General features: G+C 39.5%; 18 protein-coding genes and 1 non-coding gene across 33 annotated transcripts; 10 read left to right on the top strand and 9 right to left on the bottom strand.

Moving 5' to 3' along the window:
• Positions 1-11,244: 11,244 nt before the first annotated feature.
• Positions 11,245-28,200, bottom strand: fgfr4 (fibroblast growth factor receptor 4). Its single transcript, XM_026371525.1, has 21 exons — positions 27,555-28,200; positions 25,493-25,701; positions 22,029-22,216; positions 21,749-21,899; positions 21,555-21,605; positions 20,604-20,873; positions 20,407-20,496; positions 20,129-20,295; positions 19,908-20,031; positions 18,896-19,086; positions 18,644-18,782; positions 18,304-18,497; positions 17,997-18,142; positions 17,500-17,621; positions 17,286-17,396; positions 16,760-16,950; positions 15,420-15,542; positions 14,981-15,051; positions 14,748-14,885; positions 14,544-14,649; positions 11,245-13,991 (listed from the first exon to the last, which is right to left on the bottom strand). The coding sequence occupies exons 2-21, from the start codon at positions 25,578-25,580 to the stop codon at positions 13,815-13,817; spliced, it is 2,838 nt and encodes a 945-aa protein (XP_026227310.1). The 5' UTR covers positions 25,581-25,701; positions 27,555-28,200; the 3' UTR covers positions 11,245-13,814.
• A 48,030-nt stretch (positions 28,201-76,230) lies between these two features.
• Positions 76,231-99,656, top strand: nsd1b (nuclear receptor binding SET domain protein 1b). 6 transcript variants are annotated; one of them, XM_026371175.1, is made up of 24 exons: positions 76,231-76,249; positions 79,602-80,506; positions 83,302-83,440; positions 83,814-83,986; positions 84,179-87,206; positions 88,590-88,702; positions 88,853-89,111; positions 89,257-89,357; positions 90,154-90,196; positions 90,407-90,666; positions 91,364-91,501; positions 91,669-91,792; positions 92,177-92,377; positions 92,456-92,635; positions 93,302-93,458; positions 93,899-94,104; positions 94,243-94,355; positions 94,635-94,781; positions 95,010-95,132; positions 95,316-95,432; positions 95,613-95,754; positions 95,938-96,044; positions 96,231-96,435; positions 97,059-99,656. In XM_026371175.1, the coding sequence occupies exons 2-24, from the start codon at positions 79,619-79,621 to the stop codon at positions 97,787-97,789; spliced, it is 7,695 nt and encodes a 2,564-aa protein (XP_026226960.1). In that variant the 5' UTR covers positions 76,231-76,249; positions 79,602-79,618; the 3' UTR covers positions 97,790-99,656. The 6 variants fall into 6 exon arrangements, with proteins under 6 accessions (XP_026226960.1, XP_026226955.1, XP_026226959.1 ...); XM_026371170.1 differs by lacking the exon at positions 76,231-76,249 and adding an exon at positions 77,519-77,641; XM_026371174.1 differs by lacking the exon at positions 76,231-76,249 and adding an exon at positions 77,648-77,750.
• Positions 99,657-102,043: 2,387 nt separating this feature from the next.
• On the bottom strand, positions 102,044-110,425 carry rab24 (RAB24, member RAS oncogene family). 2 transcript variants are annotated; one of them, XM_026373037.1, is made up of 9 exons: positions 109,974-110,425; positions 109,237-109,437; positions 108,483-108,551; positions 107,897-107,975; positions 106,998-107,065; positions 106,152-106,251; positions 105,455-105,505; positions 104,425-104,484; positions 102,044-103,650 (listed from the first exon to the last, which is right to left on the bottom strand). In XM_026373037.1, the coding sequence occupies exons 2-9, from the start codon at positions 109,351-109,353 to the stop codon at positions 103,580-103,582; spliced, it is 615 nt and encodes a 204-aa protein (XP_026228822.1). In that variant the 5' UTR covers positions 109,354-109,437; positions 109,974-110,425; the 3' UTR covers positions 102,044-103,579. The 2 variants fall into 2 exon arrangements, with proteins under 2 accessions (XP_026228822.1, XP_026228823.1); XM_026373038.1 differs by having other exon boundaries at positions 102,044-103,647; positions 109,974-110,422.
• A 1,434-nt stretch (positions 110,426-111,859) lies between these two features.
• pgrmc1 (progesterone receptor membrane component 1) lies at positions 111,860-116,386 on the top strand. The gene is made up of 3 exons (XM_026372727.1): positions 111,860-112,215; positions 113,803-113,958; positions 114,267-116,386. Exons 1-3 carry the CDS (start codon positions 111,921-111,923, stop codon positions 114,359-114,361), a joined length of 546 nt encoding a protein of 181 aa, XP_026228512.1. The 5' UTR covers positions 111,860-111,920; the 3' UTR covers positions 114,362-116,386.
• A 355-nt stretch (positions 116,387-116,741) lies between these two features.
• trnal-caa lies at positions 116,742-116,852 on the bottom strand. The gene is made up of 2 exons: positions 116,815-116,852; positions 116,742-116,787 (listed from the first exon to the last, which is right to left on the bottom strand). It is a non-coding gene; the product is annotated as a tRNA-Leu (tRNA).
• Positions 116,853-117,033: 181 nt separating this feature from the next.
• Positions 117,034-119,121, top strand: LOC113169499 (cytochrome c oxidase subunit 7B, mitochondrial). The gene is made up of 3 exons (XM_026370943.1): positions 117,034-117,173; positions 117,948-118,066; positions 118,907-119,121. The coding sequence occupies exons 1-3, from the start codon at positions 117,137-117,139 to the stop codon at positions 118,988-118,990; spliced, it is 240 nt and encodes a 79-aa protein (XP_026226728.1). The 5' UTR covers positions 117,034-117,136; the 3' UTR covers positions 118,991-119,121.
• Positions 119,122-120,077: 956 nt separating this feature from the next.
• On the top strand, positions 120,078-129,556 carry pgk1 (phosphoglycerate kinase 1). The gene is made up of 11 exons (XM_026370935.1): positions 120,078-120,238; positions 122,731-122,781; positions 122,965-123,120; positions 123,454-123,598; positions 125,272-125,375; positions 125,651-125,770; positions 127,119-127,233; positions 127,907-128,086; positions 128,178-128,355; positions 128,451-128,549; positions 128,658-129,556. Exons 1-11 carry the CDS (start codon positions 120,174-120,176, stop codon positions 128,696-128,698), a joined length of 1,254 nt encoding a protein of 417 aa, XP_026226720.1. The 5' UTR covers positions 120,078-120,173; the 3' UTR covers positions 128,699-129,556.
• Positions 129,557-130,195: 639 nt separating this feature from the next.
• On the bottom strand, positions 130,196-140,223 carry si:dkey-183i3.6. 6 transcript variants are annotated; one of them, XM_026370941.1, is made up of 12 exons: positions 140,152-140,223; positions 135,174-135,278; positions 133,570-133,612; positions 133,310-133,353; positions 133,169-133,202; positions 132,432-132,460; positions 132,310-132,351; positions 132,138-132,165; positions 131,711-131,766; positions 131,559-131,618; positions 131,352-131,426; positions 130,196-131,017 (listed from the first exon to the last, which is right to left on the bottom strand). In XM_026370941.1, the coding sequence occupies exons 2-12, from the start codon at positions 135,274-135,276 to the stop codon at positions 130,977-130,979; spliced, it is 555 nt and encodes a 184-aa protein (XP_026226726.1). In that variant the 5' UTR covers positions 135,277-135,278; positions 140,152-140,223; the 3' UTR covers positions 130,196-130,976. The 6 variants fall into 6 exon arrangements, with proteins under 6 accessions (XP_026226726.1, XP_026226721.1, XP_026226722.1 ...); XM_026370936.1 differs by lacking the exon at positions 140,152-140,223 and adding an exon at positions 138,488-138,614; XM_026370937.1 differs by lacking the exon at positions 140,152-140,223 and adding an exon at positions 138,488-138,614 and having other exon boundaries at positions 132,138-132,162.
• Positions 140,224-142,730: 2,507 nt separating this feature from the next.
• Positions 142,731-150,502, top strand: kctd7 (potassium channel tetramerization domain containing 7). The gene is made up of 4 exons (XM_026373096.1): positions 142,731-143,195; positions 144,415-144,584; positions 146,109-146,287; positions 147,778-150,502. Exons 1-4 carry the CDS (start codon positions 142,866-142,868, stop codon positions 148,152-148,154), a joined length of 1,056 nt encoding a protein of 351 aa, XP_026228881.1. The 5' UTR covers positions 142,731-142,865; the 3' UTR covers positions 148,155-150,502.
• Positions 150,503-152,325: 1,823 nt separating this feature from the next.
• Positions 152,326-164,027, top strand: kcnj6 (potassium inwardly rectifying channel subfamily J member 6). Its single transcript, XM_026372003.1, has 3 exons — positions 152,326-152,462; positions 159,545-160,465; positions 162,844-164,027. The coding sequence occupies exons 2-3, from the start codon at positions 159,568-159,570 to the stop codon at positions 163,194-163,196; spliced, it is 1,251 nt and encodes a 416-aa protein (XP_026227788.1). The 5' UTR covers positions 152,326-152,462; positions 159,545-159,567; the 3' UTR covers positions 163,197-164,027.
• A 1,126-nt stretch (positions 164,028-165,153) lies between these two features.
• rabgef1 (RAB guanine nucleotide exchange factor (GEF) 1) lies at positions 165,154-172,730 on the bottom strand. Of its 3 annotated transcripts, XM_026372583.1 has the most exons (9): positions 172,473-172,730; positions 170,982-171,176; positions 170,351-170,550; positions 169,775-169,941; positions 169,321-169,402; positions 168,796-168,928; positions 168,339-168,430; positions 167,923-168,179; positions 165,154-167,684 (listed from the first exon to the last, which is right to left on the bottom strand). In XM_026372583.1, the coding sequence occupies exons 2-9, from the start codon at positions 171,161-171,163 to the stop codon at positions 167,265-167,267; spliced, it is 1,533 nt and encodes a 510-aa protein (XP_026228368.1). In that variant the 5' UTR covers positions 171,164-171,176; positions 172,473-172,730; the 3' UTR covers positions 165,154-167,264. The 3 variants fall into 3 exon arrangements, with proteins under 3 accessions (XP_026228368.1, XP_026228369.1, XP_026228370.1); XM_026372584.1 differs by lacking the exons at positions 170,982-171,176; positions 172,473-172,730 and having other exon boundaries at positions 169,775-170,238; positions 170,351-170,467; XM_026372585.2 differs by lacking the exons at positions 170,351-170,550; positions 170,982-171,176; positions 172,473-172,730 and adding an exon at positions 170,125-170,263.
• Positions 172,731-173,559: 829 nt separating this feature from the next.
• On the top strand, positions 173,560-176,144 carry LOC113169173. Its single transcript, XM_026370361.1, has 3 exons — positions 173,560-173,949; positions 174,357-174,659; positions 175,258-176,144. The coding sequence occupies exons 1-3, from the start codon at positions 173,638-173,640 to the stop codon at positions 175,849-175,851; spliced, it is 1,209 nt and encodes a 402-aa protein (XP_026226146.1). The 5' UTR covers positions 173,560-173,637; the 3' UTR covers positions 175,852-176,144.
• A 1,309-nt stretch (positions 176,145-177,453) lies between these two features.
• ttc3 (tetratricopeptide repeat domain 3) lies at positions 177,454-197,046 on the top strand. The gene is made up of 46 exons (XM_026370869.1): positions 177,454-177,586; positions 178,826-178,899; positions 178,999-179,032; positions 179,337-179,496; positions 179,599-179,680; positions 179,805-179,858; positions 180,965-181,097; positions 181,375-181,460; positions 181,980-182,074; positions 182,629-182,691; positions 183,159-183,213; positions 183,469-183,628; positions 183,726-183,753; positions 183,844-183,943; positions 184,296-184,326; positions 184,633-184,693; positions 185,080-185,161; positions 185,520-185,672; positions 186,126-186,206; positions 186,607-186,716; positions 186,812-186,938; positions 187,085-187,207; positions 187,298-187,399; positions 187,509-187,601; positions 187,695-187,759; positions 188,205-188,341; positions 188,856-189,176; positions 189,417-189,692; positions 189,862-189,905; positions 190,322-190,378; positions 190,479-190,558; positions 190,645-190,800; positions 191,475-192,081; positions 192,167-192,235; positions 192,708-192,857; positions 192,948-193,087; positions 193,281-193,349; positions 193,431-193,527; positions 193,648-193,751; positions 193,853-193,937; positions 194,104-194,205; positions 194,552-194,763; positions 195,039-195,153; positions 195,338-195,469; positions 196,429-196,521; positions 196,746-197,046. Exons 2-46 carry the CDS (start codon positions 178,837-178,839, stop codon positions 196,854-196,856), a joined length of 5,298 nt encoding a protein of 1,765 aa, XP_026226654.1. The 5' UTR covers positions 177,454-177,586; positions 178,826-178,836; the 3' UTR covers positions 196,857-197,046.
• Positions 196,885-202,061, bottom strand: vps26c (VPS26 endosomal protein sorting factor C). Its single transcript, XM_026370870.1, has 8 exons — positions 201,878-202,061; positions 200,861-201,004; positions 199,108-199,257; positions 198,556-198,636; positions 198,275-198,349; positions 198,031-198,181; positions 197,805-197,957; positions 196,885-197,465 (listed from the first exon to the last, which is right to left on the bottom strand). Exons 1-8 carry the CDS (start codon positions 201,932-201,934, stop codon positions 197,383-197,385), a joined length of 894 nt encoding a protein of 297 aa, XP_026226655.1. The 5' UTR covers positions 201,935-202,061; the 3' UTR covers positions 196,885-197,382.
• A 1,127-nt stretch (positions 202,062-203,188) lies between these two features.
• kcnj15 (potassium inwardly rectifying channel subfamily J member 15) lies at positions 203,189-206,342 on the bottom strand. Of its 2 annotated transcripts, none has more exons than XM_026369954.1 (2): positions 206,193-206,342; positions 203,189-204,963 (listed from the first exon to the last, which is right to left on the bottom strand). In XM_026369954.1, exon 2 carries the CDS (start codon positions 204,896-204,898, stop codon positions 203,876-203,878), a length of 1,023 nt encoding a protein of 340 aa, XP_026225739.1. In that variant the 5' UTR covers positions 204,899-204,963; positions 206,193-206,342; the 3' UTR covers positions 203,189-203,875. The 2 variants fall into 2 exon arrangements, with proteins under 2 accessions (XP_026225739.1, XP_026225738.1); XM_026369953.1 differs by having other exon boundaries at positions 206,165-206,341.
• Positions 206,343-208,661: 2,319 nt separating this feature from the next.
• smg8 (SMG8 nonsense mediated mRNA decay factor) lies at positions 208,662-213,363 on the bottom strand. Its single transcript, XM_026373226.1, has 5 exons — positions 212,720-213,363; positions 211,448-212,348; positions 211,146-211,291; positions 209,709-210,593; positions 208,662-209,380 (listed from the first exon to the last, which is right to left on the bottom strand). Exons 1-5 carry the CDS (start codon positions 213,341-213,343, stop codon positions 209,168-209,170), a joined length of 2,769 nt encoding a protein of 922 aa, XP_026229011.1. The 5' UTR covers positions 213,344-213,363; the 3' UTR covers positions 208,662-209,167.
• A 487-nt stretch (positions 213,364-213,850) lies between these two features.
• Positions 213,851-250,982, top strand: ppm1e (protein phosphatase, Mg2+/Mn2+ dependent, 1E). The gene is made up of 7 exons (XM_026372191.1): positions 213,851-215,139; positions 239,927-240,048; positions 241,644-241,843; positions 242,203-242,391; positions 242,479-242,622; positions 243,426-243,519; positions 243,795-250,982. Exons 1-7 carry the CDS (start codon positions 214,955-214,957, stop codon positions 244,724-244,726), a joined length of 1,866 nt encoding a protein of 621 aa, XP_026227976.1. The 5' UTR covers positions 213,851-214,954; the 3' UTR covers positions 244,727-250,982.
• Positions 250,983-253,670: 2,688 nt separating this feature from the next.
• trim37 (tripartite motif containing 37) lies at positions 253,671-268,424 on the bottom strand. The gene is made up of 25 exons (XM_026373071.1): positions 268,181-268,424; positions 267,710-267,789; positions 266,733-266,834; positions 266,260-266,300; positions 265,347-265,463; positions 264,567-264,654; positions 264,180-264,302; positions 263,088-263,211; positions 262,311-262,378; positions 262,029-262,153; positions 261,860-261,910; positions 261,361-261,442; positions 260,909-260,985; positions 260,270-260,449; positions 260,006-260,120; positions 259,559-259,750; positions 258,678-258,811; positions 258,393-258,475; positions 257,363-257,590; positions 256,699-257,007; positions 255,853-255,990; positions 255,370-255,544; positions 255,196-255,281; positions 254,733-254,843; positions 253,671-253,978 (listed from the first exon to the last, which is right to left on the bottom strand). The coding sequence occupies exons 2-25, from the start codon at positions 267,728-267,730 to the stop codon at positions 253,932-253,934; spliced, it is 2,817 nt and encodes a 938-aa protein (XP_026228856.1). The 5' UTR covers positions 267,731-267,789; positions 268,181-268,424; the 3' UTR covers positions 253,671-253,931.
• Positions 268,425-269,844: 1,420 nt separating this feature from the next.
• On the top strand, positions 269,845-281,588 carry pou2f3 (POU class 2 homeobox 3). Its single transcript, XM_026373295.1, has 13 exons — positions 269,845-269,982; positions 270,290-270,346; positions 274,684-274,712; positions 275,983-276,084; positions 276,384-276,489; positions 277,516-277,604; positions 277,744-277,920; positions 278,556-278,697; positions 279,060-279,193; positions 279,589-279,753; positions 280,539-280,581; positions 280,695-280,809; positions 281,371-281,588. The coding sequence occupies exons 2-13, from the start codon at positions 270,298-270,300 to the stop codon at positions 281,411-281,413; spliced, it is 1,194 nt and encodes a 397-aa protein (XP_026229080.1). The 5' UTR covers positions 269,845-269,982; positions 270,290-270,297; the 3' UTR covers positions 281,414-281,588.
• Positions 281,589-285,451: the final 3,863 nt, after the last annotated feature.

Genomic DNA, 285,451 nt, shown 5'->3' with positions numbered 1-285,451 from the left:
TATAGAAGAGGAAGTCATATTACACAACTTGACTAATCAGATATTTAGTTGCCAGACGAATACCATGAGGAAAAATTAAAGTGTGTGAAATGAAATATTGGGTCATAAACTCTGGCTACTCTCCAACTCTCTCTTGCTTACTCCACATCTGTCTATAGCTCAGTCTATGAGTCCAGTCATCTGCTTTATACTTTTCTCACTTTCACTCTCATTTTCGTTCTGTCTCTCTCTCGCTTATTATTGCTGCTTGTGTCTGCTGTGGTTCTGGGACGGCGTGGAAACATCTGCACAAGCATCACAAAACACACACATTACATACATTCCACATTTAGCCTTAACGAGGCAAATGAAATTGTGGTTTTGATGCAGGAAATGAGGAATGAGTGTTTGGGAGTAAATGAGATTGTGAGAGATGAAGCCAAGACGTATTGAATTTACGAGTGAGTGAGAGAGTGACAGAGAGACGGCAAGAATGAATGAAACGAAGCAAAGAAGCAGCGTGCACCATTCAGATTTTTGAGGACACATGGTTTTGCAACTCGTCGTCAATGGTCAGTTTACAGGACCCTCTATCAGCCACAGTTTTCTATTGTTGTGCATCTGTTTGCAGCTATTTTGTGTATTTTCACTGAGCTGTAGTAGTATAGAATAACTTCAGATGCTCTGGCCCAGGGTGCTTGATGACTCTGCTCTCAGGGCTCACCCACAGTAACCCATCCAAGCCATGAACATATCATTATATTTTTAATTACCATATAAGTGTTAAAGGGCGGCACAGCGGTGTAGTGGTTAGCACTGTTACCTCACAGCAAGGCGACAATGTTCTTCAATGTTCCTCAAGGTTCTCCCTGTGTCTGCATGGGTTTTCTCTAGGTACTCTTGCTTCATCCCACTGTTCAAAACATTCATGTTAGGGTTAATTGGTCACTCTAAATTGTCTATAGGTGTGAATGTGAGTGTGAATAGTTTTCTGTCTCTATATGTCAGCCCTGTGATAGACTGGCGACAGTCACAGCCCCGCCTCTTGCCCAATGACAGCTGGGATAGGCTCCAGCACTCCAGCGACCCTTAAGAAGACAAGCGGTTAGGAAAATTGATTAATGGGTACAAGTCTTAAGAGGTGATCATTTAGCAGATGTTCCTTCAGCTTCTGCCACTGTTGCCAGATGTCCAAAAATTCAGTCACTGCAGATTAAGTGTACAGATTATCACCTCTCAGTGCCATCTGAACAATTCAGCAGCAAATTGATGAATTCAAATTTAAACGAGTAGGAGAGAGACAGAGGAGAGTGAGTCATCACCAGGGGAGGCTGGAGAAACGGCAAGCTCTTTTGAGTGTATGACTCTGAGTGCATGTCATAGGCAACGTTTATTACGTTTATTACAGAAATATCTAAGAGGGGGGCGGAGACCTGACCGCTGAGAACATTCAGTGGTTAGAAAGAGACACTGGATGTTTGTTTAGATAAGCTAAGACCAAGTCCTGTATCTGTGTCTCCCTGCTAATTGTGGGGAAACCACCTGAACTGGGATAAGGTCATCAGAATTTGTTAATAGCTGCCCGTAGACATGGTGGCTCTAGCTTTGAATAGCTTCCATGGTGACAAGCATCACAGGGGCACCAAGCATATTATAGCAGGCTGTGAACATGGACGTGGGGCCAATATGACATATTAATACCATAATTTATCACTATTTGGTGCAAGCACAGAAATAAACACCCAATGCAAAATATTCTATTTGTAAAAAAATACAAATTATTATTAAATGTTTCACAGAAAATCAATTATCCATATCAAAAGTACTGAATGTAAGTAGAGCAGATCTAAAAAGAAGAGAAAAACAGTGTGTGAGGCTGTTCTCTGTGTGTAGATCCCACCACCTCACTCTGACCATCAGTAATGTCTTTTGACGCGCAGTTTTACCATAATGTGCCGATTAATGCGAGGCAGATGCGCGTAATGCTTCTGTGCGCAGAAGCTGGCCGACCTCAGAGCGAGCGGGAGTGCTCAGGCTATGAGATAATGCCAGAGAGAGGCCAGCCTGGGACTAACACTGCTGCCACTGCTGCTGTGTCTATGTGTGAGTGTGTGTGTGTGTGTGTGTGTGTGTACACAGTCACACGAAACCCCACCAGCGGATGTTTTACATCCCCTTTCCGCTCAATTACTGCCTCTCAAGGTCACAGATATCTGTCCAAGATAACTTTGTGTGTTTTCTTGGCCAACTACAGCCACGGTTTTTTTTACATGTTGTTTTGTATCTTTGCATTTCAACTAAAATGTGAGTCACAGGGGACTATTTGTTTCTTCCCATAAAAGGCTATAATGAGCACCTCTTTCTCATAATGACTGGGTCTGAACCCTAATGCAGGTTGTAAATGCTACTGTGGTGTTCTTGGCTACAGTCTGAGGCCCTTATTGTTTCTTGGCGCTCTCCTCATCATCTTCGCCCCGTGACTTTTTTATTAGATCCATGATCCAGCAAGTTTTCCCTCAGCTGTTTGTGCCATTTGTTTGCTCATGATCACTTAATGGATTTAATAGGGATTGGAGTGCATGTGTGTGTGGTAGTTATTGAGAGAAAGTGTGTTTGTGTGCGCTCAGCGAGACTCAAAACTGTGTGTGTGTGTGTGTGTGTGTGTGTCTGTGTGTGTGTGTGTATGTGTGTGTGTGTGTGTGCATTCCACCCTGCGACTCGTCCGGCCTCTCCGGAACTCAGCGCAGCGCGTCGCTCTAATCCTTCCTTCCTGTTTTCCTGCAGGAGAAGTGAGGTGGAGAGGCAGATCTGATATAAATTTGCCTAATCACAGTCACAGTCAGTTTACCTAGAAGGGAATGAGGAGAAAGTAAAGGACAGAGTTCAAGTTCACACTGGGAAACTTTTCATTTTTAACAACTCTCTACGCAGAGCTTGTGTTTGTTTTCTTCCAGGTGATACTGCTAATTTAGTCCAATTTCCCCGGGATGTACTGACCATCAGTGGATGATTTACAATGCATCCAATACTACAAAGGCATGATGGATGTTTTTCATACAGGCAACTAGAGTTAGCAGCTTTTCACAGACATGAGTTTATGTTGCCTTTTGATAATCAGAACCACTATCTGCTCAACTAATGCATAGTGAACTGTTGTACCTGTCTTGGCAATGTTCATTATAAGCTGTGCTCTAATTAAACATGCTTCAAGCATACAGTCAATAACACATGTTATTAAATGTGCATGCAACACCCCATACGTGAGCATAGATATGTTAAAAGAAATGTTCTTTACATTCCTCTATTCCAACAAGTCTCCCAATCTAAACATTCATAAAGATCGTTTGTTCATACACTCTCATACAACCCACATTTCTAGAAGTGTCACCATAATGGCAGATGGTGTTCTGGACATACTTTGTCATGGAAAATATGAACACCAGGTTAAAATCACATTAATAAAATAACACAACATCTTTAAGACCCAACCATCCACCCTGACATCCACCTTTCGTGCTTTAAATACTGTCTCACCTCAACATTAAGGCACCACTGGAGGTTTAATTTTAATATTTTACTGTTATTTGTGATAACTTGCTGGTACTACAATGGTAGTACCAAATGATTTAGAAATTTAATAATAGTGACATACTTTGACAGCTTCAGCTTGCATGACTGTGCTACTGAGTTGTTTCAGTGTCCTGTCCAAGGGCACCTTAACACGTAGCCAGCAGGACCTGGAAGTCGAAGCACTGACCCTGGGGTTAATAGACAACTGCTCAACCAACATAGCTACGTATCACCCCAAATACTTTTGCTGAATAAATGACTTGGCGTGATCTGATCTGACTGACAAGCAAATCAGTTTAATCACAAAACAGCCTCAAAGTGGTTTTTGGACTTCCTGAAAGCTGAAATATCTGTACACCACAATCTCCTCGCCCCCTCTGCGTTCCACGTAAATGGAGCCTTGTGTGGTTGTATGACTCCTAGCTGATGCATCAAAATATTGCCAAGTGCATTTCTTGTTTTCAATTTTGGCTAAAAGTATGAAAAATGGTCACACCAACGGACGCAGAAAAACAATAACAACCAGACCAAAACTGATAATATTATGAAGGACTGCTTCCATTCCTTAAGGTTTTATCATTCAAAATTGCATTAGACTGTTTAGAAGATCAATTTCAAAGATTATACTAAGATTAAGAATAAAGCCAAAGTAAATGTAGAAAATAAAGATTTAAAATTAAAAGTAGCTACAGTATCATTTCTATACTCTATGAAAACTGCTACTGACATAAGGTGGGAGGACAAAATGAGAGAAGAAGCATCATGAATCACAACCCTGTGTCCATGTGGCCTCTGTCTTGCTCTCATTGATGTCTTCATCGCATTTTTAAAGTCAACTTTCGAGGAGAGAACAAGGCAAGTGCTGGATGGTTTGTTTCTGCTGCTTTGACAGTAATGAAGTGTCTAATGGGAAACTGTCAGCAGCTTGGAGAGACCAGAGACCTCGAGACACTGTGGAGACAAGGCACACACACACAGACACACACACACACACACACACACACACAGCACACACACACACACACAGTACACACACACTAGTTAAATGCACATATACATACAGCCTATATACATACAAACACACCCACTTGGTGACGCCAGGACAATTACCACCCACCACCAATTACTGCAGTGCACACATGGTCGTGGCTCCGAAACCTCTCGACCATGTGTGGCTCGACCTGTGATGTGGTTCCTGAAGCACTAACAGACATGAAGCAGAGTTTCTAAAAACCGCTGAGCCAGGGCGTCACGATGGTTCGGCAGAACAAACAGTTGCAAAATATTTTATGCACTGGACTGTTTTTTTAAGTTGACATTTGTGAAATTCAGTTTTAAAAGCTTGTAATGCTATACATTAATAATAACATTTAAACTAAAGTGGAATGTGAAAGGATGAACGACAACTGACTTTAATCATGAAAACTCACAACTAAAGTTTTATATTGAACTTAAATGTTGCTGATGCTCATTCGCCAGTGATTATTGTGATATTTATTATTTGCACTTAAACAGGTTCATTTTGTTCATTGTTGTTTGTTCTCTATGATGACTTCCAGTGTGGCTTTTCTAGAACACTAATAATGACAATGCATCTTAAAAAATTGTTCTGAGGGGCCATACACCAGCCTTTAGTGTCACTTTTAGTTTACCACTGGCCATTTCTACAAATCTTGGCAGATAAGGACTGAGCTTTTCAATACTCTTATCACTGTAAATATGTACATTCATAGATATTTTTTCTGTTTGTTCCCTCTGATGCTGTGAACACAGGAATTTCCACACTGTGGGATTAATAAAATCTTATCTTATTTAGCAGTTAGCACAAGAAAAGGGGATAGCCAGACACAGTGAGCGGGTCATGAGTCATGTGGATGGCGAGGGAAAAGCCAGACAGACCCCCTGCCTGGATGACATCTGTTGTCTGTTTTTCTTTCACACCTCTGAAAAATGGCATCACTGCTCGTCTTCTTCTGTCTTCTCTGTCTAACATGATATATGCCTGTTAGCTGAAAATGTCTTGAATATTTTTGGTTTATCCACAAGATTTCTTGAGCCAAAGGGGAGATAGAAGTTCGACAAACCTCAGAAGACAATGTGAGCATGCAACTTATGTTGGAGCACCACAGTGACCACATTTGGAGTTATTGGGTTTTGACGTACAAAATATAACTTCATTTGATAGTGATAATAGAGATAAAGACAGGAAATAGAGGGAGAGAAATGTTGCTGGCCGGACATTGCAAACATGTGTTGTTACCCTTAACCACTCATCTAACAGACACCAGGTAAAATGATATTTTAAAAAGCACATTTAATACTCCTCTTGGACTATAACATGGGCCAACTTTCAGAATGAGATAACAAACCTCCAAAATAAAGTGCTGTACAAAATCAGAAGAGTATGTGTAGTCATTATTTAAAATGACTGTTAACTGGGCTAAAGGATAAATACTGAAAATATATGAAACTAAGCACATTTTTGGTAATGATTTTAAAATATCCATTAGAAACTAATGTCTCTTGTCAAATTGCACACAGTTTTTTTCTACCATTGTTCGACATCTCTCATCCTTCACATCATCTGTTGCATATTTTCAGACACTTATCTAGGAGTGCAAAGTCCTGCACTACAACAGATGTTGTGTAACGAAAGAAAAGAGACGTTAAAATCCAGTATACTTTCTCACTTCCTCATAGATGATCAATCACAGCGGTGGTTATGAAGTCACAAAGTCACAGACATTGGCAACTAAAATGGGATTTAATATTAAGTTACCTATTAATCAACCATAATGTTGTTAGTTTAGTGTTCAGTGACTTATATGCACATTAGTAGTGCTGTTTTTTAATTTGTTAGTATAATGTACCTGGGATCTATTTCTTAATAACAGCAGCCACTGATGTTACAGTAATGGGGGAAGATTTCTGGATCTGATTTCTGGGTGTGAAAAGTGCTTGACTAAGTGGGGAACTAGGCGAAGGAAAGCCCTGACAGGAAAGGCTTGAAAGAACAAAATCACTTTGATTTAAAGTGCAGCGTTGATGTCAAGATGTTTTATAGGAAATTACACAATGTCATTTTTCTAGTTGGGGCATGAACAGCTTTGAGTAGAGCTAACAGCTTTGTGTGCTTCTAGACAAGGAAGAGCTACTAGCTGACTAATATATGACCTCTTACAGGCTCCCCACCCATGAGCACAGCCAAACAACCCTGGTGGTGATCTGTATTAATAATTGTAAAGGGCATTTGCCTATTTCGAAGAAAAAAAAAACTGTAATTCTGTCCTCACATTTAGGAGACAAGCTTTCAGTAGGACTAGTGTTTGTATCTCCTCTCGTCTTCTTCCACTTGCTGCTCATAATGAGGCCTGGGAGCAGCAGTTTATGCTGCAGGACGTGAGAGTGTTGTTATGTTTTCTGACTTGCTATTGACTGGGTCTGAGATGAACTGCTCTTCATTGATGCTTTTTTCATTGAGCAGGCTGATCTCAGCAAGCCACTGACCTTTACTAAGTGTTGTCTGGGGAATAATTTAATTGAACCCCCATTTTGTGACTTAGCAAGAAGCTATAAATGGGAGAAATCTAATGGTGACTAATGGTAATGTCAAAACTAAAATGGTGCTTAGTTTGGCTGCGAGGGCTGCTCTTTATACGCATTACTTCAATTACAACTAATTATATATACTTAGTGTTTCATTTACATTCCTGCTGATAGTTTTTCTGGGTTCTTTTGAATGTTTTTCCTACAGTTCAGATGGTTGTGGTTTTCATTCCATGATAAAAATCAATTGGTAGAATAATTTATGCTTGAGCTCAGGTTTTTTTAGCAGATAGAGATTTTCACGGATAAATCCCATTTTACAACTTGTTTCTTATATTCGTGGACTGAAACAGGAAAGTAACATATTTGAAACTTGATTAACTAATAATATGTTTCTATGAATACTTTTAATGGTATGAGGGCAGCTGTGAATCTGTTGATAGAGCAATCGCCCATGAACTGCAGAGTCAGTGGTTCAACCTCTGGCTGCACCTGGTCACATAAAAACCCTAATAGCTGCATTATATATGTGCAGCTGTCCCACGACAATACATAAATAGCAATAAGTTATGTCAAAAGCCAATTATTTTGCATACTGTGTTTTGGAGGATGATTTTCTTTGGAATGTCATCATACAAAAGGCGACGGAAAAAGACGCTCAAGATGCTGTGAACTCTTTTTATTTGCTTCACCGCATGACTTTATTACTAGTTTTGGTTTGATGACAGAAAGAAGAGAGGCTATAGTGACCAGGGGAATGAACTAATTTTATTTAATGATGGATGTACATTGTATTCTTCTCTGTGCACATTTAAGACAATAGAGTTTCTTCAATGTGTCTTTGTTGGGTATTAACCTTAAGCTCCATCTGTCTCTGTTTTGGCTCTGGTTTTGAGGTGAGGGGGTGTCTGCAGATTGGGGGTGCTGTTTTGTTTCTGACCTTGGTCTCTGGTCTGTCATGTTACTTGACCCGACCTGTTGCAAACTGTCCGATTCAAATCATCACCATCACAGTGAGTCACACATTTGAACCTGAACCCCTGTCTCCCTCTCTGCCTGCCTGTCTGTCTGTTTACAAAAAAATATAAAATGTGTGTTTATAGGGGAGACTATAAAGTATCGTATGAGCTAATTGGTGTGCTCTCTTGAAGCAGGGTGTGTGTGTGTGTGTCAGAAGACACCAGTGTGGAACCACGTGGCTGCTTGTTGTGCTATGGCTGCCTCTCTCTGTGATAAGCTTCTCTTATGTTGCCCCAGTGTTAACTCAACATCCTGTGTCCACACTCTCTTCCTGGCCTTATCACACACTGTGTGTGCAGACAGAATTACAAATACTTCCGGAGGTCAGTAGATAAAGTAGACCAACAAACATTGCACTTGATCACACACACACACACACACACACAGTCCAGAGCTGCCACACTGTGTGTGTATGTGTGTGGTCCAGGGTTCAGTGTGCTGTATCAAAGCAGTTAAACTTTAAACAGTGATAAACTGAGGAGTTGCTCCATGTTTCTCTTGTCAACTTGTCATTCTTCTGGGTGATCAGATTTTTTATAACAGCGCTGCTAATAAAACAATCTAGTCTTGAGGTTTAATGGTATTGAAACACCGGGTTGCAGTGAACGAGGAAGGGGATTTCCTGTATACTTACCTAAAATAGTAACTTATACAGTATGTATCACTGACTACAGTAAATCATGTAACAGCAATCTGTAGCTTTTATTGGGCACAGGACACGTCTGTTCCTTGACTTTAGCCCATAGGGGAAATAAACCATTCAGCCATAACATTAACACCACATGCACCACCTGGTGATTTTACTTGCTCCGTGTTTTCTGACACCTGACAACCGCGCTGCTTTTACCATTTAAAAACTGTACACGAGACTCTGCTGCAGGAATATTACGGTCAAACATTATTTTAACAAGGCTTGTCCTTCTAACAATCAGAGAAATGTAAATAGTTCTTCTTGAGTACAACATTTTGTAGCTTTTTTATTTGTTTCATTTCATAATAAGTTAGTTGATGATGCAGCGTTTAGCTTTGGAAGTAATTTATGTTACTACTGAAGATAGAAAGTTCAATATCCAGACGTGGCAACCTTATAATCGATGTTACTGAAAATGCAGACACTGCTTAATCCATCCCTTATGCTGTTTCTATCAGGTTTGTGGTTGGAAAGATCAAAACAAACACCACTTTTTGAACCAAACCAAACATAACCAGACTGTTTCAGTTCACATAAATGAGCGATGACTAACAGTTTTCTTTCTTTTTTTTTTACATACTTTTATTTCTGCACTCTTCCCATTGTCCTCTTTGTGATCTCTTAGGCAACCTGGAGAAAACTGTGAGGCTCTTTTGCGTTGGTATTACACGATTGTTGCCACAGAAAACACTAAATATTTAGGTCTCTGGCGACGAGAGTCTATTTGTGTTGGAAATTCGATGACGTTATAAGGATGGCGAGTTGAGAAAGATGAGATAGATGTTGTGAACAGTTTAGTTTGCCTCTGAGAGACATTTCTAGCATCATCAAAGCATCTAGTCTCAGTCTGTTTGATTACTAAAATCACGAAAGTCACACAAAAGTGTTGATAACCACTGTTGATTCAACAAAAACAGGCTGAAGTTAAGTGAAAATTGATCTGGAATAAACTTGCTCGTTGTTTGAAGCTGACAACCACTGTCTCAAGGACAGCTCAGGATGCCGGTTTAAACTCTGCTCACAGTTATGTTCTGCAGTTCATTAAAACCCTGAACTTTACCCTTTGTATAGAAGATTATCACCTGACCTGTGGCACCAAATAACAGAATTAAGCTGCGTGAACGTGAACACAACCTAAAATCACGGCAGAACAAAGTGAGGTTTGCTTCTGCTGTTGTTTCCCAGAGACGACCACAGATGAGAACATTTACTTTAGTTCAATAATGATCTGACTGCATGTGCTTCTTTGTGATGCATAGATTGAACTTAGTATCTCAGTATATTGAACTTTATTTTTAGTGAAATGACTTCATGTTTCATAGTCGGGATACTGTCTGTTGCACTCACACACTCAGCAAAAACTAACTGTGCACTGTGCAAACAAAACACTCAACACCACAACAAATCCAGGATGTTCAGTGGTCAGTTAAACATCATAGCAGGAACGCCAAATCAGGCTTGTGGCCCCATGTGCTCTGTGATAACACATAGTACATGGCCAGTGATAGTGGGACCTTTTGTGGAGACAAATGTAAATGTAGATACTTTATGAAAAGGAATTTACGCGACTGAACATATATATGAACTGGCTATTAGATATCTATTAGAGATAGATATGTCTATTTTCTATGCTTGTGGTTGTAATGTATGTCACTCGCACTCACACACACACACACACACACACACACACACACACACACCTCCAGACACATTTACCGACTCAGACTGCTCAAGCGATAAGGGAACTGTGAGAGACAGACTCGCTGGATGATCAAGAGTGGTTGTACATGTGAGATAAGACATAAGTGCACGCATATAGAGACCACACACCACGTACGCAGGAGATAAAACACACACTGACACATAATCATGTTCACAGACGCACACTTCAAAAGCCAGGCCTCGCCGGGATCACTGCTACCCTCTCCTTCTTCTCTTGACCTTTAAACTCCATCTCTTCATTCTTCCGTCTCGCTGTCTCTGCCTCTCTGCCTCTCTGCTCCCATCTCTGTCTTTCATCTTTCTCACATTTGTCTCTTTACGGCACTGCCACTTCTGTAGTTGCCTGTAGGGTCTCTATTCATCTCGGTTTAAATTTTTGGACCTGATAAAACGTAGATGCTTCATTCTGGAGCAACAAAGACATCAAAGTGAACAAATGTAAATGAAAATTTGGAGGCTCCCTCCCATCAAATGTGTCACACACACCTTACTTTAACTAAATATCAGTCGATTGTACAACAAAATGAGTTACCAACACACCATTAGCACAAAAGCTGCTGCATCTGTGGACACAACAAATTTAATTTCTTCGTTCATTAAATCTAAGGTTATACAGAAAAAAAAAGCAGAATGTGAAAATCATAGACATGGACACAACCGTGCTTTATTTTAAATTATACTTTATTTCACATAAAAACAAAACAATAAACAAATAAATTAGATATTTCTATAATAATTCTCTTGAAGAAATGTTTAAGAATGCTGCGATTGTTTACAGTTTGTATCTAGGAAAAGAGCAGATAACTGGAATGTAAAGATGCAAATGTATCCGGACACTTTCTGTAAATATAAGAGCCTCATTCCAGAATGAGATATCCATGAGAGACACCAGCTGTCACAAAGTGATGAACATAAAATGCAAACAAATGAGGAGAGTACATACATTAACCCTTCGCAGACGGCATGGTTCACTGGTTTCACACAGAACAAAATGATTGGATGATGAATTTAAAGTATTTTGGAATTAAACCTTAAATTGTCCTCAGACCTCAAACACATAAAGGAAAGACCAGAACAAAAATGATAATACAGTTGTTGGTGTTGAAAACAGCACCTGAAATTTGTTTAAAGACAGTGATTTACTCATTAGTGAGCCAATTTCTGCTGTGATTTCAACAAGCTTTCGGCCAATTTTGCAATTTAAATTTGCACTGTTGACCAACCACTGATGGAGGAAACCAGACCTGGAGAAAGATATCATATCTCTTATGTGGAAATGTCTACTACAAATATTTTCTGTCTCAACTGTTTGTTTTTATTTATTTCTGTGGTCAGATTCAGGAGGCAGACTGGGACTCAGTTGGCACTCTACCCCACAGGGGAATTTTCTGCAGCTGGTCCTGGTGGCAGTGGCGAATCTGAATTAAGATTTGTAATTTAAAAGATGGTGACTATGGATAAAGATAGGGGCGTTTGGGAGAGAAGAGTAGACATTACCATAATAAGAGCCTCTTCATTTGCACACAAGCCCAAGCAATCCCCACACCACTACCCCCAAAACTCCCTCTGGTCCGTAGTCACACCCATTAATCTTGCAAAGCCTTCATTGTCCGGCCAGGCTGCAGACCTGAGGACCCCTAGCCAGCAGATTGGGCTGGGTGAAGGGTTACAGCCAGACAAAGGAGGATCCTCCCCCTTCTCCTCTATTTGAAATCAATCACACTGGCTTTCACATTCAGTACCCCCCTCCCTGCCTTCTCTCCTTGTCAGCAATGACAGTGGGCTTGGGCCAGCTCCCCACAGAGTCCTCATACTGAATCGTCAGTCCTTCTTTTGGAGCAAGTCCCACCCTGGACACAGTGTCTCTGATAAAGCAGCCATGTAGGCAAAGGCTGGACGAGTAAAGCCGTTGTTGCAAGAAGACCACAAGATGTTGTGTCAGAGTTTACGTGGTCATGTTTACTTGCAAATGAGTCTCATGTCTCATGACCTTTGAGGCTTGGATTTTGAAACTTAGGAAATACAGTAGAGCTTTTGAGAAAATATTCTTTTCTCCATAGCCCAACAATTTTGGAGATTTGTGGTTTACATCCAACTGCAGCAACAATAACTGTGTGCCTTATGGTATTTAACCACAACTTGTTTTTTTGGGCTGGAGGCTGCAGCAATTTACAACAAAATGACAAATGGATGGTTTCATTCCAAAATCTTCCAAGTCTAAACCTTATATGAAAGTCCAATCCATATATTTTATTTACCACAAACATTTAATTTGACTTGTTGGTGGAAAATTAGAATTTTGGATTTCTCAGACAGTCATAATTCAAACTGCTGACTGGTCTAAATTGAATATTATGGTATTTTGGAATGAAGCCTGAACATGAAGACAGTGTGACAGCTGTGATAGGTTTGGCACATTCCTCTCTCCTTTCACCTAAATTAACCTTCATTTTTGTGTCATTCAGAATAATTTATAAAAGGCAATTGTCTTTCTGTAGTTGATATGTATATACAATATTTTAATATTCTAATATATTCACAGGAAATCCTAAATTCAGGCACTTTGTTGCCACTACAACAACTTCTTAGCACAAGAGCTCCTGAGATTTAAGACTGTTTTCTTTTTAAATAAGCAACACAAAAGTAAAATAATTTTATATAGAGAAATTTATATTTAACAATCAATTTCTTCTTTTTTATCATAGCAAAATAAATCTTTGTTTTTTTAATGTCTTTATCATCAAGGTTTCAAGCCCTGGTATTGGGTTGAATTTGCATGAGGAGATCGTTGTCCATCGCTCTCTGAAGGAAAGTTGATTATAGAAAGCATTTTGGGCCATTTTGAGTACCAGGGTCTCTTCTGTTGTGTAGTGCCGCAGTTTTCCAACGTTACAACTGTTCTTAGGCACAGTGCCAGAGCTGATAAAGTACCATGTTTTGTTTGTCTTCTCTTCTTCTGCTCGTTCTTCTGCCCACATTTAATTAAACGTCTCCCCTACAAAACTCCATCATCTAATGAAGCCCACTGGCCTCAGTGCTCCATATCCACACGCGTGTGTCTGGATTTACGTGTATGTGTACGTAAAAGATGCCCGCCTATATCTAACGGTTGGATGGTGCCATTTTTGAGGTCCATTATAATAATGAGAATAAAAACATTAACTTAACTTTAGAAATGCTGCTGTGGATCTCAACTATGGCCGCCTGCTGATGTGTTGCTTTACTTGAAAACCCAAACTACTGTTTCCCCACTGTAATGTCCGTGTGTGTGTGTGAATCCGGGTGCCTATCGGAGCGCTGTCTTCATGTCTATTCGGGGCCGCACATCCTGGTAGCCCAGGAGACAGGGGTCAGAGGACAAAGCATCATGGGTAAAAACGGAGTCGTTGTCAGAGGAGCAGGAGCTAGATGTGTCCTCGCAAGATGGGGAGTACTGCTCGAAGGGTGTCGACAGGTCCAAGTACTGATGGGAGAAAGTTCAGAGGAGAAAGTTCAGAGGTTGGTAGAAGCAGTTTGTAATTAGTCAGACAAGAAACTAATACACATTGAAATTTTTGTTAAACTGACGGCAAACAAGAGTCGAAGCTGAATTCGGCGTCTTGGTCAGACATGATGTTCACTTCAACTGTGTGCATGTAAAAAGAGACGCAGAAGTGAACCACTGCTACTATTGTAGTTATAGTTGAAGTTAAAGATTGTTAGATTTGTGTCTAAGCCTACAATTTTCTGTGACTAAGGACAAGTAAAACCCAAAATATCAGTCAAACTAACTGTTGAGTGATCTGCAGATGGTCTGTTGTTGTTGCTTGTGTGTGTGTGGTGGAAAAACACAGTTTCAGCAATTACGGCTGTGCAGCCAAACATAGTTTGAGTGTGTTGCTCAGCATTTACAAGCCCTGGATTCTCTGCTCTGTACACTCACTTGTGTACTGAACATACCCAGAGAGCAGATTTTGAAAGGGAAATGTGCAAATGTTAACATGTGTGCATGCCTGTGTGCATGTTTGAAGCCTACCTCGTCAGAGATGGACAGCAGCAATCTGTCAAGCTCCTCCACCAGCTGTTTGAAGGTTGGTCTCTGGGTGGGAACAGCATGCCAGCACTCACGCATCATCATGTAGCTACAGAGGAAAAAATCACAACATGAAAAATTGTAGCATAAAAAATAAAATTAGAGAGTAGAATTAAAAATAAAAGGGGAAAAAAACTCTTAGCTTACAGTTCATGTGTGCAGTTGGAGGGTTTGTCCATTCGGTGTCCCTCTTTAAGCAACTTAAACAGCTCTTCAACAGGGATACCAGGGTACGGTGAGCCACCCAGAGTGAAGATCTCCCACATCAGTACACCAAATGACCACCTGAGGAAAGACGCAACAGGACACACGTTTACTCTTCTGGGCATTGCTATAGAGCATTTCATATTTTGCTGCTGAATTTGAAAAGTTGAACTTACACATCACTCTGGTGTGTGTAGACTCTGTCAAACAAGGCTTCTGGTGCCATCCACTTCACTGGTAGCCGTCCCTGTGGAGTGGACATGGAAATGTTAGAGACGCTTTTTTTTTTTTTGTCTCACTGTAAATCTCATTTCTCCCACACAATTCTCCCCCTCCTCCATCTTCATCTCCCCTCTTTCTAATTAAGCCCCATTAAATCTGCTGCCAATCAGAGGAAAACATCAGACATCTGTCTTGAGGAGTAATAAAGCTGTGAAAGAAACCAGCAGGAGGAACCTGATTGAGGAGCAGACATGTGTACATATAAGTCCACTACAGTAATCTTAGTTTCTCAACTAGGGCGAACAGAAGACATGTGAACTATTTTAAAACTGAGTACTTGTACTAAGTGCCAAAAGTGATTCCTGAAAACATGCTGTTCAAAGTGTCACTCACGTTGGTGGTTTTCTTGTAGTAGTCGATCTGGTGGACTCCTCTAGCCAGGCCGAAGTCAGCGATCTTCATCACATTGTCTTCAGTCACCAGAACATTTCTTGCTGCCAAATCTCTGTGGATACACTGTCAAGATAGGAGAGAAAGAATTAAAGTCAGAACCCTGAAATGAGCTTTAGGCCAACTGCTGGGTCTCCAGATTAGAAGATTAGCATAAAATGTAAATGGTCCTGGTTAATGGTCTCAAAGATTTAATGTCTCATCTGGAAAATTGGTCTGTGTATGTTATTCTTTTGTTGCGTATGTTGCTTCTTTTTCTGTGAATTGTGTTGTTTCCATTGGGTAAAATTATCTCTAATTTTAACTCCTGGCCAAACCAGAAAGTTGAACTAAACTTCAATATATAATGCTTTAAGTTTAAATTTAGACTTGTGATACAACATGTCCCCATGTCTGTTCCAGCCTGTGGTTTGGAGACATCATGTAAAACAAAGGCAGGAAAGCTAGAAATGATTCACTGCAGATTTTCTTCAAAAATTAAAAGACGCAGGCAACTAAAGTCAACACAGAGTGCCTCATTTCAGTGAACATTACAAAATTAAAATGTCTCTATATAGAAACGCAGAGGTCTGGAGAAAAAACAACCCATTTGGGATGAAAAAAGAAAGGCACTGTTTGCCCACATTGAATGGATGTCATTAAGTTTACTTTGGTTTTCATTCGAAATAGATGTGGGATTTGTGGGGACATACAAAATGAACCAGTCTTGGTTTGTGGGTCTCCCCATAATGGAGGGTTAGTTTCAGGCTCCTGCATTCTTAGGAGGCTGTAGAGCCAGAAACCTGATGCCTACACCCAGACGACGGCTCTGCTGTCTGTTTGCTAACAGATTTATGGCAGCGCTAAAAAGGACAAAGCCCATCAAAGGGACAGACAGATGGATGGAGAAGAGTAAACAGGACTGAAGCTGCAGCAGCTTTCTTTCTGTTCAGGAATGCCTGTCTCGACACCGGCTGACTGAAAAATGGACGTGTTGATAAGAAGCACACAAACACAGTGCATGCTGGGAAAATGAACCGAACCGAGATGTAGTGGTGGGAATGTAAGAAAACAAATCAAATATTTTCTCAGCTGTGAGGTAAAATATTATGATACTGAATAATGTATAAAATACCACCATAATTAAATTAAAGGGGCCACATTACCACACTGCAACTCTTTGCTCTTGTTTGGGTTGAAATTGAACTTTGCCACTTTCTTTGCATCCAGGAAATACTTTGAAAGATTTGAAGGTATTTTCAGCTTTATTCTTAGATACACTGCTTTCTTTAAAGTGAACATACCCTTTTAGAGGCCAGGTACTCCATTCCTCTGGCCACCTGGTAGGCACAGGACAGCAGGTCTTTGAAGGTAAGCTGCTCCTCGGGCACCTTGGTCACATCAAAGGTGTAATCCATGCCTGGTGGTCGCCGGGCCCGCAGGTACTCCCTCAAACTGCCCTTGGAGGCGTACTCAACCAGCACATACAGAGGGCCTAAAGTGGGGGGGAGCAAACAGGATAAAATTCAGGGTTGTTTCTTTTGTTGTTTTAGCCTGGAGGTTAGGATCACCATGGCAGAACCATTCACTAAATTAGGTTACAATTTACAATAGCAAAGGAGAGGCATTCTTTTCTCTATAAATCGAGGGTGTGTGGGTCATAATTTGCGTTTACAAGGAGAATTCTGTTGTTTGATAATTGCCCACCAGTTTAGCTTGATCACAAACTGATCGCTAGCCAGTGCATCCCCACAGAAGAAAATACCACACCAAAGCACACCAGAAAGAAATAAAGCAAATAAGAAAGTTAATGCTATGCCAGAAGCTCACCATCCTGTGTGCAGACTCCCAGCAGGTTGATGATGTTCTTGTGTTTGTCCATCACCTTCATCAGCTCCATCTCCGAAATGAGATCTGCCAGATCTTTGTCTGTGGCATCATCTGAGGGAGAATAGCTCTTATTTAGACGACCATGCCTTTAAACGAGCAGACTTTAGGTAATTTCCCTCTGAATCTTTTTGTGTCTGTAACATTTCGTTCCTACCTTTGAGCATCTTGACCGCCACAGTGGTTGCCTGGTCAGGGCAGTCCTTGTTGATGCTGTAGGCCTCAGCTCTGACCACCTGACCGAAGCAGCCTTCTCCTAGAGGTTTGCCCAGTGTTAAACTAGAGAGAGAAAGTAAGAGAGTAAGCGTTACTCAAAATAAGTCCAAATGAAAACTATACAAATCCATAATTTTGGGCTCTGGTTTCTTAAAACATAGGTTGGGCAGAGTCAAAATTGGCTGCGGGCTTGTTTCTTTTTAGGTCCCCACATGATACAAGAGCTACAGTGTTGGATAGTCTGAGCGATGAGTTTGGATCCCAGCAGCCAAACTAAACTAAACTAAAAGTGAAGAAATACTCTCTATTCAAGGGGCCAAACTTTAAATTAAACTCAAAATGTCAAAACAAATCTCTTTCATAAGTGCTGGTAATATAAAACAGTGATTCTGTTTCCAAAATATCATCTAAATCTTTGCTAATGATGACCCAACTTACTTCTCCCTTGGGAACTCCCACTCCGGGTCATAGGGCAACTCAAACTCCATGACTCCAGCCAGCATGGGCGAGCAGCTGGAGGAAAGGCGAGCCACCCTCATTAGAGATGCACTGGACTTCCCTGATGAGTTTGATTCCACTGAGTACTGAAAGAAATTCAGAAATGGGGAATGTTATAAGCAATGAGGAACATACAGCTATAAACAGCTTTGCCTTTGGACACAGTCAGAACAAAATATTCCCTTGCCTTTAGTTATAGTTGACAATTGGCTACTACTACTACTACTGTCTTTCCAGAGTCCTTTACCTGTCTGCGAAGAGGAAACTTGGAGAGTTTCTGCACAGGAAGAGCATCAAATGGCTCCCTTCTGGGGTGGACCTGCATTCGACACAACACCACGATGATGATGGCCATGATTAGAGCCAGGAACCCACAGGCATAGATGATGATGTCCGTGTACTTGGTCTCCATGGTTTCAGCAGCATCTGCAGCTTCCTCCTCTGTAAACACGTTGCCGAATTAAGCTCAATGAAGCACTTGGACATAACAACAACTTCACAATGATAAGAATTAAAAGTCAAAACTGCACAACTGTAGAATATTTCTAGCACTTTTTCATTTAGGCTTCAATAGCTCCCCTCCTTACCTGAGAGGACAGTCAGCCAAGCAGACTGGTGGGCGAAACCGATTGAATTTCCAGCCAGACAAGTGTACTCCCCTGCATCCTCCATGGTAACTTTGGACAAGTAGAGTACCTCCACCTCTGACATGTTCAAACTGCCCGTCTGCACATCACACAGTCAGAAAGTTCATATACAACAATCATCACAACACATATTTGAAGAACTTCTCAGAGACAGCACTTGTCTTTCCCGTTCGGTTCAATAATGTCACCAACCTTGAGGACCTGAACGTAGGGTATCCCATCAGGACCATAGCGGCTGCCGTTTCTTTCTATGTGTTTGAGCCATTGAATGTGAGGCTGGGCGTCACTGTACACTTTACAGTGGAACTGGACATCACTGCCAACCACTGCCGTAGTGTTAGCCGGCAGACCGGCCTGTAGAATGGGCCTATGGGGGGAACGCTCTGTATGGGAAAAAATAAGATTTAAAGTTTAGCAAACCGAAGAAGAAATTAAACTGATAAATGATATTATGATATTATTATTAAGATTCTGCGAATTCAGTCCAGTTTAAAATATTCCGTACTTCTTGGGGAAAGAGGTGGTCAGAGAACATCAAGACTGAGATTCAACTGATGTTGACACAGTCTCAGAAAATCTCCTCACACCATGCTTTGTCTAAAACATTTTGTCATTTAATAACAGGCACAGATGACTGCTTTGTAAACATCATCTAATAAAGTTATAAAAATACAAAGTAGCAGTAATTGTCACATCATGTGTTTAGATTCTGGCAAAAGGGAAGGAAATGTCATTTTGGGATGAAAATCAGGTCTTTGTCAGCTTGTTGTCGGGGACACTTTGATCTGCAACTACTCTCGCTCTCTGATCTCGTTAGTAGTCTCGTTAGTCTTCTGTTCCCATTGATGGGGACAGAAACTGACCCTGCGGTGGAAAGACGGCGAACAAATAAACCACAGTCTCCTTGATCTCCTGTCACAGGTCAGGTAGAAAACTGGTATAGACGCCTGACCGTCCACATCCTGCCTGCCAATGCCGACACCAGGCGCCCCTGTCACCTTCTGCTCACCCCTTTGGTTATTTTAAGTTACGACTAAAGACTGTTGCTATTTATGTACTGCCAGCTGATCAAAAAGCTTTGAAATGTAGGTTTAAAGATATCTTCATATTTATTTCAGCACAGTTTATAATATGTGCAGTTTAACAATATTGCATAGACACTCTCAGATATTGTCCAGATAACGTTGGTTTGTGCATGTCTTACCTAGGACATCGAGGACATAGCTGTGAGAGATGGAGCCATATTTGTTCTCCACCACACAAGTGTAGTTTCCTCTGTCTGAAGGAACAACGCTCTCCATCACCAGGCTCCAGTGTTGATGTCTCAACTAGCCAAAAAACATAAAGTAACACATTAGATAAACACTTAGACACACCAGATGTAATAATTTACAATTCAACATGATACTCTGCTACTACTCTCACCTTAATGCCGCCTATGCGATGCTCTCCTCTAAATTCACGTCCATTTTTGAGCCAGCGGATGCTGGGCATGGGGCTGCCCATGGCAGGGCAACGAAACTTTACTGTGTTGCCTGCAGGAACAGCGTACAACTTCTTGTCCATACGCTGGGTGTGGGTCCAGTAGGGACCTGAATGGAGAAAGACCATCCAATAAGCCATTAATGAGGAGGTTTTGATGAATCCTGGAGCCTAAATGGCACCAAGTCGGACAGGTTACAGCTATAAAACAAACAACACACCTCTGGAGAAGTAAACCTGGTCATTTTCTATCTCGGCTGATGAATCCTCCAAACCATTGTCCTCATCGTCATCTCCTGACCCCATCGAGTCTGAAAACATGACAAATAATAATAAATAAAGAGACAGCAATTCTTTATCTGAAAAAATGACTAAAGTTGATTAACAACTACTGTTATTTCCAGAAAAGCACTGTTACCTGCTACAGTGATGGTGAAGTTTCTCACTGGTTCTTTGGTTCCCCGGAGAACACAAACATAAATGCCTGAATCGTCATATGTTACATCTGTGATCTCCATGATGACGCCTCGGATTTGGATGCGGGGCGTGGGCAGAACCCGGACTCCCTCCTTGTACCAGTTCACCGCCATGCCGGGCCGGGTGCTCGTGTCACAGCGCAGTTTCAACACGTTGCCCAGCTCTAAGAGAAGATGCTCTGAAGTGTCCTCGCTCAGATCCTCAAGTACATCTGTTACAACCAAACAATAAAAACATGCTTTTACTTTGGATGTTCAGGGGGGTGCACCTTATTTCTTTTTGCTTCACCTTTTTTATTATTTCTTTTTTCCTTCACTTTATATTTCTTTTAATTTTTTACATGCATCACCACACAGAGCAGACCAGTCTGCATGGTATTTATTCATGTCCTCTCTGAAGCAAGTAGCCATCCCCTCAGCTATGACCTTCAACTCCTCAACCCCATTATCTCCCATTTCCATACACACACACAATAACATTACCATGGAGACCAGGAGGCTTAACCAACCCAACCCTCCATCACACACTCCCTCCTCTTCATCTTTTGTTCCTCTGTGGATTATTGTGGGACTGAGAGCGAGCTAGCTCACACTGAAGAACTCTGGCCTTTCCTGACTCACTCAAAAAAAAAAAAAAAAAAAAGAAAAGGAACGAAGAGGAAGAGTCTGAAGCTAATGAACATGTTGCAGCGTGACAGTGGACGGAGAGTAAATCCGAGGGGCGGTAAAGGTTCACTGGAGATCTAAGTGAGCGAAGGGAGGAGAGAAGCTCACTCCAGCCTACAGAGAATGACCTTAGTGTTTGAGCCCACACATGGCTGCGATACCACCTTCAGCAATGTGTCCTCCCTTTGCAGGGTTTTACAAATTGAGCGTATTACATTTAAGATTACCTGAGGGAATTTCAGGAGCACTGGGGTCCACAGTTCGGGAAATGATGGTGCCTGTGGAAGGGAGAGGTTAGAAAACTAAACAGCCAAACATAACAGTGGTTGAAGTGTTCCCTATAGTATCAATGGGTAATTTATCTAAAAGGCACAAAAACTAAGATGTGATATTGGCAATAATTGTCATAAGTGTGTCTCACCAGGCAGAACATCCAGCCAAGCCGACTGCATGGCCTGTACAGTCTGTCCTGCATGGGTGCTCTCAGCCATACAGATGTACTCTCCTGCATCCTGCAGAGTGATGTTTGTCAGGTGCAGGGTGTTCAGCTTGGACGTGTTGGTCTGCAGAGGCTGCATGGAGGAGAGATCATTTTATATATTTTTCTAAAATGATGAGTACAGAATAAAAACACAGTCTGAGCTCAGTGGAACACTCAAACTCAAACTGCTGTATTTTCCTGGTAAATGTCAGATTCTCACCGTCAGAGCCCTAAGCTGAGGAGGTCCTCCCTGGTGTCGTCCTACAGAGTTGACCTCTGTCCTCAGCCACTGCACCTTAGTAGTTGCCGGCCTATGGATTTTACACACCAGCTTCGCCTGACCACCCACCACCCCTGTAGTGTTTTCAGGGTAACCTGGCACAATCAGAGGCCTGGAGACCCTTAGATCTGTATAAATAAAATTAGGTGGAGAGAAAATAAAAAAATTATCATTAAATGAGAAACTATGTGCTAACTGACTGCTTGTGACCTTGAAACTATTATGTTGCTTTTACTTCTTAAAAACTACAACGCTGTTAGAAGAACAAGATTTCCAGGAATCAGGAAAAAGTTCTTTAGGAGCCCAGTATCTTAAAAAACTGGTAAAAGCAGCCTTGGTCTGAGAGTTCCCCATGTGAACAGGACAAAAATTGTCAAAACACATCCTAGGGGTTTCAGTTTACCTCTGAAAGGTCCAGCAACAGAACACCATGTCCCTAAACAACTGCTGTCATTTAATGCTACCAGGAACTGGTGATAGAGTGCCCTGATAACCCGGCTACTAACGTATCACGGTCAGCTACAGTGCCATCCATACAGTGGGTCACTTGCTCATTTGTGTGCTTGCCCACTCAGTTGTTGCAGCATATGTGCAAGCTGGCCAGGGACCCCTCTTACCGATCAGTCACTCAGAACGAGCAATTTTCCAGGGCAATTTTCTATCTGATTGCTTTCTTCAAGTGCTTAGTGAAAAGGCAATCTGTTCTCTTGTCGAAGTGAAGTGCTGCCATTTTTCCTAATCACCGTAAGTATATAGAGAGGTAATGCTTTCAGGAACAAATGCAGAGCTGTGATCTTGTAAGTGTTTATTCAAATATGATGATTGGTCAAAGCAGCAAACAGGGAAACGGGAAGCAACGTACAATACTGATGAGAAGTTTTAATGTTTATACACTGATCAGAGTGTATAAACACGTGTTCAAAATATTAATAAGTAATAATTAATATTAATATTTTCACATTTTCCTCTAATGGAACAAACTTGACCACAGTAAAACCAGGAGCGAGCAATAAATCACTGAGATGAACGCACATACTTGCAGACATGCTAATGAACTTGCAGAGACAGGGACAGTGCCCTGGAGTTGAACTCGCGACTGAGTGTGAATTGTCACCCAGAGGCGAGGGGGCAAACAAAACACAGCACAACACAAACAAACCGCTCGGCTTGTGCGAGCCAGCCAGTCAGCCGGCTGGGTTGGCAGAAAACACAAGCTTGGAGCAGCAGAGCCATACACTAATACTGTATGTACTTCATTCCAGTTTAATTACCAGGCAGCTAAACAAAGTCTTCCCGTCTTGTTTGTGATTGGCTCCTCTTGCTTAGGAATTACTGGACTAAACCAACTTAGTACTTAATTACTTTTATTGCATTTTATAAACATATATATATATCGATTGATATGTACAGTTTGGTGCTTATTAACACTATATAGGAAGAGTTTTCTTGTCAGTCACTCAATTGATTATTTGACCTTTGGAAGAAAAAGGTGCTGAGTGTGAGCTAAGAAGCGTTTTCATTTACAGCACAGAAAAAGATGCAACTTCTCAGACTTCATAGGATAGCTGTGAACTTAAACCGCTCAGCGGGCCCCGAACACTGCCTGACCAGCAGATGCACCCCTTAAAAAATCCCAGCCCAATTAATGAAGGCATTCGTTTGGCACAGTCTCTTCTCCTTAATGTTACAAATGGCCGCCTGTCATTGTGAAACAACACAATTAACAGCACTTTTTCTTGTCTTTGTGAGTTTAATAGAAAACACTATTCATTTTAGAGTAAAGGTTGTGGGTTCATCTTTAGGGGGGTGGTAGAGTTTCTTTCAACTGAGATCAAGGGGAAGTTAGCTTTCTGTTTCTTCTCTTTCTCCGTCTCCTCTCAGTTCGGATAATGTTCTTTCTTTGAGAAATATTTACAGTTTTCTTTTAGAGGCCAGTCTCTTATCTAAAAAACTATTTCAGACCACGACAGACAGATTCTGATCATAAAGCTCTATGAACAAACTAGGAATCAGAGTTTAGACCAAATGCTTATAAGTCATTCATTCATTTTAACCTTAATTTATGGAAGAAGCAAATCCCAGCTTTTCTACTTTAACAACAATCTTGCAGGATCTCCCACGAAGAAGTGAATTTGTGACTAGTGTGGCCCGTACTAGAAAACTCCACTAAAGTTTTGCAAAACAACCTTTAACAAATCTGAGCTGTTTTGTTCCACTGGGAACTACAAAGCAGTCACAACAAAGAGCGTATATGGATACTGAGACTTGATTCTTACTTTGGCTCATCAAGGTGATTCTACGTCCGGTTTGTTTTTAGGCTGATGATTGTGAAAAAGGGGGACATGCTTCCAGTTTTTGGAGTTTGAGGTTTTTTTTTTTGTTTGTTTGCTTTTTGATCACAAAACCACAAACTCCCATGAGGGATGAAATTAAAGGTAGAGGGGGTCTAAACTGCTTCAAGCCATCTTTCTATTACCAATCCTGCATCGACTCTCTACTCGTCTGTCTATAAACAAACCTCAGAGGTGCTCCCGGGGCCCATCCTGCACATTGTCGTCTAAACAACAAGCCCTGGCTGGCCCCACTTGGCTCCGCAGTACAAAGTGGGGCCATCGACATGAAGAAGAGGCAACTTTTGTGAGTGATGCCTCTGGGGAAACAATCCCCTTTGTCTGTCATCATCCGACTCACATTCTTTAAAAAAATCATCCTAAAATCCTTTAAGAAACAGTGGACTGGAAACATTTCGATTTGACTAATGTTATTTATTTATTTATTTCTTGCTTTGGCTTCTGTTTATAAAGCATTAATGAAAAAGCCCCTGCAGCCCCTCCCTCTTCATCCTCTACAGCTGGCACGCAGCCAGGCAGATTTACACTTCCGACCCCCAGGGCCTCGGATAGATCAGGTAGCACTTTTTACGGCAGCAAAAACACTGAGAGCTTTTTCCACTTCTTTAGCCCCTCCAAGCATGGCAACAGCCTCTCTGTCATTTTTCCTGTCACCATGACTTCCTCTGGGATCAACGCTGCCAGGAAACTAAAACTTGAACTAATCCTAATCCTAACTAATCTATCCTTCGGAGATTCACCCGCACGACTGAATGTAAAATGTTTACATGCAAAAAACAGACTTTTTCTGAGAAGTGACCTGTCTGCAGCGTAAATATTGGCAAAGGGAGAAGAAACAATGCAATATATCCACATCTTTTGTGACTGTAGACTAGCAACCCCACCACTACACATGCACTAACCTAACTTGTGTAACACAAACCACCATTGATAAGGCGCAGCGATAGGAATCTGTCTGTAAACTTTATGATAGCTACAAAATGAAGATATTAACGGAGGACAGATTAGGACTCATTATCTGCAGAAAAAAACAATACAGATGTTTACTCTTACCTTTAGTTCTTCCTCCGTTGACGGCCCTGGCCGAGACTCTGTCCATTAAACAGAGCAGGAGGATGCAGAACGTACAGACCCTGGACATCTTTTAGATGTGTGTCGTGTAGTTAAAAGGTAGAAATGTATGTTGGAAGCCTGAAGTGGGCCTCACACTCCGGTCTTTGGCATTGGCAAACTCGGGAAAGCACAGTCTTTCAATCTGGATCCTGTAGGGGACAAACAAGCACATGTCCAGTGTTCAGTGTGTTGATTAAAAACTCGATTCTTTCAGGAGATTCGGCTGGGGAGCAGCTGAAGACACAAACATTTCTGTTGAGGTTTAAACCAGGGGGCAAAAACACAAACAATTGTTCAGCCAAATAGAGCCTGTTTTGACTATGAGCAGCTGTTTTCTTAACCAGATGTCCTGTTAACTGTCCCGCTCAGTGGTCTTACATTGTCCAGGCTCTCCTGTGTCATGAATAAGGAGCAGGGCTGTTACCGCCTGTTGTTTGTCAATGGATGGTGCTCAGTCTGCCCAGGGATAATGTGTGTGTTTGTTTTTTTTTTTTTTTGTATCTTGCCAGGAAGCTACAGAATCTGAAGTAGCAGCTGATGATACCTCAGATTGAGGACAGGAGGTGGAAAGACAGATCAAAAAGCTACAATATCCTTAAAGCACCATCTCCCCATTTGATGCGAATTTGGTTTGAGCAACTTCACAACTTAACTTAACCAGGAGCAAATTAGTTCCCCAAAGAAGTATGGAAGATTAAGGATTCATTTTAAACATGGGTCTTCATTTATCTTCTTAGTTATTGTTTCCTCATTATTATATAAATACTCCAATACTGCTGAAATTCAATAATAACATATTATTCTACTTTAAATTATTATAAAAGCACACTGAAGATATACACTCATTCTGCAGAAATAAAAACTATAACCCCTCACAGCCTTTAAGAACAACACAGTATTAATACAGTGAATTTTCGGCTGTGAGTGAAGCCAAATGCGCACAGGCGCCAGACTCTGGTGTGTGCGCTCCATGTACGCAGGCCGCGCCCACACACACACACACACACACACACACACACACACAAACTCACCGTTTTAAAGAACCAGCTTGCTGAATGAAACGTATTCTTTCTCAATTAAGGACTGGAAAACTTTTTTCTCCTGCTGCTGCTAATTCCGCTGGCACGGTGCCTAGCTGCTGCTCTCTGCTGTGTTCATCCGGAGCCAAAACACTACTACTGTATTCTGCTTTTCAGCCCTAAAAACGGAGAGAAGGGGGTCTCTGTGTAGGCTTTTTATTTTTAACGCACTGCATATTCATATAAATCACAGTTAATAAATCAGCCCCGCTTTTACTAATAGTCCCAAACAGTCCTTGTGGATTATAAAGGACATAAGAGTTTCCAGAAACCTTACGGGACCTGTTATTATTTATGTTCCACACTAGTAGGGTTACAGTTTGCACGTGTGTAGCGCCAACCAAGAAGATTTATTCTTTTCTATTCCTGCAGGTTATATCACCACACTCATTTAATTACATCTTTGCAGGTGCATTATAAATTACATATATGATTTTTTCTAATATTGTTTGAGGTCGGCGGTCTGACAAAGTTCAAACTCCGCTCTGAGCGACAGAAACAGTCCATGTGGAAGGTTCAATGTCTAATAAGTGACTTGTTTTGGATCTGTGCATCGCTAAACACACGCTTAACGTCGTTTATTACAATCACACTGTTTGTTTTTTACTGAAATCCCAGCGCAAAGTTAAAGTTAAACGTGGTTCAGTGCAGTAGTTTACATTGCAAATGAGTTATTCTGGTTGGTCGAGCAGTTTCGAAACAGACCTTCTCCTGCTTCACGTAAGGTGCTCTGTGTTCTAGACAATCGCTTAAATCAAATAATAAGGGGATAACAGGACAACCTGAGGTTTGAAGTCATTGTACATGAGGCTTTCTTATGTAGCTTTTTGCTGTAACCTGACCTACTCTCCACCGTGCAACGCTGAAAATGAATGAAACAATTCTCCAAGAATCTCCAGCTGTCTCAATTTGTTTTCACCCACCTTTCCCCCCGGCCTGTCCTCGCCGTGATGACTGCCACCAAGGGAAATCACTCCTTGTCCCGGTCGATACGAGTGAACATTGAAATCCTCATTTGGAGCCCTAGTATTCCCGCTGTATCCCTTTCCAAAGCAGTCTGTGAGCGGCTGGTTTTTATCCGATTTGACGCGTTGTTTATAAATCCATCAATAACAGTCCAGTGGAATAGGAACGACAGCTGCCTGGTTCTCCTGGTGCCCCAAGGAAGGAGCTGTGATCCTGTGGGCAAAGTCCAGTGCAGCCGGACGCTCAGAGCGCTAAATCCATGGAGAGAGGGAAAACCAAACAGCGAGCGAGATGGTGGATTGGAGCGTGTAAAAACGTGTCCTTTCTCGCTCTCTAAATGCTTTTAAAACATCAGATGCGGCGAAAGAATGAGAAAACGATAAAACGTGCCCCGTACTTCAGAGTCCCCTCTCGGCTGAAATGTAAAACTGTCTTGGAGAAAGCTCTTTCCGTGCGTCTTTACGCAGCGCATCAGCGAGCTCTCCGCTCTCGCCTAAGTCTGTCCCGGTAAGATCTGAGCTCTGCTGCTGAAACGAGGAGCTCGCTCCTTTTGCTTTCCACAGCACACGTCAGCCCACCTACAACACTCTGCTGCTCTCAAGACTGCAGCCACAACAATGGTCTGAGAGAGACCAGAGAAGCCAGAGGAGGCGGGGGAGAGAGGGAGCGAGAGGAGGGGTACACTTCTGTTACCCCCTCTACCCCCACACACAAAAACACCCCCATTCCCTCTGAGGAGTTGGCAAATAAAACTCAAGACCCTGTGGCTCTACCTCCTCTATACAACGGCGCAGTTTGTTGAAGTTATTTCTGAAATCAATTGTATATTAACATGTAAGTTTTTTGCAAGCAACTTCAAAGTTTTGGATTGTTTAGGGAAATCGTGTGTCCGAAATTAGCCACATAAATCGCATCATTAACGTTTTTATGACCCCACATAATTTATTACTTCGTGCAAACAGAGCATTAAGGCGCATTCAATTAAGTTGCTGAGTGAATCCGTGTGAATTGCCTTCAGGTTTTAATTGCATCAGTAAAAGAACAAGGCCGAGTAATCCCATTAGCAGCAGCAGAGAATTAGCACTCTGAGTCTTTATGTTTGCTCTCCTATGAAGGCTTCACTTAACAACATGAGAAATGTATGTTTGGGCTACAGCAAAACATCGGAATATTTGCGTTTATATTTTATTTTGGCACAAATAAGAAAAAACAAAGCTGTTAAGCTACAGGAAAATAAAGAGAGACCTTTTGGTTGGGTGACATATAACTCCATCTGTGCTGCATCAGCATGAGATCAGAATACAGAGGGAATAAAGAAAACACCTGATAATGCTGATAAAGTGATAAAAATGTGAGCTCAGTTGAATATTCCGCCCAACTCAGTAACTAAGTTGCTTACATGGTTTGTTCGCATACTGTCGCAGCCAGCTCTGCTGCTGTATGATAAGAGTTGGAAATAGTATAGTTATACACACACACTGCTTCTCCTGGACAAGACTGGTCAATGAAGCTATTGTGTAGCATTCAAATGTGTAAGTGTACAAATAAAAAATAAAACAAATCACACAAAGCACAGTGGACATAAAAATATATGTACCGAAGTAATTGGATAACTCTCGAAACTAATATAATAAGTAGCTACTGTGTGTCTCCTGAATGGGAGCTCAGCAATCAGTAACCAATTCAATATCAATACTACAAAGATACAATACAGTTATGGATGGAAAGGAGGAGAATGAGGGGCTGAAAGCACAAGAAACAAGGGAAATAAAAATAAGACAGTGGAAAGAAGAGTTTTAGATATAAAAGGGAGTGACACACACAGGAGCATGAATGTACAGTGACTTGAGGAAAGAGGCCAAGTGAAGTTAAACACATAAGAAAACTGGAAAATGTACACAGAAGAATGTGGGATAGGAATTTTGCCAGCAGCAAAATGTCTTTTTAAAAAGCAAAGAGAAAGTTCAAAACAGCAGAAGACGTACAGAAGAGAACAGGAATAAAAAAAAATCTGACTGTATAGATAGATGAATAACATAATAATAAACAGGATGGGTGGAGAGGCTAGAGGTCAAGCAGAAGAAGAGTGAGTGCTGAGTTGAGAGAAGTAATAAGCTATGCTGTTTTACCAAAACAACCAGTGACAGATTTAAGACACACAGACTGAGAAGAGAAAAGTTAAGCAGTGCACAAACCAGCAGTAAAGATGTAGATATAACCTTCATAACCAGTCCACAGCTATACCTACAGCAGCGTGTCCGGATGACACGATGCATCTGTGCACAAAGTCAAGATCCACAAAGACGCATTTCTCCTAGTTTGGTTTTTTGATCTTATCAATCAAGACCAGTTTGCGACCTCGCTATTGCTCTTGCGGCTGGATGAGGTCTGCAGCCAGGCACCAAACCCTGCAGACAAGTGGAGCCTGTTACAGCGGCAGGTTCGTTCCCAAAGCTCTTTGAAGGTATCGTCAGTTACATGTAGAATGTACTTGTGTCCACATACACACAAGCAAGAAGCAGGAACATTTGGAAAGAGATGTTAATGCTTATGTAGACCTGTTGACATTTCAGAATACCTGAAACCACACATAGGACAAACGTATTCCTAGCAAAACTGGCTGTGCATTGATCCATCTAAATTGCACGTTAGCTAACTCACTAATTGCTCGTTGTAGTTAAATTACACCAATTAATGAATTTCTGCCTGTGAGAATTGTTTTGGATTTATTGTTTTGCCTCTGCTGGGTGTTTGCATTGTGAAAACAGAGGAAATGTTGAAGAGAGAGGACAATTTTAGGCTTCAAAGGTCCTGGCATTGATTCAAGCTTTGTTATATAATACCAGCTTTAGCCGAGTGAGCCACCATGATGCTCGAAGAAGTGTTGTTCTGAAACTGTGCCTACTAGAAAAAAGGTAAAGAAGCTGCACAATGTGTTTTCTGCCGCAAGTGGCTGCAGTATGAGTGGGTCCGGCTCAAATTTACGTGTTGAAATAAATTCCAGGTTTGACCTTTGACACCGCATGGTGCTACTTCAGGTCGGACATAACTTTAGTGCGAAAGTCAAAGTACACAAATAAACGAGCCGGAGTGGAAGTCATAAAGTAGATAAGAGCTGTGTTACTGCTGCTGGGCCAGCTTTAGTATGTTTGTGTCATAGTGTGTGTGTTTGTGTGTGTGTGTGTGTGTGTGTGTGACTGCTGGTTCAATACAGCAGGACTGATGAGCACAGATTCTACTAATGATTAACTTGATCTTACCCTCCAAGTTTGACTTGAATTAGGTCAGAAGATAGTCAGGTGTGTATGTATGTGTGTGTGTGTGTGTGTGGCTAGGCTTGTTCCCACCTCTGTCTTATTAGCACAACAAGGGGAAACAACATTAACACGGCTATCCCCTCCCAAAACACAGGTATCTTATAATCAGTCTAAGCCCACACAGAGACACACACACACACACATACACAAACACAATCGTTATACTTAAATCCCCTTGACACACCCCTAACTCACTGAACGTTTATAGTAAACATAATGTTTTTTGGAGCTTTTATCTGTTTACAACTAGCTCATGCCAAATTACAGAGATTGCTTCATGCCAACTGTTTAGCACAGCCTGCATTATATTGAGGCTGTACATCCCTCAGTATAATGAGAGCATTATCTCAGAGAATTTTAATTTTAGACGACTCGAAGTTTAAGGAGTATTGTAAATTATATATAAACAAGACTGCCAGTTGTTCATTGATCAATAATGGCCCTGCAGCCACATGCATTTTATTTTCAAGGGATGTTAGGCAACAATCATAGACATTTATGTGGAATATGTAACCTTTAATAACCTGCAAGACGTTGATGTTTAGCTTTGCGTGTCTTTTTCATGCCTCCTTTTCTTCCAGTATTAGGAGAGAGTGTATAACGTTGTTGTGCTGCTAAACACAGACAGTCTGCCAAAATACCTAATCTACAACATCTTGTTGTCTTTACCCAAAAAATATCTGATTTTGCAGTTCAACATCCAATTAAGTTTGGACACTTACGGCATTGGGTTAAGGTCAGAGTGAGATTGTAGGCTAGCGTAATACCCCAACAATCACACAGAAAATCTGTATAAAAATTTCATCTGTCTCTAACCTTATAAAGTGTTTGCTGTGATTTGTCTGCAGTTAGTCAGTCCTGCACATTATGCGCCCACCATCCACCCCAAATCCCTCATTACAACTCGCCTTCCTTTAATAAATGCAGCATTTCATTCACTCAAAAAATCCCTCATTACAACATAATGATCACCTTTGCTAACAAAATCATGGTTAAAGTTTAGTTGTGTATAAACGTAATTTTCAGGAGACAGGGAGGAAAAAAGACAAATGCAAACATTCGAGCAAAGATGATTCACAATAAAGTCAAGAAAACAGTGATTTAGATTCTATCCAAATCCCAAATACTCTGCATGATAGTATCAAAATAGCTCAACTTAAAGTCTCCTCTTGACCAGGAGCAGACCCTCGATCCCACCTCTTTATCTGATGACATCACTGATATGGTGGAGCCCTCCCTGTGCCCCCAGGTCCAGATAGCATTGATAGCCCGCTGCATACTGATGTTAATGCTAATGGTGAATACCAGGGCTGGTTGGTGCCTGACAGCTGATAACAGATTGGAGAGGAGGAGGGGTGATGTAGGGGTGAATGATAATCACAGGGGGGTGAGGTGAGGCTAGGAGGGTGTGTGTATCTGTGTGTGTGAGAGAAAGTGAGGTGGAATAAAGGTCAGGAGGAATGTGTGAGGTGTGGTTGGTCGCTCATTAGTCTATTTCACAGCAGGGATACATTATGGAAACATCAGGTCCCATTTACATTTAAATTTCTGACTGTTTAGCTAATACTCCTCTCCGAAATGTCTGCGGCAACATCAGCGCATTTTAACTAGAGGATGGACTATACAGTATTTCGTATCATAATATATGAGGTGTTGATGTTTTTTTCTAGTGGCAATGTTGTTGAGGAGTTTAAAACAGATTGAAAATGGTCATGCCAGACATCCGTCCACAAGTTAAACCTCCTTGACTGGCAATTAAGATAATAAGCTGGTTGTTTGCAATGGATACAGCTGTGAAGATGCTGTTTTACTTTCATTTACAAATCTTTTTGAGCCCAGCACTCTCTTCTCTGTCTCATCAACAGTCTGCACTTTAAAACTATATAATAAGCCAATATCCACAAGTATGTTAACAACACAGTCATTACTTACTGACTGAGACCTGTAACTGAAATCTTGGGGCCACGAAGCACAGTTCAGTGACGTTGGCTGATGACCTTAAGGACATCAACTCCCACGCTGGTTGGGTGCTGAGGCTCCTATTGTTGTGTGTTTGTGTTAATCATTACCTACGATGTTCACAGCACAATAGAAAAAGCTGGGAGTACAGGCTTTGTGATGCAGGGGACCGCTGCTGCCAAAACACAGGGCTGAAAGAGAGGCCGAGGACAGAGGGGGGAGGGGGAGGGAGAGAGAAAAGGGACAGAGAGGGCAGGGAGGAGCGTCCCACAGCAAGAAACCTGCTCTGAAAAACATGTCATCTGGAACATTGGTGACTCCGTCAGTACAAACACACAGTGCAAAGTCAAACTCACGTTTTATTTCACTAGGTTTTGTAGCAATCAGCAAAATGTTTCTAGAGATACTGAACATGTCAGTGTGAAATTAGAGATGATCTGTCTAAAATGTAAAATAAAAAGTGACAGTGGGTTAGGTTTGGGATACACTAATATAGATACAGTATAATATCAATATTCATATATTACTATGCAAGTAAAATGTGTATATTCATGCATATATAAGGTAAAAATAATAATAATCATATTTAGCAGTGGTCAAATGTGCAGCCACAATGTGCAGGTACAACTATTTATGCAGTGATGTTGTATATTATCAATAAAGCCTGTTTCATGTGTTTCAGTGGAGTCCACTTACTTCAACTGGCAGACGAAAGATATATTTTTTTATATAATTTCTGGAAATGCAGACTGTAATTATTGATAAGTTTACTCTCCCGAACACAAGCACACACAGCTGTATACGTGAAGATGGATATCAGTGACACCCACTGTTTTCCCTCGCCTCTTCTCCCTTTCTTCTTTGGTTCTCTAATCACATCCAGCAGGGGAGTCCCAATCCCCCCTCACACACACAGAAGGCTGAACCCTATCTGAACCCTGCTGCTTTAATTAATCTCACTGACTTTGTTAATTATTTGTTTGGCTGGCCGGCTGCCTAAGTGTGTGTGTGTGTGTGTCCGTCTTTGAAATATTTAGAACTGAAACAATCCCACTGGCTGGACACTGATGACCTCGAGAGATGGAGGACTCACTCTTTTATCTTCTTCTCCGTGACATCACATTGTTTTTCTATTTATCTGTTGACAAATCTCACCTCTCGTTGTGAGTTAATGGAGATTAAAAGATATTTTTTATATTAATTTAAGATTTTCTAAACTGCTGGAAACAATTGAGATGTATATCAATAATCTGGACCCATATGTGTGTTCATATTTAGTTAGGTTATTGTTTATTGCTCAAATATCAATTCATCAGGTCTGATTCATGACCAGCCTATGACACTAATATAGCAGTATTAACGGTAGTATTTTGATGTTCTCTGTTGCTGTATACACTGCTCACAAAAGTTAAACACAGTTTCACCTGCTTTTGTGCAAATGAAAGTGACAACTGGTGCAATGAAGGTACAAGTGCAAGACAGCCCCCGTATGAGGGTCTAATGTTCTCTAGTATTACCTGAACTCACAGCCTAGAGCTGCTATATCTATATTGAATAGATGAGAGCAGGTTAATCCTAAGTGTGGTGGGGAGTGATGGCACAGATTTCTGCATCCTAGCCCACAGTACTTTGACTGCTGTGAAGCACTGGGATGAAATCCTCATGTCAGAACTCACGCTGGTGTCGGGGGCCCTGTGGGCCTCATATGGCCAGAGTGTGTTGGAAGTTCCTTGATGATTGAGGCACTGATGCTTCTGACTGGAAGCACCTATGGGACACTAGGTATCGTTGCATCTGACTCTAAACAGCACAGACTGTCCAGGATTCCACTGATAACCAGATGCAGGCCTGGGAGGAGATCATACTTTGTTGGCTTTGGACACAGCAGTACCACCTGTGGTCTCATGATCTCACAGCATGTAGAATTCTCTGAGGTGTAAATTTTAACACACTGGGAGTTAATTAGGTGACAAGAAGAGCCCATTAAAAGAGCACTGGATTGTTCTTCTATTAGAAATCAATTCACACTTTCCATTTGCCTTTTAACAGGCAATGGATAGTGGGTGCAAACATCTGTTTTCAGATACGTACGTATCAGGGAGTCAGATTTATTTTTTGGCAGTATCCACAGAGGATCCACCCCGACCCTTCTCTGTTCCAAAGACATGCATGTTAGGTTAATTGGTAACTCTAAATTGCCCATAGGTGCAAATGTGAGCGTGACTGGTTGTGTGTCAGCCCCATGAAAGACTTGCAATCTGTTCAGGGTGTACCCCGTCTGTCACCCAATGACAGCTGGGGTTGGTTCCAGTATCCTTCTCAGCTTTACAGTACATTTACAGTACATTATACTGTAGCTTCATTCACACCATAGTATCACCTTCTGCAACTTCAGGTTAGAGCTCTCATGTTTGGCCTTATTGGAAAAGAAATCTTTTTCATGCATTTATTTTATCCCAGATTTTTTGAACAGTTAAAAATCTATGTGAGCGTTACAACCCTATCATCTTGAGTAAATGTCTGTACAGTAGACTACTATAATAAAATATTTGCACATAGTTTATTCAGAAGTGTCTTGGTAAAAATAGTTGACTGGCAACAGTGAACTTACTGCCATCCAAACACTGTGTGATATACCCAGGATGTAGATGCAGGGACATGTTTAGTTAACCTCAACACTGGGGTTTGAGTGAACGCAGACTCCCGGCTACAGTATTCTGGAGGAAATCCGGTAACATGTTACATATGGGAGGGTATTATTCATGATTAGAGCTCAATAAACAGAAAGAGATGATGGAAACAGATCTGTGGTCTAACTCTTCCTTCTGTCCCCGCTTCACTGGGAATCTTCTGCCTTCTCTCAAGTCTGTTTACATTGTTACATGGGCTTGGAGACTCCTGAAACATTTCAATGCAATCTGATGGAGCCTCATGTTATATAAAACACTGTAATACATTTTGGCAACTGTCCCTTAAAAGATTTTCCAACCTCCTGTATTTCTTTTCCTCTCTGCCTCCGTTATTGTTAGCAAACATGCGGTTACAGCCATTTACAAGAGAAATGTGTTGGGCCTCCATCTATATGCACTGTTTGTACTGACAAAATTAGTGAGAGTGCTTACAGTATAATATATTTATTTCTTAATTTATTTTGATGGGGCACATTTGATGAATCTAGAAAAAGAGCAGATCCTTTTTCAGATCAAATCTGCACTGTACTAATGTGTCTTTCCTTCTTTGTGACACTTGTGTAACAATAATCAGAAAAGTTAAGTGGATGCATAAGATGTAGCAAACTAAAATTAAGCCTTTTGAGCAGCTGACATTCTGATAGTTTATTGTTTTCATGCAACCAAAGTCCCTCCTTTTCAACAGATAACACTGTGAATGGATGGAGACCCCATATGGACACAATAGGTCTCCCCTTTGAAAGCCCTCAGGGTTCCTCTGCCAGTGCAGCTTGCTTCTATGAAGACACCAAAGGTCTCAAGTGCCTGGTGTCACAGTAGCTTTTGCTAATGGATCCACCCTCTCCTTTGGAGCAGGAAGTAAGACACCCCCTGTTTCGCATTACGAGCCACGTACTCCAGGCCTCATATGAATGGCCCTCACACACCATGCAGCCTTTCATTGATCTACACCAACTGAAAGCTTGTCATAATATTCAGAATTTACTTGGAAAAAAAGAAATACAGGAATGCATTGTTGTATATCGTTGTGCAAACGTCTTAGAGACATATGTTAAACACACTAATTATGAATAGATGCAATTAGGTGAATGATGTAACAGAGTGAAGATCTTTCAGGGAGGAAAGTGGGGGGTGGCGGAGAGTGGTGGTGATAGTGGATATAAGAGATGAGGCCTGAGGGTGATGGTTGAGTTAAAAGCGGGATAATCAGGGGATGAAGGAAAAGTTTGGGATGGAAAGGCTGAGGAGGTGAAAGAAGGCGAGCTGGAGGTCGGGCTGGAGGGAGTGGGTGGCTCAGTACTTCTGACTGCAGCTTCCTCACCTCACCTGAAGATGTTTGTTTCAGCTAAACAAAAATTAACTCAATGACAATTTTCAGTTAAATCCCGTTCACTTATCAACAGACATGAATATTTTAAGGAACCACATTAACAAAACAATTTCTCAGAATAAAAACTAGCATGACTACTTCTTATTATTATTAGGAACAGTCCTTAGGTGTGATCTGTTAAAGCCCCCTCTTCTCGTGGTTTCACATTTCACCTCATACTACTCCTCATACTATACCAAAATACCATTTCTGCTCCCCGTCCTCTATGTAGTTCTGTGCTGGGTGGGGGGCAGTATGGAAAGAGACAGGAAGATACTTAAAAAGTTGGTTAAGACAGTCAGCTCAATCCTGGGCTGTGGCGGACAGAAGGATGTTGTCAAAACTGACATCTATCATGAATAACCCCTCCCACCCCCTGCAACACACTGTGGAGGCTTTGACAACAATACAACATTTTGATATGATGTCTTCATCAGGTATCGATGAAGAATTGTTTAATTACTGCAGTATCGATTGTGAGGTACAATCAATCAGGACTTCCTACATAATACTACTACTACTACTTCATCGTACTTTATCCCTCCTTCGTACCATCCCTGATCCTTTTTCCTTCCCTCCATCTTCTCCTCCCTCTCTTTTCACTCCTTCTTCTCCTCTGCTACTCTCCTCCCCCATGAGGAGGCCACTTCTTCTTCTTTAGGGTAGATCTCTCTCAGTAATCCTTTGGATCAAGCCACCCACCCCCAAACCAGCCCTCCTCTGCTTATTAGATCAGACCCTCTGTCAAAAAGCAGGGGTCTGGGGGCCCATTGTTTGGCCCCTGATTAAGAGCTTCTCACACTGGAGGATCAGGCCTTTACACAGAGTAAAGGAGAGAGAGCCGAGGGTTAGAAAGAGAGAGGATCTTTTTTTTTTGTTGGGGGGGGGGTCTTATTGGCCACATTGTTGCAGAGTTCAGAGAAATCTTCTTTTAAAGGTAGGCTGGACTTAAGGGACAATGGGATGTTAGACGATGAGGGATTTAAGTCTTAAATTCAAACCTTTGGGGCCTGTGGTCGACCGTTTGTCCACCGCTCTTGGATGTCCCAGTCCATTAGATGCGAAGTGAGTTGCTTTGGAAGCCATTGCAGGGAAGGTAACATCTCAGTAAAAAGTGACTGATCACATCATAACATCTCTATAAAACCTGATTGATCACATCAAAGCTCTGCCAGGAAGAAAAGAAACAAGTGGAAGCTGGAAAGTTAAGATGTCCATGTGTCTCGCTTTAATTTAATTTGTATGTTTTTGTTTTAAGAATAACTTATCTAGCATACTGGAATTTGAAATCAATTTAAAGTGGAGCCACAACATAACGTCACATCAGGCCACAGGATCTTCTTGTGTTTGCTTGACAGTGCTAGAAAGTGCCACCTTTTCACACAATAACAGAAGCAAATGCACAACCCGGTTCAGATCTAGACTCATATTGTAATGAGCTCTGATTGTAAAGTAGAGATGCACCATTCCAGGGAGATCATGTGGGAAAAGCAAACTGAAGTGTTAATCTCAGCAGACCTACACCCGTTCATGCTGCACCATCCTCCAGGGGGATTTTCTTAATCCCACAGTGTCTGTGGCATCAGTTAATTCATTCCTTGACATGAACCAAGACCTCTTAACCATCACCTGATACACAAAGAGTTAATTAAAACTGCAGAAGCTGGAATGTGAGTGGATGGCCTTTGTTTATCATAGATGCTGATTGACCAGGCGTCAAAGAAGCCGGACCCTGCTGCTGATAGGGGGCAAAGGAATGTCACAGAAATGCCTTGTGTTTCAGCTAAAGAGTGAAAGTAGGATTTGATTTTTTTAAGGCAAATTGAGTTGATTTGTTTACTGCAAAGTGTTAAATAATGTGATGAAAGATAAAAGTTGATCAAATTAACAATTACCTAATACAGCTTATAGTGAGATAGTGACGATTAGACAATGAGCCTGATATCAGTAAATTCCTTTAATCCAGAGTATCTCGGGATTAAAGGAAAGATAACTACAGATTACATAGTGATTGTTTGTTGCTTCAAAAGGCCAATCAATAATAAAATGAAAAGTACTTTCTAAAGTAAAAACTAATTTAGGCTAAATTACACATAAACCCATACATTTCTCCTAATGTTTTTTTCTTTTATTAATAACTTAGTGGTTTAGATACCTATCACCATCCTAGCAACATGTGATCATGATTTGGTTTCAGATCAGGTGACTGACTTGGCCGGTCAGGACCATTCCACTGTGTGGCCCTAAAAACTAATTGGTTGCCTTGTTTGTATATTCAGGATCATTATCCTGCCCCATGGCTTAAAAATGGGCCACTAATTAAGAACTAATTAACATGGAATAGACTTGATGGAGGCTTTTCTTGTATGTTTTTCCTTATTGTTGGAGCATCCGGCCATAATTATTGCTTTATTGTTTCTTCAGCTTATACTGTGTGGCTGGTGTAAACAGGTGTGTTTTGTGGCAAGGAGCATGCATCACAGATGCCAAATCGTGGTTCATAATAGCAAAATAAGCCTGCTAGCCACCTGGCTTACACACTCAGTTGTAGCCTTTGTGTTTGTGTGTCTGTGTCTGTGTGTATCTGTGTGTATCCATACCTCACAATCACTACCATGTAATTCTTTAAAGACACTCACCCTCACACGCACTTACAGGTAGATCCCGCTTTGTGACAGAGAGCATGTGAGAGAGACGGTGACAGCAGCGGAAATTCACCTTCCTCTGACTGTGTGAATGAGCAAAAACAAATCGTGGATGTTTGGGTTCTGCTGCTCAGTCAAGGGTTAAAAAACATCCAGTGAAGAAACACCTGTGAAAGTATCAGGACCCCCATCAGCTCACAAGGAACTACGCTCAAATTCACCTCATTATCACCTCTTATCAGAAAACCACATCAACATAAACTGGATCTCTCATAGTGATGACTGCACCAAGAGGAAACAGATAGAAGACAGATGTAAGAACAAGAAAAAATAAAATCTGAACAACTAAGGATATTAACATGAGTTTTCGTTGCAGCTTGTCATCAGCTCAGTTGGGATGGGGTAAACTGTCCTGCAGTAATTTCATCAAAGCTTTCATCACAACTGCAACTTTATAGTTGTGACTCAGTCTTGCTGTTCTAGTTAATTAGATCAAAACCTGTAGATCAAAATGTAGACAAATGAAGTGATAATGTGATTGAGGTATCCTGCAATACTACTGTAAGGACTGATCAAATTTCAACGAGCATTCAGCTTTACAGTACAACCAGGGTCGTCCCAGTTTGCCAGGGGATTCTAATTTAAAATCTGTCATGACAAAAGAGACCAGTCTCTTCCCTCCACACTGCAGTCATAAATATCTCAGTTCAGAGGTTGACAGCTCAAGCTTGATTCATTTTCACGCATGTACATATTTGGTTTGGATCCCTGTCAAAAACAATTATAATGATCCCCCTAGGATTTCAACCCCCCCCCCCTCCCTCCTGAGAGGCGTCTGCTGTCAAGACTGCTTGCATGATTTTCCGGAGTCGGGGTGTCCACATCTGTGCCTGATTAGCACAACAATAAGGCCCAGCACCCCTAACTTAATGAGAAGGCATCTTCAGCCCAGGCTTGAGGACCCCACTGACAAAGACGCTATACAACCACTACACAAGTGTTTTCCTCCAGATACATTAGGCTGAAACTTTCCACCTCCGCAAAACAGGAAAGAAAAAAAAAACTAAAAATATGAGACAAGTGGTGATTCTTACATCCAGAAAAATGGGTCTTTGTGCACAAGAATGTAACCTGGAAAATAAAGTGAGGGTGGATGTGGAACAAAAAGTACATGAAAACCACCAACAAAATTAGAGGGGAAACCAGGCTCTACAATCTGCTACCATTGATCTGTTCATTTAAATAGCAGCATGTGACGTTCTGTTTTTATAAAGTCAAATTACCAAAAAACTTTCCCATCTGTGCAGTCTGTTGTTAAAGTCGCCTCCCTGTCAGGCTGAGAAGTCTTTTGTGTAAATGTAAAGTAAAATTACACAGTAGACGCGGACAAACATACCAGCACAGTAAACATTTAAATTCCTTGTGTATTGCTCATGTTGCCTGTCAGAGCAGCTTAGTGAGTAGCAGTAGACCCTCTTTATAAGATGGACAGATTAACAACCCAGTGTGGCCATTCAGACCAGGATCTGGTGTACTGTACTTTTTAATGTGGCCGGACAAAACTTATAAACCTAACCTAAATAAAAATACTAAATAATATAAATGCACTGTAACTGCAAAGTTTAGAAATTACAAACATGTATTATGGCTGCAATGTTTTTGCACTAATATGAAAATATCAAGCTCTAGAAACATAACACATCAGTATTTTCTTGCGTACTGTGATGAATGACCTGCCACAATTCCTGAAGAAAGAAGATTAACTCAACTAACTTTCTGAGTGCAGCAAATAAAGAAAAAAGAAGATAATAAGAAATCTAAGCATGAATATTATTCCTTAAGTCTCTACCAAGAGTCATTGTCCGTTTGTTTTTGTGGGAAAGAAAACAGCCTTCAGCAATTATTTTCTTTTTTAAATCTATAATTAAATTAAATTTCCTAGATTATGCCATTATGACAGTAGTTTTTCTTTATATTTGTGGATTAATGTAGAAACACAACACTGTCTGTCTTGGATTACAGTACTTTGTATGTAAAGTATTTGGATGTAAACAACAGACAAGCTCAAAGTCAACCCAGCTGATTTCCAGAGTTTACCCAGCCCGCCTCCTCTCCTGGTTGTAAATGGCCAATTAATCTAAATCGCTCAGTGTTTATTGGTCTCCGTTAGCTAAATGAGTGTAGACTTCCCCTCCCTCTTTGGGCTGTAAAATGAAAAAATGGTGTTAGAAAAAGAAACTTGCTGATTGGCACTGGCGCCCTGTGTGGCCTTGAAGGAGGGAAGGGAGGTGGGGGGGGGGGCTGTTTTTTCAGTCAGAAAGGAGTTTTATGAGCCCTTGTAATCACCAGGCGTTAAACTCAACAATTAGGAGCTGCTATTTTGTCGCTGGTTTATTGCAAGAGGCTAGGTAGCTTCACAGCTCTGCAGGAGGGGGGAGAATGGTCTGAGCTTGAGTATGGGGTGCAAAAAAGTAAATTGAATAAGTAAATAAACTCCAAATTAAATTGTTGTCATTAAAATGCTTTGTTCAATCACTGGTTTGGATGAACAATTTCAGACAATTATGATGCTGGATGCACACACACACAAACACACACACACACAGCATGGGGTCAATGAAAGAAACACTTAAATTGCAGGTGTGGTTAGCTCTGTCCACTGAGGTGGCACTTCCAGTATTGTACGTGTTTGTTTTCAACCAAGTAGAGAAGATCAGATCCAAAGATCACTGAGCTGGAGTGCACCAACTTTTCTTTTTTTTTTTTGCCCAGTGAATCACTGTTGAGCTCTGCATGAACAGATACATATATTGCCTGCTTGTGTCTCTGAATTTCCTGAACTGTACAATCTTACATCGTCCCTGTATTGAAACTCAACAAAGACACACGACAGAAAGAGTCTATTCAGTTGAGGAAATGTCAGCATGCAGATGCAGCTGTCAAGACTGTTAAAAAAAAACACAGTTTGGGTCTCTGAAACGTGACAATCTAAAGCTAGCACCATTAGTACTGCAGTTACGCAGCTCCAGAGGGATAAACAGGGTGCCAACCGGAGTATTACATGCAGCACAGGACTCTCTTCCTTACAGAATGATGTGAACACATAATGTGAAACAAGTCATTCCTTCCCAGTGTCTCACATTCATGATGCAAAGTTAACACCTGTAGAGTTTGTGTTAAGAAAGGAATGTTGTATCACCTTCTTTTAACACTGTCCTAACAGTAAATAATAACCTAAGTCATGTCCACCATGATGTGAACTGGATGCATGCGTGTTGTCTTCCTATTTCAAGACTCTTCTGTTTGTGTGTAGTCTAGTGTTGTGCTGGACGCCAGATGATGCCCAACAAAATGTGTCATTAAACCTAAAATCATTCATACACACGTGAAATGCGGATAACTCCAAAACAGTGTGAGCAATGTAATCGGAGTTTTAAAAAGCACATAAACAGAGCAATGATGGAGAGTTTGGAAACACTTTCAGCTCTTGGCTTGAGTGGCCAACCGTGTAGCTTCACGGTGCCATGTGTCGTTCCTGTGTTGGTTTGCGGCTGTGTGGCAACATAAGTGAATCCAGGCCTGTGTGGTCGTGTTGTGACGCGGACGCAGCCATAGAAAACCCATCAGACCGGCGGGTGTTTGTGTATTTTAAAACCTCTATCTGGTGGGATCAGTGTAGCAGTTAGTGAGGACTTGTTGTGTAATTAAATAGGGACTGTTTGTCAGTGTGTATGATTTTAATGGACAAAATATTTAAGTTTGACAGCATTGAGTGATATGACTGTGCAGTTTATTTCTTTAGTCAGCCTTTTGCTGTGTAACTGTTGCATGGATCACTGTGTTCATGAATTTATATACACAGCCCATGCTCTCTTTTTTCGCTGGAACTGTAGCCTTTATGTCCATTAATTACCTGTGAAATGACTCCCAGGCAGAGGCAGGACTGTTGCTTTGAGGCCGTCAGCAGGCGAGTCACTGGGCCAAATATCCAGTGCAATGCATGCATACATATTTCAACCCGTTAGCATGTAACCCACATTAATTTATAGTGACTGCAAAAGTAGAAAGCCCTGTTTTGACTGGGACAGCTCAGAACATGGATCATGTAACAGAAAGTTAAAAGAAAGAAAAGACAATAACAAATGAGCTGCACATTTCACCCTTAATTTAGTAAAGTTTATTATAACAGGTTGGGTTTTGTCCATTTTTCTTCTATAAGTCATGAACATCATTGCTGTGGGGACACAGTGACACAGTGACATTGACTGATGGCACAAAGAACAAGAGGCAATAAGTGGTTAGGATTCTCCAAACCACTGTTTTTAGCTGCAGTGATGTTGTGTTGAATGTGTTGATTGAACATCCATTTAGAATTTTCAGCTAGTGAACCTAGAGGCTGTCCTATCCTACTGCTAGAAACTGATGTGACTGAGCAGTGGTCCCTGGGTAGAGTGTGCAGGAGGCGCAAGACAGTGTTACAGTGTTTTGTTTGCGGCATTTGTTTCCAGAAAGTATAGTAAATATATCCCATACATTCTGGTGTTGTGCTGGGCAGATTAAACGCCCACTGTGAATTCCCCAAACAAATTCCTGCTGTATCTGCACATGGGTATCCTATGGAGCTGGTAGGATAGTGTCTGTTTAATGTCAGAGCCGACTGACTCTGAGATTCTCGTTCTCACAAACAGCTCCAGTGCCTGAAATGTATGAAATCAGCTTTACTGTCTGAACACTAGTGACGTGACCATTTTAGACAAATATATATTTTTTATAATGTTTTTTTTGGGTGACCTAAGAAAGTATATTCGTAAGCTGGTAAATATTTTTAACTCAAAGCTGCTGATTGTGAAGCCTGTAGCTAACTCACAAGTCGTTTCGTGGTTTCTCTTTCTCCTCATGCTTTCAAGTCTCCAGTTCAAGTCACAATTGGCCAAGCAGGGTTTCAGCTTCATCCAGTAATTCATCCATATGTTGAGGATGTGAACCAGCAGTAACTAATAACAGGATTTCCCATCATGCAGTGCAATGAAGCCACCAGCAGCATGCGTGATCTCAGTGAAAGAGCAGCCAGGGGAAGAGGCCCATTCACTGCAAACTTACCTTGACAAGCTCTGGCTGAATCCCGCTCCCTCTTACTGTTTCCCTCCTTGCCACCCAGACAGAGCAGCTCTTCTCTCCCCACCTCCAGCTTTCATTCACCTCCACTGACTGACACGTCCGATCAATGTGCTTTTTGTTTCACTTGCTTCTCTGTCCATCTTGTTCATCTCCTTTCTCAGCTATTCTCTCGCTACCTCTCTCTCTTACTACTCCCTCGCTTTCTTTCCCACCACCGGATGAAGATATAGTATTTGTTACTTCAGGCTCTCTACACGTTTCCCTCTGCTTCCTTTCTCTCCAAGTGTTTTGTCAATTATTCCAGGTAATTTTAAGTAAATGAATACATTTTCAGCAAATTTCTAATTATTCTAATTCTAATTAAATATTTAAATCTACATCTGCATCTCTAAAGTCAAAGCAAAACTAGCAAATAACTTTACCTCTTAATAAATATGTTCCCAGGCAACTAAACAACATACACAATTAGGTGTTGTAGTAAGTGTAATCATTATAATTATGTTCTGATGCAACATGTAGTTTCTGAATGAATGAGGCATTACATTTATTAATGGAAAGCAAGTCACAAGGAGGAACGTGTTCAAAGTTTGTGTGGCAATCACAGTTTCTATGTCTGAGCATGAGGCAAGGCCAATATATTGAGCGACCAGCAAAATCTGATTTTATCACCAGCAAAGTTATTATAGTTCATCCTGTGGGGAACAAATTTCATAACAATTCATCCAACAGTTCAACAAACATCGTATAATTAGTTAATAATTATCAACAGAAATCACTGCAAAAAAAACAATGAAATAATTTCAACCTACAAACTTTAAATGATGACACAGTGCACATCTGGATTGATGCTTAAGCCCAATTAATACTTGTATTACTACGTTTTGTCACCACTGAAGTCTGTGAGTGTGAGGACTAGGGTTGCCAACTTTCGTATTAACAAATAAGGACCAAAAACTGACCTTGTCCATCTGATACTGATGCTGCAGTGGGAGGTGAAAATGCAAAGTATATTAATATTCTTACCCCAGGAGGCAAAAAGTGTATATTCCACTCTATTATACAACCTGTGTATGATTACACAGGCTTTTGTGAGTAAACCTCAAAATAAATGTACACACCTCAGTAAACAAACAACATTTCAAATAAAAAAAAAAAGAGGGGCATGACTCACCCCGTTGACTGATCAAGCAGTGCTCTGTCTTTTTGCACAGCCAGTGAGGAGTCCTTACATGAGGAGCCACAACTCACAGATGTTCATTTCCGTTTCGCTTTGTGCTGCATCGGTTTCGTGAGTCTGACCATTTAATGGTCATCAGAGGCAAAATCCTCTCTGTAAAGGCATTCGAGCCTGGCACACTGAGGAAAAAATGAGACAATCTTCAACATGCAGATCAAGTTGGCTTTCTTTGCGTTTTGGAAAACTGCCACAGACCACTGGATTCTGTGGTATCCTGTCCGGCTTTATGTATTTCCTCCCAGCTAGCACATAGCTCTTTATAGAGTTGCTCCACACTTCTCTGGATTGTCTCTGTCATTTTGAGAGCAGCCACCGCCTGCTTCTGGTCAGTGAAGGGAAGCTCCTCATAGTGTCCGATCATTAACCAGGAGCTATTTTGCCGACAGACTGTGGGCATCACATTTTCCTTAAACACACAAGACTGATGTTGGGAACTTCATACTGTTGACTGCTGAGCTTAAATATACTAACAAAATAGAAGTTGTGAACTGAAATAAAAACTAAATGGAAACTAATTAAACCCTTATTGGAACTAACACTAATGAAAATTCAGATTGAGACCAAAACTAACTAGTTTGAACTTCATAAGGACGGTGGTGGTGTTTGGCTTCTTTACGTCTCCCTGCAGGTCCCTCAGCCTGAACTTCAGACTTTCCTAAGTCTAAATTCTCAGTATCTAGACTCCTGAAATAGAGAGTGATAAACTGCTCATGGTCCGCCAAAATAAATCTACGACGTAATCAACAGACAGCATGGATGGATGGCCATTCTCAATGTTCAAACACAAACTTGTGTGCCCGTGTCGCTGAATGTCCAAAACAAACATATATTTCATTATTTATAGTTCTTACTTAAATGTGAGATTCATTGTGATTCCTTCAGTTGTTTTTGGCCAGATTTAGATGTGAACATGACAACTGGGAATGTCTGGATCAGCATCAGTGGAGGCCAGTTCATGCTCTTCTTGTTTGGTTTACTCACCTGCTTAGCTTCCTTCTTTTCTAACTGACCTATTCGGCTAAAGTCTTCATTTGGCTTCTTAACTCCATAGCATGACAGAATGAAGCTTAATGTGGACAGGGCTTTATTGGGTGACATTAGGGGCGTAAAGATGAAATCAAAGTGAATGTAGAAGACGTGAGGAGTAAACCGATGACAGATGTCTGTCAACTGGCACTTCTGACCTAGGAACAGAAAGAGGAGCAGACATTAAAGCTAAAGAGATAAATAGGATGCAGAGGAAAGAAGAATAGAGAAAATATTACATTCATTTTCACACATATTTATTTATACCCACAGTGAGAAAAAAACTGTGGAATTTCTTGGTTTTCTGCATTAATTTGTCATAAAATGGGATCTGATCTTCATCTAAGTCAAGATTATTAACAGATAGAATGTGCCTAAAATTATAACACAAAAGGATTCTGACGTTTTCTGTCTTTATTGGGAACAACCATAAAAATCTCATAGTGCTAGTGGAAAAAGTATGTGAACCTGTATTTTCCCAGACTTCAGCCTGATTGGATCGTTGGTGTTTTGTAACTACTGACTAACCAGATCAAAACGTTATATTACATTGGGGAGAAATTACATATTGGAGGTTGTATTATTTGAAACTACTAGATGTAGGTAAACACCTCTCTCTATCACTACTAATGCAGCTAACAGAGCATGTCGTGTCACAATACATCTGTGACCTGCAGTTCTTATTGTGAAACATTAATTGATATCTTTCTCCTCTGGGCCAGAGACCTCAGTAAATATCCTCTAAACCTGCTAGTCTGTATTTTTATTAATCTGGTCAACTACCTCAGATTGTTTCCAGATATTAAGGATGCCCCTTGTTGACACGTTTGAGTGTGTTTGTGTTGTGTTTCGGGTTCTCCCTGCGCCCTCTTGTTATTTTAAGAGCGTAGCAGCAGGCTGCTATCAGCCCTGCCTGTGGTCAGTGATTGTCTGCAGCTGCTAGAACAGGCTTGCTTATCAAAGAGGGCATGTGTTCCTGTGATGTGGTCTTCAGGCCAGTATCAGTGGAGGAGAGTCGACCCCCAAACCCCGGCCAAGTCGCCCTTTAGGTGGGCAGCTTTATCATGGAGTATGGAGGCGCGAATGAAGGGGAGGGAGATGGTGGAAGCAGAAGAGCCTTGGTGCTGCCAGATTTTGCTCCTTTAAATAAAATGTCTCATTTTCTACAGTGTGTATGTCTTGATTGTTGTCATAGTGTTTAGCTTTTTGCAATGAAATATTTAATTTGCGTCTTAAAAAATGCCCACACTACTAAGGTATGAAAGCATGAACACAGAGACACAGCTCACGGAATGAGAGTTATAGTGACACTACAGATCACTGAAACATTTCTTTGCCACTGGATTTGTTAGAAACATCTGGACATGATTGACATTTATGGTTTATGACTGCAGAGGTTTGATTTCTGATCAGTTTTGTTCCACTATCATTTCCATTGATAAATCTCAGCAAGTATTGTGAGAGATAAACCTGGAGGTCTGCTACTCACAGAGATAAGCTGTGGTATGTCCAACACACACACACACACACATACACACACAGCTCCGAGCACTGATAACAGCACTTCGCTCTTTGATGTGGCCCCCAGAGGGATAAAGAGTGATTGAGAAGGAAAAGAGAAAAGAGTGATTGAGAGGGAGGGAAATTGAGAGAGATTACAGGAACAGCTTCAGGGATGTTGTTTTGTGCTGTGTTACAGACCCCTCAGTCTCACACACACAAACACACACAAATGCACATCTCACAATTTAATCCTTATCAGTCCACCTTCATCTTCTTCCTTTGAGGGGGAAATGGAGTCTGCATAAGACAAACAACGTTTTGTGGCCAAAGGTCTAACAAATAGGCCACAAATGAGTCTAGGCCTTATTGTCAGTAACAATAATAAAAACATATGTCTCACTCTTGGCAAAATGCTGTGTCATTTATGTTCTCTTGATTTGTTTTTTTCCATTGTTTTGAAATTTGCTAAATTCATTTCAGGGTTTATTTTTTAGATTTGTGCAAGACCCACGCTGATATAAGAGCTAAAACAGGTCCAATGTTTTGTTGACCCATCCACTCAAAGCCCCCAGGGCTACTGGCACTGGGCTCTTACATAACTGTAGCACAGTAGCCAAACTGTACCACAACTTCCATGTTCATTACATGATACACACAAAGAAAGTCTATTGTCCTATACAAAATCACTGCTGTTATGTTTATCCTATGAATGCGATCTGTAGCCAACAAGTCATGGTGATACAATGGCTCAACATTTTATAGCTTTTATGCACCATTTATGATTTTATTACAACATTTACAAATTCACACTGTTTACACTCACAGATAAGTCAAGAATAATGATTTATTTTTATGATTTTTTTCTTACTGTTTTTTTTTTTTTTTTACTTTTTTATAGCTCTTCACACAGTAAGCATACCAAAACTTGCATTTCAGCTTAACACCAACTCACAAACAAAACACATCATACATGTCTCAAAATAAGCTTATTCCTCCACAACACAGGCAACAAGTCTCACTCAGGAATTAACACTGACACTCACAGTACACTGAACTACAAAATACTAACAATAAATGCCATTAAATACAGTACAAAACAGTTTATCATCAAAGTTTGAATGTTTATTATCATAGAACTAGATCTTTGCACTTTATTATGTATTATTATCTTTGCACAATTGTTTTATTTTCTATTGTATATTGCAACAAGAATGAATCAGCAGAGCAGCAATTAGTTTCAATTGCATTTATGGATTCTGTTGTACACAGCTGGTTTGGCTGGACCCTTTAACTGGCCTTTAACCCTTATCTCACCACAGATCGCAGCTCTTGGTCTTCCTCTCCTTCCTCTTCTTCCTCTCCCTGCCGCTCTTCTGCCTTTGAGCTCCGTGTTTCAACTTTGCAGTTACTGGTCCTTCCAACTTGACAGTGTTTTTGCTGCTTGTTGTTGTTGTTTTTTGTTGCCTGCTGTTTTTTTTCTCTGTCCCCCCTTCAACTCAAAACTCTAAGTCAACTTGTCATCGTGAATACAAACATCCATGTTCACCAGTGTGACAGACGATTACCCCTCTGAATCTTACCGCTGCTGTAAATCTGTCAAATGTTTCATTTCCAAACGTTTCTAATAACCAAGCACTTGGATGAATAACAGCTCAATAAATTTAACCAACACACACAGACACACGCTGCCCCTTCCTACAGGATGTTATGCTGTGAAATTTGAGTATGACATGAGAAAGAAGAGGAGGAAGAAAGGGGCAAAAGGTGTGTGTCTATGTGTGTGTGCTTGCTTCCTGTAGGATGTTATGCTGTGACCTCTGAGGATGAACCTGGGGTGAGTATGGAGGCTCTTCATTGCATCCTGACACTAATAAGACGGCTCTGTGTGTGTATGCACGTATGTGTGAGTCTTAACCAGCTGAAATTCAAGCATCCTTGGTTTCAGCTTTTGTTAACTGGTGTGTCTGTCAGTGTATAACGTATTCACTTTACCTGTGGACTGACTTTTGAAGCACCAAGGATTCAGGGTCCAGCGTCTTGTCCAGGGACACGTGGGAGTCAAAATGATGTTCGTGATGATGAGTTCAGTGACCGAGGTGCAGGACGTGTGCCTGAATGGGTCGGTTCTGTGGCGTCAGTTGGGTTACCTGGTTAAGGTGCACCCCTGGTGGGAGAACAGCCTCACCTTTCAGTGCATAGTTCATGTTCATTTTCAGAAATTGAACTCACAGTTTCAGGAGCGTTACAGCGCATTTTCTCCATCACACTTTCCCTCCACACTTCACCTTCTCCTCTCATTCGGTTTTCATTTTCCTGGCAGGAAAAATAAACTTGACCCCTATATCCTGGCAAGATGTGACCTCCCCACCTCACCAACCCCTGAGCATACACACACACACACACGCACTCCTCATTCCTACTTCCCCCACCTTTTTCTTCCTTGAATTACTTACTGGCTTTATCTAAACGTCACCTGCCTGAGACCTTCTCTCTTCTCCGTGAAGAGAAGAAAGGCATCAGTATCCTCCAGACAAAGTTATTATCAGATTATGTAAACCAGTGATCAGCTCGTATCACCTCTGTGTGTCTTTTCAGAGGCTATGTATTTTTGCGTTTAGACATGGTCAGCCACTGGTACACACTTGTTGGAGGCAGACAGAGGTGTTGAGAGGAGAAGAAGGTGGAGATGCAGTGCTACTGTGTTGGGGAAAGGCTTGGAAACCTACTTTTGGTCCACTGAAGGGTTTAGAGGAGGAGTGGTGGTGAAGGAGGAGTGCAGCAGCAACACATGGTCCCAATTTCACAGTTGTGGACGGAGGAGTACCGGCGGATGCGGGGGCAGGAACAGGCCTGCAATCTGCAGACATTAATACCTCAGTAATAGTCACATTCACTTCCACAACCAGGAAACTATGTCTCTGGACTTACTATGCACACATGTGCATGAATGTTTGTGTGTGTGTCCAGAGTATAGCCTTGTGCTCCACAAATTCTTCAGCCTCTCCTCCCTCTCGTCTACACTGTACACACTCAGTCTGTTTTTCTGTAACTTTCACACACACACATGCTGAGACAGAGCAGACTATAACAGAGCAGTCAAAGGCATGCAGCAGGGCAGAGCAGGACACCGAGTGCCTGACTTCCTGTGCCTCATGTTCTTCCTGAGCTCTTAATGAGACCTGTTACAGTAAACCGCCACCTCCTCCTCTTCTTCATCCATCCGTCCACAAGCCCTCCTCTCCATCATTCTTTTTCTCTCCCTCTGCTTCCCTCTACCTCTACAATCTTCCTGTAATATTTCAAGTACAAAAGAACGGATCTAGTACTGTTAATACCTACATTAATCTGGGGCCACAGTGAATCCGTTGAAATCCCAGAGATTGGTGGTTCAATTCCTGGTTCCTCAATGTGTTTAGGTGTCCTTGAACAAGACCCCGTAATCCTGTAGTAACATCATGAACGTGATCACTATTTAAAATGTTCATGATCAATATTAACTTTTTATTTGGATTTTTATTTTCAGTATCAGACTGAGTTGAGAAAGTTTTCACTCGTCAAACAGGCCTTTGTTTGTGATTGGACTTTTAGAAAATTACTGAACTCATAAAGACAGAGACACACACATAGACCCATGTTCATAGTCAACACTCTCCTCACTGTGTGTTTAACTGCAGCTCCTGGACTCTACCGGAGGTGTTTCATCAATGTCAGTGCCGGTTTGAAAACGTCCTCTGTCAGGCCACACTCACCAGAGAAGCACGCTGCTTAAAAAGAGCCACAGACCTGAGTACATCAATGGCCCTCTGGTATGTCAATGGGCCGCTCAGTGGGAGAGAGGGAGGTAATATGGACAGAGAGGGAGAAGTAAGTGATAACTTTGCAAACACCTTTCCAGTTTGAGGCACTGTCCCAGGAAATAACAAGGGATACTTTATTTTTTTATTCCATACACATTTACTTCTCTGCTTCATCTCATCTGCCTGGAAAAGTACGTTTTGAGATGTGATATTATGTTACAACATTTGTTGTACTTAATACAACCTGACTGAGACATCACTACTGCTCAGGTTAACCTGGACACTTCAGAGTTTAGACCTTTAACAGTGCAGTCATTTGATAAGGTTTTCAAAGGTAATCATATTTTTTGTACTTTCAGTAGGATGATTGAGCAGAATGGTATCATGACAACTTCACCTACAGGCAATAGTGCTAAGTTGTCTGGCCTTAAACTGTTGCAACTGAAAGGTGTTGTTATTGGTTGTCACAAAGCTTTTTACAATGTAATAAAAAATTCTTCCGGATGAGCAATGTTCATAAAAGTTATGCAAAATAAAAGGACTTATGCAATCATTGTAACTCAGATAAAGCAATCAAACTGCAGTGTACAGGGTGAACACCAGAACCAAACCTGGTGGGACCTGTCTGCACCCAAAGGTTCGAGGCAGGATTAGAAGAACTTCATGTTCAGGCTTTACAGGCTGACGTCTGCTGTAGGTCGACAGTTATCTTAAGAATTAGGATTAGGGTTGCTTTATGTATTATAACCTGAGGCTCTAATGCTTCCCACCCATAACTTGTCCAACCCATAATCTCTCCCCCACCCCTCAGCCAGCACACTCTGATCTTAGTGTGTTGCAGCTGCGTCAGACCAAACCGTATGGCGGCGTGCATGCTGTTGGTTCAAACCACAAAACATACACCATTCAGTGGCAGCCCTTTAATCGGGGGACCAACATACTGCACACCCACATCACTCTCTGCCCGGGCCTTTAATGATCAAAATAGTCTGAGCAGAGAAAAACTGATGGTGGAAGGAGTGCTCTGAAGTTATGTTTTCTCTGTCCTATTTGGCCAAACAGTCTAACCATGAGATATTTGCCTTTCTTAAAATTTAAGGGTTTGATCTTGGTTTTAATAAACAAGGCAGTGAGCCACCTTTGGATGACAACCTTATCTGGTATTATTCATTCCTAACAGTCGTGTTTTGGATTTTAGCTTTTTTATCAAAGCAAATCAAGAGTTCTGACGGTACATTACGTCTTTCATGCATTCATTTTCAGAACCTCAATCAAGATTTTATTCCTGAGTGTTTTAATTCCTCTCTAGGCATAAAAAAAAAATAAAATTAAAACATTTTTATGAACCTATTTTTCATGGAAATTTACGTGTTTGACTTTTTAACAAAAAAAAAAAACACGTATTTAACAAACCAACAGCAGAAAACGATAAATTGACGATATACTGTGTGAAAGCTATGAAATAAAAATAATAATGCCAATATGATGTTTTCTCACATTTCAACAATACTTTTCAAAAATGTTGAACCTAGTTACTGACTGACGAACTGCAGCAATTCTAGGATTTTCTACAAAGACAAATATTGTTCATGACTCTACTAACCCTAAACCATGAATATACAAGAGAACAGCTTTTGAATGGCTGTCCACTGTAGTGGCCACTATGTATGAAAGCGTTAAGATGAGTTATCCATTTAATTTTTAAATAAAATTCTGAAGTTCAGTGTGAATAGTTTCAAACAAATGAAACATATGATCACAAAACACTAGAAATTCATGATGATAACTAATTTGGTTGAATTAGACCTCGGTAACAGAGTTTAGACCATCGTTAATGATCCTATCAAGTCCAGAGCACATCTTGTTGGCGCAGTATCTCTAACTTGGATCCAGCAGCTGAGAGAGGATCTTTGTATTTACTGACCATTCCTGTTTCCTCTCAGAGCAAACTTGGGACGTGTCAGAGGTCATTAAGGACAGGCTAGAGTACAGTTGAATCTCTGTGGAGCTGACACATCCACAAACATTAGAGAATGATTTATAGGTCAGACCTGAATGCCTCACTGTGTATGTGGCTTTCACAGTGGGGTAACTAGCTGTAACTAGCTCTCACGGTTGGATGAATGAGAATGACACAACTGTGGAGAGTACATTGTTACCTGTGTATCTATCTATCTATTTATCTATCTATCTTAGAGGGAAGGGATGTGGCAAATAGAAGCAATTAAAAATAAAGGGGGTGTAGAGGAGGAGGGATGAGGAGGACGACATCTGGGTCTAATTTATGGCCCAAATAAATCCCCGCTCTTTACCCTCTGACTCCTGAACCAGCCAAGCAGCTCCCTAAAATCTTAATCACTCCCTCTATATCCTCATGGGGCAATAAAGAAAGGAAAGAGAGTGAACAGTGACCATGTTATTCTCCTGTAAAACCAAATGGCGTCCCTGTAATCACCTAAATGCCCCGTCAGCCAGGCGGCTTGTGGAGCAGTCTTCCAGCGAGACAATTCAGTCGTTCAGCGAGTTGTGTGGCTGCCAGCCTGCCAGGAGCCTTATAGAGGCTTCATATATCTGTGTTTATTCCAATGTTTTATCTAAATGGGATAAAACTGAACATCTTGTTTTTGACTGTCACACTCACCATCAGATTTGCTGTTGTGGTGTATTTGTAAATATAATAAATGTAAAAATAATTTGATCCAAACGTTAAATTTTTTATCGGTGAGAGAAAGATTCATGGTCAAATTCTAACACAACGAACTTTTCAAAGTTGTACAAGTACAAGAAAACAAATCTCATCCAGTCTCTCTGGCTTCAAACTGCTCTTACAGTGTAATCCCACATTAACTTAGGCCTTAAGATTTTAGATTGTCTTTCTAGAGGTGCTGATGCTGTGAAAGCCGCCTGACTGACTGGTCTAAATGACTCCCTCCATTGCTGTTTTTTTTATCTAACTGACAGCAGCACTAACTGACCAGCCGGCGTCCTGGATCCTGCTCGTCTGGCTGCCTGACTGGCCAACCTGTCTGGTTGCCGTCAGCTTGGCTTACTCGCTGCTCTCACTGACTGACTTGTTTCCTGGCTGGCAGAGTGGTTGTGTCAGAGCGTATTTATGTCGCCTGGCTCTGGTGATAACTCATTTCAGACACACTGAACTCCCCACAGGGACCAATAAATACTACTCACTGTGTTAACCTGTTTCCCCTTAAATCAGAGCATGCGACTGAAGAGACTTTGTTGTATCACCCCTGGCCGGTACTTCACTGTACCAAACATGTGCATGACATGTTTTCATATTGATGATGCTATGAGTCAGGACAGTATATTATACTATATTATTACAATGGACATTTCATTTTCATATCATATATGATCAAAAATAACATATATAACATAATATAATGATTCTTTCAGCCTATGGACACATCACAAACCATAGCTGCCTGTGGCAATTAGATTCTATTTTTATTTATTTATTGTTTAATTGGTTAATTGACCATGGGCTACAGTATGTGTGCTGAACTGCAGTCTTGAGCAGGAGGCCTGTAGCAGATGCAGTTAAACAGTCTACACCAAAAACACAGGAAGGCTGCTTTAGTAAATAAAAGCAGGCAAAAGAAGTGATTGGGTCGGGCTTTTCCCAGAAAAATTAACCAGTCATAAACAAAGAGTAGCACAGCCACAGTCGTTTCAAAATTTTAGAGACAATGGTTTTGCAGACCGGCTGCCAAAAGCCTGTAGACGACTTCACTGTTGTAGCTCCAGGAGTCCAGGATTTTTAGTGTAAGATTCCCATGTGCAATTATGTTTAAGTATTAAAAGGGCTTTGACCAAAGTTATTGATGATGGATGATAGTTGGTTTAGTAAAATGTTTCATAATTTCATACATAATGTCTCCCTAAAGATTTCTGTGCAATTTAACTGCAGCCGCAATTACGTCAATGTCTTGTGCTTCATGTCTCTTTTGACTTGTTTGGGATTAAACCAAAACAATTATTTTTCCACAACTTTAACCAACTGCAGCGAGTTCCAGAAACTTTATCCAAAATAGTTTAATATTGCTTTAGTTGCTTTTAACACATACTGCAGAAAACCATGCCTGTGAGCATTTCTCTGATACATTCAGATTTGACATTTTGTGACTTAAACAATGTTTTTTCACTGTTCCGAGAAATTAATCATCGTGAGTAGAATTATGTTTCCTGCAAAATATATGTACTGTCACAATGTTGGACGTAGACTCCTGTCTTTTTAGAAGACAGGATGTAATGTCATAAGGCCAACAATAGTAAAATTCACAGCACATGGCGTTAATTGTGTCATACATGTCACTCATCATCTCTTAAAAGGCACAAAAAAATGGTGTGACTGTGTAAATCCTGGTGTTTTTTTTAATTGTATCATTGTCTGAGTGAAAATGAGAAGCAGCAGGTGGTAAGATCTGTTCAGTGTTCATCTCCATGCTACCATGTCAGCAGGTTCAAGTCCTCCACATCCTCAAGGACGAAAACACAAAGGATGCGGGCTGTTAAGAATGTGGTGTCTGAGAGACAGTCGTGAGGAAGCTGCAGCTATAAAGACAAAATAGGAATCCAGAGGTCTCATAAATCACTTTTTTAAAATGCAGCACTCAGCCCCCCCCTTTTTTTAACAACACCAACCACTTCCTTCAAGGGAACCACACAGAGCAGTAACACGCTAGGAGAAGGATTGTTTTAAAACAGAGTTGGATGTTTGTCTCATCTCCCAGACCGTCGACAGCCTAAAGCTTGGCAACACGGGTCAAAGATTCAAATTTGAGTGTCAGGTGTTTATCAAGGGACATGTACAGATAAAAACAACCTATTCTAGGTTTAAAAAAAAGGAAAAATATTCATGTTTACTAGAAGGTTAGATTCCTTGTGACTGCCGCTTCCTGTTGTCTTCACTTTCTATAATGTGTTAAAAGAGCATACCAGTGTTTCATATGTGTTTTACATTACTGCAGGCACACACACACACACACACACACACACACACACACACACACATACCAGCCATACTGTGAAGTCTTGGGAACAGACTTTGGAAAATCAACTCACACAAAGGTGCTGGTCATTTCTATACATGTATATTAGCGCTTAAATATTTGTAAAGCTTTAGTATAAAACATGACTACACTTGCATGGACACAGTGAGGCAGTGAGCTGAGGGAGACCAAAGAGGGGATTTATGGATTTATGGAAAAAGTAAATATTATTTAATTATTCAAAGTTAATTTTGTTCAAGAGGTTGCAAAAGAAAAATCTGCTTTTTCTAGCAGAGCCTACCCACTTTAAACCAGTAAAAGTAACAAATCCAGCTACACAAATACAGAAACATCTAATAATCAAAACAGTTTTTGTAGGATCCTGTTGCTCATGAGAAGCTGATTGACAAAACAGTCTTTTGGGGGCCTTAAATCCCAGCTGATTTTTAAATAAGAGAACTGAAACAAATGAGCTCATGTTGGCATTAAAGGCTCGAGAGAGTCTGTAAACTCTGAGTAGGTTTGTAGATGCTGCAGGTAGCTTAAGCTCATACACCCAGTTTAAAAACAGCCACATCCGTAGTAAAGTGTCATTTGAAAACAACAGGTTGTCTCGGTCTTTAAAGAATCATTACTCAGCTGATGTGAACGATTACCATTCACTGCAGCCAAGCAGGCCTGTAATTGTTTGTGTATGGAGCCCTGAGGATGTGACTGATTGGATGTCATTAAGTCGAAAGTGCGTCAACGGACATGTAGTAAGTGTATTACAGTCAAACTCCGTCTCTCTCAACCCTACACTTTCTCTTCAGAGGGTGGCTAATGGCCCAGAAGGTCCAGGTTGCAATTTCTGCCCCTTAAGTTTTAACTGCTTCCTACTGTAAGTTCACAAACACACAGACACACATTCTTTCTCTGTGGCAAAAAAAAGTGCACACACACACACACACACACACACACGCACACACACACACACACACACACACACACACACACACACACACACACACACACACACACACACACACGAGGACTGTAATAGTCTAGTTTATCAGCCAGCTGCATGTAGCTGATAAAAGTTCATTCTATCTTGACCACTGCTGGAAATTGCCCTGTAATTTCGCACAGCTCCACGTGCCTCAGGGTGTTCAAACATACATGTCAGATAAAATCTACGGTAAGTATCAGAGTAGTTAGATGATTTTCAGGCAGATTGTGGCCGACGATTTTGTGCTGTGCTGCGTTCATGTGCTGTGGCGCAGGGCAAGTTCTCACAGTCTCAAAAAGCCTTAAACAGATGCCAATAAACCATAAAACCTACTGCAAGACAACAATATTGATGTTTTACACAAAAACACACTGATAAATTCAATCAGAGCAACTGATTTTCTATTTTTGGGACATTTTAAGGGAGTTTCATTCAACTAAATTATCATAGGTTACAATAATTGTCTGTCGAAGGTCAAAGGCGCATCGTCCTCTCTTTACTGGAGTAGTTTGCTGTTGCTTCTTTGGAACCTACAGTAACTCAGCGCGGAGCTGTGGGTTGTGTGTGGACGCTTTGTGATTTGCGGGTGTGGTTGTGTTTGTGGGTTATCTGTCGTGTTTGTGCCTCTTTTGAGAGGGAATTAAAAACATGTTCAAAGACAGCTGATTTTATGGCTGAACTTTTACAGCATGAACACAACAAAGAGCTGAGGGTGTTGTTTTTTATGAACCACTCAGATCCATTGTGTCTGCTGTACCACTGTGCCTTTAAGGTCTTTATGAATAACACAATTATACAACCTTTTAATTTGAAACAAGACTAAGAGTCTGCAGCTCTTGGGAAGCTTCTTTTGGAGGGACCTCTGCAAAGGGGCCGGTTTAAAAAGTAGGATTAAAAAAGAGTCCTTCACTTATTTGGAGAGTATTTCTGATGCCAAAGTTCACAATCAATAAGGTGCAAACCTTCATTAACAACAGCCTAAGAAGAACTCGTAATATATCCGCTGGCCAGTCAAGATCAGAAATAGCCTAATGACCTGTGGACAAAGAATTAACATCCACCAGCAGAAGAGGAAATTGAAAGAAGATGAAGATGAATTGGGGCACATACTATGAAAATAAAAAAGTATTAAACACCAACACCAGGCAAGTTTTGACAAGGAACCCTCAAGGGAAGAGGAAGAGGAGTCGAGAGACAGGACCTCGAGGCAGACATCAAGAGAATGGGATCCACCTGCTATCAAACAGAAAAAAAGTAAACGACTAAGTGCTCTGGACGTGCCTTGTCAAGAAATGAGTGCAACTGTGGATAGAAATAAATGTGGTGGCTTTGTATAAGCATATTGAAACAACGAATGCGTGCTGTAATTAAAGCAAAAGGCATGAACTTTTAGATTTGTTGTGTTGAGATAGCCTGTAAAGTGATAATAAATTGTACTAAATTTAACAGTACAGACAAGAGCACTTATTAAACGTGAATGTTAAACCAAAGCATAACTAAAACACTTCTAATTAACTTTAGACTGTAGTACATTTTTGCACTCAACACTGAGGCATATGGCTGTGAAACACCCTTATAAGCCCCCACAGAGTGTCGGTGAAGCGCACGAAAAAGTGAGAAAGAATGCAAAGTAAAAACACAGAAGAAGAATAAGGATGTCATCACTCGCTTTTCATCCATCAGAGAAATATGTAATTATCAGTCCGGAAGAGCAGTCCTCCTCCCTCTGTTTATATTCTCCTCTTTCCTCTGTGAATGTGTGTGTGTTTGTTTTCTCAGCCGCCTTAAAATCTCTCTCTCTTTCACCCACACACGCCCCCTCCACACGCGCACACACACACACACAACTTCATAAACAGACACCCCTGATCCTCCGCTGAGCTTCAGCGCATTGTTAAAGAGACGTCTTGGTTAAAAAAAACACAAGAGTGGAATTAAGAAATCTCACAATTTTGAGCGGCTCGTTCTCCTCTCCCACAGTGATCAAAATCCACTTTTAATTTTCCCCTCCCACATTAAACAACAATCTTTTTGTGCTCATGAACGCAACACACAAGACAACAACAAGAGTATAGGATCTAGAACTGGACGCTTCGCACTGAACTGCATTTACTGATTTGACTCTAGCTTGTCCCCCGATGCCGTTGCCATCATGTTTTGTTTTATTCATGTGTGAAACATGTCTGTGTTGGCCAACAGCAGTGTAGTAGTGTAGGTATAGATATAAAAATGTTTTAAAAAATGCTTTTGTGGCTGTAGACTTTGTGATTTCCACCTGCCTAAAATCCATCTTTCGCCAGACCAACTCTGGAAACTGCCTGACTGATTATCCCTCTTTAAAGCCATCCCCACTACTGCATATCTATAACAAGACGCTATCAGATGAAGAATAGTGTTACTTATTCTACATTTCAAAGGCAGCAGATGGTAAACCACATATTCGAAACTTTGTTTGTTTGTCAAACAGTTGCCTCCGCTCAATGTAAAGACTTCAAATCAACATTTTGTTTGCATGACCTCAGTAAGTCAAACATGTTGTAGCAGAGTCCCGTGTGATCTAGCATCCAGCAGATAAAGGTTTTTCCCCGGGAGGGCCATCTCCTGCCAGGAACCAATGGGGGCACCAAGAAACTGACTGACCCCTGAAGATGAACATTTGCCTCTTGTTTCATTATTTGTTCTGTTTGATTTTGACTATGAGCTTTAACATATCAGTCTTGTGTGAATCTATCATTCAAATAAAGAATCGTAGACTGTCTAGTCTACTGTGGATCTACATAGTAGAGTACTGAGATAAAGACAGAGATCCCCTCTTCTCCTCCTCTCAGCCTCCTGAAGAGCAGTGGGCAGGAACAGCTCCCACATCAAGACCAGAGATCCCAGTAGGAGGTTAATTAAAACAAACTGGCAGCGCTGTTCTAGATGTAGGCAAAATAATGGGAGCTGATAAGTCTCTCAAACTAAAACAAGGTCTGCCAACACTGTCTGTGTAGTTTTTTTCAGGTATTTGTAGAGAGTATTTAGAGAGTGAGATTGGATGCCTGAGACAACAGAAGCATACAAAGCTCTGTAGAAAATAATAATAACAACCCTTTGACACAAAACGCATTTTCGTTAGAAAGTAAATCACCATCAGGTGCTGTAAGTTAGAAAAGAAGTCGAACAACAAAACTGAGACAGATGTTCATGAGCTCTGGGCTCCCTGGTATGCCACTGATCATGGTGTTTGTACCACTGATGACAAATCTGGGATCCTCCCTCTGTTTGTTTGGCAGTGTTTTACTTTCATCTACAAACCTCCAGTACAAGGACCAGCTGGGGGGCAGAGAAAGTGACCCTCTTCTGTCATCCAGAGGTTAAAGATCACGCATGTGTTTGTCCTGACGTAGTCGAAACTGAACATTTCGAAGGCAAAAAGGCAAATGAAGCTATAGTAGACTCAGGGCTACAATCTACGTTTACTGCAAAAGTTGAAAACTTGTTTACTTTTCAACCATTTAATCTATCTACTATTGTGTTTCAGAAGCCTGAACATAGCTGTACAAATTCAAATTCTGTGTGATCAGTCAGACTGGATTCCACATCAAAACATGAGATTCTGAAATAAAGTATGAGCTGCAGGCACCTGTCTGTCTCCAAGCGCTGTGGGGTAGAGACAGTCTGGCGAGAGGCCTGTTGACCGGGAGGCTCAAACTGTGACCAACGTCTGACTACACAGCTATGGGTCAGTCTACACGGAGTCAAACAGGGAGACGACGACTGGGGTCTCCTCCAGAACACGTTAATGACTCAGAGACAAAGAAACAGGGCAGTGAGAACCAGACTGGTCGCTGATGAAGGGACCGAAGAATCAAGTTTGAAGTTTCCCTCCAGGAAACAGTCGTGTTTTGAATATGTTACCAGAGAACTTGCCATCTAAATTAAAGTATATTATATGTTTATGTGTTTAATTGCAGAGAAAAGTGTGAAACATATTTTTCCACGCCGTCTATTAAAATTAGACTTTAAATTAGACACTTTTGGCCACTGTTAACATTTCCAAACTCATAACTCACAATAGGAACTAACAGAACAGGTAAGCTCCTTCTCGCTGTTGCTTGGCAAAGATACTGAAGCAGACAGAGGCCTTTCTGTGAGAGGAAACACAGGCGTCATGCAGCACCGGGACATCCTGACAGGCCCGGCAGACGCTGTGACCAATTAAAAGGTGAGAGGAGAGGAAGAGCAGGATCTCGGGAGCCTGGTCTCCCTGAAACACTGCTCACACTGTACTCAAACTGACTATTTTCTTGTCATTACTACTCTGAAGATTAATCTTCAGGTATAACTATTTCTTCAATATAAACTGCTGTGTGAGCTCTTTCACACCCAGGTTGTTGGCATGGTTGACCTCAGATTAAGCCAAATGTTAACTCCAGGACTACTTGGACTTAACTAGACCAGCTTCAGAGAACTACATGACAGCAGTCGGTGATACAAGCGGAGGTGTTTGCGTTTTCAAAAACAGACAATCTGCCTCTATTTCCATACGTTTTCAGATCGACCACATCTATAAATTGCAGATTAATGCAGATAATTGAAGCAGGTTATAAACTCATGCTAAGGCTGAAGCAAATCCTTCTAAATCCTGTCCAGACCTTCTTGGCACAAGAGGTCCACACTCATCCCACAGATAGGACTCTATGTAAACTATTATAAGAAACCATTTACCAGACAGCTATCAGCTGAATAGGAATAAAACGGGACAACGTTTACACCGCTACATGAATGTACGTCATAGGAAGAAACAATGTTTTAAAAAGGCCCTAATCTGTGTTTGGATTTGATCATACCTCCTTTCTTTAATCATCTAGTGTGGCAGTTACTGGACTCCGTGCAGTGTGAGGTCTGGCAGGTCCAGCAGTGATCTCAGTGTTGATGGTTTGGGTTTTCAGAGCGAGGAGACAGCGGAGAGGCTCACGCTCGTCTTTTGATGAGGCCAGATGAGACCTTCAGCCACATTCCTGGTCAGTCTCCTGGGCTGCAGCTCGCCACATTACTGCCTGCTGTCCAAATAAACAAGGCCGGTCCCAGAGGGCCTCCTGGGCTGACCCGAACTGTGCCAAGCCAAGCCTGAACAAACCGCCTACCTCTGTCACCCTAAAATAGTCGACTCTTCAATTTTAACTCCAGGAACAAGAGGCTTTTTCTGTCAAAAACAAAGTCGTTCCACATGTTGTGGTACAAGCTGTTGTTGTTGTTTCTGTTGATCCACATGTCACACTTGTGACTCAATGTGTGTTCCTGAAAGTCATGAATTGAAATTTCACCAGTTTCTCTGAAATCTTTATTGTTTAAGAAATAATGCTGCAGAGGAGCAGACTAAATGAACTGGTTGCTAAACCGGTCCTTTGAAAAGTCGTGCGTGTGTGAGCAGCTGTAGAGGGATAATGAGCATTGAAAAACTTTTGAGGGTGGTGTTTCTTTTTTTTACCACTTTTTTTAAACAAAACCCACAAAGAGCAAAAGTAGAAGGAGCAGAGAGACTGTTTATTTCCTCTATATCAGGCTACAGTTAGCATATCCGGCTAGCAACGTCTATGCTGACAGTGCACTAAAGTTAAAAGCAGAGCACATCATTTGCAAACTATTTTCGTTTTTCATGTTTAGATTTGGGGAAAAACAATTCATGGATGACTAGTGCATCCATTTTTTCATTTTTTGTGTTTTCTTTTATAGACCTTCTGAAGGCAGTTGTTAATTAGAGTTTGATCTATATCCATATTACTCTCTTTAAAGAAAAGTGGCCACAGTCTTTAGAAGTCGTGTTGTACTGTACAAACTACCCAGCCCCATGCAAATCCTTCCCTTCCTTTCCATCTGTCCATCCAGTAGCTCTTTTTAATTTTGAATCTCAAATATAAAGGCTGAATTTTACATTTTAAACAAATTATGGCATTTACATGAAACCATACAGAGCAGACACCGGACAGAGGGTTCAGCCCTACTGAAAATTAACGAACATTACATTTCCAGTATTATGTGTTTGCCAAAAAATCCTACTTGTATTTCGCAGTGAAACTGCTTTTTAGACTCAAATTAAGAACTAATTAAGAACTTGCTTTTTCTTAAGAACTAAGAAAAAGCAAAAAAGCCAAGTCCTAACACTTTTGAGCAAATGGGGGGAAGGAGGATAAGTCGGCACCACACACACCTCCCTGCACAGTTTCCCACTAGGCTCTCAGACACACTGTATAAGCTATAAATACTTTTGCCTTTAGGCCGGTCAGTCTGTTACTAGTCTTAGTTTGTAATGGGTTTATTTTTACAACTTTTTTAGATCCAGACAACTTGAACAGTGTGAAGAAAACACAGTAAGATTATTTAAAATGTATTAAACAAACTGACTAGATTTGTTTTATTAATTCAAAAGCTTTAATATATTTTTTTTGTTAATTTGTGAATGATGACAACGCAGATAGCTACTAACGTGTGAACAGTTTATCTGACCAAAAATCACTCTAAAACATGACAGGCTTTGCCAAGTACTAGTGACCGTGGCATAATGCATTTTCTTGCCTTGAATTCCCATTTGTGCTCTGAGCAAGACTGAATCTAAGTATCTTTATCATGGCTGTCAAGTCAGATTGACATGTAACCTTTGAAAGAGAATCTGTCAGGATGCCAGACTGTGACTGCAGGCAGCACACTGTGCAGTGGTATGTGTGTGCATGTCTTTGAGTCTCTGTGACAGACAGAGATGTCAAGTCATCACAGAGAACAATGCATTTGGTCCAGAGATGAGACAAAGAGGCGATGTGAAAGGTGATGGAGAACTAAAGGCCAGAGGGTGAATCTGTATGCCCCCTCCCTGTCAAACAAACGGCACATTAAGCAAAATAGAAGAACATGCAATCATTTAATTGTCTTTCTGGCAACATTAATTTTGTAGCGTGCTGTATATGATTTATGTTGTGAAAAAGGTTCACACGGATTCACATGCTATGTTTGTGAAGACAAACTCAAAGAAGCTGAGATATAGTGACCCAGAGCTCCTGGTGACTAGGGAGAGAAGCTGAAGGTAAATTAAGAGCTCAGCCATACTATTCTACAAATCAGTCTGGAACTAAAACTTTAGATTAAGTCTTTTACCTGGAGCAGCAATAATTATTGGTATAAGATTCTATGGATACAATAATATTTGTCAATCCCCCCACCTGCATCTTTACAGCAGCTTCCAGTCCTGCGCACTGACCAGCCGTCCAGTGTACTCATTGCTCCTGATCATGTGCTGCCATGGTGTCACAGGAGGTCGTATTATGGGCTGTGAGGGTGTCACTCAAACCTCTCAGAGGAGAAAAGAGAGAGAGCTGATTTAACATTAGGTCATCCCCCCCTCCCTGCTCGCTCTCTGTGGCTCTTTGACAGGTCTCATCATACAGGGGACCTGCCGAGCAGATTGACAACTCAATGAGTCGCCAGTGTCGGGCTTTTACAACACCATTTCACGGCTTCAGTCTTTGTATGACACAACCCCTAGGCTACCAAATATCTCCTCCACTTCCACCCCCAGACTCAGTTTTTCTCTTTCTCTTTCTTCTTTTCTACAACCTCTCCATGTCTTATCACCATCCTGTTGTCCTGTTATAAAATGTGAAAACAACCACTAATAAGAACAGAAACTCAATTAGGAATAAAAGAGACTAAAATGTTACAGAATTCTTGTCAAGGTCTTCTTTAATTAAAAGATTTAATGACATATAGTAGTCAGACACTTTTATGATGTTCAATTACTATGTCTCCATGAAAACATATGATTTGTGTGGAGCAATGAGTCTGTAATGACCCTTAAATTACCGTATGCTACAAATGCAAAATGTAGCTTTTCTGTTAATTGAGATTTGACTGATGCTCTTTTATTAACCCCCTCTTATGAGTGTTCTTCTTCTTCTGCAACAACAAACTGGTCAATTAGCACCAGCTGCTGTTTATCTTGATTGAAGGTTGGAATCACCCACATAATTGCTTTTTTATGTGCTTTTTTCTCCACTTTTCTTTAAATTCTAATAAATTTGGCCCTATGCTATGACTCGAACATGAAATTTATACATTCATGACACAACCATGACCTCCACACCTGTACTCTGCACATTGACAGGTGCACAATTGCCCGTTGTGAACATATCGTACTGGTCTTACAAGAAAGGAGCTAGCGAAAGAGGGAGGTAAACATAGATGCGGGGAAAGAGAAAAACATGCAAGGTGGAGGAAAATGAAGGAGGGAGGCACGGAGAAATGAGGAAAGGAGGGAAAGTGGGAGGCATGAAGGGGAGGGGTTATCGTCACGCTTTAGTGCCTCTCAATTGAAGTCTGAACACCAGCCACAAAACCCGACTCACTCCATATACCTCATCTTTGCATGTGAAAGGACAGCTCCATTGTCCAGGCCTAACTGCACATTTAACCTGTCTGGACTAGAAGAAAGAGGACATTTCTGTCCCTGTCTCTCCTCTCACACCCTCTCTCGTCTTAACAAACCAATTAGCTGGACATTTCTCCTGCAAATACCACTTCTTTACACTCGTGCTAAATAGTGAACAAGCAGCACTCGGATGTTTCATTTCTAGCCTGAGGGAGAAAACAGTACTCCAGCTCTCTCTGTGTTTGTTCTGGATTTGGGCCTCAAGAATGTCCAAGTAGTTTTAATGTTGGTTTGATATTTGTTTCTGGTCACTGTGCAGCCTGTCCCTTAGCCCCGATGAATTTTCTTTTTATTTGGTATGTTCAAAATATGTTGATATGATGATTTTGCAGTTTAGCTGTATGTACGCTTGATTTCTAGGAGACAGTGTTGTACAGTGACCACAGAGCAGGAATAAACCCACTGATTGTTGCTCAACCTCACATACAGACACACAGAATTTGACAGTGATGAATGCATTTTAATAACGCCCAGCTGAATTCTTGTGCTACGTTAGGCTGGATTTATGTTGCAATTAGTCTTTAAAAACAGTTATTCATAGAGTTTGGTGCTTTTGTTTTGACAGGAAATTGTTTTTCCACCCCAAAGAAAATACCATGTAATACACCAACACTTTTTATGACTGTTCTGCTCGCTATGAAACTGTTGCAGCCTCTGCAGACAGAGAGACGCAGATAGACTGGACCAAATAGACGCAAAATCACTTGGTTTTGTACATAAGTATGACGACACTTATCATCTATGAACCATTATACTCAAAACAGAAAGTTAGACAAAGCATGAACTCTGCTAGGTTTGCTCCAAATAGAGGTGAGATGTTGATGTTGATATGAAGTGCAGCTATTCCTGTTGAGTGAAAGCATCGTTTTCTATCCCCAGAATAGACGCATAATGATCCCAAGTTATGCTGCGGCCTCGTCCACAAAGAGTCCACTGCTCACACCGAGTGCCCAACTGGAGATCTTTTCTTCTGCCAAAGCCTCCGGCTGTGCTTTGGGTTTAAAAAGGAAGCTTGTTTGGAGTCTGAAACGGCACCGACCAGCACCGTCCTCTATGTGTGCGTGCCTGGTTGCTTGGTCATGTTGTGGGGACGTACAGTAAAGTTGTTTACAGTCATATTGTAGAACCTTGATAGGGACAAAAAGACGTCTCCATCAAGTAAATGGTTCAATTTGAGGGAAAAGTTTAAGGCTAGGGCAAAGTTAGGTTTATGTTAAGAAGGGGAGATATGAGTCTTTTGTGACGTCTCCATGATCTCAGCAGATAACTTTATGAAATATTATTAGAAGAAGCATCAAACTACAAATATAGGGCTTTATTTGTGATAAATCATAATTATCTCTTGCAAAAGCAATATTTACAACAAAACTCAAAGCAACTCAAACAAAATGTTCATGTTCCCAGACATCTTGTAGAGATCGGTTCAGGCCAAAATCCACTGTAAGTGGCTACGGACATGGTTGTCAGTGAATCGACTAATATTTGAATGCAGATATAAATGGGTAAGCTCTGCTCAAAGCAGTGCAGCTCCCCCAATGCTTCCTGTTTCCTGAGGAGTCCTTGAGAGAGGACGCTGTCTCTGTACCTGTGAAGCCATCAAGCAGACAACTGGGGTTTGTTTGTGGCTTCAGCTAAGTCTATCCTCAGCAAGAGCTCGCTCAACACAATGTTCAACGCCCTGGCTCTGAAGCTCAACCGAGGGGCCAGCTGTGAAAGTGTCTCAGCCAGGGGCCCAGGGCCGGAGCAGGTCCAAAGACCTGGTGCTGGGAGGCTCCAACAGGGGCAGCTGCGTCCCAGCAGCCCCTCAACGCCCACTCATTCTTCTAATTAGACACTTGGAGAATTAACTCCACAGGAGCAAGATCTGCCTCCACACCCCCTCAACCCAAAGACGGTGGACTGGAAAAAAATAATGTTCACTTAATGAGTTCTTCAGTTTTTAAATGTCTCTAAAAGGCATCACCGGTGGAGAACATGACTTTGTTTGGAGACGAGTCTCTTTTTAAAGAGTTAGAAATAAATCTCCTGAGTGAACTTCAACACTGTCCCAAAGCCAAGGTCCAAACTTCACCATATCCATTGCCTTCAGACCAGACTCTGCCAGGTACCGCTGAATTAGAGGCTATGTTTGAGCAACTGCTCCTTCAAACACTAATATGTGTGCTTGCTTTTGCAAGGTGACACACTCATCAGCACAAAGTATTGTACGTAACTCTAAACTACAGGTGAGCCGTTTGTTTGGTGTCAAACCGCAGTGCAGTCAACTTCACGTGTGAGACAATATAGCATATTAAAACAGTGAGCGACTGTTATTTACATTGTTATGTTCAATGTGATTTTTTTCTGCTTCACTTGGCTCTTTTGTCATAACTCAGTCATCTCATCTTATTTTGTATCTGGCCATGAAATGTTCTCTCCAGCTGTCAGGCCATAGCCACTGGTATTGTATGTCTTAATATTATTTAGTCATCTTGATATTTATGCCTACATTTTTATTAAATAAAGTCTAAAAAACAGCCGATTTAATATTAACATTTAGATATAATAAAATATTGTGATCTTTCTTTCACTGTTTCACTATCAGTTTAAGAATCTGTGGGAGTCATCGTGATAAAAGGTGGAGAGAGGGTAACGGCTGTCACAGGTCTAATCTTACAAATAATTTACATGCTGTTTAATAGTGAGTTTGAGAATTTGAATCTTGGCACGTGCCTTGTGTTTTTCAGTAAACGTAATGTTCAGGGACATTTTTTCACCGACCTTCCGGCCTGACACTGATCAGTGTGAATGCACTGCATCTTAATTAGTGAGGATGGGCAACTCCTCCTCACTTTGTGAGGGCAGGTGCAGCTTTAAATGACTTGTTGACATTTTTTTGCAGTGTGCACAAGGTGGCAGGTTGTGATCCTACGACCCACATCTCATATGCATAATCCAGCAGGCAGGCGGGCCCCTGGTCTTTCTGAATGGGGGAACTCTCCCTTCCTCTGGGGATGTTTGAGGGCTGAAAGGGAACCTTCACTACCCAGCTACCAGGGGCCCGTGGGCACAGTGAGAAAATGAAGACCTCTGCACCCCTCTAAATCCCGAGGAATTTCTCATTAAGCACAGGTCCCGAGCTGCTGAGGGCCCTCTGGGCCCTCACCCACCCCCCGCGAGGGGTCTCCCTCTCTGGCAGGGAGAATAGGGCTTTCCACTCTACTTTGTGCCGTCTACCAGTGCCTGTTATTCACCTTTTTCTTTCTCATTCGCACAAGAGCTTTCTCCCAATCATGCTTTCAAAGCCCTTAGGACTTCCACTTTCTTTCATTCAGTTTATACATAAGTGTGTGTGTGTGTGTGTGTGTGTGTGTGTGTGTGTGTGTGTGTGTGTGTGTGGTGTCTCATAAGATCCAAAAGAGAGAAAGGCATAATTGAATTTGACATTTTTTAATGGTCTCCTGAGATATTTTTGTCTGGAGGCAGCAAAGCTGGAAAGAAGCAGACTCTCGTTTCAAAGAGTTTTTTTTTCTTTTTTTTTCACACGTTGTTCATGAGTACAAGTAGGATTAATGAGGATTATGTATATGAGAAGAGGTAATGAGTTTTGATGAGAGTAGAGAGGATATTTAGTGTAAGATTTCAAAACAACTCAGCAAGTCAGGATTTGGCAGCAACAGCTGCTTGTGACTTTCCCTCTTTTTATTGTGCAGTGTCTTCATCCTCATATTTCTGTGAAGACGAAAATATTAAAAAGGAGGACAAACCTCATAACAGCAATTTTTGTTTTGACAGACCGTAAAATGCACAAATAAGTGGAATAAAGACAAAATCCTGTCTTTGGTTCTTCCAAAACAGATGCTGTTACCTCCCCTGTGTGGAGAAGAGCTGCTGATACAACATAACTGATGTATTTTCAAAAAACACTGATGCCAACGTCTAATTGCATAGGTCTTAAGGTACTGAAACAGCATATAACTTAAACAGTATGCTAAAAACAGACCTGTACATTACTTATTTACATACTGTACATAACACACTGATATAAAATACATTAGTTGGCTTGTCCAATACAGTTCATGCATGTATTATATTTGTAACCTGCTGCAGGTCTAGGTTTTGTAGGTGACATCCCTGTCACATGTGGGATTATTCAGACAACAATGACAGAAAACAAATAGAAGAGAAGTGAATCCGTCACTAGAGATGTTGAACTGTGAGAATCAGCTTGTCCAGGTGACCTCAAGCCAAATGTGGCACTTTGTATGGGTCTCAAACCCATCACTTTTCCCAAGCAAGGAAAGCAAATCCACTACTGCCCTGATGTGAGCCACCAGGAGACGGCTCCTCTGGCCACTACATTTAGCAGTTGTGGGTGTTGGTGAGTCTGTGGGGAAGCGTTGGAAAACTCAACCATGGCTCATTACCACGACTCTGTCAACATCTTAAGAAGGAGAGCAGCTCTCTACATGGTTCTCTCGCTCTCATAGAGAGGCTATGAATGATGACCAGATGATGGACATGCAGGGTGACGACCTTAAAGGCCTGATAGCTCTCGGAGTGGTGATACGATGATTCAGCATCTGGGGATGTTGGTCAGCAGAGACTGAGCTCCAGGTGCTGAGGTTTCTGGCTGTTTGTATTCCCTAAAAATGTGTTTCCTCTCGTGGCGTGTCCTCATTTTGTCCATGCTGAGTGTTGCTGTTTTGGTTCTGCAACAAAAAAAAATCTATGTGTAAAATAATCACAGGCAATAGAGTTTTCTATATAGTAGCAGGCTGCTAGTAGAAGCAAATGATTTGTAGATTTTGATTGGTGAAATGTTTTTTATTTGATCCATTTCACTGAAATAAACATTTTCCTCATCAAGACGTGACTGCAGATTGAGCATAGAAGAAACAAATGCACAATGTGGATTCATAAATGTGACCTGCAATAAGCACCGTATCAACAAATACAACAAAAATTAGAAGTACATGACCTCTGAGGTACCGAGATGCATGGAAACAAATAAACAGGCTGCATCTGCTCCTTATTTCCAAGAAACCTTCATGATCGTCTGCAGGTTAACAAATGAATCAACAGGGCTGCACATTTCTGTGCGCACATGCCTACAAGAAGCATGAATTTGATTTTCTACATTTAGAAACAACCTGATGTGACAGCAGACTGGTGCAACTGGTGTAACAAAGATGTAGACCAGCGAAGGTTGAGATTTAAACTCAGCAGTCTAGTTTAATAGACCACTTACACCACTATAGAGCATTGTTTTCATGAGTTTTCACGAATTTGGATTCTGCTAGTATCATGCAAGCACATTACTAGCAGCAATCATTCACTTGATTCTATTTCAGGGCTGTCTATAGAACAATGCAGTTCAGTTGGGTTTTTGCTCATCACAAAACCAAAAACAAAACACAATACCTCTTAAAAAACAAACATTTTCTTTATTAACATTTGAATGAAACAGTATTTTTTTGTCTAATCTTAAAAACACAACGTGGGCTAATGATACAAAAACGGTGTATGGTGACACTGACATGGAGTACAGCTGTTCACAGCCATTCAACTGTCAACACTGTGTTTTTCAAGCCTGACCAACATTTTCCCTAAACTATACCAAGTAATTTAGAATTAGCACCCTCAGACAACAGTGAATGAACAATATGTTTAGCCTGTAACACATGGAAAGAAAGGAGGCTGGAATCCAGTCCAGACCAGTGTGAAGTTCACTTTTAGACCCTAAAAGCTTTTGCACAACACAGTACGTCAGTGACTGTGAATGTTTGAACTGAACAAGGTGATTCAAAACAGCAGGGATTGAGAGATTTGCTTTACTGTTGTGGAGAAAAGCAAAAGCTTCAACATAAGAGTGGAGCAGAGAGGGGAATTAAAAAAAAAAAAAAAGTTGATCAACAGAGGGAGAATGAGAGATGGAAACAGAAGGAGGGAGAAACAGAGATGTCTCATGCAGGCCAGGACAGCTGACAGCTGGGTTCAGCACGGGTCAGAGGTCACGGGTTGGCAGCAGTGGGAGAGTGAAGTGGAATCCAAAACAACAGGAAGACAAACACACACACATGCACACACACACAAACTGACACACAGTTCCGGGAGAGGAGACGAGCGTAGGCCTCCGGATCTCTCACTCTCTCTCGTGTGACAGACAGTTTACTGAAGCGTCATCAGTGTGTGGACTGAATGCTTCCTCCCACAAATCGAATCCAGATCTGCGTGTGTGCAAGGCTGCATAACAAATTGGCCGCAGCGGACAACTACCATGGATCCAAGAGGATCGAATACCCTCTATCGTTGTCTACATAGTTTGATTAATCACACTTTTGCATTTAAGTACAATATCAACTTCTAGCATGGGTCGTAATTATTTTGTTATTGTTTATATGTGGTAGAGCTCAAATCCTATCCTCCTTAGATTTCACAGTGACATTTATCTAACCCTAATTAGGGTAGTAAGTATTTGTATGTTCCTCACAAAGCATGGTTTCACTGTTGTTTGAACCCAGGACATCCTGCATGTAAAGCAAACATGATAACCACTACACCACATACTGCCATATCAAATCATGTCCACACCACATGAATTCATATCTGCCTGTAATTACTGTTTTCTTCTGTTGTTATGTGATCATATTGTTGATCACAGCTATCACTGTTTTATCTCATACTACTTTGTGTTGATTAATTATCGGCGTCTTTTGCGTGAACGTGCTCAATCCGGTTAGGAAAACTCAGAGTAGCCAGTTTTGTGATATCCAGGATGACTAATGTTGAGCTCATTGAAGCCAGATAATCCCAGGAGAACCAGGGTGAACTGAAGTTGATTCATGATACAGGCCCAAGAACATTCATGCTTCAGTCGTGAGTAGTCAATAAAGTTTTCACATTTTTAAAACTTAAAGAGAAGAATAATCAGTATGAAACTTGATGCTACAATAAGGCTTTGTTCTGAACGCATTAAAATAAAAACTGTTCATGTCACCAATGATGTGGATTAATGTTTTTTGTCTCTTCTAGCTTCAGTCGTGCATTTACAAACCTGTGCGAGCCCAGATGAAACACCGAGCAGTAAAAAGTTAATGTCCCCGTTGGTCATTCTGTAACACAGTTCTTCTTATAATGATCATGATGATCATGAATGTTGGTTGAATCCATCAACCATCAATCATATATAAATGTATCATGACATTTATAGCATGTGTTCTGCTGCCCTCTAGTGGACATGCTGAGCTTTTACAACAACTCTTCAGTCCACTAAAAGTTTATTGAAGAGTATGTCTATTATTATTATTATTATAACTATTAGTTACTGAGGAGCTGTGAGACAATTTTTCTCTAATATTTGTTGTATGTTTGTTTTGTAAAATATTTTATAATTCTCACCTCCCTGAGATTAAAACATAATCATATTTTCCCAAATTTTTTAAAACTAAATAAAGGGAACACAAATAAATAAATGAGACACAAAAGTTGATTTATTAATTGTGGAAACGTTTCCATTGTTAAATATCTGTGTGGTAAAATATTCTCAGCGAGAGAAGAAAACACACCATTAACAAACAACTGCAGGTATTTAACAGAATAAGTGTGATTTTGTTCTCCGACCAGACTCAGGCCTCTAAGAGTCTGTGTATGTAAGAAGCGTGTGCTTACCTCAGAACACTCTCATTATTGGTGCTGCGGGTTAAGTGGATTGTCCACTAATCGCTGGTCTGGTCAGGTCTGATTCCTGGCTCCTCCAGTCTGCATGTTTCTCTTGGTGTGTGTGTATGTGTGTGTGTGTTTTCAGTTCAGAAATGTGCATTCCTATTTGATCAGGTAGTATGTCCTGAAAAATCACCATGAGCCATTTTACAGAGCAGAAGAGCAGGTTCACCTACAGATTTTTTTTACAGGCTGGCTAGAGTAGGGGAAAACAGCCAGGCTTTGTCTAAAAGTCAAAAGAGTTAGTTTATGTATATATATATGAACATTACAAACTTCCACATTACATGGATGGACAAGAAAAGAGGTCCTTGGGCACAGACAGACCTCCTGCATGGGACCTCCAGGCTAAAACGTGCCCATTATTTTGTCTCTATTTCTGGTCATTTATTAACTAAATAACCCTAACTCTTATTTATAGTCTTTTAGATCCCTAAGTTTCTACTGTGGGTCATTTTTTGTCTCTTTTTTCTAATTCTGTGTCCATGTTTGGTCACATTGGACAATTTGAGTAAGCGACCTAACACGATTGTAAACAGTAATCCATCTATGATTGCAAAGTGCAGGTTGTAGTTAGGTAGCCCTTAGTTGTTGACTGCTTTTTAGAACTTATTTTTGATTTTGATATCAATATCCCTCCACGAGCACTTGAAGTATGCAGCACTATGTATATTTACCTTACACTAGCCCTTAAGTCTAAAGAGGCTGATGTAAAAGGAGGCAAAAGTAGTCCCAGAAGCCATCAAGCCCATCTAAAAGGTCATTTATGGGCTTCTAGTCTCTGAAAAAGGACATGTGAGAAAATTGGCACTGAGATGACTGTGTGGGCTGTTTTAATATTACCAGAACAGAAACCATTGCCCTTCTCAGCTGAGTCATGTTAAACTGGGGAAAGAAGTGACGCAGACAGCTGTGTTGTGGCTGGTCATGGATGCCGTGTGTAGCTTTGCTAGAATAAATTACTCATCATTATCATTTTGCATGTGCAACATATCTGACATCCACAAATAGAGGAATGGCAGCGAGAACCCTCTGAGGTGGGACTTTCCCCCCCCGCCCCAACTTCTCAAAGCTAAACTTTAAACGCATGTGCTTCACAAAACAAAAGTAACTGCAAAAAGAGCATCATTATACAGTAGTATATGACAGTCTCAGTTTGCAGGCGCTGATGCATCAATGTGTAAGTAGCGTTTTGAGTTCTTTAAGTTCTTTCAAGTCAGATAGTTCGGTCGACTGGTTCCCAGCCTGCAGGTCGTCGTCCATGAGAGGGTCACAAAGATAAATGTGTGGTTGACGTGATTAGTGGGAGAGAAAATGAAAATAACTAACTTCTACTGCTAAATGTAGTATTCAGTTTTTGGACTTTAATCTTTTAGTTTGCTGTGAATTATTGGATCTTTTAATATGTAGGAGCCTCAAACTGTTTAATTTAAATTAAACCACCCAAGACGTTGGAGGAGAAATGTGTTGAGGAGCCCCAGAAACAGGACTCCAAAATGAACGACAATGTTGTTCTGTAACTGCTAGATGTGTGTATGTAGATGATGGTATGTCCGTGTTTCTCTTTCCCCTTAAATGGCCATAAAAATCAGTTCATTCGGGTTTTCTGTAAACTCCTACAGTGAAATACACAGTGTGTAAGTGTTAAATAGCATTGGATACAACTAATCAAGTTTCACCCTTGACATGGTCGTCAGCCAATAAAAACACAGCATCTGAGAATGGGGAGAACATCTGGCTTCATCTGGCAGGTGCCACCTGTTGGCCACCCTCTTACACACGCCTGTAAGATATGACAGTACATGTAGGATCATGAGATGAATTCATCTTAGGTATGTGTACGATTTGATCATTCATTATTCTCACTTGTAATTCTCAAATAGCATTTATTAAATTACCATTAATGCATAAATACTTATACTATCACTTTTAAAAAATGAGAGGACTCTTTCAAATGTCTTTTAAATAGACTCTCCTGTGGTAAATTGGGTTACTACATATACTAAGAGTGTAAAATCAACGTCATGTACTTTTTATCACACATCTATTTATCTCTCAGGGGACTCACACTCCAATAACCTGTTGATCGACTTTATTTCTCATGGAGCCGTTTTAGTGCTTTGTCAAATTAAAACCCGGTTTATGCGGCTGTGAAAAGTCCGAGGAGCGGGAACTAGTTGGTCTAGATGAGAGTGAAACCACGTTTGTAGTAGCCTAATAACGGCGCTTCGCCCTGACGTGCGCGGTGCCATCGAGCCGCGGCGCTGTTCTACGCTGCGCAAACCCGCAGCAGGCCCGGTCTTGTGTGCCTGTCCGTCTCACCTTTTCTCTCCTGTCTGTCTCTGTTTTCTTTTTTTAACACACACACACACCCCCCCTCTCTCTCTCTCTCTCTCTTGCTCCAAACCCATCCTGCAAAGATCGAGGATGAAAACCATAACGCGCCCCAAATCCTCCGTGTTTCCCTGTCAGCAGCGGGGAAAGTGAGGGGGTTTCCACCGTGTGTGGCTGCAGCAAATGCAAAATATGCTGTTCACAGAACAGTCCTCCAAAGATTCGTCCTCAGCACTGACCCAGTCGTGCATTTAGTTGTTTTGATTTCACTGAATGGTCGGAATAGATAACGGTTTACGGCCGTGTCGATCAGAAACACCGACACCCGGTGACAAGTGTGGACTGAGTATGTGTGTGGGGAGATTTTTTTACACCCCCTGTCCCCCTTCCGTCCTCCGTCTTGTGCCCAATGACATGTCGTCTTTAAACATACAGATCTACAGATTCTTCCCCCATAAAATCAAAGGCACAAACGCAAAAATCTCGCTTCCAGCTCAGCTCAGCCTCAGCGGCCGAGAGCTGCAGTTGTTTTCCAGCTTTCACCCTTTCGTTACTGAAAGGAAAAACACACACACAACAAAAGCTGATCGTGGGCTTTCTCTTTATATTCCCAGGCAGATCAGCACAATCAGCGCACAAGTGCTATTAAATGTGTTTTTTGCCTGTCAGACGTGCGTTTGGCACACACACGCACGCACACACACACACACACATACGCACCAGAGGATAGATAGATGTGCCTCAATCTCACTGCCGTGGCTGAAACGCTCGTGAGACAGTGACTTTGGGAGGCACAACATGTCTAGAAAATGTTTGTGTCGTGGCAATGGGTGATTCAAGACTCAACCTACAGAGACACCTCCAGAGCACAAGAGAAATGCGCTCTGTGGGTCAGTTTGTCCGTGGCTGGGTGAACTTTATATCGAGCATATATTAACACTTTGTGGCCTGCTTTTTTTCCTCCTCTAAGGCAGGAGGACTCCATTTTGAAGGGACTGGGTGAGCAGCCAGAGACTACACAGCAACTCGTCTCAGGGAAGGAAACCCATCTGTTTTTCCGGGTAGCCTGCTGCACCATTTCACTGCTTCTCAGACGTGGTGGTGGACGTTTTTACTTTTATTTATTATTTTTATTTAATTTAGATCTCATCTCCAGGCGCATATGTGCCGCCCAAGTGCGTGTCGAGGGGGGTGGTGATGGTGTAGAAGATGCCAGTTGTTGGCACAAGTTTGGCATGTGACATGTCATTGGTGATGGCAGCCTAGTTTAGGTTAATAATTGGTGCTTGTAATTAAGGGGAGGGGCGGGGCGACTTTTGGAGGTGTCGTGCAGTGGACCGGTGTGTTTGTGGTGGGTGTCAGCTCAGATCTTTCTATTTTTTTTTTCTTGAAGAGTTATTTACGACCTCTTCTCAGCTCCATGCTGTGGACCGGCTGGGGAGGGAGGTAGCGGTGACGACTGGCAGTGCACACAGCAGAGAGAGACTGACTTTGAAGGGGCAGGCAGACTCTGCAGGCAGGAAATAGCCACTGAACAGAGCCCAAATGCAAAGACGGGGAATTATAAAGTTGTAGTTAGAACAAAGCAAAAGGGGGGAGTGCCGCTGGAGGAGCGCAACACGCGTGAATTGCTATTCCAGGGGCCGCTGGACCAGGCTTTAGCGCATGTAGAGAGGAGGAGGAGGGAGGAGGAGGAGGAGGGAGGTGGAGGGGGAGTGAGTGAGTACGTTTCACAGGATCCAGGCCTAGTAGTATTGCCGCCGGGACTCTCCTCATCCGCTTTCAAAAAATTGGAAATTGGCACATTTAAACACCAAAATGAGCGGGTTGAGGGTCGGTTTTGCGGTGGCCGACACCGGAATGGTAAGATTCTCGCGACAGATCCCGTGTCATTTGCCGTTTTCTCCGTGATTTTGTTGTTTGATGCACATAGCCTGCATCTGTCGGAGGGGAGCCCGTGGAAGTGTGCGTGTCCGTGTGTGTCAGTGTGCGTACGTGAACTTGTCGTGTGCCGACGTCTTTGCATGTTGTGCGGCGTTTGGGTTCGTGTATCGTGCAGCCTCAAAGCCACTGCAAGCGACGAACGAGGCGGGCACACACACACACACACACACACACACACGTGCAGCTGCACACACCTATGCACACACTCGCACGCACCCGCGTGCACGCGCGCGAGCGGGTCCATTTTTATTTCCAGGTCGCGGTTTCACATCGGGAGGATTTCTTTTTTATTATTATTTTTTTTTTAGTATGACGCGCCGTGATAACCTGACGGGCGTCACAGTGCGCGCACACAGTTTGGATGTGTGTGAGTTTACAGGCTGCTGACCTTATCGCGCTTGATGTCATTTTCATCCTATCGCGATAATTTCCCCTAACAGGATTTTCTGCGGTGGCTGCGGTGTTTGCGCAGGATCTCTCTTTTTAAAATGTCACATTAGGTCGATCCGCTCGTCGTCACTGAGTTTCTGTGTTTACGCTTTTATTTTGACATCATGCGAAGGCAGATTGTGTGCTGTCGGATCTGATGTTTGAGCCGTGGCTTTCCTCGATCCATTTTAAAAATATCTCATTACCAGCTGCCCGGGATAACCTTATATAAGCTTCATCAGTTTTATGACATAGTATTGAAGGAAATGCAGGTTTTAGTAACATCCTGTTTTATTAAAAAAAAAGAAGAAATGTGCCTAAAGTTTTATTTCTAAAGAGAAAATTGGCAAATTGGTGGAATTGCCTAAAGAGCAATTAGAACCATGACCTAATGAAGTTCATGTGTGAGAGTAATTCAAACTGATGTTCATGTTTGAAGTGCAGAATTTACACAAATGATTTCTGTTTGTGTTGCAGGAGGAAACCATGCCAGTATGAGTGGGCCTTACACAGGCCCTGGGAGGGAGACTCTTCAGTCCAGTTGCCCTTTGACCCCGGGTTGTGACTTCTCCACCCACTCTTGTTCCTCCAGACACCATGATCACAAGCTCAACCTAACCATGTCTGCTGCCGCCTCTTCCCTGAAGCATGCATCTGTCTACGGGTTTTCTCACAGGGAACATCACTCCTCCTCCACCACCTGTTCTTCCTCCTACAGTCCTCTCAGGAGGCTGCAACATCTCACCACCATGGTGAGCCAGCCTGACATGGTCCTGCCAGTGAGGGAGCCAGAGAGGAGCTGGGAGTGGGGGACGCATAAGAGGGACAGGGGGAAAGACATGGAGAGGGACTCCTGGGCTGATTCCACTAGCAGGGATTGTTCTGGCAACCAGAATACAAGCAGGGGGGAGAGGGTTGGTAATTCTTCTGCTGGACAAAAACGACCCGAGGTCCAAACTGGATGTAGAGATGCGTCAGCAGCCAATCGTAGCGATACTGTTGCCTCAGATAAAAAGACAGAAGGCTGTTTCTCAGGCCCACCTAGCCCAGCTTTCTCTCTTGATAGCAACAGCCCCTTCACTAATGGCTTCCTCCACTTTGAATCCGCTTTATTTGAGGATGATGACAATGATGAAGTACAAGAGGCCAGGTCACCTATGGGAGACTTGCAGGACCAACATGAGAGGGCAGGAAATGTCCTTCAGTCTGCTCCTCCAGACTTAAATTCAGACTCTAAGGATGCCACCCTGTTGTCAGCCAAGGTCGTCACACGTTCTCAGTCTTCGGGTCAACGCAGGAGATATTGGGACTGCTCGGATGACGAGTGGGAGAGCGACACAGAGCTGTTCTTGTTTGAAGATAGTCCCTCAAGGCATTCAATGGCAAGTTTTACCTTTATTACCCTGAGTACACTAGACAAAAGCAACCAGGTTTTCAGGTTTGTAATACTTTTTTTATTTCAGTGGGTCATTATCTTAGATATTTATGAATATGTGTAATTAAATCTGATTAGAAATCATATGAAAAGACAGAACCTAACATTTTAAGTTTTCTTCAGTGTCAGAGTTAACAGAAGCTTAATGAAGACGGTCATTAAGCTGCAACAGTAGTCAACAGTACACCTCAGTGAGTCCACGGCAACTTTATACAACATTACTCAAAGCAAGAAGGACCTGGATTTTAATCCATGGGTCGGCCGGCTGCCTTTCTGTGTGGCTTTTGCATGTTCTCCCCATATCTGTGCAGGTTTTCTCCAAGTAACCCATCTTCCACAATCTGAAACAACTTAGTTGAACTTCTTCTAAAAGCACAACTTCATATTTTTACATGTCAACGAATAAACAAACAACACATAATGTATTCATTTCTGAGCTTCAGAGGTGCTCGTAGCTGGATCTTCTTCAAACCTTAATCTGAGCCAGGCTAGCATTTTGCACGGTTTCCAGTCCTTATGCTAAGCCAGGCTACCTGTCACCTGGTTCTAGCTTCTTACCTCAGTGATTCAGCTTTCACTCTCTCAACTGATGCAGCAGAAGCAGACATATGGAGATATTTATTATCTCTTCCTCTTGTTCTTCGTCCTTGTCAAAACCTGTTTTTTACATTACACACTATGCAACTAACCTCCAGTTTATTTAGTTTAGCCACTAACCTCAATCAGAAATATATGTATGTATTTCCTATAACTGGAAAATTAACCGTCCAATGTTTATAAAATGTAAAGGATTTTATAAAGGACATTTTATGGAAAAATAAACGTAAGGTTTTAAGCAAATAAGATGCAGTTCCCCTAATATTTATTGTCCTTATGGAACTCTTCGGTATACAACAGCAACCTGCTGGGTTAAGGTCTGAGGTGTGATTGGGCCACTCTTTTTTTTTTATTTATTTTTTTGTTTTGTTTTGTTTGAAGTCATTCTGTGCACTGTGATGGTTTTGTTTGGAGAGCAGCAGATTTCTCTGTGGTGTTGCACCATGGACACCATTCTACATGCATTTTGCTGATGGCTGCGCCATATCGTATTGACGACAACTTATTGTGATCAGTCTTCACCATACTAACAATTTTTCACGTACGATATTGACAATATAGTTACATGATGATGTGCTTGCAACTCGTGCCTACGAACACAGCAAGCATGGTGAACAAAGAAGTTGTTTCAGTCAAGCTTAAAGGTTCCTTTTTACTCCAAAGTGAGATGAGATGATACAAGGTTTATTAAACCGCTTAAACCCAACATTTTCACTTGCGTATTGGCATTATGTCTTTTGTAATAAAGACAGCTATTGCATTTGTGATCTCTCTGTGTCTCTGTTGTTTTGTTGCAAAGCATGCTGTTGGACAAAGTGGAGTGTAGTTGTTATACAGGTACCACACTGGTTGTTTTAAGGTGTCCTCTAGCACTTACTTGAGTTTGTTCTCAAGGATGTCAGTGCTGCTTCTTAGTTGGACTTTAGCCAAAATATCTCCACACTAACAAATATCTCTGACCCTTCTTTTCAACAATCTCCTCTTCTTTTGAGCCTTGTCTCTAGGGTCTTTCTCAGTAACGCTGAGTTCGTTATGAATTTCTGTCAATATTTTTTCTTTTATTTCGCTTCCAATGCTGATGTACTGGTGTGCATGGCTGCAGTAGTGCAAACATTACCATGTCTGCCGCTGCCAGCTGCTTCTGTATTCCTACACTCTGTGCTGTGTGCATCAACCTAACCTGATGTGACCATATCTCTACTCCAGCCACGTGATTGGTCCAAATCGCTGTTGTTCTCATTATCATTGGCTTTATGAGTTGAACTTGGATGGAATGAGTTTTATCAAGGTTGTATTGACTAGGTTCAATCGAGGAAAAGTTATTTTGCGATAATTATTTTTATCATTTTATCTCCCAGGCCTACTCACTATGAATTTTTGAACTATTTATTCACTATAGGCAATACAAGAATCTGCATGTTACTACTTAAATGCTTACTTGTTTATTATTGTAACCAACATGAAGAACTGATTAAACTTTAAGAGTATTACATAAATACACATAATATCAACAAAACTTGCCTACTTTTTCTTTCCACTGTAAGTGTATTTCCTAAAATGTTAAAGTATTCCTCTGAAGTGGTTGAGCTGGGTTTATTTCATAGCAACAGCCAGTGTCTGCCCTCTGGCCAGTCCAGCTACATGCCAGTCATAACTCTGGCCTGCTTTGTGTACACCACCACCACCTGTCCATTTAACCTGCTGCTGTGAGCAGTTGCTCATGTTTACACTGAGGGGGATGTAGCTGCCAGGGTGTGGTGTGTTTTTTGTGTTTTTTTTTTTACCTGTTATGAAACAAGATATGACAGGTTAGATGTAGATAAGAAAACCTATAGAGAACATTGTTCAGAAAATCCCAGAGACATACTAGACAGGTCAAACAAGATAAAAAGAAATCCCCTTAGAGAGAAACAAATCTCCAGCAGTCTGGGTTCATGGCTTCAGGGTTGTCATGTAGCTAGTTTCCTATAGGTTGTGTATTTTTTAAGTTATTGTTTTGGTCATTGTTTGTGAATATAGTTTATCAGTTTAAGACTCGCCTACACTATCTATAGCTCTGTCAAAGATCATTTGGTGAAAATACAGATCTTATTTACAGATGTCTAATTGCAGTTTTGTTGTTCATTTCCATGTTGCTGAAAGCAGAACAGCCTGAAGAAAAAGTCTTTGCCACCTGTGAAGTTTTTAGAGGGTGAAGTTATATGGGCAAAGTTCGGCCGGAGACCATGGTGGCCCTGCGAGGTGATCATTGACCCTGTACAGGGAATCTATCACAGAGTGAAAGGTGGGCCTGAAACATTGTTGACATTGTGTTATTACTTACACTAGATCTGTTGCTATCAGTTATGTGATATGCCCTGTGGGTTATTTTCATCACCAGTTGAATAGTTAAACTTGAGCTGATAATGGCAGCTACTCCTAGTTATACTAAATGTATACAAATTTGAACAAATGTATTCCACTGCCATGTTCTCCAGCTAATGATAAATATTTAGTAAAACGGTTGTCAAGTTTAAACTTCTGACTTTCACATGTACAAGCGGCTCTAAGAGCTTAGTGTTCTTATTTTAAAGCTTGGATGTCGTATATAGTACTGTGTGGTTTCCATTTTCGTCTCATGAGAATGGTCTGAGTCTGATGCTTTGTTGTTGTCTTAGAGCCCAGTGACCGGCCCAGTCGGCTTTACTATGTCAGGACCTTTGGGGAGCCTGTGGAACTCATGTGGGTGGAGGAAAAGTCAACTCATACTTTCCATGGAGGCTTTGAATTTGAACAGCTCCCCCTACGGCGTCGGAGGGGGAAGCAGAGGGAGCAGAACTACAAATACACTGTAATTACTGTTTTATGCCTGATTAGTTGTTATTTCTGTGCATTAAAACTATTGATCTAAATCATAATTTTTGGAGAATCGTCAGGTTAGAAAAAAAAAATCTTCAGAACAGACTTGTTCACATTGTTACACATTTTGTAAAATTTGATATGTGTATAAAAATTGAGCAGTGTTTTCCTCAATTTTCTGCAGATTGCTAAACGTTTTCAGGACTCTTGGAAATCCAGTGTGGCAGAAGCTGAATCTGTTCTCCAAGACAGAATGAAAATGGCTTCCTCTATTTCTTCGTCCATAGATGATACCTTCCATGACAGTTCCACACCAGAGAGAGAAAACCGAACCCATACAACATTTCCTTCCTCCAATTCACCAGTCCCCACCCCTCCAGAGACAATGCACATGACAAATGGATCCATTACATGCCTAAGAAAAACTCCAACAAAGCCAAGCACTTTAAAGAAATCTTCTGGCAAGAAGAAATCAAGCAAATCATCAAAAGACATGAGTAGTAAACATTCATTGCGGAATAGCCCTAACCAGTCAGACAGAGACAATGGGGAGTGTCCGTATTCTGACCTTGACTCAGTCCCTAAGATTTTGTGTCCTAAAGCACTTGAACGCCAGTCTAAGCTAGTTCCATCAACGCCATGTGCTACAGTTGTCAAAGAAGTGAAGAAGCAGCCAGAGATTCAGAGCGGTCTTTGGTTCAGTAAATCAAGCAAAGACAGGCGACCGAAAACAAGCAGTCCAATGCCAGACCGCACTCTCTTTAGTAAGGTGCCCTGTAAGAAAAAGAGTTCATCCCTTACTAAAAAGATGCTGGTTTCTAGTGTGTCCGCTAGTGGTGGACCCAGTGACCATTCAGGATCATCAGATAAGCATAAGCATCTGGTACCAGATATAACAAATCTTCCATCTGAAGAGTCAGGACATTTGAAGTGTAAAAACACCCTGATTGCTAATAGGACTTTTGGTACATCTGGCAGTATTGCTGAGCAGTCAGGTCCGTCGGACAAGCAGAAATCCCAGGCCACTGTTGAGACTTCGGTGCCCTCTGGCAAGTGTCGATATTCAAAGTGTCGACAGATCCACAGTAATTCAGCAGACACTGTTAGTGGCACGGCATCCAACCAGTTTGGTAGCCCAGATGTTAAAAAGGCCTTAAAGCCCACTGTGGAAGTTGGTTTCAATGACCAATCCAGACTTACAGAGAGTGTAAAAAACATCAGTCCAACTGACTGTCCTCGTGTGATGTCTAATAAAAAGGTCAGTGTAATTGACAGGAGGTCTGATCCTGCAGGAGAAAAAGAAAGTAAAAAGACTCGAATGTCAAGTTTAAATGCTGGCTCTGGTGACCTAAGACTAAAAAAGCAAACAAGTTTGGTCTCTAAGTGTAGGCTGCCCTTTGTCAAATTGATACGCAAGGACATAAAGGCTAAGAAGTTTCTAAGCTCTAGTGTAACCATTAGTCCCACTGACCAACTCGGAGGTAAGAAGAATGAAAAGATAAAGACAGATAATAACTTGGCTAAAGTTTCATCCAAGCAATCACAGTGTGGGAATGACAAGAAAGTTGTCTCCATAGATCAGACAGAATCCATAAAGGTCTCAGTTAAAAAGTTAAAAGCAAATAGTGGGACTGGTGTACTTCATCTCTCATCAGAATCATCAGAAGGTAAAACTATCGTTTCCCCCAACATGACAGGTGTTTCCACTGATAAGTTAGGTAGCCAAGAGGCAGAAGGGATTCCAGTTTTAAACATGACTTATCCATCGTCTAAACAGTCAGACAGTTTGGAATGTAAGAAGACTCCCACCTCCATTGAAACAAGCATGTCCTCTGACCAGGTAGCAAACTCGGAGCAAAACAGTACTTCTCCCATTCGTACAACTTATAATACAAATCTGCCTTCTCACAAGCAAAGCAATGCAGTATCTAGGAGTAATCATGTTTCTACAGAGAAATCCAAGAGAGTTGTCTACAAATTAAAGCAACTTTCAGATGAAGTCTTACATGATCAGCCAGCCCACCTCCCAGCCAGCAGTCGGCTGATGACCAGAGCACTGAAGGCCCTGCAGGAGGCAGAGCAGAAGAAGCAGAAAAAAAACAGAAAGGACACCAAGCAGAAAGAACTCTTAAATCCATTCAGAAAATCCGAGGACACTGTTTGTCACTCTGCACGTAACTCAACAACCAAACTGGACTTTTGCACTAAAATAAAATCTCTTAAATCTCCTTATAATGACAATGATGACCATGATCGGGACACTTTTTCCAGCTGTAGCTCCCCTTCTTTGATGTGTTCTGATTCAAGTAACTTTGAAGTTGATGTCAAGAGCGAAGACGAAGACCTCTCAATATCCTCAACTCCACCAATGGACTTTATACCCCTTACGTCTAGGGTAAAGACAAAGAAGGAAGATCATCCTACTGACACGTGCACATCCTCACCTTCATCGCGCTTTTCTTTTATGAATGCCTTTAAAAATCTTGAAGAGGTATCCTTCCAGTCCCTGACAAACGAGGGCAATGGAAAACCCATCTCTTTCAAAACAGACATGAACTACAAGTTCAGCACTTTCCTTATGATGCTAAAGGACTTGCATGACACTAGAGAGCGAGAGGGAGCCCCATTAGAACTGGAGATTGGGCCACCAAGTGCACACGTTAAGGAGGAGCCTTTAGTGATGCCTGGGGAGGCTAAACCTGAACAAAATGAACACGTTAACAATTCAAATTCAAGTTTTGAAAAAATCATAATCACACACAATGAAAACAGTGCAAATCAGATGTCTAAGAGGTCCTATAACAGAAGGGGCAGCACCACTGGGGTGAAAAAGAAAGCCAACCGCAAAGTGCCTTGTCGTTCTGCCAGGTCAGGACCTGGCTTCCCAGGACTGGAGTCTACACCAGGAGTGGCATCCTTACCCATAGTGGACACTTCATCAGGAGTGGATTGCTCATCAAGAGTCCAGTCACTGTTGGGCATGCAGGCCACAAGCTGGGAGAAACAGGCTGGTGGTGAAGGAGTGGTTCGGGAGGAAGAGGTAGAGAGGTGGAGCAGAGTAAATGAGAATCTACAGAACGTGGTGCCTTTGGAGCAGCGGGGGTCTGACGCTACGCTATGCCTGGGACAGCCAAATGGTTTTGTTGCAGACTGCCCTGAAAATAACACAGGCTTAACTCGCAACAGTGGAGGAGGCGACAAGGCTCAAACATGTAAGCACAGTGTAGTTTAGTATCTGCCCCAAACATTGCTTTCAGGTAATATGAATGAAGGGGACCTATCCAAAGGTCACATATATAGAAATGAATCTATGCAAAAGTCGCCATGCAAAAGCAACAACAAGGCTCAAGTGATACTCTACCCAAAATGGTTTTAGTATCCTGCTGCGTCATCCACTTTTTTGCTGCCTTATATTTGTCTTAGGTGAAATGTGCATGCTTTGGTGTAGCCCACTGATTTGCCTGACAGCTTGCATTGAAAATGATTTTTCAGAGTCATAAGTCGAGCAAGTTTTAACACAGAGACACGATTTACACATAATATATGCAGTGGGACTTACAGTGTCTAAGGACATAGTTACATCTTAGTATTTGTGTAAATCCAGTCATAGCTCTATGTACATTTACATCTAATCATTTTGGTCATGTTTTTATCCAAAGCGACTTACAAGTGACAGGACATAAAATATCTAAGCATCAGTCATTTACAATTTAAACTGTGTCTAAGCTGTATTTCTATAAAAAATCTGATTGAATAGTGGTGTAGCTTTAGAAAAGTAGTGTAGCTCACAACACGAGCAACAGCGTTTGGAGCCATGCTTAGAAAATGTGATGAGTAGACACAGGGAGTGGATTTTTCTGCTGCAGCAGTTAACCACTTAAAGTCAGGAAAAGCCCTCGGTGCAAATGACCGCACATTGTAGGCTTTGGAATGCTATTGCTCTTTTTGCTGATGTTTTGTGTACCATAGACAAACAGTAAATGCCGCTTCCACCTGCTAATCTGCTATATGCAACAGTGTTTACAAGTTACCTAGTGATTTCCATTACAGAAAATCCTGCACACAGTGTGCTGTGTCACCTAACACCTCATTCTTACTAGATTAAATATTAAACCAAAGCTCTAGACTCTTGACTAGCAAGGAAGAACAAAGACCAAGGAGGAGCTAATAACATCTGTGAATGTGACCATTACTTAAAGGATGTATTCATACTGAACGCGGTTTAATGGGTTTGCTCAAATTCTAGTCTGTTCTCCTATTTGTTTGTGTGTTGCTCCATGGTACAGCCAGCGCAAAGGAGTCACAAATCTCAAGATAATGACAGAAAACAAACCCCAAAACCTCATGATACAATACTTTGTTGTGCTGTGACAACCAGCAGGCAAATGGGGCATACTCCAAAGTATCTTGGCAAAGAAATGAATGGACTCCTTGTCGTGTATTATTATTTATTAGTCTAACAATTTACAAGTGTATCTGCATTGAAGTTAACTCTTTCCATAATATTTAGTTTGACCTTAATTGTATGAAACTGAACTGAAACTTTTTTTATGACATTTTGCATATTCTAAACAATTGAAAAAACCCTTTTTCAGCACATAAACGAATAAGAAAACCAAGCAAGAGGCTGATCGAATGGACTGAAGAGTATGATCAGATTTTCTCTACGAGGAAGAAAACCAAAAAGCCTCTTCAGCTGATAGGAAAGGTAAAAATCATATAACGTAAGATCTATTTTAATATAGTATTTTATTAGCAAAATACTATGGTATTTAACATCAAATATTACTTTTGCACACACTACACATAAAATTTGTGTCACTGATTGACAATGAATGCGCATTCTCTGTTTTCTCAGGCAACCCAACCCATAACCTCCATGTCTGAATCCCTGGGGCCAGACAAGAATGCACATGAGCACCCATCTTTGAACTTACTTCCTGAAATACAGACACCCCCTCCTGATGACATTGCTGCTGCAACGACACCCTCTGAACTCCAAATTCCCAGCGCTGAAAACGCATCTCCACAAAATGCACCGGTGCTTTCCATCGACACACTAACCCCTCCTCCTGACATTGAGCCTTCACTGTCAGAAAGTCTCATCAAAGACAACGGTGAGGCAGTGCTTGGATGTTATCTTGAAAAATGAATGGCCAAAACGGCTGCATTAATCAAAAAACGTGCATGGTGTTGAAACAGGTACAACTGTGTTCAAGTGTTTTGAAAGCTCTTTATGATAAATGCTGACCTGGTTCACAGGAAACATTCCTCCACTAGAGAAGAAGCGGAAGAGGAAACCCACTCAGAAGATCCTGGAGTACTGTCTGGAGGCAGAGGCTTCGACAAGCCCCAAAAAGAAGGTACACCATGGACATGTTCTGTTTAATGTACTGATAAATCTGTGTCTGTGTATATCTGTGGTGTCTTTGTACTATTTTGTTACACTGTTCAGTCCAATTCAGTCTGATGCATGTGTGCCACAATAAATTCTGTCTGTCTGAAGGTCCATTTTTGTCAAGGTTATGTGTCATTTTGGATTATGGCAAATGCGTTTAAAATATTTTTTGTGCAGACAGAAAAACTATTATCCATTTCATATTATCTATCTAGTACTGTAGACAGCCTTAGTTGTTTCCAGTTTGCATAGGATGAGAGGTTTTGAGAAAGAGGTTTCATATAATGTAGAAGATAATTGTAAGTAGGTCACTGTCAAGTCCAAGAGGTGCCGCTTTTGTGGTTGGATTCAGTCACTATATTTAAAGCCACTAAGGAGCTGCATACACAGGTCTGTGGAGCAGTGAGACACCAGTGTGACGGAAGGCAAGTTGGTTACTTCATTGAGCCGTCTATGCAGCCCCTCAGTGGATTTAGGTTGAGCTTAGCTGCTACAGTACATCCACAGACACAGATTGGCTGTCTGTTGGCTAAGCTGGTGTACTGTTGTACATTTGGAAAAAAAATAGACAAATATAGGCTCAACAAAGTCTGTACATTCTGAACCCAACAGATGATTCCATAATATCTTCGGAGACTTGGGACTTGGGAACACGTTGACATGAACAGACCTATTTGACATAGATGTTGTTTGTCAGTGTTTTTTGACAGTTCACCAGGAATTTATTATATATAACAAGAATAATGTTTTTCTTGTCACAGGTCAAAACACAGAAGAACAATTCAAATCCTCCTCCTCAATCAGGTTGGTAAACCATCTAATAACAGCATAATGTAAATCATAATGTCAGAATTTATAAGAAAAATGTCACTAATAAGTAAATAACTTTAGATAGAGATTCGCTTGCAGTATTATTTCTGTTATATAATTATAAGAAATCTGATTAACCTCCTTAAGTGTTTCTTGTCTGTGGTTTGTTGTCTGTGTCTGCTAAAACATCTTCAAAAATGCCAGATTCAGGTCCTCCATCTTTAAAATCAAAGAGTAAGCACCTTACAGCATCCACCTCCACACCGCCAGCCCCAGAGGTTTCAACTTGTACATCCACGCCCTCCGCTGAGACCAGTCCCAGTCCCAGCACTCCTATAACCACCACTCCTGCACCGGCTCTACCTGAACCTGACCAGGTGGAGCCGGCATCAAAAGATGTCGATGTCCCTCAACCGGAGGACAGTAAAAGTCGGCAGCTCAGAAAGGACACAGCAGAGCCAGAGGTCAGCCGAGTTTACCTACTCATAGACTGTAGAACCGTTGCTTAAAATTATTCAGCACGTGATTCACTGTCACTGTGCACAGACTGCAAAAGCTTTTTATCACATCTGTAGAGAAATTAACCTAATGTGCCCTAACCTCACCAGGCGGTGATGCTGAGGGAAAAACACAATTTTCACACACATTTATGCAGCGATAAACTGTTTAAAACTTTGCTGTTAAAATGCCTCAATAATTGTGCACAACTCGACTGTAACTTAGTCAAGTAGGAATAATAAACACTGGGATTGTTTTAGCTGTGAGTTTGTGTTGTGGTGTGTGTGTGTGTGTGTGCATGTTAATGAAGTAACATGTCAGTCAGTGCAACAGTGTGACTCACTGATGTGTTTTTTATAGTTTTTTACAGTTTTCATAGTGCACCTTGGAGCTCTGTGGTACAGGCAGATAAGATATATCAGGCTATACTATACTGGATACAATTCATTGTTGGTTTTAGCGTTTTGTGACAGCATTTTCCAAGTCGTATTCTTTAAAGTCACAAGTATGTTTCCCTGAAGGTCGCCTGTGTAATATCAATTATTATTTACTTATTTTTTCTCAGTGCTCTACACAAGCATTAGGAAGCTTCATAAAAAAGTCTTTGAGGTTTCTCTGATTCATTAGATTTATTATTATAACAGTGACTTTTTGTCTCTGAAGGGTGACCCCCCCAGCTTGGATCACAGCCCCTCCTCTATTAAGGATGACTTGTTGCTGTGCGACGACCCACTTTTACCTGCAAGGAAGATCATAGGGGACCGAGGAGGCCCAGCATCCATGAAGGAAAATATATGTCAGGTGAGTTTCCTCCTGAGTGTTGCCTCTGAAATCTGAGTAGTTTTATTCTGAGCTTTAATTTCTGAAGGACATTTCAAAATTTTATTTTAGCAGCTATGGTCTTAATTTTATTGTGTCTTTTAAAACTTGTTGTATTATTGTATATGTTGTATTATTGTTTATCGTAGGTGTGTGAGAAGACGGGGGAGTTGCTGCTTTGTGAGGGTCAGTGCTGTGGAGCATTTCATCTACCCTGCATCTCTCTGGCCGAGGCACCGAAAGGGAAGTTTGTCTGTCCTGAGTGTAAATCAGGTTTGTCTTTTTTAAGCTTCACAGCTTTACAATTTAAAATGTATTAGTGTAAAAGTATTCCAACTAAATTAAATACATTCACTTAACTTACAGTATAAAGACTTTTTGTAAAAGAAATTACAAACGCTCAGCCCAGTTGACTGCAGGGAAAATACCTGGAAGAATTATAGAACTAAATAAACATAACAAGACAAAGTTTTACTGTAAAAATTCTGCAAAGAGTATCATTTTATTTGTCAGTTTCAGCATAGTGCAGACCTGTAGCAGAGCTGATAGCTCTGATGGCAGAATATAGGAATAATATTCAATATTCTCTGATCAATACATCTGTATTTTCACTTTTTTTTTTTTTTATCTCACATAATGTTTTTTGTTTCCTCCCAGGCATCCATACCTGCTTTATATGCAGAAAGCGCAGTGAGGATGTACGCCGCTGTATGATCCCTGTGTGTGGGAAGTTTTACCACGGGGAATGTATCGCCAACTACGCCCCGACTGCACCTGTGAGTCGAGGTTTCCGCTGCTCAATCCACGTCTGTCTCACCTGCTTCATCGCCAATCCCAACAGCTCGTCCATCTCCAAAGGTAAACAGACACTCAGGTACTTTACCTTTGGCACCTTACATATCCGTATCCATGTATGCTCATTTTTTCTGTCTCTAGGTCGTCTGGTGCGGTGTGTTCGCTGCCCCGTAGCCTATCATGCTACAGACCTGTGCATGGCAGCAGGCAGTGTTGTCCTCTCCAATAACAGCATCATCTGTCCAAACCACTTCACCCCCCGACGCGGTGTCAAGAACCACGAGCATGTCAATGTCAGCTGGTGCTTCGTCTGCACAGAAGGTACGGCTCCGGGAACACGTGGAACCATTTCAGCCTGATCTGAGTGACCAGCTTATATAAAGGACGGGTCCCAAAAAGAGGAGGGTTATAAATTAAATCTTTGCTGAAGTGAGGGTAGTCTGAATTTTATCAGGGAGCAGAGGAAGATCTTTTGAAATATCCGCTTCACAAATTCTATTTTATTCCTTCCTTTCCTGGTGACAGTGATTCTATATAAGTAAAAAATATTAACATCAAAGAGATAGTTAAGATATACTAATTATAGTGGCTGTATTAACTGTTTATTTGGGAGCAATTTCCTCAAAGTGGCTGATATTTTGTTGTATATTTCATTAACAATGTCTTACAATTCCATGAGAGGTTAGCCTTTTAAAAAGGTATGTCTTTTAGCTTTCTTGTTGAGAGTAGTGTTTGCATGGAAGAGATGAACCAGCTTGCTAATCAGACGTATCAGTCTCAGGGACCAGTTGTGGAGACTTGGTCAGGAAGCTACTGTACCTGACCAAAAAATAGTCCAGGACATAAGTGCCTGTAAAACCAAAATTCTTTGTTATACATTTGTTATTTTGTGCAGGCTAAATTAAAGAGATATAAAGTGTGAATCTCACTGTTAATGCACACCCTGTAAACTGTCAAATCAATGCTCTTCGTCCCCCTGTGCTCTAGGGGGAAGTCTGCTGTGCTGCGAGTCCTGTCCTGCTGCGTTCCACAGAGAGTGTCTGAACATCGAGATGCCTAAAGGCAGCTGGTACTGCAACGACTGCAAGGCTGGAAAGAAACCTCGCTACAAGGACATCCTCTGGGTGAAGGTGGGGCGGTACAGGTCAGTGAAGAGCTAAATAGATTCTTGTTACAACAGGATTTTCTCGTTTTTCAACACTAACTTCTTTACACACTGAAAAAAGATACATACTTTTTCTATAGTACCATTTTTTTATTAATTAATTAGGTGTTTGGTTTTGCTTAAAAAATTAATACTTAATTAAGAATTTTAAAAGTGCCAAAAATATACTTTACATCTTTTCACAGTTATCTCTGACAGTTAACTCAGTATCTGTTTCTTTTGGACAGTAGGTGAGAAAAAAACAAGATAATTAAAGACATGTTTGGCTTTTTATCAATATCCCAAAAGTATTTCCCACTTCATTTTGTAGCTTTTAACAACAGGCGACCATGGCCCACGATGCAGGATCACTCCCTGATCTACCATTATTGAGTGGTTGTCTTTCTTTTTCTTCTGTGCTTTTCCAAACCTGTGCGAAGGTGGTGGCCAGCAGAGGTCAGCCATCCCAAAACAATCCCAGAGAACATTCAGCGAATGAGGCACGATGTCGGGGAGTTCCCAGTTCACTTCTTTGGCTCCAACGACTACCTGTGGACCTACCAGGCCAGAGTTTTCCCTTATATGGATGTGGACGCTAACAGCAAAGAAAAGATGGGAAAAGGTGTTGATGCCACCTACAAGAAAGGTATCCAGTGTGTTGACCAAAAGGTCTTCTTTAACGTATCAGATTCAGAAACATCTGTTTTGTACATTCATGTTCTTAATGTAATGTTTCACAAACATTGCTATGACGGCTTCTCCCCCTATTGATCCACCTCTTCAGCTTTGGAGGAGGCGGCTGTGCGGTTTCGTGAGCTGCAGGCAGAGAAGGAGCTTCGACAGCTTCAAGAGGACAGGAAGAACGACAGGAAGCCTCCTCCGTACAAACATATTAAGGTCAGAGAAAAGACTTGTAGTCTAACTTTTCTTTCTTTAGTCTGAAATGCTGCATGGTTTCTTGAAAAGGGAAGCAGTAGTATGGGTCCAGACCTTAATGTTAAATTGTGTTATTTAAGACTTTACAGTACATTAACACTACGGGTAACATTTTTCTGGAACAGATCATCGTTATACTAAATAATACCCAGCTCTGACGGACTTTATTTATTACCTAAACACAGAGAAGTAACAACAGAGAAGTGTTCATGCTTGCTTGCACCTTTCTGACCCATTCAGGTGAATCGACCAATTGGAAAGGTTCAGATCTTCACAGCGGACCTGTCGGAAATCCCACGCTGTAACTGTAAGGCGACAGATGAGAGCCCATGTGGGATGGACTCAGAGTGCATCAATCGCATGCTACTTTATGAATGTCATCCACAGGTACAGAAACACCTCCATAACACTCCACAACCTCATAAATGCTCCACGATAATTTGAATCAATTCAACATAAAACATTCGGGTCTGTAAGAACAAAATAATGAGCTGAAAGATGCCAAGATGCTCCATAAAGTCAAGAAGAATAGGAGAATTAGGTGATAGCTAATATATCTTGCACAGTGTGTGGTACAGCCAGGCGTAAAGACTCATGGTGACTCTGAACTTGCAGGTCTGTCCAGCAGGTGAACGGTGCCTCAACCAGGCATTCACCAAACGTCAGTATAGCCAGGTAGAGATCTTCAGGACGCTATCCCGAGGGTGGGGGCTGCGATGTGTCCACGATATCAAGAAGGTAACCCGCGCTACTGTCATTAATAGTGCTGGCACTACATCTGCTGCTGACTGCTGCCACTTGTACTACTACTGCTACTGTTCTTCATCAGTTGCTGCAGAATTACCATCAGGTGGTGTCTTTTGTATCCAGTGGGTCTAGTTCAGGCTAAATAATGCATGTTCTCCATGTTTTTCCTTTCAGGGTCAGTTTGTGAGTGAGTACGTCGGGGAGGTGATTGACGAGGAGGAGTGCAGGTCAAGGATCAGACATGCACAGGAGAACGACATCTGTAACTTCTACATGCTAACACTAGACAAGGTAGAGCCCTGTGCCAGAGTGTGTGTGTTTAAGCCGCCCCCAAAAACTAAATACTATAAAGTGATGTTGTCAACTGTTTGGTCAGTAAAAAAACAAGAACTGAAGTCTCATTCATTAATGTTCAGAATGTCTGTCTACACTTCTACCGTCAAATAAACAACATTGGTGCATGTGTGTCAGGACCGGATCATTGATGCTGGACCGAAGGGGAACGAGGCTCGCTTCATGAACCACAGCTGTCAGCCAAACTGTGAGACCCAGAAGTGGACAGTGAGCGGAGACACCCGAGTGGGACTGTTTGCACTCGTTGACATTTCTGAAGGTACGCTGCTTCTTTTACAGCTGGCATTAAAACCAACTACTTAAATTGGGTGATTTCCTCAGTCCGTGTTCTGTGTAGCAGCATCCTGTCCAAACAGTTAACTCTACCCTCCTCTGATTTAGTCAGATGTGTGTATCTTCCAACGTTCCAGCCCCTTTCAGTTGTTTGGGTGTATCTCCTCAGGCACAGAGCTTACCTTCAACTACAACTTGGAGTGTTTAGGAAATGGGAAAACAGTCTGTAAATGTGGAGCACCTAACTGCAGCGGCTTCCTGGGCGTCAGGCCAAAGGTGAGGGGAATAAAAACAAATGTAATACAACTGTCATACACTGCTGTAGACCTGAGGTGCAGCCTGTATGATTTATGTTATAGCTATTTTTATACTTCTGTGGCCCCTGGTTAAAAAAGAAGGTCAGAGTTGATGTGAAAGATCAGTTGTTGTCATACTGCTCTTAATCAACGTCTCTGCAACCAGAACAACCCTCCATCTGATGACAAGGGTCGGAAGTTGAGAAGGAGGGGTCACGGCAAGAAGAAGAAGAAAAAAGTGGTTGTTACCAAAGAAAGAGAGGACGAGTGTTTCAGCTGTGGAGATGGAGGACAGATGGTTTCCTGCAAGAGGCCCGGATGTCCCAAGGTTTACCATGCGGACTGTCTCAACCTCACGAAGAGGCCTGCAGGTCAGTAGCTCTGCATGGATGCAACAGCGTATTAGGCTGAATTGTGTTTGTGCTGGGACAGTCTGTGGTGCTGTACCCGGTTTGGACATTTCCTGTAAGACAAAGGAAATTTCCTTGGAAACATGTAAAAGAATAATTAAGAATAATAAAGTACTGTATTAGGCATTTTGGGGTGTGGTGGAGAAAAGTAAGAGGGAACACCTCTGCTCGTAATTATTTAAATAATTATATATTAAACACACAAACTGAGACAGCAAGGGATGAAAATGTGAGTGTACATGAAAAAAGATAGACGGGACAAGTAAAAGTAAACAAACAGATACATTTTATTAAGATAAGGGGCAAATTGGGTTCAAGTGGAAAAGTTACATAGATGTTCCCATTGCTCAAGTGTAGTTGGAGCTGATTGAGATTTTGGGGATCCAGCATCTAGTGGACATCAGTGACATTGCACTTTATGATACTTCTGCACTGGTGGAAAAAGTATCCAAAGTTTACCATAGTGTGATAGTACTTAATGATAAAAATGTAGTTTACTGGGCATTTTATGTATTTATTTATGTTTATGTTGTTTATTGTTGTTATTATTTTTTACTTCCCACTGTCTGTATATTTTTTCGTAGGTCGCTGGGAATGTCCATGGCACCAATGCGACATATGTGGAAAGGAAGCAGCATCCTTTTGTGAGATGTGTCCCAGTTCCTACTGCTGTCAGCACCGCGATGGCCTGCTCTTTATTTCCAAGCTGGATGGGAAGCTGTGCTGCAGTGAGCATGACCCCTGTGGGCCTGAACCACTGGAACCAGGGGAGATAAGGGAGTACACACCCGAACTGCCCAGCTCCCAGCTGACCTCAGGGCTGGGCATGGCAGTCATCCCTTCTGCCACTTCTAACACTAGCACCAGGTCGAACTCGACCACCAGGAAGGTCCAGGATACCAGCGCTGGCATGTGTGCTTCCGAATCATTTCCTGCATTTTCCATCCCGGTACCCATCACCATTCCTGTTGCTGCTCCTGCCACCTCACCTCCCCGTAGCAGCTCTGATGCTCCCAGCAGCCCACATGTATTTGACCTCCCGCACTATTCACCCATCTCCTCATATGAGGAGGAGAGGGATGTCTTAGAGGAGGAAGAAGAGGACGAGCTGCTAGCAGAAGCGGAGGAGGAGTTAGTGGAAGAATGTGAGGTGGGTAGGCAGAAATCAGATGCTCACGAAGAGGATGGAGAGGCAGAGATGGATGAGACAGGACTGGAATACCTGGAGATCAAAGAAGAAGAGGAGGACGATGAAGATGAGGAGGACGATGAGGAGGACGACGAGGAAGAGGAGGAGGAGGAAGAGGAGGAGTGACAAACAGTGGATTTTTATTTACAATGGCACTGGAAGCAGAGGCAGAACAAACCCTCATACTCACTACAGTGGAGAAGAATATGGAGATCAACCAATCACACTACACTAGTAGCCCAGTTTGTCACTGAATCCAGTGAGCAAATGGATGTATGGAAGAATTTGTAGGACAAAACTAAATCAGTATGTAAATACATTGTGAAGTTTATAAATTAATAAATAAACAGCATAAATACTGTAAATACTGACCCATACATTTCTGCAACACGCATTTCACGCTTTATTTATGGATTTATTGATTTACTTTTGTCCTCTTAATCACTTCGTATTCCCAGTACACACTTGCTGTAGAGACAGTGACTTTGCACACATCGACAGACAGGACCCTCATTTGAGAGATCTGGAACTGCTACATCAGTCTTGGCATTTATGAACATATTTCATTCATGTTGTTTCACATTTTCACCTGCTGCTTTGTTTTGATATTTCTTTGCGTACTGGTTCAGGTGTCATATACTTTATGTGCAGCAGGATAATATGGTTGGAGACAGTTGTTGTGTCTGGTGTGTTGGTGTTTCATGCTAGAAAAGTCTACACTGTGGCTTTGTGTCAGCTTGGGGCTAAACTTGACCAACAGAGACACACAACAGTCTGGTTGTGCTTTCAGACATGAAGGCCCCGCTGTGACACAACGAGCCTCTTCAGGCCTTGTAGTCCGTGGAAATTTTGTTCAGTGATGAGTAATTGGGATTTTACTGGACACATACTGCTTCTGCCAACAGCCACCTGAGTCAACTTCGTCCAAGATTGAAGTCCTGACGCACAGGAGTTGTTCCTTCCAGTCTCCCCTCTGTCTCCAGTTCTTTGGATCATTAGATGGTGCTTCAACAACTGAATTCTCCACAGTCAGACCAACAATGAAAATGTGAAAGTGCCAGATGATTGGCTGCCTGGTGTAGCCGAAACCACATGTTTCCATCACTACAGTTTTGTGGGTGTCAGTCACAGATGTTGAATTAGAAAAAAATCTTTTTTGTGGATTGAAGCTGCCAGTTGCCAGTGTGAGAAAGAAATGTTTGCTAGATTTGGTCATTTTATGCCAAAACGGATCCCGAACTGACATGGATTTAGTGTCTGCCTCTCAACATTCATCATGTCAGAGTGGGAAAGACAAAAAGAAAGTATTTATGCCATCATGGGACCCTGTACTGTACTGCACCTGAAGCTGGTTGATTAAAAAGAGCAACACTAAACGTTCACTCAGTGTTTCCCTTGTGGTTGCTGGTGGTCTAGATGCAGAGCTAGTCCTATGTTTGCACCAGTGTTTATGCTGTTTATATACAGTTCTGTTACGCACAAATGATGATGACGGAGAGTTGGGGTGGAAGCACTCCCTCTCCTCGTCCTTCAGTCTCCATCAGGGGCAAACAAGTCTTCGATTGGACAATGAAAATGAAGGACTCCTGCCATGATGCTTGCACTTCAGTATGTCTTCTTGCCATGTGTGTTTCACTCTGTCTTTGAGCTTATAATATTGTCAGTGTGTTATCTGCCAATGCCTTAGAGTGTATTTCTTAGGAGATATTTTTAAGGAATGGTTTGGCGCCTGTGAGAGAGAAAGTTTCCCTACTAATGCCTTTTTACAGTTGCTGAAGAAGCAATGTTTCATTCCATTTTAATTATGACGTGTTAGACCTCAGCCATTCACCTGTTAAAACAACTGCTATATAAATATATAAGAAGAAGAAGTTATCAAATAAGCACTTTGTACTGGTCTCAGTCATTTTTCATGTATTGGTACAGTATGCAGCTACGTACAACATATACTGTAGCTCTGTGCATTTCTTGAATTAAAGCCACAATGGACAATATCTAATCTTTGATATAGTATCTATTAAATTATTTTGATTAGACTTTTATCCTAGTTCAACTCACAAGTACTGGAAGATTACGAAAACCCTACTTTAAATTAGTTTTTATTTAATTAATGCTTAAAGCACAGAAGTCAACATTCCAGGAAAATGTATTGCCCACAAATTCAATTATTTTAAGTCTCAGATGCTTTAAAATGTATCATTGGTATAATTGTTTTTTACACTAACTCAAGCTAGATTTACATGTCAAATGCTAATTACTCTATCTGGATAGGTTGTTGCTGAATGCTAACAAATATTGAACTTGGTTAAAATTAAAGAAACAAGAATGAACAGACAAAATATTGCAAAAAACGATTTCAATATGTTAACGTTAAAAACAAGAAGGCTGTGAACATCCTTTAAAAGGCAGAGCCCATTGTTATAATTTCATTCGCATCTGAACGCTGACAGGAGCTGTCCCATATGAACCTTGAATTCTAAAACCACCTATTGACATTTCACTAACGATATTATTTCTTTATGCCCAGCTGTTGTTGAAAAATTACAGTCACCCAAGAGAAGCATTTGCTGTCCTCGGGCATCACCCACGACGGCACTAAAAGCCAAAGTAGAAGACCTCGTATATCCATAAATATTTAATGCCTTTCCCAGTGGAAATGTTGATGCTTTATTAAAAATACCTTTATTTCTATTTTGTTTGGCTGAAACTATTTCCCCTATTCCCATATTGTTGCACATGCATTACACCTGTTACTGTGGAGTTTTTTTGTTTTTTCAGTGGATGAACTGACTTTGTCCTTGTGGAGAATCTATGGAAATAACAATGACTTAGAAATATAATATTTTGACGGGGCCACTGATTTCGTCAGATGTTTCTCAACAAGTCCAGCTTTTTGGCAATTGTTACGAAATGCTAAATGTGTTTGTGTTGTGTGATTGTGTGTGGAGATGACATCATGTTGTATTGATATTACGAGCAGTCAAGTGGGGAAAAAAAGACTTGGCGAAATGCCTGCAGATGCATCATAGTTGCCAGTCACATCCAGCTTTGGTGCATTTGCCAGACTGTGCAGGATCATATTCTGTAACAGATGGATCAGCATGTGCCCCTGCTGCCTTTAGCCAGACTAGACTCTATACAGTGCTTACAGATGGCAGAGCTCACTGAAGGTGTTCTCTGGTGTGTGGCATCAGGACATCAACGGCATGTCCTTTAAGTCCTGTAAGTTGCGAGGTGGCGCTTTCGTGGATCATACTTTTTTTTTTTTTTTTCACACACATCTGAGGAACTTGGAGGCCAAGGCAACATCTTGAACTCTTTATAATGTTCCTCAAACAAATTTGAAGTAAGCACAAATCTAAAAGTTACGAAAATTGTGGTCTATAGAATTATCACAGCGTGATTTGGTAATGAGGTAATGTCACTATAAATATCAGCAGTCAAGTCGACAGTACTAGTACAAAATCCAGGTAAGTTAACGGATGTTTCCATTCAGACTCTTGGGAGTGAGATTTCAGTGTCATTGTATTAAATGATTTTAATAAAGCTGTACAGAGCTTACACAGACACAGAAAATAGCATAAAAAAAATCTCCAGTCACAAGCCAGACTGTCAAAATGAGTGTAAACATGTAGCAAAGGATTCACAGATCAGAAATGCTGAACATACACATGATGGCCTACAATGATGCCATCTTAACCCATCACTGAATCTTTCATCGTCTTCTTTTATAACAGCAGTAACATCGAAATTAGATTATCTTATCTAATCTGTCAAGAGATTAAAGTTATTGTTTCAGGACATTTTACCTGTAGATATCCTGTAATATGTTTTTCTGGAATTTTCCAGTAGCATAGCTCATCCGGTGGTGCGTTCTGAATGCACCACCAATAGCAGTTGTGAAAATGCTCTCAACCTGGAATAAAGTCTACAAACAGGGTTTATTTCAGGGCTAAGTTGCAAGATAAGGCGATAAATTAAACCATGTAACTCAGCATGGATTCAACAATTGAGGTTTTTGTTTCTTGTTCGTTCAAGAGAAATCTATATGTTCAATTGATTAATTCGGTCACAGGCTTTTCTTACAGTTTTATTCCTACAGGGCAGGAATAGATAGCATGATACCACACTAAGGAAATGATATGTTTGAAACCAGCCAAACAGTCTGCAAGCTGAACACTACAAGATGCTGGTAATCAAACCGAACAGAAAGGAAAATTTCACTACGCAAAGTCAAAAGTCAGATTTGTGACACAATACACTTGGATTTTACAATTGAACATGTATTGCCATTATTGTGTTTTTTTTCCCCCCACACACACAAATGCATAATTGTGGGGGCTCACTGTAAAATGTAAGGTCTATCAGAGTTTTGAAACATTCTTTCAATAAGCTTTTAATTTTACAGAATGCATTTGTATCGTACACCATTCTCTTTAACAGCATTCAGTAAAAAATATTGTGCATCAAAACATCAACACATAGAACATCAGCATATCAAAGCAGCATGAGGAAAACTTAGATTGTTCCTTCATGTCCATCTGGTAGCACAACTTAAAGGCAATAAATTAGTGACTTGAGTCTTAAATACAGCTGTAAATATTGTTTTGAGTATACTGAAAGATGACACTTCAAATGTATTTTAACATTCACACGCAAAATTCCTGTGTTGGTGAAATATGTAGCTTCCCACCACAGCTGAGAGTAACTTTAATCACCATCATTTCTGCTCAAGTGGAGTTTTCCTTTAACCTTTGGGCCAATTGACAAAATTATAGCTTATACTGCAAAATATAACACAACAGATGTGTATTGTGCATGATCCGGTATCCAAGGTATTCGGTAAAAACTGCTCACTTGAGGGTTTAAGGCAGAAATGTCTTGTAGTTTCCAGGTTTGCTTCCATGTTCTGCAGCCCACTGCATGAACATTAGTGTTTCTCCTGCGGATCCACAGGCATCAAACTTGGATGATGTCACAAATAAAAATAGCTTGTGTTTTTCAATTATTAAACATTCATACAATTATTCATACAAGGGTTTGACCTTGTTTGAACTGATCTTGGTTGTGCTGAGCTTGACAGATGTTTATAATTGTGGTCTATGGGGAAAAGGCTTTTTGGGCTGTGGATTCTTTTTTTGTTACACTGTCATGCTAAACACTGAAGAGCCAAAGCTCAGCTGATTTTAGACACCCACACAGTCCTGCCATTTTTACAGCAAACATAAAGGCCTTTATGAAAATCACTAGTACCATTTTACTCCTCTGTTATACCAGATACGCAAATATTGCATAAGGGTTAATTCAATTGAGAATGGTTGAGTTTAGTTTCTTAACACACATCCAAATTGGCTTCGCTTCATTCATGCACGATTCACTCGAGATGTACAGGTTTAAAAGATGGGTTTCCTCAAAGAAGGTTATTTATGGTTGGAGGTGAGCAAAAATGAACTTGTGTAAACAAACCCCTCACCATCCTGAAGAAATTCACAATCCTAAACATCTTCAATCAAAATGTATCTGCCAGTCCAAGTTCAGTGGGGTGCCTCTTTTCTGTCTGTGCTGTTAAAACTGACATCACCACCAATGGTCATCTTTTACCCATAGCTTTCGAGATGTTTACTTCCAGCTCAGGGTTACAGAAGTAGTGACCAATTGATGTGGGACAGCACACAGGACATGACTAGGTGAAGTTATCCCATCCAGTAAAAGTTGCAGCGGTAGTGGATCTTCTTCCATAAAGTCTCGCAGCCCTCAGTTCTTTATGGCACAAAAGAAATAAACGTATCTAACACGGTATAAAGTTTGATTTCTCCTTCTGTGATTTGGATACCAGATCCACAGTTATCTGACACCCATCAGCAAACTCCAGCCGAGGGAAGCTGACCACTTATGTTTTCCTTTCTGTGCTCAGCATCAGTTGCTATGGCAACAGGAGTAGAAATAGGAATCTTTCTTCTGGCCCAAGTCGACACCCGTTTCTTCTGCTGAAACACAGGGAAAGATGTCTCATGTTTGTAATCTTGCATTTTGCAGCTTTTGGATCAGTTTTAAGTGGTAGAAGATATGCCCTCCATATTGGTTTGAGCACAGACAAATGAAATATGTGTTTTTGTACTTTAGTTACAGGTGCTCAAGTACAAGCACTGTATGTTTTGTCAGCTTTAGAGAGGATAGTCTGGCAAAACCCACTTGTGTTTTGATCCTTTGTACTAAGCTAGCTGCTTGCTATAGCTTCATCTTAAGCAATGGGAGTATGCCGATCTTCTCATATATCTGAAACATATTTCCCAAAATAGTTGAAATAATATTTTACTTTAAGGTCCTCGGTATAAGCTAAGTTTACTTGTATTGTGTGGACAGAAATGCACTTAGGGGAGATTTCTTTCACATCTCCAATTCTGGTGTTCCCCAGGGATCCATTTTAGCACCACTCTACTTTCTCTGAGTAAGGCGTGCAAATGAATAAGCTGGCCTCCTTTTCGAGTTTTTCTTTTATTCTAACAACTATTTCTGTCATATTCCGTGTGAACAACAGAGTGCAACACTATGAATGACCTTTATTGAAAGTAAGTTTTTTTTTATTACTTGTCGTCAAAAATCTCAATCAGCAGGAAGCAGCACAAGCAGCCAAAGCTGACCAGTCAGAGTTGTTGTAATCTTGACTTAGCATCTCTACAGACTCCTTAACACACAACTCTGAATGCTCTTTGACAAAAATGATTTATCCAAACAAAATTAGTGTATGTGTAGGCACACACCTGTCATGTACTGCAACGCAGTATTGTTGTAATCCTCAGCCACTTTCTGGAACAATTCATCTGACAAGCAGAAGAAGATTGAGACGTCAGTTTCCAACAGTTAGTTCACACATCATAACCTGATAAAAACTGTACAATCCCAAAACCTGGTTTATAACACATCTGTGCTGCACATAGTCAGAGTCTTTTTGGTGAGGGAGCCTCTAAATCTGCCTTCATGGAATTAGGTGAGCTTTAACCATTACATGCTCAATTTAGCACACAGAATGTTAGGTTCACTATTTTGTAAAATCTGTATGACTACATTTAGTCATTTTAGTTTACAGAGATGTATAAGTTGATCACAATCTCACCTGATTGTGACCTTAAAAAAACCCAGAAATGACACATGAAGTTCACATTTAAGTAACAAGGTGCAGATCGGAAAGGGGTCTAAATCTAATTAGGTAAGCCTTCTTTACAAAGGGTGGCCCAACTAAACACATTTTAGTGATTCTCCAATTACCACAGTAGTCATCTCAAGGCACTTTACAGTGTAGGCTTTAAGAGCTTACAAAATATAGTTGTTTTCAGATTTATATAGAAAACCCAACAACCCCTCTTGAGCAAGCACTAGGCAACAGTGGAGAGGAAAAAACTCAATTTAGTGGAAGAAACCTCTGGCAGAACCAGGCTCAGGGGGGCGGCCATCTGCCTTAACCAGTTGGGGTGAGTGGAAAGAGGAGAGAGAAACGAACAGCAGGCAACAAAAAACAACAACAACAAGCAGAAGAGTTGCCTTTTATCTACATTTAACATTTCTGTTTGCAGTGTAAATAGTTAAAGTGTTAGTGAGGCTTGTTTTTTAGTTTTCAATTTACATATATGTTAAACAGTTTAGTTCCTAAAGAACTAATTATTATGCGCTAAATTAGATTTCAATATTCAAAATCTGAGGGTAGCCAACATTGTAAACTGACCATAAACAGAGCTGTGGGAGCTAATCACCCATGTTATATGTGGCCTGCAGATGACTGATAGTCTGACTCACCCACATTACTTCCTGTTTTACTGGAGGTCTCAAAATGTTGTGCACCAATCTCTGCAAAAGCAAATAAAACATTTTGGTTAAATGTTAGTCTGGCTAAGGGACAAACTTGTGAAACAGGACAGACGTTTTGTCCATGTTCCAATTTGTGCTGGTTACTCTGAGGCTGATAAAAGGTCATAGACATTTCTGCTAGAAAACACTCATTATCTGGCCCGTATAGTGCCTTAAACTGGTTTGTTAAATGTATGACATGTGCATGAGAAAGAAAGAATGAATGTAAACAAGGTAGCTGTGCATCATTCTCAAACAAAGTCAAACAAACTTTGAAATAACTTAAAATAATCTAGCTTTGACAGCTATATCTAACCATAGTACTGCTGCCTTCATTACACACTTCCATAGATGGTGGCATCAACAACAAAACCAGAATGAAGGGTCAAAGGATCTGTCCCACACCACAAAGCAACAGAAGTAGCGTAACTGACCATCTGCTGAGTCATGCACACCACCCCTGATGAGAGTGTTACAACTATAACAAACAGACAAGCAAGGGCAGACGCTTGTCAGCAAAGCCCTTTTCAGACACATATTCCTTTCCATGAATCTTATCACATATGAGCCTATCGTATAAATATAACAGGCAAGAGCACCAGTCAAATAAGCAGCAAAGATGGCAGATTTTTAACACTGCTGTTACCTTCAGCAAAGTCCTGAGCATCGTGGTAGTCGATTTGGCGCAGGCTCCGATCTCCTTCAACCAGGTCATTCTTAGTGCCGCACAGGTAGATCTTACAGTGCTGGATTAAACAAAAGAGAGACACAGCATGACACCTAGACACTTCAACAAGATACTTACTTTCTGACAAACTCTTATCTGGCCTTTCCGTTTTGGGGATTGGGGAACCAGTGGTTTACAACCCTCTGTATTTACACTGTTGAAGCCTTCTGTTGATGGTTGATATTGACACAGATATTCCTATATCCTGGGTGCTATTCTTGAGCTTGATAACTGTTGTGAAGGGGGTTTTCTTCACCATGGAAAGAATTCATCACAGGTCTTCTAATGTTTCTGTGCCGATACTTATGTTCTTATCTCTCTGATGATTGATTTGATGGTTTGTTTTGGTTTTTCAGCCTAATGATGACTTGTTCACTGGCAGTAACAGCTCTTTGGACTTCATGTTGACAGCTAACAACAACAGGTTCCTAATGCAACACACATCAACTCCAGACCTTTGATCTGTTTAGTTGTAAGCTAACAGAAAACTAAAAAAAACCTGGCTATGAAAGAATACTTATGAGCACCTAAAACTGGGGGTCTATGAATAAAAAGTTCCTCCTTAAATGCTTTAAAGGCACAACAACAACAAAAATGTGTTTCATTCTGGTGTTGACATCAAAACCCAGTTACACAATGCTCCTGTATTTTTTCTATATTTTCATAAACTGGTAAAAAGTTATATTATAATGATGTAGGGGAGCGGTCTTGTAATTATTACAGACACATTCATCTGCATTACATATAGTTATAAATCTCTCTCACCTCTTCAAAGTTTTGTAGCTCTTTCACCCAGAACCGAGCTCGCTGGAAGCTGCTACTGTCAGTCAGATCTGTCACAAATTTTTCAGACTGTTAGTATCCCACAAAGTATTCAGTATTCGCCATAACAATTCTTTATTAATGCAGCAGTGCAGAATGAATAATTAACTCATTTTTATAATATAATAATTAGTTTTTTCTTTCAGTGGAATGTTTTTTCTTTTTTTTTTTCATTGACATGTAAATAAAAATAAAACATGACTAAAGGAAACTAGGATAAGAGGCACACAGAAAGAAGCTGGAAGTTATTAAGTACAAGGCCAGCAGACCCAAAAGAAGATGGTAAATAAAATGTGACAGCACTGTGAGTAATCCAGTGGGAAATACCATCAGTAATTTTCCAAATGGAAAGTGGAACATAAAAGACATGAATACTATTCAGAAAACATGCACAGTAGCAAGTCTGTCTGAAACAAAATTAGATATTTACACGTAAATCAAAAATAAATAAAGGGAGAGATTTCAAGTAAATGATCCTCTTTGTACACATTTACACAACCAGTTTATCAGCATGATCAAGAAGAAGACTTGTGTTTAAAAGGAATGTCACTGTAAGGCAGAGATACAACAGTATCATATATGATCAAGCTATAGCATGCTGTAATTATTTTCCCCAAAGTAATGGTAATGACTAAATCTAAACCTTGACTTTGTCACAGACAATGGGAACATTTGCTTTGTCTACACTATCAACAATTTCTATATAAACAGAGTAAATGTTTTGTCATTTTGGCTTGGCTCACTATAACAAGCTAAATGTATCATTAAAACATGTTAATCTGCTATATAGTTATGTCACATGGAAGCTCTCTCTAAGATAATTTGGAACTTTATAGATTTACCATAGCAGACTATGGCTGCTCGGGCTCCTCTGTAGTAGATTCTGCTCATAGCTTCATAGCGCTCTGATCCAGCTGTGTCCTGGATGAGTAAGAGAGAGGAGTGAGATTCACCTAAATGCAGACAATGTGAAAGGATCTGACAGAAAACACTCTTCTTCTTGATAAACTCCATGTTAAACTAATGCTTCAGTTTCTATTGTTTCTAATGTAATTACTGTCACTGCCCTAGCGAAGTCAAATCTGATGGTACAAAAGTACACAGTCAACATTCCTACAACCTGCATGCAGGCTTTAAACGTTGTGTAATCCCCAGTGTGAAAAGCTCTGCAGCTCCAGGCCAAATTCTCCTCACTTGTGTCTGACAGTTATACTGTAAAAGTGCAGTTCAAAATCATTCAAATGCTCTCTTAGTGTTAAGCATTCTGCTGTCAGCTCAATAAACTACTGCTTTTAAAGAGAATGAAATGAGCTCATGTCTGGCAATGGACTGCAACTGGAGACACGTTTTTAGATCTCACTTGGCTAGAGTGCCAAGTGCACTAGCTGTGCATACATTCAAATTCATATGAAGTGGCCTCTAACTCACCCATATTCCCAGGGTAATCACTTTGTCTCCCACCTGGATTGGTTTGGCAACAAAAGCGGCACCGATAGTCTGCCAGTGAGAGAAAACAAGTGCAGTAAAGCATTAGACACCCATGAATGGATCTGTTGAATCCCTGGAGACTGTGTGTACTCCCAGTCTGAACTTTCACAGACCACAGTTTAAATGGGCACTAATGGAAGATACAATAAAATATGGATAAACTAATACGTATGTGCTGATTTCTGGAGTCCATATTATTCCTCACCAGGTTGTCCTGTGAAAATACTATAGTTTAAGTTGATTTCAAATATCTCCACTGCAGCTAAATGGCTATGTTTCAGCCAATTCTGCACAGAGCTACTACTTTACTTTGTAGATTGTGACTGATGCAGACATGCTTATCCAGCATTTTACTATTCTAAGTGGTTGAAATGAAACAAGTTTAGCAGCTTTAGACACTTTGGTGATGATTTAAGTAACAGGGAAGAAGAGCAAGCAACACCCATATTTATATTCATCTTTTTTTGTGGAATATTGTATAAGATGAAGTTTTTATGGAAGTTTTTACAAAACTGCTTCTCTAATGCAGTATCCCGAAATGTGTTTCTATCAGAGCTTTTATGCTTTAAGATGGTCACGGACTTGAGCCTCTATTAACATAACATCCCAGGGGCAAAATACAAAAATGATGCCTTTCATCCAGGCAGCAGGCAAGAGCCGACATGGAAATTGATGCAGAGCAGCTGACACTCACGTTCTGGTATGGGCCGACCAAGAACCGATGATGAACGTATCTCTCCACCAAGCTGGTCTTCCCAACACTCTCCTTTCCCAGCATCACCACTTTGGCATCCACACGCATGGCGCTCATAGTATCAGAGAATGAAGAAGAAGCCGAGGAAAAGGACAGCCACACAGCAAACAGCAGGGGGCAGTTAATTTACAAGGCAGTGAGCTGTGAAATGAAAACAGAAGACAGAACAAATTAGTGACAATATTAGTGAAGCCATATACACAAATTACATTTATTATAAAATACAGAATAATGTTTGTGGATGTTTTCACTAGTATTCCCTTTACTTAGATAATAATAACAGTAATAAAGGTTACATGAGCTGTGTTTGTACTTGACTAGCTAAAGCTACATAATATTGGTCATGACCTGGCAATGACTAGAAAAATATCTTTAATTAATCTGATTGACTTGGTCGTTTTAACATTGCTATAAATTAGTGAATAACTGCAAAGAAACGAGTGCTAGCTTACAATGTTACACTAGATTGAAAGCATTAAATTAAATATTAACGTAGGTTACGTTCAAATTGTTATAGTTTAGTTAATTTGAGACACTCTTCTAAAAAAATAAACGTGTGATCTGATGGTAACGTTGTATAGTCAACCTAGACTTAACATTTCTGTTAAAACAGGTTTGAGAGCTAACTAACCTAGCTAACTTCAGCACCACACAGAGACAGAAGGGGGGGAACTCACCTGGTAGCTAGCTTGACTCAACAGATCCTTGTAAACATCTGATCTTCACCGAACAGGAGCCAAACCGGGACCACCCGTACTTATCAAACCTGTTTAAAAGTAAAGACGGTTGCAGCCAAATCGCTTGTCATCTCTGCCCCGCCTCGCTACGAGCCGGTGTTTGGACGCTGAGTGGCAGCTAACTAGCTCGGTGAGCGCTTCTTCCACTGGCTGTGGCGCAATGACGGGAATTGCAACAAGCCGCCAGTTAGGAAACGTTACAGCAACAGATGGTGAACGGCTGACATAGTCTCTGCTTTACAGCAACACGGCCCCCTAAATAAGAAGCCCAGCTCACTGAAGGCCGGCTGGACACGGAGCTGTTCAGCTTTTCAGAGGGAAAAATGTCCAGCTGAGCTTTGTTTGTTTGGGTGGGAACCAAAAAGGCGTTAGCTCTGGTTTCCAGGAGCAGGAAGTGCCCGAATTACATGAGACAATGACCGGAAGTTATATCAACTGGGCAAACCGGGGTTACTCCACATTAATTACACAAGCTGCACAGTGAGCAACTCAAGGTTGGTGTGTTTGGGGTTTTAATTAAAAGCAAAAAGCAGCTTTACAAGTAGACACACAGTATGCACAATAAACACACATTAGAATATAGATCTACACTGTCAGGCCAGAGGTAAAGTATTAAAAACAACTAAAAGGCAGATACTTTATGAAAAGGTAAGATTTATTATAGATTTTAGATTTTATTCAATTGCAATGGGTGTAAGAAAAATATAGTCACAATATAACCTATAACAGAATGACATAATAAAGATTAAAAATCTATATTTTTGACACAATTAATTTATTTTATGCAGTCTTTATGTAACAGTACACACAGTTACAAAAGGACATAATGTCACGCAAAATTTAGTTTTGATTTTAGATAATTATTCCCTAAAGCCAAGTAGACATGCTGCTTTGCATAACAGCAAAATAAAAAACAGAGATGTTGAGTTTAATATTAGAGACTGAGAAACAACAACAGCAACATTTTAAAAATGACACCAAAGATTTAAGGGATTTCCTTTTCAAACTGGCCTAAATATTAATTTTGTTAACTACTGAATAGAGGCAAATATGAAATGATGGAAAGTCAGGCATAAATTTTAAGTAGTTGTGCATTAACCATGTTAAGTCCTTTAGACAGAAGAGCATCCCTTCTCATGTTTTATCTCTTGCACTGAAACAGGCATTCAGATAACATGTAGAGTCTTGCAGCTACTGTTCACCTGTTATTAATTTGGCCGTGCTTCAAGTTTTCACCAAACATTGTTGACTAAGTAGAATTCAAAACACATCCTCAAAGTGCCCCCAGACATGTCTAGGCGGTAGAAGGTGAAAAGAAGCAGGTGGATGATGGCGTCATCCACTCCTAAAAGATGCTGATAAGCAAACTGGAGCAGAGGCCAAAAGGAATGGAGACAGTGTAAGAGCCAAGGATGATGTTTTCCTAAGTCAAGGACCATCTCCAGATGAGTCCTCCACATATCTGAGGGTCACAGCAGCCTTTGCAGGAATAAGTGTAACCAGCTTTCTCTCTCACCTGGTTTTCTGCATGTAGACTTGAGGATAGAGAGATAGTCATCTGCCATCCTACTGTGGAGCCTGATCTAATCTTGACCTGTGGGCTGACTGCACTTTATCTACATGATAATAAACATGATCAGCTGAGCCTGTGCTGAATCACTCCACATTTAATTAACACGCATATAAATAAACAGAAGTAGGCCACATGGTCAGGCAGTTGATGGTTAATATTCTGGCACGTCTGTTGTAAAACTGTGATTGGGCTGGACAGCTCGCTGTGGCCTGTGGAGCTGCAGCACTGATTGGATCAGCATTCCTGCCATCTACCAGTCCCACCCTGCACACACACACACACACACACACAGCCAGAGGCAGGAGAGACTCAACATGGCTGAGTCCGAGGGAAGCCAGTTAACTTCTGGCGGAATTTTCCAGGAGATCTTCACCTCTCCGCTCAACCTGACGCTGCTCAGCCTTTGTTTGTTCCTGTTGTACAAAATCATCCGCGGGGACAAACCTCCGGACCTCGGCGATGTTGAAAAGCCGCTGCCTAGAATGAAAAAGAGGGACTTTACCCTCGCAGAGTTGAAGCCCTATGATGGAGTAGAGAATAAGAGGATCCTCATGGCCGTGAACGGCAAAGTGTTCGACGTGACCAGAGGAAAGAACTTTTACGGACCAGGTAACGATACCGAGCCGTCCACGTTGTTAGGTGTTACGAAACGTTTTGTTGTTGTTCTTTCTACTGTCCCCAGCGACTGCTAGCGCCTAGCAGCCGCTGGTTTTGTGTGAAATTGTATTCACTAGTATCACGTCACCGACAATATTGTGGAATATAAGTCGTTGTTTTAGCACAAAGTTATGTAAACTTTTGTGAGTGTAACGCCACACCCCCAGTAGTTTGCTATCTGAGGTCGCATTTCACAACTGAGGAGCTGCTGTAGCCTTGAAAGCAGAGATCGTCTATTAAGAAGCTGCGTTACTATGTAAAAAAAAAACCTACACTGCCGCCATGTTTCCAAAAGCGCAGAAGGACTAAAAGCTCATTAAGTCTGAAATTTGTGTGTTTGATGACGTGTGCTGAAGCAATTTTATTGCCAAAAAAAAAAAAAAAAAAAATTATTTAAGTAGACACTGAGCTTGGCACTCATTAGTTAAGTGACACTTACACGTAAACAGATTTCATTAGAGAAAAATGCAAGTAAGAGTTTTGCCATGCCAATGAATATTCACAATTATGCAGCACAATAAATGCATTATAGCAAAACAAATAACTGTCTCCATTCCATCAAGGGAAAGAGACAGGTTTGTGAGTTCATGCAAAAATATTGTATGAATATCCAATATTGATGAATCGGCATAGATACACGTTGATTAGAGAGGTTCTGTTTGGCCCCCCTTGAAAAATTAATTAGCATATATAAATAAATACTCGGGCTCTACGTTATTTTGTCCATTATAGCCTCAAATAAGATGATTTGTCATGCTTGTCTGTGACTTTTAACTTACCTGGAAACAGACACTGAGTTAGACCTCTCTGCTTTTATCTTATCTCAGATGGTAACCTCTGTTGCCCATAACCTCTGACCAGCATCATACCTCACTATCATGCAAACTTTTCATTGCACTGCACTCTCAGCCTGAAAGTTACAGAAAATCCTTGTTTCATTTTAGGAATTTAGCAGATTTAGCATTTGTCCACAGGCAGCAGATTCAGTGTCTTCATCAAGGACACTTTGATAACACTCAAGCTGCTGCAGGCGGGTTGAACTTCTAACATTTATGGGGAGGTATTGTGTACAAGTTGAATTCTATAAGATCATTTTTTATACCAATATAAAAGGACGCAGCGATACTTTGTTAGAAGCCAAATCTTCCAAATGTTAAATAAGTTTAATTAGATCAAATGTAGTATAAATCTGTAAACCAACTATGGGACCACATTTTAAAACTCCCCTGTTTTGTCTGTGACACAAAATGAACTTCAACAACCAGGTTCATGGTAAAGCAGGAACAGACTATATTATATACATGCTGTGTTTTTAGTGTTGGCTGTTTTAGTTTTAATCTAAACCACCAACTTCACACTTTGGACGTTTCTGGGTTTTTCTTTTGTATGTATTATTTGTGAATTATCCTAGATCTGTATCCGGTTACTAGACAGAGGTGCCATATAAATGTATTTCACAATGAGCAGTTTTCAGTTCAGCACCTACCACTGTTGTAAATTCACCTCTCCGTGTGCTTGCTGTGTTTTTCCTTCTGGCAGGGGGGCCTTATGGTGTGTTTGCAGGCAGAGATGCATCCAGAGGTCTGGCTACTTTCTGCCTTGAGAAAGAGGCTCTGAAAGACGAACACGATGACCTGTCAGACCTCAACGCCATGCAGCAGGAGAGCCTCTCTGAGTGGGAGGCCCAGTTCACCTGTGAGTAAACATGTGACTGTTGCAGATTTTCACATTACCTATTGTGGCCAAACATCACAGTAAATGATCCTGGTTTCATCCATTATTCTAATCATGAAGCTTCCTGAAGAGCTACTATCAGAGTTAATACGTTGTAAATAACTTGACTGTTTAATGCATGTTGTGCATGTTCCACATAGAATTTGATGTTTAACTAAAAAAAGTGAATTGGAAAAAGAACTCAACCTTGGTTATTTCTACTGAAGGAAGCAGCCCGGCCTCATACTTGTACCTCATACTCTGGTTTTCTTTATTTTCCACTGTTACAGTGAAGTATGACTACATCGGCAAGCTTCTGAAACCAGGAGAGGAGCCCACTGAGTACACAGACGATGAGGAAGGAAAAGACAAAAAGGAGGACTAGAAAATGGAAAGTGACGAAGAGGGGAAAAATGAAAGATGCCTTAATGTTTGTTTGTGTTTTGATGTTATTTGCCTCCTGTTTGGAGACAGCTTTTCCATTTGCTGTATACACTCTAGTATTTTTGGATCATCACATTCCTGGATTTTGACTTAAAGGGGTGCTACATCCTAAGCTTCTACTTGGGCTGGATTGGAGATGTCAGGGAGTAGTAGAGAGCTGCTGTCTGTAATTTAACAAGGTGATTTTTTTAATTTGTCACTAACAGACATTATGGACACAGCTTTCCTGACAATGGTTGTTATACATATGTTCTAGCCAAAATCAGGTCTATTACATCACAATTTGGGAGCAGCCAGAAGATTCAGCTAAATTTGAACAGGGGTGTTGTGTCCCTTTAATTCATTTTATATTATGTGAAGGCATTAACAGCTAATGATACTGCATTCTGATGTAAAGCTGCATAGTGTTAGTAGATCAGTTACTTTACACTTAAAAATGGGTCCCTAGACTGTTAAGAATCAGTTTCAACACTTCATGAAGCAACTAATGACTAAATATCCTGTATGGTGAGGCCATTTTTTCATAAGAAGAAGGATATCTGCTTTGTTTAGCTCACTTCACTATAGTTTGATATAAAGTAATTTGCTCATATTGCTGCTGTTTTTATTGCAGGCTGTACGCATTCCTTTTATCTGAGGTTCAGCTCAGCTTGCTTCAGAATTAATGATCTCAGGAAGTAGTTTCATTCAAAATTAAAGCTATAGTATGTAACTTAATTTTTTTTTTAAAGAAATCTGGTCCAAAACATAACATAATGTGAAGGGGTGCTGTCAAAGACTTCTGTGATGTAGACTCAACAGTCTTCATTGGTAAAGAAATATTTCCTTCTAAACTTGTTTTGTGAGGCTCACCCTGCTAAACAATCAGGGCAGGCGACCAATCAGCATGGACACATTTGTGACAGTAGCACCTGGTTTAAAAGATAGCAAGTGCAGCTTTCTGGGCCAAACGCTGATGAACTGAAGTAAATTTTATCAGATGTCAAAGATGGCATCAATAATTACTACAAACAGCACTTTTGTATTAAGATGCATGTAATTTTCACTCTCCTGCTTGTTGCTTGTATCCCTTCTGGTTTAAAGTCTTTATTATCATATCAACATATGTGGACTGGTTGGATAAACTAATCAGCTGCAATGAACAAAACATTAAGTGCAAAAAAATGAAATAAAATAATTATATGATTAATTAATTGCAGAGTAAATGTATCAAAAAGAACACTATATTTCTAATGGTAAAGTCATATTTGTTTTAAGCAGCATCTTGTTCTGATCATAAAACATTTTTGCTACTGACAGTAAGTTCTTACTTTTCAGTTCTCCACACAGTTTGTGCTTTACAGCCTCCTGCCAGTTTGCTTTTTTTAATGTGAACAAATTAAACTGCAGTTCTGCCTGGATCAGAAGGTTTTCCCAAACCTTTTTTAAGACTGGGATAGGTGATAACGTCTGATGACTATTGGATAACAGATAACAGATTTGGATCACAGCCTTTTTCAGCAATATTTTACAATTTCAGACTGTAAAAAAAGACCAGGTGTTTTTTCCTTAAACGTCTGTATTCCTGCAGAAACTTTGTTTTCAGCCATTTTTAATATTGTTAATTTTTAATCGTGAAGTTAGTGTTTTTTCACAGTAGAAGGTATTCTGTGTTAAATAACTTGTTAACCTGGAAGTTGAGTAGTGAAACATTTTGTCCTAAAAAGAAGGAAGTCAAGACTCATCAACATAACTTCACCTGGATGACTGAGAATCTTCACTGACATATAACGTGGTAATCTTTTTGTTTCCATCATCATCCCTATAAAAGCTGGAGACATTAGCCACTTTTCACACTTTCAAACATATTCAATAAGGGAAATATTGAATATGCATGTACAGTACATATATAAAATACATGTCATAATAGTGTCATATAATTATAATCTTAATATTTTGCTTTAATAAAAACCACTGCAAAATGAAAGCATGTCTGTTTATTTCAATATGTTTATGACACTTTACTGTCTATATTGTAACTGGGCATTTATTTTTCAAACAATTGAAATTGTGTTCCTTGTGTGGCCAATAATTCAACTTTAGTTTTAGCTAAGGCAATTTTACAAAATAGCTTTCACTTGATATAGCTACTGATTGTTAGAGTGAGCAATTAGGCCACATATTGCTATGAATAGAATGTGATGCTGTATATTGAATGACAGATGTGGACGTTAGATAAAGGTTTTAAGTCCGTTTGGAACATTTAGGTGTCTACTTTGTTTTAGTGGTACTTATTTGTAGTACATTGTGTACCTCTGTTGTGATTAATAAGAAAAGGTTTGTGTCAGAAGTGGGATTCGAACCCACGCCTCCATTCGGAGACCAGAAGTCCCGTCTCTACGGAAGGAGCTCGTCCTTGAGTCTGGCGCCTTAGACCACTCGGCCATCCTGACACGGTGACAATGATGGGCGTCTATGATGCTTTTATGTAATACCCAGCAGCTATTCAGTTGTTTGAATTATTTTAGGTGTAATAGAAATGACTAACAACTGGTTTGGCTTCGTCGTCCATTTTAATGGTTGAAAAATGTTTTTTTCCGTTTACGCATTTTTCAAAGGTTATCTCTTGTCTGCGCATGCTCACATTGGCCAATCGTTAGTTCCGTTGTGTGTACGTGCGGCAGCCATATTGTACTTCCGTTCTTCAAGGGTATCTGAAGACATCAGGCTAGTCAACATGTACAGGTTTGCAAAAGCTGCAGTGAATGCTACTGGTAAGCTAACATTATTTTTCATTAAGAATGTATGTTGTTTGTACGCATGTAGACAGGGTGACCGTTTAAAATCAGTCGACTACATATTTGATCAGCCTGTTCCTGGTCGGTGACCGTGTTTAGCGTGCTAACAGCCAACTGCTAGCCCGCTAACATTAGCATCTCTCGAAGGACTCTAAGTTAACATTAGCTCAGTAATGTATTAGTTATTTAATTTATTTGTGTAATTAGGTGCATTTAACTGTCGTCCATGACTCAAAGTAGCCATTACATTTGACATATACGTTTTAATATGCAGTGTTTTCATTCAGATGTTCCTGTCTAACACGCTGACCTATGTTAAGTTGGCTAAATGATTAGCCTGTTTGTTATACTAAGTTATTTCCTTGACGCGGCTATTAAGAAAATACTTATTATTTGTGATTATTAATTTTTACGGCAAACTCTCTAGATCCACGTAGCGTCTATGAAACTTTCATCCAGGAAGAAAACATATAGAACAGGAATCCAATATGACAAGTCAAAATAATATTACACACGCTGAATATATAAAGGAAGAAGTATGATATACAGTAGTTATTATGTCTTATTTAATTTGCGGGTTTTCTGCTCTGTCACATGTCAGAAAATGGTGATTAGTGCTCAATCCTGCCCAAAGCCCAAAGCAACCTCTTCAGATGTCTTGTTTTGAAATAATTGAAGTTGGTATATAATATTTTAATGCGCAGTTTGCCCATTGTCAGCATTAAGACTTGATGTTTTGTTGTCCTCCAGGTCAGGCCGTGCGGCAGGTGAGGCACGGATCCACCGCCCCTCGTCAGGACTTTCATTCAAAGTACGGGACCGCTTTGTTGTTAGGTGGGGCTGCCTTCTGCGGATCTGTGTGGGCATACGTAAGTAGTGTTGCACTGTTTTCCCTCCTTTATTTATAATAATGCATTTGGCTTACTTTTCTAGAAACTGGCTATATATATTTAAAAAAAAAGTCTGTTTTCTCTAGTGAAACCAACACAAGTGAATGTCTCTTAGCCCCTCAATTTAATTTGGGCTTCCTATTTTCTCCATACAGAATCTGTGTTTGACTAATAAAGTACAAGAGTCCCCATTTATATTTATACTGTATTATGACAAAACCTTTTTCAATGCCAAACTAGTTCTCCTACATAAGCGTTGTAAACAGGTTCTGCTTGCTTGAATAGCAGTAAAATCAGATTAATTACATAAACACCATGATACATTCAGCTTTTTGATTAAACACAGCACCTGTTATAAGATAAGCATTGTTAGAATTTTTGCGGTTTTACTTACCAGGTATTATTTCTCTGTTGATGTACCTTAGGAAAACTGTCCCCAAATATAAGCTCCTCGTTAAAACCACAGGAGGGCGATCTGAGCATGTATCTTTTTGTTTTATTGAACAACACCATTAGTCTTTCATATGTTTACATAGGTTTTTCAAATGTGTTTTCTTTTTTTTTTTTTTTGCATCAGTTTGGTTATTTTTATTTGCATGTTGTAGTAAATGAGAAAACAGACATGGTAAAGAAGCACGTGCAGAGAACAAAAATTTGATAAAAATGACAAGTAAATAAATCTGTTTTGTACATTCCTGTTTCCCTTTGTCTCATGGACCAGGTTGTGATTTATAATGAGCAGGTCCCTATTGTAAATAATTGTTTTAGTGTGTGTCTGTATAAAATGTTCAAACTGTGATATTTCTCCTAAACTTGCAGGTGCTGACTCAGACTGGCATCACCTGGAATCTGTCACCAGTTGGAAGGGTCATGCCCAAACCATGGAGACAGGCTGACGAGTAAAGAGCCGTGATGACAGACCAACACTGCACCTACCAAACCCTCTGGTTGTACAGATAAATAATGAATATTCACATGTTCAGACAGTGAATGCCTGTGTTACTTTGTCCAAATAAATTAAATGTGATTCTACAGACTGCTATTTTTCCTTTTAAGCTGTGAAATTCTGTGTACAGTATTTTCTAGGGCATTTTAGAGCGAAACATATTGCCCAGTGTCAGAGCTCTGTTTCAGTCACAGAAAAGTATAAACCCTAAAACAATCATCTAAAAGCACCACAAATGGATGAGGAGAAAACATAAATATATTTTAAAATGACCTGCCACAGATTATTTAGTTTTTGCTTTTTGTATGTTTTTGTTTACTTGCAGTTACTCTCTGAGTCATAGAAAAAAATCTGGTCCAGTCCAAATATGGATACTACATTACCAATTTATAAAACGCTAAAGCTTGACCAACAACAGAAGACTTCAACAGTATACAGTACAACTTCTGCATAGGTACACAAACTCTGTACTCAGAAGTGCATGTAAATGTACTAGATATGTTCTTAAATGCCCGTGTTTGAAAATTTTGTTTGGAAAGTAATCCAACACAATTGTACCCTTTGTTGAAAATATTGAAAAACAAAACTTAAAAGGGGGAAATGTGATTTCATAATGCAGTTTTTTATATCTTACATTAGACTATCTGTAAAGTGAATAGTAACTAATGCTGTCAGGAGTAGAAGTACATGTAACAAGTAACCCAGAAAATCACAAGTACTTTAAGTATACTTAAATGCAGTACTTGTAAAAAATTATGTGAAGATGTGTTTTATGATGTCAGTATCCGCAGTGGCATCACTTCCAAACGAGACTCTCAGTCCAAGATAAGAAAGATTTACCACAAAATACATTTCTTATAATATTAATATTTGCAATTTTTGCTTCGGTTCGGTTTTAATAAAGTTGTATCAAGAAACTTGGCGTTGACGTCAGGGAACAGACAGCAGAAGGACCCAATCGAATGCAAGCGTTCATGACGCTGTAGCCAATCATCAGTGATGTCCTGCTCTGGACCCCTCCCCGCAGCTGTCACTCCGCGCTGTGCTAAGGTCACCGCTGACATTCAGCAGCCATCAGCCAGAGGAGGCGGAGGAGATTCAAGCAGGAAGGTGCAGGAAACAGCCAGCAAAACCAGCAACATGTCTCTGTCTAACAAACTCACCCTGGACAAGGTGGACGTCAAGGGAAAGCGCGTTGTTATGAGGTGAGCGTTTATCGTGTATTTGTAAGCTTCAGGACCGACTCAGGCACCTAGCTAGCTAATCGGAAATTGGATTATTTGTCGTTAGCTAGCTGTCTGACAATCTAGGGCCAGTACTTTTCCTGCGGTAATAAAATGTTAGGTGTGAATACACGACATTAAAGTGATGGTTAACTGTGTGTGAATCAGTCCAGACCATTCAAAAGCGAACAGGAAGTGAAGTTGATGGTTGTCACGTTTTCCATCCATGTTAAGGTACGTGCCTGGGAGGAGATGCTGCATGGATGAAACGCACTGCATCACTGCACGACGTGGTAGCATTAGTATCTCCGTTAGGTTACTGTTCAGGAACATCACTGCAAAAGTCACAACAACTTCAACGTTTAGTCTATAAGACCCTTTTTTAAGACAAACATGAATAATCTTACACCTGCTTTTCAGTAACAACAAATTCGACATCTTTTTCTTAAACGTGAATTTGAGCTTCAGGCAGTAATTATGCCAGTTTTTACTACACCAAACCCTCAGATTACCTATTTATTAAAGACTCTAAATGTAAGCTGTGTGGATGATTGTTCTCCAGTGAGGGAAAATACGACCTTGACCAAGGTTTTCGTGTGAAATACCTGACACAAAGAAAAATAAACATTTTAATGTCAAACACAACGGCCACAATATCAATTTCAAAAACATAAAGGTTTAATAATTTTCCACAGACAAGACACAATGCTGCACAAGACGTAGTTTTGTTAGTCTGCTGTAGTGGTGCAAATGTCTAATATAATAGTGATGAACAAGGTTATGTAGACCCTCATGTTATGGAAGTTTTTTTATATTAATATAAGGTTCCTTCAATTCAGTGCTATTTCTTAAATTTACAGTGTTATCATCTACTTACCATATATTTCTACATACTGTTAAGGCCACTTGAAACTGACACCGTGTGTGGAAATGTCAGAGGGCCATTTTGGTTTGCTTAACTTGGCGGTACAATGACAGGCAGCATAGGACAAGGTTCATCCACAGCAGCAGCCCCCAGCCTGCAATGTTTAGTGTTAAAAGGTCAAATTCATGTGTAGTTAATTTCAGCGTGGACTGAAAATGTGCTGCACTGGGACAATCATAGGAAGAGTTCATTCATATCATACCCACAACCTGTCATGGCATGTACTGTGTTCTTCAAACTTCCAGCTGTAAGCAGAGTGAGGGTGCGGTGTTGTGAAGCTGCTTGTCTACAATTAAAAAGAGGGGAGGTGGGACGTTGGTATACAGAACCAGCAGTACCTCACAGAAATCTGTTAGCAGCCTAGTCCAGAAGAGACCACAAACTGACTTCCTGGAAGGGGAACAGTCATGCTCACACGTGTAGTTGCATCATTAAATATGGGGTTTCTTAATCACATCAGAGTTAATATTGTAACACTCCCTAAAGATAGGAATAATTTAAGTTGTTTATCTTATTGTTTGTTGAAACAAAGAAACTGGCTTTCTGTCTAGATAAAGTTGACTAAGATGAAAATGAAAAGAAGATCATTGTGTTTTGAAGCCTAGCAATGCCAATGCCAATGCCATGCAGTCTGGTCACGCTCAGTGATTTTTGATTAATGGCCAAGAGCACTGCCACTTTATTATTCTTCTTTATGTGAGTTTGCTGTTAGGTAACCCCTGCTGTAAATAAATGCAGGGTTTCCCTTTTTTCTGGCTCAAGGTTTAATGGTGCTTGTATTTATCAAGCTTCTCAGAGTAGGAAACCACTCCTAACTTGCCAGAAATTGTCAGTGATACAGTAGGACTAGAAGTAAGAGCATGTTATCAGCATTCCTAATTTATGAATCCCTTGTATTTTCACCAAACTGTAGAAGAGCTTTAGAGATGTCCTAACTGGTTAGGAGTTGCCAAGAGATGGCATTCAGGCAGAGACATGTGTGCATATTATTTGGGAGGAGAGATGATTCTCACACTTACTGAGATGCCATGAAGACTGTATTAGATCTTAGAACAATTAAAAAGCATAAAACAGCAGATGTTATATGGTTCATTGACATCTGTGTATGGTAGCTGTTGAGCCCCAGAAATGCTGACTGTTGGGTTTTACTAACACAGTGGGTTGCTTTTTTATGGCAGTGTGATCATGTGTCTCAGTGCATCGGGTCCTCAGACAGAGAGAGGAGGGAGGTGGTTATGTAACAGAGTGGAGGGATTCAATATGCACTCACGAGCTGCCAGTCTGCATCGTTGAATGGGTGAATGTAATAATCATCATAATAATCATACAGTTACTACAATGTAGAAGAAATATGATTGCTGTGGAAGAGAGTAAACTGGACAAACCTCACTGTAAACTGGATAATGTCCACAATTAGTTTTGGTCACAGCTAAAGAACACCAGACGTGGGATTTACAAAAGAAATATATGGAAAATTAGAAAAAATAATTAATGGACTCGATGTCTTTTAGTCAAATTTGTTTTGTTAATTAAGTTTGTTGTCTTTCAGGGTTGACTTCAATGTTCCGATGAAGGACAAGCACATCACAAACAACCAGAGGTAAAGACCATCTCATTTGTGTAGCATATTTTCTATTTATAATAAAAATTTAAAAATGCTCTTCAAATAGACCAGCGTTAGATAAAAGATTTCAATCGACAGCATATGATGTCTTGAAACGTAGATACAGAAGGAAAGCTGGAGAGATGGATTTGCTGAGCTCTTTTATTTATTACATTTTAGGATTAAGGCGGCTCTTCCCAGCATCCAGCACTGCCTGGACCATGGGGCCAAGTCTGTGGTGCTGATGAGCCATCTGGGCCGTCCTGATGGAAATGTCATGCCTGAGAAATACTCCCTGGAGCCAGTTGTCGCTGAGCTTAAGTCACTGATGGGAAAGTGAGTTTCTGAACTGATTGAGTGGTGTCCTGTGTTTTTATTTAAAACAAATGAAATTGTAAAACAAATGACACATATCAAAAAACTAAATCTGATGACGTGTCAAGTGACAAGTAAACATGGAGTTTGATAAAAAGGTAATATTAGTGATTGTAATTTTAAGAAACAAACTCAAATTATACAAATGAATATATTGAAGCTTTTCTGAGACCACAGCTTAATTAAAGGTTCATGGTCACAAAAACTTAACTGATAAAGCATCTTTGACTTTGTGTGAAAATGAGTCTGTGAAAAGATAAACCATCACAAATCATCCTCACTGATTGTCTGCAGGGATATTACCTTCCTGAAGGACTGTGTGGGCGCAGAGGTGGAAGCTGCCTGCGCTGATCCTGCCACTGGATCTGTCATCCTGCTGGAGAACCTCCGCTTCCATGTCGCTGAGGAGGGTAAGGGCAAAGACCCCTCTGGTAATAAGGTGAGTCTCAGAGCCGAGTCAGCCTGTTTGAATTATTTGTTCGGACAGATTTGTTTGTTTCATGTTTTTGGTTTACATCAAGTTAGCGGCCAGAGATGAATAAAGATGTTTTTATACTACATTCAATAACCTCTATTTACCATTTAGCGACAGCTCCTTGTTTTGTAACAGATTTTGTTTGGTTTGTTTGGTTTGGTTTTGTTGTTTAACATAAGGTAGTTATTGTTACCTGCCTTTTTTTAAATTGGATTTATTTATCCAGTTGAACAACTGTTATCTGACTGGCCAAAGAAAATGATTTGTTTTCTGTGGCTTTTTGAGCCATGTAAATGGTTTTTCCATCAAAAAGGAAAGCATTTATGACTTGGCTCGGGAGGACATGGAGGAAAATGCAGAGTCACTCCTATTGCAGCGTCTCTCTAAAGAAACTGCGTCACCAACTGATTTTGCCAGTGTCAGGAGTAGTGCAGACACTCTTTGTACCAACTCACCTCCCACCACAGCAACATACTTCAGAGCACAGCATTATTCAAATCTACTTTTTACACGTAAAATATGAGCCTCTTGGAGACCTTTATTGGAGTCAGCCCTAACTCTTGGACTGTTCAACTGATTTACCACAACTGGATGAATTTTACACAGGCTAACTTTGTCTTCTGACTTAGTCCTCGACCTTTTAACTAAACAACCTTTCTGTGGCTGTGCTAGTCTCAGGGTCTGCAGCCTTGACCCTGCTGACATTTATGCTGAAGGTCAGTGGGCTCTCCTGGCTGGGCATGTTTCTTTTCCTGTCCTGAGAGCCCTGCCTGGTATGCAGCCTGTGTGGGTTTGTTTCTGTACTGTACTGCGACTGTACTGTATCACACAGGCATTATAAAAGTGTTTATCGCAGACAGAGCTGCTCCACAGAGTTTAACATTGATGAGTGGAGCAGAAGAATGCCAACTTCAAATGGTGAAGTGCGAAGTGAAGTATAATGGTGTTTTGTTATTAGATGTGCAACAAACACAAGCATGGTGTGATTTCTGACAAGGATTGGGACACATAAGCAACTTATTAGTAATTTTACCCCAGTATAATCTGCGATGTGAGTGAACGGGTAAATGTAGGAAGCTGTAACCTGAGTCTACTCAGGTCTGACATGTGGATGACACTGAGGAGCTCTCTGACCTTTTTCTACCCTCTGGTCTCTTATTCACAACCTTTGCGTCTTAAAGTGCAGCAGGAACCTCCTCCACAATTAACTTAATTGTAAAAACTGGTTAATAAACATTTGTTCACTAGTTATGACTAGTTAATCTAACAACCCTATTAGCATTAGCTATTATGTGAATATGGACATCAGGTGTTGGTTTAGAGAGGAAATAATCTAAATGGACAATTGTTTTGAATGATAATGCAACAGGTGCAGCAGCTGCTCATAACACTTACATGAATTAATCAATTGATAGCTCAATTTAATCCAACAATGCTCCTAAAACAAAATGAAAATTATTCTTTGTGGTAGAAAATAATGAACAGGAAACGGAAATCCGATGCCTGTGTAGTTAAATTATTATTTTATTTTAACAGTAAGTGATGCCCCAGTGATGGTAATCTGAAAGTGAAACAAATATAGAGTTCAGCTACTGATCCTTATTAATAATTTTTCATTTATTTTCTTCTCTTTTCAGACCAAAGCCTCACAAGAAGAGATTGATGCTTTCAGGGCGTCTCTGTCCAAACTGGGAGACGTATACATCAATGATGCTTTTGGCACAGCTCACAGAGCTCACAGGTGAGCAGTTTGCAGGCTGTCTGGTCACAGTGGTGATTAACAGAGTATCAGAGAAATCAGAGGTGATATTGCTTTATGTGCAGACTCTGAAAAGTTTCCTCATAAAAAGGCTTTCAGGAGTTTTAAAGTCTAAAATGTTGTGTAAACATTTTTTTCTAGCCTACAATATTGGCATTAAAAATGTCTGAAATCTTTTAAATTTAATTTTGTGAACCCTGTCGAAAATTTGAACATGAGACCCTGTCTAATCCGTCTCTCCACTTCCTCTCTCCCAGCTCCATGGTGGGAGTGAACCTGCCTCAGAAGGCAGCTGGTTTCCTCATGAAGAAGGAGCTCGACTACTTTGCCATGGCTCTGGAGAAACCTCAGAGGCCCTTCTTGGCCATTCTCGGAGGGTAAGAATAGTTCAGTTTATTCTCCGTCTGCCATTGATCAGACTGAAGGCCTGTGTTAAAACAGTGAAAAGGCTAACACAGTTCATGAACTTCAGTCTAAGGAACTGTTCCATGACTTTCAAGACTCCTATCAGTTGTCAAACCACAACACAGAAATTAACGGACTGACACAGGATTTTACAATTCTGAAAAATAGTTTGAACATTAATCACACAGCAAGTATTCTCTCCATTGAAACAACACAGAGATCTACCAGCAAAAAATTTAGCATCTCCATGTTTGTTCCATTCTTTGTGAAATGTGTCGTACAGGAACATTTCAACAACACAATTAGAGCATAAATCTTTAATCACCAAATGTTTTCAATTGTGAAGCCACTAATTGGTCTAAAACTTGCCTGAATATTTTAAAGCATAAAGTGCTGTTCCTCCACATCAAACAAGGCTAGAAAGTTTAAATTGGTTATATAAATACATCTGGATCAGTAATCAGTATTTTCAGAAGGTAATGAGTTTTCTTAAAGCTCCTGAATGCACCATGAGCTGGTGGAGCGCTATTTCCTGTGGCTTAATGTGCCTGTGGTTCGGCTCTGTTGAGTCATCATTTCCTGTGTTGATTCAAGTTATGGCACCACAGTTGGATGAATAAAGAGGAAACGGAGGCTGAAGCTGCTGCCGATACTAACTGAACTGCCATAAGAGGGGATGTGCCCTCGCTGTTCCCATGCAGCTCTCACCAAGCGTCGCGCAGCCAATCACCTTCTAGTGTACAAACAGAGGACATCGACCATTAGTGTGTAATCATTAGTTCAGACAGCTGTGAAGCACATAAGTAATGATTTCAAAGCCTATAGTTCAGTTTATATGCTCAAACATGTTTTTATTAATTTTGTCATGCTGTGAAACTATAATTAAAGGCCAACTTCATGCGTTAAAAAAACACCGGGAGCTGTACGGCTAGGGTGTGTTGCTTTGTGTCATTTCAGCAGGACGTCTAGTTTAAGTAACAGATTAATTCAACTGAAGGATTGTTAGATAACAAAGCACTGCACAGAGGTTTATTACCTTAGGAGACGTGATTTCACAACTCTTAGTTATTAACACTGCCACTTTTATTTTATCTTTAGTTGTGGTCTTAACCGAAGAGAGCTGCTGATTAATCAGTCACCAGAAAATTAATCTGTACCTGTTTTGGAAAACTAGTTCATGTTTCTAATAGTTCATTTTTGCTGCTTTTATTAGTGCCTACAAATATCAGTCTAATTTCAGCTTGTTTTTTATTTTTTTACATGATTATCCTCTGTTTCTTATCAGTACTGACGTGTTCGGCTTCTGCGTCTGTGTTTCAGAGCGAAGGTGAAAGATAAGATCCAGCTGATCAACAACATGTTGGATAAGGTCGATGAGATGATCATTGGCGGAGGCATGGCCTTTACCTTCCTCAAAGTCCTCAACAACATGGAGGTGAGGGAGATGGAAGTGTTAACAGAAGATTTAAAAAACTGCAATAAATTTGCTAATGTTATATTTGGAAAATCTGCTTTATTCATAAAAATAACTCTGTGGCACCTACAGTTGATGAATTAATATAATATACATGTTTTGGAAGTTTTTATGAAGTTTTTATTTTTTATTTAATTTTAAAGCCTAACTTTCAGGGCTGTGACAATCAGACTAAATATTTACTCACATCCACTGAACAGGCAGGAGGCAGAAATGTCTGATGTCTCCACACATGGACAAATAAAAAAGGAAGTGATAAAATTGTCTTTGTTACTTTGCACGACTGGAGATACAACTGAACCTTCGAACAAAAGCTTCACCTTTTCCAGGGGTTTTTCTCTGAGGTTAAACTTTGGTCATGACAGTGATACTCAATCTCTGTTTGAACAAAACAAAGCCATTTCGCAAGTGTGTTTGAAAACCACTAACATTCAGGATTTCTCATCCAACCTTTTATCTGACTCGGTGGTGAGACGTGCCTGTTGGACTCCCACATACTAGCTGGTGTAACTTCACACTGAAATATACAATGGAAGGAAAACTTTGGGTTATTGCTTGTAGCTGTGCATCACATCACAAAGAAGCTATTTTAGAGGTCTTTCTTTGCCCTCACTAAGTTTCACTCCTATCTCAGATCGGAAACTCCCTGTACGACGAGGAGGGGGCCGGCATCGTCAAAGACCTGATGGCCAAAGCTGAGAAGAACGGCGTCAAGATCACACTGCCTGTCGATTTCATCACTGCTGATAAGTTTGATGAGAAAGCCGCCACCGGCACTGCAACTGTCGCTGCAGGCATCCCTGCTGGTTGGATGGTGAGAAAAGAAAATTCATCTTGATTATCAACAAATTCTTTTGTCATGTTTTCATTGTTTTGATAATTTTTCTTATTAATGTCTTCTGCAGGGTTTGGACTGTGGACCAGAAAGCTCCAAGGCCTACGCCGAGGCCGTGGGCAGGGCTAAGCAGATCGTGTGGAACGGTCCAGTTGGTGTGTTTGAGTGGGACAACTTTGCCAAGGGGACAAAAAACCTGATGGATAAAGTGGTGGAGGTGACCAAGTCAGGCTGCGTTACAATCATTGGTAAGAAAGTCAAGAGGGGAGGAAAGCTTTTGAATGTTGACGATACTTCGTAGCCTTTTTTATCATGTATGTAATAATGTATGTTTATGCGTCAGGTGGAGGTGACACTGCCACCTGCTGCGCCAAGTGGAACACAGAAGACAAAGTCAGCCATGTTAGCACAGGAGGTGGCGCCAGCCTGGAGCTGCTGGAGGGTGAGTGACAGAAAAAAATGATGCTCATTGACAGGACGGTGAAGAACAAATTAAAAAACAGCTTAAATATGATGATGCTGACTGTGTGTTCATTGTTTGTGTCTTCAGGTAAAGTCCTGCCTGGTGTGGATGCCCTCAGCAATGTCTAAACCTCCCATCAGCCCACTGCAGTGTGTGAGTGCGTGTGTGTGAGAATGAGTGTATAAGTGGGAAGCTACTTTGCCAGACTCCTGGTTTACCTGAAAAAAACAAACAAACAAACAAACACCTGCTTTATCAGACATTTCATCTTTATCCAGGCTGCGTCTTTTTAAGTGGTGCCAGTTGTTACTGCTGCCTCTGGTCATCCACTGCTGTCTGTAACAAGAAGAGCCCTCTGCCTTATTTCAATGTGCGGATGAAACTCATCAGGTCAAGCTGCTAGAAACAGGACACATTACTTGACAGTGGATTTTGAGAACTAAAACCCTTCAGGCAAGAAAAAGATCAATGGCATGTTAAGGTGGAAGTAGTTTTTTGCTGGGATGAAACATTTTTCCTGTTGTCCTGCTGAATGAGCGGTTGAAAAACAGCAAACTGAGTCTGGATTTACACAGGGTGTCCATGTGCTTCACACTTCACTCATCACAATTTCCGATGTGTTTCTTTAAGAACGGAGGGGTCGTCGGCGCTCACACCTGATAAACTTAATCACTGGCGCGTGTGTGTGAGAGAGAGAAAATGTGTGTATTGCTTTGTCACTTTTGCATAACTATCCTGTAAATGTTACCGCACCACCCTCGACAGTGAGTCTGCATACAGTATATATATATATATATATAGATATATATTTAGAAACGGTTAATGCGGTGTGTGCGTGTGTGTTTTGTTATGTTTTGTGTCCACACTAACGTCGTCTCTGGTTATCCATCTGTCATCTCTGGCTGTTGGTTTCTGAGCTGCATCAGACTAAGATGTGTCAATCTTAGCTGATATGTTCAGGTTAATAAAACCATTTCAGTGTAAAACATTTTGGAGAAGGTTTGTTCATTTCCAACCATCAGTTTGTGTCATAATGGAGACAGAAGAATAATTATATGTCAAATCTCAGGAAACATTATAGTGATTTGTGTAAAATTAGAAAAAAATATATTGTAAGAGATACTTCTCATCTCGTATGAACAATAAGTGAATGCATTAGTTATGTGGAAAATGTATAAGTACATATGACTTGCTGATGAAGATCATGTTAATAAGTATAATGCTTAAAATCAATGCACCTATAACTGCTAAATTTAGTTTTAGCAGCTTGATAAAACCAGGTCGGTTTCAAAAGGACTGACGGAGCTGCACGTCTCGTGATGTGACTGACAAACTTTACTGAATCACTGAAAGAGGGTTACACAGGAAAAAATCTTTTAAATGTAAATAGACTTTTTGTTGAGTGCATGAAGCTTTTAGTCACAATTATGACATTTATTTCCCCTCAACATTAGTGGCAAACACAATGTATGTTTGTCTCTTCATGGAAGATAAAAGATGTGTCACAGTTGAAAAGCACAGGTGTAAATGAATGAGTTTTATTTAGAGGCTTCAGTTTCAAGCTCATGGTTTTGGTAATGCTGCTGCACTGTTATGACTTAGTAGCACAATGAAATAATACGCTGTTAATGTTAGTAACATCCATGTTTATTGGACAAGTAAAAATGTTTATTTGGTTTAGCTGTAATGCAAAGTAACCAAGTACAACTTTGAGCTACTGACAAAATAAATACTTTTACCAGTTTACTGATAAACTACATTTTAATAACAAATAACCATGCTTTTAAACTAAAGAACTGTATTATTATAAGATGTTAAAATACCTCAAATTGCCCAATGCTGTAGCTATATGTACTGTTTACATTATATTTCATTAATAATTGGTAATATAATAATAATATATTAGTTTTTTCTTCAGGACTTTTCTCTCCTCACAAAAGTTATTTCAGCTATTAGCAGCAGTTTTGTGAACGTCGTACAGAAATGTAAAAAAAAAATGAACAAAAGCAGTTTATAGAAAGTGAAATAAGCATTTCTGGCTACAGAGTGATGTCTTTTATATCAGTTCATAGGATGTTTGGTTTAAAGAAAAAGTTGTTGCTTCTTTAAGCATTAATTACATCTGGAAAACAAGTGATTGCTTCATTTACAAACACCAGGAGGACACAGTAGTTGGTAAATGTCCTTTACTATACATTAAAGTGGATATTTTACCACTAGATGGCAGTATCGGTGTTCCCACATAAAACACTATTAAGGTCCATGAGCATTATTCACACAGCTGTCCTCATCATTTGCACATCACACATAACATGAATTAAAAAACGACAACAATGTGCTTTCAGTTTACACAACACACACAGTGCAGTGAACTGTCTGTTCACCGATGTTCTGTGGTGGGGCTCTTCAGGTGCACTCCCCGTTCTCATTCACATAATCTGGCTCATCTGACACCAAAAAAAATGAACGAACAACAACAAAAAACATGGGTGATTAGTTAGGATTAAGTCAACATACAGAACAACTTTAAGTTTGTGCTGCTGTGCTACTTCCCAGTGTTCAGACATCTTTAGATGACTTGAAAAGAAATCTATATTTAACAAAACACAGAAAAGCACAAAATCTAGACCTAAAAGATAAATTAATCAAATATCCTGTCAATATTTCACTAAACAGACTTATTTGCAGATGAACACTGTTATAGAACAATAGAGAACAACCCACAGAATATACTTTTTGTGAATGTAACCAACAAACAAATGCTGTGTGTGCCATGCTTACCATCGTCTTCTTGATTTTTTGCACTTTCCTGTACACCCTGGTCCAAGAACTCAGAGTTCTCATAGTCGTCTTCATCTGTTTGGTGAAACAGCAATTTAAGTAAATGTATTTTATCCACAGCTACAGAATCAGTGTGTGATGAGAAATCAATCAGTGAGAACTAATATGAATATGAATTCCTCCTTTGATACAAATGGCCAGACGTACCATCTTTTATCGTCAGGGATGTGTAAACATTTGCATAGACGTCTGGATTCTGGTCGGCACCTGAAAAAACATAATTGGTGAATGTTAAAATTTGTAACACGGGAGGAATCAGATACAGAGCCCATAAATTTTACTTTTACTATTTAACTTACCAGTTATCGTTTTCTGGTTTTGGTCATTTGCATACAGTGAGGCTGGCAGGGGATCTCTGCAGGACAACACAAATATAAAGTTTCTTTGGTCGAAGTTATTTATTTATTTTTTGATTTGTGACCTCCATTGTTAAGTTTAAGGACATTGTAAAACAGTAAGAGTAACTGATAATTATCTCCACATTTTAAATTAAAATAAACAAAGTCAATTTATTAATTTGTCGAAATCAGATTCATAAGTCGTTAGTTTGAAAATATATTCTAAGTGATTCTTCAACTATGTACAATTTATGTCTGAAGCAATAAAAACAAAACTTCTGTAATTTGATCATCTGCACACCTGACACCAAGGTAAGCATAGAAAATTTTAAAGTGACCAAGGTGCTTGTTCACACATGAAGCCAACAAGAACAACTGAAACACTTACACATACATATGATCCACATCTGTTCCTACTTGAGTCGCAGCAACACAGGATGTCGACGTCAGTGACAAAATAAAGCAGTCATATTAAATAAAAATGGACTGCAAACACTTACACATACTAAAAAATAAATGTAATTTAGTGTTTTTACTGTGTGTTTTGTATGTAAACCTACCATCAGTGACATTTTCATAGTCGGACTGGTCATCAGTTGCTGCTGTAACGTTAAATATAAACCTCAGGAGCTATTACTGTTGTAAGTAGTGAAATCTTCAATCTTTAAAACTGAAAACATACCTGGTGAAAAATCCTCTTCATATGTTTCACTAGAAAACATGTCAATTCATTTTGAATTAGTTTTCTTTTTTGAGTTTACTCTTGAAATATGTCTCCTATTTTAACCCCCCTCTTAGAAAACAGCATCTTAGTAATAGCTCAGAATTAAAACTACCAACATAAAAATAGTTTGTTTTCTTTAATAGAGTTAGATCAGCATCAGTGAGTGGAGTGTGACTGACCAAAATACCTCTAAAGATCACTAACTGCACAAAAGGACACAGAACACATCAGTTTGTGGTTTTATAAGGATGTACACGCTGACAACAGCCAGACAGTGCAGTGTGTAAAAACCTAAATCCCACCATATCTGCAACATTGTCTTCTAGCAATCATATATATTACACTGTGACGGCAGATGTTATTGCTACTTGGACTATATGGTCAGAGGCAACATAATGAATCCAGTCTGTGGTTCAGCCAACAGACGGTGTGCTAACTTTTTCAATACCCTGTTTTCTCTGTGAAAAATGTAAGCTGTACTAGAGTTATATAGTATATAATATATATGTGTATGATTCAGATAGGACCCGTGTTGTTATTTATTGTATACTGAATGCAGTGAAATTTAGTTTTCCTCTTGTTTTGCCCTTGTCATTTTTAAGCTGCATAAGTTTTCAATTTAGTACATAACAATATACACTGTCGTTGGTAGTGGTGAAATAAAAATAAGCTGATGCTTGATGTTATATACATACATTGCGGTTGAAGTTATCTGATTGGCTCTGGTGACTGGAATAAAAACAGCACAAAAGTGTCAAAGTTAGTTAGCTGTGCTAAAAGTGAATGAAAATAGGCCGAGTCTGTGGTGAATGAGAGCTAGTGCTGACTTATTTTACCTGTTTTTGATTGCATCACAGCAAACACACTTCCCCCACGCTGGCTGTCAAGATAGCATTTTATTGTCAAATAGTGATTTAAGTTTATTCACTTTGAGGGAATTCTCTGACTCTGTCATTTGACATTTAACTGAATGTCACGTTGGTCACAGATCTCGGCAGATGAACTGATGAGTACAGCGTTATCATAAAAAACACAAATGGTGTTCAAAGCTGTCTGCCAACGTGGCTTGAGAAGCAGCAATACATAGTATACTCACAATGTCTGCGGATCATATATCTGATGTTCTGCATGTATGATCTCTGCAAGAAAAAAAAACACGTTGAAACTGTAGACGCATGTACCGACTTTGAATTAGGCGGTTTTCAACATAAACGTCTGCAAATATGTGACTGACTGATAATGAATGTGACAAAAAGACTAGTTAAAAAAGAAAAAGCATGTGACTAATCACTTTTTCATCTAGCTAATGATAAAGAAAATGGCCATGACATGCAATATGATGTGAATGTGGAACAAATGTGAAGATATAGTGTAAAACAGTTTGAGCTCTGTTTAAAAGTTGAGGTGTTACATTGTTTTCAATCACCTCTTGTTTAACGCGCCACTGAAATAGAAAGTTACACATAGAAAACCCGTTAGTTAGATAGTTTTTCTCTATCATATGTGAACTATAATGATGCAAACCATAATTGTTGTCATTATCAATACATTTCTTTATTATTGTCTAATTGTTGCTAATTAATTTTCTGTTAAGTGTTATTTCATCTTACTGTGTGCTGGTTGATTTTTCCCTTCTTGAAGGGTTCATTGATACAGCAGGTATCGCATTCTTGTGTTTGTTGGTATCATTTTGGTTAAGACAGTTAGGAAGGTATGTAGGAAGAAACCTCCTTCATGTGTTGTTCTTGCTAGAAGAGGCCAAGCAGTTTTTTTAATGACCTACCCGTGTATCCTCTGTGTGTGCTGCTTCTGTGCTCCACTTCACTGTCTACGCATATTTTGGTTTTGTGTGTCTATGCACCTAGTGGCTTTAAGTGTGGGCTTAGTTGCCATACTTGCATGTACAGTATCGTGGGTGTAAGTGAGGGAGCAACGCCATATGTTTCACCCACAGCCCTAAAGAAGGTTAATGCCATTGCCAACATGGCCAGATTATTGGCACGTTGATTAAACTACTTTGTTTTATGAATCCATTTTTGATGGAATGAAACCAGTCAGAGTTCATTTCTTTAGAGTCTTTTCCAACATTACTCAGTCAGGTATTAAATTATTACATTCAGAGTTAATTTATTTTGATTTCTTTACAACATTACTCAGTCATGCCTGTTTTCGCAAATCAGGAGGCATTTTACATAGTCTCACTACAGTTTAAGTGGTAGTTTCAACCAAGCAGGTACGGTAATCCTCTTTCCACTCACTCCAACCGGTCGCGGTAGATGGCCGATTCTGCTGGAGGTTTCTTCATCTAAAGGAAGTTTTTCCTCTCCACTGTCGCCTAGTGCTGCTCTAGTGGGATTGTGGGGTTTTCTATATAATTCTATACACAGTATATTTTATAAGGTCTTAAACCTTAAACACTGTAAAGTGCCTTGAGATGACTTCTGTTGTGATTTGGAATTATACAAATAAAATCTAATTGAATTGAATTAGTATTATTTATCTGTGACTACTTGGAGTTATAGTTATTTGTTATTTTATATCAGTACAATAGAGGTGTGTAGAGGTAAGTAAAATATTTTAGCGAAGAATCAAACAATTGCAACAAGAATCTCTGTGTTACTGTGTTCATATGTTGAGATTTATAATTACTGTAGTAATAAGCATCATACAATTATTTTCTTATCTACAAATAGCACTTACTAGATTTCCGTTTGCATCGAAGACAGAGAAGAGACAGTAGACTTAGTGACACCACTGATGCAACAGTCAGGACTGCAGCCAGCAGACTGGAGTTTCCAATCATACCTAAAAGACAAAAATTACCAAGTATTACATTAAAGTAACTGTCAAAGTGAACCACAGTTGTTGTAATAATTAAATAATTACCAACCAACTCAGGTTATTTGTCAGTCATTAAGAGAGGTTGCTGTTAAGATTAGATTAGCTAGAGTAACGTGGATATTCCTGGTCAACAATCAACAATTATTCTCTCTTTCATGGTTAGAGTAGCTGCTGCTTTCCTGTTAACAAGACAGAGTGAATCACAGGATGTGGTTGGCCGAAAGAAAACTGAAACATAGTTTGTAGTTTGTATAACGGACTTACACCTACATGTGCTGCCATTTAAGAAGAATCACACACCCTCGAACAAGAATACTGTGACATTTTTTAGCTTGTGTGCTAATGGATGTCTGTAAGCTTTTAGCACAGCCTTAAAACAGCCTTATCTGTTTATATCTGCAGGTCTCAAAAAGGTAACCTGACTATTACAGACACTGAATTTGCTTTTGATTAAGTTAAATGCAAGTTAAATAGTCCCAACAATCTGACCATGTCACAGCTACACACTTTATTTTTAAACTATTTTTTAGGGTCACGCATGTGTTGACCAAAAATGCACTCACACATTGTCACACACTATGTTTCTACTGTTTCTCTATCAATTGGCCCGCTTGGTCAGAGTAAAAAAAGACGTACAGGATAATAAGCTACATGTGTAAGATAGTAAGGATGATGACATACTGCCACATTGTAGATGTCCATCTCAGACATTTTTATGACAAAGCCACACATTATCAGCTAACATACTAATTATATATAAATTATATTAAAAAAAATAACAACACAGTTAAAACCAGTAGAAGGATCATAGCTTTTAAAGACAGTAAAAGGTTAATTAATGGTTCAATCTTTGTGCCTTTACTTGATAGTAGCGGTGCCAAAGAGACAGGACACTTGAGGAGAGAGACAGCGGGGAAGTGTGACATTCAGGTCCCATGCCACACTTGAACCTAGGACTCTGCAGATTATGTGGTATGCACATTTACCATTTGGCTATCAGGGTGCTCTGACATACTATACTTTACTATATTACCATTTATTATCTCTTCATGCACCAGCCTGAATGATGCCAACAAGAGGACTTATAACAAACACTAATCTTAGCTTACAATGACATTATTGTGTATAAGAAAGCATTTATTGAAGGTTTAGATGCTGCTGTAGAACACTACGGAGCTGTAAAGAAAAGATTCACGACTGTCTTGAAATAATACTTGGCTGGCCATATGAACACTGACACAGGATGCCGCAGTCATCCCTTTTTTTCATGCTGGCTATTAAAACATCCCGTCCTAACTCGCTTTCAGTGTAAGTGATAGGGGACGGGATTCACAACACATTGCAAAATTGATCTGAAGTTAATAAGTAAAGCAATCTGAGTTAGACAAATTAAGGTAATATCAGTTTTCGCTGTTGTCTTCGACTGCAGCTCAACAGAAGAAAAAGAGTCATAGGAAACACAAAGAGAGAATATTGCACTAAAGATGCCGTCACTTTGGAAGATACTTGAATAGCTCAAACTGCTGAGGCCCAATGTTCGGTGCAGATAATATTTTTTGAAAAAACATTTTGCACAAAACAAGGACTGTGAAGCGCCGGTACAGACGTAAGAGTAAAAGCTGCTTCATTGTTCATACAGACATCTGACTATTGTCTTAGGTACTCTTAGAAAAATGTTTTAACACTTAAAGTTAAGGCAAATTTCAAGTTAAAATGTACTTAGAGTTTACAGTCACAACATCTCCCGTGTAATGCACAACTACTACCCCGAACATGCGTAATTTACACTTGAACTTAAGTATTTAAATAAAGAACTGGCAGTAGAAAGAGCTTGAGATGTAACTGTATTGTACTAGTTATTTTGTTTGTTGTTCAGTTTTATATTTCATTTAGTTATTTGGCAAATATTTCTATCCAAATGAGATAAAAAACAGAAATATCTAAGTCAGGGCGAGGAGCCTGAGAGTGAAGTGCCATAGGAAGAAATATTTTAAGTCCTCAGATGTAAGATACAGATAGCGAAGAACATAAAAGTTTTTTAAGTGCATGTTAATCTGCAGAGCATTTTCGTGTTTTGAGTTTTGACTATTGAGAATAAGGTTGCTGTGTGTAATGGGATCACTGCCGTGATTTCAAGGCACAGTGGAGATCAATTGTAGACCTGGATGAGGTTGTTCAGGTAGGAATCAGCTGGACAGAGTTGGTTCTAGACCCTTTTTATTCTGTCATTTCAGCCCCCCTAATATGATCAACTATCAAACTATGAAAAACTATTGAAAGTATTGTTTTTACCTTTTAAAATAAAAATGAAAATAACTAAGAAATGCAGGACGTGTTGATTAAATGTAAAAAAAGTTTTTTTTTCTCTCTCTCTCTCTTTCTCTTCGCTGTTCTGTTTCTCTCTTTGCTGTTCTGCGTATTCTTCCCTCCCTGAATGTGGTTGTCCAGTTTGGTAGATAGGTAAACAGTTATATATAGATATATAAATCAACCATACCAAAATGGACAGCACATTTAAATATCTACAACAGTGTGACATGTTTCCCATGCTAGTCAAATGACAATGAAAGTGTGTCATGAAGTGCTAAAACTAGCCTGTTACCTCATTGCTAGTACATACGCTTATTAACTGTGTCTTCAGAAACTCTTTGTGGAAGTTTTTCACAATATTCTGTCATTTTTAGACCAAACAATGAACCGGTTCATTGTAAAAAATACATGATAACTGACTGAAATAACTGGATCCTTTAGCATACAGTGTTTAGGGGATGTTAAACACCCCTTAAATACACCTGGCACGTCCCCGCATGTAAATCTTCAAATTAAACTAAAACTATTAAATCTAACGTTGTCTCTTTACTGTCGATAGGATTGTCTGGCAGCCATCTGGTGGACATTTACACATTTATACAAGTGTAATTATGAAATTAATGATCTTATCAGACTATTATCATAGATGATGTCATCTAAACAAAGATGTAACGTTTTTTATGTTTCGATATACACTCATGTGTATACAATGATACTGTGACACTCATTAAACATATGTAAAAATACTAACTTAATGCTACTTAATACTATGGTAAATTAATTCATGCACATTATGTAGCCATTCTACATCTACATTTTATTTATTTATTTATTTTCTGTATTAAATTTCCTCCATGACATACCTGTGTGAAGTCGAAGGTTTGTATGCTGATTGGCCACTTCAGGACATTTAAATTTTATGTTTTGAGGTTTGGTGGTCTTACTGGAAAAAGTAAATCTTTCCAGTAGGCTGCAGTTTTCCATCACAGCTCTGTGTCACATTCACTCTGAACATGACTGAAAAGTTCAGTCCACTCCCACATGTCTTTGATATTCATATAGCTGTAGCTGCTGACAAACAAGGGCAGACAAACGGTTGCACAACTGCTGTGTTTGCAAATTACCGCTGCCTGTTTGCAAATCTATAGACAAGAACATTAGAACATAGTCCCAATTCTGCAAAACCCTGGATCATATTCAACAGCTACATTTTCTTTTCTTGCATGGGAACAACAGTATGGCTACGGGTGGGGAATGATTGTGGTAAATTGCATTTTATAATACCAAAACATTATGTTAACACAATTAAAGTCCTAAACAGAGAACCATGACCATTTTCATATCTAGTCGAAGGAAAGACCATAGTCTCCTGCTCAGAGTGAAAACTGATGTTGGATGTAATGATACTTGTTTGATTGGTTAAGAAGTTAAATCAACACTTTCCTAAAACAGTCAAGAGTCTAACAGGATATTATGTCTGTCATTGATGGAGTCACACTGCATTAGTTTGAGCATACATAATAAACTGGCACCTTATTATAATTTAAAACTTAAACCATCACCACATTATTAATATAATTTACAAATGTGACATATATACATATTACTTTATATATACACCACCGTTACATTACACATATTTAAATATTAATTTGCATATTTATACTTTATATTAATTTCCCTAATATTTACTCTTATTCTAATTAATGTTCGCTGCAACTCTGGAACACAGTGGCAAATTTCAAACCTGTTATTTACAATATGTATGTATGCTGTTTCTATATTTCTTATTCGCTATGCGAACATCTGTATTTTTCTGTATTTCTGTTTCGTACACCACTCTACCTGAAAAATTTTATATATCATAACTTATCATACTATTACTATATATATATATATATATATATATATATATATATATATATATATATATATATACACACACACACACACACACAAATTACTCAATAGGCAACACACCGACCTCTTTCGTGGTGTTGTATCATTTAATTATTACTATTAATAAATCAAGAGGGTATGGTAACAAACTATTGTTTAGTCTAATCAACATCAATCTGTGATTTTTATGCGCTGGTCACATGTTCCGTATGCAGAATGTAAATCTTTTCAACTGTCAGAGAAGTTAGTCTAGAGAAGTAAAAGGTACAATATTATCGTCTCACATGTTGTGAGGCAAAAGCATAAAGTAACCCAACATTTAGTTATTCAAGTAAAATACAAATAAATGTACTTGTCTGTATTCCATCACTGGGTCTCTGTGTTGATGTTGATCAAATAAACTTTTTTTTGTCTGTGGTAGTGTGCTAATATGCTAGGCTAACACCTAATGGTGTAGTCACCAATCTGGAACCAGATCTTGTTGAAACTTCTTGTCTGCTACTGAGGTCAGCTCTAACACAAACATACATATTTAACATAAATCTGTAAACGCATGGCTACGAGCTAACACTGCTTCATATCCCAGTGACAAACATAAGATTTTATATGTGATACGTTGGTGTATTACCTTCAGTGGTCCGGCTGCCTTCATTCTTCTATAGCAGCAGAACAGCAGCTGCTTCCTCTTTCAACACCTCCCCACATCCGCCACACTCAAGACACAGAAGACCTCCCGCACACACACATCTCATGTGAACATGTGGTACGAAGTGGACACAAAAAACATCACACTCATCAACTGCCTGTCTTGTGAACATTAATTATGACAAAACATATCTGCTAATCTCTGCCTGTGTATTTGGGTCATCGTCCATGTCGCCATGTGTCTGCTTTACTGTAGAAACATCACTGTACAGATGTGTCTTTGTCTTTCTGGTGAATGAGGGTGTAGTGGATGTGAATCTGCTCATACAGTAATTTACAAGAGTCAATTCACATGAAACGTTAACTTCTAAAGCTGGTGGTAGAACAGCAAGGGTCTCAGATGATGATTTCAAGACTGTTTTACTCTTGTTTGTGTGACTAAAACAACAGTTCTTTGAATGCAGACTTCCACCAACATCCAGAGAAGAGTTTTTGAACATCTGGTTTATCCAAAAGGAGATGGGAAGAAACTCATAAACAACGCATAACTACATGAACAAAATACTGTACAATAAGCACAGTCTTAATAGATGTGTGCCTTACCCTTGTATCCTAGTATTTCTTTCTTTCATTTAGACCACTGATAGTTCGTAAAACAAATCTGGACTAGACTTGCACATTTATGGCATGTTTTATAGCATTTATGATAAGTTTTCTTAGTTAGCACAGATGGGGAAACTGTTAAAGGCTGGAAACAGGAGGGAACAGCTAGTCTTTTTTCTTTCACCAATAAAAAAAAATTTACCCACCAAGATCTCTACTGTTCAGTGCAACACACAAAATGTAGTCAACCGCACCGACTCTCTGTTAGACCACAGAGACTCTGTGCACTGTAGCTGCTTTAAATTAAGTGAATCAGTCGACTATTAATGTTGGTGTTGATTTTCTTTAGCTGTAACTCGCTGTGATGTTTAAATGGCTGCAGTGTTGTGGTTCGTTCTTTCCAATAAGTGGAGAAACTATCTCTGTCTGAAATTACCAATTGGATGATAACATCTTTTTTACATTTTCATTTGGCAGATCCAAATACTGAATGTTTTTAGTGTGAAGCAAAAACACAAGCTGAGCCCATGAAATATGGCAACTATTCCCTCGCTACAGCTCAACATTGAAATCACACACAAAGGATTAGTATCAGTCTTCTTATCTTATTCTCATCTAAAACAAAGATTTAAAGTCCTGGCTATAAAGCTTGCTTCTCAAAGGTTACTGAAAAGCTATTTGTACATCAGACGTGATCTGGAAGGAAGATCTACAGGAAGTACCGGTGTACATATTCTCACCTCTGAAAATAACCACTCCCTTCCATGTCACAGAATTAAAATATTTCCCACAAACAATCAGTGTCTGTTTTTATCTTTAATTAAACGGAAATGTCCACCATATTAACAACCATCCTACGAGACCTACTGTTCTTAAAATAAACACATTAAGTGTACTGAAGTGTGTTTGTTTCCACAGACAAAAGTATTTTTGATATCAGACTAATAGAAATGTGGCAGACACAGCTTGCAGCAGTAATCTCACCTCCTTTATGTCCTGGATCTGTGCCTGCTCAGACATGCTGAACACACTGGATCCTGCCTCTGTTGTTGTCTTCTTCACCTTCTTTAATGCCGTATTGGAAAATGTGTGAGATTGCCTAATTGGCAAATCAAGCCTTGTTGACTTTATCTAAATGCGTATGATTATTTGATTACAGCCTGTAGATACGAGAAAGAGGAAGAAGAAGAAGAAAGACCAACACACATAAATTCTGAAAATGTGTGTATATATATATATATATATATATATATTTATTTATTTATTTATTTATATACACACATGCTAGTACACTTTGCATGCTGTGGGGTCAGCACAGCTCTCTTACTCTATAGAGGTTTCTGGGCTAAAAACCTGTAGGTAATCAGGACGTCAATACTAAATCAAGAATCAGTACAGACAAAACCACAAATTACTATTTTGATGCTTACATTTTAAACAGTTAAAACAATAAGATATGACGTGTCAGTTAGTGAGCTGTAGATTTGGTTTTATTTTTACTTTTACATCCATGTTACTGAGTCATTCAGGTGTGAGGTCAACATGCGCAGGGAACAGGAAACATCAGCAGGAAGCACATATTGACCATGTTACCAGTTAATTGCTTATTCAAAAACAAATGTGGAAATAAAAATAGAGGCTCTGATGCTCTAAAGTGTGTGTATGTTGTGATAATTGAATTATAAAACACTTTGCCATTACCTGAACCACTACCTGAACCCCTTACAGCAACGTCACACTGAGAAAATAGGCAAATTCTCCGGGGTACCGGCTCATTTAAATGTCAGATTCTTTCCAATGATGTCAGCAGGTGCCCAGTGACATGATTTGCTTTTATTGCCTCACTCCGCTGAGCCGCTCGCTGATTGGACGTGATGACGGCATACACCTGGCACGTCCCCGCACGTAAGACACCGCGGTGTCACGCACGACACGCACGTTAAGTATTTAACACTTGATTACAGGAGTCGCCCTACTTCCGCTCTCAGAGAGGGGGGGGGGGGGGTGGTGGCCCCACCCTCTGCCCTCGCGGCGTTGTTGTTTTCACTAGCAGTCGCGCGCCGTGGCTCGTGCCGTCGTCGGCTTGTCGCGCGCATGCAGCAGAATGGCTCGAGCGGCTCGAGCGGTTCCGATGGCGGCGGCAGCAGCAGCAGCAGGGAGCGGCAGACGGTGTCCTTCAGCCCGCTGCCCGCCGCCACCACACGGGTGAGACGCTTCATTCAGGAGAGGCGGACTCTGCCGCTGCCCAGAGTGATGGTGGTATTCTCGGCCGCAGGGGACACCGAGAAACCGAGCGATGCCATGTCCGGCTCGGACGCTGCGGAGGACGATTTCCGAAAGCCGGCCTCCCCCGCTCCGAACCTCGCCGTGAGCAAGCCGCTCCGCTCCCCGCTGCACACCCAGGAGCAGGACTCCTGCCAGGAGGTAGGCCGCTTTCCTGGACTGCTTCAAACCCAAAACATGTTGAACCACACGCACAGAGCTGGTCTCACATAATGCATGAACATGAAGGACTCACAACAACACTAAAGTACTGAAAGAGAGAGGAGAAATACACACCCAGATGTAAGTTCCCACATAAGTAAACATAGTAGTACTACCAAATGTTACATATGAATGCAGTATTGGGGCTGTAACTAAATATTAAAGTATATAAGGGAGAATAATAGACACTATGTGCTGCAGGCTACACTATAATGCAGAATTATCTATGGATGTTACATTGAACACGTGTTCATTAAATACATTATTCATATGCATATTTTACACAGTGTATACACAAATGGTAATAGTAGAAACTGTGAATTACAGTTTGGGGTTTTGTTGCCTGGCAGTGTTCACATGACTTGATGAGCAAGCGTGTGGTATGTCATGTCCTCCTTGGACGGTCCAGATCCTGTGATGGATCTAAACATGGCTACAGTAGAATAATCCCCTTATGTATGTGGTCTGACTGTTAAGTCATGGTCCTGCTCTGACACTTAAAGCAGCATGTACCTCCTCACACAGGCTATCCACATCTATTTGAAGAAGATAAAGAGTTATTATATGGCCATTTTTATTCGATTTGTTCTGGTAAGATACCAGATGCAGTCCAATAAACAACAACAACAACTTGTGCACCACGTACCTATGAAGAAAACAACACCTCTGCTCATTCACTGTGGTGTGTACAGGGAGCTAGGGATACTACTTTAATGTAATACCTGCAAAACACTTGGGCTGCATCATCTTCTTATAATCAATCACCTGTTTATATCGTTATTTAATCGATTTATCTGTTGGTCTATGAACTATTCATGCCCTAATGGTGCATAACAGAGATAAAGTTAAAGCATAGACAGCATCCCTTCAAATTAAGATTCATTACGCCTTCCAGCTATATCCAAACAAGCTTAAAAGATCACCTACTGCATGTGGATAGATACCATCCAAAAGAGCAGTTAATTATACAAGCAGGGACCCATACAAAAAAGAAGAAGTACAATAATTACTGATATAATTATGAAAGGAAGTTACAGATTATTATGGGTTATTATAATATTAAACAGACTTGTTGCCTAAAATATGAACACACAAATACCGCTACCATACTTGGTCATGATTGTCCTATCTATCATTTTATTTCCATTCTCATCTGAAGTTTCCAGAGGTCATCTGTCTGAACGTTGGGGGAACGTACTTCACCACTCGCCTGTCCACTCTGCGGCGATACGAGGACACCATGTTAGCTGCCATGTTCAGCGGGCGTCACTACATCCCACATGATTCAGAGGGACGCTTCTTCATCGATCGGGATGGAACATACTTTGGGTGAGTAGCACTGTGAGCGCGTGTACTCGGGCTGTTATGAAGATGACAAAGTTGTTATATTTTATATAACAAAAATAACATTGTTATCAGAATGATTCAAATAGACCAATTTCACTAATATATTTTCATGAACATGATACTTGTGACGATATGTTGTTGTAAAAACGTTTTAAAACGTTTTGGAAACACTGTTGACCTACACTGCGTACTGTCCTTGAATACCTGACCAGTGCTGCATTGTGAACAATGGTTACTTATTGACCAGACAAAACAAATCAGATGACACTGACAACCTACAACACAAACAAATTAACAGTACTGCAATATATAAACAGTAACAGAAAATAATATTAAATTAATACAACTTATAACAATACATAGGCAGACATAACATATTACAAAATAAATACCAATCGCAATCTTCCTAAGCATCAAAGAGATGAGTGCATGGATTAAAAAAATGAAAGATAAATACAGGGTGTAGCATTAAAATGAAAACTTTTATTTTGGTGGAGGAGATCCTATAGCGCCACCCAGAGGAGAGATCACCACAGTGATTCAAATTCATTCTGCAGGGTTATGTAGGTCTGTTCCAAATTAAAATTTTAAATCAGTCCATCCATCAGTTGGCTGAAAGGAAATGTCACATCCACAAATGTCAACCTTATGGTGGCACTAGATGAAAACTGAAGGGTTTTCTAAAGTCAGTGTGCTTCATTCTCTCGGGGCCATAATGTGTGTACAGAATTTAACAAGATATTTCAGTCAAGACCAAAGTGGACCAACATCCCTAGAGCCACACCACTAGCGTGGCTAAAGAGGAAAAACAAATTACTTTAAATATGAATGTGATAAAGAGCAGAGCCAAGATATTGGACTTATGTAAGAGGTAGGGTTGGGGAAGGGTCAGTTCTGTATGAACAGAGGGTGTGTATTAAAGATTTAAGCACATGCAGCTAGCAAAATGCGAGATGGTCGATATGCACCTACATGAAGTAATACATTTTTTATAAAACCTGGGGAATGCAGACCCACTGCAGTTGTATGAAGACTCATAAGAGGGCCTTTTAATTTGGAACATACTAGTGTTTCAGGGGCTATTGTCTTGCTGGAGATAAATCTTCTTCAATGCTCCTACACTGCTGCAGCTTTTTTTCCTCTTCTCTGTATTTTTTCTGTATTCCCTTATTCTCTATGTCCCCAAACCTGCCTCATTGAGCTGCAGAGGAGTTGAACTAAAACTTTATTGAATATGTTGATGTTGATCTTAATCAAACAAAACAACAAATATGAAAGGAAGTTTTTGGCCCTCTAAAACTGACTTCTTTTTATTAACTTTTACCTTTTTAACATTTTGCACATTAAAAGTCATTCACCTATCATCAGATGGTGGAATCTGTTTAGATCTGGTTACTAAAGATGAACATAACAGCAAATCAGAACTCAGTTGCTTTAAGAAGGACTGATCAGACAGGAATCTCATTTTATGTGGACAGGTTGTTGTCATGTTGTTTCCATCTAAAGGGACATCCTAAACTTCCTCCGAGAAGGCGAACTTCCTCAGAGGGACCGAGTGCGAGCAGTGCATAGAGAGGCACAGTACTACTCCATTGGCCCATTGCTGGATAGCCTGGAGGACATTCAGCCCCTCACAGGAGAGAAAGTCAGACAAGCTTTCCTTGATCTATTACCCTACTACAAAGGTAACTAGATTCAGCCTCCTCCTTGCTGAAATAAACAGAATTGCTTGTCTTCATTAACTACTAAAATAAAAAAAGACAAAAGACTAAAAATATGTGTATTGTGTCTGTAAGTTGAGGCTGATAATGTGTTTATAAAGCATCTGAACTGCCTGCACAAGCTGTGTGTCATAGCCACTGCTGCTGCTCGAACTGCTGACTTTGTAAGAGAGCAGGCTGAATCAGTCACCACCTGGATTTAACTAAGCAAATAGGTAAGAGCCTTAGATGAGTGGAAGTTATTTAACCCTAACTGATGCTGTGAGTAACAATCTGTCTGAAGACACATCCTGTGGTCGTGGAAAATATGTTAATCTGTTTATGAAGGGTCAAATTATTGGAATGAATCAAGCAAAGAAAACATTTCAGAAGATTGACGAAGCTAGGTGAAAACTGGGTTACGAATGGTCCAATGCATTATTAAAAACTGGATGGAGCCATTGTATACTAAGGAGCATAACAATTGGACTTTGGAGCAATGTAAGAAGATCTTGTGGAGTCCAGATTCACCCTGTTCCAGAGTGATGGTTGCATCAGGGTAAGAAGAGAGGCGGGTGAAGTGATGCATCGATCATGCCTAGTGTCTACTGTACAAGCCTGTGGGGGCAGTGCTATGATCTGGGGTTGCTGCAGTTGGTCTGCGTTCAGCAATATTATGTGCTCAAAGAATGAGATCAGCTGACTACCTGAAATCAGTGGATTTTTTTCTTCTCCAATGACACGGACATATTCCAAGATGACAATATCAGGATTCTTCAGGCTCAAATTGTGAAATAGTGGTGACACATCATTTTTACACATGGATTGGCCACCACAGATAACAGACCTTAACCTTAAGAATCTTTGGAATGTGCTGGAGAAGACTTTGCTCAGCGGTCTGACTCTCCCATCGTCAATACAAGATCTGCAGAAGCTTATCGAGTTGATGTGTGTGACTTTTTTTGGTGACGGGCAGTGTATAACATGTATGGATCAAGAAATGAGAAGAGCTGTAGTGGAAACCTAGTGAGTATGATATCTAGAGGACATGGAAAGAAATTTTATTAGTAAAGTACTTGAGAAGTTGCTCACATTTTTAGTCTCACGGCAGGCAGGGAGGTGGTGGCATTGAATTACTCTGAATAAAGCTCTTGAGTTATGAGACCTCTGAGATATGAGATCTGTGAAATACGATGATCTTGTTTCCTGAACTGCTGTCTGATATTTATACATAGTTTCTATAATTTAAATTGCTATTTATTTGCCGTTTGTAAGTTCTACAAATCTGCTTCAGAGCAGAGAAAAGGATTGAGTGTGAACAAGAGGAATGAGGGCATCAAACAAATACTGTCGGAATTCGCATATCCGGACCTGACAAACCAGTATCTTCTTACTTTAAAGAGTACTTTTCCAAACAACAGCAACATTTAAATATGTTTCTATGACAGTTATAAATGTAACTGTTTTCATTTCAGACAATCTGGAGCGTATTGTGGAGATCGCCAAACTCAGGGCCATGCAGAAAAAGGCACGGTTTGCCAAGTTGAAGATCTGTGTCTACAAGGAAGAGATGCCCATCACACCGTACGAGCGTCCTCTTTTTAACTCTCTGCGCTTTGAGCGTTCAGACAGTGAGGCCAAACTCTTTGAGCATCACTGTGAGGTGGACGTTTCCTTTGGACCCTGGGAGGCAGTGGCAGATGTTTATGATCTTCTGCACTGCATCGTCAGCGACCTGGCTGAGCGTGGCATCACTGCCGAGCAGCAGTGCATCGGTGTCTGTGACAAGCACCTTATCAATCATTACTACTGCAAGAGGCCCATCTATGAGTTTAAGATCACATGGTGGTGAAGCTGTAGGGAGACAGTCATGACTGACTGGACCAGAAAGTAAAAGGATGGTTTAACAATAACTCAGCCAATATTGGTTTTTGTATTGAAGTTGCCAATATTTTGTGCTGATTGCTTAAAAATGGGTTCTGGTGTAATAATTATGCGTTTCCCTAAAATATATTTGTACTTGTTATTTAGCATACCCTCAGTGATGTCAATAGGGTGGTCAAAGTAACAGAAACAATTGTCAGCAACACAAGTGGTTTCTTCCAAAATGACAGTTGAATCAACACATCGCTAAAGCAACAACAAAAACTGCACTTTATCACAGGACTGTTCTTTTAGTTATAGCTAGTAAAATTAACTGTAGACCAGTCTACAGATTGTCTGTAAATATGCTCTTCTCAGTGAAATCTAGGCCAATAAAAACACTCCTATTACTGTAACACCCCTGGTGTTGCTAACCTCCAGTACAGTTCTGCAAGTTTACTCTGGGACTCCATGTTGTTGCAGGTGAATCAGAGCTTCTAAACACACATAAGAGGTGAAGCAGGCCTAAAACTTCCAACTAGATTGTCCAACTATCCATTATGTAATAGTTAAAGGTCTAAAGAACTTCCAATGATGACATTTAAGGTACATTTTAATTTTCTCCACCAGTGTTCAGGGAGAGTTGTGCTTATGCGATCAGACATGTTTTGGCATTACTCAAAGTCCGGTCACTATAATTACATGCAAGTGAAAATTTAGTATGCCTCAAGTCAAAGCTTAATGATTTTATTGCTAAGACGTAAGAACTGAGATGTTTTTGTCACCCAGTTAGCAGTTCATCAAACAAATAAGGTTGTGTCCTGTGTGATGTGATCTGTGGATCAGTTTTCCACTAACGTTAACTAACTTTACTTTGCTGTGTGATACAGTGGACGAAAACACTCAGACTGAGCTAACGCAGCTCAAACTGATGTCCATTATGAAGTAATATCTGTCTAATATTAAGCTAACATGAGTTGACCAGACTATCAGACTATACCAAAGTCTTAGTCATACTGAACTAAGTATAGCTGTAGCTGCAAAATTGTGGTGCATATTTTTTGCTTATGCTTTTCATTTTTTATTTGTACCATAAAGAATTAATTTCAATTTCCAGAAATAACCCAGTCCTGCTTTAAGGCAGATAAACTTTAAATCTATGCTATGTTTTAAATCTATTTCCACCCAACTTTCTTATGTAACTACAGTGACTGCTTGTTGGACTACAAGATACGAAGTCTTCCCCTAGCAGCACTGTGACCTAACCGGTGTAGACACTAACAAAGGATCGAAGCTGTAGCTGGAAAGCTGCTTTTATTGTGCAACCAATGTAGACAAGGTAAAACTAACATGGTTTGTGCATCACTAGGTGGTATAATGACATCTCATCTCAAGCCAACTCTTCCCTTTCAAGGTAATATCCTACATCTTTATTATTGTCTTTATTTGTTAACTTATACATTACTTGTCAGTGTAACTGTAGCTTTGCCCTAATTCATATGTGGTTGGGTTCGGGACTGCGTCGCCTAATTTTCAGAACCAACATTGAAAGTAATTGTTATCAATATTGTAAGTAATGTAAGTAAACTAAAGTCCTACCTGTATTTTTAGCATATTCGTTTTATGTCAGGATACAGATTTAACTGTGTTCCTTTTTGATAAACAGTATATTTTACTTATGCAACCTTCTGAGGAGTGTGTTTTTAAAGATTTTAGAGAGATTGAGTAGTGTTCATTTGTTGTTTGTCCATACTCATCACATTTTAGTTTATGTTGTTAACCTCAGTTGTCGGGGATGTGAAGGAAGCTAAACTAATATAAATTTGCAGCAAAGCAAAAATGCATCAGTGCAATCAAGTCTTAAATCTAATAAGTTCAGAAGTGATTTAGTGTGAACTTCCATCCCACCCTTTCAACATTATGACATGAAATTCATGAAAGCTGCTGTATAGAGCTTTGAATCTAAGCTAAATGGGATCTTGTGCCGTGCTTGATAATACTTGTGATTGTAACCAAGGCATTTTCTAACTCAAGGTATGAGACAACATTATAGTTATCAGCTACAGAAAGCAGAATCAGTTCCTTTCTCTTCACTAAATCAGCCAAGATGCTTATTTTGTTGGTGTACTGTCGATAGATAATGAAGACGTGATGCTACATTCTTCCTTTGGAGCATCAGTGTTGATTTATATTGTTGTGTTTGCATTGTCTTGAATAATTTTGTATTATTTATGTTTTTTCTGTCAGCTTCTAGGAAGCTATAGTTCTACAGTGTAGTCTTTTTTTTTTTTTTATCATTTTGTGTGTAGTGAAAAAGCAAAGTGATTTTTATTTAAGGTAAATAAATAAAATAAATAAAAAAGCTCCTTAAAGTAAAATGTCTCCTTCTCTCTACTCTCTTACACGTGTATTGAATGTATTGATAAAAATACTTTTTAATTGCATGAATACCAAATTGTATAGGGAGTGTAATAGTGTAGTCTCAGTCTGCAAACACCTGTAAACCCACAAACTTCGACAGATGCTGGATGTAACAGTCCACAGACTGAGCATGTGATACGTGTGAAGTCCCTCATGTGATGTCACCTGAACAGACTGAATCTCACATTGTCACTGAGCTCATCTGCAGCTTTTAGCTCCGCTCCCTGGTGACTGAGATCATTGTTGAAAGCAAAGTAAAATCTCTATTAAAAGACCGTGGAGACCACAAATCATAATCAGAATGATGAGTCGTAAATAGCAGACGGCTAATCTGTTAACCCAGGAATAATACTAATTATTATTTGACTAAATGAACTGTTGTGACTGTCATGTCATCTTTGACAGAGGAGGAATCTTTCATACTGCCTTTTTTTTCCAGGCCACCAGCAGGTTGATATTTTTGGCTTTTAGTTAAATATGTCAACAGCTACCGGATGGAGTGACAGTGAAGCCTCCCACAGAGTGAGTCCTTACAACTCTCAGGCTTTTGCTATGGTGTGTGTGCTGGGGCAGTGTTTGGTACACCCATCTTAAGAAGCAAAAAAAAAATCAACACTAACAACATCCCCACCGGACACAAACCACTAAACATTACACCTACTTAGCATCATGTCAACGTTATCATTTCTCTGTCTGCCCGACTGATTGTATCGCTCTCAGGTCTCTCTTACAATAAACTAAACTGAAGTAACTTGCGAACAGGGGAAGCCGATGCTTATTCGTGGCAGCTTTTTGCTGGCAGCAACCTTCCCACTAATGTGAACGGAGAGAGGATGGGGAGCGTCCAGGATCAGCACCATGGACAGCTCTGTATTACTGAGAACTGAACTTGTATCTGTAACAAAACCCCACATTTTAAAAGATCCCCACAGGTTTTATATGAAACATTTTTATCTACAAAGCTGTCAAATAGTTAAAGTGGAATGAAAAGATAAGAAAAGTCCATCTCAGCTGTAGTAGAGTAGAAACATAAAGACACAGTACATATGTGAATTGTCTCTGTTGCATCCCAGCACTCTTAATAAAGACAAAGCGGTTTTTAATCCAACCCCTAACTCTAATTGTTGTTATTTAGCCATTAATATTTAATGTCATGTAGAAATTGTTAAGATTTAATGGTTATAATGGTTTTGTGGTTGCTCTTTGTTAATGGTTAGGATTTGAACACAGCAGATGACAAAGACTGATTTCCCACAGACTGAGAAACCAACCAGTAGCTACTCCAGAGATGGAATAATTATTTGATTAATCATTATCTGCTGGCGGAGAATTAATCAGCAGCGTTTATTTTATTAATTCATTCATTAATTACTCGAGTTATTTTTAAGCTAAGCTGCCCAAAGAAATCACTGGAACAGCTTCTTCATTGAGAAATCTTGAGAGTCCTCAGCTTAGAGGTTTCAGTGGTGCAACTTTCTAATAGATGTGTGATCAGACTCAAATGATTTGAGATAAACCTGAGTTTCTGGGGGGCCCTGAGGGTATGTTCCCCCAGGCAGGTGCTCGATTTGCCTGTAGGTAATCCATCCTTGCGTATCACCACAGATTTCTCCGCCTCTCTCTCTCTCTCTCTCTCTCTCTCTCTCTCTCTCTCTCAGTGTTCACCTATGTCTCTCTCCCAGCTGAGGGGTGGAGGCTGACGGCCGGAGCCTTTTTCTGTGGAGAGGATGGAGGAAAGGGGGAATTGGTAGCTATTCTTCAGTCGGCTTTCGCACAGCGTCCTGATAATCAACGACTACGACCTCAGTGGAGCATTTTGATGGGAACAAAACGGCTTAAAATGACCCGGAGAGTGAACATTGATCTGCTGCACAAGGTATGCACCTTTCCCTTCGCTCTTCCTAGTAGCGATGATAGCTTGTTAAATGTCTCTTATAAGGGGGACGGTGGGGGGTGGATAGTTACATAACAGTCCAAGACGAATCATAGATTAATTAAGAGAATAATCAGCATGCAAGAAACCACGCATCTAGTCGGGGATGTGGACTGTGGAGCATCTCCATGGCGGGGCTTTTTCTGCTGAGGCATGATGAAGGAAAAGCAGCCGGTGAGATGGAAGAAACTGGAAGGTGTTGAAGAAAATGTTCCAGGCTGTGAGAGGCTGCAGGCCTCACATCACCACAGGACCACAGCACAGACAGAGCCACACTGGAGCATACACAGGCACAAAAGGAGCCAACATTAGGAGGCTATTATTATTTTCTGGATCCCCTTCATCTCCATGACAACAGGAAATCTCCAGCCTGTTAGTTTGCTCCCTGCTTCCTGCGGATGCACCTGATCCCCACAAAATCATGCAGCCTATTCTGTGACTAAACCCTCTTATAATTATGCTCAACAAGACTTTATTTAAACACGCATTGTACATTTTTAGGACACAAGTGATCTCCAGTAGTTACCAGCTCAGTAACAGCGGAGCCACTTATCATGTCCAGCTAATTCAGGGTTATTCTCTAAAAAGTTATTTCCAAGTACAGCTAAAGGCAGGAGCAGTGATTATATTGGTGAAGTCTGAATTACATAGCTAAATAAAACAGGAATAGTTTCACAGATTGAAAACCAGTGTTTTTATCATGTGGTCATAATGGAAATTACAGACTTATTATTATAGGTCTGTTTCTGATAAAGCACAGTTTACAAGAATTTACACACTTCAATAGCTTTATTACTGGTTTAAACGTTATTTACTAATACTTTCAATAAGCTAGTAATAAGAACAACTTCTGAATTTGCCATGATGTGGAAAATCCTCCACCGGCACCACGCTTTGCTTGTCTTTGTAGCAGGCTGTTTAATTAATTATAAAGCCTCTGGACAGTTTGACCGTCATCTGGAAAAGAACTGCAGAACATCTGCACCAAAATACATTTATAAACTGCGTAATAACATTTACAACTTAATTTTTATTATAGTTTTTTTATTATTGTTATGATGCTTATAATATTATAAGCATTTACCATCATTTCACATTTACTGTTCTGCTTTCTTTTGCACAATTTTAAGTTAAACGCCGTGGATAACCTACAACCTGCAATAAGATGCAGATGGATTTTGATCCAGATGTGCTATAGCTCTTTTTTTCAGAAGATAGGAGGTCAAACAGTCCATTGGAGGAGTCTCCCTGATGAATTAAAGAGCTAAAAATACAAGAAACGTCTTGTGCTGGAGGAGGATTTTCCACAACATGGCAACTGGAAAGATGCTCTAAATGGATCATAACTGATTATGTCATAGCTGTTAATAGAAAAACTGATCCTAATATATTGACCTTTTATAAATGGTAAAGATAAAGGCATACTAACCTGTTTTACACTAATGACTGGTTAGGATACCTATTGTGCAGAAGGTTGTGCCATAAACAAATTGAATAAATTAAACTTTATTTGATCAGTGAGTCCGCTGAGACCTGAGAACAAGAAACCTGAGACAGTTGGACCCGAGATCAACAAAGACTTTTGTTAAACCTCAGATAACAACGTTTTAAAATCAGCTTTGAGAAAGAGAGATTCGAGCTTGATGACAGTTTGCAGTTCATTACATTTAAAAGGTTCATGTACCTGGAGCCAGCATTAGTAAATGGGATATCTGAAGTTAAGTAGGTATGCACTGAACAAGATTAGTAGAGCTTCATCCTGCAGAGGTGGCTCATATTAACAGCTAACAACCTTTTTTTTATCTAGAATATCTGTGTGAAATCAAGTGATAACTGCATGTAATTGTTGGTGGTGTTGGCAGATAACAGATTAATCACTAGTAAAGCCATATAAGAGCTGCTGCTTCTGCTTCTGCTGCTCAGCAGTAAATCCAGTTAATCTGTAGCTTTTCTCAAGTGAAGTTTAACAATTTAATCCAGTTATTCCACAAGTTAACTTCAACTGAGCTTGATGCTATTTTATATCCTTTAAAAACACAGTATTTAGGTTGGTAATAACTCCACGTAGTAGACACTAACATCAAGCTAGATTTAAGTATTGTTTGTTATTATTAGCATGTTCATATACAGTATGATCCCTTTAGAGCGAACTATGAAAGCTCTTTAATAAAAAAGCAATGAATTTGTTTTAGTTTCAGTAGGCCGGGTTTCATTTTAGTTTTAGCTTTTAGGGGAAACCTATCCTTTAATTTAGTTTCATGTATCATAATGAGCAATGCTGTGTCGAGATCTGAACATGATTTGTGACGTCTTTACAGCTTGTACTCAGCTGTTTCTATGCCTAAAAATATCTGGTGTCCCCATGTGACCTCAGCTCTATTTTGGCCACATCTGGATGTAGCTATCTGGTTAACAGCAGAGATAATGACAAAGAGAACTATAAACTGAGTCATGACTAAAATTCACGTCAATGGAAATTGAAAGCTAAAGTTTACAGAGCTGGAGAAAAGAGAGAGTCGGATGTTTTGATGGGGCTATGTTTCGTTATTATCTATAATAACAAAGCCTTTTGAATTTCCTACAATTTGCTGGCACTGTCATTTGTGCCCATGAAAAGTCTCTTTTCCAACACAACATTACAGTATTTAGGCCAAGGACAAGTGGATACCAGACTACAAACCAGCACCTGCTTCTGTGAAATCTTTGTATTTGAGATTCTAGGCATGAAAAAGTTACATGTTTTTGGGCTCTGAGCATCCACACTACAGTGACTCCTTCAGTCACACCTCTCGGACCCCAATGCATATGGGGATGAGATAAAGTAATTGACTTTTCTGGACTTTCACTGTGATATTTGACTGAATCGGTTATACCGATTTATGACACTAAGAACATTTTTCCACTGTTGCAGTACTGCTGTTCGGACACTACGTCAGAAATGTCCCGCTGCTATGTGCTATAATACAGTTTAGAAGAATTCAAACTTTTCTGTTAAGAATATAGAATCAAGTAAAAACTGAATAATATTTTCTATTGTAATACAAGCAACGTTTGATATCAGAAGCGTAGGACGTAAGAAACATTACTCAAACATGACTAAATAGTGCATGTGTCTATTTTCAAAAGTGAATCAATACACATTTGCTCTAGTGTGTAGCAGCAAGACAGTGAATGTGGGACTAAACCAAACTGAGCTACAGAGGTCGTGTTTATGGTAGTGAAGTATCGTGCCACACAGTGCAACAGTATAGCTGACTGATGTTTTGTTTTTATTCAAGTTTTGTTGGTTTTATGTCATCCTTTAACTCAAGTTACTGTATTTTAAAAATCACTACATTTGTCCTTTCAGTACACAGATTAAGCGTGGTCAGATCTTTCCTTTGGGTTTTATACTCTATGTTAGCTCCATTCCTGACACAATTTGTCCTGCAAAACGTTGTAATAACTTCAGCAGCTGAATCTAATCAACAGAAAATGAATTAAACAACATCATTAGATCCCGGTTGATATAGAAACCAACAGTAACTACATTGTTTATACTGTTAAGTAAAAGGTTGATATTGTAAAAGTGCTGGCAAATAGTTGATTACTTATATATACAGCAGCTATAGAGAGAGATTTGCTTTGCTTTTCTATTTTCATTTGGATTTTCTTCACCTTATTTTTGGTCTCTACCAAATCCTGAGTATATATAGCTGCTAATAGCTGCTTCACTATTTTCACAGAGTAATCACCATATGAGTGTATACTGTATTTTAAACAAAGACGGGTGAAAGTTTACTAAAAAAGTAAAGTTTGGTGTTGCGATAAAATGCAATAATGTAGTAATTTGCTCAGTTGTTAACATATTATTGTCAAATATGGCATTTTCAATTAAATTCTCATCTGTATCCTCTGAGACCTAACAGAATCACTAATAATTAAACCTATTCCTTATCATATTGATTTATTGATTCCCTCCTGACAGCACCATTTTACCAGCATGCTGTAAAACATCCTGTGGAGCCATGTTCTTTTTCATATGTTAGAACTAAAACAACAGACATGACATGACTGACGGCTTCGTGCACGAAGCAGCTGCAGAGTATTGTTCTTCCTCGGGCCCTGTGAAACACGATGAAACAGACAAATGTTATCCAACACTGTGGCCTCATCCACTACATTCCTGCTGTATTGTGAGCACTTGGTAGAGCGAGCTGTGAGTTGCCACGGAAACCAGCGCTGCTCAAGCTCATAATATTCCCCTGTGAATGGAGAGCAGATCGTCTTCAACACAGCCATTTGTTCCAGTGGTAAAAACACTGATGGTGGCTTAGGATGCTCTGATCTGACAGTCCACAGCACAGCAGAAAAAATACTCTTCGTGTGACAGCAACATCAGAGGGATCACATCATAATTCTACTCACAGGCGCTGCATGGATTTATTTTTATCCTTGTGGTGTCTGACTTAGCTCCTGGAGGAACGTAGCGGCAGTGGTGGAGGAAGTAGTCAGATCCTTTTCTTAAATAAAAGTATTATTAACACACTGTAAAACTACAGCATTGCAATTAAAAGTCCTGACCTGAAGATGTAGAATTAAAGGCGTGTTTATATAGTATAATTAGAATAACATAGCCTAAAGGTTTTAGAAAAAGGTGGGACTAATTCACCAGTATTTATACTGTATTGTTAATTGCAAATAGATATTATCCTTACAGATTTAACTCCTTATAGTTTTCTCAGTATTCATTAATTCTGTTGAATGTTTGGTTTGACACCTTCATAGTGCATTATCGTCCAAGCACTGGACCAGATTTTCCCTCTTTCCTGAAACATCAGTTACTACAGTGTGGCCAAATCATGAAGCTGAGTTTGCGATTTGCTGATATCTGCCATACAAAATGACAAGAGGCTATGAAATTAGCATGGCTACGAAATGCACAGTGTGATGCTGTTGGACTACATTTATTTTAAAGTTTTATTCATGGTGGAGAGGCTGTCTAAAGTTTGTCGAAAACTTCTTCCAACAACAGATCTGAGATAGACTAAATACACTGCCCATACAAAAAAAAGTTGCACACTTTAATAATTTGTTGGCCCGCCTCTAGCTTTGATTATGGCACACATTCACCATGGCATCGTTTTGATAAGCTTCTGCAAAGTCATATTTTTTCCATTGCATTAATTTTTCACTAAGATCTTGATGATAGGAGAGTTGCACTGCTGTGCTCTTCTTCAGCACATCCCAGATGTGATTCTTTAATGCATTGGACAGTTCTTAACTCGGCTTTAGTAGTTTCAGCTAACTCCTAAGTTGTTTTCAAACAAATAGGAAGCTACTCAATGCCACATTGGTTAGCTAAATCAAGGTGGTGACTTTGTCTTCGACGGCCAGTGTATAAAGGAAACCATTAGGAAAGCTTGTGCTGCCTCAGAAACATTAAAAGCAGATCAAAGCCCAGTTGTTGGACAGAGTGTGTCAGACTTCTTGTCTACTCGTTAGGTCACAGAGCAGCAGTTCAATCAGGAGAGAGACAAAGATTCAAAAGTGCTTAAATGTAATTTATTACCATAGTGTGCATAAGAGACGTGAGAAGAGACTTCCGTGATTAGAGCAATTAGACATATGATTAGAGACCAGTAGCAATTAGACTCTATGGAGACTTCACTTTATGTAAAAGGGAAGTCAGATTATTAACATGGAATATCCCCTGATGGAGGCTAGACACTGGTGGTGGTGATGTGAAGGGATGGTTGAACATGTGGATGTGGTAGATGCAGGCTGAGGAAGAGTCTGAGCCGGTGAAGAATCAGTGTAGGACCTGTGTGATGATGATGAAGAAGCAATGGCTGAAGATGTGGATGAAGCAGGAGTCTGATGAGCTGGTAAAGGACCTCAGGAACGATGATCTGATGGAAACTGGTGGAGGATGGGTTCTAGGTGGGTCGTATTGATCAAATAGACAGCTGACAGCTGAGGCAGGAATGGATTTAAAATGTGACAGCCATGGGATGATTGGCTCACAGAGACCGTGGCAGAAACCGACTGGTTAATAGGAAGAAACACCCTCAGCCAGCTGATTGAGTGAGGAAGTGGAGAGGGTGAAAGAGAGAGGATCATTATTCTTAGACGTGCACTTTTGTGCTAAATAAATAAATTGAATTGAACTGAATTAATTAAACTAAAAATAATGTGGGCTTTGTCATCACTGTATGAAACCTCAGAGTGTGGTAATGTAAAGTTGACGGTTTAGTTTAAACTGCTTTTGAACTGTTTTTAATCTTCTATTTATCTTCTGTGGACTATTATCTTATTCTTCAGATGTGGTCACCCCACAGTGTGATTTCCCTGCAGGTGCTGAGGAGCTCCCAAGCACCCACAACATATTACAAACTTCATACAGTGTAACGCACACTCACTCTACACTGCTAGAGTTACCGTGACAAAGTGTTGCTTTCTTTTGGCAGTGTGGGTGGTGACACGCTTTCCCTCTGCTTTACTCTATCTGTACAGTTTCATGCTGAAACTATTTAGTACTACTGGTGAATGTGCACACCGGACTCAATTCAGCTCATATGGTAGTGATACTGGAAATAATGGCAGAGTAGGAGGTCTATTGTTTGTGATATTATCAGCATGCACGTCTTGTTTGTGTTGCTGCCACTCAATCAAAAGGACGTCCACAATAAGCAGATTCAATTTGTAATAACATCTTTTTTTTCTGTTTCAGCCTTGTGTCCAAACTAAATCAGCATTTTCCTTCTATAAAGGTTTCTGCAAAATGGCCTTCAAAGCGTGTACATCTGAAAACATCACTGAAATGTTTTAGCATGTATGGACTAAACTGACCTGGGTGGTAGGCTTTAGGTTTCTCCTGGACTGTCAGATTATTGTACAGTGAAAGTACAGTATTTCCTGTGATAAATGATAAATTAATGTATTCAGGTAAAGTACAAATACCTCATAAATTTACCACTACTGTACTGAATCAGAGCAAAAACCACCAGCTCTCTCCTAACAGTTACTAATTTCCTCTTTTATAGGCTTGAATCCACCTAGAAACCCCATGGAGCAGGATGTGGAGAGCCCAGCCATCATCAGACAGCCCAAGTTGCCCAAGCAGGCCCGTGAGGACTTGCCTAAACAGCTGGCAGAAACAGACAGGTCAAAGAAGGTCCAGCGGTATGTCCAGAAGGACGGGAAGTGCAACGTCCATCACGGGAATGTTCGAGAGACATATCGCTATCTGACAGACATTTTCACCACGCTGGTAGATCTCAAATGGAGGTTCAACCTCTTCATCTTTGTGTTGGTGTACACAGTCACGTGGCTCTTCTTTGGCTTCATGTGGTGGCTTATTGCTTACGTTCGAGGTGATTTGGACCATATAGCAGACAACCAGTGGACTCCATGTGTCAACAACCTGAATGGGTTTGTATCAGCGTTTCTGTTCTCCATTGAGACGGAGACCACCATTGGTTATGGATACAGAGTTATCACAGACAAATGCCCCGAGGGGATAGTTCTGCTTTTAGTTCAGTCAGTGCTGGGATCTATCGTGAATGCTTTCATGGTGGGTTGCATGTTTGTTAAGATCTCGCAGCCCAAGAAACGAGCTGAGACACTAGTGTTTTCCACCAATGCCGTCATCTCGATGAGAGATGGACGACTGTGCCTGATGTTCAGAGTTGGAGACCTCAGAAACTCGCACATCGTGGAGGCTTCAATCAGGGCCAAACTTATCAAGTCTAAGCAGACCAAGGAAGGGGAGTTCATCCCTTTAAATCAGACGGACATAAATGTGGGTTACAACACAGGAGATGACAGGCTTTTCCTAGTGTCGCCCCTCATCATCTGCCATGAGATAAATCAGAACAGCCCCTTCTGGGAGATCTCACAAGCCCACCTGGCCAAGGAGGAGTTGGAAATTGTCGTGATCCTGGAGGGGATGGTCGAGGCCACAGGTGAGTCGTCAGGTTCATTTATGAAATGAAATACTTAATTACTACATCTGATTTCCAGTGAACAGTGTGTTGGTGCATGTAATATAAAATGAGACTAGAAATCCACTTGGACCAGAGGACCATGGTCCAACTGGATTAGATGACCATGTTCAAAGTTAATTAGATGCCAGAAAACAGCACAGCGGTTTGTGATATTTGCAGACAGGGTTGTATAACTCTGTTGTAGTTATCACATTAATCATAAAGTTACCAAGGCAGCAACTGTTTAAACAGCTGGAATGTCAGCTTTCCTGCACCTGATTGGCCAACGCTTTGTTCAGGTGACGTCATGTGGGGCTTCTCCCTACTGCATAACACCAAACCCAAGTGAATGAGAAGGGCTGTGTTTCTCGTGCAGACAGTTGAAGACAAGTTGAACATGGTCATTTTTAATTAGGAATTTGTGATTTCTACCCTTAATTGGGCCTACAGTGTAAATTTAGCAATTTACACGTTAGTTGTCTGTGAAACTGAGACAGAGTCAGTGTGTTACAGAACATTTAGAGTCTATTTACAGTCTATTTATAGTCACAGACAGAAATCATTATTATTATTAGTTAGGATGAATATTAGTGACTTGAATGGTCCTTTGGATGGATGGGTCTTTTCTTTGCACCTGACATTTAGTGGATTAAAGAAATCTGTCTGGACAAACAAAAATTTGCTACGTAGATTTGTGTTTCCTGGGTAAATTATAATAACGTTGTTGAGATTTTGTTTATTGGCTATATTGTCCAGTATTTTATTACAGCTAACACTCTAAGTTAAGTTAATATTTATTTTACCCATTAAATTAATTGTGGGAATATTCTCTTTTTGTGGGACACTAAGAAAATACTAGCTGTAATTTATGAATAATAAGTGATGCATGATACACCGTGTTCTTTAGTTAAATTGACAACATAAAACACCAATGATTAACTGATTTCATTATATTGGTAATGACATACAATTTTGCTGTGACGTCTTTCACATGTAACCATAGTGCAGCAAAAATATATAATTTCCCACTGAAATGTACTATGGTGGATTAGACGAATATAGAATGGAAAGCTTATCTGAAATACAGGTAGTACTGTCAGTAAATGTACTTTGTTAAATGAACATTAATTAAAACGTTTAGCATGTAAAGGCTTGGTGTTGCATAGTGTTCATAAAATGCCCTGAGCTGTGATGACAGGAGCAGACTTTACGATGCTGTATGTGTACAGTGTAGCTCACCCAGTACTCTACTCCTCATCCTAAAATAACTAAATAAAAACATATATTAATATGTTGAGATGCCTGGTATCTGTTGAAACTGCTTTTTGATCATTCGTCTCACTGTTAGCCATAATAAAATGAACCGATTACATAATGCCTGCATGGCGTGTTTTGAAGCAGCTGCTGGAGGCTCACAGAGGACCCTGCAGACAGCTGAGCCAAAGAGCACAGTGAGAAGTAGATGGCGTCAGAAAGCAGTGGTGCAGTGCACACTAATATATATATATATAAAGTCAAATACTATACTGAAGTGTAGATTTGAGGTTTGTATTCAGGCCTCAATAACTAAAACTAAAATGAGTTAGTTGATGCAAAAATATTTCCAGGTTCCAACATCAGTTCCTTGTATTAGATTAGCTCTAATTTAATATGTTTAGGAGGTGGCTGATTAAACAAAACAAGCTACTGGATTTGTCACTTTAGTAATAGTGATTGATATTTTCTGGAGTTTTACAAACCAAATTATCAAACAGCTGACGTGGGGACATCCATTTTGGAAACACATGGGCCCGAAATGTTCATGTGCTGATCATATTTTTATTGAAGGAAATTGTGGGGCAGGGAGAGGGACACTGGGATAGATCCTGGTTTTCTGGAAACAACATAAAGTTTATTTGCTATGGTGTTGCTCGCTGATTGACAGATGCATCTCTTCAAGGCAATTCGAAACAACTGTCAACCAATTATCAATAATTGTTGCAATTAGCGTCAAAAAGAATTTTTTTATATGAGGCGCAATTCAGTCAAATCACACACAGATGATCCATTTATATTTAGATTCAGTATGACTTGTTCTCCCTGAGGATATATTTATCTCGAATGTCCAAATAAACAATTAGCACTCATAGGAAAACAGATGCTCCTTCTAACTGCAGAGTCTGCCTGATAATTTACATCTTCTTAAGTTTCCTTCAGTACCAAAGTAATTGGTGACAACAGTGTACTTAGTGTTCCTTTAGTGGAGCCAGTTTACTCTTTGGTAGGTAGGGTACAAAGAGGTAGACTGAAACAGTAATTAGGATGAATTGACCAACCCACTGTTTTATATAATATTTTTATTCTTAATGCATCTCCAGGTATGACTTGCCAGGCAAGAAGTTCATACATCAGCAGCGAGATCAAGTGGGGCTACCGCTTCACACCTGTCCTGACACTGGAGGACGGCTTCTATGAGGTGGACTACAACAGTTTCCACGACATCTACGAAACCAACACACCCACCTGCAGTGCCAAAGAGCTTGCTGACATGACCAGTCGCACCCGCTTGCCCCTAACCTGGTCACTGGCCAGTAAGCTGAGTCAGCAGGGGCTGCCAGAGTCTGAGCAGGAGGGTCAGGAGACCAAGACCAGCCCGGACGATGAGGGGAAGAGCCAGCAGACCGAGAGGAACGGGGACATCGCCAATTTAGAGAGTGAGTCCAAAGTGTAGCGAGTGTGATGGAGGGGGGAAAGACGTTTAAGGTCCGTATGAGATTACTGAACTGTTCTGTGCGTCTCCCACTCGGGATGACCAGACGAGCTTTCAGAGCACAGGTGAGAATTTGAGGTCCTAAAAAGGACCGATGAGCACAGTAGACCAAGTATCCCTGCACCAAGAACCGCTTTTTCTCAGTGATTTACAGTTACCCTAAAAACCACAACTAAACATCTAGACATCGCTGAACTGAAAAACCCTTGGCGGCCAGTGCATGTTTCAAATATAATGTGATGTCCTCCTCATGAGATTCCTATTATTTTTTCTATTAAAATATTCTTAGGGGCATTTGCATAAGTATTTTTGTATATACTACAAAATGTTTTGAATTCTTTGTTTTGTTGCAGTGTGAATATTTGACAGATGTTTGATACTAATGACTTTAGGTTAGTTCTGTATATATTCTATGCCTTACTGTATGTATAAAGCTTTCATTATTTGTTTTTCAGAAATATATAAGCATGTATAAACACTATCTGCAGTTAATTTATCTTGTATTGTGTATATACTGTATGATGATAATGTAAGAAAAACGTCTCAATGGATGCAAACTCTAGTTTAAACCAATGATAAATTCTTCCCCATGATGTTTGTTTGTTTAAGGTAGTACAATACAATTCCTCGAGAAGCCATGACTTGCTGTTTAAAGCTTAGTGACTTCAGACAATGGCCCTTTAAAACTGCATTTTGTCACTTTTGCACATTGGAGGCCTCTGCTGGAGAAAGTTAGTTACTATTTCAGTCTCCAGAAATCCCTCACATGTCACCTAACAGTATCAAAACTAAATAAACAGTAAATTGCATATTATGACGTTTTCTTTCTTTGTGCATGTAGATTTGTTTTGGTTTGTATGTTATGATCATGTTTAAATATTTTTTACTGGTGGAAGAGATACTGACATACTTTACTTAAGTAAAATTAACTCAGTGTAAAAATACTTTATTAACAGGAGTCATTCATTTGAAATCCTGAGAAAATATATAGTATCAGCAAAACTTAATATATATGATTACATTATTAATACTGGTGCATCAATGTGTAATCCATCTGTTGTCGCTGCTACACGTGGCACTAGTTTTAAATATAGTCAGCTACTTCAGCCTCATCTTTCCCAAACTAGGCGTCAACATCTCCCAAAGTGTCAACAATATGTTTTATGTCATCAGATGATTAAAGGAAAAGGTGGATCATTCTCTGTATTTTTTTGTATTTTCAAAAATTTCCATGACAAATGCGACTTTAGTGCTTTTAAAATGAGCTGACCTTTTACCTTATAATAGTAAAATCATCACTAGTAAAACATAAATGTGGTAAAATCACAATTTTCATTATGAACAATCACTTGAGTCTTTTTGTTTTTGGAGAACAGTGGAAGACTATGGCACAGACAAATAAGCTAAACCAGGTCCAGGATTGACAGATATTATGGTGAGTACAGGCAATAAACAGGCTTTAGTCTCTATATGATTATTGTTGAAAATAGTAAATATCCTATAATGAGAAAGGAAAAGAGAAAAACTTATTTTCGTGTTTTGAAATGTTTGGATATAAAATATAAATTTTATTATGCCTACACTCTTTTTCTGATCAATTTGATGTTATAAAATTAACTTTTCTTTCCATAACAAGGACTAAGTCAGCCCAAACTTTAGTACTGCAGATAAGAAAATGTTTCCAATACTGCAGTGTTTTTTTTTTTTTGTGGACTGTTGCTTTCAGCCAGTTTGGTCTCTGGTCTCTCCAATACTGAGTCAGATTCATACAACAGATGGAGCTAAAGTGAGACATCTTTAAACATACACAAAGTGGGTTTAAAGATGCAGTTTACGGATTTCACTGGTGTTGAATTTAAACACTAATAAAACAGTAAAGTAAGTAAAGATAAATTAAGGAGGCTTTAAAAAATTTACGCCATGAACACTTTATTTATTAATTAATTTGTTACAGCAATGTTACAAAAATAATGAAATCAAATCAATTTAATTATTAAGATTCAGAATATCATGAGATATTTCTTTTTAACTTTTCATGAGACTTATCTTTTTAATGAACTGTTATTGAGCTTAATTTCAGTTTTATAAATGTACTTTACATGAGATACAGTTGTTTCAGAAAATGTTTGACAGATGAGATTGATGTTATTCTATGTTTCACTACTGTCACAGACCAAAACCAACAATTTCACTTAGAAACCAACTTAGATGACAGTTTTTTATTTTTAGAAAATGTGACTCTTCACGGGGTGGTTTCATTATATAATAACACTGTACTGGCTTTTATGATGATTTCATTTTAGATTTAAAAACTTAATCAAGCAGCTGTTGTTGACTACGTTGGCTTTTAGACTCAACAGGATAACTGTAGCAAGCTAACATGCTACACTGGATTTCAACACCTGCCAAATGTTACACTTAATATGATACAGTACATCACTAAAAGACAAACTTAATGTTTTCAATGCATTATTCATTGCTTTCATATAACAGAGAGACATACATGCAGAAAGTATGTCAACATACAGTAAATTAGGCACAAACAGTACTGTGTTGTTTAGAGTAGGTTTCCTCTAAATTAGTTACAGCTAGATTTCAGTTACACACAAACAGCTGAAATGTGATTATTTTTGCGTCTCAAGTCGTCTCAAGCAGAAGCACATCACTAGAAAGTGTTCTTATAGATTTAATGCCAAGCCAGGCACACCAAAATCTGTGGCTACTACAAGTGAGACTGCTACAGTACAACTACTATAAAAAATGAGCAATGGCAGCTACACTGTCAAATGACATAAAAATCTAAATAAATAGAATTATGACATTATGTTTGCACCTTGCAAACATTAATATGGAAGAAACGGATTCGGACCAACTTAATGCTGCTACTACTCAATAAACTTTCAGTTCACTCCCTACAGGATTTTACAGTTTCATTAAAGCTTTCTGTGGAAACTAGATTGCTAATGGTGCCTTAGTTTACACTTTATACATAAGAGATGTATTTGTACCATTGAGTTCTGTCTAACTAAACACACCAGTTGTAGCTTTCTCCATTTTGGACTGCACCAAACAGCACTACCTTAGCTAAATGCAAGTGACTCTAGTAGCTGGTCATGACATTTCAATGACTCAGTGTTTTTTGTCTTTGTCTGTCTCGATCTAGGGAATTTTCAAAGTTTCAAAGGCAAAGTCAGAAAAAGCGACTGGCTGAAGCCATAAAGTCAGCACAGCTTTAACAAATTTGAACTTCTGGTGCATCTCTGCTTCAGTGCACCGGGGACATCCACACAGAGCTGTTGCAATGCCCCATATACACAATAACAAAGAGGTGCACAGAAAAGCTGTTCCTTGAAAAGGTCAGCACAGTCGAGATGGTTTTCTCAGCAGCATGAACTTGCATGTCAAAGTTCACCAAAGTCAAAATTGACAAGAAATAATCACGCACGATTATGCCTACAAGGAAATGGTTTCTGTGTTTCCACTGAAATAAACTGATTTTCTTTCTAATGTAAACTGTCATTCAGTCTATAAAGTGAATATTGTTTTTGGAGTGCTTCTCGATGTTCTGACAACAGACCAAACATTTAATTAATAAAAGAAATGTCATAGTGATGGATCATAAAAGTAATCATTAGTTGTAACATTGCACACAGTAGAATTGTTGTAATTTGTTATAACAGTAATTTGATTTGATCTATAAAATGCTGAGCATTGCATTATGGGAGCAGATAATAGTGTACACACTTTGATATATAACCTTGTGTAAAAATATATACACTAATTTGCGCACTCAATAAAGTAGCGGCCTGTAAATGCAGCACACTGTTTAGTAAATTGGGAGTGGTTTTGGACAAGGACTACTGAAGGCCTTTAAGGTGCAAAAGTAGCTCAGCAAGATGAGACTCCAGCAGGAGATTTGTGCGTGTGGAAGGTTACCATCAAGCTCAAAACACAGAAATCAGGCCGACTTTTCAAAGCAGGAGTACCGTTGCTGTGTTTAAAATGTTGTTTCTCCCTTTATAGATTCCACTACCCAGCAAACACCTGGGGCGTGAGGGGTGGTGGCAGGTTATCATTGTCCATGTTGTTGGCATCAATGGCAGAAACTGTGCACGACAGAACCTCCAGGGGGTATTTTTCCAGGATGTCTTGCACCTCCCGGTGAACTCTCTCGGGCCAGGACAGGAGGTCTGCCTGCAGGCTCTGAGCAGCCTCCATCAGCGACTCCTGTCGGCTGCTGAGGCCTGACAACAGCTCCAGATTTTGACTAAGCTGAGCCAGGACAGGGTTGGTGGCAGCCATGCCAGGTGCAGAGCCAGTGTGAGGCCAGTCACCCTCTGAGCTGTTGAATCGCGGTGAAGCTTGTCCAGACATGTAGCGCTCAAATTCCTCTTGAGAAAGGTTGAGAGACTGGCCGTCCAGCTTCTCGATGAAGGCCGCTGCACAGCACTAAAAACAAACAGATAACAATCAAAACAAAGGAAGCGCATGAATTGAAAGTGAAGGTTGAAACTAAACTAAAGTTCCCCAGAAAGGTTTTCTAAAATATTTTAATTTGACAAATGATCTTTAAGACTAAATAATAACCATTGGTTATTCAAATCTTTACACTCAAAATGTTACTGAGCGTGGTTTGGTCAGATATGATGACTGAACAAACAACAAAGCAGTTGGTGCTGGAACTTACCAGGTTGGTGAAGTAGTATCCGTCCTCTCCAGTCATCAGCCGGCTGGGATTGCAGAAACGGGTGATGTACTGGATGTTGGACTGAAGTCGTGGAGGGTTAGCCTTGAGTACAATGTAAATGAGCGCAGGGAGAAAGTCGTCTGCAGAAGCCGGCTCCTTCTTGGTGATCCTGATGGCACTGAAGATGTGTTTACTGCAGCGTGTGATGCACGCAAGTTTGTCTCGAGGAACCCTCTTTGAATCCATCTCAATGATATCTAGCAAAACATCACAGAAAGCTATGAGAAAACAAATTAAAAAATACGTCTCTCTAGTGGAATAAAACCCCAAGTTGCCCTTGTGAAAATAATAACACAATTTAATCTCAGTTAAACTTCAATGAAGTGAAGTCACTAAAAGTTCAAGCACAGTCTTACCTGTTATTGCGTTGACCACATTCTCAGATACTTCAGGGATTTCTTCCTCCATAGACACACACAGCATCTGGATTGTCACCCAGTGTAAGGCCCTGTAACACAGAGAATCAAAGGTGTGTTCGTAAGAGTAAGTAGTTTTTTGGGGGGGTTCTGGATGTGATGTAACCAAACACATTTGTTACAGTCAGTTCTCCCGTAGGTGACAAACACATGCAGTCAACAGCTGCCACTGTGCAGTCACATGTAAGAAAAACACAGAGAACACTGCTAAATATGGCTATTGTGTAATCAACTGCACAAACAGACTAATGGCATTCAAACAGCTTTAACAGACTGTTCAAAATTAAAGAGAAGCTTTGTACCATAATGCTTCTAAAGCCACTAAACGAAATCCAGCCTGCATATATGTGTGTACTGCATATTATTCACTGCTTGATTTGAATGTATGAAGGCCCACCTTATCCTGTTCTGTGTGGCCAAGTCTTTCTTCTCATCATCAGTGGTTTCTGGACAGAATACGCTCTTATACAGACGAGTCATGATATACTTTTCCACTTGATCCATCACCTGCTCCACGGAATCCAAAGAGCCTGGTGAACAACGATTAATCACATCACATCAGTTAGAGTCACAGTGCCAAATTTAAACAGGAATGATATCTAAGTGGAAAATCCTACTTGTAGTGCCATTTACTTTGTCTACACATTGTGCAGCGCAGAACATAACAGGTTGCAACGACAAAAAGCAATAGCTAGAGCAATATGCAAATGGTTATAAATAACTCTAGACGTTATCTTTTTTTTATTCATATACAGCTACAGTTCCCACAAGCTAAATGATCAGTGCCTTTTAAGCATAAGAAGAAGTCAGCAGTGCTTCTTCCTGTGTAAAACTGAATATGGAGTTTCAATTTCAAATTTACTGAGAATCCCCTTTTTCGACAGAAGTGTTATATTTGTGCAAGCAGCCTCGCTGAACAAACCTTTAAAGTGACTCATCAAGCGATCGGACATGTTCTGGTAGAAATCCTGAACACACTCCGACAGTTCATCAGCACCAAGATCCTGTCCAGACAATAAGTTAGAAGGCATAGTGATGTTTCTCCAAATGATCGATCTTAAACATTTAGAGCATTCTCCTCAATTTGAGTGCTTTAAAGTACATTTTCCTAGATGCAGACCTTACACTCTTAAACTCATATTAAAACTAAAATGAAGCAGTGGTGGTTTGCATTAGTTCCATGAACATGTCTTCTACCAGACCTACTGTATATAAGTGTACACCAAACAAATGAATTACTCAATTTGTGCTTGTTTAGTTGTATTTTATTATTTTGTGATCTAAATACTAGCGCACAAAAACACTAGATTTTATGCTATAAGTAAAGAGTTGAAAATGAACAAAAACAATAAATACTTTTACTGATTACCACAGACCTTCTTGTTCGACATGGTCACAATGAACGCTCGACACTGCTTATGGATGTCACGGCCAGGTTTCTGGAGATTTTTCAAGAAGTCCACAAAGTCCTTGGACACCTGGTCTGTTTCAAAGCTAGCGTGACGGCTAACAGAAGGACTGGGTGTCTTGCCCTCTTGAGTTTCTGATGAGCGAGAACCACATGTAGAGAAAGAAATACTTTAAGTTCATCAAGTTTCTATGCGCATTCTGTGTCTGCATGAAACATTGAAGCCAAGCAACAGAACAGTCTTAGGTTACGTTTAAGTAACTGCAGTTAAAATCTAAACTTGAAGGTTCTTATCGTAATCAGACTGTATAGGCTCACTTCAGCTGAATCCATGTTTACTTCTGTGTCCACGACATACTGCGTATGACATCACATTATTGTTCTTCTGCACATGCAGGTCCTTTCAGGGCCCTGGACAATCCACATTGAAGTCTGATATATGTAAATGTATGTCACATTTTAGCAATTATGTGAACAGACACACAAAAAATGTGTATAACAAACTGGAGAATGTACTGTGTTGTATGTTGTACTAACGTCATACCTTTCTTGGGAGCAGTGCGTGATGAAGGGCTAAAGAACTTTTTAACAGTGGTGACTTTTCTCGTCTTCTCATTGGTCTTCTTTTCCTCAAACTTGGAAAAGGGCCCCAGGGAGGTATGTCCGGAGTGTGGTGGTGTGGACTGGGGGTGGGTCTGCACTCCCTGACTACTGGCATATGCTGCCTCCTCCTCTCGTTGCAACCTAGAGCAAGGAATGTGAGAATTTCATAGTGAAGTGTGATTTTTTTATGAGGGCTGTACCAATCAGACTGACAAAACAAATTAGTGACACGGGTATTGGCATCAGATTATAGCTATGTAATTTTCATGAGCTGGTTGAACTGATTTACTTAATGAGAACATTATATAAAGAACAAAAGTAAGATAATCAACAGTCTCCTGATTCAAGCTCGACAGCAGTAAGATATTAATATAGTGTATAAAAAGCATTAAGGAAAATAACATAAAGAGCTTGTTTTGTTTTGATACATCAATATAGAGACTACGTTTTTAAGGAAATTCAACCTTGGTCATTGTTTACATGTGTGTTTTAACTTGCTTTCCTCCTGTGTAACTTTCACACAAATCAGAGCAAAATGGTTACTGTAAGATGTAAGATGGTAGTGATCTTACTTTTCTGCCAAGGCCCAGTCATCCTGGATCTGCTTCTGCCGTACCCGCTGGTACTCCTCCCTCCAGCACTTGGAGCACAGACCCTGCCATGCTGCGTTGCCGTAGTAACCACATCCCTTTTTGCACAGCAGGTCTGACTGGTCCACATGTATCCCCCGCCGTCGTTCTGTCCGCTGACTCATAATGGTTGACAAGCTGGAATGAAAAATTCATCACTGACTGATTAGTGGATTTGTATGCGCCGTTGTACAGACTGACCTCCACACTGTTGTCTGCACAGTCTGCACAGATTATTATTATTACACAGTTTATATGCAGTTTATCTCCAGATTTTTCATATCCTGTCAATAAGGTACCTAAACACACAACTCTAACTGAATGCTAATGTGTCTACTGGAAATTGAACTTTGCATTTCAAAACTTTATTATATTCTAATTTTAAATATTTTAACATGTGTTTATAATTTATTATCTACTTTGCTTTCACTACAATGTGGCTAAACAGCAACAATCAAGACATGGTCCTTTAAGTTAAGGGTCTCAGTACTTCCTCACTGTCCATTACTTTCTGTTAATGACTCCAGGACAGGATACACACTTTACAAAGTGATGTGTGAGTTACAGAATAAAGTAAACATCATCATAAAACTGTTGGTGAGGTGTTATTCCACCTGAAACCTCCAGATCAGCTTCAGTGCTCTGTGTAAAATCTCTGCCAGTTGTATTTTTTCTCCAGGTGCCCGAAACCATTCCTTTTAAACCAAAACAATTAGTTGATTAAGCTATTTGTTGTGACTCATTTGATAGCGGGGATTGCTTTCTTAGTTGTTTTTAATATTATTAAGACAACAAAAAGCTGTCTGATTGTGCTAAACTAAGCTTTAGGGTTCGAAGATAAATGATTTTCACTATTTACTGATATTTCGATATCAGTTTTTAAAAAAAACATTGTCAGACATGATTTTTTAGTGGCAGACCTCCTTTTGTGATCATGGGTTTTGCTGTGGGGACCTCAAAACTAGACTTTGACACTGCACAAGACCAGGCTAGAAGATGGAGGATGGAGGAACAGCCTTCCTTTAGCTTCAATTATTAAAGTAATGTGAATCTGACGTAGCACCTAGAGTTGTTTACCCTGGTTTTCATCTTCATAACACTGTTGTTACTGCAGATATTCCATCATGGCTGTCAAATCTCTCACTGAAGATGAATTAGCTTCAGGTGTGGGGACTGTAAAGACCTCAGCATATGATTGGCATCATTTTAATACCAATTAAACCATTCAGTGACCCCCCTGCCTTGTATTAAACCATTTGGATTCTTATTCCGGGTTGAACTGGTCGCCCGTCTGTTGGTCAGTTAGCTAAAACTGTAGCTCTAGTTTAGCTAGCTATAACAGAGGGGAAGTTAGACAAGCATTCATGGTCAAGGTCTAATCACTAGTGTTTTACTTGAACATGTCATAAAGCTACTGACAGGTTTGATACTTACCTGTTGTGTTTTCACCGCTGTGAATCAGGAACAGACCTCCTCCCTCTGCCCTGCGTGGTGGCCAGGCTATCGCGGTCAAGACAGTGACGTGTGCTGGACAACAACAAGAAAATCTGGTGATCAAGCCATTTGCACTGAAACTAGGGGCATTTTTCAAGGTATGATCTGTAAAAGATGACAAGCTGTTTCAAAAGTACTGGCTGTTTTTTACTGACGCTGACCCTTAGGGGCGTAGTTAGTTTACTTCCGCATTAGGGACTAATAATAAGGATGGGTATATGACGTCATGAGCCTCGGATCTCATGGAGAGGGTCGTGTAACATGACCGGAAAAAGCCGAGATAGGACGAAACAGTCCGACGAGCTCTGTGTTTTGATTTGAAATGACATCACAGTGGATAAGCCACACTATTTATTGTTATCTATCTGAAATACTAAGAAATATTCTGAAAGTGAAGAAAGTACAATCGTGAAGTGTGTTTTAGCAGAACTAAATGTCAAATGTTTGGCCACTACTACTAAAAAAAATAACAGATCATTATTTATTACAAGGTTCATCAAATATTGGCCATAGTCTAGAGTTCACAGATTATCATTTGATTTGTAGACTAGGTTTTAAAATGTTTTCTGATTTTCTTAGAAATGTTTGACTCAAACAATTGTTACTGAAAATGAAGTTTGATTAAAGTCCAGTAGAGTAAAGCACTGTGAGCTGATGGCTTTCTTATTGACATTAGGGTTAATGTTCAGTGGTTGTGACTAAGTATTAAAGCTAATCGGAACAGACAAAGTGCTGTAATTTTAATAGACTATATTGATTTGCTGTGGCAGTGGTATTTGTATTAATAGTTTCATTTTGTTTTCTTTGTGAAGCTGACAACATACCAGCAAGAGCAAGAGCAGTGTTTTTATTATACTTTGAACCACTCATCAAATAAATTGTGTACTTTCAACTTTTGGCAGGAAGGAGTGAATATGTGGGTATAATACAGTGGGTGGGATTTGTATTTCTATGCAAGAGTGATTGTGTGGGCTGGTCATGCTAATAGCGTCTTTCTGACTGGGTCAAATTAACAGAGGGTCAGTAACACAGACAACAAGCAGGCCTGTTTCAAGCACACATATAGATATACCAAGACGCACTTGTGAGACACACATAAATAGCCATGATTCTACTGGGTAGGAGTATGTGTCTTCCCTCTCTGGCAACTGTGCAGGAGCTGTTCTCTGTGGCTCGAGACGCCAACATCATTCCTGATATTTCCTTGGATCCAGTCCTCACCACCTTCCTGTCGTTGGACTCATCTGCAGCTCTGCAGCATCACCATGCTTTTCTACAGCGTAGTATGACCAGGGAGCAGGCAACTAAATTTAGCCTTAATTTAACTGAAGAGCTGGGTGGAAGCAGGGTTGTCTATGGAGGGGTAGGGGTTGTTGCTCTGGCTCTGTCTATCCTGTTTGATCAAGTTGCCCAACAAGTAGGTAAAACTTTTCTTTTCTTTTGTCAACTGCCTGTGTGTCTATTTTAAATAGTGTCTTGTGCAGGTTTCAAAAACTTGTTAATATTGTGTAGATAAAGATGTAATACGTTGGGTTTAGGGTTCAAATATGTACCCCCACTAGGATGTTTTCAACCCTGAATTTTGATAATAGATGAAAAAAATAGTATTTTAGCAATGTAAGATCTAGTTGGTCCAGACTGAAATATGTTATTTTGATAGAACCCTGATTTTTCCTTATCGCCTTATCGAGTCCAAATGCTACTATTTAAATTTCCCTCAAATTGTGATTCAAACGCTTATTTACATCACTATAAGGCACGTGTTTTAAATCACAAAGCATGTTGTTTAGTGTATGCATTCCAGATTTTCTGTTTTCTCACAAGGTCCGAGCACAGGGATCAGCAGAGGGTGGCACATTAACTCAGAGATCCCGAGCTAACAAGATTTTTGGCATCAGCACCTCTTCGAGAATTGGCTGGATTATCAACAGCTACCTCAACTTAGTTCCTGGCATGGCCAATGACGAGGAGAAGATGGCTGAGACCACAGAGCTCTATGACAGGTGGCTTAAACTTGAACTCTTTGACCATTATGAGAGGATGACCACTAAGAAGAGAATGAGTTCAGTTTCCATGCAGCAGTGGCTGACAGGAGCTGCAGTTCATCTGCACATGAGAATCCACCAGGTCAGGGCAAACTTAAATCTTCAAAGACAAAATGCATGTCAATATATATATATATATATATATATATATATATATATATATATATATATATATATATATATATATATATATATATATATATATATATATATATATATACTCTATATATATATAGTGGAAAGATCTGCTTTGTATGTTGCATGTCCTCTGCAAAATTCAGAACACAACAAAAAGACTAAGCTAGGCTTTGTGTAAAAGGTTAAAAGCTTCAATACAACAAAGCTTCTTTATTGCATCCATTCTTCTTCCCACTCAAAACATGGGACCCACATTACCCACAATGCAATGTAACCCCTGACAGTTTGGCCAAAGTCTGTGCTGTTCAATGCTAGGATCAGCTAATATAATATAACAATGTAGTAGACAATGTGAAATTGGTTGGTTGTATGTATTATGATGACCATTAAAAAGGCAAAAACTAGGCACAACTTCAGGTTTCCTGCCTGAAAGCATACACGTATACGCACATCACCTAATCCTGACGTTCTGATTCAGTATGAGCACAACTTGTGGCAATTCTGGGCTGATTGAACTCACATTTTTTATCTTGTTCTAACAGGTTCGGCTGCACTCTGTGCCATTAGGATCCGTCGAGTCACTGCGTCTATCTTATAAAACAGGGTTAGGTAGGTTGACTCAGGGCTACACAGCCTATCTACGCAGAAACATTCAGGAGACTGAAGCTTCCGGTCCACAAAAACCCAAAACCAGGACAGCTAGTGGACCAAGACAGACAAACGTATCTAGCACAGTCAATATGACCTGCTTAAGTAACCGCTTTGTTAACCTTGGCCAGGTTAGTCCAAGTATCTCAACTGAGAGCTTTAATGAGACTGTTGCACCCAAATCCAGTGCCGACATTAGCAGACGTTGTGAAGGTATGATTACTAGAGAGACGCTTAACGATTTGACTACATATAGTCCAGAGTTGGAAGCTGGTACACTGGGGCTGTTAGTCATTGAGCCATGGAGAAATGTGAGTCACAATGTGCAGCATCACCCCTGTGAGTCTCCTGCCATACAACAAGCTTTGGTGTCTCGGATTATAAAGGCTCAGGACCTGGAGCAGAATGGAAACTTTTTCCTGTACTCTGAAAGCGTCTTGCGGAGCCTGCTCAGGCAGAAGGATGACTTTGAGTTGAAGACAAATTAGACAGAATTTAACTGTGTGCAATGAAATGAATGAACTTCTGGCTTCAGCTTCATATTTAAAAAAACATAATCTCAACAAGAGAATAAGTTTTTAGATTGTTGATCTCTTCCAGTTTATTGCATGTTCCTTTCTAAAATCAACACAGTATAATACTAAGTGTACATCAGCACTGTAACCTGTACTTTAAGGAAAAAGAAAAACAGTACTAAAATGGAGGAATATCAGTTTTAAACTGCATGTAGACTGTTTATTCCTCATAGAATGTCATTGTTGTTGTGAAGAAGAAAATATCTGCATACATCCAGGCCAATTATTTCTTATGAACTGTATTTGCATAAAAGAAGAAGAGCTGAAAAACAGCCCTGACAGCACCCTGCAGCACATCACCAGATTTTTCTCACAGTACCTTTACACCTGCTGATGGAAGCTAATGGGGAGTTTCTGAATCTCCAAATACCTCATTATCTCTTACTGAAAAAAATATCATTACTGATTTAAACATCGCACTGCAAGGATTTCTGACATTTTGAAGAGAAAGTCCATTTTGATTTCTGCTGAATATGTTTCTGCTGTATGTGTATGCTGTTCCACTATTGTATATTTTAAATCCAAATCTATGCAGTTCTGTTGGATATGCTGCTACTTTTTCACCTCGAAAACATTTTGCCTTAAAATGGAAGTTAACATTAACAACTAATGTAGAACCCATTTGTCTTAATTTATAAACCTAAAACATGAATTTGGTAATTTGTTCTTTCATCATTTCTATAAATAACACAAGCAGCTTTTGAAGCCTGTGGGATGTTGTAGAGTGATATGTCTCTTAGTTATTGTACAAGATACTATGTTACTGCAGAAATGAAAGTGTCTGCAGTGTAACATTTCCCTCTAGTGGTAGAAAATGTGTGTTGTTGTGTTCCTTGACAGTTGCCAATAGTTTAGTTTCAGTGTTGGTGAAAGGAAAGCAGATCATTTCCTTTAATAACAGAAGAAATATCACAATGTGAAAACCACGTATTTAACATTTTGCACCTCATCAGATGAGGTTAATAAATAAAGAATTACTGAAATTTATGTTTGAAATGTGTTAGCATTTAAAAGTATAAAGTATAAGAGAATCAGTGTTGGAACAGGTCAAATAAAAGTCACTTGTTGTGTGTGTTAAGTCACGAAGTGAAAACAGTGACTAACATAAGCCGTGCAGAGTGCAAGGACAAACAAGAATGGAAGAAGAAGAGTCAAACTTTTTTGAATTGATAACGGTAAATACAAGTCTAATAAAGATAAATAGTTGTTCACAAATTCTTGAATATGAGGAATAATTTTCAAATATCTTCAAACATATCTTTAAATTGTTATGAACTACAAAGAAAGAAATAATTACGTCTATGTGCAGATTTATACAGTTGACTCAAAGCTTTTAAATAATAAAGTAAAAATTACATTTAAAATTATGTTAATTGTTGAAGAGCTACCAGAAAAACAGAAGGTCTGATTATCAATCGTCCAGTTGGTGGCAGTAATGCACCAGTTTGTTCGTTTCTAACCGACATAAAACACGAAGAAGAAGGAGCAGCAGAAGAAGAAGATAGAAACAGGAAGTAGAAGGAGGAAGAACCCGCCTATTCACGCATGTTTAGTAAGAGACGTGCGTGAACTGCGCTTCAGTTTTAACTTCCGCAAATTATGATTATGACAACTCACTGGTACTCGTTTACAAGATAGATAACACAAGGTAAGTGTATCTGGTTGATTAGTTCTGTGTATCAGTGAATAAACTCGCTAACGTTGACTAGCTAAACTGTTATTCTAGCCTGTGACGCGCTAAAATTAAATAGGCAAACATGTCCTGGTGTTATCTAAATTTGTGCCACGTTGTCAGAAAACAGTGTTTATAAAGCCACTATATTAACCACATAACACTTTAATACAATTTCAGAGACTGGGTTGATTTTACACTGTGATTATGGCGAGCGAATGGTAGCATTTTAACAACAGAAGGTATTTTGTTTTAGCTAGTAGGCTACATGCTAACATCAAGGAGTGATGTTCAGCATAATAACAAACATGATGTTGTATAGACACTTTCAGTGATAAGCTCATGTTCTGCGTTACTAAACGACGTCATGTAGGAGTCATAAATCTCAGGTGGAGTCACTGCGACTCTCGGTTTGGTCCCTTTTCAAAACTAAATTATCAGTAATTAATCTCAGTTGTGCGTAATGAAGTCAAAACGCTGTAAGTGACCACGCCCACACAGTCACATGAAGATACAGTGGTTAGAAACATTTTATGTGATGGGGAAAACAAGGAACACGTCAAGAATGCAATTCATCTTAACAAACTACTAGTGTTTTATCTTATAGCAATGGGATAAAAGGCGTCGATATCCAAACTTCTTAGAGATGGCGTATATGCATGGTGTAAAGTAGGCTTGATGTGTTTCATGTTTACTGTGTTCTTCCTGGCTCTATCTTTCTCAATCAGTGTAAATGTGGAACAAGGTAAATGAGTGCGTTTGGTGCCCCTGGTGTTTGGAGGACAATGAATGTTCGAGACATGAATCATTTCTTCTAGGTGTGGTTTTCAGCAGTTCAGAGGTGGTCAGAGTTTTTCCTCACCTCTTACACCGTGTTAAAACTGGCTCATATTTTGCCATAACAATTTCCAGTCTTGGCCATTAAAATGCTTCAGTACCAATATCCTTTTTGTATTGGTTGATAAACTCTCAAAAATGTTAGTTTATGTATTTTATGTAATTGCACCCAATATAAATGACACAATGTCATTTATATTGTTACCATAAAAATAGTGTATATTGCTGAGCCCCTACTAGAAAATATTCACATTACCTGCATTACCACAAAAGTAAAGGAGTTTAATAAAATAATAAAATTATTTTTAATAAAATAAAACAGCACAGTGTTTGCTGAAAATAGATGGATCTAAGTGATGAATGTCAATATTCTTACAGCATTGGGCGAAATGTCAGATTCCGACTCTGATCCTGGCTACCACTGTGACGGTGAAGACACAAAATATCAAAATGTGAGTTACTAACAGATAAAATTATATTATTCACTCGCCTCCTTCTCTTCTTTATGTCACTAAAGCTGTGTTTTTTTGTTTTTTTTTTTGGCCACTCAGATGATCCGTACAGTAAAAGCCCTGAATCCTTCAGGTAAGGAGCATTTCATTTTTAATTTAATTTAACAGTGTAAATAACAGCTTTACCTGTAAAAGGATGCAAGAGACCAGGACGCTGATTCTGATATTTGTGATATATTGTACATCTAAGCAAGCCTTTATTTAATGGAGCTGCGGGGAGATGAAAGGAGATTATTGCTGAGAAATTCCTTAATCTACATTCTGTGAATAATAAAATAAAAAGTATTGCACTCTACATACAGAGCATCTGCTGATTGATTGATTGATTGCTTGATTTATTTATTTATTTATTTATTTATTTATTTATTTATTTTAAGACGACTTGTTGGATAGATGGTGCTGCATCCCTGTCAGTACCAAAAAAGAAGCTGGAGAACGTATGAAAGTTTGTGCCTTCTGGTTTCCTATCCTGCTGCAGCCCGAGGAGCCCAGCAATGCTGGTGCCTGGGCTGTTTACATAGGTCTAATCAGCCACAGGTAAGTGCAGTTATGATGGGGATCTGAAAATATTTGTACCCCCAGTTTATAACGTGTTCATACTTTAGAGTTAAGGCTGTTACAGAGTTTGTTTTGTTGTAGGGGAACAGAAGAATTCACTATGACGGAGCTGAAAAGGATAGAAATATTGGAAGCAATCCTTAGAGCACTGGAGAAAGGAAGCGTAAGTTGGCCAAGTAGTGGTCCAGTCAAAAGCATCTTTTACATGAGTGTGGAAAGCAGCACGGATGAAAAACGCGGTTCAGCTCATTTAATTTTTGCACTGAACTTCTTGTTCTCTGTTGCAGTTGGAAAGAGACCAAACAAAGCACCTTTTCCATATAAGTAACATGCTAAATATGGTGAGTATGGATAAAGGTAATTATTGCTTGAAGCGTTGTATGCAGTGGCAGAACATGTTTTTCTAGCTTTTGGCTAATAGAAAAAATAATGCTGTATCTTTTGTATACAGTGGCAAGAAAAAGTATGTGAACCTTGGACTTATATGGTTTTCTGCATTCATTCGAAATAAATCTTCATCTAAGTCAAGAGTATTAGAAGATTTAGGAAAGAAATCTGATCTCTTTCATTTCTTTATTGGGAACAGCCATAAATACCTCGCAGTGCTAGTGGAAAAGGTATGTGAACCCTTGGAATTAATAACTGGTTGACCACCCCATGGCAGCAATAACTTCGAAGCTGTAGATCAGACCTGCACATTGTTTAAGAGAAATTTTAACCCATAATCCCTGCAGAACTGCTTTAGCTTTATCATGTTTGTTGGACTTCTACAGAGTTTCAGCTGACATACAGACATTCTCACATTATCCTGAATAATTGTTTGATACACTTGGGAATTAATCTTCCCCACAATTGCTGCAAGTTGGCCTTGATGCAGCAAAGCAGCACAAATCATTTTTTCTCTACCATACTTTAGTATTGACATGATGTTTTCATGATTATATGTAGTGACCTTTGTATGCCAGATGTAGTGTTGTGTGTTCTTTCCAAAAAGTTCAATCTCAGTCTCTTCAGTCCAGTCTTAGTTATTCTTCTAGACTTGGATGAAGATCGGATCACATTTTATGACAAATTAATTCAGAAAACCATAAAATTCCAAAGGGTTCACATACTTTCTTGCCACTGCAGATCAAAGGTTGAAATAAATATTTAAATACAGTTAATCTGGGTGGCATTAAAAGGATTTCGTTTAAAGTAAGATTGAATAAATCAGGGGCCGGGGGTTACAGACCACCAAAAAGTTACATTGAAGAGGTTGGACTTACAGATCACAACATAAATACAATTCACATTACATTGCAACCATGAGGGAGATATTTGTTTGACTGTTGTTGATTTAACTTTTTGCCATCAATCAAGGACCATAGCTTAAAAGCTATCGTCAGACGTTAGACTCGCTTTAAAAGGATAACATGCATTTATGCAATTTTTTTTTTTATCCCATCAGAATGCCATTGAGGTCTTTGACAAGGCAATGCACTGGTTGGAGCGAACGGAAGAACCTGATATTGGACGCCGCATCGCGGAATTTGGCCACATAAACACCTGCTTTGCAACCCTGCAGTTCGTCTTTACAGAGTGTGAGATATGACACTACAGTTCACACTGATTTACAATAAGCAAAATACTCATGTATCTATGACATTTACAATTCATTGTTCGCTCAATTCTCAAATTTTTATAATTTCATGTAAAGGGAAAACATAATTGTCATGGGCAGTCGAGTTATGATTATAAACTTGACATTTCAGCCATTCTATAGCACAGATGTGCAGTGTTTGATGTTAGAAGTCATTTCAAATGCTGGTGTATTATCAGTGGGTCTTAACACACACTACCTCGTTGGCTTTTAATCAGTTGCCAAGTACATCAAGGAAATGGGAACCAACTTGGAGAAGACAATGGAGGCACTGATGGCTCGACCACAAGAATACATCATAGAGGTAAAATAAAACAAGACCTCCTGGCTGCCTCTAAACGATGCACACGTTGGTCTTTTCTGTAACTTGTACTTACTTACTGTAATATGGTTGAACATACATATATTAGGTAACAGCAACTCAGGCACTGATACTGTAAATTAAGACCAATCATTCCAAGAAGGGAATGTCTTCAAAATGATGTTAAAGATTTATGACACAGTAATAATAGTGAATTGAACATCCTCGTCTTTATTTACAGTTTAATCAATGTGGGGTGTCAAATTCGAAGAGCTTCGCCATGAATGGTTTGGTGTCATAGTTATCTGTTGGGCATGTCCCACTATTCTATTTTCTTTATATTCCCACAAAAGCAACAATAGTTGCAGTTTCCTGAGCAAAGTGGGTGTGTACATGATCAGGTTAACACCATTTTTAAACAACATCAGTTTTGTGGCATACACACCCTATTGATTTTCTGTTTCTCTGAAATTAAAAAAATTCTGAATTAAAGAATTTGGGTTTGTCTTGTTCTTCACTTAGAAAAGTGAAGAAATGAAGAAGAGAGGAAATGAGCACTTCCAGAAACAGCAGTTTGAAGATGCTGTGAAATTTTATTCCAAAGCTATCAAATATTAGTAAGTAATTTTTTTTAAGCCTTAAGTGTCTTTTTTAATCTTTATTATAAATATATGCAGTTAATATAATGCAGCTAAGGTATTGGCTTAATATTTGTACCAATGCCTCTATACCTGCATTATGTACTTGTACTAGACAACTTTTATGAGTAAAATACACCATTGTACAGTATTATGTTTACGCACATTAACTGAGGTGGGCAGAATTAGTGTTTCAGTATGTTTAGTACTGAAATTCAGGCAGTAACACATTTAATTGGAAAGATGGCATAGTTGTTTTTGCAGAGGTTAATGTGACGTAATGAGCATCAGCTTCCTGTTATACATTTTCTTTGTCTAACTTCTAAACTAAGATGTATGAACAAAATTACCTGAAATTATTATTAAACAAACTGTAATAAAACTATGTTGTATTGCTGCATTTAGGAGCAGAATAACATAATGCAATAACACATAAACGAGAGGGTTGATTGCATGGTTCTTACTATGTCTAATATTTTAGCAAATTGGTTTACTTTTGTAACTGACATCTTGCTGATTTCTTTCCCATCCAGCCCTGACAATCACATACTTTATGGAAACAGAGCCCTATGCTATATCCGATGCAAGAAGTATGGGTAAGTAGCCTTAATTCTGGAGTGCTCTGTAGAAGTATAAAAGATGATTGACCTAAGAAAAGGATTTTCAGTATTTAGGTTGAAGTGGCTGCAACAATTTAAAAAAGTCACCGATGTTAAATAAAGAGTTCAAAGAGTGCAACTATTTAACAACATTTAGTTTAGTTTCCACTAAGGAATTTTAATGCACAGAAAAGGAAAAAGAAGAGAGTGGAAACCTACTCACATATTCATGAAAGCCATTATAAGACAAAACATTTGATTAATGTAGCGTCATATTACAGCATACAGGATCTTGTTTGTTAATTGTGGTATTTGCCAATACACACAAAGCACTAAGACAATGTGTCACAGTACATAACTTATGCTTTCTGGTTGCAGAGACACAAGATGTTACTGTGGCTAAATGAATTGAATGGGTAGCTGTTGCTGTATGTTTAATTTAATTCTATACATTTCTTTTACAGAAAAGCGCTTGCTGATGGAAAACGTGCTACTTTGATAAAACCACGATGGCCAAAGGTACCGCTCTCTCCTAGAGTCAAGTCACTGCACAGATATTAGTGATGTTGACATAGTCAGAAGTGTCAGTACTGAAAGTAATGTATTTAATGGTATACATTTTTCATCACATAGAAGTGGTGTCAAAGATTCACACAGTGTTAAATACACTTTGATTTGCCTGTTACAGCAGTTTGATCCAAATATATTTTGTGAGACAGTGATAATTAATTATTTTTCTATTTTTTATTAATGTAATGCATGGCTTGTTTTCAGGGTCACTACCGCTTTTGTGAGGCTTTGTTCATGCTGGGTTTTGTAAGATATGCTATTGAGGCCAACAAGGCGGCCCAGGAACTGTGTAAGGATGATCACGAGGGAATGAAAGACCTTGAACAACAATTTAAGTTATTCACTCAAACACCAGATCCTAAAGGTATTTTCATTACCGAGCCTTAGGCTTTGTATTTTAAGATCATGATTGTTGGTTGTGTTCCTTTAAACAAAAACTCATCTCATCTTTTTGCTTTCAGGTGGACAACTAAAGAATAAGACTAAAAGGTAAGTGTGTGATACCTTATTATACAAAGATGATTAATAAATGCTCATAAACTTATGGATGATGTGTTTTTGTATTTCTTATTTCTATAGATCAGGCAGTGCTAACGGAGCAGATACAGTGGAGTCACACCAGTCTGTAAAAGCTAATTTTAAGAGTTCCCTAGCAGCAAACAAAGCTCCACAGAATAAGGTTTGTAATGTTTTTCATTCATAATTCAATAGGTAACACCAATGTTGGCGAATGTTAATTTCTCCAGAAGTAGTGGTCTCTACCCCATCAAGATAGTAGGGACACTAGGTGTACGTGTTCAACGATTATCAGAACCTTAAATATTAAAATGTTTTGGTTTATTTAAATTGTGGGACGTATAAATATCCAGAAATTGAGGCGTATCCTCGGTAATGAGTTTTCAGTTCTAGTTTTCTCAGTTTCTCTGCAAGTGTTAGCTTTGAGAATAAATGTTAAAGGCCTTCTGTTTGTGTGGAGGTAAATGGCCTTGACAATACATTTTGATGTTAATACTTAACTCGTCTGTTGACAGGCCTCAGAGGTTAAACTGAACAAACTACAAGGTGAGTGTAAAACCGTGTTGTGTTTAACCTGCTTTTTTACAAACGAGTTTTTAGAATTTGTATTTTTAAGTAGTATTCTATCATGTCATTATGCCATTCATGGTAATTGTTAGTCACTGTCTTTGAACAGACAATTAAAAACATTATTTGTTCCCATTGTCTGAAACTTTGTAAAGCAAAAGACTAACCAAGTAAATAATAAGCAGAATAATGAATATAATTTTTCAGTTGCAGTTGTGTCTTAACAGATCGTAGTTTAATCTATATTTTACGGTCAAGACTTCATGGCTAATATTCTCTGTCCAGTGAAAAATGAACAGACCACACAGGCAGAGAGCAGTACCAAAGACTCTAAACCGTCAAAAAGGTTAGTGAAAGTATTCACTAATGGTTGTTGTTGTTGTTGTTGTTGTTGTTGTTGTTGTTATAATAAATTACACAGCCTACACATAGCATTTTCTTTAAAGGTAGTTTATTTTGTTTATTATTATTGTTGTTGTTGTTGTTGTTGTTGTTGTTGTTGTTGTTGTTTTTTATATATATATATTTTTATTTTTTATTTTTTTTTTACTATTGAAAATAAATCTACTTACATCAGTGCAGACCCAACTTACATCACATGAGTTCTAACAAGAGTTTTTCAATAGAGGCCATTGCCTAAAGAAGTTGTCCTTCACATTTTGTGGAGTACAGCATAAAATTAACTGACTGTATTTGAAACAGTAGAGCTGATTGAAAATTATGTGCTTCCAGTGACTTGTCTTCAAAGTATGGAAAAGGAGAGTCTGGTACTGGAGTGAAGAAGAAAATCAAGAACACAAATTGTCAGTCTGAGGTAAGACTGTGCTCATGTGTCATGCAATGAAATGCTTTTGTCATTTGACCAGCACATTTTGTAAATATCTGTTGTCATTAGTGTGGCTTTGAGGCGTGTTATGGTTTTCCTTGTTATGATGCAGCATAAATACTGTAAAACACATCACAGCATTAGCACGTCTGGAGACATGCCTAGCATGACAGAGCTGGAAGAACTGACTCACAGAGGCTGTTGTTTGCTTTAGTCTAATTTTGCCAACCTCTCACATACTTGATAAATGAATGTTACCACACCTTCCATGGTGTTAATAGCTTTTTAGTCACAACAGTATCACTGAAAGAAATGGCTGACCTGTTGTTATGTGTGCTCTGTTCAGAACCAGAAAGTGTCTGATAGTAAAGTGGCTGTTTGTAAAGAGTTGAGATCAATAGTGCAGGATGCTCACACTGCACTGACCGACCTCCGCAGCCGCAACGCAGAGCAAACCTTCAGCCAGGCACTGTCCATAGTGGAAACCAACACACCCAAGGTAATCATACCTCTGATATATAAACAGTCTTTTGCACTTCTTACTGTTGCACAATGAATGAGCCACAACTCGCAACATCTTGTGAGTAAGTTCCATAAAAAGCCAATTAATATATGCAGAATTTGATTGTGATTGTTTACAAATAAAACATTATGTACATGACAGAACTTTTAGTTTGTGCACAATGTAAATTGTTCTGTGTATTCACATTTGTCCAATTTGCACTAAAATAGTAGTTTGTGAAGATATTGTTTACCATGTAAATGCAACATCATCATTTGTCAAGCTGCTTTTGTTGAAAATGATCCCATCTCTTTCTAAACATTTCATGTATATCTTTAATATCAACTATTAAATAAAAACAATGTACCAGATAGTGTGAACTACATTCTTATGTCAGCACATTTGCAGTAAGCTATAAAAGAATAATTTGTTTTCCTTTTGCCTTCTCAGGATCTTGGACTCTCCACAGTGGATGTGCAGTTGTTACTTTATGGTCGTGCATCTGCTTTGACAGAAATTGGTCAGCCTGAGGTAAAACATAAATGTTAGTGCTAAATGTAATGGTGTTCATAACCTCCAAATCATAGACTCTAGCTACAATAAATAACAGATATTGGTTGCTTTTGCCATTGTACACATCTGAATTTCTGTGACACTTGCATGAAAGAAACTTTACTTTTCATATCATGGTTTTGATCATGATTCTTAAAATGTTCACATTATGAAATTGTCATTTCACAATGTACACCGCACAGACACATAATGAAACAAAATGTTGTTCATTTTGCCTTAGCAGAAAACATGCTTACATATAAAATATAGTAAAAGTAGTAAATAACACTTCTCCAGTGTAGTTACTGGATGACATTTAGTGTTCAGTCAGTGTTGAATATTTCAGTTTTTACATGTGTAGCTGCTTTGTGAAACACAGGAACTTGTGGAGGCACAAAAACTTCTTGAGAAGATCAAATCATTTGAGGAGAGGACATTTCAGTGTCTGGTTTACTATGCCATCGGCAGGGTGTATGTCAAAGAGAACAGGTACAGTTGCTTCCAGTCTTAACAGGTTGGTATCACCGATTCAGACCTTTTTCCTGGATCTAATTGTGCAACATATGCATTTCATCTTCTGACAGGTTTACAGTTGCTCTGGAGCAATTTTCAGATTCATTGCAGATGGTCAAGAATCAAATAACACCTGGTAAACTCACATGGCCTTTAACGAAAGAGATTGTTAAAGAAACACAGTCAGAGTATTTGAAGGTAAGTCTCTTTCTAAGATGGGGATTGAATTGAGCAGATTAAAATGTACTTCAATTAAATGCCATTTAATATAATAATTAATTCAGTTGTCTTAGAGTATAGCTTACAAATTAACCTTCAACTTGTCTTATGTTTTCTCTGTTTAGGAAATACTCGAACGTTCTATAGAGTTTTGCAAATTTCCTCCTATTCCTGATGCCATTTGTCGACTAGTGAAATGCCTTGTTCCATTGAAACCTGAAATCTACTTCACTGACCCAGATTTTAAGGTAATTGGCAGTGAAACACAGCCAGGCAGTTTTGGAATTTAAATATTAAAAACACAGATGGACGTCAATATTATGTGCTTCTTTACATAGGGCTTCATTAGAATAGGCTGCTGTCAGAGCTGCACGGTTGAATACCACATTGCTTGTTGGAAGACTCTGAAGACATCGTCCTTTTCTGAAAAAAGTGAAAAGGTAAATTGGGATTTGATAAGAATATCTGTGTATTTTTACTGTATACAGAGCCAGACTTCTCCCTGCTTCAATTGTAAACTTGTGTGTCTGTCTAATTTTTGTGTTGTAGGATTTTCTTCAAGAACCTTGCCTAACTCCAGACTGTGTTGGCAAAATATGTAATATCAGAATTTATGGTCCAACAGGTTTGCTGAAATGTAAGGTAAGGTAATCAATTGGAGGTAAAATGAGTGTCGCAGTCACTGTGCTCATGAGCGACAGGGTTAGAGCTGACCGGATTTCTTTCTCTTTCCAGTTCGAAGCTTCTATCGTCAGACCAGAAACTCCAAAAAAGCCCAAAGTTAATCAGAAATGTACAAGGTGAGGCTTCATTCAAGTACTCATCATGCTGGTGACTCACTGGACTACAGCTCTTAAATTCGTTATTTGTTGTTAGCAAAGGTGTCCTACAAAATGGTGAATTTATTCTTATTAGTATTATTGATTAATTATAGAAAGATAACTTTCACAATTTTTGAAATGCAGTCACAGGTTGGACTTCACTCTGCTCAGATGTTCTGTTCTTGTCTTAATGCAGCATTTGGAATAGATCAATTATAAAGTGATTTAAAAAAAAAAAACTGTTTGTCTGTATATGATATTATGTCAGGATGTGTCCGATTCAATCCCCAAAATGTCATAGCAAAAATAAATTTGTGATTTAGAGCAGGAAGTAAAGGTCCATTCTTTGTATGATTAGTTAAAAAGGTTCATACTATACACTGATAAGTCCCTTGTTGTTTAAAGTAACTGCTTTTAATTTCAGTCTAAAGAAGTTAAAATCAAAGGAAGAGCGCAGGCTCAAGAGGAAGCAGCATAAGTTGTCAAATGAAGATAAGCAGACTATCAGTGAAGATCTGCTACAGAAGAAAGAAGACTCAGCAACTCAGACTCAGCAGAAAGGTACTGCGTCTAACTGCACGTCTGAAACATTAATCCTCCTGCGCTCATTGTTCTCTGCTGGGGATCAACTTCAGATCTACAAATGATCCAACACAGATTAGATTGGATCACTAGTTATTTAATAAGATCTCTGTAACAGATCTGTCAGTATCAAAAAGCAGAGCTTAGAGGAATGTGTGTGAAAACTTAGTGAAGGAAACTGGGAACTACATGTGTTTACTGTAAGATGAACTATTAAGTGAAAGTTTTTTCCTCTTAACTTGACCTTTATACCAGTCTCTATGATGCAGTATTTTTACTACTTTTTATATCTGTGTTGCTGTTCTTGATGAAGTACTAGTACTGTGATCATACAGTATATGTTCTTTCTTCATAGTGGGACTCAAACTGTGAGTTTACATCTTAACCCACACTAGCTTGTTGTGTATTGTTTTAGAAATCTCCGTGTTCACTTTGTTGTGGCTAAACAAGTGTAGATTAATGAATATTTGTAATGTTTCCTTTGTGTTGTCAGCCTGGTTGATATACAGGGATCGAGTTCTTCTGCAGATCAGCCAGCACATGGAGCTGCTGAAGGAGGAGAGCGGCCTTCACGTGTCGGCCCTGATCACTAGTCTGAAGCCCTGGCTGGAACTGGATTCATCGAGGGGGAACCGTCTGGCTCAGAGGATGCTGAACTGGCAGCAGGAGGCACTTGAGACTCTTGGCCAGGCTGTTGAGCTGCTATTAGAGAGGAAGAGCCGGGTTTGGGCTTGTGTCTTTATCCAAGTGCTAAGTAGTTGTGTGGACGTGAATCCCAAACTGAACACTTGGGCGTGCAAGCTCAACGACGCAGGTCAGCATTTATCATGTTGTAAATATTGAAACTTAGTGGTCAGGTGGTGTAAATCAAAGCTCATTGTTTATTGAATTTAATATTTAAATTAGTCACTGTAAAGTTCAGTTTTGTGTTCACTTGTAGAAAAGTGGCACAAAGCTTAAAAAAAGCATTTACCAATAGAAATCACAATGACTGTGGACCTTAACATCAGTACCAGGTTGTAAAGACTTACCAACAACTTTCTGATCCCATTAGGCCTGGATGCTGCCAAATCCTTCATTGAGCGTTACACAGACCACTTGGAGCAGCTGGACTTGACTCTACTGCTCACCTTTGGTCCATTGCAGGAGATGATGAAAGAGAAACTTGGTACTAGGCCAGAGGTTTTTTCAAGCATCAGCTTCACTGTGACTGAATACCTAAAACAGGCTCCACCACATGACACAAGACTCTTTATCTGGACTCTGGAGGAGCATAGAGATGAATATCTATCCTGTCACACTATACTGGATGAGTATTTTGATATGATGGGTACGTGGATTTATCTCGATCAACATTTGATCTCAAGGCTTGTTGTTGTTGTTATTGTTGTTGTTGTTGTTGTTGTTGTTGTTGTTGTTGTTGTTGTTGTTGTTGTTGTTGTTGTTGTTATTGTTTTTTACTGTTTTTGCCCTTCATAGTTACATTTTTTGTTTTTCAGATGGACATTGTTCAGTCTTAAAAAAGTCTGATGAAAGTCAAAATGTGAGTCTCTCTAATCTACTAAAAAAATAGAGGAATACTTTGTGGTTCTTCAGATAGTAAAGTTTGCAAATGCCTGCACTAGATCGTCTTGTAACTGAAATCAAATTAGTTAATGTATGTTTATATTAATAGTTTTCTACCGGTGATTTTCTTCCAGGTCCGCTTAAATGTTAATTAATAAATAACTACTGTTAGAAACAGCTCAAATGCACTGATGAACATGAGAAATATTTTTTCATATTATTTTTTTCCTAATGGTTCATTAGAAATGTGTATTTTACTTCAGCATTTCTAAAGCTCTAAAATCACCAAGCATAACCTGACCAAAAATATACATTGACTCCCTTTAACCCTCAACTATATTTTCCTTGCCCCATTTAGCATTAAATTACCCTATATGTTTGTTTTTATTTCAGAATTCTCCTTTGAAAACTAAGAATCGTGGCAGGAAAAAGAAACAGAAAGAGCCAAAGGTCAGGAGCTGGATCAGTGGCTTTTGCTTGAAAAGAGAATATGATGCTGTAGCTCTGTAGCTCTCTCACTCTGAATTGTTTTCTCTTATCTTCCTCTCAGGGTGTTATTGTTTTATCTGGAATGAGAGCTGTAACTCCAAGAGATGAGTGGGACCAAGACTTTTTTGAAGATGACTCTTTGTAAGTAGCATCATCATCAGTTATTCATAGACTGTAACTATAGTTATTTTGCGCAACATTATTTATAACTTGCTTTCTGTCAACAGATCATTCCTTCACCATGCTGAGCCGTTCACTGTACCGAGTCACCTTCGAGATCAAGTGGCTGATTTTGAGGAGCAGTACAACAGCACCAGAAACAGAAGTCACTATAAAAATGTTTTGGACAATAACCCTGACCCAACTAAAGAGAGTTTGTATGAGTAAGTGCAAAACACAGTTCTTTAAATTTGTGAATAATTAGTCTGGTGATTTGTTGTCACATAAAGACAAGGGTGCTGCAAGATTTAGTGGATAGATGAGGAAGTATATAAAAATTTATATTTTCATAAATAGTCATTCATTATCATAACATATCCTAACTAAATCATTTTTGAGGAAATTTGATTTGTCCTATAAATGACATTGTTGCTATTATTCTTGTTGAAGGATTATTATTAAAGTACTCCGCACCAATATTTATAATGCCATCATTAGCTCAAAAATGTGTTGCTGAATATGAGGTACATCGTCAGGTCACAGATTAAATTTGTTCAGGCCTTTAGTTCATCACCTAATACGGTGAAACAATTGGCAGATCCTCAGATGTACTTTGTGTTCAGTGTTAATTAGCACCATGGCATACTCAACTGTAAGTGTTTTGTTTTATTTAATTAATTAAAATCTGTTGTCTGTGAGAGATTTTACAGTTATAAATACACTTTACAATCTGAAATACAGTTCTGTCCCCCTTGGTGATCGAAACAAACAGCAGTTAAATGCTTTCAAACATCTGTTTTGCATGTACTCTGCTCTTCCTAATTGTTATTTCATATAATTATATAATCTCATAAATCATGGCTTTTCTTTGATTCACATTATCTTTCTACTGCTGCAGCTACTTTGCCCAGATCTTGGAAGAGCATGGCCCCCTGGTTGCTGAAGACCCTCTATTGGTGGGTGAATTGGAAAATTTCCCTCAAGTGGCTCAGTTGAAAATCCAGGAAGCAGGCGGCTTTGAGTCTTTCCTCCTGGATTCTCTCCGCTTCATTAAGATGGGGAGGCGTATTGGTCTGGCTAAGCATGCTGTATCACTGCAGCAGGCTGGACATGGAGACAATCTTGATGACCTGGATGTCATAGTGGATCCTGACGCAAACTCTGAATCTCCTAATTTGGAAGAAACTGCTTTTACAAGCTATCTGAACAATATTTCATCTGCAGAGACTGACGTGTATCCCATTCTCCCAAATCCTTATATGTATAACTTTGAGTCTGCTAGTGGAGTTACCCCCTATGTAGACGTTAGGCCAGGAATCAATCTCTACCCCCACTGGAGTAACGGTGACAATCAACAGCAAGATCCTAACTTTTTATTTCCAAACTATGGGAACTTGGATCTATACACCTGTGGGTTTGATGGTGGAGATTGGCAAATGGACCCATCTTTAGGCGGAACTGCTTCATTGTCAACTGAGGAAAACAAGAGACATGCAGCAGTTCAGGTTAATACCAAACCTTTACTCTCTTTTAAAATAAACTAGATAGAATACGTAAACACATAAATGTGTCTCTTTTTTTTTCTCTTAGACATGTCAGGAGACTGGGAGGAATGTAGCAGTAAACACAGAGCTTCACGAACGCTTTGAAAGCTGTCAGGTGAGTTGAGCAACGACATCCATGACAGTATGTGTAATGTAATGTCAGGGCCCAACAGAAAAAACATCTTTTAAATGCTGAAATTTTTTGTAGAGGTTTGTGAAAGGAGGCATCATGCTGTTATCCAGCTTCAGCTAATTTAATTTAGTGTAGAACAACCATCAACACACAAGAAAAAGGCTGTTTGTAGGCCACGTGAAATTCACATAAATAGTGAAAGTATTTTAAAAAAGGGGTTGTAGCCTTCTTTGTCTATCATAAATTAATGTACCAGTGTTTTTATAAGTATCCAGGAGTCACTCTTCATAAACATTAGCAGGAAAAGAAGAGCATATCATCACAGAATATAAGCCTAGCAGAGAGCAAACTGCAAAGTGTCTGCACCTAAAATAAGCAAAAGCACCAAAAAGATGTTTGTTTAAGATGTTGTCTTTTTATGGGCTTTGTTGTTGACCCTTTGGCTCACTTCCAGGGTGACATAAACAAAATGGAAAAGAACAACCACCAGCTGGAGCAGCAGATAAAGAATATGGTGAACGGCTGTGACAAAGTCAGCTTAAAGCACAAAGAAGAAATCACCTACCTGGGGGAAGAAATACAGACGATCACTGCCAATATACAAGTAATTCACCACCAGTGACATTGAATTTCCAATTGATGATCTGAATTTAAATGACTACAAATTTTGTTTTGCTCGAATTCTCTTGTCAAGGTGACCAATAAAGAGCTGGCACTGTTCCAGCAGAAGCTGGAAGAAGAGGTGAAGCAAGATCAGAAGGAGAAGAAAGCCAACCAGGAGGCCCTGAAGTCCCTCAAGCTAGAGATTGAAAAGCTGGTGGAAGAACACGGGAGGTAAACGTGTAGAAGATGAGGGTGGATGTTGTTGTTGTTTTTGTTCAGTGTTCATCTGTTTCTGCTTTTTTATTTAGTTTTTTTTCTTCAAGCGTTTCAGTCTGTATACATGTCACTTTACATTTGCTCTTACTCAGTTACAGTCATGAGATCACTGTGATATATATGGGTTTGTTATATTTTACACGTGTAGCCTGGCCAGAAACATCCGGGAGAAGAAAGACCAATATGAAGCAAAGTTGGCTGATTTCCTAGAGCTGGGGTAAGTCCAGAGAGAGCCGTGACAGCGAAGCCTGAACTCAGACTATCCCAGACTTTTTGTTCACTTCTCTTTGTTTCTCAGAAATCAATCAGCAGCTGAGAAGATGAGTCTGGAGGATGAGGTCAAGCGCTGTAAAGCCGTATTGAACGCAGCTACCAGGAGGTCCCACACAGCTCAGGTAGGTCCTACATCTTAACTAACAATCACATTTATTAATAAGTTAGTTGTTATGTTATCAAATGGGTGCAAAGTACTTTACATATGAACATCTGACATAATACTGTTTCTTTTATTCCAGTTGTTGGTTGTGGAGAGCAGCCGGGATCAGGGTTTATACAGCCTCTACACAGAGCTGGCAGATGCCAAAGCTTTGCTGAGTAAACTGGATGAAGTAGCACACAGGTGAGAGGAGAGAAACAAAACTGTGGATCAGTCCTGCTACGAAATGGACCCAACATGGACCAGATGGTATCAGATTTATATGTGATGTCCTTTCTTTCTAGATACCCAAACCAGGACTTGGAGATTATCAAAAACACCTGGAGGGCCAATGTCCAGGAAGTTGAGAAAAAAATCTCCATTGCTGAGGTAGATCACTCCATTAACAATATCAAAGGAATATGTTATGTTCCAGTGTATCTCTATATCTGCAGTGCCACTTAGACTGGATCTAACATTGTGCAGAATTAATGATCTATGTTGTGCGTATAGTGTGGTTTTTGAACATTAACACTTGTCTTTGTTTTCTCCACAGACACAGTACAAGGAGCAGATTGATCAAGTGAAGAACGGCGGAAGAGTCAGTGAGTTAATTGCAGTCAACATGAACAACCAGTCTGAACCTGCAAATGCACCAGTAAGTCATCTCACCACATCATCATGACATATCAAATGTAAATGAATAGCTTTTTTTCATAATGGTTATGTAAACTAAGCAAGTTGAAAACATTACTGCTATAACTGCTATTGTTGAAGCTCAGTTCTCTTACGACAACTGGGCTCTACTCTCCCAATAGCATGTAAGAGCCAAAGTGCCATATTTAGAAATAATGCTTCAGTGTTGTCAACATATTCCCTTAAGATTTATGTAAATATGAACTTTATCAGCTGATACTGAATATCAAAGGGCTCAGGATCAAACAACTAACTAGACATCCCTCATAATTTATAATTTGACTATTTCTTTGTTCTGTGTTTTGCAGCTCACTGTGGCAGCCAAAGAGTTTACATCTCAGTCTTCAGCCCAGATGTCATTCAAAGCGCCATCACCCATTCAGTTTTCTGTAGCTGAGACACCAGTCATTCCGGCTCAGCCTCATCCCAAACCTCCGACCAGAACGCTGGAGCCTCCACATGGCACCGTGTTCAACAAAGCTATGGAACGCCTAACTGCCATATTCCCTGACACTACAAGGTAAGAAGTTAAACACACCACATTGATTCTTAATATAAATAAATATATAAACAAAACAAAACATCTTATTTACATCCTGCCTGAGGTATTCACTAAGCATGTCATCAGATTCATTTCATCCTGCTTTATTCCATGCTTGGTGAATACCTTAGCGTAGCTTACGTACTTTTTTTTGGTGTGAAACCTGTACATTCAGTTATGTGGAATGTATTTTTATTAATTTCCATGGAGGATACTGCAGTAGATAAACTGTGTGTGTGTGTGTGTGCGTTCAGATCAGACTTGATGAAGTTTATTCAAGAGTTGCGTTCATCCAGCGGTGGAAGCTTTGCCAGCATGTCTCTGCAGGATGTGGTTGGTGGAGTGACCCAGCTGATCCTGGACCACCAGGTAACTGGTTTTTAAAAGGTTTTACCAGCTGCAAATTTACTTTGATTCATGGAAAAATCAGCTTAAAAGATTTTTCATACTTCATTTTTAGTAGCAAAAAACATTAGTAATTTCAATGTATGTTTGTTATTAATAGCTCAGTCAGTTCTTATAAAAATAGTCACGTCGGCTGCTGTTCTCTCAGGACAAGCTTAACTCTGCCAGATCCAATATCGTGGGAAGCAGACATCCATCTCAGTGTGCCACTCCTCCTTTGGTGACCCCAGCTCCAGTCTGGCAGCTGGTTGGACCCCAGAGAACCACACATTCCAAGGCAGTAAGTAAAAATATCCATTAGCCAAGGTTAGGGATGTAACAGTTCTTTTTTTACTGATCCATCACTTCAGTAACAAATCAACTGAAGAACTGCTGATGATTTCCTATTATAATTCACGAGAATCCACTGTAATAATACTGTTTTAATTAGAGAGCTCAGTGCTTTACAACATACAATCAGAAGAAAATAATTCAAATACACAATAACAAGCATAACATTGTAAATAAAAAGGATTTAAAAATTGTTATTGCAACTCAAAGTGTTTAAAAGGAGAATGGATCTTTTCCTTTTCAAGTTTGTTTTGAAGTACATGTTTAAAAAAATTTTTAAACTCTGGTTTCCTACACTAATGTTGCAGGTGTAATTTTTTCTACAGTTTACCATCAGCGTTTTATTTTAGCATGCTAACATACTGACAATTGTGACACATTTTGACCTGATGACATGGCACTGCATGATGTATCCATCAGATCTCACATTCATTTATCCACCTTTGTGTACAGCAAAATCTGTGTATCATTTGCTTTCCAAATATAAAAAACCCCACAAATTTTCATTTCCAGAACCAAAAAGAAAAAACGGATACCAAGCACAGCCTGTTAAAGACATACCTCCCATTTTATAGGCTACAGCTACTTATTTAGGTATCAAACCATCAAAATGCAAAATCTGTACATTAATTATTTTCCTGCGGTACGTCATTTAACAGTTAATATTTTTTGTACTGTCCCACTGACAGCAATAAGTTTATGGTGGACAATCACGCTTTGGCACAACATTCCCAATGAAAAAATGGAATATGATTTTTTATTTATTTTTTTTTCTTTTCATTTTAAATGGAAAAGGGAATAAATGGTTGATACACGGATTGAGCAATACTGCTAGTGTGGCTGAAAACAACTATTTTACAGCGTCGTTATCAGCAGACATTAATTTGTGTGTGTGTGTCTTGGTTGCAGCTGAACATGGAGGATCCCTGCATCATCTGTCATGAAGACATGAGTCCAGATGACATCTGTGTGCTTGAATGCAGACACAGCTTCCATAAAGAGGTGAGGAAGAATACTGAACTGGTGTTTAAGTAGGACCACTACTGGAGGATTTTATTCTGGTCGTTCAGTTGGATTCTATACATTCAGCAAACAGATGTTACTAAAATGTGTTTATGAAATGGAATCATTACAGTTTCTATCTAAATGAGCTTTGATTTACTGAATTCTGATTAGTAGACTGTGCCTCCTGTTCCTAATTTGCAGTACTTTGTGTCTGTGTTCAGTGCATCAGGTCGTGGCTCAAAGAGCAGAGCACTTGTCCAACCTGCAGAGATCACGCCTTGCTTCCTGAAGATTTCCCTGTGCTGACTGGCAGGAAACGCCAAATCCCATAATGTCTTAAACCTGACCCCTTTTTCTTGACTACCTAAATGTCTGCTTTTATCTTCTTTTTTTTTTTTTTTTACTAATTAATCATTAAATTCTAAAGAAAAAAATCAATTATTATTTTAATGGCATCATTAAAATGTTGATTTGAAGGTAGACAACAGATTATATTCTCAATAAACTGTCTTTGTCTCTGAACATCTGTCACATCTCAGATTGATCAGGTTTGGAAATTAACTGTACTTGAAAATCCTGGCACAGTGTTTTAAATTAGACTTAGGTGATCATGTTCAGTCTGCAACAACTACCTTTGGTCTTTTTCAGTATGTTTATCTTTAACATCACAGGGCTGAAAAGTTACATAATGCTTTTCATTAGGAAAGTGACGGTATTATTTCTGTATAGATCTCCCAACAAACCTCAGGAAGTCTTGTGCACGTTTCTGGCTTCAAAACAAACAGTCCTGGGTTGGCGGTAGGTGGGATCAAAATGAGCAGCAACAGCAGAAGGACCCCTCCAAGTACTGATACAGGTTCAGAGTCTGCACAGCTTCAGAGGAAAATTTTCAGTTATCAGATGATCATCATGAAGCACGACCACAACGTTGACTTCGAACTCTGAAAGAAACGGTAAATACAAATCTTTTAGTTGGCTTAGGGTGAATGGACTTATGTTCATTAAATATGAAACAAGCAGTCAGTTAGTTTAGTACCATAATGAGTGGAAGTGAAGAAGTCTGTAATACAATCTACCTACAACACCACTGAAAAAGCTTATTTGTTCTAAACTGACTAGGTTTACGACAGATTTCCAGTAACCAGATTACTTAAGTGTATGTAAAAGCAGCCTAAAGTAAATACTATTTCAGCTCTGAGAAGCAACACTGTAGGAAAATGTGAATTTAAGCTGCACAAAGGAAAGAAACCATGTTAAAGCAGACTGGAGGATTTACTGACCAACTTTGAAGTTGGTGGTCTCCAGTGTGGGGCAGGTGAACAGCCTGGGAAAGATCATGTAGATGGGAATAGAGAGGCCGTGACAGACGTCACCTTCAGCTATCTGGATGTTCTGGATCTCTGTGGCATCTCTGGCGTAGCCTTCAGCACAACCTGAACACAGCAGACATTTAGAAAAACAGAAGCTGTGCAGCTGCAAAAGAGGTTGATCCAGTCACTGACTTACCACAGGTTTCAACTCGCACAAGTTGCAGTTCAATACTCTTGATGGGGACGTCCGAGTTCTCCACCACCACCTCTCCGGTCAGCGGCTGGCTGATCACACAGTTGGTGGCGTCTAAATGGCCTCTGATTAGAAACTTTGGCAGTAAATTCCTCTGAGGAGACAAAGGATGCTTATCGTTTCAATACTTTAAGTCAAACAAAGTGAAGGAATAAATTAAGCTAAAGCGTGACGCGGTTTTCCTCACCTCTCGGATGTTCTGCAGGGTGTCTGGAGTAATGGTGAAGTTGACAGGAGTGGGGACAACTTTAGCTTTCTGCGGCTGAAAGTTAAACAAAAACAGCTTCCACAGTTTGCAACATTCAGTCACCCAGAGACATAAAGCCATGTGCCGTCCACAAGACTTAAAAAGACATTTTTGGTCCCAACTGTTGTCATGTTGACGTAAGCGTGCACATCCAATCCAATTAATTTACAAGATTGTTATAAGACTGAATCAGATCAATCAATTAAATCTGTTTTACTGACCTGACAGTGCACAATGAACTCACAGTTCCTGCTCAGGTCTTTGGCAAGCAGGGAGCGCTTCATGTCACAGCGGAGGGTGTACTGAGGAGACACACACAAGGTGGTTTACATGGAAAACAACACAGCTATTCAAACCCTGACTTTGTCTGCTCTTTGTATATGCTTTTGACTTCCTACATTTCCTGCACAAGCTCTTGTTTACTTTGGATTTGTTTACATCTGGGCATATGTAATTAAAAGTGTGTTTAAATGTCTCTGTGTACATGTCTTCTTTTTAACTAACTGTATTTTAATGTGAAAATAAATAGGAATAGGAGAATTAAAAATTAAAGAGCTAGATTACTATTAAACCTGTCTGCTGATGGTGAATTGTTAAGAAGCGGTCTTTCACCATGTCACCATGTGAGTAACTGGATTTTCCCTGATGTATGACAAGGTGAAAGAAAGTTAAACCAAGGGTGTGTTGAGAGTGTGTCAACAATTTACTGATAAAAACGAGATGACAAGGATTAAAACCACACAGTTACTATAGTACTAGAGTCACTCACTCACCTGAATGTTGACAAAGACACCATGGTAGGTCTCATACAGCACTTTGTTGCCTTTTGTGTGCAGAGGGAACTCAAAAGGGATTTCGGTCTTGCCCCCTGGGATCTTTCCTGCCTTGGCCACCTCGATGTTGCTGCTGATCAGCTGGATGGGCTGCAACATATAAGAGATCAGACTGATTAAAATCAACAGTTCTTTACCTACACTGAGTGTGTAGTGTCTGAGTTTCAAACATCATTACTATGGTGTTGAGTTGGGAGATCTGTAGCCTTGATTAGCCTATGTATGATGCAGGCACCTGCAGTTAATTAGTGGCTCAACACCATCTCATGTCATGGAAAAACTGACGTACGCTACTAAAGGGTACTTAGAGATATCACAGAAAAAAAAAATACAGACCTATGGTGCACAATTGGGAAAAAAGTTACACACATTTCTGTACTTCCTGATTAAAAAAAGCTACTTTTTTTTATTATATGATGAACATAATACATTTTTTGACATTGAGCATACCTCTTTAGTTTTAATTCTATGGAAACCAATAAATTGGTTTCATGCATTGATAAATTGGCTTATCAATGCATGAAGCTCCACATTTTCAAAGTCACCAGCCTGAGAAAGTGTGAGCTAGTACATGTCAGAAAGTTCCACGATACACGGATTCCTGAGCTTTAATGGTCACTTCTCAAAATACCAGATAACTAGGAAAACGTTTTTCAGGTTAATATTATATTAAATGTCCTGTTATAATGTGAGCTAATGTGATCATAACAGCCAACATCATACACTTAGGAATGTGCCTGTGCACCTGCTCTTACAGTACCTAAACAGTCTGGTCTCTAAGGATTTGGACCGTGACTACCACTACAATGGATCTAACAAGAAACAATGAAGATGCGTTTAAAGTATTAAATACTGTATGAACATTGGAAAAGCTCCGAACCCCCCTCAGTATGACAGTGGACAAACGACCTTCCTAGTTACTTCTTGCAGATACAAATTCTTATAAAAAATACAATCAACTAATAAACTGTGATGTAATATTATAGATTAGCCACACTTTACCAGCTGCTGTTTTTGTTCCACAACAGGCCTCGATAAAAACAAAGGTTTTTTATTTTCATTAGTTACTATATATTATCAAAAAGAGTTTACTTTATCAACAACATCAAATCAAAGTATCCGGTGTGGTACTTCTACTTGTATTGTAGTAGTTTTTCAGGCAAGTACTTGCACTTTTACTTCAGTATTGACTTTGTGTACTTCTACCACCTCTGGTTCATCCGGAGGTGGTAGATTTTTGACCAAATCTTTAAATTTAAGTTGACAGTCTACATTTAAAGTACTTCTTAGTTTAATTTTAAAACTACCACAGTGGTGTGCAGAGCAAAAATCATACATTTTCAATTTCCAAATTATTATGGCCCCAACTGTCCTTCTTCAGTGACGTATTTTCTTTTAACCTGTTTTGTTGTATTAATATAAAATGGAGAACAAATAAAAACCTTCACTTTTCATGAGTTGGAACCAGAAAAGACATTTGTTCTTCAATAAAAGATTAATTCTAAACAATAATCTGTTCATTAAATAATCACTTAAATGATTCAGCACGGGCAAGAATGAACTTTTTTTAGATATATATGGATTTTGATATTATGCTTCCATTCTGTATTCATGATGAATCCTATCGGCCTAAGAGGATCAATGAGGTTTCAACTATCACTAAGAGGGAAACTACACGTGATTGATAGTTCACCTTGACAGAGTTGTAGAAAGCTTCGAAGACGCCGACACTCTTGGAGCTTAGCTGCAGGTTCACCAGTCCCTCCAAGCTCAGAGTGATGCCATGATGCTGCAGAGGCTCCTTACACACCAGCACGATGACACCAGCCACCGTTTCCTGCACGCAGACAAACACTGTAAGGCCTGCTTACTGTTATAGGAGCTCTGAGGATGCCAGTCACAATTTAATCTCTTAAACTCAAATGTGAACAATTGATCCACCTATGGCACATTATGTTCACAACTCAGACTGCAGTTTACTGCAGCAGCAACCCTAGCAGAACCATTATCTGGTGGTATTAAGCTAATTTTGTGACCAATCAAATTATGTCAGCTGATTAGGACTTTCACACCTACAGGTATAAAATAATTTTAAAAAGAAGAAGAGAGACACCTAAAAAATCAGATAATGTTTAATGCCTTAAAATATTTCAGACTTTCTTCAACATCAGGTTTCAAACTTGCGACACTTGGGATCCTGGAACCTGTTGCTCAGTATTAATATTTTAAATTACAATTATACAAATGTCTTAAGTTAATACTCATATGCTCATGTTCGTATGTAATTCGTTGTTGGTCGTTTAAAGCTGTTTTGCTAATGCGCATTTCTCACAGTCCTCGTTTTGTGCATCAGTAAAGTAAAATATAATGCCTGTTTTATTTACATCTGTCTAAGGAACTTCTTCCAATAAAATGAGAAGAAGGAGTTTGGTTAAATTTAACTCAAACAAGAAAAATAGCAACTCCATTGAACTTGGTGCCATCAGCTCATCAGCTGCTGACCTGCTGCTCATGTGACCTGATGACGCCTCTAACATGCTAAATTAGTTAAATGTCTTCTCGAAAAATTCACTCTTTAAAGTTAAAAGTTACATCAAAAGGCAAGACAGGTCATATTGTATAGTGTTAGCTAAACAAGTTACAGATGAAGATGACGCTTGTTGGTTAGTTAGCATTAGCGTCAGTTGACTGTGTTAACGTAGCTACTTACCCCCTCACGATAAACTTTATTGGCTCTTTTTAGTCTTATATCCAAAGTGACGCTCATGTCTGCACATCAGACAGATATTCCAAGAGGGTCCAGACTCTTTCTTGTTAATACAACAAACAAATTAGCCTTCGTTTTTGCGTCTGCTAGCTTAGCTTGTGTTGGACAAGCAGCACAACCTCCGGATGACAATCCTTCACAATAAAAGTGGAGTCTTAACGTAGTTCCTTGACAAAAGGGCTTCCGGCCTAATTCCTTCAAAGTAAAAGAGTTCCACCCATTTAACCAGCTGAAGAATGCAAAGTATTTTTTGTTTCATTTAAAAAAGAAAAATGAACCACACATTGAAAATTACTGCAACAGTTTAACGCGTTAAGCTATTACTTTCCAAAAAATGCAAAAAATATACACTAAAAACTATATAAAGAAATCATAACCTTGTAAAAGTAGAGTTGCAGGGATGCTGTAGCAGATTGCATTATATTGTAAATGTGTACCCCAAAAAGTAGCCAGTGAGTGTATACTCTATCTCTATGCAAAGTGAACAAATAGCCCCTGTGAAAACTGCTGACAGTAGTTTTATGCATCTTTTTTTAATTCAGTGTGCAATTTTTTTAATGTGAGACTATGTTTTGTATAATATGAGAGAACCTACCGTTTAAAATGTGTACATAAGCAGACATAATCATATGTTGGTCTGTGCTGTATTTTCACATAAGTAGCTATTTGAAAAAGATGCATACACTGAGTCACACAATGTGCAGTGGTGACAGTTTGAAATCAAACTATCCAGTCCACAAATTCTTATAGTTTCTTAATGCACCAACTAAATGTCAAAATGCTCCTCCTTACCTGTAAAGTCAGCACTTTGCTGTATAGTGGTGATACTTTGAGGCTTATGTCTTAACTGACAGTCTGGACATTATTACTTTGATATTTTAAGGATATGTGGTTATGATACAACTGACTTTCTTAAGACTGCCAGAACTGCAGTCTATAGACATATTTTATAGCTCAGCTAATACGTTTTAATAAATTTGCCTTTTTGTGTGGATCAAAATGATATCACTCTGTCTCTGAGAGTAAAAGGTTAGTTGTGCTTAGGTTTGAATGATTGTTTTGACCAGATACAATCGCCAGCAGTCAGGTCAAGATCCTCTGTGTTGCCACAACAAGAGCTGGGAAGACAGACAGATGGTAGATCTGTTGGCTGAACATGTTTAGCCATCAAAGGGCTCAGTTCATTCATCTTTCTGCTCATTCTTTGTAGCCACTTATTTATGCAATTAATCACCATTACCACAAAAATACTGCTCTCATAACATCAGACTTTAACAATTGTAAATTACAATTATAAACTTAAAACGCTGTTGGGAATTTGAGTAAAATTGAATCTTAAAATTTTATTTTATACAGTATTTGATTAAATGCACATTTACAAAACCCACCGGTTCTACACAGCATCATTGCTCACTGGCACTGAGATACCATTCATTTAACCTTCACAAAAATGAACATTCAACTTTTACTCTTCCAGACTAAAGCAACATTCATTTACAAAAGAAAACCTCAACCTCTACATCAAACAGGTATGCCACCATTATATATGTATCACCACCGGTCAATCTATTTCTAGGCAAATGGAGTAAAATAAAACAAAAATAAGTTTAACATGTGTTTGGATCAGTCACATGGAGAATAAACCACATCCCATCTTGTCTAACTCCCAGAAAGAAAGCAAACAAGTCAGTTTCACAAAATGTTCAACTCTTCCTTCAATTGCTGACCTATTAGTCTGTCACAGGAGGAAACACTGGGTAAAAAAACATATATCGATATAAGATGTACAGAAATGTGATGTACAAAAACAGAAAGTCACAGTATTGTTATAAAAAATAGGACTTAAACAATTGTTATAACAATACAAAGTCCAAAGTTGTTTGAAACCAAAGCCTAAAATCTCACATTTTCATGAAACAGTACTGATAACACCTTTGTCCTCTATTCGTTTTTATAACCCTCCTCAAGTTTTTGCTTCTCTGTGTTGTTACTGAGGAGGGCTGCATTGTTTATCACTTGGACCTTGTCAAAAAATTTGAAATCTGCAACAAATCGTCCACCTGTGGTGCTGAACAGCACCGGCTTGAACTCATAGCCCCAGAGGATCTCTTGAGGAATGTAGGAGGTGCGACTCTGGCACGTGGCGGCCGTCGACTCCATTGTGGCGTTGAGAGTGATCAGCAGCTCAAACGCTCGAGTGTGAAGGTTTTCTGCGTTCAGTCCTGCCAATGGGCTGTGCTCATCCAGAACATGGTAGAAGGTGATTGGCAGGATTAGGAAAGGGCACTCGCCACTGGAGTCCATGTGGAAATTAACAGAGCTCTGGTGTACTTGTGTCTTTTCGCCCTCCTCTGTCACATTTGAGTGGAGGAGCTTTCCTGTTAGCTGGCACTGGATCAGAGGGCTCTTCCTCATGTTAGCCACTCTCACCATCAGACACAGTTTGCCTTGGTGCCTGCAGATGACTGCCAGCTGGCTGAACTTGATGGTCTCTGCTCGCTTCTTGGGTCGAGCCAGTTTGGCTAGAAATGCACCCGTGACGAAGATTTCAGCCAGGCCAGTGATGACGAGCTGAGCCACCAGAGTGAAGATAGCCAGGGGACATTCCTCTGTGATGTAACGAAAACCATAGCCAATGGTGGTCTGTGACTCCAGGGAGTAGAGGAAGGCTCCAGTGAGGGTCTCCACATTCATCATACAGGGTGTGTGGCTGGAATTCAAACCAGCCTCAAAGTCTCCATTGCCCAAGGCAATGAAGTAAAAGATGACTCCAAAAATGAACCAAGTCATGACGAAGGTGGAGGCAAACAGAGTGAGTTTGTAGCGCCATTTCATGTCCACCACAGTGGTCCAGATGTCATGCAGATACATCCTGACCATGCCTTCAACGTTTTCAATGCGCACATTGTTGTGGCCGTCCTTGGAAACAATCCTTCGCTGAACCTCTGTCTTCCTGTTGGCCATGCTCTGTGTCAACAAAAACTGATAATGTCTCCAGAGGTTTTAGTTTGGCATCGCCAGTAGAAAGACTGAGAAAAGATCAAAAAAAGAACTATCATCTTACTTGTAGATATAACAGTTACACATCACAATAATGTCTATGTGCATATAAAATAGAGTAAAAGTGTAATTTGAATAAAAAAGCACATTTGCTCTCTTTCTCACGAGGTGAAATTCATTTGTTGTGGTTGTATTTGTCCAGTTTGTGAGATGCCTATCTAAGATTTCTGCATTCACCCCAGAACAATAGAGGTAGATGAAATTTAATATGCGGAGCTCAACTTGTCTTTCCAGGAGCTGTGAAATGGTTACTCCGAACAATCCACACTTTCTACCAACAAACTAGTTCCACAGAAAACTGTTCACATTGTGCTCTGCTGACGCAATGGGAATCAAACCTGTGAACCTATTATGTAATCCATCCTTTATACTTGTATTTAAATTTTTCACAGTAACATAGAGTTTTGATTGGTTAAACGCTGCCAGTCTTATTAATTCCTGTTTTTATTATCCAGTTACTCATCAGTTGATGACATGCTTTATAAATGTTTTCTTTACAGTTGTAGTATTGAAGGTGATTGCTAGGTGGTGAAAACTGTTAAATATAATGTTTATAATGTTTAATGTTTCTGCTAATTATAAAATTCAAACCAAATGTTTCTCAAAAGTGACATATTAGCACAACTTATAACAAAATAAAACACTGTTACAGAAAATCTGATTCATCTAAAACTGGCACAGTCCACCTCTATGATCCATTAGGTTATTTTCATGTAATTTAATTAAAAGTATGTACTAATCTTGTAATGTCAAAACAGAAATGTTAAATGTAATAACTTAAATTATGATAAATATAATAACTCATTACACTTGACATGTTGTTAAATATAGAAAAAACAAAAAGTCAAATTGTGTTAAACATGAAACAACTTTGTATGTTCCTTTAAAGTCGATAAATAAAAGATACAGCAAAGCATTAAACACAAGAACATGAGATGAGAAACTACAAAAAAGTCGCAATTAATGATTAAAATATTTCACAGTATTTGATGTACAGCACACAGTGTCTGAACAACACAGTGCTATCACAAATTGCTGTTACGTCTTACTGTTAATACAAGTTGAAATTTAACCTTGTAGTGAACAATTGCAGGAACCTGAGATCATTAGCTGTACCTTTAAAAGAAATCATTGCATGATAAATGTAAATACAGTATGCATTCTACTCACTTTCTATTGTGCAGCTTTGTTGATTTACCTCAGGTGTTTGCCTTCACTTGTCACACACAATCTGTAAGTTAAAGTTAGTTCAGTGTCTTCTTTCCCCTATTGTCCTGGGCTGTGAAGGCTGAACTTTGGCACAGCTGTAATCAGGGTAAAACAGAGATGAGAGACAAAGCCAAGCTGTAAACGCTGATCTAAATGTGGGTTGGCTTTTATTCTGCCACCTCCCCTGCCTCTCCACAGGTAAGAACAGCAGCTCTGTAAGCTTATACTTTAGTTTGCTGCTTTTATGTTTGCTATTGTTTGACATACTCACCCAGATTTACTGCTTTTAGTGCCTAATAATTCCCCGAAGGGCATTATGAATTCATAGGGCCCTTTTGATATCAATACAAATAAGTTGTGGTTTGACTGAATTCCGGTCTGACATTAGAATTAAAACCTATGAAGATTATAAAGTGTGTGTGTGTGCTGGAAACCATTTCAGTGTCTTAACATGATGAGTATTTGCATCTTTTGCAATTGTTAAAGTAAGTATCAGTCCAAGTGTTGGCAAGGTGGCATTTATGTATTGTATTATGTAGATTAAATAAGAGCTGAATGAAGTTGAACACTCAAATGAAGTTCATCAACCACTTTATCTGAGCCCTTAGGGTAAAAATGCAAAATAAAAACTGTTAAAAAATAACTCATGCTGTACACAAGTTAAAGCTATTTAACAATTACCTAAATTATGAGAAATGACGTTTACAATTTTAAGGTGTGTCACCACTGAGAGGAATTAAGTGAATACAAAGACAGTTAAAGTTTTACTGGGTATTCAGACCTGGTTGGGTGGGGGGGTGATGTTTTAAGGCACATAGAATTTTCCATAAAGCATATATTTTAAATTTCTCAATCAAACTAAAAACTTAATTTTGTATTAAGCCATTAAAGTTGTTGTAACATTTAATGGTTTAATGCCAGACCATCCAGTCTTATTAAAAATTGTATTACCTCAGCATCTGAGTTACTGGAATTTGTTATTCAGAGAACAGACTAACTTTGACCTTTACTTTTTACCACACCGGACAGTTGTCACAGAGGCAGCTACATTTAATCACTTTAGGCGGCTTTTAAGTCCACCGCCATCAGACTGTCCAACAAGATCTGTGCACCATCCAAACAACACTACACACAAGATGTCAAGAGTCATTCAAAGTTTAAGCAATAAGAGGAGCTCAAGCGTTGACTGGAGTGAAAGTATTAGATGAGGTGTGAAAGCTAAACAGAGTCTGAAAGGTCAGAAGAAGTGGAAGAGCTGGGAGCAATTTCACTGACACCTAAAATATAAAAATCCTTTGAAGTGACATGTTGACATGTAGGTGGTATGAATGGATGTACTGAAACTAAGTTGAAAAGCATAAGTCGCACAGACAACAACTTTTAAAATACAGCATGTTGTGTGTTGAATGTTTTTTTTAAGTCGTAGACATAATTAACTTTATGACCTTGAATTGCACACCTTTGCAGCTTTGTTATTAACCACATTATTATTATTCACATTCCTGAAGTCTGTGTGTGTGTGTCTGTGTGTGTGTGTTATTAAAGCCACTTTTCCACCACACAAGCTGTAATTAATTCCCCCTTTCTCTTCTCCTGCTTACACACAGATGGGGCTGGGTATAGGATCACCAGCTGATTTCTCATTTCTTGTGGTTGTTCTTTACAATTTCATAAAAATGTTAAGAGACAGAGATAATCAGAAAACACACTTTGCATACATGCATATCTCTGTTGCCAGCAATAAAGCTAGTTGATCAACTGGGAACTGCAAAAGTACCTGACAAAGAGCAATAGCACAACATAGGAAGTCAAACGAAGGTGCCCTTATTTTGGGTAGTCTTGCTGTCTGGTTTGTAAAATTGATACCAAACATATTGATTCATGTAGACTCTTTTTTATATATTTATATTTATATGAATTGTTAAGTTTATCATTAAATTGTCTCCTAATACAGTGGAAACATGGAAAATAAGTCATATGTGAGCAAACATATTCGACGTTCGTCAGTCAAATGTCACATTTAAACACTAATAATTACCTTTAAAAAGTATTTGTGGGAACATATAACACTGTTAATATTACTAAGTTAATGAAATCAGGCATGTTGCTGTGGAGTGAGCGTCCCTACGTCATGCCAAATTATTCAATCTTAAATTTGACAAGAGGAGATGCATGTGCCATATAACCCTCAGTCCCATATAATCCATCTCTTTGTTGGGAACACTGAGTTTCACTTAGGTTTTAGCTGTAAAAGTCGTTTTAAAAAGTTTAACCAAGATGAAGGAGCCCAGCCCCACCTAGTGACCAAAATGTTTAAAGCACCGTACACTGCTTTAAAACCTAAAGCTTTTGTGTCTTTAAACAATGTGAGATGGTTCATTTTCTGATGTACATCAATAATAATCATATAACTAGTGACATTTAAAGTTTAGATTTTATTAATGAGTATTCAGCATCATACTGTACATCACTCATACTACTATACAGACACAAAATGACCACTCATTGATTTAATTTACAAAAAATAGCATGTCCCACTCCAGGACCCAGCGTTTTGGATATGTTTATCTAGGTATGTAAGTAGTAGTCATTGTTGCAGTAGTATCCTCAGTGAACCAATGATGTATGGTGCGTGTGCTGGTACTTTTCAGTTACTGCATATGGAGCAGAATACACTAATTCTGCTGATCTGCATTATTCAGAGCTGAGTCCTATAAAAAATGTAAACAAGTGAAAAGATTCAAGACTGAAGAACAGAGGAGTCAATGTCACCTTATCATTATTAAATAATTTTTTTCATTAGTAAGAAGTGTTCATCATGCTCTAAAAGATAAAAATGAATATGAATAACTCTGTGGGAACCAAAAACATACAACGCTCATTATTGTAAATCCAATTAGTCCCAAGTCTTTTGGGGTGTAAATAATTAAGACTGGGTTCAGGAAGGTGAAGTTCATGCAGGGGTCATTGTGGTGTAGGGTTAGCAGTGGTGGCCTTGAGGATGCCTCGCAGCACCTTGTAGTTGTTGAGGGGTTGGTTTTCTTTGGGGGGGTAACAGGGGCCTCGATCTGTTGCATATGAATAAGGGAACCGCAAAACCCAAAGACTGTCAGGCGGCAACACTAAATCGGTCTGCTCTGGATGGAAAACTGGACAGGGAGGAGGACCAGGCTGTACCTGAAAACACATGAGTAACACACAACAATGTTAGCAATAATGAAATGTATTAGTGATAAATTAATTAATTAATTAATATGTTTCTATTCAAGCATTGGCATGATACTGCTTAGAAAACGAAATATAACTTTCACTTCAAATTTCCAATTTCTGACTGTTAGCTTTAATTAATGAGAAGTCCAATAACTGTAGCAGCAGTAAGTACATTCACAGTGAACATGACACTCCATTAGCTGTATTAAAATGTGAAAATAGAACTAAAGAGAAATCCAACAATAGGAGCTTATACAGGGTCCTTGACAAAGTGGTGCAAAAAGCAGTAATTTACCTGTGGGTTGAGAGTAATCTCCAGCGGGGAATCAGGCACCACAATGAAAAGGCGAGCCAGCTGGGCAAAGTGAGGCTTCAGGCCGCGGCCCTGAGAAGGGGAAGGGATGTAAAGTGGCATGTCTGTGTTTAGCACTCTGGTGGCAGGATCTTTAGCACCTCCTGGCCCCATAACCTTCACTATTTTATCAGGTGCGGAGCTAATGAAGCGTCGTCCCCTGCTGTCTTCATATTCAAACCCCACAAAGACTCGAGCCATATCATCCCTCCTGCGACTTCGACCAAGACCTCCAGTGCTTCCTCTCTTTCCCACTAATGTTTTGTTGGGGGCTGGCCAGGAGGATGTGCCTCCATTCAGAGGTTCTGTAAGTCCTGTATCGTCCTCTGATCGAGAACGGATCACCAAGTCCCACGGCAAGAGAAAGGAGGAGCCGGGGAGGAAGCCTGGCTGTTCCAGACCAGTGTGGCAGTTGTATGACTTTGCTGGGCCCAGTTTGACCAGTGACCAGCTGGAGAACTTAGGTAGCAGGCCTTTGGCGCAGCCAGAGTGCATCATACCAGGCAGGTATTCCACAGTGGAGGGCTGGCGATCTACAAGACTTGGCCTTTTTTGCTGGACTTGGGTTTCAGCTGAGTCTCCATCCCCGTAGGGCCCCAGACTGTCCGTTGACTGGCCTAGACTGAGAGCCAGACTGAGGCTGGTGTCTCCAGGTGTGTGGCTCTGGGCAGTGCTTGGCTCCTTCAGTCTCTCTGTCTCACCAGACCCCGTGGTCTCACATGGCAGTCGCTGAGCTTGGTTGCAGGCTGGGGCTGGGTCAGGAGTGCTGGGCTGGAAAACTGGAAATTCAATCCTCTCCAGCTTCCCACAGCATTTCTCCTCCAGAATCTGTTCAGAACAGAAATATCAAACATTTCTAACAAATAAGTGGGAAAACTAATACAGAATGTAGAACTGGACAATGTGACAATATATGTAATTCACATCGTCTTATTACGAGGTTGAAATGTTTTTGGGGGTATTCTCATTCTCATTTCTCTCATTTTTTCTGATATTAAATCAAATGTGTCTGTACTAACATTTCTCAAAAAAAATTAATTTAATTGACAGCAGAAAAATCATGCATTCCAAAATATGTAATTATGTATACAGAACAAGGACTGTGAAATAAAGTGTGAACCTATATTTTAAAGTTTCTGGTTGCATTGGGTAGACAATGTTATTATGAAGTTTGTATAATTTGGATCTCTACGGAGAAAGAAATAATAATTATAATATAATACCATCCACAGATAAATTGCAAATATGGCCAGTTTGACTGACTGCTGATGTCCATGTGTTACATTGGACCAATCAGAGCTGCACGTGATATTTGATATGACCACTTGCAAAGCTGCTCTGCTGCGGTCCTCAGAGCGACTGTGTTGTGTGAATCCTGACCTGGAAGAAGTCATAATTGGCAGCTTGGATGTCAAACGGATCCTCACGTGGAGCCTGTTTCCTGCCACAGTTGCAGGAGCTTGTGGAGCGCCCCCGGCTGTTGTGGTTCAGGATGGGTGGGTTGCGATCCATGTCTGGCTTCTCTCCTGCAGAAAGCAGAGTCAGATTTTATGAGCATGTCGTGTCATTAGTTTGATACATGTGAGAGATTACACTGTGCAAGTCATTTCTGAATCATACACCTTGTATTTTACATTGACCACATTTCAATCAAAAAATGAAAGTAGAGCAAGAGCACTCACCTGGCTGAGGCAGCAGGTGGAACTTGTGAACACAGTGTTGGTCCGTCAAGCTTCGCTCCTCACACAGCTGATGGCCATTGCTCCAGAACTTGTAGCAGTCCTCATGAAGCTGTAGTGCATAGCGCTGGAAAGCCACACCACGAGCATGCTGGCTGTATACCCGCAGAGCCTGGGCCAGCTGGTTTTTGTGAACTGTAGTGGTGTAGTTATGAGGAAGGTTGGACTGGTACGCGTTGTGAGCCAGTGGCAGAGCTTTCTGACACCTGTTCTCAGAAAACTTTGTGTCAGCGTCAAGAAAACCCTCCAAAACCTTCAACTGGCTCTGCACCTTAGTGGCTAGCTCTGCTATTTCTTCTTCTGTGTTGCTAATTAGGACTTGATAAAGTCTGGAGGCAACCTGAACCCATTTGGAGTAAGTGGGCAGCTCAAAGTGTGAAGGTTGAGGGTTGCGCCCGACGCTGTCGTCAAAACCTTTCTTGGTCAGCACCAGCTCTACATGCTGCCAAAGAAATTCTTTCAAGCTACAGTCCACCAGCTGACCGCTTCCTGATAAACCGCCTGAGTCACCACTAAAACTGGACTGCCGAGCTGAGCGTCGCATCTGCTGATAACGCCTCGGCCCTGACACTGATGGAGTAGAGTCTTGATCACCCAAAATGCAGTTGGCACGCAACTGACCAAGCAAGGTGCCCACAGGGTCTTCATCTGCAGCTGGTATCACATACACAAATGCTTGGTTGGCAGGCACTGTGAACAAGCAGTTGCTGCTTTGGTTGGTCAGGACCCTGCTTTTACGGAAGATGCGATAAATTTGGTCCTCCAGGGCATGCTGCAGCCTCCTCCTGGGAGAGTGCTTTTTGGGCTTGTCAGGGTTTCCTCCAGACTCTGATCCATTTGCAACCTTTAGAAGAACAATAAAAAGAGGTGGAAAGTCAAATGTGTTTATGTGATAATATCTGTTGTCAGGGTTATAATTCTAATATAATAAATAAATAAATGTAAATACACTTAGTTAGTAAGAACGGTGCCTGTTGGATGCCTGTGTGTTGTTTCTGTTAGTTTTCTTGAGCAACAAATGTTGCGAGTATTTCTGAGATGATAGGCAGAAGGGAACTTACTGAGACCTTTCTGATCACCTGTATTCGTGAGAGGCCCTGGCATCCCTGACAGCCCCTTTGACCATTGCATGGTTGCAGGTTTTACATGACAATAAAAATGATAAAATATGCAAGGCTGATCATAACTATTTTTGTACTTAATTAAAATAAAAACCTTCAGAGTGCCGTTTATCTGGAAAACGAAGAGCAGACGTGGAGGGCAGGGCCGACAGTTCACCTTCCACTCTTTGGACACCGGGCATTCTTTGATGGCAGCTCGAATCAGAGGAAGGACCTTCTGCCGCAGGGCGTCCAGGGCTCGGAAGAGCCGGTCGTAGTTCACGTCGAAGGTCTGGTTCGGGTGGACGAGCAGCAGGACGTGGCACACGGAGAACATGTAGAGCAGGTGGAGACAGTGTTGTCTGTCGAGGCCTTTCCAGAAGTCGTGGGCGTCGGAGTGACTGGTGCCGGTGCTCATTGACTGACAGGCCCGTAGCAGCTGCCGGCTGTCGCAGACGGAGGAGAGAAGCAGGTACAGCACCCGGTTCTCCTGGTTGTAGAAAGCCTGGATGTGGCTGTCTGCGGTGTCACCGTCCTCCGTTCCGCCGAACAGCGAGAAGATGTGTTTGTCCGCCAGAGTGTTGATAAGAGACTCTTTCAGCGGCCCCGGCTGCATATTGCTTTTACCGAAAACACCGACAACACATAAACCATCGTCCCGGTAAGCAGCGTCCTCCAGGAGATCCGACTGAAGCAGAGCTCCCATGCTCACTGGGAGAGCCATACTTGCTTCCTTCATGTTGAAAAATCAACGGACTAAAAACAACGATGCACTTATTTCCGGGTTCGTCAACTAAAACGTCCGAGTAGATACAACATCCGCTTTGGAGTTCCCTTTTGTTATCTAAATGTGTTTCTTCTGCATTAAATATAAGTACGTGATGAACAGGTAATGAATGTAGCCGAAATATGTTGAATGTTAAAACCAATATTAATAAAAAGATGAAAATCGAAAACAATTAAACAAAAAAAATAAGCCTATAGTTATGTATACAGCATATACTGTATATGTACAATATGCGCTATGATAATCTTAAGCACATGCATGTTTTCTGGGAGACCTATAATAACGATTGAAATCATTTTCAAAATAGGTATTATGTATGCAAAATTGTGCTGTTATGTAAATACATCAAACTATTGGTATGCATGAAAAAATCAAATCAATAATATTTATTTTTGTCCAACAAAATAAATAATCTTTTCCAGAAGATTGGAGATATTGCATGTTTAAAAGCGTGGAATATTTTCTAATTTAAATATTAATAGTATTGTCTATACACAGATTTGATTGTTGTATCTTTTGTAATTCATTATTAGACTGTTGTTACTAACGTCTTCCTGTATGAAGTATAATTTCATTGCTTTAGCTGGTTAAGGTGATGCTGAGTATTTAATATACTGTGAGAAACAACAGCAACTTATTTGTATTATTAATTAACATGTTGATTAAATTTCTAATCTATTAATCAAGCTACTGTAGCAATGAGTTGACTGCAAAAGTCCCATCTCCTGCACCGTGCCTTTCAGGTAGTAGTCCTGTACAAAATTACAATAAATATGAATGCCACAGTTTTTATTTAACCCTTTTTTAAAACAGATAAATCCCCATGAGGTTAGCAGCCTCTTTTCCAGAGACACCTTTCCAATACACACAATTATAACACAACATGTACATGTAGCATACAACGTTTTGATCAAATAACAAACAATTAGTTAGGAACCAACATCATATAAAAGCTTGAGTGCAGATTTGATCCACACTAAATACTGTATGTTATACACTATGTTCTTCCTGGGGTCACTCATCCATTGATCATACAAACTGACAACACAAGTTACAGCCTCCCACAGCAGAATACAACGGCTGGTTATGCTTGGGTTCAGACGAGCGTACAGGGAAACACTTATCTATAGGGAAATAGTCTCGGTGTCTAACATTAACCTTTCGACAAAGGTCTCAGACGTCAGAAGACTGGAGCCAGCGCTACGTGCGCGTCCCTGACTGTGCGTTCTTCCTGACGTCACCGCCCTCTGATCATCTGAAATCCCTGATAACGCGGTGCGCGCTCCCGCACGGCTCTGAATGGGGGGCTCAGTCCAGCTCCTGACAGCTCGTCCAGTAGTATTATCATAGGCGCCAGGGTCCACTTATCCACTCAGGTCCGCTGTTTTCAGACACACTGGTAGTCGACAGCCCTGCTCCTCCGGTAGTACACATTTAGTCAGGTAGCCTGGTAGTGTACTGACAGTCCAACTAGTTCGGTTAGTGTGCTGACTCTTCTCTTCTTAGCCCGGCAACTTAGTCTACTGACGGGCGGAGCGGTCTCTGTCTGTCCAGGAATGAGAAATGATGGCCGGCTCTACAGCAGAGGAGAAAACCTTCCGACGGTTCCTGGAGCTCTTTCTTCGGGAGATGAGAATGCCTCTGCAGGAGAGCGACCCGCTGCCGATGCGCCCTTTGACGGACCTGGTGTCTGAAGAGGAGGTGGAAGGGGAATGCCTGGACCTGTGTCTCCAGCACCTGTACAAATAGTTAAGTGTCCACTTTCTGTCATGGCATCTTGTTATGTCCGTGTGTCTAATGTTTCACATGAGCTGCAGCAGTTAAATGGCTGTGTTTGATCGTCAGTGTGTAGTGGGGGAGCTATAAGGTGAACGGGCTGCGACCCTGGCTGGGTCCACATCCGATAAGCACCGGGATCCCCGCTGGCCGCCTCGCAGGATGCCCGCAACCTGCTTCATGCCACGATGGGTGTGTCCAGCACAGTGTCTTTATTGAAATGTGGAATTAAAGCAAAAGCAGAAATTAAAAGCTGACACCCGCCGGCACTGCCTCGACCAGGGCTGTGTTGTATTGAGCTGTATTACATTTCTGTGCATGACTTATGATTGCCATATCGTGCCACACATTTACGCCAGCGGTGACAGAGCTGGAGGTCTACAAAAGGTGAACCCCTGGTTTTGCGTAACAGCACGACGTCATCGTGGTGTAGGAGGAGGAGGACGCCATCGCCATCACTGCTGAGCGCATCTCCATGCAGGCTAAAAATAACCTCACCGGTTACGTTATTAGCCTCATTTGTTAGACTGATCTTTAAACTGTAAAATCCAAGACGCTCAATCAATTGGCACAGACTGGAATGCAGTTTTCTGGACGTATATGTAGTTAATGAAATTCATTCTCATTACGTTTATTCAAATCAAGACTGTAGCTGATCTAAATCAACTGTATTTAAAGAGGCTATTTGCTTCATTAGGAAAGCAAACTCCAGATGCAAATTCATACATTTTACTGACAAAGGATGCTCGAATTACAATATGCATGACATTTATTTGACAGCTGCTGAATTACATTCTGATGGATCCGGCGTTTAAGACATGGACAAACTTGGCAGAAACAGTGAAACTGAGATGAGCTCTGCCCTGAGCTCTGCTGCCTGGCCTGGTTTTGAATCCAAAATAGGTGCAGAAACTGTGCTGGGAAGAACAGAGTGGAGGGATTCATCTAGGGCACTGAGTAGCAAGGGGACTGCTGCACGCATATCTGTAAATGACTTTGCACACAGGCCCATTAGGGTGTGTGTGTGTGTGTGTGTGTCTCAGAAGGTCAAGGTGCCCTCCAGCAGTGATGGAGAGCACATTGGTGGCAGGATGGGCACAGCAACTAGTGGTGCCTTCAGGTGTTTGCACTAAGCAGGAGAACAGGATGAGTGCCATTGGACGTGTTCACACTAACGCGTGTTGTAGTAAATGCTTATTTGGAGGAGAGTTAGAAGAGAAGATAGATACCAATAATGTTTCCAGTATCCAGTTTGTAGCCTCAACATACATTTAAAACATGCCTACAGCTCGATGAATGTGTTTATCTAATCCTCATACACAGAAGTATGTACATTTACGGAGGAGCTACTGCTGCGCCTACTGTTTCTTGATGAACACCATCAGCTGTACCCTTCATCCATGATTAAATATTGTATTGATTTCCCCCATCCGCGAGTAGACGTCGAAAAAGTCCTAGAGCTGAACTAAACCAACCAATGGAAAATAACAGTTTAGGAGAGTAGCTATATTTAAGTATAATTTTGGGATTCTTGTTGTACATGAGTATACTTATTTTGTGTTTTTATACACATGCACATTTATTCAACATTTGGAGTTATTGGTAACTTTGCAGATGTGATCAAAATATAAATGACATTCCAGATTTATTCACGTAGCTGCACTTTAGCAAAATGATCAATTAACATCGTAAATACTTGTGATGTTTTCAGTACATTTAGCTGATAATAGGCAAGTATTTTAACCCAAGTCATATTTCCATGTTGGACTTTTATTTGTAATGGAGTAGCCTACATTTTACATTGGGGCATTTCTGCTTTTACATGAGTAACTCAGATTCAATCTCAGTCTTTCTCTCACCACTGGAAAATACAGAAAGTTCAAAAATAGTTTTTTAACAAGTCTCTGGGCGTCCTGACAAATAGACGCCTTCTGATGTTGAACAAAGCTAAAACAAGGCATGAACACGGACAGCGATTGGGTGCTGGCCAATGGCGCCCCCCAAGAGGCCCCCACCCCCCAGAGAAGCTCCCCCACCCCCTTTAATAAATCATATTCATTTCTTACAAACCATACAGCAATCTTCAATCAAGACATGAATGAAAAACTTAATAAATAAATAACTAAACCATGAGTTAACAAGTAAGTCATGAGTAAAATATACATCCCTGTTTCTTACTGACTGAGGCGCTCGCTTACAATGAGGATATTCAATTCCAACCTCCACCTGTGGGGGCGCTAATGCGGCAAAAGGCGTGCACTAAGTCTAAGCCGTAAATTTAATTAAATTGAGACATTTTGTAAACTTTATTCATTAATCCACTCACCTAATTCTCTAATTTTCCCACCGACTTCTCCGTTGTAACTTCTCTCTGCCTGTCACAGACACGGCGGTACGCTAACGCTAGCAGCTTGTTAGATCATGTCCATTGATGCCAATGCGTCACCTCGGCCGCCATGTTGGATCAGGGAATCCACGCCTCTTAATGCATAAATGGATATGGAGCCACACTTCAAATCGTAATAACTCACCGATTTTACATTTAGACTTTTCTGCAGTTGGGCTTGTTACAAATGCCCCAAATATTTTTATGATACAAGATAATGAAATTATAAAATGTGGATTATTATTATTAATCAGAACATGGGATGGTGAGCTGCCCTAAGATTTTCACTGGCCCCATACAGCCACCCCATGAACATTTTCTGCTGGCGCCACTTCTGCTGTCCTTTTTTAGTGGACAGCTTTCCAAAGTGCATGAAACCAGCCATGTTGGTGTGTGATTCCTCATGTTAGTGTTGCTGCTGCTCCTGACCAAGTTTGGCTGAAAGCTGAAGTTGCCACAGTCCTTCCAATGGAGTCCGTCCAATCTGGCTTTGTCAAAGAGCCATTAGCCAAACTAACCAAAATAACTGCAGCTTACCGCCAAAGCTTGCTTTGTAAAATATCTCTCCGTCTCTGTTTTCTGGACAAGGTAGTGACTTGTACATTTGGCTTGTTGGAGCTGCTGAATCACTTGTTGGCTTTTCTACTGTACATGGAGCAGTTTATCTTGGTAGACCCTACAAAGGAGCGAGCTCTTCCAGCTGCACACACATTTGTTTTTTGTGTGTTCTCCCCACAGGATTTCTGAGCTATTACAGTGTGATATGATGCTAGAGGTCAGAGTTTCACCGAAATCACAAGGAATCGTCTTCTAAAGAACATGAATATCCCAGACTGTTATATCAGAAAATGGCAAAAAAGCATATGTTTATGTTCATGTAACAAAGCTGTAGTAGTTCTAAACTGTTGAGAGCAAAGGTTCTTATATGACATAATTATTGAGAATAACATGCAGAAGGTTGAATGTGGGGACACGGACGTGTCAACAAAGGCTCAATTGTCAATGTGGGAGATCATTTTTTTCCAGTTCAATTCTGGTTAAAACTTTCTTTTAACCAAGACCGAGACTGAACCAAGTTGTGATGAAGGTCCGTAATATTGTCAAAGGAGTTACTTTAACCCAAATCATGTTTTCCTACCTTAGTTTAATGACACAGTGCTATTTTCAATATTTTATTATAACAATATATTAAATAATGATGATGTTTAGTTGTACAGCCTGATTGAGTTCACTCTCCTATCCTCATTGCCTAACCATCATTGCATAGGTTTTGTTACAGTAAGTAACTGTTTTTATTAAAAAAGCTCTACAAACCCGCTGTACACTACTTGCTTAGTTAGCCCAGCGGGCCAAATAAACCCTTCAGGAGGTGGTGGAGACCAAAAAGTGACATAAAAGAAAGTGACTGTTGATTCATTACATTCAGAAACACAACTCTGAATCAACGATAATGTTTCTCTTTATCTTCTTTGACGTATTCACAGTGTATTTCATGTCAAATGGTCAGTTCTTACACAGCATCTTGAAAAAAGGAAAAGCAAGAACCCTGAAAGACAAACAACTCGCACGGAAGAAGATGCAGGATTTGGTCCCATCACTTTGACAGCAGATCTGACAGACAGACAGATTTCTGGCTGTTTTTTAAGCGTTTTACTGTGTAAAATGAGCTGCTACAGTAGGTGGTAGCAGTCTGCAGACTCCTTCTCTGGTATAGGTGTTACAGAGAACACAGCTCAAGTGTCAACTCTCATTCAGAGCTGATACACGATCTAAAGTATCACTTATTCTTCCATTAACATTACCTGCTGCCTGCTGTGCATTTGGGAACACAGTACACAGTGAAAATGTACATGTCAAAACTGTCTGACAAGACCTTGTGTGTGTGTGTGTGTGTGTGTGTGTGTGTGTGTGTGTGTGTCTTCTTTGCATCATATACATCAGTTGTCATGGTAACAACTCAGGCGTCCTTGCACGAAGTAATAATGGCTTTTTGTAGTCAGTCTGAATGCAGCAGACAGCATCAGCAGGAGTGTTTCAGTCAGACGTCTTTATATATGGCAGTTTGATAACTCTGCTGTACACAACACCAGAGCCAATGCAAGAGCACCTGCCAACTTCTGGACCTCAGTGGTTAACGGATGAGAACTTTTGCTGCAGGTCATGAAGCAGACTGATCGTTTACGTGTGTGTGTGTGTTTGTGTGTGTGTGTGTGTGTGTGTGTGTGTGTGTGTGTGTTTGTGTGGTGGCCAGCATCCTACATGGCTGTCTACTGTAGCTTTTCTGTGAGTGTAATGATAGTTGGAGGCAGCAGCTCTGGTGATTCATCCCAACATGTCATTAGTTTGTCTCTGGGTTGAACAGCTAATAATAGACTTCTGCAAGAAGAGAGATCCCCTCTGTGTGTGAGTGTGTGTTAATAGGGGGCGGGCGAAGCACTTGGTGTGCTAGAACGAGTTTGGGGGTGTGGACAGGGTTTGTGTGTGTGTGTGTGTCTGTGTGTGTGTGATAAAATTATGCCAATTAGGTTTTAATCCATTTTCCCCCAGGCAGCTGGGAGTTACATCTGAAAAGAAGAGGATGTGGTCTACTCCCCCCTAAACACTGTGATTTGGAGTATGTGTGGAGGGTTTACGCCAAAGTACTGTATGATTTAAATGCATGTCGCTGTATGTGCAAAACAAGAGGACATATAAACCAATCTGGCAGACGCAGACAAGCCGCCGTTATTCCAGTGGTACCTGAGTTGTAGACTCTCACATAATACTGTGACGTATGTAACACATTTTTACTTTTAAGCGAAAGAAATCTGCCTAGGGGAACCTGTTAAAGTGGTTTTATGTTTAAATCCACGGTACAAAAAGATCTCCAAAACCTAAACTTTTAACCAAAGTTGTAACAGACAGCTAATACTAGATATCCTCTGAAACTGAGACTGAAAAAGAGAAAGTCACAAGCATCTGTTCCATAAAATCAAATGCACTAATCCTATTGATGATTTAAATAATATTTAGCAACAAATTCCCGCTGGGTTTCATTTCTTCTCTATACAGAACCTTCACATGTACTTGTTGGATGTTATACAGAAAAGGTATGTTAATGTTATTTTTTTACAAAGCCTGTGTCCTTTGACACATTTCCACAAACCTTTAACCCCTCGATGAGTATGTTTGGTTCCACTCTGGCACTGAAGTGATGATGCATCAGATTAAATTGCACAGATTAAAGGTAAACTCTTGAGGGGAGAAACATAAGAAATCTGGACGCTTCTATGCAGAACAGGAGGCCTTGAAGCAGATGTAACCTTTAAAGTCATCAGATCAACTAAATTTAACATTCAGACAGCCCTGTCCACCATGACCATTACAATACAACATCATGATGATGTTCATCCATCCAGTCAAGTTTAGAGTCTTGGAGATGCCAGGGAGCGTTGAAGCTGTTCTGTGGTCTGATTTGGAACATTTTAGCAAATGTAAATTTGTAGCATTTAGGACGTACAACCTAATGTCATATTAACATTGTATTGTTCCATTGGCACTTACGAGCAGCTGAGTGAGGGAAAGGCGATCATGTCAGCCTCTAATTTGTATTTCAGAATCTGAGAGATCTGCAGTTTGTGACACAAACAAAATGTCCCACCTGAAGAAAAAGAACTACTGTCACCAAATGTTGGCAGAATAGCTGTGAATAGACCATCGCTGGCAGTTACATCAAAATATAATTCAATCTTAGCAGTAATACAATCAAATCCGGTAATTTCCAGGAAACCACTGTGGAGTAATAAACATTCCCAATTCCCAATAACTAAGGGATATTTGGATATGTGATTGCAGCAAAACCAAAACACTGATATCATCTAGCTAGCACATACGTTTACACATAAACTATCCTTTTGAGGATTACTGCTTGGATGTATTTGACATATTAGCCATTATGCAGTTTAAAATTCTGATGTTGAGCAGGTGATTCTTGTTTTGCATGTTCAGGAAAAGTCTATGCCAGTTGCAACTTTTGCTTCGCTTTGACCTTGTACACAGAGCAACATGTGTATGACTAGGCCAAGTGCAGATTGTCTGCTGGATTACTACAAGTGCGACCTAGCCTCATGGGAGGTTGTTTTAAATTCATTTAAAAGCACCTTGTTGAATTTTCTTCAGCTTCTATCAGGACAATGAGGCAGTGTTTTTACAAGGAGATTCAAGTTTGTTTTTTTTACACGCATGTGTGTGAGGATGTGGGCAGCATAATTCACATCCCATCACTGGTTTCACGCTATTTTTGTATCAATCATTAGTGACAATAATGTGAGAACAAAGGCACACATTCAACAACAACAACAGGAAATGCATTCGGTGTGCTTAAATGTGATACACCATGTGTTTTCGTGAGAGACAATGAAGGTAAAAGTTAATTTAACAGCGTGTCATCCCGGTGGCCTATGGATTTAAGACGCTGATACTTTAAAGACAGTGTTGCTGCTTTGAGTACATTGACTGTGACCTTTACTGATCTCAGCATCACCCATTCTGTCAATGTGAACCAAAATATACATTTAATGCACAATTGTATTTATCCAGAATAAGAATATCTGGCATTAGCCTGATATTGCTGTCTGTTTGTATTGACTGTTGGTGAATTGATGATGAATTGAAGAGAACTAAGAGGGTTAAATGACCCTCCACACACACAGACACACACTGAGAGCTGATAGATAGTAATTGAGGGGAGAGCCTTTCTAGACCTCATTAAATAGAAATGTCTCCCACAGCTGTAAAGAACTAGGGGGTAGATCCGGCTTCCTTCAGCACACATGATGCACTCAAGCATGTACACACATAAATGCATGTACACACACACACACAGGCACCATTACAAGAGTGGGTGGTGTTAGAGGAGCTGCTCGTGACGGGTGTATTAAAGGATAAACCTCAGACTGTACAACTGCGGCATCATCAAGGACTGTGGTGTTGCCTGTACTATGTTATTATGCAGTCTTTTTTTAATCGTGTTCATCATATGAGTAATAATTACACTTGAAGTATTATTTTTTGTTACATTAAATATTCTTTTAATAAACCTGTGAATAGGAGTCATATGGCCACAGGATAAGTGTATGTAACTAGCTAATTTGTACAATCCAGTGCAAAACACATGATCTGTTTATGTCTACTATGTTGCTCTCTATTTAAGTTTTAAAGCCGTGCTGGTCTGGACTTGATTTCAGACTAATGTCTCCTTGTTATTATGAAGCATGGACGCATCTTAAGTTGCAGCTTAGCTTGTTGAAGAAGCTTCCATCAAACATTCACCAGAGTAAAGGGCATCACTAATGTCAAATGGTCAAACTGAACTAACCAGACAGACTCTGTAGCGTTCAGCAGCAGAGCACTGAGAGATCAGATAATTTTCACAGTATGGTACTTCCTCATTAAAGGTATAGCAAAGGCTTTTTGTGAAAGCCACAAAAAGTGTAAATAAAAGGCTGCTAAGCTTTTAACCTTGTGTGTAGTGTTAGTTTTGTACTGACCTGATCGTAACACAAAAACAGGCCAGAGCTGATCGTCCATCCCTGTGAACATTCATCCTGTTGTACTTTTTTTAACTTTAGGCAATAGTAAAGCTGTTGCTACCACCCTGTTACACTGCGATTTATTAATCAACATTAACATTCAGTTACTGACATATCCCTTCCTGGCAGGGCAAACCTCAGCAATTATTAGTCATGTCCTCTACACTGGTTCAAGGACAGGCTTGCTTTGTTTGGAACAAGCAAACCTCTCAAGGGCTTTATTAATGAGGACTTCCCTCAGGCCATCAAGCAGAAGTAGGATGCTGCACCGGAGAGAGGAAATACTGCCAATACAGAAGTGCATAGCAGCATTAACGTCCACCTGCCCACACACTCTTATCACTCCCACTCTCCAGGGGCTGTTTTCACATGTAAATGGTGCTTCTCAAAATTAGTGACCTTTTCAGCTGCAGCAAAATAGAGCAATCTGTACAGTTAAACGACAGTTTAATTAATGAACAATAAATACCAATAAATAATAATAATTTGAGCAGTAACAGCATGGAATCTGATGACAAATAAAAAACCTTCTTATGGAAGCTAATGCTGATTAATGAGAATTGAACTAAATAGCAATACAATATAAGATTTTCTATTTTCTGTGTGTCTTTTTTGGCCTTTTACCCCATTATTACTGCCCCAAATACCTGCTGTTTTAGCCAATTTGTTGGTCCTCCAATAATTAAGGTCACATCTTGGCAGGCAGCTTTTGTTTTAAGCTGCATGTGTGTTTCCTGCGCACAGTTTGACTTCTGTGGAGTGAAAGAATACACATACAGGCCTACATTTGGTTTATGAGTAATAGGCTGGGGACTACGCTGTCTCTTATGAACAATCTCTTGTAAGTTGGAGTTGGCTAACATGGCTCCGTTACAGAAGAACGCATTTTATCACTCACACCCCGTAGGAATAATAATCGTGTTGAATGTCCCACTTGTGCATCATTTGAAAATGTCGGTATTTATGATTCTGTTGTGATCACAAAGGGTCGTATGAAGGAGAACACTAGTAACACAGAATACTAATTCACAAAGAGACTGGGGAGGGAGATTTTGAGGTTTCCTAATGAAATGAAAAAAGCAGCTGCATTGGAGAGGAAAATGTTCAAACTGTGTATAAAGCTCATCTGATAGTTTTTGCTAAAATATATATTCAACATGAAGTAAGTTTTCTCCCAAACAACTGGATATTTGCACCTCTGGCACTAAGAGTGAAACATTCTGTAGCCTACAAACTAATAGTTTAATTTAATATCTGTACGTTAAATTCAAAATAGCAAAGAATATTTTTGCCAAGATGATTTACTAAAATATATATTAATGATGCACCACGTATCACGTTATAGCTGATACTACACACACAGCACACTCAGTATCAGCTATGACATTTCCTATTTGGGTATTCAGACATAATGATACTGTGGCAGTGAAACAAGACTCTACACTAGCATATTAGACTGGGTATAATTTACTAAAAGGCTCACAAATGCTTTTACTGAGGGAGACTACACAGGCAATGTAGGACTTTGTGGTGTTGACATTTGTGGCAGTTAAGTGTGAAAAGCATGCACTCACAGCAACACCAAACATGAAGAATGAAAGGAACCGTGCAACACCCAAAGTCTGCCCTGCTGTCCACATCTGAGTTTAAAGTGAAGAGTAATAACACTGTCACATCCGTCTGTTAGATGTAAAGTTTCTGTGAACAGCTTCTTAGTTGAGCACAAAGACTGGTAACAGGACAACTAGCCTGACTCTGTATAAAGGTAATGTAAAAGAAAATCTACCAACACCTCCACAGTTCACTAATCAGCACGTATCTCATTTGTATTTGTATATATTTGTACTAAGTTAAATAACTGACTGCTAGCTGCAGCTTAATATTAAACTATTTCCTGACACCTTGAAAGTGGTATCAGTGTCCTCATCTAGCTGTGCCAATAACTAAAGAAGCTTTTCAAAATGTCACACTATTTTCCTTTGAAGGTTAGAGAAGAACTACAGATATGATTATGTGTTGTTGAGCTTTATGTTCTTGCTCAGTCAGAACTATCAACATAGCAATGTCTTCAAGTTGGAAGGCAAGGAGGGAGGATGTGAACCTGAAAGGTGGTGTTTACTTAAAGATTGCATAGTGCAAAAAAAAAAAAAAAATTGGGGGGAGTTGACAGAAGGAACATGAAATGAAGGGGAAAGATTAATGGAGATATGTAACAAAGATCCCTGATGCTGTCTGACTTGGTTTCTAGAAGGACACCCTAAGCTTTTCATTTAATAGGAGAGTCCCATTAGCCTTCAAGCACCAGGCTGAAGCTGCATTGATGGAGCAGCCTCTTGAACATATCTGGCAATATGTTCCTCTTTCTGCTTTAATTAGAACATGAAAGGTCAGACCCTCAGCAGACACTTCAATGGCAAGGTGTTATGTGATAGAGGAATGCACTGTGTGTGTTACCACAGTAATGAAACCAGAATAAAGCTGCAATCCAGAGCTCAGAAGTCTGCAGTGAGCAAATGGTCGATGATTTTCTCACTTTACAGCAGACAAATCAGACCATCCACTGATGTCCCACATGCACTGTCTCAGAATGAAGTGACCTCCTTTTGAGCTGAACTAGTTACAAAGACAATGAATACAGGCCTCACATTCAATGTATATAAAACATCAGACAGTCTCTTGTGATATCATTCGTGTGATAGCCGTCTTTCTCCATGAAGAAGCATTACTGCCAGCAGGCCAAGCTTTAAATGAAAGTCAACATACGCTCCAGCACAGAAAGTGCGTTTGCGTTACCATCTGGCTGTTCACTGTTTAATCAGAGCAATGTAAAGCCAGGAGATTTGATCTCTCTGGAGATAGACATCCTCTGGGGCTCCTGGGAAGTAACTGAGTGGCTTTCTAGAGCACTTGAAAATTGAAACTGTTTCAGGGTCTCTGTGTTTCTCCTCTGTCTCTCCTTAAAGGATTTTTTCTATGACTTTTGAGGTATTCTATCTTAGAAAAACTCAGTCTTGCAAAACAAAAGTCAGTGCTGCAAAGACCATGACAGTGCGTATCTGCTTTATATCCATCCTTCCTCATCCATGCTTGGCCAAGCTCTCTATCAATCATCCATACAATTTCCCCTCCTCTGTGCTGCCGAGCTGTGGTCTGGACTATCCCAGCCCTTGAAGTTAGCTGCAGCAGTAATCCCTTAATCAGAGTGTCTCACTGGGATTACCACAGAGGGCAGCCTCAGTCACTGCTGTGATGTCCAGCACCACTGGCAATTGTCGAACCTGCAGTATTTGATTTATACACACGGTGTTGTCCAACTGGTAGAAGAGTGCTAATGTGACCTTTCTCTCTGCAACATCTATATACTAATGAACACTCTGATTGTGCCAAGGCAGGCATTAGAATAAAACTAGTAGTCAAATCCTGTTAAGTAATTGTGTTTATTGAAGGATAATTAATGTACGTCTCCTTAAGTTAATTGATAAGTCAATCAATTAAGTTAATCACCAGCTATTTTTGTAATTGATTGTTCATATTAGTCATTTACTGGTTGCAGCTACTTATATGTCAGGATTTCTAGCATTTCTTTCTTTCTTAACATATACTAATTAAAATAAAATATTTGGGGTTTGGGGACTGACTAGAACAACTTAATTCCCTGACATCTTATATTGACCAAACAATTAATCAATCAGAATAAATAAAGTCTGATAATGTCCTGTTAAATGCTAAATAGGTGGAGCACACTTCATTATTCAGTCTGATTTTGCTTATTTATTGGTTGTATTTTGTGTGTTCATAGTTAAATGTGCAGGGATATGTTTATATGTTTGTCCACCTTTGGCTAGACTGAAATATGTTGACAATTATCAGATGGATTGTTCATGGTCCTGAGGTGTAAGTACTTAATGTGCTTCATGTACTTAATGTGCTTCATGTGTCACACCCTGCTATGACTGGGGAGTTCAGACTATCCAAACATGCTCTAGGGAGGACTGACAAAGATTAGGGATGGTCCATCACAAGGCTGAGGCAAACTCACAGTCGTGAGTATTTCAGAGTCTCCTGTTCACCAGAGCTGTGGGAGGAAAACCAAGCACCCAGAGGGAAACCATGCAAATACTGAGAGAATATGCAAACTCCACACATGCAACACTAGGACTTGAAAACTGCAGCCCTTTTGTCATGTGTTACAAACTATTATGCTGCTCCAGCAAGATGCACATTTCATTTAACAAATGTTGCTGCCTAAAGAAACACTCCACTGATTTTACACCACGTTCAGCCTGTGAAAACATTTGTATAATGTGTTCTGTAACTCTTGACGAACTGCAACAAGGATTTTATTTTACTGAAAATGTGTGTATGTTATAGACTGTAGAGATTCAACGTCTTTTCTTTTATCTTCTTTTGTGTTTCTGATGCTTTCTTTTTGTAATTGTGGACAATTCAGAATCAACTACAGTTACTTTAAGAAATGAAAAATTTAACAAAGTTAACTAATGATTAATTTGTGAGCACAGCCAAAAAAAAAAAACAAAACAGCACCTATGCAAACTTCCCAGTGCAGCAGCACGGTTACTTTTATGACTGTAACTTGGTTTGATTCATAACCATAAAACTCACTAGCTCTGTCTTCTAAAGTCATTTTTCCACTTTGCTTTCTACAAATGCCTACTGCGTTCAGCCTTCTCTGCCTGACAGACAAATAAAACAATAACAGTGTTACTGACAGTCCAATCTAGACACATGAAGCAAGACATATGACTAACTGTTTTTTACTAACTAATGTGGGAATTTGGATGCAATTTTCTTTGTATATCTAGGCTCTCTACATCTAACAGGTAGACTAGTGCAGCCTAAACAGCCATGTGTTGTTTCTCCCCACACTTGCATAGAGGCATTCCTCATGGTGGGCAGGCTGTTATTAATAATAATATTAAACGCACAGTTAAGGTTATGGAACAGTTTGGTTAGGTTTGGCCACAAAAAGCTTAGTTAGGTTTAGAGTTAAAATAAGAACCTGTTGAGCTTAGTGGACCTTTGTCGTCACAGTTCCAGTAATAAACACACCGTTAGAGTTATGAAACGGTCATGTGTCCTGTTTTAACAGTCAGTTTGAAACAGAAAATAAACAGTCTCCCCTGTTTTTGCACTGCAATAGCATGATAGCTATTTCTAGACTATTATGCTTTTGATTATTTTTTAGCCTAATTTAGAACTTTGACCATCAGTCAATGAATCAATCAGTTAGCCAACAGATTAATAGATAAATGTCTGTTTTTAGACAGTTTGTTTTTTTATGACTCAGTAGCAATCATCTCTTTCTGGCACTACTTCATTGTTGGTTTGTGGTTCATAACACTGTAACACTGGATTGAGAGAAGAATGGAGAAACACCAGTCTTTCCAGCTTTTACACTGATGTCTCTAAAACAGGCTCCTTAATTAATTTCAGCTCTGGAGAGGCCCCATTTTTGGAAGTGCAGTGACCTTAAAAAGTGTGCACTGTCCTCTTTTCCCTCTTACAGCTTTATGGATAGACATGCACAAACTGCTGCTTCAAAGTGTCTAGGCATTTTTGTTCACACAAGGTTATCATAATGTTGGTGACCAATGAACTGAGTGCAAATTGTCCATGATCCTTGATATGTGTGACCTTAAAAGATGAATTTAAAAGCTGCTCAATAGGAAAGATGGGGCACCTCCTCAAAAAGCATGAAGGTCAGAAAATGTGTGTGTAATATGGGTTCTCCTCTGGAGAATATTTAAATTTGAGTCTGATGCAAGATGCAAGCTTAGGTCACCAAAATGCAATTGCTTCGCTGTCAAATCAGAACATAGGTGTGATAAAAAGTGGAGTACCATAATCATTTCATCTGTTTATTATTACCTCAATAAATCAATTCATCAGTTGATTATACATCAACCACACCCACCCATATTGATGCTAATGTCATTAATAATGTTTAGAAGGTATAAAATAGTTGAATTGCAGAAATAAATTAGACTATTTTGCAGATGAAAACAGAACTAACATCTAAAATTATCCATCTTGAGGTTTATTTTCATCCTGAAGCTGAGCTTAAAGTGCTACTGAAGAGATTATTAAAAAAAAAGAGCTGATAAAGCAGCTATAATCTGTGTTATTACAGTAACACAACTGTGAACATGAAAAAACTAAAGGAGGAAGTTAACTACAACTCCAAAGATGCATTTAAATAATTTTAAATTCAGTCGGTTTTGCATGAATTTAGCAGATATGGCACTGGATATCATTCTCAGCTATATCGAAGAGTCATATTTAATGTGCTACTGCTCCAGCTGATCACCGACTGGCCTCTTCTCCATGGCAACAGCTGTTGTGGTTCCTGTATATTGCTGTTTTTAGACCTTTCTCATAAATAATGCTGAAATAATTAAAACTGCTGGCCATATCACAAACCATACATTTGTTACACAGTTCAAAAATGTCACAGTTAAAGGTAAAAAATGAAATAAATGCAAAGTAATGTGTAACATACATAACAAAAAAATCAACACTTTTAGTGTAAAACAGCCTCAAACTGCAGGCGGACAAGTTTAGCAGCTGACTGTCAGCAGAGACAGCAGTATTTACTAAGCTATAGGTTTTGTTGGGGTATATTTGAAGAAAGCCAGGCTTGCAGCTTCCTGCTGGTCTTTATGCTAAGCTAACTGCCTCCCGATTCAAATTACTTACATAAGGGAGAGCCTTGACACCAGATGCCAAACTATTCCCAACTATTCATTTAAAAAGACAGATTTTTTGAATTGTGTGATAGCTGGCATGCATCAGTTAAAATGGCTGTGTTGTGTGCTAATAGGTAGTTTGAAAAAAAAACTGCATTGATGGCAAATCAGTCATGCCACTGCCCAAGATGTGGCAACACAAACGTTTCTCTGCTTATATTAATCACACAGACAAAACTATTGTTCCTGTGAAACTGGTTCAATTAAAAGGTGCTTCCAGAGGTCAGGGCATGATGCGGCTCCCATAGGCTCTCACCAATCCACCAATGATCCAGCTGGTAGATTACATAATACTGCCTTAAGGCTTTGTGCAGAGAAGCACTGGGCCTGCTCAAAAACCTGAGAGGGAATTACATGTAAGTTCCCTGGTCTATCTGTGGAGGTTGGGCAGAGACTGCAGGCTTATCTGGAAACTGACTACACTTAGCTACAACAGACACACTGCCACTTCAAATGCATGACATGTGCAAAGCTTTATGGCTCATTTTCCTTGATGCTACGCGTCACCTTTACGTCTCCAGTTACTGTCATGTTGTGTTGAAAGAGCAGACACAGTGCCTACGCAACAGTCTCATATGTACTGTGCGCTGTTCAGGAGTTTTGTAGCTGCAGAGTTTTTTCTTATTTTATGTCTTATGATAGATTAGACACGCCTCTCTGCAGCCAACATTGTGCACTTCATGGAAGGGGAACACAGCATCGCAAATGCATAGAGTAGCACTCCGTGACGTCTGAAGTCACAGTTGCTTCACCATTTCCACACTGTTTGAAGTGCACAGTGTTACATCAGCAGAGCTCAGAAAACATCCAGAGGTGTTCTTAAGGTAGAACTGCTGAGAGGGCAAAACACGGCACAGCTTTTGTTGACATCTGCTAGATTTTACACAGCTACACTGTTCAGATTTTACTGTTTACTACAGATGACCCAGTCAGTAAGAGAACACATCTGCACAGAACAATTTTTATCCCACAGTCATGCACTAAAAGTCATTATCGCTCATTATGGTTATGGCTTATGTCATGCTCAACTACAGTGTTCTCATTTCTTGGCATAAACATCTACAGCTCTGTTAAGGCTGTACTTCATGAAAATTAACAAGTCTCATGAAAAAGATGTTGTTGTTTTGTTCACAAATCCAATCGAACTAAATCAACAATGAACTGATCAGTTCTTTGTTTGACATAGAGTTGTGTTGTTGTCCAAACACTGTCACTTCATTAACATAAATACACACACTGTGGTTAATTTTTAGTCAAACTTGCTGCTGGCAGATGCATAAAATGGACAAAGAGAAAACTATTAACAGGCATTTATTTAATAATATTTTTTATAGCTGTGTGTTAAACTGGGGATGTCTCATCCACAGCATCTGAGACAGTCCTACAAGAAAAATATAGTCTGTATAAATAAATAGTTAATTTCACTAAGGTTGTTTATCAAGTGCCCCAACACAGGGGGCAGTAATAAGCACATTACAGCTTAGTGCACCACAATGATGTGAAAAAGACAGTGTGTTACTAAAATTACTTTAACAGAAGACACAAACGTGAGATTAATAAGAAAAGGGATGTGGACTATCTGCTCTGTAGTTTTCCCAAGTTATTGCCCGGTATCATTACATCATAGAGCAGAACTATTTTCCTGGAAGCACAGACAAATAATACCAATGATGTCATCTTCCTGATAGTGTTCACAAAATGGGAAACTCAACACCTACAGTATTATCCTCATTTCACCCCTTGGTTGCTGCAGAAAAATCTATGAAAATGTATTTAAAGAGCAAACGATTCCGTTGCAGACTAACAATGACTGACAATCTGAAAACAGGACTGCAGATGGGGCAATGGTAAAATAATATTAGATTAATGTTCAAAATAATCAAAAGAAAGAAAGAAAATTAAATGGATGGGGATTACATTTATTACAAATTATTAAAAATGTAAATACAATAGAATAAATGTTTAAACATTAGCCCAAAAACATTCTAATCAAAAGTTTTGGATAAAGAAGTAGTTTTTCAAAGTCTACCTCAGATCCTCAGGCAAAGTGTTCCAGGCATAAATATGTATACAGCGGTCTGAAGTATGCATGAGGTGCACACAGTCTCACAACACATTTTGTATTTTTAAATACCAGTTTACGTGTGGGAAATGGTGTGTGCATCGTTAATAGATGCAGTTCTGCTGCTCCACTGCTGTAAATACTCAAGCACCAAATGTTCTTTTATACGTGGCTGAAAATAGCCTCCGATAAATTCTGCATTTACTCTGAACTACATTTTCTATAAATTACAGCGACCAGCTGTTGTAGGAAATTATGTAGCATTTCGTGAAATTGCAGCTAAATATTTTTGACCTGTTTTCAGAGATTTACATCCTCTACATGAACCAATGGGTTTGAAGCTGAGAGCTTCACACAGGATTAGAGATGGACTAGAACATTGTTAGTTTTGGTCTTTTTGTAGGATTTGTTGACAATAAAAAAAAATCCTGAATAACACCAACATTATTATTGTAAAATAACACAGTTCTTAGTGTCTAGATATAGATGGAAAGGTATCTGAATTAGTGCAAAGTGACACACAATGTGTAAAAGATCCCTCAAAGACATAAAGACCTTAAACACGTACCATAAATGGGGGATGCGTGGTTTGTCGTCGTTTTATGTCTGTTTCAGCAGGGACTTCTACATGTCTGTGCCCGGGGGCTGTTGTGTCATGATCTGTCCGTGGGCGTAATATGGAGAAGAACAGCAGTTAGGAGTACTGAAAAATATATCACTGTTATATGTGATAATTATAAAATAAAATATTAGAATGAATTACTGGATGAATTCATGTCCATTGAAACCATGACATGATCATTTTAGTATATTTCTATCCACAGGTTTTTATTATTATTGTAATTTGGACCGTGATACAGGCAACAGGATGGAAATAGAACAATAGGTTTTATTCCCCTGGTCGTGTTGTAAAATATGGAATAAAAGCTTATTTTTTTGATTTCCAGTAGTTTAGATACAGCATCAGTGGATTCCTGCCACTTAACATTAGATGCCAGAAAGCCTGGTAACAGACTAAAGCGCCACATGGTGTGTGTGTGTGTGTGTGTGTGTGTGTGTGAGTGTATGCGCGTGGACTGAGGAGACAAATTAATTCATCAAAGTCATTTGAAAGCCATCTTAAGGGAGACAGAGCAGTAAATCACTGTGATTTAAGGGTTATGTAATCCAGTTATACCCTCTTGAGAATACTGTGTTCACATAACAGTAGTTGTTAGAAACAGACCAATCAGATTTTTTTTTTTGACCACAGTTTGGAAAATTGGATAAAAATGTGGGGCTGGAAATAAGCAGAGGATTTTCTCTGTTCCCAGAAAAGCCTGTGCCGCCTTCCAGGTTTAATATGAGGAATGCCTGGTACAAGCAGAATACATCAATAGAGTGGATCTACACTCTCACCTCCACTTGGCACAGAAAAGTTCAATATTTAAAATAATCAAGTGGAAGCCTGTTCTGTGGATTTGGCAGGAGAACGACTGACACCACCGACTGTCAGTCACTCGCTTCTGTGTTGCTATGGAAACAACCTTGTTGCTCGACTCCGGGGCTAATTCTGTAGAATAGAACAAGCTTGTAGAAAGCGTTGGTTAAAAAAACATGGCTGCATGCATGAGTCATCTGCTAACACATACACTCAGGGCTCTCCAGTTTTATCACTGTGAGCAGCCTGTCAGAGCTCCCTGCATGATTGTAGCTAAACACAGCCGCAGCAGAGACCACACGAGAGAACAAAAGCAGCACCGGACTGTGGTAGAGACCATGGGAGAAGACTGTAATCACCTCTGACTCAGACATACTGTTACATCCAACTCCAAATTTCCTTTGTTCCCAGTCAAAGCTGTATCCAGGGAAACGCTGTAACCGACGTCCAACAGCAGGCGTGGGGGTTAGATTGTAAGTATTAGAAGGACAATATTATAAAAAGAGCTGAAACAAAGAGTCAGTTAAACATCAGCTGTTCTATTAATCTTCAGTCAATTTTTAAGCAAATGCACAAGTAATTTCCAATGTTAGTTTGTCTGGTGTTCTATATTATACACTGCCTGTCCACAAAAAAAGTCACCAAAAAATTTTTGGATGATCATTGAGATCAAATTGTAGAAAAACAACAGTAGAACTCACAGCTATGTTTAATAGTAAAAGTAAGAACATTTCCGCACACAATGTAAAGGGAACTCAAGGGATTGGGACTAAACAGCTGTGTAGCCTTAAGAAAACCACTTGTCATTGTGGCTAATTGGAAAAAAAGGCTTCAGTTTGCTAGGAAGCATAACAATTGGACTCTGGCAATGAAGGAAGGTCACGTGGTCTGATGAGTCCAGATTTACCCTGCTCCAGAGGGATGGGTGCATCAGGATAAGAAGAGAGGCGGGTGAAGTGATGCACCCATCATACCTAGTGCCTACCATACAAGCCTGTGGGGGCAGTGCTATGATCTGGGGTTGCTGCAGTTGACCAAAGCTGATTACCTGAATATACTGAATGACCAGGTTATTCCATCAATGGATTTTTTCTTCCCTGATGAGCATATTCCAAGATGACAATACCAGGATTCATTGGGCTCAAATTGTGAAAGAGTGGTTCAGGGAGCATGACACATCATTTTCGCACATGGATTGGCCACCACAGAGTCCAGACCTTAACCCCATTGAGAATCTTAGAGATGTGCTAGAGAAGACTTTGCGCAGTGGTCTGACCCATTATCAACACAAGATCTTATAATAATAATATAATATAATAATTGCAACGGGAATAAATGTTAGCTTATCGTAATGATTCCACTGCAAATGCAGGCCGTAATCTAAGCTTAAAGCTGTCAAATGAAATATTAGAGTGTGTGACGTTTTTTGTGGACAGGGAGTGTATTTTTTTATACATCTGATGCATTTTATGTCTCTATTATTATATGATTTTTCCACAGAGCTAAGAATGCATGTTTTTTATGACTGAAGACTTTGTGTAGCCAGCTCAATTACAGTCTTCAAAGACCCCTCCCCTACTGACTGCTGCTCTGTTGTGTTCAATCAATTAGCAGGTGGACAAAACCATCTCAGATAAAGGTGTAGTGGGGGAATCTTCTATATCTCTGTAAACCCACAGCAACAATTTTTTGCTCATATTGCTGTTTGATCTAGAGTTTCTGCTGGTAATCCAGCTGCTGCACATCTTTGCTGGGATATAAATCCAGACAGATATCGATGCAATATTCCTTAAGTTGGTTTGCTTGTTTTTTTAACTTTCCTTTATTGTTGGCAGAGGCATGATGTCATTTACCAACAATAAGATTATTTCTAAATCCCACCCTGCTGGTGTGCAGTATGTTTGTGGTCATGAATAAACCAAAAGCATGCCAGTCCTATATCAAAGCAACATTTTCTCTTTTCTCCCTAGAAACAGTGTGTATTCTATAAACTATAGCTGATAATGAAACATAAAACACATAATTACAGTATTTAAATAGCTTACAGGGGACGGACAGAATAACGGAAACACCTGTACCCTGACCAAGCAAGTATTGACGCAGTGAGGAGCTGATTATCAAAATTTTGCAGTCTCTTCTAGTGGAAATGTTGTTTTGGACTGTTTTGCTTAAGCTGTGCATGTGGGTGTCTCCTCACCATATGTGTTAATTTCACATTGAAACACTGCAGTAAAAGCCACAGAACACATTGCACGATACATTTACACATAGACTGAATGTTGTGTGAAAGTAGTATCCCTTATACTTCACTATGAATTGATGATTTGGACAGCCAGTCTAACCAGTTGAACCAGTTCTGGTTTATTGAGTCAGTTGTGTTGTTTCAGTGTGACGGTGTGAACTGAGATTAAACTCTCCTTTAATCCTCCTCCGCTCCACATGACCTCACTGTGATGCACAAGCCACCGGGAGCTGTCATTGGTGCACTGTGTGTTCTCCTGTGTCACCTGCAGCCAATCAGGGTTCCTCAGCTCAGCATCCACCCCCACGGGGCAGCCAGTGGTGGAACAGGAAAGAAGAGAGAGGGGGAAATGTAGTGGGTTTCTATGAATGGAAACATGGAGGAGAGGACACTGATGATGAACAAATACACAGATTGACAGTTTCATGTTCCCCAGCTCTCATCTCACAGCCCATATTTTTCTACTTCTCTTTGTTTTTAGTTCTTCTTTTATCTGCTCGTATCATTGTTTCTTTATGGCACGTAGCATATTATAGTGAACAGTAACTAATTTACTTAAGTAGATGCAGCTTTATTTATACAAATTTGCATCAAAGGTGAAAAAGAAAATTTTAATAAAAGCTAAAATAGAATAACACACATTGAACAGTAGAATTAAAATTCCATTGCAGTGCCTGATATAAATACTGTATGTAATGAATTAATTAAGCAAAAGCAAACACATCAAGTTCATTCAGAGTTTTCTGGGAGTTTGTTCGAGATAAATGGAGCAGAAACTGAAAGATTCTTTTCTGTGTTTAGTTTTGAGGCAGGGAATAGGAAGGAAGTGTTGTCCTTTATGATCAGCGAGAACTGATCATCTGGGAAACATTTAAAACAAAACTAGCTTAAATCAACACTCACATACTTTATGCACTTCAAAGTCCCCACATCTTTCCAACATGAGTGCACTTTTCTCTTTTTCTGGGAGATTTTTCTCTCTTGATAGTGGCATCAGAATAAGATGTCTGTGATACGGTAATTAAACTCACGTAATGACTTTGCAATTAGATTTTATACATAATTGGTCTTGACAGACGTTATACCCTTTAAAAAGGAGAGCAGGATACTTCACCGATGCAGCTGCCACATTTTCAAGGAGAGGTTTACCCAGGAGGTTACTATGGTTACTCCTTTATGGGGGCATACTTTCACTACTGTGTTCCTGATGTTTTTAGCCCTTGACCCAGTTTGAGAACAAAATCAAGGACCTGAAGTAATTTCTAATGGAGGAGAGGAATTACAAGACTGGACACACATATTTCTTATTTAGATTACCTAAGTATGAAAACCAAAAGTCACCCCTGGAAGACACTTCTAACATTTATTCCTAAAATATAATGCCACAACATACTCCAAACAACTTGGACCATCCCTCTTTTTCTAACTAAAGATTTTCTGCCTTTAAAATCAGTGAACAGCAGCCTTCTAACCAACTGCATCACAGAACAAAGTGCACTTAGATAAGTCCGCACTGCTGCATCACAAAGTAGGAAATGGGTTTCTACCACAAGCTGCAGATTGTTTAAAGGTTTTACAGGACTTCTGCACGCTCTGTGCTCAACCTACCTCAACCATTTTTAGAGAAGTAGAGAGCGCCCTGTCCCTTCCTGTAGACCTGTAGCCTCTGTGCTGCATTTTAAATTCAGCCTGTTGTCAATGTGGACTTCAATATATCTCTCTGTATCCCTTCCTCTCTAAGAATGGAAATGGTGATGAACTTAATCCTGGTCCTCCTAAAATCCAAACCATCCCCTTAGTCTTGCCAATGTTCAAGAGCAAGTTGTTGTTTTATTACATGTTTTAATACAATCTGAATCAATGAGTTAGATGTTTTTTTGATTGTTGAAACATTCAGAGAAGTGAAGAGAGTTAACACTTATTGTCTGGGTATAATCTGTCCAGTGACAGGATGGAAATGGCTAAAGCGTTTAAGATTTTCTGTGAGATGATCGTCAGGGAAGTTATTAGTAGTTTCTGTGGTAGCCATGGAGAGAAGAATATTCCTTATTGTGATGTCCTTTGATCCAAGTTTGTAATTTGGATCATTAATTGAAATTAGCTCACATAGCTACATCGATTAACTAGAATAAAGCTGAATTAATTAGAGTTGTTGGAGCTACAACTGACTTGGGTTTTTGTTGATTAAACCCATGTCATTTGATAAAAGAGCCACAGAGGTCTGTTCACGTTTAGTGTGCGGTATTAAGCTGTGGAATAGGTCTCCGTATTGCACTTAGCCAACCCTTGTTTGTGTATTTGGGTAAATTAAGTGCAGCACATTGACTGTTTGAGGATTCAGCTACCATTTAGCTACATTTTAAATGAATGCCAGTCTGTTCACCATTCGAGTCCAGCTAATATGTCACACCAGCTACTTGACACACTGTCATGGTTTCCAGATCATGAATGCTTATGACTTTTGAGAGCCTCTGACTTCTCCTCTGGTGCCACCAAGAGGTTGACATTTGCGGTTTTGAGTGAATTATGTCTGTAATTATTAATTATTGGGTGGATCATAATGACATTTGTTACAGACATTCATGCCTCCCCGAGGAGGATTGTAATTGATTGTAATAATTTGACTTTTTATCTAGCGCCATCATTAGGTCTTTTCTTTTTTTTTTTCCACCTGCTAAACATCAGCATGTTAGCTTTGCATCCCACCTGTTGCCCCAGTTGACCAATGAAGACTCCCCCCTTAAAATCTAAGTATAACAGATCAGGCTCTGGTGTTCACTCGAATTTATTTGGTTATTTGTCTCTTTTTCATGAACAACTCATGTACTGGAACCAGAAAATGCTTTTAATGAAAGCTCTTCATTACTCCTGAGTATACTCATTTGTTACTGCAATTAATCAGATTATTTCTTTTCCGGAGAGAAGATATGAATAAGAGAAGATATGAATAAATGACTTGATAGTTGTTTTAATTGTTTCACAGCACTGAAGCAGGCATTGGCACTCACCCCTTGATTAATGAGCCGTTAAGCTGAGGCCAGTTCAGGTTTCTTTTCAACTTAAATTGAGAGTGATGGAGAGCATGCAGAAGTTGGGTTACCATGGTTACCTCTATCTGGAGGTGGCCTAGTTATCTTACTGATTCATGTGCAGCAAGCCTTCAGTCCTTCAAACGACCCTCTCTCCCTTCCGCTCCTCCTCCCTTTCCTTGACCTTAAGTAGAGACACACCTCCTCCAGCACAGATAGTCAGAAAGCTCTTGCCAGATGTGGTGGCCAGATGTGCCACTGCACTCAAACAGAGCTGGTAAATCAGGTAAACGCTCTTCATGGCAATCACTGGCACCAGTGCACTGCTGCTCACAGAACATCTGGAGGTTCACGTAGAATTCCTAAATTAGGAATCGTGCAGTGCGCAGGTTATAGCAGTATTTAATGTTGCTTGTTTTCAAATGAGATATCAGAGGATCATGTTGTTTAAAAGTTCAGGCTCTTTTTAAGAAACAAATTTGACCTCGTTAACTCTTGTTTCATTGTTCTTCTGTAGCTATAATGTGCATGTTGCTGTCCTCAGGAGTGTAATTTGTCCTTCAGATGCAGGAGTTCTGCGTCTTGCCTTAAGGAGTTGGCTCTCCTGTGTTGAGTTGTGCCACTTTTTAATTAGTTTTGTTTCTTTATAAGCTACAGGCGATGCCCATTGGTTGGTCCAAGCTTAAAAAAAGTTGAATAGATTTCCATTACATTCTATACAACTCAAAATGACTCGAGTTTTTTCAGTCAGTGATCTTCTGGCTTTTCTTGGATCGCCATAATATGTATTCATGTGCCTTCGGGAAGAATTTTGAAGCTAATTCTACTTTTCAGTGCTCTTGAGTAAACGAACTGCTGAATGTAACAGAATATCTCTAAATTATCTCAAGCATACAGTAGATGTGACATTTCTGTGTGGCGATTTGTCAATACCATGTCAGTAGACATATGTAGTTTGCTGATACTAATATCTGCGATCAGCTAAAATCAACCGATAGTATCTGCCAAGCCTCAGTCTGTTTTCTACTGGCAAGGAAAAACGTGCTTCTGTTAAGGCTCTAAGAATAGCTAAACCATTGGTTTGGTGTTTATTCCATCCAAAATGTTGATCCAGTGGAGCTGCTGCATATTCATACGTATATTTTTTATTAAACGTAGATTTTGCTGTCATTCAAAAAAACTGTCAAAATAATAGAACACCCTGTTGATCCCCTTGGCGGATTTTTGTAACATTATTTTAATTTCTGACCCATTCATAACTGTGTCATCTCTCCTCCCCACAGTAACTGTCCATGCTCCCTGGCTGCAGCCCTGGCCAGAGCCACAGCAGACAGCATGCTGCAGACTGACCTCTCCATCCACCACCTCAATAAGACAGTAGAAGATGGAGCTGACCCATTACCACGTGAGTCCTCGGGGAGCCCACGAGACTGTTCTCTCTCACTCTCTCTCTCTCTCTCTCTTTCTCACACACATGTAGATGCAGAGTCAAATTAGGTCTCTCTCTCACTTCATCCCACACACATACACATACATGTAACCACCAGGGCTTTGTCCCAGTTCTCCCCCACAAAGCTGCATTAAGTGGTATTTGACCGCTAGATGGCAGAAAGTAGACTCCAGGACATACTCACATTTAAAAGCAAAGATGTACTACTTCCACTGCGGACCAACAGAGTTTTATTAGAATGGTCTGCTCCTAAGTTGATTAGAACAATAGTCCAGTAGAAACCAAAGGACTTTGTGCCCACTCAACACTAAATGCACATATAAAACATACAAAATTTTAGTTATAGCAATATGTAAAATGTGCTTTCATTTGTATGGACTTGCACTTGACTGATCTTGGTGTTGTGTAACAGCTGTTTGATGTTGCCTCACTGCACCTTGGCTTTTTTTCGAGTGTAGCCCCTTGATGTCAGATGCAGTGCTGAAACATCTCCATTTGGAGCAAGTGGGGGGAGGGCTGGAGTCAGTTCACAAAGTGGAGTTCAGTATTGGGATAGTGTTTAATGTGCTTGGACTTTTAGAAAATAGAAGGCTGAAAAGAGGAAATGGGACACTTTCTGTGTCTCTCAACCTCTGTCTATCTCTTATTTGAGAGCAGGCTGGGACAGAATACAAAGGCAAAGACAAGAAGGACTGTTATACCTGCAGCTAACATTAGTAGGTCAAGCCCATTTACTCACACAGCTTGTCTTGGTTATTAAAGAGAACCAAGGCCTTGATGCCACCTCCGGGCTCACCTCTGTTCCACTAACTTTTGTAACCCAGTGCAATCTCTCAGAGAGGGTTTCTTTCATTTGCCTCTCTAAAAAAGTAAAACAGGTCCACGGGGGATTCTCTACAAGGGCGTAATTTCCCAGTGGGGATGAGGAGTTTTCAAAATTTTTGACACAGCAGAAAAATTCATTTAAAACTTTAACAGATTTACTGTTAAACTGCTTGCACACTCATCTGATTTGCCTTAAATTACAGTGTGTTCACAGCAGTTAAAGTAAAATTGCTTGTTTTTCTGCCACAGTGTACACACATCTGCTCTGTAAATCACATCTGCGTTGTCCTTTGAGAATAAAAAATAGACATAAGGGATAATGTACACTTAATATGTTGTCCTGATGGAACATGAACACGTGTCATGTCATTGGCAGAGTAGATTATAAGAGAAGCAACCGTTGCACAGAAGTACTGTATTAATACGTACAGAATAGTGGATTAGGTTTGGGACATTTTGATCTGTTTATTTTTATTTCTCTGGGTCACCATTATAATCCATTGTGATTGTTCTGACTGCTAACAGCCTACAGCTACAACCCTTTATCAACGTGTTTGATGTTCAAAACTTTCTGATGGAGCTTTGCACTCTAAAGCTGAACTCACACAGGAAATAGCGTATCCTCTGGTTGACAGTTGGATAAATCAGAGACAAATCTGAAAAATAACTATGATATGTACAATAAAAAGGATTGTAGATCAGCTGATTCTTTGTGTGTGTCTTAGAGATCGAATCTGTAAAGCTGGCCCGGCTGGTGTTTAACAGACTCTTTGAGATGTGCTGCCTCTGGCTGAAGGAGCTTCCCTTCCGCCGCCGTCCACAGCCATACTACGAAACTTCTATCCATGCCATCAAGAACATGAGACGCAAGATGGAGGACAAGCATGTCATCATTCCTGACTTCAACACACTCTTCAACATTCAGGTAGACACCACTTAACTACACCGAACCCCACGCACAAGCAGGTTCTTATAGCAGCAAGGTGAGAGCACTACAGTGAAAACAGATACTTTAACCTTTTTGATACTTTTAACATTTGACCTCTGATTGGTTTTCAGACTCAGGTAGGTTTAGGTTAAGAAACATTTACCTTTTCAGCTTACAGCTTTACATAAAGCCTACAGACAAGTAGGGCTTATGGAAAATAATGTTGAGCATATTTATTTTTGTGTTCTGGATTAGTTTTTTGTCATTTCAGTATAATTCAGCAGCCAAGTGTCATATCTAAGACCCTTTACAGCACATTTTTCTTTCTAACTATTGGCTATTGATATGTCCCTCAGGATCAGGAAGAACAGGCTTTCTTTGCTGTGTTTGATGGTCACGGCGGTGTGGACGCTGCCATTTATGCAGCCAACCACCTCCACGTCAACTTGGTTCGTCAGGAATCCTTCAACCAGGACCCAGGCGATGCACTCTGCAGAGCCTTCAAACTCACCGATGAACGCTTCGTGAAGAAGGCGAAAAGAGAGGTAATCAACTCAGCAAAGGCCCTTAAAACCCTTAAACACTATAAAGTGATGTAGTTACAGATTGTAACACGCTTCTTGGTTTGGCAGAACCTGCGTTGTGGCACAACAGGAGTGGTGACGTTCCTGCGGGGCCGGACATTATATGTGGCTTGGCTGGGAGACTCACAGGTCATTTTGGTCAGGAGAGGCCAGGTTGTGGAGCTGATGAAACCACATAAACCAGACAGAGAGGTAACACACTTATAAATGAACAAGAATAAACTGACTGAATTTTAAACCTATATCTAGGACTTTCAATTACATAACTTAAATAGTACTACATAATGAAACACCTGTACTGTGTAATGTAATCCAACACAGTAAATATATTACACATAATAATGCTAATGTCTGGACTCAATTCCATAGTATGTTTAGAGGTACTTTGCAGGATTGCTGTATTGCTATTTCTAATATAGGTTATAGTATTTTTTTCATCTTATTTATAAGTAGTTTACAGAGATGCAAATGTATTAAAACACTTCACAATATAATACAATCATATAAAACAGCTTCATAAACGAAGACTAAGAGTTAAATTAACAGCTCTGCAAGGCAGAAGACAAAATGTTTTTTCTTCATTTCCTGAACATCAGGTTGCTCACTAGTTGGGGTTTTGAAAATCTTTTCAAATTTCGCTATAGCAACTTACATTCTGAACATTTCCTATAAATTAAACTACAGGTCTACAGCCAGTTCTTTGCATACTTTTAAATTCTGCACTACAAATATTTCAAGAAACATCAAAACAATTTTTATAACTCGTTTTCTTTCCTAATGTGAACAAGGGAACAACAAACTCCCATTTTTATTCTTCCAGAGTCAGTGTGTTGTCTTAAGAGTGTGATTCACTTTAAGAGCACCACAGAGGGAGGTTCTGCACTGGACTGAGTCATTTGCAGTAAATAATAGCAGGGTGACACTGTTAAGTACCATGTGACAGTGATCACAGTTATGGCCATCACTAAAGCCACCTGTGCTGCTTATCTCTTTAGGATGAGAAGCAGAGGATTGAGGCACTGGGAGGATGTGTGATCTGGTTTGGCACATGGAGGGTCAACGGCAGTCTGTCTGTATCCAGAGCAATAGGTAAGCTATCAGTTCAGTCAGAATCTGTATCTGCTATAACACACACTGGTATATTCTTACACTTGACTATGATATTCTGTCTGTGTGTGTTTTCACATGTTCCCTCCCAAAGGTTTATCTATTAAAAACACAGTCTGTATAAATATTGAGGCACTTGAAGCTTGAGAATTCACAGTAGTGTCACTGATCGACAGCTGAGTCGTCCTAGTTCAGTTTAGATGCATCTAAAAATATGTTCAGGCTCTAACAGATTTACCTGTTATCTCTGTTGACAGGGGACTCGGAACACAAGCCCTACATCTGTGGTGATGCAGACCATAGTATCTTTCCGTTGGATGGTACAGAAGACTACCTGATTCTGGCCTGTGATGGTTTCTGGGACACAGTGAGTCCCGATGAAGCAGTGCGGGTGGTCAGTGACCACCTCCAGGAAAATACTGGAGACACTACCATGGTAGCACACAAGCTGGTGGCTTCAGCTCGTGATGCAGGCTCTAGTGATAATATCACTGTCATAGTGGTCTTCTTGCGGGATCCACGTTCCCCACCACCGACCAGCACCGAGGATGATGAGGAGGGTGTAGCCGAGGGAGAGGTGGAGGAGGAAGAGGTAGCAGAAGTGGAGGAGGAGGAACAGGACGAGGAGGAAGAGGAAGACGAGGCAGTCAGATTAGAGCGCGATGGTGGCGAGGGAGGCAGCACTGCGGACATTGGGGGGAAGAATCGCGGAGGCTGGCCCCTGCAGCAGTGCTCGGCCCCTGCTGACCTTGGCTATGAAGACCGAACAGACTCGTTTACTGACAGAACTAGCCTCAGCGTGCTGGGGCCATCACTAGAGGGCCGCATCTCACTGACCCAAGGATCACGGCAGCCTTGTTCTGATTTTAGCCCAAACATCCTCACAGCCTCATACATCTACCGAGAACAACGCCCACTGAGGCGCAGGTCCTGTCTCCCATTTCAGGAGGCCAGCATCTCTAGGTTCACGGACCCACTGTGGCCCCAGACAGCCATGCTGTTGGGCCAGGCAGTGAGGCAAAGCCGCAGGCTCGGTTACGGCAGTCGCCAGTGGGTTCGAAGGTCTAGAAGATCCAAGGAGCTGCCAGGCCTGTTACAATCTGGCCATTCGGTGCCCTACGTGCAGCGCTACCACTACCAGAGGCCTGGAGTGGCAGTGCCTCAACTGCCCTACGATGCCACCATCTGAAGTAGTGATCCAAACCAAACCATCCCCTTCATTTATTTAGCCCCACTCCCTGCCCCTCAAGCCCACCCACCCACCTCTGCCTTCAACAAAATGTCTTTCTTTGATAGTAGGTAGTTGTGGCTCCTGCAGTCGTTGTTTGACTATTGAATCTCTGTCGGAAGAGTGGTGCTCTCTGTCATAAGCCGAAATGTTTCTAAATGTAAGCTGGCCCACTTAACACGAGCCCTGCTCCTCAATGCTGTAGGTAAAACGCAAAAGTGCATCCTCTACGTACTGACAATTAATCCTTCATAAGCCAGAGCCGCAAATGCAGGTTAGTATGATGTGTTCAGACTAAATGTGACATGAATTTTAAAGGTGGCTCCATTGACTGAATAGACTCTAAGCTGTCTTATGTGCACTTCTGTACTTTCAGTGCAAGCTTGCTGAAGTTTGTATAGGAACCAAAGCTCTTCAGTGCAAAGTTTCACTTGCATTCAGTCTGAACACTCATTTAAGTTAAATTTCTATGCTTGGTTGCTCCACATGCTTAGCGGTGTCTTTAGACAGAAAGTAAATATGTATTTTGGATGAGAAGAAGAAAAGAGAAGAAAAACTTGTTGTTCTCAGGTACATGCAGAAAGAAAAACTTGATCTCACCACTTATTAAGTAGAAAGAAGAAAGAACAATGTACACAACTTGGTCTATAAATAAACTACATGTACACCTGAACATTACCATGTGATAGCTGAAAATGTTACTCTAAAACTATGGGTATAAATATACTGTTTGAAGACTTTCTACATGGTTTTGGAAGCTGGCTACAAGGATTTTCAAGGATGTAAGACAAAAGAGCATTAGTGCGGTTGGAAACTGATTATTAAATCAAACTATAATGAATTGGTAGAACTGTAGTCTACAAAGGAATGACTCCACAACAGCTTCCACAAAGTTAAAAAGAAAGATTCCTGTCTAAAATACCATCATAGCTGTATATTAGCATTAAGATTTCCTTTCATTCAAAATAAAGACCAAAAGTATACTAAATAGTTTTGTGTATTGTGACTTAAATAACCTCCTAACATAGGCTACACTTCTCTGTGCAACCAGTCATACCAGCAGAATGAAAGAGGTTGACTGTGGTCACTCAGCTTTACCAGTTGTCGTCCTGGTGTCATGCTGGTGAGTGTGCAGGGTGAGCTAACAAATGTAATAGTTTGTCTTGAGGCAGCTGTCGAGAATGTCAAGCAGCGGAGCAGCAAATTATGCTCTAATGGCCCAGCTTACCTCTTTGTCTCCTCACAAATCCTTTGGTGGCAGATGAATAAAAGTCATAGAGGAGACCAGAACAATTCTTGCACATGGTTTGAGGACCTGAAGGCACACGACATGCTGCCTGCCATTATCCAGCCATAATTTACAGATAAAAGATCTTAACAACAGATTATAGAAGATAAGTAGTCACATACAGAAACTAAATAAATGCTTAATGTATACATCTGGGATAATGTTTTTTTATTTAAAAATATATTTTTGTTATAGTTGCCATGGACCACAGTTATTGCTAGAATGTCAAGTGTATTTATGATTTATTTACAAACACCTATTCCAGCCGGACTAATGTACAACCACTACATTTTAGGCCCAGGATATTTGAAAGCTGCAGAACATGTGCCTTCCACACGTGTTACTTTTAATTACCCAATAGTTGGACATTTTGAGAAGTACGCCTATTCATTTTCTTGCAGAGAGTTAGGTGTGAAAACTGATACTAGTCCCATCTCTATTACCTAACACACTGCATGAAGCCAGTGTACGCATGGAGGAACAGCTTAGCGTGTTTGAAATATCAATAACATCAGCTTTAGTCGTTAGTCTCAGCTCTGTCAGAAGGTAAAGAAACCTACATTTGAACCATGTTTAAAGTTAAATCAGATTTTTGTTTGGATCTGGGTTAAACAAACAAACAAACATACATGTATGTGTGACTAATCTTTTCTAGAAACAGTTGTATTTCTCACTATGTCCCTATGATTCATAGACATGATGATTCAAAGAGAATCTGCCCATTTTGAAGCCTCAGTAGCCTGAAGTAAGACAGTAGAAAACATTTACATCTGTGAATAAAGTTGTTGTGTTCACACACACAGCAAACATCCCAATCATCACCAACGCCCAGATAGCCCCCTCTGTCAGAGTAATCCACCGAGGCTGGCTCCAATGGCCCCACAGCAGCTTTATAATTGAATCTTTCTCTGATCCGATCTAGATAGACAACAGAGTGCCCCATCTCTGTTATCTAACACATTACTCTGAGTGCTGCACTTGTTACAAGTCACAGGAAACTCTTTATCCTACCATTATAATACTGCACTTGCCTACATCTGCCTGTGGCACAAAAGCTATTTTACATTGGTATTCATTGATTTGAATATATCTTATGCTAATTCATAGTCACAATTAACAAACAATGTAATCATCAAATAATAATATTTACAAATATATGATGATAATGTATTGCATTGTTTCATATTATTCCCTTTCTGATAAGGCTCATAGCACTTACCCAGGTGACTTGGTGAGATATACACATTATAGCATTATTGTATGTAACCATGTTAGACGTCTGTAAATTAACCACAGGTCTATTAGGACAGCTATGAGAATTATGGGTAAACCCCGACTCAGTTCATAAATAATGTCCCAGCTCCCATTAACACGCTTAAACCCTCCTCACCCTTTTACTGCTTTATTTTTAATATGTTGTCAGAGCAGATTGCTAAGCCCCATCCTCCCAGTTACTGTTGCTGCACCTGCATCTCGCTTTTTGTTTTTGCACGGCACATAACGGGATTTAGAAATAGTGGTGGTCGATTTAGGAATTGGCTGAAAACTTATTTTTAAATAAAAAAAAAGCTTTTCAGGGGTCTTAACTGTTCCACAATAATACAAGGTAAAGATAAATGGCTAAAATAACTGCAAAACATTAGCATCCTTGCCAGCTGAAGATCCATGTAAAAACATCCCCCAGTATATTATTACAAGGGACAGGGAAACATGTAAGACTGACCATTATCTTCTTCCACTAGTAACCTTGGAAAAGCAACACAGACATTATCCTTTTAGCCGATATGTTTGGCAAATGCTTTCTCAGGGAAAGATCGAGCTGGAGCTGGTAATGTTAGTTAGTTTTAAGTAATACTGCGTTAACTTCTTAGTATTGTAGTCAGATAGCTAGACTAGATACTAATGTTATTGCACACAAGCACAGCTCATTTCCTTATACTTCACTCTTGCTCAGCCTTGATTGGACAACACTGTTTGGGGGGTGGGGTTTACTGGGGTCGTTCGGATGGCCATTACAATTACATTGCTGGACATTCCCTAACTGTATGACGTCATCATTCCCCATTCTTTGATCGATGGAGTGAATTTCCAAATATCCAGGATGTTAGTGACAACCAGGTTCTGTCACTCGTGCCTCCACATTTCGAAACACTCAGCAGCGGTTGTATAAAACGAAGATAGGTACTGGTTTGTCGCCCCTGACACTGAGGGCCAGCACTTGCCCTTTCCATCGTGATGATAGTGGTGACTCACAGGCTCTGACGTTCCTGTGACCATCCTGTGGACCGACTAGTGAACATCAACATTAGAGCATCAGACTGTCATCGGAGCAGAATGTACCTCATGTCCCAGAATGTCCTCAGAGACTTGATAAAGTGGGTTGAGAGTGAGGAGTTTTTTTTGTTTAGTTTTTTGATGGGTGGTTCTTCTTTCTCTGGGGCATCCTGCTGTGAGGAATGTACTGCTGAGACACTCAACAAACTAAAGCCACTGGATCCCTCTGTGGAAGTAACTACAGTCATTGTCTCTAGATGTGTTGATACAGAAGAAGATGGGCAAAGTACCAGAAGTCTTAAAACATGGGTGTGTATGTATATTATGAGTAATAATTGTGAGTTGTGAGTGCTGGAGGAGTGTACATATAATAATTCTGTCTTGTAAATCAATGGTTTTAATCCATGAAGGGGCATCAGTCTTTAAACCCAGCGTCCATCTTTAAGAGCTGCTAAAGTATATAGGTCTGAAGATGTAGTGTCCTATTATGGCTCACCCTGCTTTCTTACCCTGACATAAATAAAAATCTCAGAGAAAACACATAGAAATATCTTAATTACTGGCCTAAAATAAAGTCTCCAACTGTATCTGCAGCTGTGATTTAAAACGTAATCAGCATCAGCCTTAACAAACATCTTGCCAATGAAATTATTTAGTAGTGTGTAGGTTTTCATTCCAACTCTGCAGGTGTTAGATGATTAGCAATGGCATTAATTCGAGGTGAGGAACATGAGTAAACTGAGCAGTAAACTGGAGCTGCCACAGTGAGACGAAAATTATTTTATCACATCTTGTTATAATGACAAAGATTTTGCTCTGGAATGAGACGCTTGTCTCATGAGTCCTCTTTTTTTTTTATCAATATGGAGAACAATTAAATTAATTTACCTGAATCCTGAGTAAAAGATCAATAAGAATGAAAACTTCTGTTTGGGTTGGCAATTGCTAATTAAAAGGTAAATGGAAGATCAGGGGATCACCAAAATTATGAATTAGGGATTCATCTTTTGAGGACCCCGAATGTCACTACTAGATTATGCAACACATCCAATAATTGTCTTATTATTATTACATTTACAATTTTCAAATATGTTGGGTGACAAAACAGAATGCAAATAATTGCTAATCATTTCAAGCCTATTTTTGACAGCATATCAAATGTTCAAACTAAGAAATGTGATCGGATTTTGAACAATATTTACTAATTTTGAATGTGACGCATTTCAAAAACAAATTGATGCAATAGAGGTTAACATTCCCTTCTTCTAACCATTTTGATATATATTGTTTCATTTATTCAATTATATTGTTTCAATATCTGATCAAATTCAATATATATATATATATATATATATACAGATATTTAAATTCTCAGTTTTATGTCATTGTACTATTTTCAATTGAACATAGGTTGTAAATGATTTGCAACTCATTGCATTCTATTTTTAATTAACACTCAAGCTGGAAACAGATATGTATACCGTACTGTAATGAGATACTTGGTCTTTTGTCATTATAACAACAAAGGGACGTACAGCAACAGTGCTCAGTGACAAGGATCCATGGGTTTTATTCACCAAAACCCTGTGAATTAGTTAAAAAGTACAATGTTACTCATCATTTTGAGAAATCGCCAGAAGTTGTCACTGTATGAGCAATAAAAAAATGTTAACCATCATTACTTGTGGTAAATCCTCTACCTAATCTTGACAAACCCACACTTCCTCCCTCGCTCAAGCTCTGCCGCTTGCACTAAAGGTTCCTCTGAGTCATGTTTCCCTCTCCTGATGATGACAGCAGGCAGAAGTTCAGCTCTGCTCTCACATATTCTCTAACTATAGGCCCTCCATGAATCTGCACTGTGTCTATGTACACAAAAAAGCTTTTTCTTTTTCTATGTAAGCAATAATGACGTTGCATAAACGGCTCTCTGTGGGTTTGTCTTCTGCTGAAGGATGCAACAAATTGTAGTTCTGTCAGCCATACTTGAAAGGTCACAGAGCATAAATGCCAAGTTCGTGAAGTCAATTTCACATTCATTTTTCCCCCATAGAGAATAGGATTATGAGTCATAATCTGCTGCCACTGGCAACTTAAACTCCTACACCTTCTGCAAGAAATCATTAGTCTTATTTCACCTGCTCTTAGTGAAACAGTGTTTTACTCTAGGTCACGTCACGAAGTCTGTGGCAAAGTAGTTATTGAGTGAAAATGCTGAAAACCAAACGATCTGCATGTCCATGGAAATATGAATGTGAAGCTTTCTTCCGTGGAAAGTAGCCATGATAAAGGAGGCAGGACTTTTTTCGGTTGTATTGGCAATCCTCAGCAGTTTGGACATCTGTGTACATTTGAGAAGAGTTTGAACCTATGCACTCTATTCAAATGTAGACCAGAGACTAATGTCATTAACGTTATGGTCACTGAGGGTTGTGATTGAGCCAGGCCAGCAGCCCACTCCTTCTCCTCCAGGTTTGAAGACAAACCCCACGATTGGCTCTTCTTCAACATACAGGTTAGGTTAAAAAAAAAAAAAAAAAAACGAAAGAAAAAAAAAAAAGGTGAAACTCTTGTTGCGTACCTGTATTATCTGTGTTCCTGTAGTATATAAATATGTGTCATGTAACTGGTGATTAATTCTAATGTATATAAAGATTAGACCAAGTTATGGGCTGGTGACTTTTCTTTCATCTGTCAGTTTGGTTTCTTCCCTAAGGTGAAGTCTCTGCAGCCTTTTGTCTGTTACATTTAATTACCCACAAGTGTCAGGCACAGTTTTAAAGAAGGGAACGTGGACTCAAAGTAAAGGTCCAGCAGTAAAGTAATAATAACTTCAAATATTCCAAAAATGAATAATATAAATTATTAGCTGCTGTTTGTAACACCAAATAGCCATGGAGAGACTAAGAGACAAACTAAAGACAAATGTACTGTAACAGACCCTCACGCTATCCTCCGAATATAGGAGCACCACAATTACTGCAAACTATGTGGCTGTCATTTTGTCATTTATTTTTATTTTTATATCCATACCGTTGCAGTGGTTAGCACTACTGTCAACAGCAAGAAGGTTCAGGGTGTAAATCTGCACACCAGCGGAGGCCTTTCTGTGTGGAGTCTGCATGTTCTCCCTGTGCCTGCTTGATCTGATTTCCTCCCACATCATAGTCCAAAGGTAGGTTAATTGGTTACTCTAAATCCCCCGTGGGCGTAAATGTGAACTTGAGTGGCTTTCTGTTTGTACTGTATGTGCTAGACTGCCCGGGGTGTACCCCACTTCTCGCCTTCATCCATAACATGTCAGACACACATACAATAGGTCCAAAGATGCCAGAACGATCACCAGGAAGTTTTTTTTTTTTTTTTTAGTCAGAGGGGTGCATTATATGAAATATGAACAAACTTGTCATGTAGCAGAGTGAAAGGCCAGGAGCTACGCCGTGTGAAGAGTGATGTGATGCTGTAACAGGGCTTTCATGTGGAACAGTGCTGTCTGCTGTTACATAAACAGCTTTACAAAAGTGAGCAGTCCTCCACATTCTTTCTATAAAAAGACTCATCATTTCACCCTACTCGTAATCTGGCTTTATTCTCTCCTTTTCAGCAGTTTGGACTTTGAGGACGTCAGGCTGTTAAAATCCAGAGAGACGGAAGAAACGTGACAGTTTTTCCTTTAAGGAAATGACAAGTGTGACTGGAGACACTGACTTGAATATGGCAGGGCAGACTGAGGCAGTCATTTCCAGGATTGTAAATATTTTATTTGTTAAAAAGATAATGTACACATATCACATAACGCCGAGCGCATTCTGGAAACATAAAAAATAAAAGCAGCTTGACACAACAAGCACAAATAAAGAAAGAATTATTAGACAGCATGAGAGAGTCAGCCTAAATCAATAAGGAAGAAAAACCAACTGGATTTATAGAGTTAAATGCAATTCAAACATCATCTGGTGGATGATTTCAATTCGACTTGTCTTGGTGCAAACCTTAACCCATTCATTAAAGTCATGCACTTTAAGGCGGATGTATAGCAAGCTCTCACAGCGTCATATGTGCAGATATTTACAATGTAAACTAATCACTACAGACACGTACAATATGTAATGTCATACCTTTTAACTGAAAAAAACTATGAAGTGCTCTTCAAATTATATTAATAAAATAAAATAAAATAAGAAATGGCTCACTGAAGGAGAAATGGTCCACTTCTGAGTATATCAACAGTCTTGCAAAGTGCAGAAGTCTCCATGTTTTCTCCCAATCATGTGCACAATGTGGCAGCAGCCTTAGATGTTTGTGCTTTGAATGTGTGTTTGGTGTTAGTATTTAGATAAAAATAACACTGAAGACAAACCAAACGAGCGAGCTATCAGTGCAGCAGAGTACGTCTTACATAATTACACAGATTGCTAAGCCTTCGCTGTCAAGTTCTGAGATTTAAGAAGGATCTGCAGACACTGACATGTCACAGTAGGAAAACACAGGTGTTTACAACAATATTAATTAGCTGTGCTGTCTGTGTAGCAGAACAATCATTAATGGTTATTAATGTCAGTGACGTCTTAGCAGATGTTGAAGACATGGACAGATCTGCAGCATGCTTCAAAGTTTAAGCCCACAGAGAGCAGTGCAGCAGCAGTTTTATAATCCATGTGATTCTGTGTCCATTTAACCTTTTCAAACGTTAAATAAACACAGATATTGCAATTGCTGCTGTGACTGTTATTAACAGTGAAGACAGTTATACAAGAAAAGCTAATCGAGCACTACAGGTCTACTTCAGGAAAAGAAGCACCAGATTTATGCAGCTGTGAAACTGCAATGTTACAAAACTGAATTTTTAAGGAGTAAATAGTGTATTTTAAGCACCAACACTGGGAGGTTCAGAGACAGGACTAAAGGAAGTGGAATAAATTATCAGATGAAAGCCTGGACAGACTGAACTAAACTTCATATGCAGTTATAAAACACTAAGGTCTTATTGACAGGCTACAGTTTATGTACAGTTGATCCTAAGCACATGCAAACTTGTAAACTTGTCAGATTTAAAAAGCATTTACACACTGTATGGTAACAGACAGAAAAGGAGATTCTAGAGTCTAAGTAAATGCCTCACTGTCCAGGTGAAGTGAATAATAAAAGTAACAAGACACACCAACAGAGATTCAGTCATTGTGGTAGTCACATTTTCCTATGAAGTGGTTACTGATATATCAAAGACGTGACAGGAGATCTCTCTCTAAATGACCAGAAAAGGCAGCAGATAGAGTAAAAATATCAAACTGCTGAGGTCATCATTAGTAGACAAACATACAATGAAAACTGACAAAATTGCAGTGTTGATTCCTTAAAGTTTTAATAATATTAACGTTGGTACTATCTGGTCATCTGACCAGTTAATAAATAATGAGGACATTAATAGTGTTTCTGGAAAAACTAATTAGCTTTGTCTTCTAGTTAAGATCATGTATAACAAGCAGCTTTTACTCTACAGATCTGTGTAACTAGCATGTGTGTTGTCTCCGGCCGCTATTGCATCATGGTGTGGCCACTGAGCACAAAGCAGTGGTTTGCCAGGTCTGACAGTAGCAGAGGGAATCACCTGTCACTGGGCATACTCATGTCATCTGACAGAAGCTGCTCTCCTGTAAGAACCAAGAGGAGAAATTATTTATCTGTGTTTTCTTTTCTTGTCTACACTCACTCTGGGTTAGAAATAAGTGTGTGTACAGCTGAGGTGATGTGTTGTAACATGGTTGATACAATAAAAACACGTTAACACCTGCATGCTCCTAATGGAACCCACAAACAAATTCGCTCCGGCGTTATAATCAGTAGTTTTATATAAAAGAGGTCACATGATATGAAAGCAGACGACTGAAGCAGCTAACTCACAGAGACTAGCCACTTGGACTGGACTTTTTTTTCCCAGTTGAGACTTGGTTAATAAATTATAACATAAATTAATCTTGTGACTTGAAATTGACAGTAATGCAATGGTTTATTGCCACCTAATTGGAGATTTAGTTCCAGTAACCACTGTTCTCTTGAACCAACGTTTACATAACAGGAGAGGATCTAAACAAGCATTTAATTAGCATTTTCTTTGCAGTGTCTCAAGCCTTTTTTCAAATCTGCACTTGGAAGGAAATTTGTCCAGTGTGCTAAAGATCAGCCAAACATCTGAGTCCAACACTATACACTAGCATAATGATGGCAAAAGAGGTTGTTTTTGTTTTTTTCCCCCCTGAGGAGTAGCAATAACCATAACCACGCTTTCTAATGACAAATGGCAGTGTTATTCCATAACACTGCCCAAAATCAGACAGTGTGAGAGGGTTGATGTAAGACCCCCAGCTACATGTGTGTGCTATCAGAGACACATAATGTGTAAGATACCTGTGCAGGGAGGAGTCTGGTTGTCATAGCGGGAGTTGTTGCTCTGCAAAGCCTCATCCTCAGTGTCGCTGTCACTGCTTGTTGCTGCCACCACGACAGATGGCAACTGATCTACAAACAACATAGGGAAAAAAAGTGTTCACGAAACATTACTAAACATTAAAAATATATCCTACATGCAATGAGCATGAGCAATGTTATGGTGTGGGTGCTGCTGAGCAAATAAATGTGAGACCTAGGTTGTAACAAGTGTTTTTAACAAGTGTTTTTAACAACATCCGTTCACAGCTGTATATAACAGATGGGATTCTAAAGAAAGCAGATATTTCAACTTAGACCATTATCGTTTCAGATAGATGTGACTCATACAGCACAGAGCGTCATGCAGCTGTACTGAAAATGAACATTTTAAGTTGCAGTGCTGCAGAGGTTTGGTTTGTGTAAAAGAAGAGGGCGAACAGACCTTCATTTGATTGTACAGAAGCTTCCTCCAACAAGGACTGATTGGAGTTTCCTGAGCTTTCAGATTCACAGTCCAGCATGGCTGCCCTGGAGTAACATGAAATGGCAGAGATAGTTCTAAGACAAGAGACGTGGGCTAAATGGCTACATTTGTCCTGTGAATAAAAAGCCTCACCCTAGGGTCCTACTGCCACAATTCTTGCTGGCAGTCATGTAGCTTGGTCCTCCCAGAGAGAAGACATCGTCCCTGGGCCCTAAGGCACCATACTGCTTGGAGGTGGAGGCCTGCTCTGATGATGAGTTGCCAAGAGACACAAGGGGGCCCTGTGTGCCATCGGCCTTCAGCACTCCTGGAGCAGAAACAGACACAAAGTCATACAATAGAAAGACAAGGTTGTGGTTTAATTTCGCCAATATCAGCCTAATTTGTTAAAAAAAAAGGAAAGCAGCCTTTTAAGAAACAAAACTTATTCAACATCAGCTACATCTTATGTGTATGTTGCATTTAAGGGTTGCTTCAGTGAATGAATATATATATATATATATATATATATATATATATATATATATATATATATATATATATATATATATATATATATATATATATATAAATGCAGATCATTTAAGTAGTAATATAAGTTAATAAACTATTGACCTTCTGCACATCCAAGTCCCTCTTTAGGAAGCAGGCTGAGCTCTGTAGCTGCCTCTGCTCCTCTCAGTTCTTTCTCCATCTCCTCTGGACTCCTCCTCTTCACAACCATGTCCAAGACAGGGGAGAGTGATTTCCTGGCTGCATATACACAAAAAAACAGAAACACATGCAAACATGTAATTATCTCAGCTTTCCTGACCCAATAACAGTGAAATTACATGTTAGAATCGTTTGAGATGAAAAAAAAAAACTGTCAGTATCAACGTTTGGAGTCTGGATTGATGTCAATAAAAGTTTTAAGTCTGTTTAAATAACAGTGACTCACTGAGGTCATATCAAAAAAGCCAACTGTATCATTTTAAACCAAAATAGAGTAAAGCTGCTCTATATTACTCAAAGATCACAGCATTGTGAGAAATTAGTGTGGATTTTCAGTGGATGATTTCCAAAGTGGCAGCAGGCAGTGATAAGTGGTTGATGAGACTGATGCCAGAACAATATTCTGGATTTGAGCTGACTTGTCTTAAACTACTGATGGAAATGGTTGGTGGAAGCCATGAAATCAGCCAGTTACAGTATCTATTTTCAAAACACAATGTTGCACGTCAACTCTTAGACACACGTGACGGGACAGACTTTCAGTCTTAATACCTATACCATATGAACTACATATTCATACCCCATCAGTTCTCCATGAACCTACACATAATAATCTAGAGGGACAAAGTTATAGCATATTTTTAGATATCTCTTATTTACAAAAGTAGCAATGTAATTTTATAGTGACATCACAAATTACAGCAAAGTATTCATTCACTCCCTTGAAGGATTAAGAGAATTGCTCACCAGGGCGACAGGATCTAGACCGAGCACCTCCTGCTCTCCCCAGCAGGTCCAGCTCACTGGGCTTTCGACAAGCCGACAACTCTGAATCATCATGGTGAGATGATACCTCTTCCACACCGAAGGCCCCTAATGGGCCTGGCCGGGGCTCTGCAGATCCCCGAGCCTCCAGCACCTGACTCTTGACATCAGACATCTTGCTGCGGACCTCAGCCATCTGAGCCTTGAGGCGGATCAGAACGCCTGAGTCTGGAGCTGATCTTCGCACCACCTGAGGCCGTCGCTCTCGTTCTTTCCTGGAGTGAGAATGAGCTGAAGAGAAAAACAGGAAAAGGAAATTCATTAGATTTTATTTGTTTGTTATGTTGTATTGGCTCCATTTATTATTTGATTTCATGTTGAGCATTAGCATCAGCCTGAGGTGATTTCAATCACTGGAGAGCAATGAAATAAACATTTATTACTGCTCTATACAGTATGTCTAGGTTAGAGTTAAAAACAATATGCCACTGCGTCCCTTTAAAAAAGATCAATCTTTGTCAACTATAGCTGCTGTAGAACAGGGATTTCTTATTTTGGAGGGACCCTGTGTGTGAGTTTTAAGTATTGATTCTCAGTTTAGCTGTAATGATTTGTTGTCAGCAAGCTGGCAGTTGTATTTACAGACCTTGGCTGTGCAGGAGAGATACTGGAGGCCGAGGTTGGAGGCCCCAGAGAGACTCCACGCTGCTGCGCTCCTTTAGATCTAACAGCTGGATTAGTATGACTGGGTCGATTTCCAGGAGGCTGTTGTTGCCTGGCCCAACAGCACCACCATTGGCAGCCCCACTACTACTGGCACCACGGCCAGCAGCAATGCTGCGATGCAAGGAACGTGCACTAGAGCTGGAACCACCTGCAAATCAGGTAGTAGACAAGAGTTTAGAGGCTTTAAAGGAAAACAAATTATTAAAAAAAATGACTACAATATGGAAAATAAAGAATGTGCAGCAACATTGCTGCGGAGTTCAACTCTTACATCTCACCAGGCAAACACACACAATCCCCCCACACATGTCCACATACGGACACCAAGTGTTTCTATAACAGCACGCTGCAAGGGGTCCAGTGCACCAACAATGACTCATCCTCTTCATGCCTTTCAACACCAACACAGTCAAACACACTGAAGAAGCTGCTTTGAGATCCACCATCAAACCACTATGCTCTATTTGTGCTGTTGCCAAACATCGCCAATAGATTTGAGTCTGTAAATTCTCAAATAGTGGCTGAGTCTTTATTTGCCTCTATTGAAGGCAGAGCAAGACCTTTATCTGGGGCAAAACATCAAATATTTGATAGGTCAAGGTTTGCAAATGTGTCTTTTTTCTTGCTTTAGCACAAAAAATACATTTAGAGAACTACTGGTCGAGGAGATCAGAAGATATAATTGATGTCACCCAGGCTCTTGGGGTTAGGCATACATGAATATACTGTATATGTACTTTATCCCCTGACCCAAAATATAACTTTCCACCAAGTTTCAATGAATTCTGTTGACAGGATTTTCAGATACAACATTTGCAAACAACAACAAAAGCCAGGTCTCCTCTGCAAAGCTAAACAGTGTAGTGTAAGTATATTGCTACACAAGAGGTATAAAAATGTATATGTAATTAATCATGACAAACAATTTTATATTGGTTTATAATTTATACCTGTGGCTCCAGCGAAGTCATCAGGTAACTCTCCTTCTTCTGTCTCCAGGTTTCCAATGAAATCAACATCATTCTCTCCTGACCTGTGCAAATATACACAAATACAAAGTATGGTGTTAAGTAATTATTATTCAAGTGGTAAATGCGATGCTTTTATTATTATTATTAATTGACATTTTATTACAGGTAGGAAAGTCAGTATGAAATTCCCCCTTTGTGTTACTGTCCCTTAGCTGTCTTTGCATTGCATTAAAGGAAAGTTGAGATACTACTCATACTACTCACATGGTCTCTTCATCTATGTCATTCTCCTCTGTGTTACTAGTGGCTGTCGAGCTCCCTGAGGTGCTGCTGCCATCCAGCGGGTTCACCTCCTCCTCTGTCAGACAGTCCACCTCTAAGTCACCGTCTGACAGCTCCTGGACAACACAGTGACTTTATGATCACACCAAGCTAATGGCCTAATATATGCTTTCTATATTTTGATCTGTAAAGACCACTGCAGTCATGGTTCTCTTGTTACAACTAATTGCAATCTGGTTACATGTCTCATAAGAAGATCCCAGCCAAAGAAAATAAACTGGATTGGTTTTGTCATAGTTATGAGATCCTAATCTCAGGAGATAAATATGAGAATTGTTTTTGGCAACTATTTGAAGTCGTCTCACTTTTTTCCCTTTGGAGAAAGAAGTGCTATTCAAAACTAAGGAGAACTGCTTGCATGAAAAACGAAGACAAAAGAAAGAACAATGATTCAACATTTACAGGTTTTTTGGTTTGATCACATTTAGCTGGTCACAAACTGCTTTTGGCTGAAAGATTTTAGCATTTGTGTTTAGTGTATTTTGCCAAACAAATTATTCCCCAAACTTGCACAACATTTTCCAAACTAAGACTTCCCCAGCAATCTTAAAAAAAAAAAAAAACACTGGAAACCAATAAAGATGTGCTGCATGCAAAATAAAATAAAAAAAGACTCAAACAGTATCTACAGTATGTGAAGATTTAAAACATTCTTATGTTTTGATAAATCAACATGGTTATTGCCTCTACAGGGTAATGTCAAGTGTCTTTCTTTTGCTTGCTCCACAACTTCAACGAGACCAAGCCAAATAAATAAACTGAAAGAAACATTAAGCTGCAGCCTCAATATATTCCATTCTTACGTTTGAGTCATCATGCTGGGTCCTTTCTTCTTCCTCGCCTTTTTTGCTGTTGTTCAGAGACGTCTGGATATCATCATCACTCTTTACTGAGCGAGGCTCTCGTTCAGAAGTGGTAGTTCCTGCAGTAAGTCTTGCATCAGGGGGTGAGGAGCTGCGTGACGTCTGACGGCGAAACAGCTCGATGGCCAGTCTCTGAAATCAGAAGAGTTATAGACTGAGCAAATCATTAATTCATTATTTGTTAAGGTTCTGTGCATGATTTAACATGGTTTTCCTTAAAGTGAACGGCTTCTCAAATTTAAACAAGGGCGCACACACACACACACACACACACACACACACACACACACACACACACACACACACACACACACACACACACACACACACACACACACACACACACACACACACACACACACACACACACACACACACAGGGTGTACCTCTTTGAGGTTGTTGATCTGCTGTATGTAGCCACTCTGGGCTGATTCCAGCTGGCTGATGTACCAGTACTGATCTCTGCACTTCTGGAAGAACGTGGGTGAACGAACTTGGTAGCTGTGCAGCACACACACAAAAAGCAAAAAACACTCAGTCTGCAACAACAGACCTGCTATGCTGTGCTGCTTGGGTCTGTAATATAAGAGTGTGAAAGTGAGCCCACTCAGGATCATCAGGATGATGGGGGTGTTTGAGTGTGAGCTCACCGGAGGACCAGTGTGTCAGTCTGCATGTTCAGGTAGCCCTCGCTGGCAAGAAGATCCAACCTGAAGAAGCGGTTGTAGCCCCAGCATTCACCAACCTCAAAGTCTGAGGCAAACTCGCGGATAATATTCTTGGTTGGGTCACTAGAGGCCTGATGGACCATCTCCACACGATACTCATACCTACACAGAAGCATGATAACATCAGTTTGCAGAAAAATATGAAATGAGAGGTATGAGATGATGGTACCAAAGATATGTTGTTATACTTAAACAACTAAATGACAGTAAAGACTGACTGATTTTAACTGCAGTTTGTATATCAGCAACACACACAGCTGCTTGTGTCAAAAGTGAATGTACAGTACATCTGTCTTTAGAGCTTCTGCTATGCAAGTGGTGACTAGACAGAGGTGATACTTTTGGTATAAAAGAAAAAAAGAAAGAAGTCTTGAGATTTTGATATAATTTTGATGTAAAGGTAAATTTCCTAAACATATCAACAGACTAATCTATAAAGAAAAAGAAAGAAGTTTGCAGGGACACAGAAGGTCTGATGAAACAAGAAAATAACAAACAAATTATATATTTATTTGAGTTTGTAGAGAATTTAAAGGACATTTATTAATAAATAATTCATACTTTGATGTTTCAGGGAGTCCAGCAGACAGTTCCAAGAACACAGACAGGTAGTTTCCACGGACTACACCATTACCATCCTGATGAAAACACATTATTATTTATTTATTATTATTCATTCTGAGTTTCCAATACAAATTGTTAGATAACACAGCTCCAAGGTTTATGCTATGTTTATGCCAAACTGAGGCGTAGTTACTGGGACTAGCAAGATCTAATGGGGCTTATTAGTGAGATTAAAATCTAGTTCTAGTAGATTTTGTTGAGGCTGGGCAGAACCAGCCTATTTGGTTTCCCGTGCTTCCAGTCTATACGCTACCCCTTGCTAATGGACTGATGGCTGTAGACAGATGTAAGAGAGGTATTGATCTTCATATACAACTCTAACAGTCATTGTTAAAACATTTCTTTTTTATGGGAAAGATACAAGAGAGAGAAAACTGTTTCAAACTCACAGGGTAGACTTTGAGTCTCCAGCAGAGCCCAGATATCTGCAGAGGAGGGCTGTACACTGGGTCAGCCCGCTGCCTCAGGGTGCTACACACACAAAAACACACCAATATAAAAACTTGTAGACAAACTGGCAGCAGCAATGACATTATTTATTCAGTTTTACTGTAAGTAAAGTGATAATAGCAAATGTGTACATCCTAAAAGCTTTGCTCGTTAGCTGGGGTCCTCCAGGTTTAATAAGTATAAGTGGAAAATGTTCTTGAACCAGATTCAGTGGTGGGTGAAACTTCTTCAAAGTGCCCCAATCTCTCCGTTAACAACCCCAGGACCCCACCAACTTTCTTTTGTCAGTTATTCGTCCATGACTGTTAGTTACATTATCTCTAAAAGTAATGACATTAACTAACATTGTTTAAATAGTGTAAGTAGCAATGTAGCCAATTTTCAGTTTTTCTGCTATAGCAGCTATACAGTAACAACAGTAGATTTGAGGTAGTTTACCTGAAGTTGACAAGAACAAAAGTGCTGGAGTCATAAGCAGGAACCAGCTCACTAAAAGAACACAGAGGAAAGATTATTACACACAAAAACGCACTGACCAAAGCATGGAGTTCGTTATCACTGTCAGGCAACTGTATAACTTGACCTTTCCTACAGCTGAGGAGATTACCTGGTGAAGTCTGGAGGGACTGGTGTGGTGACGAACGACTGCATGGGTTTCCGATGGACTTGCTGGAACATGAGCAGGATCTCTGGACTCTTAGAGATGAGTTCACTCTTACTGCAGGAGTGAAGCTGTTCAACACACACACAGACTCATAGTATCACAATTCTGTGACTACTAGTTACATTAAAATCTTACAGTAACAGTTTCAGCCAAAAAATAGGTCAACACATAACTTTGTTGTTATACTGCACAACAATGTAACAATACAATTCAATGACTACCAACCTGATGCTCCACTTCCTGCAGAAGAGACTCCAGCAGCTCTGTCTCCTGGGTCAAGGACGTCTTCTGGCCTGGTGAGGAGGAACGCAATTTCTATTTTCAGTATACTTAAGCTGTAGGTCAACTCTGATGGAGGCTGGTGAGTATGAGTGGGTGGGTGTGCAGGATGTTTATGTATTAGATGAGTGCATGCATTCACTCAGTACAGTTTAATATTTCATATGTACATTACCCATAGCTATAAAAAGGTACCTATCACTGCTCTCAGCACAGAGTCTGCAGATTTTGTAAGAGTAATGGCTTAACTCCGGGACAGATTTAGTGCTAGTTCAGGTGTCTTATGCCAACAAGAACCATTTTCAGACATGAGACATACAACATTGATGATCTGATCTATCTTTATCTGCTGTGATGGCCTTTTGTCATTCACACATTCCGTAGGTGTCTTTTACATTAATGTTCCTTATGGATTCAAGGGCGCTGGATACCTGCTTTTCTTATACTGAAAGTACAAATAAATTCTTCTCTCTTTCCCTTATGAATATGAGTTAATACGTAGTAAATAAGTAAAATAAACCACAAGACAAGACAAACGTGGGATGCATTCAGTCTCATTCTCTGTATTTGACCTTTTGCTGCCGCAACACTAAGTTCAGATTTGTACCAGAAGAAGAAAAAAAAAAACTTTGATAAAACTGTGACTGCTTGCAACATGCATGTGTCTTGTAAACCTAAAAATCAGAACACATGCGATGTAACAGCGTGTGTCCCTAGTCCTACCCATGAGGGTGATAAGCTTGTTCTTGAGTTGGTTGTCCAGACGGGCGATCATCATTTCCACAGCATTTCTGATCTCTCTGACCCTCTCATCCTTTGCTCCTCTGACAGCCTCTACGTTCCTCTCCTAAAAGACACACACATTCACAAAGTGACTAACAACTTCATAATCCTAAAAGCTTAATTAACATGTCAGTGCCATCTAGTGGATGTTAACAGTACAACAAGCCCCCACTGCCTTAAAGTTCTCTGTACACCAATTTAAATGCATGGAACATACCGTAGACACTTTCAAACAATGTTTTAATGTTTTTTCTAGTCTTGAAAAAACATCAAAACATTGTTTATTCATTTAATCCTAGTCTATCGATGAAGTGAAGAGATGGTTGAGTTACTTAAATGATTTTATAGATTCATCTGATGTGATTTCTCCTCTAAACTTTAACTTATGTTTTTCTGAGTTTAGTTTAAAGTGCTTATAAAATTCACACTTATTAATATTTGTTACACTTGTGTCTTCAGAAGTCAGAATAAGAAACATTATCTCCTTCACTATATTTTATCCAGTGCCTCATCATTGTGACTACAATTTTGTTTGCGTGTTTTGTTTTTGTTGTTTGTTTTATAAATTACACTTAGTAATGGTCAACTCAAGCTCAAAGATTTTTTTAAACACAAAAAAAAGGTTCCCCCTTTTGTGTAGCTGCACCAGTGATCAGTTATTGTCACGAGGATGAATACTTATGCAATTACTTATTTTCACTTTCATATTTTAAATATTATATTACTTTGTATAGACCTGTTTTCACTTTGACATGAAAGAGTATTTTTTGTAAATTCTTTAAAAAAAAAAAAACCCAGATTAAACCAACCATGACAAAAAAACAAAAACATAACGGGAGAAACACTTCCAAGGGAGTGAAGACTTGTGCAGTTTAGAAACAAATTTCATACGAAAGGAAAATAAGAATAAAAAGAAATAATTTTAGCAAGAGGTCCATTGTGTACACAGATGACAAGCATGCCAGAGGGCTGCACTACAGGAAAGCTTAAGTGTCCAAAATAGAAAGGATTCATCCTCTGAACAGTCCTCACCACTTCCTGCACCAGACTGATAAGCTCCATGAGGCGGCGGCGGAGCTTGGCAACCTCCTCTTTCACCTTGGTCACATGCTGCTCATAAATCTCCACTAGAGGTTTGAAGGTGTGGCCTCCGTGCTGGACACAACAAAAATACCAATTACACTCAGGTTTTTCTTTTCTCTGGTTCAAGTCACTGCAAATTGAACATGCTGGGCTTCTGTACACTAAGCAAGCAAGCACCTGGGGAATTAGCAAGCATTCATAAGCATTTTTTCCTGACATTTATATTAATCGATAAATTAAAAAAAATATGTGTCAGCTTTATCATTAACAAAAATAATATATAACCCCAACTCAACAGTAAACTGTAGTGAAAAAATAAAAGATGGGAAACACTACCATGCCTCCCCACAAAGCACACTGGTGACAGATGCATTTCTTACAAGTCCAACAGAAAACACTGAGCTTCTCATGGTGATTTTCACATCTGCAGAGAAACCGTTGAACAAGACACAAACATGTGAGATACAAAGGCTTTTTAAAAATATCATTAATCAAAATGTTGTTTACCTTCAGCGTGTGTTCAGAGTTTATAAAAACAAGACAACAACAGGAAAAATGCTAGGATATTTTGTATTCTCTCAACTAAACCAATGCAATCACATAAATACTGTTTGCACACTCTGATAAGGTATTATGACATATGACTACATTAGCTTTTCAGCTGCAGGTTTCTTCTGGATATTTCATGGATTTCTTATTTTTACAAAAAAGGGAAAAACAAACCCGCTCACAAATACAGCTTTCTCTGGCTGCAAAACCCTGAACATCAGACATAAACACAGCGTCTCTCTATCTATAATTTTCCCAAGTTAATAATAATTAAAACATTTTTCTTTTCCAGACATAACAGAACATCTTTCATGTAGGTTTACTTTTACCTCTTTCACTTGTGTATATAATTCAGTTAGAAATGTCAATTGAATAAATCCAGTTTGTTTAGTATTGTTGTAACATAAAAATGTTAACATAAACGTATTATAATGAATTTAAACTTTTTATTTAATTCTTAATCAAGTTAAAATTGGATTTTTTTGTGAAGGGGAGAAAAAAAAATCACTTTTAAATTAATAGGTGGAAATGAGGACAGAGGGTGTAAGAGTAATAAGAGGTGCTCACTTGTCCTTGTCATTGTCTTCGTGCTTTGTGAGGTTGCAGAGCTGCAGTGTGTCCAGCTGCTGAGTGACCTCCTCTGCCCAGCGACAATTGACCAGTTCCCTCAGTTGAAGAGGAGCACTGTGTGTTACACACACACACACACACACACACACACACACACACACACACACACACACACACACACACACACACACACACACACACACACGTTTATATCTTATAAACACATACACCATATAACATACCAGATATTTACACAAAACTATATAATGACAGTAATAAAAGTTTAGCTTAAGTCTAAGCATGTTTGTATCTGCTATTTTCAAGTCAGATAAACAAAGATGTGCAACTTAATTTTCAGTTTGGGTATCAATACCAAAAGTGGAATATATAAAAAGAAACTTTTACTTTATATTGTGGAGAATATTGTTTTCTTTAATACTTTATATTCCATTTTACCAAATTAAAACAAACATATTTATTCAAACCTGGCAAATGTAGCCACTTTATTAATCCCAGAGAGAAAATTGTTTTGCCTTTCAAAAGTCAATTCAGACAGAAGAAAAGAACCACAACCAGAAAAGATCTACACCAACACAATTAAAAAAGTAAATATATACACAGAATTCCAAAAGATGGATGAAATGGGTTAATAATAATAGACCAGGGGAATGATAGCATAAATAATGATAAAGATGATAGTCAGTTCTCCACATCCTTATAGAGGGAATAGGAGTTTCTTGTCATGTTTTATGTCTTCACTATGCTCATGTTATGTCCTGGGTGGTCTAGTTTGGTTTTATGTAGACTTTTCAAAGTAAATTCCTATCAATTATCAAAAACAGCCAAAAGATGACAAATGTCATATATTAATATCATGTAATGATCTATAGGTATAAGTCAGCGTGCTTACCGACAGTGTGGACATTGGGCTCTTTGCTCTGTCAACCATCGCTGCCAAACAGGAGATTTCAAATTATTAATTCAATCTAAATACAGAAAGTGAAAACACTGTAAAATAAATACATCTGATTCTGTTTAAGATATGGCTGGTAACGCGTTTACCGTCACTAAATTCCATGAAAATACCAAAACCAATGTTATTATTTATGTCCAGCTATATCAGATCAGATAATGTATGTCTTAATCCATTTTGTCATAAAGGTTAGTTGTTACCCCTGTAAATCTATAAACTGTAAATGCACTTTTCCATAACTCAAATTCCTTAAACATTAAGCTTATATCTGACAACCAGAATCAACTTTTTATGCATAATTAATTATTTAAAACAATTAAAATATAATTAAAACAATATTTTTTAATACAAGGATTTAGAAGCTCTATTTATACCAGAGTCAGAGTAATACAGGGTGTACTCAAACCTACTCGTATGCAGCTGAAGCAGCAGAGTTTAGAGCAGTGTGGGCAGAGACGAGCATCCCTCAGTTTCTCCATGCAGATGAAGCAGCGAAACACCTCAGCGATGCTCTGCAGAGGGGCGGGAGATGAAATGACAACTAGCTAGTCACAGAAATCACCACAAAGTTCAATCTGCATCATTTACAGTGTTCGCAAAAATGCCAAGGTGAGCAGGTTTACACAAATCAATAGTACTATTACTATTATTCTACATTTACTGCTATGTATACTGAGAAAAGGTAGGCACACGTTTTTGTTTACAAATGTCTCTCACTAAAGCTGCATCTGCCTCTTTTTTTGGTGGATCTGGTGTGTTTCAAGACCATATGCCCAACACTGTCTAACTGACTGTTTATAATAATTATCTGTTTTGATTACAATAAAACTTACTTTAGGCCTATAGGTTTGAATATGAGCGTTGTACAGTCTGTGGTTAGATCACAGTAAAGCTGCTATACAGAAAAATGGTAGGTAAGTAAAGGTAGGTAAAGGCTTATATTGCACAGAGTAAATGTTTTTTAGTTTGGTTCGAATATGAAGACGATGTATAGTTACTGTCCAAAATCACTGTTCATTTGCCTTTATATTTAATCAGAATTGTTTCAACACAACATATACTGCATTTAGTAGTGGCACTTGCAAAAGCTGCAGTTACAGGAAAATAATTTAAAAAGAGATGTGTCAGAGTTTGATCTTCTCCCACTCATAACTTTACAATATGATTTTAAATACTGACACAGTTGTAAAAAAAAATTGTGTTCATTGTTGTACAAAGTCACACAATAGTTGCATTGCGAGGCTAAGTGTCAGTTGTATGTGTCTGTTGGCCTTAATATCTGATACACTGTCCAGCCTTCAGACTGTCACCAGATGAGTATTAGTGGTAAACAATAAAGGGTGAATATTAAAGACCTCCAACTACATGGTTAGTGTATAATACATACCTCAACACTTTGTTCATCCATTTCAGCCAGTTTGAAGTTATTGATCTCAAGGACAAGTCAAAGAAGTCGGAGCCAACAGTCTAAAGAAAAGTAACATTAAAAGACACTATTTTAAATTCTGTATTACATTAAGCATGTACTTTTTTGGTCTTCTAGTCATTGTTTCAATTCAAAACCAATGCTTTCTGAGGCAGTGACCCAAAAACAACAACAACCATTACTACTACTACTACAACAGTTTTATTTGGCGGTGGTCATCACCGCTAGCTTGTAATCAGTGTCAGCCAAGGCCCAGCATCAGCACTGACAGCTAACCTGACCGGAGGCAGGCATCACAACGGCTATGTTTGGCGATACGAATATCAACATTAGTCAGAGGGCTACACTGGAGAAACCAGAAAACAGATAATTTAGAAACTGGAGGCTAGCTAGCTAGCTAGCTAGCTGGTATGACCATTATAGCCCTCTTACCTCACAGAGCCTGGCTTCGTCTGGTACACCTGATCAACACAAGGCTCGAAAAAGGCTACATTATATATCCTAGCACACAGGTGGTGTTACCTCCGGCTCGTTTAACTACATACAAAGACCTAAATATGCATCGGTTCAGCTGTGTCTAAGCACAAGTTAGACTTTACTCCAAACTACATCAACACGGGTTTTTCGCCCTGAACTGAAGCTGTAACTGTAACGGGAGCGGCTGCTGTGAGGCTGCTCGTCCCCTAGCAATCACCAATCAAATGGCTCCTTTTCTTCTTCGCTGGACGTTGTGGTTTCGAGGTTGTCAAGCAGCTTAAAGGAATACAGCGCCACCGCCTGGACTGCTCCTAGACTACAGAAGAGATCTGCAGGAGTTTAAATGCTCAGAGTAAAGGATTTAGAATAATCTATTTATTTAGCTTTATTTATTTTTATGTCTACATAGGGAAGGGGTACCCTTTCATGAAGGATGTTGAGCTCTCATGTTTTTACACGATGCTGAATGCTGGATGCTGGCTCAAGAGAGGGAAGAAGAAGAAGAAGAATATCTACATTTACCCGTTTAAGAAACGTTATGTCTTATCTGGGAATGCCTCTGGAAAACAGTTTTGAGACAGGGACACGTGAACTGCTGTAACTTGCTTAACCTGTTGCCAACTAAATGTGCAGAAAAAAATGGTAGCTGGATCCAAATCAAGTCAAATTTGATTTATATAGCCTACAAATGACAAATTTGGCTTAAAGCGCTTTACAGGACAGATGGAAGTGCCCAGTGCCTATTTTCTCATACTCTGTTCATGCCACCGGGGAATATATACACTAATAATCCACAGTATTAACAGCATGTAATAGTTTTAATTTTGTTGTAGACACAAGTAAGAATGGGATCTCTGGGTTAGGGTTAGGGCCTAAAATGAACAGTCCTCCAGCTGTGCAAAATGTATTTAAAACTCAAAACACAATATAAGGCTTCAATATTCCATACTAGCCCTATGAAGTGGATACCCTTTTTAGTTAGCTTCATACATTCATACACTACAAATCAACAGAAACACTAACCAGGGAACCACAAACATTTCACATTACTAAGTGTAAATAAATCATTTTATGTTTGCACAAATAAGGAGTGTAGATGTTGATCCCCTGACCTCTATTGAAAGGGCTTTCGGAAGTGAACAGGAGGAGTAATTATAGCAAGTAGGACATCTTTCTGTGTTCCTGCAGGCACCTGAGTACTGTTTTAAGACACAATTAAGACATGAAATATAAACCTTTCCTTTAATGTCTGAAAAAAAAAACAGATGGTGAAAAATAATCATATTACTTCAAATTGTGAGATTAAGATCTAAAATTATAAGACCAAATTTACTTTGTCAAAATCATGAGAAAGCAAAAGCAAGCCTGACAAAGAAAAGCTGCTCTGATCATCGCTAACGCACACTGAGCTGTCTCAGGTAAAATGAGTAATACAAACATCAACTTGTTATCCATAGTACTTTGAGAGGAGGACTGTCTGTGTGGACACACACACACACACACACACACGCGCGCTGTAAATTTGCAGTAACCCTATTGTTGTTTTATGCAAACAGGCTGAAGCTGGATAGGACACACAGAGACATATGCAAATCAGGCAGTGCAGGGTGTACTGCAGAGGTGAACGTTTCTCCACTTAGGAAAATGCCAATGAGCAGCCGTGGATTTCCAAAACTTTTTATCCCACTGTACTAGTTTCTTTTGAATAACCTGGGACACAGACAGCAACTGGAGTCACACAAACCTTTTTATCTGAGGTGAGTCACTCCTCCAACACAGGCTTGTCAGTGACTTTTTAATGTCTTTAGTATTTTACCTGGCCAAAGTTTTAATAACAGTTTATGTGCTGGGTGCCTACTGATGTCTGGTAGTGCTTTGTGGCAATGTCTGCCTTGCTTATGAATATTATAACTAGGGATCACACAGGAGTGTATAGAGTTGGTGGTGTGGAGGGGAGGGCGCATTAGAATAGACTCAAGATCATTTTCCTGGGTGGCCTGAGTGCTTCATTGTCCTGGTAAAGTTACAATCCTGTAGGAAAATCAGCTATATTTATCATTACAGATATTAAGATGAGCACAGACACAGTGGAGCAGTCGGAGACTCCAGCTGAACAGACAGGTAAGGATATTTCACCATCCTCATGACACACGTAAACACGACTAAAACATCTCAACACACAGACAAATTGAATAGATGTGACTCAGGAAAGTGTGCAGTGTTTATTCTGTCACTGCTGTTGATGCTGGAGTTCCATGGAAAGAGGTGGTTGATTGTCTCTACATCTCTACAGCTTTTATTTGATTTGTTCCTTTAGATAACCATATGATATCAGCTTTGGCGAGAAGAGTTTGTTATAGGAAGGTTGCTTGTATGGAAAGTGGAAACATCATGAAATAGTCATCTGGGTTATATCAGAGAGAGAATTTTGTTGTGCTCTGTGTCTAAAACTTTTATAGTCAAATATGTTTTATACTGTGTATCTATAGAAAAAAAATTTGTCTTAGCTTCTAAAGTCTTAGTGCACCCTGACTGTTTGTTCCTGAGTTTTATTTCTGTTCAGTTATTTTGCTGCAGGAAGCAAGTACAACCTTTCCCAGCAGCTACATGCTTTCAACAACAAAACAAACAATTCCTCATACTCGTCCCTGTGATGCCAAGAGTTGAAAAAAAAATCTAAACAAATATCATTTTGTCCCGCTTGTATGGATTGTATATGTGTGTGTGTGTGTGTGTGTGTGTGTGTGTGTGTGTGTGTTTGTTTTTCACATTGCGGGGATAAAAAACCTGTTTACAGACTCACACTGTGGGGACAATATCTTACTTGTAGGGACCAGAAGCTGGACCCACCATGTCAATCATTGAATTTCAATCAATTGAGTGATGATTTGGATTAAAGCTAAAATTAGTCAAGTAGGGGTTATGGTTAAGGTTAGGGTACGTCCCTAGAAAATAAACGTCAGTGTAAGGTTCTGTAAAATCATGAAAATGTGTGTATGTGTGTATGTGTGGGTGTGTGCGTATGTGTATTGTGGCAGTTGGTTGAGATACCAGGATGCACCTGAGGCTGTTTGCCGAGAAATGCTTCCTACCTGGGGGCTGAGGACAGCAACCGGCCATGAAACAAAACCAGGAACCAGCAACAGATAAAGTGGAACTTACTTAGACAATGGCTGCAAGAAAAGTGAACAGCTTTGTTCATGGAAGTGCTCAATGTCTGCATTTTTGTCAATGTATGATCATTGAGTGTTGTTTTGTTAGTAAGTGATCAGGTGTGCAGGTGCTTTTTTTTTTATTTGGAAGGATCACTGGTCAGACTATTGTTCATTTTACAGAGGCCTTGATGCATTATTTCAAACTATTTGGTCCATTAAATGAAAAACTTGTATTTTTCTAAATCTATTCACGCAGATATTTTTGAATCTGTGTTTAGAGGTATGTACTTCTGTGGTTTTTGCCACCACTTCAGAACAGTTGCGGTAAATGAAATATCTGTTGTTGTTCCAGTAGTGAAAAACTACATTAAAATGACCAAAAGCAGTGAATCGTTTCAATGAAGACCTCACTGTTTTCAATTGAACCTCCTCCCTCTGAAGAAATAGTCCTCAACTCATCAGGGAAACCTAATGGTTATGTTGTGCCGTCATGCCATAAATCACTTTTTAACTCTCTCAACATTTAACTAAAACTGTGATCATAACTTAAACTTACTAAAGTAAACTTACAAATAGCCTATGACAGTATAAAGATGACTTGACTGGTGAAAAAATCAGAAAAAATTGCAAAATGACACAGTATAATATGCTTCTGCATTGTTGAATACATAGAACACAGAAAACTCTGCATAAGTAGCAGCTAAGTGAACATCATTAACTCACTGAGATTATTACGCTGATAATTTGGTGTCAAAGTTCTTTTGTGTAGGTATACTGCAGAATGGTATTTAGTATTTGGTAATGGTATTTTAATGTATTGGTAATGGTATTTTAATAGTAGTTTTCGAATAAGTGGTCCTTACTGAACTCTGTCCTTTTTTCCATACACAATACTAATTAACTAAGCAGGTTCTGAGTAAATAATGTGTTTACACAAGAAAAGGGACAAAATGAAAATACTCAAAAAAGTAATTATAAATATATCATCTGCTGGATATTTGAGGTCATTGTGAATATATTCTATTGTCGTACAATACACAAAGTAAACAGATTACCAACTCACAAACTGTGAAGGGGTAGCTTAAGGCAGATCTCAAAAGATGCTCTGCATTATGTTTTTTAGAAGTTCAGAGCCTGGTGATATTCAATAAATGTTTCTTATTGTCACTAAATCCCCAGAAAAGACCAAACCAACAAGGAAGTATTGTCTGTATAGGCAAGCTATCAAAGCCTGATACCTACCTCAGAGCTTCATAGTTGTCTAAAAATGAATTACACCATTACCCTAGATGACATGGTACTTCATTTACATGAACACACATGTTGTTTTGACACAATCCTACAAATTAAAATGCCAAATACATATTAATCTTCTGTTAAAAAAAGTCCCCAACACAACAATGAAAACTAAAACCTAGTGCTCATATGTTGTAGGATTTAAAAAAAAAACTGAAACCATATGTTTTTAAGATTAATCTTCACTAGGAACTACAGCTACAGGTAGAGTAGGGAAGTCATTGCACTGAGAAACAAACTAACACATTGGTTTTAGTTCTTTTCAGGTATTTTTTTATAAATAGGCCTACCTGTGACATATATTTTTTACAACCACTGGAAAGCTTAGTACAGTAATGTTTTGTATAATAAATCCAAACTGTTTATTATTCTAACTAGTATATACTAACAAACTATTAATATGTAGTATGGGATTGGGGAACAGCTTATTTGACTAACGTAAATGTTATAATCAGCCCTCGAAGGTTAACTAGATTATGATAAATAATAATAAATTAGAACGTCTCTTGTTCCCAGTACAGTTTACTTGCATTCTTTTCACTTAGCAAAATATAATTTCAGGCCTAACACATGACGTAAATACTGAATTTATCATGCTGCAACTGACTTTTTGTGTGTATGTGTATGCTTGTGCACAACCAGCTCCAATACAGGCTCTCTGCACTCAAAGCTGATTTGCATGTCTTGGTCATTTCCATACTGGAAGTTTCGCTGTGAAGCTGGTTGGGCTGGGGGGCAGTACCATAATTGGGTGAGGGTTGGAGAGTGTGTGTGTGTGTGTATGTGTGTGAGAGAGAGAGTGTAGGGGGTGGGGGTGAGGATTATAGGTGTATTTGCATTGTGTGTCTCCAGCAGCTCACAGATCACTGCCTGTCTCTCTCACACACACATTCAGCCCCAAAAGTCCAATTTGACATTCAAATGATTTGACATTCGCTGTAACACACCTTTGAACTGTCCTCTCTTAGCTCTCTCTCTCTTTCACTGTCCACATAAACTCAACTCTAAATGTTGTTTATCTCAGCAGGGAAAGTGCATTTCTTGAACATATTGTACCTGTCTGAAGTGTGTGTTTTTGTATACACAGCTCTTTGTGTAAACAATCAGCCGTAGTGGAGGAAGTATCCAGATTCTTTCCAGTAAAATTACTAATGCCACGATGGAACAGTCCTGTGCTGGAAATATGATTTCAGATGCGTCATAATTGAAGTGTTTTATCATTAGATCACTCATTATTCATGCATTGATATGTAGGCAGGATTTTATTATTGTAGTTGCACCTTATTTGCACATGTCTGTGGATATTTTCAGTCGTCCAGTTGATGGTATTCCCAAAAGTGATATTTGCCGCCAGCTAGAACTCAAGATCCTTGAAGATGTTTCACTTCTCATCACAGGCTCCTCCAGTTCTAACTGACTTGTCGTGACCCCCCCTAGGCATTTACTCTCTGTGAAATTGTTAATTTGTTAACATCTCCAGGGTTGTTGAGATCACATGTGGGTTGTTGACATTTTGACTCGTGAATCTATCACCAGGTGGGACACTGACCCACATGTGACCCATAGAGCCATGTGACACATACTAAACAGCTTCTTTTGGAGAAACTGTTTTTAGCTATGTCATATAGACTGCCATTAAAAGGTTTAGGGTCACTTGGAAATGTCTTTGTGTCTTTTAAAGAAAAGCATAGCTCATAACAGCAGTTTTTTTTACACATTGTGTTTATTATTGCAAGTTTACATCTCAAAAGGCTAATCCTTTGCGATTATGTTAGCACAACTGAAAACACATATAGTATATTTTCACTGACAACACAGAAATTTGTAAGTGACCCCAAACATTTAAACCTTAAAATGAGACATGGCTTAAATCAATTATTCAAATAGTTTTATATTCAGGTCTAATTTTATTTACAATTGTTAGTTTAATTTCAACTAACAAAGAATATGATCTTGTTGGTCACTGGATTTTATAATCTGAGTTTCTTTCTCTCTTCCAACATTTAGAGCAAAACGGAATCGACTTCAGTCGACAGGTGAGTAACTAAATTTATGAAACACTGCTGCATGTCCTATTTTTAAATTCCTAAAAATGTGGCCCAGCACACTTATATACTGTATATACTTATATACACTTAACTACCACAAAGAATGAACAATTGTAAATCACTGAAAAAAAAAAAGTACAGTTTTGCTCCATCATCCACATTTAGCTACTTTTTTCTTTTTATAATACCTGAAACTGACAGAAATGCTGAGTGGAAGAGCAGCAGATTGAAGCGGGACCATAAAAAAAAGAAAGAAAAAGACTCAAATGAGCTCCTGCTGCTTGAACTAACGTTGCCAGTCTTAGCATACTGAACAGAAAGATTATTTCATTGGATAAAAAACACTCGGCAATTACTTAAACCAGCTGGTCTTTGCAGCTCTTAGCAAACATCAAACTGTTTTAAGCAGATTAGTAGGCTACATGTATAATGTTCTAGTGAGTTGATATACAGCAGCAGTGGGATGTAGATGTCACCCGTGCATAAGCGTGGCTCATTAATTTGGTTTTGCACACCAATGAAGCTGTTACACAGACAATATATAATGTATCAGGAGCACAGAGACAAATGAACAGAATACCAACTGTATAATAGTTGGTGGGATCAAATCATTGTTGGTTTAAGTCTTTTCATAGGATTTGTTAATAATAAGAATGTCACAGACTTTCTGTATTGTTATGACAGATGTAATAGTGCTGTTCAGTTGGAATTAAAATACCCTAGAGCCATGTGAATGGTACTGAATCTGTCTTTACCCAAGACACAATGTTCTAATGACTTTCAGACAGCTAACATCCTCAGGATAAACTACCAGCTCTTTCAACAGATGTCAATAACAGCATGTCTTTAGAAACACTTCAAATAGTTCGCAGCTATTTGGATACTTCTCCAAACATTCATTTTGGCACGGGGGGATCATTTTTTTTGTGCCTATGCTTTCAGGAAGTACTGTGGTTTTTCAGGGTTTGGGGGGAGCGAGTGGGAGGAATATTTGCATACTGGCTTACCCAAGGGGAGGGAGAGAGTGTATCACTCTTTGTCTTGTGTTTAGTGACCAAACTGGTCCTGGAGGCAGCGTACATGAGTATGCGTGTGTGTCTGTGTGTATACACAGGTCAATCACACATACACACAGTCAGATACATGCATTTGTGATTATGATGATGATTCATGTTTTCCATCCTCTCAGTTCTACTTTAGTAATCTACTCATAAGAAACCTGAGTTAACACTGTCTGGTTGTGTTTTTGGCATCTTAGATAAAAACAGAAGCAATCAGCGACTCGCCTCATTCGGCGTCCACACTGAAGACATGTCACCTGACACAGAACTCTCCAGTGCCTGGAGGTCAGCTGACTGGGGTAAGGCACAGACTCACAATTATTTATCTGCGTATTTTACATTTAAATGTGTTGTTGTGATGTATAAGAGCCTTTCTTAAATTTCATCCATCCATCAAGAGGATTTAAACAGCGATCTGAAATGTTAAACATGTAGGTCTGACAAAAAGCAGCTTTTCAGTTGCATTATGGGAAATGCAGGATTAAGTATTCTTGTAGTCCAAATACTCAACCTAATACAATATTAGTTGTAAGTAATGAATATTAACTTCTGAAGTGAGTTGAGACTAATTTTCATTATGTTTTATGCTTTGCTCCAGGAGCTCACCTCTCTCCACACCATGCAGCAGCTGGTTCTGATGCCACCGTCCCACCTGTCATCTCCCTCTCCCTTCCTGCTTTCCCAGAGCCCCACCAGTCATCAAGGTGGAGTCTTATCAAATTTCCATACTATAGTGTGATTTCATGACAATACAAAATGATTATTTTACAAACTTAAACAACATTGTACTTATATCAGCAGAGAGAACATGTGAACCCTTTCTCCTGCATTAAAATACAGTTAGATGTTAATCTAAGTTACAATAATGACAAAAACATCTACTTGTTTTAGCAAATAATTTAAATATTATATTGAATGCATCATTAAACAAAAAAAGTATGTGAACCCCTTGGCTAATGACAAAAGGTGGAGTTGGCAAAGTCGGTGCAAATATTTTGAGTTTGCTCTTCACAAACAGCATCTGTTGATGTGAACAATGCCTCATAAAAACAGATCTCAGAAGATTTACAATAAGAACTGAGGATTTGCATAAAGCTGGACAAGGTTACAAACTCAAGTCAAAGAGGCTGCTCAGCACAGAGCTACTTTAAGCTAGTTATTAGATGCATGCAATGGGTTCACTTATTTTTTCCACAAGAACTGAGAATATTTAATGGGTGTGTTCTGTAGATTCTGGCAAGATTAGAAAGTCTTCTCAAAAATATAGTAGATTTGTCTACTTTGTGACTAAAATTACATTTTAGGACCAGTTGATGCAGAAAAACCAGGTTAATCTCAAGGTTTCATTTATAATTTTGTCGCTACACCACAGTACCAGTGGTGTGAAGTACAGAGATGGTGTCAGGATGTTGTTTACATTTACATTTAGTAGACGCTTTTATCCAAAGCAACTTACAAGTCATTACAAGGTACAAGGGAGGTAGGGTAGCACGTTGTTAACCTAGTTTAGCATGAACACCCAGAACTTATAGCTCATATTTAAAAAAAAACAGACTAATACATCTAAAGCTCACTAACAGACGCATCTGTGTTAACAGAAATTAAAAAATGACAAAAATACCTGCACATGATAAATTATTTGACAAAGAGCAGTATCCCAGAGTCTTGTTATTATACTCATAGTATCATATCATGATACTTGATCAACCCCCTGCTGATTTTCCTTGCAGCCCTTCTGCAGCAGAACCTACTGTCACTTCCTAGCCAGAGTCAAACCAGCCTTCTTCCGCATCAGCCTGGACTGGCTCTGACTCCACAGGTGAATCCAGACTACTTCCTTTCTATGCACACAAAGAACCGTGTAACACACCAAAAATATCACATACTGTATACTTCAATATATTTTTAAGGTACAAAACAAGCCAAACAATGCAGATACGTTCATGTTTCTGATCCAGGCCATGAGTCGCTCCGGTCTGGCAGGACCATCTATGGAGAACCACATGGACATGTCCCACCTGCAGATGCCTAAACACATGTCGGTCCCACCACAGGAGGAACCCAGTGACCTGGAGGAACTGGAGCAGTTTGCTAAAGCTTTCAAACAAAGACGCATCAAACTGGGCTTCACTCAGGTAAAAAGAGGAAGAACCTCACCTTGTTTTCAATCACATGTCCTGAAAACTCGCTTTCTCAATCCATGAGCAAAATGTTCTACATGAGCACATTACTTTCTGCCATTTTCTTTATTTGTACTGTTTAATGTGGACAAAGTGGTTCCCATATTCCACATACTAATCTGTATTTAGGAGCATTTAAATGAAAACTGGATAACAGCTGTGGAGCTGATGGTTTATCATCACTGTTGGTTAAATATGACACCTGCAGTTCTGATTAAACAGATTATTTTACTTTCTGAGTGTTCAACATTAAATAAATAATAACTCTCAAATTAAGCTACATATATTTGGTGTTGTAAAGACGGTTTGACCCCAGTAAACCTTGTTTCTAGGTGTTTAAAAGACAGTTATGTTGAAACCTTTAACATTATAAATTCTACAGTATTGCTCAAGTTGCAACAGAGCAACCTTCGCATCCCCACCCAAGCAGAAACAAGCTTTACACTTATGATGTACAAATACTGCATATTACATGTTACTTACTGCTTTAGATACTGAATTTACTGAGAATAAACATAACGGATCAACAACATATTGGATAATCAGGTCAACTAAATTCACTGACGGTTAATGTGTGTGTTCTATTACAGGGGGACGTGGGCCTTGCAATGGGAAAACTCTACGGAAACGACTTCAGCCAGACGACAATCTCTCGCTTTGAGGCACTAAACCTCAGCTTCAAAAACATGTGCAAGCTTAAACCTCTGCTGGAGAAATGGCTAAGTGATGCAGGTACAGCACAGATACTGTTTATTACAGTATCACTGATTATTCTGTCTTGACCTGAAAATAAGTTTGAAAACAAGGAAAGTAAATATAAACATCTTTAAAGGGCCTCTTTAAGGAGCTATTAAATGAGATATAAACAAAATGATATATTCAGTATAATTAGTAGGGACATTCTATCAGTATAGTATCTATAAAAATGATCTTTTGTCTACTGTATTACCACCACTGTCAACAGCTATGATAATGTGTTGTAGTAATATTCTTTTATATTTTACTTTTCATAATTCATGTCAGTAATAATGATTCTGGATTTGGGTTTTTACTGATAGTGCTGAATGTCACAGTTACATTTGTTTTCACGTTAGAGAACGCACCTTCTGACTCAATGAGCAACCCCACCTCTTTGCCGCCCCTGATGGAGGGCTACGGACGCAAAAGAAAAAAGAGGACAAGCATCGAAACGAACATCAAGCTGACTCTGGAGAAACGCTTCCTTGATGTGAGTTTTTCTATTGACTTTGCTCTTCTTTCCAGGTTGTTCACAGAAGAAAACATGATGTCTACATTTGCACTAAGCAGTGTAAAGGTTGTCATTGTGAGAATATTAACCATATAATTTTGCTCAAAATAGACTACTTATGCACTGAAACCTCATTTTTTTATACTTTTTATAAATTTGTACATATAGCACAACAGCTGTTGCACAATGTTTTATTCACACTTAATAATTTAAGTAATTAAAAAGTTAAAACTACTGTTAAAGATCTTACAGTGACAGTATTGTCAATATGTGACCTGATTTATTGCCAGACTTTTTGTAAACCCAACTTTTACTCATTAATTCTATTGTACAGATCAAATCGTGAACATACTTTCATTTCTGTTTTTTTCCAGAACCCAAAGCCCAACTCTGAGGAGATAACCCTGATCTCAGAGCAGCTGTCCATGGAGAAAGAGGTGGTTCGAGTTTGGTTCTGTAATCGGCGTCAGAAAGAGAAGAGGATCTACTGCCCGGTGACTGCCTTACCTGTCAAATCACACAGCTACAACTCCAGAGTGGTTAGCCATCTTCCTCTTACTTATTATTTCAAATATGCTAATATAACATTATAGCATATTCTATTGTGCTTTGAAGAGAAACTTCACACCAGCAGAAACCCTCCAGTGGTTGAAGCTCTTACATTGCTGCAGTGTACACATCACATTTGTGTGTGTGCGTGTGTGTGTATGTGTGCTTACAGGTGCAATAGTTCAAACAGGTGTAACAACAGCAATAAGTCAGGTGCCCAGATAAACATTGGACACGTGCTACCTGCTGTAACCATTCCTCTCCTCCTTTTTTTTCTCTTTCCATTGCAACTCAACAGGGTACTGTGCGCTTGATTTAATAATGTCAGACTAAACAGAAGAAATGGTTACAGAGAGCAAAACCTGTTTCAGTGTTCAAGGACTGTAGGTTGTGTGATGAGATACTGCTTAAAATTGAGAATTGTTGGTTGTAAAGACGTAGCAACTTAAAGAAGCAAACAAAAAAAGATGCTGAGAGGCTGAGGTAGGGCCTTGTTTGTCAAAAAACAAACTTTGCTGAAATCCAAAGATCATATTTTAATCGAAAAACAAAAGAGGCACTATACAAAAATAACAATGATGACGATCAAACAACACAGTGAGACACAAACTGTGACTTTATCCATTAAAATAATAATCATAATAGTAGTAATTAAAATAATAATATAAATATCCTATAACTTGACTTAAATTCATTCATGGCTCCTTAAGGAATATATATTTTATTGTCCTAATGTGATGGAGGCTTTATCAAATCCATTTTCACTCTGTTTCAGGCCTCTGCATCCAGATCCTATAGCCCTCTGGCTTCAGGTGGAGGCAAGTTCTGTTTCCTACATCCTGCTACTGATATTGATCTGATTGTTGTGAGATTTCTGTTTATAAGCTGATATGAATGTTCATTTCAATAATGTGTTGACTTTTTCTTCCAGTTTCATCAAACTCCTCTCCAAACAGTGCAAGCCGTGAAGCTTCACCTAACAGTTTGTCCACAGCCTCTGTCTCCTTAACATCTCAGGTCAACCCAGCCTCCTACACCACACCAGGGTATGATTTATTCAACTACACATGGCTGAACAATATAAATATTTTAACATTTGCCTGGTCATTTTTTATCTGAAAATGAGCTGAGAGGATCAAAATCAGTCTTGTCACCACATTGTTTGGACACTAAATGCTATGAACTGGTTGGCTGAGCATAATGACTGGAGAAAATAGCAAACCAGAGACTCTCCAAAACAAAATCTGCCTGCCAGCACCTTTAAAGCTCACTAATTAACATGCTAAATAAAACCAAATTGTAGAAAAGGAAAGTGCTGTTTTATGCAGGGTTGTGTCCCTGAGTGTTACATGGCTTGATAATAGGCAATTTGTGGTTTTAAGGGGAGCTACTTGCTGTTCAACTGCTTCTTGGCCAGCACAGTCATTCTGGACAGATATGAGATAGTATCAATCTTCTCATCCTTCTCAGCAGGAAATCATTCAAACAAACAAACAAAACAATGTATTTTGTAATAGGACTATTGAGATTTAATTGTTGAATAAAATAGTTTTCACATTTTTATTTGAGTAATTGAATAATCCTGTTATCCTCGCTTTTCATCTTAGGTCCTGGTACCGCACATGGAATCCTGCTGCATATCATCACTGAGAAACGTGAACTGTATCATATGAAGTTTTTTTTGTTTGTTTTTATTTTTGTTTTTTGTTGTTTTGTTGTTTTTAGAAGGATGTACACTGAAGATGTGATAGAGTATCACAATATTCCTGTTATGAACAGGGTTACAACTACAGGCTAAAGCTTAGATGGACCCATTAGACCAAACGTGCAGAGGACTGCAACACACCAGACTGCTGTCAACACTCATGCAAGTCATAACAGCCTTGAGCTGTTTGATTTTGTGCTCATGTGACTCGTTACTTTGCTTAGATCAGCTGCAAAGACAAGGAACACACAGAAATCCACACAATGACAGATATCGTATAAACAGGTGGGAAATCTAATGTTCAAGCCTAAATGCTTACAGGTTGATTTATTGTTATTAACCCACAAGACTTGTTGTATTTAAATGATGAAGGATCCAAGTCCAGATTCATTAAGATTGTACGCCCAGCTGTTATTTATGTCATCTTTACACTGCGCTAAAACTCTGTGGTTGTTGTTATTATATGTTTTCATGCTCATATTATACTTAGTGTGTATACTTCGTGATCTTGATGCGTACTGCTAGCCTGTCTACATAAATTTAGTGTCAAAACAAAAAATATTTAATACAGTTTTCCTCTGCATAGACCATCTGTGAACAGAACAGCTTTTCACGTGGTCATCTTGAGCGTTATTAGTGCAGTTTTGGTCACCATTTTTAACAGTGAAGATAGAATTGGACTCACCATAGTGAAAGTTGAACAGATGATGCAAGAAATAACTTTTAATTACAAATGACATTCACACAGTTATGGTATGAACAGTTTAGGTTGAGCCAGAATATTTGTCTGTACACGGTGATGAATGTTTAGAAAATTAACTGTTTTCTCTGACTGCCTTTCTTTTATTAATATCATGTGTATGGAAAGTCCACTGTTATTGTTACCAAAGGGCATAGTACAACTACAAAAGCAAGACCCTGAACACACTATTTTCTGACAGAGTCAGAATTATTTCAGCAATATTTGAATAGAAATGCAGAGATAGTTGTGCAACAGTTGTTTTTTCTTATTCAAATCTGACCAAACCACTCCCAAATAGTCCTGATAAAGCAGATCCACATTTGGTTTTAAGTAAATTCATCATAAATACTAAAATAGAAAGTGATTTTTTAACTTTTTAACTCTGATTGTTGCTGTTGCTCATGTGTTAAGGTCTCCCTATGCTTCAAATGAATTAGTTTGTATGATGTGTAATGACACCGTGTCTAAAGTTTAACTGTTTATTGTGTGCGTCCTGGATGCTCACCACCTCCCTGAAGAATTGCCAAAAATATCTTTTGTGTGACTTTGTAGTCTTGTTAATGGCAAATATTACCAGTGGCACAACTTCTGGAAATCTTTTCCTAAAAATAATGTTCGTGTTACACAAAAACCTTGCGTTTCAAATCCAGAAAGGCTCTTTCGTTATGCCCATTGCCTCTCACACACTAAAGCAGTAAAGCTTCTACTCTAGCTGAACTATGCAAAACCAATTGAGATAAATGGTAGAAAAGTCTGACACGACTTTAATGAGCTACCAGGACATACATGACTATCTGAAACATGCTGAGGCGTTTAAAAAATGCTGTAATATGTGGTACGTCTTATGTAATATGTCTTGCTTGGGTCAGTTGTTGCAAAGGTTTCTCATCTGAATAATTAAGTCTGGTTATAAATTGTAAGACCATTTAAATTTGGCAGCTGAATTCAGTGTCTGATAGTATGTTTTCACTAAGACATCCTGGCAGCTTTGCTGTTAGTTGCAGATGTCATTTGGTTAGCTAAGGCTGATGATCCTTTTGTTATTGTCAACAAATCCCATGAAAAGACCAAAACCAACCATGTGTTTGTCCGTCTCTCAGTATTTTTAGATTTCCCTGCTTTGTCTGTGGCTCTCAGCTCCTAAACCATTGACTCCCACTGAAGGTGTAAATCATTAATATCGGTGACATTTTGACTTTTAAACATTTAAAAAAAAAATCTAAAATAGCAGGGTTTTCCTTCAAACATGTCACAAACAGGAATAACCATATTACTGTGGGAATATTTTCAGCCATTGATTGTAGGGTATTGACTCAAAGTAAACCACTTTTATGGGCAAATACTGAGCCCTATGGCACAGAAGAATTACATGTGTCATGCTCTGTCTGCACAGACACTAGTTTCTAGCAAGGTCAGTTCATTGTTGTTTCATGTGACTTGTTTACAATAAGAAAAAAAAAATGTTTTCTTCCTTGGTGGAAAATGTTGACCTCCACTGCTCCAGTCTAGAGCTTCTGTTGGAGCCGCTGGAGCTTCTGTTTAGTTTGTCTCTTATTTCCTGCTGGTGCTCCTGTTCTATTTAGTGCAAACACTCGGAAAACTGCCTTTCAGACCTCAAGTGTTGTTTGTTTGGTTTCTAATGACCTGTTTTGTTTTTTTTATTAATTTGTGGGTGTCCATTGAATATTTAATTATATTTTTCAGAAACACATTGCAGTGGTACAAAACTCTAAAATAAGTAACTTCATCCAGCAAATAACAAAAGCCACAATAATAATGATATTATACAATGTTGTATAATGAAACAGTAGGTACAACATTGTTTAAAGACTAAAGTGAAGTTTTTACTGGTGTAACTGAAGCTACCAAGGTGAAGGCTGAAAATCCTTCACCTCTACCTCCTGGGATCCTTATTAAGTTGTATTTACTGTCATAAACAAAATATGTGTGTCCTGGGTTTGGCTCTCTTGCTTTATTCACAAATGAAGAAATTCAAACTACTGCTCCCTTTGCTGATATAGTTTGCGATGCAAGGCAAACTATTTACTTTGTATATTTCACCATGAAAACAAACAAGGAAATAAGAAGCTAATGTTTCTTGATTCAAAATTTGTAATAAATTAAACTTGTTCTCTCTATAAATGTGTTGCTTTTCTGCTCAAATTGGGACTTTGGGTTGTTTCCTTCCTCAAAAAGTAGGAAAGGCTAGGCCAATCCACTTGTGTTTTCTCTACACTGCAGACATTTGGGTTTAATTTAAAAAGTTATTAAAAAAAAAAGAATTTCAGTTTAAACAACAGATTTCCTAAATTATAAGTGAATTGTTTCCCAGGTATGTTACCTGCATTTTTAGCTGCCTTTGGCATTCCACCAGCTATTGGATAATAGTAAGCTATTTTGAATATGAGAAGAGAGGGAAATCAATCGCAGTCACTGCACAAACATTGGGTAAAGCCAATACAACAACTGGACTTTATTCTACGACTAGAAGTTATTTTGTCCTAGAAGTAGACGTACTAAAGCTGCACACATGCTCTGCTACAAATGAAGTGTGAACTGAAAATATTACGTAAAAGTAAGCATGTATTTAATACTTAAATACCTTATAATAGTTTTATTCTTTAAGTATTAATGTGAATGTAACTGTAAAATAATGCAGAACACGAATCCCAGTCATTGTAGTAATGTCAAAAGGGAATTTTACTGTTGCAGTTGCTTTGGATAGAGCTCATTTTAACTTGTTCATTTAGGCCTCCAACTAATCATCATCATCAAGGTGCACTGATTATGTTATTGCCTGATAATGAGAATCGCAAAAAATGTGCATTACCCAGATATCAAAGTGACATCTTGACAATGCTTATGTGCAACAAATAACAGCAGATCCTGATATTTCCAGAACCCAGAACCATTATGTACCAATATGTTTGGTATTTTTCATGGAAGATGATAAAATTGATACTTTAATTAATTAATGTCAGTTGACTTCACCCTTGAGCTACTTTTCTGTATGTACAATTGGGAAATTGATTCTTAACAGAGCCTTATGTTTCTTCATATCTTCCATATGCAAACATTTTATTTTGAAAGTATCTATAGGCTGTGAAATGTAGTTAAGTAAAATTAGAAGTTGTAAGAAAAGGTAATTCCACTACTTCATTCTGTCAGTTTTTTTTTATTTTTTTTTTATTTAGTTTATTATTTTTCGCAGTCAAATGTGACAGTGTTAATCTGTCAATGC

The sequence above is a fragment of the Anabas testudineus genome, chromosome 14 (genome assembly GCF_900324465.2).
Source record: "Anabas testudineus chromosome 14, fAnaTes1.2, whole genome shotgun sequence".
In the NCBI taxonomy this organism is placed as follows: Eukaryota; Metazoa; Chordata; class Actinopteri; order Anabantiformes; family Anabantidae; genus Anabas; species Anabas testudineus.
This window is presented reverse-complemented; position numbering and strand designations above follow the sequence as displayed.

Bases quoted from the DNA above. Each gene is read 5' to 3' on its own strand.
- fgfr4 (XM_026371525.1), bottom strand. From the start codon at position 25,580: ATGTCCAGGGTCTGTACGTTCTGCATCCTCCTGCTCTGTTTAATGGAC. The intron at 20,296-20,406 runs GTGTGTTGTTTG...TTCTCCATTCAG, and splicing joins CCAGGTTTACTTCTCCAGAG to GTCCCTACTGGACCCACACC. The intron at 18,783-18,895 runs GTTGGTGACATT...TGTGATGTGCAG, and splicing joins CCTACGTTCAGGTCCTCAAG to ACGGGCAGTTTGAACATGTC.
- nsd1b (XM_026371170.1), top strand. From the start codon at position 77,578: ATGGGTGATTCAAGACTCAACCTACAGAGACACCTCCAGAGCACAAGA. The intron at 89,358-90,153 runs GTACACCATGGA...TTCTTGTCACAG, and splicing joins CGACAAGCCCCAAAAAGAAG to GTCAAAACACAGAAGAACAA. The intron at 91,793-92,176 runs GTTTGTCTTTTT...GTTTCCTCCCAG, and splicing joins CTGTCCTGAGTGTAAATCAG to GCATCCATACCTGCTTTATA.
- rab24 (XM_026373037.1), bottom strand. From the start codon at position 109,353: ATGAGCGCCATGCGTGTGGATGCCAAAGTGGTGATGCTGGGAAAGGAG. The intron at 107,976-108,482 runs GTGAGTTAGAGG...TTACTCATCCAG, and splicing joins TGATTACCCTGGGAATATGG to GACACAGCTGGATCAGAGCG. The intron at 103,651-104,424 runs GTGTGTGCCTAC...CCTGTGTTTCAG, and splicing joins TGCGTTGCAGTACATGACAG to CAGAAGAAACGGGTGTCGAC.
- pgrmc1 (XM_026372727.1), top strand. From the start codon at position 111,921: ATGGCTGAGTCCGAGGGAAGCCAGTTAACTTCTGGCGGAATTTTCCAG. The intron at 112,216-113,802 runs GTAACGATACCG...TCCTTCTGGCAG, and splicing joins AAAGAACTTTTACGGACCAG to GGGGGCCTTATGGTGTGTTT. The intron at 113,959-114,266 runs GTGAGTAAACAT...CCACTGTTACAG, and splicing joins GTGGGAGGCCCAGTTCACCT to TGAAGTATGACTACATCGGC.
- LOC113169499 (XM_026370943.1), top strand. From the start codon at position 117,137: ATGTACAGGTTTGCAAAAGCTGCAGTGAATGCTACTG. The intron at 117,174-117,947 runs GTAAGCTAACAT...GTTGTCCTCCAG, and splicing joins AGCTGCAGTGAATGCTACTG to GTCAGGCCGTGCGGCAGGTG. The intron at 118,067-118,906 runs GTAAGTAGTGTT...CTAAACTTGCAG, and splicing joins GCGGATCTGTGTGGGCATAC to GTGCTGACTCAGACTGGCAT.
- pgk1 (XM_026370935.1), top strand. From the start codon at position 120,174: ATGTCTCTGTCTAACAAACTCACCCTGGACAAGGTGGACGTCAAGGGA. The intron at 123,121-123,453 runs GTGAGTTTCTGA...GATTGTCTGCAG, and splicing joins CTTAAGTCACTGATGGGAAA to GGATATTACCTTCCTGAAGG. The intron at 125,376-125,650 runs GTGAGCAGTTTG...CCTCTCTCCCAG, and splicing joins ACAGCTCACAGAGCTCACAG to CTCCATGGTGGGAGTGAACC.
- si:dkey-183i3.6 (XM_026370936.1), bottom strand. From the start codon at position 138,608: ATGGAAAACTGCAGCCTACTGGAAAGATTTACTTTTTCCAGTAAGACC. The intron at 133,613-135,173 runs GTAAGTGCTATT...TTTTTCTTGCAG, and splicing joins TCGATGCAAACGGAAATCTA to AGATCATACATGCAGAACAT. The intron at 131,619-131,710 runs GTAAGTTAAATA...ATGTTTTTTCAG, and splicing joins AAACCAGAAAACGATAACTG to GTGCCGACCAGAATCCAGAC.
- kctd7 (XM_026373096.1), top strand. From the start codon at position 142,866: ATGCAGCAGAATGGCTCGAGCGGCTCGAGCGGTTCCGATGGCGGCGGC. The intron at 144,585-146,108 runs GTGAGTAGCACT...TTCCATCTAAAG, and splicing joins CGGGATGGAACATACTTTGG to GGACATCCTAAACTTCCTCC. The intron at 146,288-147,777 runs GTAACTAGATTC...TTTTCATTTCAG, and splicing joins TCTATTACCCTACTACAAAG to ACAATCTGGAGCGTATTGTG.
- kcnj6 (XM_026372003.1), top strand. From the start codon at position 159,568: ATGGAGCAGGATGTGGAGAGCCCAGCCATCATCAGACAGCCCAAGTTG. The intron at 160,466-162,843 runs GTGAGTCGTCAG...ATGCATCTCCAG, and splicing joins GGGGATGGTCGAGGCCACAG to GTATGACTTGCCAGGCAAGA.
- rabgef1 (XM_026372583.1), bottom strand. From the start codon at position 171,163: ATGAGTCAGCGGACAGAACGACGGCGGGGGATACATGTGGACCAGTCA. The intron at 168,929-169,320 runs GTTTGTTCAGCG...GTTGTTCACCAG, and splicing joins CTTGATGAGTCACTTTAAAG to GCTCTTTGGATTCCGTGGAG. The intron at 168,431-168,795 runs GTGGGCCTTCAT...TCTGTGTTACAG, and splicing joins GCCACACAGAACAGGATAAG to GGCCTTACACTGGGTGACAA.
- LOC113169173 (XM_026370361.1), top strand. From the start codon at position 173,638: ATGATTCTACTGGGTAGGAGTATGTGTCTTCCCTCTCTGGCAACTGTG. The intron at 173,950-174,356 runs GTAGGTAAAACT...TTTTCTCACAAG, and splicing joins TTGATCAAGTTGCCCAACAA to GTCCGAGCACAGGGATCAGC. The intron at 174,660-175,257 runs GTCAGGGCAAAC...TTGTTCTAACAG, and splicing joins TGCACATGAGAATCCACCAG to GTTCGGCTGCACTCTGTGCC.
- ttc3 (XM_026370869.1), top strand. From the start codon at position 178,837: ATGTCAGATTCCGACTCTGATCCTGGCTACCACTGTGACGGTGAAGAC. The intron at 181,461-181,979 runs GTAAAATAAAAC...TTCTTCACTTAG, and splicing joins CACAAGAATACATCATAGAG to AAAAGTGAAGAAATGAAGAA. The intron at 193,938-194,103 runs GTAGATCACTCC...TTTTCTCCACAG, and splicing joins AAAAAATCTCCATTGCTGAG to ACACAGTACAAGGAGCAGAT.
- vps26c (XM_026370870.1), bottom strand. From the start codon at position 201,934: ATGAGCGTCACTTTGGATATAAGACTAAAAAGAGCCAATAAAGTTTAT. The intron at 198,182-198,274 runs GTGAGGAAAACC...TTGTCTCCTCAG, and splicing joins CCCTGCAGAACATCCGAGAG to AGGAATTTACTGCCAAAGTT. The intron at 197,466-197,804 runs GTCAGTAAATCC...CGTTTCTTTCAG, and splicing joins GACCACCAACTTCAAAGTTG to AGTTCGAAGTCAACGTTGTG.
- kcnj15 (XM_026369954.1), bottom strand. From the start codon at position 204,898: ATGGCCAACAGGAAGACAGAGGTTCAGCGAAGGATTGTTTCCAAGGAC.
- smg8 (XM_026373226.1), bottom strand. From the start codon at position 213,343: ATGAAGGAAGCAAGTATGGCTCTCCCAGTGAGCATGGGAGCTCTGCTT. The intron at 212,349-212,719 runs GTTTTTATTTTA...GTTCTTCTAAAG, and splicing joins AGATAAACGGCACTCTGAAG to GTTGCAAATGGATCAGAGTC. The intron at 211,292-211,447 runs GTGAGTGCTCTT...TGCTTTCTGCAG, and splicing joins CCACCTGCTGCCTCAGCCAG to GAGAGAAGCCAGACATGGAT.
- ppm1e (XM_026372191.1), top strand. From the start codon at position 214,955: ATGATGGCCGGCTCTACAGCAGAGGAGAAAACCTTCCGACGGTTCCTG. The intron at 215,140-239,926 runs GTTAAGTGTCCA...TCCTCCCCACAG, and splicing joins CTCCAGCACCTGTACAAATA to TAACTGTCCATGCTCCCTGG. The intron at 243,520-243,794 runs GTAAGCTATCAG...CTCTGTTGACAG, and splicing joins GTCTGTATCCAGAGCAATAG to GGGACTCGGAACACAAGCCC.
- trim37 (XM_026373071.1), bottom strand. From the start codon at position 267,730: ATGGATGAACAAAGTGTTGAG. The intron at 262,379-263,087 runs GTAGGACTAGGG...CCTCCTCACCAG, and splicing joins CAAGCTTATCACCCTCATGG to GCCAGAAGACGTCCTTGACC. The intron at 260,986-261,360 runs GTGAGTTTGAAA...TGTTTTCATCAG, and splicing joins GGAGACTCAAAGTCTACCCT to GATGGTAATGGTGTAGTCCG.
- pou2f3 (XM_026373295.1), top strand. From the start codon at position 270,298: ATGAGCACAGACACAGTGGAGCAGTCGGAGACTCCAGCTGAACAGACA. The intron at 277,605-277,743 runs GTGAATCCAGAC...TTTCTGATCCAG, and splicing joins GACTGGCTCTGACTCCACAG to GCCATGAGTCGCTCCGGTCT. The intron at 280,810-281,370 runs GTATGATTTATT...TTTTCATCTTAG, and splicing joins GCCTCCTACACCACACCAGG to GTCCTGGTACCGCACATGGA.